Raw genomic sequence first — 252248 nt, forward strand, 5'->3', positions numbered from 1 at the left:
TGTGTCAGTTCTTGTGCCATACCACTGTGAGCATCTTGTAAGGCAGACAGGAAGGAGAATGTGTAGAGCAAGCCTTGGTTACAGGTAAGACCAAGAGGCTGTGGTAAGCCTGATTATACCAATATATCACAGCTGTTGTGATCTTGCTTATCCATCACTAAATAGTCTATGAAATTCTGCACTACATCATTAAACATATGCTCCTTTTTTAAAAAAGCAGTATCTTCTACTTTTCAATGCAAGTACACTTTAAAGCATTACTACACCAAATACTAATTTAGAGGATCAGATAGTATCCCTTTTCTGCAGGAGGGAGAAGTGAATTAAGGACTGGGCACTTAAGGCAGGGGTGGAGTAATCACAGTGATGACCTCAAGGATGAACCAGTTCTGTGAGATGTGGATCCAGAGGGGCAGCCATTCTGTGCTGGCAAATTGGCTCTGTGCAACCTTCTCTGGGGTGATAATAACCATAATCGTTATCATAATCATTAAAACAGCTGATATTTATTGGGAGCTTATTATGTTCTAGACACTTAGCTCAGAGCATGATGCTGTTGAGGCCACAGATAGATCTCTCTGAGACTCTCACACTTGCACATGTACCCCTCTAGACTGTCAAAGTATGATGAGCAAATCTTACCATATACATCCTTTCCATTTGCCTCCAGATGAAATTAGGTATGGTTGAAGGCCACAGGGTATCATGTATCAGGAATGGCCTGATGGCAGTAAGGTGGGAATGAATAAGAATAAAATGAAACCCACAAGCATGAGCCAAAGGCAGTGAAGAGGACTGAAATCTCTATAATTTCTTCTTGCACTGACTTTAGAGGTTTGGTGCCCAATGCCAAATCCCTTTGTCATGTTGCTAAACACATACAACCGGGTGTCAGTCAGAGGAGTCAAGGTAGAATCAAAAAATAGGAAAGTGGTTGCAGGCAGTAATCACCTCCACGAATGAGATCAATGAACAGATAATGATGGTTTTGAACCACAATGTGCCTGTCACTTCACTTACATACTCTACTTCTCACCCAAGAGTCTCTCTAATGGCATTGTCTCACTAGTACCATATAGGAAAAATGAATTCCAGAAAATACAATTAGCCTAGCTTAACTGACACATTTTTTTTTCAAATTTAATTTAATTTTTTAAAAATATTTATTTATTGGGCCTCCCCTGGTGGTGCAGTGGTTGAACACTGGTCTGTGAGGCTGCCCACAGCCTCTGCAGCACTGGTTCATTCCCCAGCTGCCGGCAAGGGTCCCACAAAAAAATAAAAATAAAAGATTTATTTATTGATGCATACAAGAACTGGAGTACAGGCCAGAGGTACAGGGGATGAGAGGATTCACCAGAGACAGAGTGGGGAATAGAACAGGCAGACTGACTGAAATATACTGCTGAGAGGAGCAGAGGAGAGGTCTGCTGTGCCATATGGGTAGCTCCCTGGCCAGCCAGGAAACGAGTTTGTGCTGCAGAGTGCTGTGCTTAACCCCTTGCACCACCAGGGAGGCCCTAATTTAATTCTTTTTTATTGCAGCAACATTGATTTATGACACTGAACATAATTCAGAGGCATAGGATCACACCTCCTCAGATGCGTGTCACCAAACCACACTCACCATCAAGACACCCACAGTCCTCTACTATAATTCATTACGGCTCCTCCCCACTTTCTTTCCCCTTCTACTGCCTATCTTGTAGTTTCAATTTTAGAACCAGATTCTAAGGTTTGTTACTGGTTTGATTTTGTTTGGTACTTTGTTTTGTTCCTCTAAAGTCCACATATCAATGAATCCATCCACTATTTATCTTTCTACTTCTAACTTATTTCATTTAGCATTATCCCTTCCAGTTCCATCCATACTGTTGCAAATGGCAAAAGTTCATCTTTTTTATAGCTGAGTAGTATTCCATCATGTATATATACCACATTTTCCTAATCCACAATTTTGTCCTTGAGCATTTAAATTTTTCCCATCACCTGGTTATTGTGAATAGTGCTGCAATGTACATAAGAGAGTCTATAGCCCCTATAATTAGTGTTTTTGCATTCTTCAGGTAGATACCTATTTCTAATAATTTGAGGACTCTCCATATTGTTTTCCATAGAGGCTGAACCAGTCTACATTCCCACCAACAGAGTATAAGTGTTCTTTTTTCTCTACATCCTAACCAATACTTGTAGTTTCTGGTCTTTTTTAAATTTTAATGAAGTACCATTGTTTCTCATCCTTGTCAATTTTTTTTTGACATTATAGGATTTCTTCACTTAGGTGTGGTCACTATACTGTCCCACCACATTTCTGGTCTTTTTGGTATGGTCCAGTTTCACAGGTGTAACATGTATCTCACTGTGGCTTTTATTTGCATTTCTTTGATGATAAGTGATGGTGAGCATTTTTTATATGCCTGTTGGTCATCTGTATGTCTTCTTTGAAAAAGTATCTATTTAGCTCTTCTGTCCATTTTTTTAATTGAATTATTGGTTTTCTTTTTGTTGCATTGTATGTGTCTTTTTTTTTTTAATGTATCTTGGGTTCCTTCCCTTAATCTAATTATCACAAAAACTATGAAAGTATGCTGGTACCCCATCAGACTGCATTCCCTGAATATAAGAATTCTCTTACTGGGGCTAAAGCCAAGGTATACTTGGAAAGAACATTCTGTGTGTTTATATATGTACATGCATGTGAGTATGCAAGCATATAAACATGTGTGGGGTGTGTGTATGTGTGTAGTCAGCGACATGGCAGGCAAGAGTGACTTAAAAGAGGCATTCCTTTCATTTGGCATTTCCAGCCATGATCCCTTTTGTTTACTAGATATATGAGTGGGGTAGGATTATACCCGTTCTTTTCAAAGAAACAATTTCAGAGGGCAAATCCCTGCAACAATGCATAAACCTAGAATTTCAGTGCACATCTGTAATCCCATATTAAAAGTCATAAATATACTGTCACCTATCCTTTGATACCTTCTTATTGCTTAAATCCCAAGGAGACTCACCAATGGGTTATTAAAAATAAGGTTGACAAATCCAGACATAAGGGCTTCTAAGATCCTGGCTTTGGGATTCATCACAAGATGAGGTCCTTCCACTGTTTTATAAACTTCAAGCTGTTTGGGAATTTTGTACCAGTTAGAAGTCACAGCTCAGCCTAATGGCTATGATGGCTACATCACTTAGGGTCCTGGAAGGACCCAGGTGGATACTCAAAGTAAGAATAATGGATATTTAACACAGGAACCCAGCCACGGTTGATGAAATACCCAAGGATCTGCAGCAGTTCCAAACTGATACCATATAAAGAGGTGTGGTGAGAAGGTAAGAGCCACAGCTGGGAGTGAGTCATCTTATCCCAGCTGAAGCTGTGGCCCCAGTCTCTCCCTTCCCACGCAATTTGCTCCTGCCTCTCATTAAGGGACCAATCATGGTACCAAACTAATAATGTTATCTAGCTCAGTGATAGATCTTTGGATTCTTGGAGCAAAGAGCAGAGGAGAGAAGGATCTGGAGGGAAGAGGGGATTCACTGGACTTGCAGTCTTTGATTCCCTTTAAGAATCATTAGACTTAGATGACTGAGGATACGGTCCAAGGAGCATAACCGCAGAAATACATGAGACTGTCACAGCAGCAAATAGCAGGAAATAATGACAGGGTGCTGTCCGACATAAACTCCCCTTCCAGCAGTATTGAAATAAAGTTTAGGATGATGGAAATAGAGGCTGTGTCCATCTCTAAATTTTAAATAGCAATTCAGGATGGATGTTACCTGCACACTGATATGAAGTTTATTACTCTTTTGCTCTAAAGCCATAGAAACCCTCAAGGAAATTGCAGAATAAGAAAAGCTTTGGGCTTTTGAGTCACTTGCCAATCTCCTGGCAATACCTTTACATCTCTCAGTTGCCACAAAGCATAGCATTATTTTTATGCAGACATATATAGAGAGGCATATAAATACACAAACATAAAAATAGCACTGTGGTCTCCTAGCAATGCTGCTCATCTGCAGGGTTATGCTATCAATATCACTCATCTGCATCAGCAGAGCTCAGAAAGAACCTCTGAGATGAAAGGGGAGAGAATGGGCTGAGATCTTTAGACTTTGACAAGACAACTGGGATCTAAATGGGGAATTAGCCACATCCCCATATAAATGAACTGCTGTGGGAGAGAAAATAATCCTTCTACACATGTGAAGGCAAATGAAGATGATAAAAAAATATACAGAAAGTAGATTAGGTGCTAATGAAAGAACAATACATATGCCTATGTTTGTGTGTGTATTTGGGAAGAATTAAAACGCAACATGCTAGATGCTAAAAAAGTAAACTACAGAGATTTCTGTAACCCCTAACTCTGCCTTGAAGGATCAAAGAAAAAATATATATCACATACAACAGTACATAATAGGCTTTTAGTGAATAATTGCTAATTTATTTGTTGTTGCTATTGCATAGAACAAAATTATAAAGTACTAAACTGATAATCCCCAGGGGTTGACTTAGTAAGTGGGGAAAGTCCATTGTTTGCCACTACTGGGCAGTGGTCAAGATAGGGGTGACCTGGTTAAGCATGTTCAGCACCTCCCCAAGAGACAACAGACAGAAATAAATCAGGGACTTGTCCCTAACAACATCATCCTGTGAGATGGTTAGAAATGTGCATGGCCTGCATCATAAATAAGGGTTCAGCAAAGCCAGAGCCCTCTCCTGTCATAATGACAGTCCTTTGCTACCCAGGAGAATGTACTTGGACTGCACCCTGTGTGACTGAGCACTCTGACTGCAGAAGCTCAGTGTTATGTCAGAACCTCATGCCATTTTCCTTATTATTATTATTATATTTTGGGGGGTCTCCTCTGTAAGCCATTTTTCCTCTCTGAAAATGTCTGCACTGAGAAATCAGGGGAGACTGACTTTTCATTCTATCTTTACCCTTTTTTAAGTGTTTTCTTTTTTTTTTACTTTTTCTTCTATGTTGCATAACTTTGTCAATTAAAAAAAGTAAGTAAAATGACCAAAACTCTGCATCGTGTCTTCTGCCATTCTTCCTACTATTATTAGCAGGTGCTAGACTTGCAGGAGCAAGACTGGCAGCAGACAAGGGGAGGTTTGCTTTGATTTCAGCCTCTGACTCAATTCCCTTTCTGCTGGAAAGTAGGGCAGTGAAATACAGCAGTGTGATTGGCCTCCTTTGCTCCATTTATTCCAGAGCTGCAAAAACGTGAGTTCCTTTAACTCCAGAAGGACCAGCGTGCAGGACCCAGCTCTGTGAGACCTCCCTGCTGGGTTTTTCTCCAACCCTTTGTCAAAGATTAAATAGGAGGAACAGAGGTGAAAAGTTAATCTTCATTTTGGCCCATGGCATGGCACCTGTGTAGTAAGCTTTTTACCCTAATAAATTGAATACAAAGAAGAAAAATCAAATACCAGACAGCGAATTATATTATGATGACCCATTCTTTCATCTGATTCCTAAGTTTTATATCTGCTAATGCTCATGGGACGTCACACCATTTGTAGTTCTGTCTTGTACACTGGCCTCCAACCAGCCTTCTCACCTCTCAGAAGACAACCTTCCTCCTCCTAGCTGATGACCTCTCTGCTCACGACACCCCTTCTCCAATATCAGTTGTGAATCCAATTCTTCTCTACTTTGATGTTCAGTGACAACCCCCTGCAAAGAAAGCATAGGATAAAAAGAAGCAGCATGGATGGTTCAGAATTGGCTACAAAAAGCCAGAGATAGAGTAGAAGGAAATGAAAGTGTAGTAAAGTGAGGCAAATGCTCTCTCCAGCTGGCAAAGGTATTTTAAGAAAATGGGCTCTAATTTAGACAGTGTGAAGGCAGGTCTCGCTTTTTCCTATAATATCAGATCCATCATTTGAAGTCACATCAATTGAAGTTGGTCCCTCTTGAAATACAGACCTTGTGCAGACTTGTTTTTATATAAATATTTTTAATTAATAGATTCCTTCATCAAACATGAGAAGAATTAAGCATTAACACTCACCAGAGACCCTGAAATTAGTTTGATTATCTGCATCTTAATTTGCTTTTTCGACACCACTAATTTATTCTTAATAGGTCTGTAATTTAGCTTTATCTATTTCTTATTCTGCTTGCCAGACTCAAATTCCTGCAGCTTACCAGTAAGTCTCTATAACCTTTAGGCACTGCTGTCTGCACAGTATATTAATTTTTAAATTATCCTGCCCGGTGTGAGGAAGACATCAATTAATTTCCATAGGGGAGCCAAGCAAATACCCCATTCTCCCCCCATAACACTGAAATATAAATGAAGAAGAAGGCCAGTTGTAGAGAAAATCTAGATAATAGATCTTGTAAATGATCACTCTTATATTACAGAATCTGCTGCCCTGAAATATTTTCTACTTGAGGCAGTGGCGTGAACATCACTATAGTAGTGAAAATAAATGTTCTTTTACTGGCACCTGTTATCAGCAGCTCAACTCATGGAATATTTGTGAATGCAGAGGGCAGGGATCTTTCAAAGGAACTTTCCAACTTTTTTCCTATTTCTGATTAGATGAAAAAAATTATTGTTAACCTAAAGAATTCACTAGAATTTCTTTGAAGCAGATAGCTGTCTTCATTTTGGAAAACCCTTCCTAGCCTCATGAGGTCAGTTGCAAGGCCAAAAACAGAATCCCAAACAGCAAAGAGTAATCGTTGCATCTCCATATTGGGCAAAAAGAGGCTAAACAATAGTTTTATTTTTGTTTTCATTTTTTGCCTGATGTGGAAGAATGGAAGTAAGAAAAAGAGTTTTCTTGAAGGGACTTAGGTAGGGGGACAACATAAACATGAGATTTGTATGTTAAACTCCCTGCTGGAGGGTGAGAGAGGAGAGCCATCGACTCAGCCGGGCGGAATCATGATGGTCCTAGCCAGAGGTGTGGAGCAGAGAGCATGAGAGATGGCTATTTATTTATTTATTTATTTATTTATTCATTCATTCATTCATTCATTTATTTAGCAGACCCACCGAGGTCACTGATGATCCTGTGTGAGGAGAGGGCAATTCGTGGGTGAACTCCTAGACTTCTGGTTTGAGGGCTGTGTGGCTGTTGTTGGAGCCCTTACTAAAAACAGCGAAATGTGGGGAGGGAAGGTCGAAGGCGAGCTCCTGTCTTAGGTGATTATGGCTCAGATGTCTCTGAAATATCCAAATGGAAATCCCATGAAGACAGACAAGTAGGACTGAAGCCCCACACAAAGCACTGAGAGATAACATTTATCACTACAGGACGGCATTTAACATTGTGAAAAAGGATTAGCTCACCTAGGGAAAAGGGAAAAAAGAGAAAATATTCTGGCCTAGTTCTTAGTCTTTAGGATTCCTGAAAATGGATCCAGTGAAAGACAGAGCCATCCAGTGGGGAGGGAGTCAAGTCACCCTGAGGGAAAGTGGCAACCAGAAGGGGGTGATGTGGCTGCAATCAAGAGAACAGGAGACTGTCCCGGGTGGAGTGTTAGCCATGTCGAGTGTTGCTAAAAGGCCAAAGAGCAAAATCAATTTTACCTCAATAAATTTGTTTATTTTGTATTCCTTTTGAAGGCAGGGAGAGATTGAAGGCTGAACCTGAGGAAGACCTTGCATTTGATAGGCATATGGACTCTTCTACTAAATAACAGGAAGAAGACAGAGGCCACTTGGAGGACCCTAATCTCCACAGAACACAATGTCCCCATAGGCAGCTACTCTCTGAGCTAAGAAGCAGCTGATGATCTCACCTCCACACCCCAAGTCCCTACAGTCCCCTTACAGGCGTGCCCCAGAGACTTTACATAAGCACACTTTTCATGGTGGAACTTTGTGCGTTGGTCTATGAGAATGTAAATTCCTCACTCAACTCTGCAATCTGTGCAGGATCCAACACACTATCTAACTGAGACTATGGCCTCGAGTTTTGCTTTTTGATTGCCATAGATTTTTTTTTAAACATGTCTGAAATGTTCTTAACATTACCAGTATATAATAAAAGAGAGAAGAACTTGACCCAGAAATTAGTAAAAAACACAAATAAATTAGCTTATGTTTTGTAATTTAAGAAAAAGCTCTCATATATGCTAAAGAAAAATGAAATCTACTCCTAAAATCTATATAAACTTGTCAGTCAATGGTAAATCAAAATATTTTCTTTAAAAAAATTAAATGGAGAGGAAAGGAAGGAGGAAGGGAGGGAGAGAATAGGGGTAGGGTAGGGTGGGGAGAGAGGGAGAGGGAAAAAAGAGGTTATTTATACAAGGGACAGTGCTGTCTGATAATACATTAGCAGTTGGGGAAGAGAAAAGCTGATCTCAGTATTCCTTCCAAACTGAAGATCATAAGTCAAACATGCAAGAAATCAGAGCCCATAGTGTTTTCAGAAAATGTACTTTGAAGTAATTTACTCCAGGGCTCTAAATGGTGATGCTCACTCATAACAGAAGAATCTGGATTTCCAGGAGAGGGCAATGCCACTGCCTTCATGTCTCACGCGGAGTAACTAGCCATGGCCTTTCATTCAGAACATATCACGGGTTTATCGTCTTAAGAGTGGCAAAGTAATCTTGGAATTTATAGAAGGGGTTCAATGCAAAATAAATGAGGCCAGAGGCAAGAGTAAGATTTAGAGAGAAAGCTAGAAAGGACTAAGAGGAGGTAGAACTCAGGCACTCAAGAAAAAGCTATTCTAACAGTCTTGAATAAGGTAGAAGAACGTGGTAGCCTGTTCAACAAGACAAGGGTAGTGGGGCATTTGAGAAGAATGACTGAGAGTTTATTTCAGTTGCTGACCACAATCTTACTCATGCTTTCTATGCAAATCACCTGGCAGTTTCTCAGTTTGTCATTTTTTGAAAGCCCATAACCTGAACCCTCACTTTCCCCATCCTGAATAAGACAATCCTGTATTATGGCTCCTCATACGCTTCCTTTTGTCTTGAATTGAAGCAATAATCAGCTTATATCATTATGTCAGTTTTGGGTATATAGCGTTACATCTCAACATCTGTAAGTGCCACATTATGATCACCACCAAAAGTGGAGTTCCCAGCCACTGCCATACAACTGATCCCTCTTACCCACTCCCAGCCTTCTCCTCTGTTATCCACCAATCTGTTCTCTGCACCTAAGTGTTTTCGTTTTGTTTCTTTTTTTTTTTTCATTTGCTTTGCTTCCTTATCGTCTATATATGTGTGAAATGATACAGTATTTGACTTTTCATTAAACATAACATATACTCTCCAGGTTCATCCATGTTGTTGCAAATTGGCACAATTTCATCTTTTTTCATGGCTGAGCAATATTTTATGGCATATCTCTACCATCTTCTTTATCTACTCATCTGTCAGTGGACATTTAGATTCTTTTTGTATTTTGGCTTTTGTAAATAATGCTGCAGTCAACATAGGAGTGCAGATGTATTTTCAAGTTAGTGTTTTCATATTTTTTGGATAAATGCCCCAAATGAGGACAGCTGGTATGGAATTTCCTACAGAATGTAATTTTCACACACTCACCTTCATATTTCAAATGAAGTCTGTTTCTCCATGTTCCAATCACAGAGTATTAAATAACTTTGAAATTATGTTGCTTTTTTTTTACTTAAAGCACTTATTAATTTAATCAGAATATTTAATATACTATTAATTGGTGAGTATTACTTTTTCTACCTTGTTATTTTATTGAACAGTTTTGTTCAAACGAGTATCTTTAACTTCAGTGCCTTTATCATTACCAAATAAACTTTTAGATGTACCCAACACAATTGCCCAGAATCTATATTTCCGTTTCCATCTGAGTTGTTAGAGATAAAGCAACTTTGGAACAGCTATGTGGTACCATAACTGGAAATTTTATTTCAGGCTACACTTGTCCTCTGTATAACATTGGGACTTTATAACAAAAAAAGGTTTGTATGTTTTTATTTATAATTTCTACAATGTGACTATCTTCAGTGATATGAAACATACATCCAGAAATATACAGGAGACATCAAACACTAGGAATAATTGTTATTTGTTCTGTATTTCTTCTTAAATACTGCTTTAAAAATATACCTTTCTCTGTACCATTGACATGCCCTGGGGTGGGTCAGGAGGCTTGGGTCAGAGCTGGCAGCCCTCAGATGTCTCAGCAGCACACCCAACATAACCCATTGTCCACACACTAAGAGAGAGGGGGCCACCAAATGATTCACTTCTCTCTGCAGCTCCCCAGGGTCCAGAAAATGAATGTACACTGATGCTTAACAGCCATATGGACTCACTAGGAGGGATATTTCTATGTGGCCAACTGGAGTAGCAACAAAGTGAGAAAAAAATGTTTTATGTCTATACATTTTGGCAGAAAAGAAAGGAGATGCACAGGGACTAGGGAGATTGTGGAGCTTGGAATCCGCACAAGGTGTAGAGATGTGAATTTCTTCCCTCCACCTGATTATTTCTCTCATAGCTTGAATGTATAGTTTCAAAGTCACCATATTTTCTTCTAACTCCCACTCACCACTATCCTCTTTTTTATTAATCCTGAAAAATATCAAGAATAATTATTGTGCTAAAGAATAAAATATTAAGTGTTCCTGTAGCTTAATCCAACATGTAATTTTTTTTTTTCTGTGAAGTATCCCAAGAGTTACAAACAGGGATCCAAGCCCAGAAAATCCCCCAGAGACAAAAGTTAAAATAACTCATTCTCAGCCTCATTGTAAATTAAAAAAAAAAAAGAAAAGGAAGGTTTTACCAAGGTTATTTAAGTTTTGTGGAAGGCATACTGGCTTCAGGTGTGTCTGGTTTTCATCAAACTTCAAAAAGCTTAGATTTCAAAAATGAAACTATGCAAATGATTAGTCAGTCATTCTGTGTAAATGCTTTCAACTTTAGATGTTACTATGGAAAATAAAGTAAAATAAAGCAGCTTTAATACAGTCCTAGTAAATGTAGTCCATGGACAGCACATTAAATCCTGAATTACATACTCCACCAAACTCTCCTAATGAGCCATCCGAGTCTCTGATGTATATAATATGCTTTTTTAAAAATGTATGAATACATATTCCACCCACAGGTTTGGATGGCTCCTTTGGGTTATTTAAGTTTCAAAGGAGTCCATCAGTCTCCCAGGTAGAACATTCTGTGAATGCTTTAAAAACGAAAATTCAAAAATTAGAAGCTCAAAATACCTTGAAGGTGAACAATATATCATATGAAAAAAAAAAAACAAAAAACCAAAAAAACAGGCTATTCAAAGGCAAGGTTGATGAGGTATCTGCCTTCCTGAGTTTTCTGTCTTTTGTCAGTTTGGGTCACAACCCTTAAAACAGCTGTAACTCTGTTCCTTCCAACCTAATTATACAACTCCAGCTTGCTTTATTTATAATTAGAATCCAGTAACCTCCTCTGACTCTTGTCTGTGCTGCTGTTACATGGCTGTTCTTGGATGCTGAGATGTGATTGTGCCGAGCAGGAAGGGACAAGGTTTTCAAAGCTCTGGGACAGAGTCCCCACAGGCTGTTCTGCAAAAAATATGAATTCTGGGGCATTCCATCCTAGAGAAGGTGGTGGATCCAGAAAGGAAATACTTGTGGATAGAAAAGACAACAAATCACAAGAGGGGCTAACAGAAGAAAGGAATGTAACCTCTCTTCTGGGAAGCATAAGAAATAATGCATGATTTAATAACCAAAAGGAATCAGGTAGAGAGGGGAGAGAGGGAACAATGTGAGTGAAGGAACAAGAGAGGGAAAGAGGCACCTTAGTTGGGCAACATCACAGTGTCAATCACTCTCATTAAATCATTTGCCCCATAACAGATTGTCATGTAAATGGACTTGCTGTCATATTATAGAGAATGGAACCGAAGCTCAGGGAGCTTCAGAAATATATCAAAAATCACATTGCTTAGAAGGAGTGGAGTCACCCAGGGCTAGGCAACTCCAAAGCCTGTAGCTTTTGATCCTCCCCTTGGCTAATGATAATGATGGATGTGGTGAAACTGAATTTCTTGAATTCTGAAGAAGGGGAGGTGTGCCTAGAGATCTCAGCGGGACTGTCCAACACAGCCTGACTGCCATATGCAGTGTGTTTCTTCAGCTGTAAAAAATAAAGCCCACAGATAGGGCTGTTGTAAGAATTAAAAGTGGTTATATACTTACAGCACATGGCATGCCCCCCCACCATGTGCCTAGCACATTGAAAGCATGCATAAGTAGAAGCTAATTATTATTATGTTATTTGCCTAATGATTCATTTCCTTACATCTGCTTGTAGAGGTTTATATTATGAGCCCACAGTTGTGTGTACATAAGAGTGAGAGTCTGATGGTGTTTCAAGTTTCTTTAGACACTGCTCAGATTGTTTTTTTCTCCCAACAGTATAGAAATCATAAATTCTGACATGTGCTGGGTATGACTTGAGCTGGATAAACTGATTATAAAATTGCAGAACACGACCCAAGTTTATTAAAGTAAGACCAGGAGAGCTGGTTAATTTCAAACTTGGAGGTCAAACACAGAAATGCAGTTGTCATTCTCGCATAATTTAGGGCTATAAAGAAGCGATATAAAGTAAATCTCCATGCTGATAGAGGAGCAAGGGGAGAATGAGCTCATCTAATTTAATGCCCTCGTTTGGCATGAACCTGGTGGTTCAGAAGAGTCAGTTGACACATGCCATGTGCCATAACTAAGCTTGAATTTACCCCTCCCAGATCAGGACTTTTCCCACTGTGCAGTGACCCCATGATGTTGATGTTCATTTGGGCTTGGCACGCTGTCCTTGCAACCACTAGGACAGTAGGTATTGTGTGGCATTGGTCTATGGACCAGTTGACAACAATCAAAAAGGAGTTTTTGGTCTCTAGGATCATCCTTGCCAAGATTACTCAGATGGGGTGGCAGAGAAACAAAGCATTTCCAGTACAACCTCAGAAATCAGGCATGTTCCCACACATGCATGAGGAAATCTGAGAGTGATGCAAATCTCTCACCATGTGCTGGAGATGACTTCCCAGCACAGCACAGCCCTGTTTAATGGGACAGTGCAGAGAGAGCATCCAGGAACCTTTTGCCAGCGGCAGTGCTGCTCCTTATACGAATTTGAACCCCTTTGGAGAGCCCACCAATGTCAAAACTGCCTCTTACCCTTTCCCCTTACCCTCTATTTTTAACTCACTCATTTCCACGACTCTACTCTCTCTACAGAAGTTTTTAGATTGAGACAGATAGAAAATGTAATGAGTCTTTTCTTTTAATTTTTTTCTTCTTTCAAGTCTTGGACATGGACTAGGTACCATGTCTTCAAGTCATCCTTACTTTCTCAAATACCACCTTTTCCAAGGAAGAAGCCAGGGTGCACCCCATGCATCCGAGAGCTGTGCACTCATCCAGTCACTGTGCTTTGCCCTCACCATCCTGGCACTTCACTAGGCATTATGGGTAATCAGAGTTCAAGGGTAGTAGTATAGGTGTAGCTGGGCTGGCAGACAAGGAAAAGCAGCTATGAAGGTTTTTCTTGTAAGACTGATCTGATAATTATAAAATTCACACAAAAAGAATCCCAGTCTCTACGTGTTTTGGAAGGAAGGAAGGAAGAAAGGAAGGAAGGGCAGGAAGAAGGGGAAATATTTTCCTTAAAACAACTCCACTAATATCCATGTGATTAACTTAAACCCGTATTAATGGCAGATGGCAGTTTGTCTTCCAAGAGGTGTACTCTTCACCTTAACTCCAGTTGCTACTGGCCCTGCCTTGGCCCTGTGGACGTTAAGGCCTCTTAGAATGTGCTTGATAACAGCCTACTCTTGGGATGATTTCCTGGATTCTGAGGAATCACTGACATCCAAACAAAAACTGTCCCAAATGTTCCCCGATGTTTGAAATCCTATGAGAGACGACAGAAGCTCTCCATGCACAATTGCCATTAGAAGGGATGTAGCCAATAGAAATACGGAGAGAAAATATACCTGCTTGACACAGAAAATACACCTTTTTACAGAAAAGTTTTTAAGTCAAAAAAGATTAGAGATGAAGAAAAGATACAAAAGGGGAGGCCAAGACTATTTGGAGACCACTCAGCAACTTCTTCCAATGGTTACATGTGAATGTCAACGGAGGCACTGAACCGTTCTCTCCACTGCCTTGATAACTCAGTTTCTGCCCTGGGAGGGACTGGCAGAGCCATTTCCTCAGATTACATCAACTCTGCAATACTCTAAGCACCAAGTGGTTAGGAAGGACTCTAGAAAAAAGGCAAATGAGACTGAGTTGTAAATTAGTTTTCTTGGCTTTGCTGTTTATTTGTTCTCAGCTTAGTTTAGATTGAGTTTTCTTTCTTTCAGGGGGGTGGGAGGAAGAGTTGGATAAGACTGCCCACAATGAAGTGTTTTGAAGTGCAGCATAGCCTTTTCTGAGCTATAAAAGATTGAGTTAATTAACCTTTCATCAGCTGATTACTTTCAACCTTTTTTGTTAGCACATTGGGGAAATGTATTAGTGGTTACTAATTAAAGTTATTGAATATACCTACCTTACACATCTTCAAATTTTTAGGCTTCTGGAACTAAGTTGATTAAGAAGAAAAGGGGAAAGTTTATGCTGAATTTATCCTTGAAAATGGTTAAGAGAGACTATAAATAAAACCAGAAAAAGGGAGCTGTGACCTTATTCTAAAACCTATCTTTAAAATTGAGGTTTGGAGCTTGGAACAACTTTGTATAAATAACAATAGCTAAGATATACTGAAATGTTTACCATGTGCAAGAAATAATAAGAACTTTATATACATCATATTTAACCCTCATAATTCCAAGAGATAGATATGAATTCCAATTCCATATTGCAGATGAGAAAATTAAAACTTAGAAGTCAAATAAATTACCTATGACTACAAATTCCATATACATCAAATGCAGGACTTAATGCTGAGTGGTCTGTCTCCAAAAACAATGCATTATTTCAACAGAGTAGACCTAACTGACGATGCAATCATTATTTGAGTTGAAAGGATCTAAAACAGACACTTGCAATTCTAAAGCATCATGTTTCCTTACCATTCCTTTCTGTATTATTTATTACTAGTTAATTACTAATGAATTATTCCAAATATTTTTAATCTGAACCCAGGAGCAACTTAACAGGGCCATGTGACTTAGGGCCCCTCACAAGGTTTCAGTCAAGCTGGTGACCAGGATTGCAATCATCTGAGGACTCAAGTGGGACTGCCATCCCTGCTTCCAAGTTCACTAATGTATCTGTTGTCAGCGCCTCTCATGTGTTGAAAATTACTTGTTACCTATTGGCCAGAACCTCCATTTCTCACTATATGCGTCCAATTGCTCCAAGAGGGATACAGTCCACAGTGGGAGCTGAAGTCTTATATAGCCTAAGCTGAGACATACCACCAATTCTGTGACCTCCTATTGGTCATAAAGGTCGACCCTGTTACAGTGTGAGAAGAGTGGACACACATAGGGTGTGAGTAGCTAGTGGTGGAGATCACTGCTGGTCATCTTGGAAGCTTGTCTTGCTCTCTGTTCTCTTAGCTTAGAATCCATTATCATCTTATCTGTTTGTCTTTCTTCTTTTTTTTTTAAATAATAAATTTTATTTTTATATTCCCCATACAATTGCAACACCCCCATTCTGACCCCAATCCCTCCCCTCCCGCCCCTCACCCCACAAAAAGTGTCTTTGGTTCATAGTTTTTTGTTGATTTTGATTTTCACTTTCTTATAGTTATTCATTTTCCTGGTCCCTTATTTAAGTTTTCTAGATTCCTGCTATGAGTGAGACCATCCGGTATTTTTCTTTTTCTTTTTGGCTTATTTCACTGAGCATGATCCCTTCCAGCGCCATCCATGTTGCTGCAAATTGCATGTGCTTATCTTTTTTGAATGCTGAGTAATATTCCATGGTATATATGTACCACATCTTCTTGATCCAGTCATCTGTTTTTGGGCATTTGGGCTGTTTCCAAAGCTTAGCTATTGTAAATAGTGCTGCTATAAACATAGGGGTGCAGGTGCTCTTTGGAATGGATGTTTCTGTGTCCTTTGGGTAAATACCTAGGAGTGGAATTGCTGGATCATATGGAAGCTCTATGTTTAGTAGGTCCAGAAATCTCCACACAGCTCTCCATAGTGGTTGGACCAGTTTGCATTCCCACCAATAGTGCAGAAGAGTTCCTTTTTCTCCACACCCTCGCCAACATTTGTTGTTGCTAGTTTTTTTAATATGTGCCATTCTCACTGGTGTAAGATGGTATCTCATGGTAGTTTTGATTTGCATTTCCCTGATTGCAAGTGATGTTGAACATTTTTTCACATGCCTGTTGGCCATTTGCATTTCCTCTTCAGAGAAGTTTCTTTTTAACTCTTCTGCCCATTTTTTGACTGGGTTATTTTCTTTGTTGTTGTTGAGTCTCATCAGCTCTTTGCAGATTTTTGTGATCAGTCCTTTATCATTAGTGTTGGGTGCAAAAATGTTCTCCCAGTTGGTGGGGTTTCTCTTTGTTTTTGTTATTGTCTCTTTTGCTGTGCAGAAGCTCTTTAATTTGATGTAGTCCCAGCTGTTTATCTTTGCCTTCACTATCACTGCTTTGGGTGATGTGTCTGTAAAGATGTCTTTGATGTGCAAATCACATAGTGTTTCGCCTATATTTCCTTCTATGTATTTTATGGTTTCAGGTCTTATGTCTAGTTCTTTAATCCATTTTGAGTTGATTTTTGTGTATGGTGTGAGGTAGTGGTCAAGCTTCATTCTTTTGCATGTAGCGACCCAGTTTTCCCAGCAACATTTATTGAACAACTTTCTTTGCTCCAATGCACAGTCTTTGCTCCTTTGTCAAAGATTAGTTGGCCATAAATCTGTGGGTTTATTTCTGGATTTTCTATTCAATTCCATTGGTCTGTATGTCTGTTCTTGTTCCAATACCATGCAGTTTTGATGATTATGGCTTTGTAGTAGAGTTTGAAGTCTGGGAGTGTGATGCCTCCATTCCCTTCTCTTTTTTCAGGAGAGCTTTGGCTATTCGGGGTTTTTGTGATTCCATATGAATTTCATCAATAATTGTTCTATTTCTTTGAAGAATGACATTGAAATTTTGATTGGAATAGCATTGAATCTGTATATTGCTTTTGGTAGGATGGCCATTTTAATAATGTTTATTCTTCCAATCCATGAGCAGGGGATGTCTTTCCATTTCTTTGTGTCTTCTTGTATTTCTTTTAACAGTGTTTTATAGTTTTCTTTGTATAGGTCCTTTACCTCTTTTGTTAGATTTATTCCCAAATATTTGATTTTTTTTGTTTCAATAATAAAAGGGATTTTTTTTTTTTTTGATTTCTTCTTCAGATTTACTATTTGTGTATAGGAAGGCTACTGACTTTTGCGTGTTGATTTTGTATCCTGCCACTTTACTTCTCTTTCCTTTTCTGTTTTGGTTCTTTTTATTTCTGTGTCTTCAAGAGTACTTATTCGTCCTTCCATTTCATCTATTCTGCTTTCATTGCTTTCCCCAGAGTTCTTTAGTTCCTCCATTAATTTTTTGATATCCTGCGTTTCTTTTGCTTCCCTCTTTAGGGACTCAATTTCCTTCTTCTGATCATTGTTTTCATTGTTTTCCTTTATGAGTTCTGTCATTTTTTTAATCACGGCAATTTTAAATTCTCTTTCTGGAAGGCTCAGAAGTTCTTCCAAGTTACTGGCGTTGCAATCTGGGGGGTGGTTTTCTTTTTGTGGTGTGCTTTTTTCCTGAGGAGTTGTTAGGTTGCGTGTGGTTCTTCTACTCCCTACTGTCTGTTTTCTAATTTGCCGTATGCACTGGGGCACTGTGTTGCTCGGACTGGCCGGCATCTTGGGTGAACTTCTCCGCTCCCCTCTGGCTCCTCCAGGAGCCATCTCTGGCTTCTGAGGGAGCTTTCTGCTGGTTTCAGGAAGTCTTTACTGAAGAAATGTCCCTGTTCTAAAATGGCAACGCGGGACTCAGTCCCTGAGCATCCGGTCTCAGGCACACTCTTCTGCGCGCCCAGTCTGCCCCGGCCGTGGGTGCCTGTTCCCTCTGTGGGCTCAGACTGCTGGTCGGAAGGGGCCTGGCGTGGGCTAACTTCCCAGCTGGCCACTGTCTCCTCTGGGAGCCTTCTGCCCTTTTCAAGCAGTCTTAAGAAATTTCCCTGTTCTATGGGGTGTTAGTGACTTTTTTTTCCTGGTCGCTAGGTGGCGCCAGAGATCTCTCCTATTGTCCTTGGGGGGCTGTTTTTCGCCCCCCCACCCCGTGGGACAGGGAACAGAGCGGGAATGGTAGGGTAAACCTCAACGGCTTTGGGGTGCTGTGTCTGCCTTGTGCCCCACCATCGTGGAGAACCCACGCCCTGAACTTCGTGCCCCGGGTCTCAGTTCAAAGCCCTCAGGTCCAGGATGCGGGCTGTAGCCAGTTCAGTGGCGCGGGAATGGCGCCTTTTGCACCCCGCTCCCGTGCCTGGGCGCCTGGTTCCTGCTTACTCAGTGAGGGACTTTCACCCCAGTGAGGGCCTCCGCGCGTCTCCACGCAAGCCTAGGTCGCAGGCGTGGGGACCTGGGCAGGCGCGATCCCGATCTGCGTTTGCTTTTCAAGTGCACCAAGCGCCCTGCTTTTCCGTGCAAGCTTACTGGCCGGCCAGGGGCTGTGTGCGGGTCTTGAGTCTGTTGTTCTCTAATAGCGCCGGAGCCGTTCGCTCACCGCCGCGGCGAATCCTGCAGGGTTCTCCACAGCTCCTGTTCACGGGGTGTGGTGGCTGCAATAGTTCCTTTCCACTCACAGTCCCGCTTGCTGCGTAGTTTTTTCTTGTTGGTCATTTTAGTTTGTTGTTTTCCTCCTCTCTGCTGGTCGGAGAGTGCCGACTCTGTGGGTGGGGGAGGGGAGCAGGGTTCTGCGCTTTCCTCCCTTCTAGTCCTCTTTTATGGCAACTTTCTTCTTCGGGTAGTTTGCTGGAGTGGTCTGTTTATCTTCCGTGTCCCAGTTCTCACTGGGACCTGCCGCTTTTCTTCCCTATTAATTTTTTTTAATGGGAGATCTTACTCCCAGCGTCTCCTCGCTGCCATGTTGCTCCACCCCTCCTGTTTGTCTTTCTTCTATTCATCCGGAAAGACTAATTCAAATGTAAGAATCTGCCCGAGCCCGCGGACTGGTCAACGAGGTTCTCGAGGGGAGAGCAGCGACCTGAAGAACAGGGGTACAACACGGAGGGAGACACGTACACTCTTCGTTCATCTATCGCAGGTCTCTTTTACTTTCGGTTTCAGCGGGGCTTTATAGCTGGGGACCGGAAGCGGAAGAAGCAGGCCAACAGTGCCTAGCCAATGATTAAACACATAACCTTATTTGGTGCTCCAGAGGCCATCATGCGCACTGGGCCAAAAGAAGCACAGCTAATCCCGGAAGGGCACATGCCCTTATTTGGTGCGCCGGAGGTCATCATGCGCACTGGGCCGAAAGGAGCACAGCCAATCACGGAAGGGGGAAGTATCCTGATGCCACGAGGTAAGGCGCCAACAGATCCCCCTTTTTTCTTTATTAGTGAGGAGGAATGTGCCTGTCTTAGGTTGTGAATTGCAGGGACGAGCCTTACCCATCATCACCCGACGGTCCTAGATGGAAAGGGAGCGCGGGATGTCTTAGGTTGGTCTTGTCCCGCATTCCATCTTACCCGTCATTGGCTATCCATTCCAGCATCCTCAAGGGGGCCCAACCAGGAAGCTGGATAATGACTGAAGTTAAAAGGCTGCCAAAGGTCAGGACGGTGGGACTCCCATAGCATGTAGGCTGTGCTACCTACTGGCCAGGCGCAGAGGGTGACCGGAGATCCGTATATGCGCCCCCGCTTTCCAGCATTTCCAGGCGGTGATAGTGCACCTGGATAGGTCTCGCCTGAAGGGACTGTATTTGTTGCCTTACAAACCCAACAATTTTGTTTAAAACACAAGGACCTATAGCAAGTAACAATAAAAGAGATAACAGGGGGGACCCAACAGGGGAAGCAAATACAGCAAAAGTCCATTAAGGCCAGTCCATAAGGGGTTGGTTGCAAGTTCCTGGAAACAGAGATGGCCAAACCGGAGGCACCCGTGGCCAGGGCAGAGGTAATGCCTTTCAGTTGCAGGGCGAATCCAAGGAAGAAGACGCGGGTACGAGAGAGGAGGGTGGTCCGAGGCCGGCTAAGACACGGGCGACAGGGTACTGTTGAAGAACCAGGAGAATCCAGGTGGCCACAGGCATCCTGAAAAGGAAACAAAAAGAGACGCCTCAGAGGGACTCAGCCACCCTGGGCGGAAGGGGTTGACGGGGTGCCTCGGCGGCGTCCGGAGGTTTTGTAGTGGCGCTGGGTGGCGCAGGTACAGCGCGAACCAAGCGCTCTGGGAGCCAGCGAGGAGAGTTAGCATCGTGGGGGTAGACACAAACTGCTCCACGAGCCCAAATTAAAACAGGGTCTGGACCATTCCAAGAGCCGGTAAGTGGGTCCTTCCATTTGACCAATGCAAACTGAGTGGAGGTGGAGGAGTTACAAAAGCGGTCGGCTGCACTTTTACCAGCATCATCCAGGCGGAGGAAATTTAAAATAAACAAGGCATGACACAGGACATAGCGGGGCGCCAACTGGGAGGGGTACCAGGAAGATTGGCGGACTTTGTGAATAACGGTTTTGAGTGTCTGGTGGGCTCTTTCAACGATGCCCTGTCCCTGGGGATTATATGGTATGCCAGTAGTATGAGTAATGGAAAGGGTGGCACAGAATTCAGAAAATGCCTTGGAAGTGTAGCCCGGTCCATTATCAGTCTTAAGGGCCTTAGGCACGCCTAAAACAGAGAAGGCATAAAGGAGATGGGAGATAACATGTTTGGTGGCCTCCCCAGCATGGGGAGAAGCCACCAAAAATCCACTGAAGGTATCAATGGAAACATAGACATACTTGAGATTACCAAACTCAGAAACATGGGTGACATCCATTTGCCAGAGGTCTCGAGGGGCCAAACCACGAGGGTTGACACCCAAGTGAGGGACAGGAAGGGAAGTAGCACACGTTGGGCAGGAGCGAACAATGTGCCTGGCTTGGTCTCGGGTGAGAAAGAACAACACACGCAGGGACCGGGCATCGAGATGATGGAGGTCATGGGCTTGTTGGGTCTGGGTGACCGAAAGAACGTGAATTGTCTGAGTGGCCGCATCGGCCAAGTTGTTTCCGTGTGTCAAGGGTCCCGGAAGACCCGAATGGGCCCGAAGATGGCCGAGGAAGAAAGGGGCAGTGCGGTCTCGTATGGCCTCCTGGCAGCATTGAAAAAGGGTCGCAGCCATGGAGGATGTTTTGATAAATGGGGTGGTTTCAAGTAGGGGAACCGACTGGGCGATGTAAGCACTATCCGTATATAAATTAAGAGGTTGATGGGCAAAGGAAGAAAGAACAGTGATCACCGCCTCAAGCTCTACAAGCTGGGCCGAGGAATGAGGGGTTTTGTCTTTCAAAAACCTTACAATTATCAATAAACTCAGCCTTCCAAAGGAGGTGATCGCCCCCAGAAAGGGTGGCCTTTGCCAGGAAGTACCAATCCGATGGAGTGAGAGAGGATTGGGCTAAGGTGTCCAAAACAGTGAGGGTGAAGGGCGCCGTGGCTCCATAAAGGGACACCGCCTCTTTTAGTTCTTTAACGTTGCGGAAATTATGAGTCTCATGATGACGTTGAACAACGCCCTGGGCGTTGGTGGTTTCAACCACCGGAAAGAGATGTAATGGAGGAGGATGCGAAGGAGGAGGGAGGGACGGAGAGGGCGGCTGAGTGGGAGGAGTCAAAGAAAAAGGCGGCAAGGCAACAAGGGAGGAAGAAGGAGGGCAAAATGGCGGCAAGGCGGGAACAGAAGAAGGACAAAATGGCGGCGGATTAACTTGTGGGGGAGGAGCAGAAGGGCCGACAGCAGACACGGGGAAGGCCGCACACAATTTATCAAAATGGTTAACAAGAGTATTAATTTGGTTTCCCAAGGTCTCAAGCATTTGTATTAAAACAGGCTTTTTTACAGGGTCCTTGGCAATGGGGGGGGGGCCCGATAGCAGCCCTCTTGTTCTGCCAACTCGTCCTAGTCCACCTCGGAAGCCGGAGGAGACCCACGGCGGGTTCGCGGCAGAGAAGGGTAGAGGCTTTTGCATGGGGGAAGTGTATTTGGAAGGGGCTCCTTTACGGGGGTGCCGGCAGGTTGGGGGGCACCATCTGGCACTGGGGGCGCATTATTTTGGGGATTAGTCTCATCACAAGGGTTGGGGGCCCCTGTTGCATGTTTTGGGGGCGAAATTTCTTCATCCTCACTATGGGATGAAATTAGGTCCTCACCGCAAGCCCCGGAAGGGGGAGCCTCAGCTACACTGGAGGGGGCACTTTTAAGGATATTTTCAGTATGGGAGATAGCATGTTGTAAGCCAGGATCAGTTTTTCGCTTAGCCAACAGATCATTAATAAGATTCCAATATGAAAAGGCCGTTACGGGAAACTTTTCGGGCCCAAAAACTCGGTAAAAATCGTTGAGAGCATCTCCCACTCTCTGCCAGCGTTTTTCATCAATAGTTCCTTCTTTAGGGAAACACGGGCATGTTTCTTGTACAAAATAAAAGAATAAAAAGAGGTCCTTGGACTTAACCCTAACTCCACGTGTCCTAAGAGCTTCCTTGAGCTGGGAAACATAAAGCTGGTGCTCACTAAGTGCCTGTCCCGTTTTTAAACAAATCAGACGCCAAAACTTACCTAATGACTGTCCCGCCGGGTGGGTCAGGGCCTGAGTAACTCGCGCCGTGCGCCGCGTCTGGGTCTACTGGAAATCTCTCGTACCTCGAGCCCCACGTTGGGCACCACCTGCCCGAGCCCGTGGACTGGTCAATGAGGTTCTCGAGGGGAGAGCAGCGACCTGAAGAACAGGGGTACACCACGGAGGGAGACACATACACTCTTAGTTCAGCTATCGCAGGTCTCTTTCACTTTCGGTTTCGGCGGGGCTTTATAGCTGGGGACCGGAAGCGGAAGAAGCAGGCCAACAGTGCCTAGCCAATGATTAAACACATAACCTTATTTGGTGCGCCGGTGGCCATCATGCGCACTGGGCCAAAAGAAGCACAGCTAATCCCGGAAGGGCACATGCCCTTATTTGGTGCGCCGGAGGTTGTCATGCGCACTGGGCCTAAAGGAGCACAGCCAATCACGGAAGGGGGAAGTATCCTGATGCCACGAGGTAAGGCGCCAACAAGAATCCCCCAATTTAAATGATCTGTAAAGAACCCCCCAGTTTAGATGAGCCATTGATCACATTATACTGTGATTACTTATTCATGAGTTTGTTTCAAATGGGATATCCCAAAAAACAGAAACAAGGTTTACACTTGGGAAATTTACTTTGGGGAGTGATGCCAAGAAACAAGAGTGGAAACTGGAAGAATGGAACACAAGAGGAGGAAAGTCAATCCAAGGATTTATTCATTCTTGTAGGTTACACTCACTGGGATCATCTGAGGGGCTAAGGAAAGTGTACATAGAATTGTCTGACTAAAAATAAAAAATTGACAATGATGCAAAATGATATATAATAAGCATTCTCAGGAAACACTCAAATGTCTGTTGTTGTCTGCAGTGGCCAGAGCTAAACATGGGGATGAATGTATGTTTATGCTTGGATCTTATAAAGGCCAGGTACAGAGACTCATTTATCTTTGTAACCCAGTGTATAGAACAGGAGTCAGCAGCTAGAAAACCTTTCCCATCCCTTTGCAATCAAACTGGATATCTTTAATTTATTCAACAGGTATATGTTAATTATATATATTATAAGGTAATCATTATGTAAAGTGCTTATGATTCTGTTGGGGTGATTTACAAAATATTTAATGACCACCATTATGTGACCCATTAAACAAAATCCAAGATAGTACAAAACTGAACAATAGTGATAGAAATCAGAAAGTGGTTGCCTTGGGAGTAAAGGAGGTAGAAATGCTAGAAAGGATCATAAGTTGAATAATGAGATGAAATGATGGGAAATGTTCAATAGCTTACATATGACATTGTCAAAGCACATTAAATACAATAAGAATAATAGTTCATTTCATTCTATGCAAATCATACATCATACCAAAAGAAAAAAAAAAACCTAAATCCAAGTGAAATTAAGGAATTTGAGTCTTTACATTTATCACATATTGATGCAGTAATGGCCAGTACCAAACAAACCTAAAACCCAGTGGCTTGCAACATCAGATTCATTTCTTGCTCACAAGCAGATGCAGGTTGACTAGTTGTCCTGTGATGCTCATCAAAGTGTCCTGGCAGCCTCCCAGGGCAAGATCTTCCCCTGGTACTCACAAAAGCTTAAGAGCCCTTACCTCCCTCAATATATGACTAGCTTCCTGTCATGTCCATCTTCCATTGCCAAATTAAGTCAGCTGATCCATTCCAATGTCAATGAGGCAATGAGAATACTCCACCCAAGTGAGCCATGAATGCCAAGGCTGAAGTGGGAAGTAGGAACAATGAGCATGGAGTACAGTCTCATTGATTCACTTACTGTAAGAGGTGGGATAGAATTCTGGTCTCCTGACAACTATTCCAGAGTCTCTGCATCAGACCATGCTGTTTCCTTGTTTAGAGCCAACAAATTGGCCCTAGATGTGCTCCAGAAAAAGGTTCCAGAATATTTCCACACCCGCTGACAGAGAAGTGTGATGAAACCAAACTGACACAGTGTTCCGTGCAGATCTGAGATAGAAAGCCTCACTCTGGCTTTTCTGGTATATGTTCACTACACAATCAGGAGGCTGCCTCCCTTCATGGAGCGGCAGAGCTCTCTGCACTGGGAGAAGAAACATCTGTGAATGGAAAGAAATACAATACAGCCATCTAATGGATCCTGGGTGCCATAAGCTCACTTCTGCTTCCCTGGGAACATCTGATGTAGATCACAACATGAAAGGATGCTGTGTCTCTACCACAACAGTTTGAGTTTGAGTTTGTGTATAGGTGTCAGCAGACAGAAAGGCACCTAGGGTACAGCAGGTGCATGCTGTCATGGGGTGTGCTGAACAGTTTGCAGCATTATACTGCTTTTGAGAGAAGCAATATAACCAGATTTGAGCTCACTCCAGAATAAACACCCAGAGAAAGAGGTTAGACCTAACACTTTTCCAGGAAAAGGAAAGAGTAGAAAACCAATATCCACCACCTACAGCTGGGGAGACCAGACCTGAAGACAGGGGCGGTCATTCCTGCTGCATGTACTTACATAAATAGCCAAAGAGAAACTTCAGCCCCTTGTGCCCTCCAGACACGTTAAATCATTTTCTCTCTGACTGGCTGTGGACACAGAGTAAGCACAAGAGCCTCTAGGTTCAAAGTTCCTTTCTACAAAATTATGTGCTGACCCAGACCAGTGATCTGAGCTTCCCAAATCCTCCTGACTTTAAGCGTTTGTCTACTACTCCAGCCAACTGCAAAAATTATTTGATCCCATTCACTTTTCCAACAAACAGTGATTGCACACTTGCTATGTGTCAGGAACTCTGCTAAGCCCCAGGCATGAAGCTGCAAATAAGTAAAACAGCAAGCCTTCCTTCCCAGAGCTTATAACCAAGCAGACAAGATAGACAGCGCCAAAACAGGTTAAGTGTGATGGGATTTAAGCTGAATTGCAGTAGGGTCTTCAGAGCCTTGTGAGCTATGGCAAGGACTCCCACTTTATCCAAGTGCAGTAAGGATCCATTAAAGGGGCAGTGCTGCTCTGCCAAGTGCTTCGGCTGCAGTGTTTTTCCCGAGATCTGCCACACAACAGATTTTGAAATTCCACATCCTTCTGTAAGTTTCATCCTGCACAGTGGGGTTTCCATGTGAAGAACATTTGAATCAACTTAAATTTTGACAAATGCAGTAAATGAAAAATTTGAGGGTGGATGCAGTATCTCTCTGGCACACATCATGGAGAATGGAAATAACTTTGGGGGGTTTCAAGGCCACCTGGTTAAGACAGGCAGTGCTCCCTAAGATAACATACAGACCCCATTTATACTCTCCTACCTCTTTTTGTGCATTCATAAGGGTGAAGAGATTGGGGGGAGTCCTGCTCTGGAAAGCACAGTTCTCTACCAGATAACTCAGTTGGCTAAGCATTGTTAGGCTGTTTTTGGAAGTCACTAGAGGAGATAAGAGTGGAGATGCTTGGTTAAAATGCAACCACTGCACCCAGCCCATTGTATGGAGACAAGAAAGTATCTTGAATCTCATCTCCTTTTTAGTTTCCCATTAGTCAAAGAGAGAGCAACTTGAAATCCCAAGGGCTAGCTGACATTTGCAAAGTATTGTGAGAGTCCTGGGAATAAGTAAATAAAATTAAAACATAATTCCCAGAGAAAATGTACCTGAAAAAAATACAGTTTTTCATGTAATAGCTGAGGACCACAAAAAAAGGTCAGCGGTCAGCAATGGTGTTTTTTTGGGGGGATAGGGCTGAGAGGTGGGGGAAAGATTGTCTCCCCCTTGCACAAAATGCTATATTTGGAAGAAATTATCATTAACTATAATTTGGCATTTGGAAAGCACAACTTTCTATTTATAAACAAGCACACAGCTCAGGCATGTTTCATTTACCTCATGAAATAAGAATAGAACCATCCAGATCAGGTTTGTAGAAGGAGTTACAGTAAATTAGGAGGAAGGGAGTGTGGTGCAAGAGTCCCAGAGAAACACAGGAGCTTGACACCAGAACCAATGAGATTGATTGAGGCAGATTCACTTCTTCTGTACGGGAACTCTATCTAGAGATGGCATTAGCAAAAATGATTCTTATAATTGGTTCCCAGAATAACCCAAAAGGATAGATTTGCCCTACAGCAGAAACTCAGCCACTCAGGAAACACCAGCCTTTGGGGAGAGGCCCATAACATCAGCAAGAGGATGTCATCATTTTCCTCCTAGCCATTCTGATCCTGCTTTGGGCTGAGAATGGGATCTACAGCAAAATGCAGAATGGGTCAAGGACTAAGATTGGCTGGATCTCCTTTCTCATCCTTTGTGCTTTTGGTCAGCTACATGGGAGAAGCATAAGAGGAGATTATGTCTGTCAATGGCTCACCCAAAATAACTTACAATCCCCCTCACTTAAAGTCTCCAGGCTTACCTCCTGATTCATAAAAAAAAAAGGTTTATTCTAATGACAGAAGAGCTGAATATGAACACACACACACACAGACACAAACACATGAGTTCTGCTCAGGGAATTCCCTCATTATCTGCATCTTCCTCCCCTTCCCTCCACCAGCAAATATTTAGGGAGTTCCTGTTGTGTGCTGGGCACTTGATGTGGGAGTCAAGTCATCATTTTGGAGCAGATGGAGAAGTGGGTGCACATGAACTCTCAGCAGGAAGTGCCTTGGGCAAGGAGAAGAGGGTGTGAGTGATTTGAACTGCTCAGAGATGTGGGAACCACTGTGGAGTCCTGGGGGTTCTTTAATGGGGCTCCAATAATTCCAAAGGTGTAGGATCAAAGACAGAAACTTATTTTCCCTCCTTTGACTTTGTTAAAGAACAAAGAGCACAATTCATTCTATTAAAAAAATAATAATAAGCAGAGAATGTCTTTCTGTAGTAGATATTTGTCCTTCCTGGTCTGGTCAATATCTATGTCCCTATCCCAGTTCCTTCCTGCCCCTGGATAAAGGCTGGCAGGCCTAAGGACTTACCCTGTGTGGTAGGCTGAATAATGGTCCCTGAAATATGTCAACAAACTAATCCTGGAACCTGTGAATATATTGTCATAACTGGAAAATAGGGCCTTAGCATATGTAATTAAGGTAAGGACCTAGAAATAGGAAAAGACTTCTGGACTATCCCAATGGGCACTGTATGATCACAAGGATCCTATAGAGGAAGACAGGAGGCTCAAAGTCAGAGAAGACCAGTTAACAATGTGGAAGGAGAGGATTTAGAGTCAGAGGGAGAAGATGCTATTCTCTTTGCTTTGATGATGGAGAGAGGGACTGTGAACCAGGGAAGGCAGATGAGCTCTAGAAAAAGGAAAAGACAATGAAATGGAAACTTCTCTGAAGGTTCCAAAAGGTATGTAGCACTTCATCATGACTTTAGATTTCTGATCCCCAGTATGTTAATTTGTACCTTTGACCAACAAATTTGTGGTAATTAAGAAATTAACAGACAAATAATGGAAGTTAATAGGAAACCTGTCCTTCCTATTTGCAAAGTTTGGAGGTGAAAAGGCCACCCTCTTTTGTTGATGTAAGTAGACCCATGATGGGCTGGGCCAAGGATATGTAGAATTTGATTTTCAATGTCCAAAAATATTAGGGGAGAGATGCACTCTCATTATTCCTAAGAAGTCTGTAGAAAACTTGCCGAGGGTTTACAGATAGCAATAGAATGAGTTGAAATAGTGAGAGTGACACTTAGATTCTGCAGGATTTACATCTAGTTTGAACTCTGCCACTTTGTTACTGTAATCATAAGTAAGAAACTTCACTTCCCCAGCTCTCTATTTTCTTAAATTATCAAATGAGAAGGTCAGACAATGTGATCATTCCATGTTCTGTGGTTATAGAAGAACATCATTTGGAATGATCTGTACTAGCCAACTTGCCATAGCCAAATGTCATGGCAATGTCATTGATTTAAGACAATCCCTACTGGCCCGCAACCCTGTCTTCTCATCATATTCAAAATCCAACAATCTGTGAATTTGAACTTGGGAGACCACATTCTTTTATTTCAATACAAAATGGAGTCCAGAGGAATACAGTTATGCCTCAAAGATTAATTTTGCTTCCAATTAATGGTAGACCAGTGTCGTGGTGGGTGCTTTGACTTTAAAGGGGAAAATAGTCAAAGGACATCTTATTTCCCATTAGTCAAAAGATGAAAATAGCTGTTCCCTTCAGAAAGCCAGGATATTTAGTTATTTAATGCTGCTCTAAAAGAAATATGCTCATTTTGGGGATACTTAAGCTCTCTTCTATCCATTAAATTGCTACTTCTAAGAAGTCTAGCTAAAATCTCTAATCTGCTGAACTAATTCACTTAGGTAATACCATGCTATATGCCAGACACAGTGAAGCAATGTGAGTAAAAAGCCATATAACACATAATTCCTTTCACTTAAAAGCTCATCTTTATTCATTTAGCCTACAACTATATTCTGGGCACCTATTATGTACTAGAAATAGAGGTAATCACTGGGAAACAAGAAAGAACAAGACACAGTCTCTATCTGCAGGCAGTGGCTAGACCAGAAGCAGAGGAGGGCAACAAAAATGTGCTATTCTGCTATTATACAGAAATAGATTTATATTTGCAGGATGCTGGAAGTACGGAGTGGTCGATGCTCTGTGGAAGATGAGGAAAGGGTCCCAGAGGTGCTGAGTTTCAACAAAAGTATAAAGGACAGACAGGGAATCGGTTGGGGTAAAGATGATGAGAATTCAAGGTGAGGAGACAGCAGTGTGAAAAGACAGTCCATTCTCTTTTTGAAAGTTACAAAGAATAACCTTATCAGAAACAGGGAAAAAGACATTGTGTGCCTAAAACCTCTTCCCATGGATGTAAAAATCAAATAGTCCAACAGTGGATGGATGAGAAAAGGCCAGTTGTAAACTTGAAAACATTGTTGTGGTTGTTTGTTTTCTACCATGAGAAAGGAGAGGACAAGGACTATATTCTGGACTTTGGACCTCCTGAGTCTTGATTTAAACCCAGCTTGGTCACTTCATAGCTCCAGGACACTGGACAAACTACTTAACCTCATGTGTAAAATAAGGTCAATAAGAGGACTCTATTAAAATTGTTGGAAGAATTAAATGAGAAAATTACTATAAAAACATCTACTAAGTGACCAGTAATTACTATAATTATCTTAAATCTTATTTTGAGCTCTTATAATGAGTAACTTTTTGATCCCAATGACAAATGTTTGTAGTTATTAAATGTGTTGAGTAATCATTTCAGAATTGCACAGGCTAATTCTTTATACCAGTATATGCATTCAAAATACATAAACATGTATTATAAAACAAATCCTGGTCTAATTTCCCAGGTAATTTCACTTTTATCTTCATTAAAGTGTCACCAAAGGGAAGGACATTGATGCTCATTTCTCCTTTTCAAGTGATGCCCCTTGTAAGCCGATGTTCTTGTGTACAAATAAGTTTTATTACAAGTCCTGGAAGGGGTGAAAAAAATGTTTCTGTGAAAGCTTGTGTGATTTTAGACTCCATGGAGTAATGCAGGCACTTAATTTTTTAACTCTTCATCTTCCATTAGGGATGTAATTGATTTTTTTTTAACTTCTCCTCTACCATTTACTAATTGTGTGAGCAAATTACCTCACTTCTTTGCACCTCCTAAACATATTTAATACTGAGATCACGGTAGTGCTATGACAATGAAATGAGTTAATTCATGCAGTGCTCTTAGGACACGTACCAAGTTCACAGTAAAAGTTAGGCATTTTTATCAGTTATGATTATTACAAATGTTAGTCATTGAGCTAAAATGAGTTGTAAACTAATTAGTCAAGATCGTAATGGCTATTGATTGTGAAACTTAATTTATCAATTATCAATATAATAAGTCACTCCAAAAAAGGTTATAACTTAAAGCAAACAAACAAGAATCATTATCTCATATGGGTCCGTGAGTCAGCAACAAGGGAACATCTCAGTTTACAGTAATCTCTTAGAGCCTCACGTGAAGTTGCAGAGTTAGTGGATGATTCTCAGGTGGCTGGCATGTGGACTGACAACAATTCAGGCCCACATCAAAATCAAGAAAAATACCAGGGCCTCCCCGGTGGCGCAGCGGTTGAGCGCTGGGTTGCAAAGCTGCCCACAGCCTCTGCAGCGCCGGTTCGATCCCCGGCAGCCGGGCAAGGGTCCCACATGGACCACAGACCTCTCCTGCCGCCCACTGCTCCCCTCAGCAGTGTACTTCCTCAAGTCTGCCTGTTCTGTTCCCCGCTCTGGCTCTGGTGAATGCTCTCACCCTCCTGCGCTTCTGACTGTACCAAGTGCTTGTATAAATAAATAAATAAATCTTAAAAAAAAAAAAGAAAAATACCAAATAAACAACCTAATATCACACTTAAACCAACTTGTAAAAGTAAGGCCAATAGAACCTAAAGTTAGTAGAAGGAAGGATATAATAAAAAAGAGAAAACAAATGAAATCATTATCAAAAAGATAATACAAAAAGCCAATGAAACCAAAAACTGTTTCGTTGAAAATAAACAAAACAGATAAATCTCTAGCTTGGTCAATCAGAGAGAGAGAGAGAGAGAGAGAAACAGATCACAAATGAAAAAATAAATAAAAAGTGAAGGAAATCACAAGAGATAGCACAGAAATGCAAAGGATTATAAGAATTATTATGAGCAACTATTGCCAATAAATTCAGTAATATTGAAGAAATAGATAAATTTCTAGATCAACATAACCTACAAAGTCTAACCCAGGAAGAATCACATGAACTGAACAAACTGATCACAAAAATCATAACAGTAATTGAAATAGTAGTAAAAAAAAATTGGGGGGAAGGGGATAGAAGATAAACAAAATCTCAGGAGCAGCTGACTTTACAAATGAATTTTATCATACTTTTAAAGAAAAACTGATTTCACCTTGCTCAAATTGTTTTCCTAATTTTATACTTTTACTTATATGAAATACAGCATAGGTAACATGGGGTACAGGGTGGGGGATACTATAGCAGGGCACCCAAAGACACCAAAAGTATCTTTTGTTCTACAAAAATCTGAGGTGTAAATATAGTGTTTCCTATACCTGAATTAAATAAGAGAGCTGTGGGCTGAAAACTGTTTTATTTTATTTTATTTATTTATTTATTTTAAATTTAGCACTGGGTACAGTCAGAAGCACGGGAGGGTGAGAGAATTCACCAGAGCCAGAGCGGGGAGCAGAGCAGGCAGAAGGACCGGAGTACACTGCTGAGGGGAGCAGCAGGCGGCAGGAGAGGTCTGCTCGCCATGTGGGACCCTCCTCTGGTGGCCAGGGAGCAAATCAAACCGGCGCTGCAGAGGATGCGGGCAGCTTTGCAACCCAGCGCTCAAACGCTGCGCCACTGGGGAGGCCCTGTGGGCTGAAAACTGATGAAGACATAACAAGATATCATTCCATTGCCCTCTTCGTTTTGACAAATAAAGTGGTACTGACCGGAAAAGAAAGGAGGAAATCAGGAGTACTTGATAAATTACAAAGTTCTTTAATTAAGCATATTCAGTTAGTAGGACATCCAAGTTGTGATTATAATCAGATTTCTTTCCACATTCCCTTGAAAAGATGGCAATAGATACTCTACTTGCTAAGCGTCTCAGCAAATGTGAAAACTAGAAAGAGAACTGCCATGAGAACTCGGAGATACACCTCTCAGAGAAAACAAAAGGACCAAAAATTATTCATTTTTGGAGGGGAAAGTTTAATTTTCTTTGATTTTCACTGTGAAACCACAGGAACATGTCCTTTGTAAGAAAGCCCTAGCTTTTATTTTTTAGATTGTGTGGGCTTCATTGATGACAAAAAATAGCCAGAAACAGTGCATGAATATGTGGAACACCAAACCACTTAAGCTCTGAATCTGACCTCTTCATTGTTGGTGTCATTGTTGGTGATGATTTGTGCTATAACGTGTACATTTTCATAAAAAGGGGTCCAGGTGATGCAGAACAGCAAGATAGATAGATAGATAGATAGATAGATAGATAGATAGATAGATAGATAGATAGATAGACAGATAGAGATTATCTATCTAGATAATAGGTAGATAGATAATAGGTAGATAGATTATAGGTAGATGATTGATTGATAAATAGATGATTGATAGATAAATATATATCTATGAAATTGTCATTGACCCCTCTCCTTGCATAGGAACAACCTCATTTGTTGACTTAAAAGACATAAAATCTTTTGAGTTTTGGATCCTGTAACTCCTTGAAATGAGAGAAGGAGAGAACTAGATGTAGAAAGTCTGCCTACAGTAAATCTCAGTTCTGTGACTGGATGATTTCAGATATGTATGGTAGCTCTTTGTGCCTCAGTTTCCTCGCATGTGAGATGAGGGTGGTATTGATGCTCACATGTCAGAGTAGCAGTGAGGATAGATGTTAATACATGCCCTGTTAGAACAGTAACTGGCAGGCTATAAGGCCTCATGGAGGTAAGGTAGCTACTATTACAGGATAGCTGTTACTGTTGTGATCAGATTTACCCTCACCATCACTCCTTAAGTTGCCTTCAAATAAGTTTGCTGGGAAAAAATAGGGAAGAGAGGTGTCTTGGTTTGAATTCCCACTGAAGCAGTGTCTGAAAGATGGGTTTAGGTACAGTTTGTTAGGTGATTCCATTCTGCAGCTGTGAGGAAGAAGAGAGTCAGAGACAGGGCAGTGAGAAAGCCCATAAAATGTACATTATTGGGCTGTAACTGTGACGGGCAACTGGGGACATAGAATAAGCCTCTGACAGAAGCTGGAGCATTTATCCATCAGTCCTACTAGTGGTTGAAAGTCATTAACTCACTCATGTCCACAATGAGCTTAAGGGCAGGTGGGCAGCCATGCCTGATACCAGAAAAAATAAAAACTGAGACGGAATCCTGGCAGTAAGCACCTTCTGCCCTCCATCTCTGTGCCAAAATCAAGGAAGGGGGTGAATGTATAAAATATTTGCCAGTATGGCCATGTCAGAAGGGCCAGACCCTCAGCAAAGCTGCCCTGAGAGTCAGGAGCTGCTGGAGCAACCCCGAGCTAAGGTGTGCTGTGCTGACAATAAATGGACGAGCAAGGCAGATATGCCCAGCTTCGTAGCCCTAAGTGTGTGTGTATTGCAAGTGTGTGTGTATTGCAGCTTTTCCTTCTGTCTGTTTCTTCATAGCTCCAAGGGCCAAAATATGGACATCAGGAGGGCAGGATGTTTGTTTTGTTCACAGATGAATATCAAGGTTTGCCTAAAAGAGTTCCCCATATACAGTACGCCCTAATAAATATTTGTTGAATGAATGAATGTCCCTTCAAAAGCCCAATATAAATCCATGATATTTAAGAACAACCTCCCTGTTACTCTCTCCATACTTGAAGGAAGAAGTGTCTCCCTTCACAGCCTAGAATAAGGATAACCATTTTAACGTTGCATGGAATGTAACTCATTAAAAAACAATAATTCCAAAGCTCAAATAGCAACCTGGTCCCTCTGAGCAAAGCAATCTGGCTGGGGCTGCCCTCGCGGCCACTGAGACTCCCTTTACTCCAAGTGTCCCAGGCAGTATAAAAGATACAGTGATAATTGAATCCCTGTCCAGTCTTAATTGCGGCATTTACTTCTTTTCCTAGCCACGGAGGAGAGCTCTGGAGGCCAATTTGCAGGCTGCTGCTTGGGATCAGGTGTGGGATTTATCAGCCAAGAGCAAAGCTCAGAAATAATTTGGGGTCGGACTTGGTTCTGATCCCATCCTGCCTCTCGGTCTACTGCAGGTAATCGCTGCAAAGAGGGCCCGGAGGAAAAGCCTGCTAATGAGCCCAGCTCCACTTTGGGGCTGTTGTGTTCTCGATGCACTGTTGGCCAGTGGTCTTATGAAGTTCCAAACAGCAGGGACGATTAAAAGGAGGCAATAGAAAAAGGTCAATGGTGGCTGTGTGCACATGTGGAAGGAAAGGAAAGAGACCTAGTCTCAAAACGTGCCAGAGGAATGAATGCACCTTGTAATCTGTGGCAAGTGTAACCAACCCGCTAGTGACAGATTCCAGGCATGCCATGTGCACAGCATATCGTCAATCGAACACTTCAGGCGCTGCGGGAGACCAAACCTATACACCCAGCTTTGGACAAAAATCACCTCTATACAGAAAGGGGGGTGTTCTACTCAGTGTAGCCTGAAGAATTTGTGTCAAACTTTAAAGTAAGGGAGGCCGAGGATAGCTAGAAATGAACCACAGGACAGAGAATTTTAAATTTCCCCTAATCCCTTTTTTAAGGAACCAGAAGACATTTTGCTCTGCAGGGATAAGGGAGTGGGGAGGGGAAGAGAGATGGAAAGAAACGAAGTAAAAACTGGAGAACCAATGTGGCCATCTCAGCTACTGGGAAGCTCAACTTTTATAAATTGAAATTTCCAGAAAAATAAGAATTCCAGAAAGATCTACATAACTTCTCTGATACCTCCCAGGAATGAGTGTGCAAGTTGAGTGTACCACTCTGTTAATTCTTTCTCATCACTACCATATTTCCGCACCCCAATAATTTGAGGGGAATAACTTTTTTAAGATTGGTCTTTATGGTAAGATCATTTTGAGATAATGCAGATTTGGTTCAAGCAAGATATTTTTGATTTGGGCACATATTTGATTTGACAAATGAATATGAATATATTGGGTGCTGGGAATTTACACCTCAGAGTAAAAATAAAACTAATTGTTATTATTTAAAGGTTCAGATGGTAAAGTGTTAAAGGTTCAATGTTAAAGATTTAGTGTTAAAGGTTCAGATGATAAGGCTAACCAACTTGTCCTTCAAGTCATCCATGATTAGGATCAAATTGCTTTCTCTGAACAACTCAGAAAAATTGTAGCTTCCAAACTTATCTGAGAAGTGAAATCATTTTATTAAATGAAAATTGACAGAACAAATTGGCATATACCAAACAGGTTCAAGCAGAGTGGCCCGGAAGAAGCAGGTTAAGTACCGTGAGCCTTCAGAGACCCCCAATTTTCCCCCTGGTTATCACCCCTGAAGAGCCCCTCACATATGTCCTGGGGACACCATGGAACATAGTTTGAGTGTCTGCACAAATATAGAAAAGTAGGCTCTGTAGAGGGAAAAATACTTAAAATTTTGCTTAACAGTTGTTTTCTCAAATCTGTTCTTACAAAAAAATGTTTTTCCTGACATTGAAAAAAAATCACAAATGACTATTAGGAAATGAAAGTCTTGGAATTTTAAACATGTATGGATTTTGCAGGAAATCAGACTTAGTTAATGGTCTCAAAAAACAAACATTTGTAGATCACAAGTCCAGGAGAACTCATACCTGACTCCAGTGCTAAGAATCTCATGGTCTGAAGGATTCATGCCGCTGTGGCCTCACTGAAAGATATGGGAAAAAGTGTTTCAGAGCTCATTCAAGTTATTGGTTAAATTAATTTCCTTGCAGTTGCAGAATCAGGTCCCATTTCCTGGCTACCTGCTTGTCTGGCTCGTCTGTGTACCTGGAGGCTTCCTAGACAAACACCCTATACTTACATAGAGAATTTGAGCCACTTTGCCCCAGGAAAAACAGTTGAGATTTACAGCTCAGATATAGCTATATCTTCTTAAACTTTTAAGCCATTTGTAATTGTCCCTTTCAGATGATAATTGTATTGTTTGAATTTTTACCCTAAGTAGAACTTGTATTGTGGCTGATTTTTTTCTGAAAATGCTTTTTTAATCAATGGTATATTTTGCAATGTCTCCTTATTGATACACGTACCACATGTATAGAATTCCATTGTATGAATATACTGTAAAGTATTTATCCATTCTCTTTTTGATAATCAAGTTGTTTCAATTTTTTTCCCATTATAAGCAATGATATTATAGGAATATGAGCAAGTCTTCTGTGGTGCATAGTTAATAAGAATAATAAAGATAATTATCATTACAACTCCTTTTAATAATGATAAAAGATAATTTTTATTAATATACTGGTTGTATAGCTACTAGCCCACTTAATCCTAAAAATTCTGTGAAGTAAGCACATTATTAACACCAACTTAACAGTAATGAAAACATTGGCAGGTTAATAAGGGGGCTAGGATTTTTGAATTGTAGTGTGAATTATCTACCTTATAAATTACTAAATTATAAAAATATATGTCCTCATCGGGCATATATAAATGTTTCTGCTGCTCCACAGTCTCACTAAACTTGGTACTATTGTTAGGGGGAAAAGGATGTCCCAAAGCTAATTCCATATAGGCTTTGTGGACTCCACCCCCACCCCAGGCCAAAGCCAAAGACACTGGGAACTCCAAATCCCATCACCACCAAAGGGAAGGTGGCTGGGACCTGAGGGTGGGGTTAAGCAGCCAGGTGGATACAAAAGGCAGACACGTGGGCATTGGGGGGCCCCATTTTGGCTCTCGGCCAGCTCGCAGTGTCCGGCCAGCTCTGAGAGTGACTTTGGGTTTCCAGGTCGTCGGATCGGGTAGGACGCATTAAAGACTTTATTTCCCTATTTTCTCCCTGAGTTGTACATTTTCCTTATTTCCTTTTCCCTTGTAAATAAACCTTTTATTAACCTTTTGCGTGTGTCTGTAGTAGAGTATTCATAAGTCCCTTTAAAGCGCGCGGGTGAGGACCCACAGCCAGGAACCCGTTTAATATCGGGGTTGCTCTATAACAGTATCAGATTTAAAATTTATCTTCAAATCTGTATATAAGAAATATCTAAATCAGGAAGGATTGTGGGAGACACACACAGGAATCAGAGTAAAGGCAAATCTATATTAAGAATAAGAAAGGCATCAAAGAGTTGGGAGTTGAAAACTCCGTAAAAAATTCCCTAACTGAAACATTAAGCCTAATTGATAGTCTTGCACACACCCATTCAAGCAACAGAGCCCCACACATACTAATTCTTCTGCCCAGTGCTCATTTGACTGTCAAAGACTACAGGGTAATATCGGAATTAAAGATCAGAGAACAGAAAATGCCTTTATCTCTAACTCTCAATTCTTTCCTACTTTTAACATTATGACTTTTCAATAAATGTTGTGTCCCTGAACACCTCCTCTTTCTCCTTTTTTTATGAATAATTCAAGTAGCGCAGAGCAAATCAATAACACTCTTTTTAACCTAAAGTTATCACTTTCCACCAGCATTTACTCATTTTCTTTTGTCTCCTCCAGGAGGAAGAAACACTTATTACATATGTTGAGCAATGAGGAAGCTCACCCAGACTATGAACACAAGAAGATTAAAAGTCTTTCAAATAAATCAGACTGCAACCCCACCCACCAAAAACAACAAAATACCTGTTATAACTTACTAGGTCCTAGAAAACACCCATTTCACTAGTTCATTAGTGTTAACCCAGTGACTTTAAAGTGGTGCCTACTGGAAAATTCCCAGTGTACATCAAAGCAAAAATAAACAATCGGAATTACTTCAAATTAAAAAGATTTTACACAATAAAAGAAAATATAAGTAGATTAAAAAGGCATCCTACTGAATGAGAGAAAATATTTGCACATTACACAACTGACAATGGGGTTAATATACGAGATTAAAAAAAAAACTATACAATTGTACAATTTAAAAAAGCAACCCAATTAATAAATAGGCAGCAGAACTGAATAGACAATTCAACCAAAAAACGGATATCCAAAAAGCCAGTAGACACATCAGCATCACTTTTAATAAGGCAGATGCAGTTTAAAACCACAATGAGATAACATCTCACACTTGTGAGAATGGCACATATTTAAAAAAAAAAGTAAGTGCTGGAGAAGATGCAGAGAAAGAGGAATTATTTTTCACCAGTGGTGGGAATGTAAACTGAAGCAGAGCAGGCATTTTGATAAGCTATCTGGAATGACCTTAAAGAACTAAAAATGGTTCACTCATAGCAGGAATCTAGAAAACCTAAATAAGGGACCAGGAAAAAGAATAACTACAAGGAAGAAAAAATCAAAATCAACAAACAACTATGAACCAGAGACACACTGGGGGCGGGGGCGGGGAAGGAGGGATGGGGTCAAAATAATGGGGGTGCAATTGTATGGGGAATATAAAAATAAAATGAAAAAAAAAAAACACTGAAAATGGAAATCCATATTACCCAGAATCCCAATTCTGGGCATTAATCCAAAGAACATGAAATCATCAGCTCAAAACACCATGTGCTTCACAATGTTTATTGCAGCACTATTTACAATATCTAGGACCTAGAAACAACCTCAGTGACCATTAATAGATGGCTGTATCAAGAAGATGTGGTATATTCACACAACAGAATACTATTCAGCCATAAAGATAGATGAAATGAAGCCATTATGGCAAAATGGAGGTAGTTTGAGGGAATTATGTATAATAATGTGTTGAGCCTGAGTCAAGGACCATGACATGAACTTAGCCTTAACCTTTAGCTTAGCAGTTTAGTTTAATGCACTATTCCACATTCCTCAGGACTATGGTAATGGGTATTTTCATTTTTTTCTTAAAATTTTATTTTTATTTATTTATGCATACAAGAGCCGGGGTCCAGGCCAGAGGTGTGGGGCTAGGGGTGGGGGTGAGAGGATTCACTAAAGACAGAATGGGGAGCAGAACAGACAGATCTACTGAAATGCATTGTTGAGGGGAGGCGTGAGGGAGTCAGGAGAGGTCTGCTGTGCCATGTGGGTCAGCTCTCTGGCTGGGGATCAAGTGCATGCTGCAGTGGCTGGCGAAAACTTGATAGTGCTGAGACTATTACCCCAATGCCACCGGGAGGACTGGGTACTTTAATTTTAACAAGATACTTTTGTTCCTGCTGAGGATATTGATAACATCAGTGTCTGATGAAAGCCTGTGGACTGTTTCTAAACTGATAATATAGAAGCACCAGGAAGGTCATTGATACTTCTGTGGCTCATTGCTCGTAGACTGCCAGGTGACCCCCAAACTGAGAATGAAGAAAGGAATGGCCATCCCAGCAAACATGGACCACCAAATACTAATGCCAGGAAGATTAACAAGCACAAACTTGCCCTTTGTCTTAGCTATACCTCCCCATCCCCAAACCTTAACAACCAGCCCCAAGCCCATTGAGAGACAAAATGGTCTTCGTGACACTAGTTTACAACCTTCTCAGGTTGCTAGCTCCTGAATAAACCTTTTTTTTTCTTCCCACCAATCCTTGTCTCTTGATTGTCTGGGCATATCAGATGCCAAGTGGTAAAACTTTGGAAGTTCAGCAACAGGAAAGCAAGTCACAAGGACAAAAACAAATAGTGGCCATTTACATAATGGATGATTTGACAAAGTAAAATACAAACACTAACAGAGACAATGCAGTGAAGTCTCTGAGGTTAAGAGTAATGGGGAAGGGAGGAGATGTGGGGGTGTAAGAGGCTGTGGTAGTTGGGGCAACAAAATAGAAATGCTGAGAATATATTTGACTCAATGAAGAAATCAGAAGTGAAATTACTGACTATCTTAAAGCTCTGAGAAGAAGAACATTATCATATACCCTAAGACTGTGAAAATAGATCAGAAAAAAAATTATAGTTAAAATGCCCTCCTTGTAAAAGAATGAAGAATGAAACAGAATTTATATGCCAAGAAATTTGAAAAAAGTATAATAAAGCATGATTAATCAAGGCAAAATTGAAAAAACTAATTTAGTAAGAGGTAAAACTACCAGGAGGTGTGTTGTTATGCAGAAATGTGTTAATTCTATGGTAGATGTCTAGAGGAGTCATCTGAAGCTTTTCTTCTTTTTAAGGTAAATTGAGGGAGGGGATAAGTCCAGCAAAGACTAAGTGTAGGGAAGAAATCTTGAGTGACAATAGGGAAGTAATAAGGAGGAGAAAAAACAATGGGGAGAGCTGAACAGTTAAGTAGTAGAAAGGTCCTATACTTCTCTGAGTTCTTCCAGACTGGCAAATAACCAAGCATGCATCAGACGATAAGAGGAAAATAAAAAATTTAATAATAACTTGTATACCTCCTGCATACGTGGAAGAGACCCAGGAAGACTAAGCAACTCACCCCCATGGCTTTAGCCACCATCTTAACCTCAACTAAGAGAAAGGGCATTAAATGGGAGAGAGGGGAAGGTCAGTTATGGGAAGTTACCAGGAAAGACACAGAAAACAAAGTTATGGCAATTATGTAGAATTTATTTCTGCCTTCTCCATTAATGAGTTAAGGAGATTAGATCTTCCCAATACAGTGAAGGAAATAACATTTATAAAGAGATTTTTCCTTTAAAAATGTAAATGTTGGGGAGCAAGGGATTAAAACGCAACCTATGAAGCAATCCACAGCCACTGCAGCACGAGTTCAATCCCTGGGCAGGGAGCAACACACATGGCGCAGCAGACCTCTCCTGACTGGCCCACTGCTCTGCTCAGCAGTGTATTTCAGTCAATCTGCCTGTTCTGTTCCCCACTCTGTCTCTGGTGGATTCTCCCACCACCACCCCCATGCCACTGGCCTGTACCCCAGTTCTTATATGCATAAATAAATCTTTAAAAATAATAATAAAATAAATGTAAATGTCATTTACAAAGGAGCAACCTCCACAGGACAGCCCCTCTAGGAGATAAACTTTGTACCAAAGACACTGGGGCGGGGAGCAGATTCTTGCTCCCCTACAGTGCAATGCATTTCATCTGTTATAAAATCACAGTTCTTCCTGACAAATGAATATGGTGAGAAGTTTGATTTTCCTTAAGAAACATACAGATTTTCTTCCCATATTTAGGGATCTGGAGGATCAAGGAGAGAAAGGGGAGGCTTCATATGTCAAACAAGAAGCAGTTATCTCATCCTTACTCTAAGAAAAATGAAAATCTGATAAAGAGGACGTGATCTCTGATCCATCCATAACTTGATGAGACCCCCTGAAACTATATTCCTCTATGTCATACAAGGGGGATCAGTGACCGCTTCCTTGATTAGGGAAAGGGCAAAAGATTCAGACAAAAAGAAAAGGTTCTCAACCCTCAGTGTCCTCACTATTCTCTGCTCAAAACACTCTGTATTCTTTAATGAATGGAAATGGACACCCTGATTGATCTCGTTACCATATTAAGGTGACAAATTAATTGGAATTAGAATTGGAAAAAGTGCAGTGGAAATAAATTATAAAGTGTTGTCCCCTTGTATTTTGAAATCATAAAGATGTTTTTCAAAATATTGAGAGGGAAAAATTCCTGTTTTAGGGTCAGCATCCAGCTCTTCTCAGGTGATACTCATATTGGTGTGCTGATAAATCCATCCAGGATGCTGAATAAACACTGCTTGCTTCCAGTTGGATTTTCAATTATACCAGATAAGGTAATCTGATGTCTGGGAGTCCAAGGCTGCAAAGGACAGGACTGTCTTTGTGAGGTGATTTAAAGGAGATCTTTGTTTTCCTGCCCCCCCCCCCAAAGTTCTTTCCTGGTATTTTATTTTATTTTATATTATTTTATTTTATTTGTAGTCCAACACACTGCTTTTAAATCTCAAAAGATTTCTGTTCAAAAGCTCCTTGTCTATTATAATGCAAATGTCCCTGAGAAAAAAATAACTTATATCAACTAATATTTACAAGAGAACAAAAGCAACCAGGGCTAGCAAAAATTTCTTGGAAGCTTGGGATGTAGGTGAGGTGTATGTAAAATAGGGAAGAGGGTGTGCCCAAAAGGGCAATTGAACATGGGTTATTGCTACAAGTGGAGGTAGGGGGAACGTCAGCTTTGGACATAGATAGCCCAATGTTCAGATTCCCAGGGAGCCGATCTGCATGCCCCACTGTTGCTGATTCCTTGTTGTAAAGAACACCAAACAAAAGGTTTCAGAAATTAAGTAAGACTACATGAGGGCCTCCCTGGTGGCACAAGGGATTAAGACACAACCTATGAAGCTGTCCGCAGCCACTGCAACACAAGTTCAATTCCCGGCCAGGGAGCCATCCACATGGCACAGTAGACCTCTCCTGACTCGCTTGCTGCTCCCCTCAGCAGTGTATTTCAGTCAATTTGCCTGTTCTGCTTCCCAGTGTCTCTGGTGAATCCTCTCACCCCACACACCTCTGGCCTGTTCTTGTATGCATAAATAAATCTTTAAAGAAAAAAAAACTACATGATTACTTGGTGCCCTGGCGTCAGTAGGACCATCTCATACAATCTCTAGGTTCCAGAGTGTAAGAGTCCAGGGTTCAGACTCTCTTCTACCTACCATTTGCAGGCACGTGAACTCACACATAGGTAATTTTATCAAGCAGGTAAAATTTGGAAACTTATGCTCTTACTTTTAGAGCAGCTAATGTAGGAGGCATGCCTTTTAGACTTCTAGTTAGAAAATGACATAAATTGTTATAGGGCAACCACAAAGGGAAATGGGATGGCCTGAGTGTAAGTCCTCAGCTGCATGCTGAAAAAAATAAATAAATAAAAACAAAACTCATGGTCTCCCTGGTAGCTCAATGAAGCTATCAGCAGCCACTGTAGCACGAGTTCGATCCCCAGCCAGGGAGGTGACCCACATAGCATAGCAGACCTCTCCTGTCTCACCTGCTGCTCCCCTCAGCAGTGTATTTTCTGCCTTTTCTGCTCCCCACTCTGTCTCTGGTGAATCCGCTCAACCCCCCACACCTCTAGCCTACACTCCAGCTCTTGTACACATAAATAAATAAAAAATAAAATAAATCTTGAAAAAAAACCCTCAGAACAAGACCCAAGGACAGGCACACAAAGGTCAATAAAAGGTTTGCAAGGGAAATGAAAGAGGGGCTGTGCACACAGGAGGAGAAAAAAATTCATTGGTCAATGTGTCCTATTGTAACAGGGTGGTCCCCAGGAAAGGGGGAGGTTCCCTGCCCCACCCAAGGGAGGGTGGAGCTGAGCAGGAAGAAGAGAAGCTGGAGAAGAGACTAAGGAAGGAAGCAGGATGGACCCTGGAGACCTGGAGGAGGCGCATGGAGCCTAGAGACACGTGAAGAAACTGCGCTTGTCTTTTGGTCGTGGACTGGGTGACACAGATGTGGGTGAGACCCGTGGGGAGGTGACAATGTCAGCTTTTATCTTGATGTTGATTTTGCTCTTTTCCTTCCGGGCTTTTCTGGTTGTTTCTGACCCTTGTCTGTGGGTCCCCACTGGAAGATGCTTTAGACTTGTGGCAGGCTTTGGGGCCTTGCTCTGGGCCGATCCCATTTGGATGGACTTTTACCCCTGAGGGGTAACTTTGGGTGCTTCATTTAGAAACTAGACTCTTTGCCTTACCTGTATTGTTTCCTAGTTTTATTAAAGTTCCTTCCCATTAAAGTCTCCTATGTTTTGTGTTGATGCGGCGGATGGCAGAACCCATTTAAAATAGGCAGGTTTGCGGGGTTTGGGCTGCCCCTCTCCCTGTCCTATAACACTACCGGTAACACTGAGTTGGGGCTCTGGGTGCGTGCTGAAAGCAGGCAAATCCAAGCCCCTGCAAGCCCACGTCTTTGGTTTTATACCAAGCATGACTGCTTAACTCCACCCTTAGTCCCCAGCAATCTTCCTTTCAAGAAGTGAAGAGTCATGGTATATTTCTGTCATAATGGGAATTATAATCCTTAGTGCTTGGGGTCTCTTTGGCAGGGAAGTGGGGGTGGAGTCCATAAAACATAGTGGGTGGAGTTCACTCAGGACACACTGTTCCCTCAACAGAATCACTCATCATTGCTTTATGTTGACCACTTAAAGACACAAGTCATTCATGGCATCCTGGTGACCTGTGATCCAGGTCCTTGGGTTAACTCTGAAAAAAGTTTTTGCAGAATACTCCTTTCAGTGGTGCAAGAGTTTACCCAAGAGAGGAAGACATTTGCACAGACACAGGCAGGCAAAGGTTACATTTTAAAAGGACAGGCTATATTGTTCTGTTCCCCACTCTGTCTCTGGTGAATCCTCTCACCCTCTGCATCTCTGGCCTGTACCCCAGTTCTTGTATGCATAAATAAATAAATCTTTTTAAAAAATAAATAAAAGGACAGGCTATTAGGAAAAGGAGAAAGGAAAAAAGAGGCACGAGCATAGACACAAGCAGAAAGTCTTGGAACAAGAGTTGCATTTTGCCAGAGCAGGAATTGTTCTATTGCAGTGTTCCTTTTTTGGGAGAGGTTTGTTCCTTTTGGAAATGTTTGCCTATTGTTCTCGATCACTTCTAGGGTGTGACTGGGTTAATTTGTAAGAAACAGTGATTCTCTAATGGTCCTCAATCTCCATAGCCCCACCTCTGGTCAGCGCCTAGGGGTAATTTCTGTAGCAGTCCATACTAAAGAATTTCAGGGTCTAAGGATGCTGGTTTAAAGACTATGTTAATCATTTTGACACTCCCAGTTTCTGGCCTTGTGATGTCTCCATTCCAAATTTTCTACTCTAAGCCTCCATCAATCATCAATCAATATCAGGTGAATAATTTATTAACCTGAAGCAGAATTAACAAGTACAATTGTATTAATTTGTTGGTCAGAAATAAGTGTAAGACTACAATCATTACAGTTAAAATAGTATCTTTCTGATAGGAATGCTGAGAAAAAAAACTATTGAACAAATTGAACATATAATAAAAAAGAAAGAAGAAAAAGTAAAGGATTAAATTGAAAAGATTCAAGAATCTAGATCCCAGAGTGTAAGCAGTCCTCCACCAGCTGTTATAACTGCAGTGAATTTCTTAGAGAAAAGCCTTTTTTGGGCTCAGCCACAAGATGTCAGACTAAGCTAGGCCATTTCTGCATTTTTCCAGGGCTCTTGATGCAAATGTTACCTTCCCTTCCACTTTGTTTTCTTTACTGACTGAGCACATGAATAATCTTTGCATTCTGGACACTAAAAAAAAAAAAAATCACAACTGATTAACTTAAGCTCTAGTCACTTCAAAAGGGCCTCTGTTGAGAACAGTTTCCAGTCTCCCGAGGAGGAGCTGCCTTTCCTTCCCACCAAGCTTTCCAGGACTAAGAGGGCGCTGGCCTCTCTGGCCCAGTGTATCCCCTGGTGCTTACAGGGCTTCCTGTGCTTCTGGAAACCTGGAGTTGACGGTGTGGAGATGTCACCCTGGACTTGCCTCTAGAGTAGACTTGGGGGCTGGCTCAGCAGCTTAGAACTACCTCTGAGGGGCCTCCCTGGTGGCACAAGGGGTTGAGCACCACACTGTGAAGAGGTCCACAGCCTCTGCAGCATGAGTTCAATCCCCATGGCTGGCCAGGGGGCAACAACGTGGCGCAGCAGATCTCTCCTGTCTCACCCGTTGCTCCCCTCAGCAGTGTATCAGCAGTGTATTTCGGTCAGTCTGCCTGTTCTGTTCCCCACTCTGTCTCTGGTGAGTCCTCTTGTCCCCCGCATCTCTGGCCTGTACCCCAGCTCTTGTATGCATATACAAATAAATCTTTAAAAAAAAAAAAAAAAGAACTACATCTGAGGATGAAAATGTCTTTCCCACTTGTAGCCTTCTTCCCAACATGTCAGCTGAATAGTCCCTATGTAACAGGGTGGTCCCCAGGAAAGGGGGAGGTTCCCTGCCCCACCCAAGGGAGGGTGGAGCTGAGCAGGAAGAGGAGAAGCTGCAGAAGAGACTGAGGAAGGAAGGAAGCAGGATGGAGCCAGGAGACCTGGAGGAGGCGCATGGAGCCTAGAGACACGTGAAGAAACTGTGCTTGTCTTTTGGTCGTGGACTGGGTGACACAGATGTGGGTGAGACCCGTGGGGAGGTGACAATGGCAGCTTTTATCTTGATGTTGATTTTGCTCTTTTCCTTCCGGGCTTGTCCGGTTGTTTCCTTCCGGGCTTGTCCGGTTGTTTGTGACCCTTTTCTGTGGGTCCCCACTGGAAGATGCTTTAGACTTGTGGCAGGCTTTGGGGCCTTGCTCTGTGCCATTCCCATATGGATGGACTTTTACCCACGAGGGGACGGGTAACTTTGGGTGCTTCATTTAAAAACTAGACTCTTTGCCTTACCTGTATTGTTTCCTAGTTTTATTAAAGTTCCTTCCCATTAAAGTCTCCTATGTTTTGTGTTGATGCGGCGGATGGCAGAACCCATTTAAAATAGGCAGGTTTGCGGGGTTTTGGGCTGCCCCTCTCCCTGTCCTATAACACCTAGAGGGTGTCAGATGCCTATGATTGTTCCAAAAATCAGGTTCTGGCCACACAACAGAGAATGCAAAAGAAAAAAGAAAGAAAGAAAGAAAAAAGCCAATTTTCCTTCCTTTATATTTTTATAAGGGCAGAAAAATGCTCTTCCAGAAACCTACCAACAGATAGAGGTTTACCACAAACTGGCCAGCATGTCCTGAAAATCGTAACCATTGAGCGAACTGTGGACCCCATGAAGGTTTGGACACATTCCTCAAGCAGGGGGAAGTTCTATTCTGAGTACACAGATTTTGCCAGAGATCAATAATTGTGGGCTGAATTCTAGAGACTAAGTGAGGATGGGTAATCCCCAGGGAAAGGGGAGAGGCCAGGTTCCCCACCCCATCTAAGAGCCCTGCTTTGGGCCAACCCTGTTGGCTGGGCATTTACCCATGAGGGGATGGATGAGTAATGTTGGGTGTTTAATTAGAAACTACATTAACTATAGTCTTTCTCTGCTCTTTATTGCATGCTAATTGTATTAAAGATGTGGAACCAAGCATAAATATTCTTAGCCATTGCTTTGTCATTTTGTGTGTAACTGCCATTTCAGAATTTTAGATTTTGCTGTCCCTGGAAAGACTGCATTCCAGAGATAGTTTCGACAGTTTCGACCCTCACTCCACCCTCACCCTCGGCCACCAATGAGGGCGAAGTTGCTGTAATTGGAGCTGTAGGCTGGAACTGCATCTCGGCCAGGCCAGTCAGCTTAGAATGATAGCCGGCAAAGGTGGAGAACACATCCTTGTAGCCAATGAGTAACTGCCAGCATAATTGAACCTTATTGAAAGACCCCTGCTTCCTTTGTTCGAGGCTCTCGGTATCTGCCACTGCGTTGGTAGGTGCCCACTCGAGTCTGAAATAAACTCCCTTTTGTGTTTGCATCGGCTGTCTTTGGGTTCTTGGAGGCTATGCTCGCAGAGTCTGCTGACCTTGGGCACAACAAAAGATAATTTCTATTGCAGGTCGTATACGCTAGAGTATGTTTTGCTTTGATGTGGCAGATGGCAGAAGGTATTTATAGCAGGCAAGTTTAGGGGCCTCAGGGTGCCCCTCACCCTGCTCTATAACAGTATTATGACTGCTCAGGGGAGAGTTCAGTGTGCTAGAACTTCTGTGAAGCAGAATAAGGAAACCAACTATACTTTACTGGAGGAAGAGGAAAGAGAAAGAAACTCAGTGACTTGCCAGGGTCCTGACATCAAGGGAACACTAAGCTAGATGTCAGGAATGGGGTGGCTGGTGTTCTGAGGCTGGTGCTTCTCAGAATGGGTGAGAACATGAGAAATGATTCTGCTTCTGGGCCTGCTTCCTTCAGAGAAGTGCAGCTTGTTCCAGGAAGTGCAGTTACCGTACACCCAGGGGAGCAGGCAGACCCCTGTCTGTGTTTTTGTTTCTCACTGTGCTCTTGGGCCTCCAGAGATATAGGAATTACTCATTTCCAATCAAATGCTTGTGTAAATATCGGGACCCAAATGAAACTTTTGTAAACTTTTGTGTGTAAATATCACAATCCAAATGAAACTTTCTACCCTTTCCTGGGGCTGACCTGTAGGGATAAAATAAGCAGATACAAAAGTAGGATGTCCTGAGGAAGCACACTGGGAAGAAGATGATTGTGAGTTCATTGATGTGAATGCCCATAAAATGGGAGGAAAGTTAACATATTGTTTCTTAGACAGAGTTGAATGGCAAAAGTTTACAAATATATTGAGCCCTGGTATGTACACACTTTACGATCATGGTTACTACTATGGCTTTCCATAGCAGTATTTATGGTAGTTCCATAGCTGTAGTTGATATGACCAACTCCTGAAAATGAACATAACAGAATGTGTTGCTGTCACATTTTGGGGATGATCAGAGAGGTCTCAGGCTTTAGTTCATGTCCATGTCCACCTTCTTTGTCTTGTTGGGATTGTGTCATCAGCATGTTGGACCAAGATCCAAAACATCTTCAGTTCTTACATTCGTGTACATAATATCATGAAACATTTGTACAAAGCTCTTCTTTTATTATGTCTTTCTAAAACTTCAGCTAAGCATAAAGCATCTCGATGTCTTTACTTCACCATCTTGTTGTGATTAGGACATCTTTGTTCCTAAGTCATGAACCAATCTAAAATAATATTTACATCCTAATCTTTTGTCAGCTGAAAGGTCTGGATGAGGGCAATTAACTTACTCATCTGGAATTATTTAACTTTTGGGAGAAGCTTATATATATCAGTGATATATTCAAGTTTCTGATAAGTACACAGCTTTGTAATTTGTGCTTTTTTTTAAAGATATATTTATTTATACAAGAACTGGGGTACAGGCCAGAGGCATGGGAAGGTAAGAGAATTCACCAGAGACAGAGCAGGAAGCAGAACAGACCGACAAAACACTGCTGAGGGGAGCAGCGGGCGAGAGAGGCATGGTCTGCCATGCCATGTGGGGTATTTCCCTGGCCGGCCGGGAATCAAACCTGCACTGCAGAGGTTGCAGACAGCTTGACAATGCTGCGTTCAACTCCTGGTGCCACCAGGGAGGCACTGTGCTTTTTCTTTTCAAGGAATGAACCAGATAAAATCAGAGTTCTCTCATTTAGACAGTCCGTACTGGTCATGGACAGTTTCCAAACTAATGTTATTACTGGGTTCTTTCTTCAGATAAAGGAGGATGTCTGGATTTAGAGTGATGCAGCAATGGACACAGACCTTTGAATGGGAAAGTAGGTGATGGTAACTATCAGATAGGTTATTCCAGTGTTTCTTTTTTTTTTTTTTGAAAGTTTATAAATTTTTTTAAAAAAATTTTTAATATTTTATTTTATATAATTCTTACATCATTTTTCATTTTTGCACAATGTATGCTTTTTCATTTTGGTTATATTCCCCATACAATTGCATCCCCCTTATTTTGACCCTAATCCTTCCTCTCCCCGCCTCCCACCCCCTCTGTAGTTTGTCTCTAGTTTATAGTTGCTTGTTGATTTTGATTTTTTCTTTATTATAGTTAGTCTTTTTCCTTGTCCCTTATTTAGGTTTTCTAATTTCCTGCTATGAGTGAGACCATCGTGTATTTCTCTTTTTCTTTCTGGCTTATTTCGCTGAGCATGATCCCTTCCAGCTCCATCCATGTTGCTGCAAATTGCATGAGTTTATCTTTTTTGATTGCCAAGTAATATTCCAATGTGTATATATGTACCACATCTTCTTGATCCAGTTATCTATTTGGAGGCATTTGGGTTATTTCCATAGCTTAGCTATTGTAAATAGTGCTGCTAGTGGTTCTTTTTTTACCAAATCCTTTGTGAAGCATTCTATGGAGCATGTGACAATGGCCTATATTTACCCAGCTTCCAAAATAAAAGAAGCTATAAATAGATAACAGATATCATCAACTTCTATCATTACATTCATCTGAGAGAGAAAAACCTGTAACTCTACCACTGGATCAAGTATCAAGTTCCTGATCAAGTATCAAGATCACCAACTACTTCACTGATAACTGGTAAGTCATGGAAATAAGCTGTAGAAATCCTGTTTGCCCAAGGCTCTTACTTGGACTTTTGCCTTCCAAGCTTGTTTGCCATGGAAAGACACTATTTTTTTTCCTTTGCATAGCAGTATGAAGATCATTGAAGTGCCCAAAATATTAGAGAAATAAACAAAGCTGGAAGCATAATTCCATCCTCAAGATCAGAATTAAAACAGTTCATTCCACAGTTCAGTCTTCTCCACTAAACTTTGCCCCTCAATAACTATGTACCTCCGTAGTATCACCTGCAAGAAAAAATAATCTTGAATTAGGAGGTTTTGTAGACTTCTTATGTTTTACTATTTCTCTAAACACTCTATTTAATTCAACTGGATTTTTCTTTTATGACAAGACTCCTTCGATGAGTCTTGTTAAATAAAGTACTTTATTTACAAGATGTCACAAAGTTCTTAATCTGGATTTATGATACCAGAACCTGGTTCTATTGCACTCAACATTTACACAGCCCCTGTCATTTTGTGATTAGTTGTGTAAGATAGCACTGTATCTTGTCTATACACAATTCACTAAGACAAATTCACTTTGATATTGTGGCACAAATTGCTGTGAAAATCTCTAACCATTTTCTCTTAATTATTGTATGTATCTCACCCCAAATTAGTTGTCAAAATCACTGGTCAACTGTGGTCCATAAATCATGCTTTGATTAGCATTTATGTAGATAGTATCTTCTCCCAACAGATGGAAAGTTTCTAGAAATGATATTTAGTTGATTCTTCATACTTGTAAAAATCATATGTTTTTGACTGAACTCAATAAATATTAAATAGTAATAAATAGTGAGACTATGTCATATTATATTGATATTACATTCAGATAACTTAGGACCTCCTATATGCAAGGTGTCTTTTTACACAGCTACTTTCTTTGTGTTCAAATCAAGATGAAAGTCTGTGGAGGTTTTGTATTATTTTGACCATGTCTATTTTTGGTGGAGACTCAGTAGCGGAGTTGTGCTAATGGGAAGTTCTATTTAAAGTATAGTATAATTTATTCCCATTCTCCTTCCCCCAACATCCCCCAAAGGACATCTTTATATATGTTTAATGTATCTTTTATTTTGTTCATCTATCACTTTGAAATGTGTGCATATGTTTTGGTTTTAGCAAATGCTACCATCTTCGAGCTAATATTGTTTCTTGTTCTTTTCATCTTAACTTTTCCTCTAGATCACACTAAGAGCATGGACTTTGTTGGCACATTAATATTCTTTTTTATAAAAGAGATTCAGCTAGATAAGTTTGGCAACTATGGCTGCCAGGCCAAATCTGGCCTATTTCTGTTTTTTTATGAAAATAGATCTGTACTGGAACACAGCCATATCCATTCATTTCTGTACTATTTATCAATGTTTTCTTGCTAAAACATCCAAGTCTAGTAGTTGCCATAGAAAACACATGACCAACAAAATTGATGATATTTACCATGTGACCCTTTACAAAAAATGTTCAGACCCCTACACTGGGGCCAGATCCATTATAATTCCCATATTCTCATTTTTCAAAATCTTCCTTTTCCACTACAATTCGAACTAAAGGGCTTTGAGCTAATAGAGGAAGAGAAATAAACATTTACCATGACTAACTAGATTTCTGAAGGCAACTTTCCATCTTGGAACCCCACTTGTGGTTATGTGACAAAACCTGTACTGGCAGAGCTAGTCACCGATTGGAAATGCTCCTTCAACAATCTCCACATCAGCTCTGCTGGATTTTATGGATTCAAACAATTAACTCATACTGTCTTGGGTGATTTTTTTAAATCAGTCCCTTAACTAATGCTGAGTGGAAAAAGAAGTTGATCTCAGTGAGAACTGTTTCTCACTCTTGGTTACTAAAAATATACCCTTATATTTTTAAATATGATTATGGATGACAAATGTTATCTATATTACATGTTACTGGAAAAGTTTCCAGACTCTGGGGGAAAAATACATTTAAAACCACAGAAAGCAAAAGCAAAAACTTGGAGATTAATTCTTTCCAGTAGGATCTATTGCAACAGAGGGTCCAAAACCCTTAGCATCAAACAAAGGTTTTTTAAAGCATTTATTAGTCCTCTTCAAGCATTATTGCTTCTTGTCTTTCCTGTCTACTCAGCATCTCTTATTAGGATAGTTCAGATAAGATTCATTTGACAGGGGGATAAGTCACAGAGTAGTGACTGATAGAGACATAGCAGGTGTTCATTTAATTACTTTTAGTTGAATGACAAGACTATCGTGGGTGTTTTCAATTGAATCCCAGTCCTTTAGAAACATCAAATGTTAGAGAAAATACTGTCATGGGAATTTGTTGATGGCCTTTTAGACCATAGCATAAAAATAATCCAGATATAAATGGACAAGATATTACCACATCTGAAGACCTGCATAATGGCCATAGGGAGGTGGAACAGAGTCCAGGGACCTCAACTGAAAATCAGAATGACTGGTTTTACTGGAGTCTTATTTATACTCATAGGTGGAATCAGCTTTAGGTAAACTGTCTTGCTGTCATTAACTCAGTAAGTGCACATGAGTAAATCCTTGCTAAATCAATTTTCACCATGCTTTTGGATTTTATTTGTAAAATTTCTTTTTTTTTTTTTAAAGATTTATTTATTTATTTATACAAGCACTGGGTACAGTCAGAAGTGAGGGAGGGTGAGAGAGAATTCGCCAGAGCCAGAGCGGGGAGCAGAGCAGGCAGAAGGACCGAAGTACACTGCCGAGGGGAGCAGCAGGCATCAGGAGAGGTCTGCGCGCCATGTGGGCCATGTGGGACCCTCCTCTGGTGGCCGGGGAGCAGCCTGGGAATCGAACCGGCGCTTCAGAGGCTGCGGGCAGCTTCACAACCCAGCGCTCAACCGCTGCGCCACCGGGGAGGCCCTAAAATTTCTTAACAAAGATTCAAATTGAGTTAAGACGTCATATAAAATGCTGTCTAAAAAGTTAACAAGTTACTTTTTCCCAAAAGTGTATGAAAACCTGATTTATGAATAAACCATTTGTTCATTATTATTACTATTTGTTACTTTATTTTGTTGTGCAATATTTAATATTTACTGAAATATATAAAGAATAATACAAAGAAAAAGCATTTATACACTATTCAACTTGACAAGTGACACATTTTCTAATCAATTGATGTTTTTAGTGGTCTCGTTCCTGACCACAGAACTTTTTATCCTCTCTAGTTGTAATAACTTTGTGGATTCTTCTTTTTTTTTTTTTTTTCCCAGGAGGCCAAGAAATATTTTATTGACAACGGGACATAGCCATGAGAGGGAAGCACACAGGACTGCAAACTAAAACCCAATTGCCAGCTAGAGCCTTTTGGGTCAGGAACAATGCATCCTGGGGTCCTCACAGTCTCCCACCAGTAGACACACAAGACTGGGCATCCAGGAGAGGGGTCAGTAGCTCTGGTGTCCCAGGGTGTGAGAGGATAGATGATGCCTCATTCTGACCGACAAGGTAAAGGAGGTAAAATGGAGAGAGGGTCCATCATTGCCTAAGACCACCTCCTCCTCTCACAGCCAATACCAGCTGGAGGACTGAACCACCTAGGATCTTGTAATCAGCTGCTGTCTTCTCATCATTCATCAGTTTACCACTGCAGATAAGCCGCTGCTGTTGTGGGGGGGATTCCTTCTTTCTCCTCCACACGCTCCGTGATTCGCTCCACCTTGTCTGTGTTCAATGTCAATGTCAATCTCCTTTCCTGTCAGTGTCTCCACTTTGATAAGCATCTTCTTCCCAGTTTGGGGCTGCACACAGATAAACTCCTGCTTCTACTGCTGCGGTCACCACCACCGCTTCTTTGTGGGTTATTCTTCCCATGTGTCTGTATACTCTTCTACATATATAGTCATCCTTAAAAATATATGGCATTGTTTATACATTCATAACCCACACACCACTGATATAATAATTTTGGTATTCCTTTGCAAAAATAGATAAAATTATCAGCCTTATTTTATGAATACAAAAAATGTAAGTGCCTACTTGACAGATGATGTGATAAGCAAATTTTCAGTTTTGCCAGATATAGGACACTTTAAAAAGTGTTACCAGTGTTACAACAATTTCCATTCCCAGTAGATGTATATATAAGTTCTTATTTGCTTACGATTTTATAGAACTTAATATTGGAGTTTCAAAATTGAATTTCAAAAATATTTATAGGAATAAATAACACATATTCCTGCATTATTGGTGTAAACAGTTCAGATGAGAAAGAGATCAAAGTAAATTCTGTCTTAGGAATTTGGATGAGTAAGGAGATCACAGGGGTTTACAGTTGAGAAAACAGTAAAATGGACTTCAGAGAGTCAAACATTATTATTTTTTTATTGCAGTACCATTTGTTTACAATGCTATCTAGTTTCGAAAATCGCATCTTCTCATCACACCTACCACCAAATACTCATTCACCATCCACCAACAACCAATTGGCCCCCTACCCATTTTTTCCTTCCTCATTCCCCTCTAGTAATCATTCTTTTGTTATCAGAGTCTAAATGTTTGTTTCTGTTTTTCCTTTCTTTATATCCGACAAAAGAGTGAAATCATGCAGTATTTTTCTCAATCCTTTTGACTTATTTCACTTAGTATAATCCCTTCAAGGTCCAACATGTCACACATGACAAGATTTCATTTTTCGTATAGATAAGTAGTATTCCATTGTGTGCTTATATATCATGTTATCTTTATCCAATCCTCCATTATTAGGCACTTGGATTATTTCTAAACCTTGGCTATTGTGAATAGCGGTGCAATGAATATAGGGATGCATATCTCTTTTCAAGTTAGTGCAAAAATCCAGAAGAGAGATTACTGTATAATAAGGTAGTTCTTCTTTCATGTTTTTGAGGACACTCCACATTATTTTCAATAATGGCTGCATCAATTTACATTCCTAGCAGCAGTGGATAAAATTTCCTTTTTCTATGCATCCTTGTCACTGAGTGTCAAACATTCTTGATAATCCAGCATGTGCCTGTACAAGTATAGAGCCATATACCAGCCACGTACTTTTTTTCCTAATGCTCATATGACTATTAAACATAAAAAAAGAAAATGTGAACCAAAAATCAAAGTATAGAAAATTTCATCTCTGTCTTTCAATTCTTTCCCAGAATGAACATTATAACTTTATGGTGAGTGATACAAATCCTAAAGACCTCTGTCTTCTCTTTAGTTGCCAATGATGCACATAGCACAGGAAAAATCAAAGCCTTTTTTAAAAACCTGAAATGATCTCCCTTTTGGCGCAAGGGGTAAGATGCAACCTATGAAGCTGTTTGCAGCCTCTGCAGCACGAGTTTGAGCCCCAGCCTGCCAGGGAGTAACCCACATGGCGCAGCAGACCTCTTCTGACTAGCCCGCTGCTCCCCTCAGCAGTGTACTTTGGTCAATCTGCCTATTTTGTATCCCGCTCTGTCTCCGGTAAATCCTCTCACCCCAGCCCTCCACACCTCTGGCCTGTATCCAGCTCTTATATGCACATATAAATAAATCTTTAAAAAATAAAAATAAAATTAAAAACCTGAAATGTTCTTTTTTCCCTCAATGTGATTAATTCTTCTTATATCTCCTGCAAAAAAGAAAGAATGTTTACTATCTATGGTTGACTCATGGAGAGATAAATTCAAATTATGATCACAAGAGATTAAGGCTATTTACAACTGTTGGTTAACACAGACAAAAACTTGCCAGCCTATGGAAGATGTGGGAAATGCCATTTTCCAGTGACAGACTTATAGTGACACTTCAAGCATAGGGGGCCTTAAAATACCACCAAATGGAAAATTATCAGAGCTTGGGAGGTGGGCCTCTCAGCATAGGGATGTCTGTCTTGTTCTTCATCAAATGCCCTTTTCTGTGTTGATCAGGTTTCAGAAACTGCATTTTTGTATTAATTAGTCTTTTTCCTGGTCCCTTACTTAGGTTTTCTAAATTCCTGCTATGAGTGAGACCATCCGGTATTTTTCTTTTTCTTTTTGACTTATTTTGCTGAACATGATCCCTTCTGGCTCCATCCATGTTGCTGCAAACTACATGTCTTTATCCTTTTTTGATTGCTGAGTAATATTCCATGGTGTATATGTACCACATCTTCTTGATCCAGTCATCTATTTTTGGGCATTTTTCCATAGCTTAGCTATTGTAAACAGTGCTGCTATAGACATAGGGATGCAGGTGCCCTTTGGAATTAATGTTTCTGTGTCCTTTGGGTAAATACCTAGAAGTGGAATTGCTGGATCATATGGAAGCTCAAGCAACTATAAATCAGAGACACACTACCTGGGGGGGGGGGTTAGGGAGGGGAGGAGTTGAAGGATTAGGGTCAAAATAAGGGGGGTGCAATTGTATGGGGAATATAACCAAAATGAAAGTGCATCCATTGTGCAAAAATGAAAAATGATGTAAGAATTATATAAAATAAAATATTAAAATAAATAAATAAAAACAGAAACTGCATTTTTGTGAAGGAGTTATGCAAACACAACTAAGTAAAAGTGTAAGATTTGCTTTGCAAAGAAGTGAAAATCCAGGTTATAAAGCTAAGATAGGCTCATAACAACAAAACAGTATATTTTAGTCACAAATCTTACATTTTTTATGATAAACTCCTTTCCTCACAGAAAACTTAGAGGTGCTATCACCTCCATAAAATGGTACCCTCTAATCCCCAACAGAATCATTTCAGAGCTCCAAAAGTCCTGATTCCCTATTGAATTTTATAGAAGAATCTTTATGAGGTCATGAAGCACCCCTTCTGATTCTGCAATTCCAGAGAAAACATCAACAGGAACTCAGAAGCTTCATTTTTTGTTGGTTTCTCAGTTGCACCCATTTTGACAAGGTGTCTGAGTCCTATAAGCAGCAACCAAGATTATCTACTAAGCAAAAAACGAGAGAAATAAACATCTCTTCTTGACCTTGTAGTTATACAGAGAAGCCTGGGTTTATTGTCATTGTTATTGGCCAAATCCGCTCAGCTCAGGGAGGAACATTTTCTCACCCTCTTGCCTAGAACCAAGAAAACATATTCCTTTGTGAATTCTTCACTATGGAGGGTTTGGTTTCTGTGCAATTTATGATTGTAAAGCAGTCATTATTCTCACATGATGCTACTTGAAGGTAAATGGAGTCTGTCATGATATTTAAATTTTTTTTGAAAAAGGTTCATTTTTAAAACTTAGTGCTCTTTGTCTGTGTCTTGATTGTGTATCTAATCTCCGGTAGGAGCTCTGTGTCTGAGCTATCCTATGGGATCTGAAATCTGAGGATAGGGCAGGGAAGCCTGAGACAGTCTGTCCCATTAAAGAATATTCTAATTAGCAAGACTTTAGAGGATGAAGAGCTCAGAAGACTTTTCACTTAGTACCAAGAAAATTGATCTATCAAGGGATGCTGTTATTCAAGAATGAGTGTGTTCGATCTGTGACAGATTTCTGGAGGTGTTATCTGATACTTTTTCCTTCAAAATGGGGTGGGAATTTGGACCAAAGAAAGGTAAAGAAAGTGAAGAGATAAAAAGAAGGGAAACAAAGGGGAAATGATCAATGGGAGAGATAGAAGAATTACACAGGTACAATGAATGTCACCTATAATATTGCCTTCCTCCTGATGAATCAGTTTATTGAGAAATCTGTTCTCCTGAGGGAAACATACATCTTTATTATTTTTTTTAGATTTATTTAGTTATGCATACAAGAAGTGGGGTACAGGCCAGAGGTGTGGGGGGTGTGTGTGAAAAGATTCACCAGAGACAGAGTGGGGAACAAAACAGGCAGATTGACTAAAATACACTGCTGAGGGGAGCAGTTGGTCAGGAGAGGTCAGCTGCACCATGTGGGTCACTCCCTGGCCAGGCATCGAACTTGTGCTGCAGTGGCTGCAGATAGATTCATAGGTTGCATCTTAACCCCTTGCGCCACCAGGGAGGCCCTACATCTTTGTTATTTTTAACACACTCTAAAGATTTCTTTAGGATCATAGAGCACTCTAACTAATCAGTATTTTGGAGAGAAGAAACCATCAGATGATATATGCAATGACAATTATTTTGGAAAGTGGTGAGTCATACCTATATCTACCAAAATAAACCAATATCTCATTCCCAGCTCAGTCTTATAAACTCTAATCCATGACCTACTCATGGACAGTCGGGGGGGGAGGGGGTTGGGGAGACAGTCACAGTGAGGTAAATTCAATTTTAAGAGTCAAAATTAGAGCCAATATTGTTGGTGATTGCCTTGTTGTCAACAATAATAAGTTTGGGAAAACCTAGAGGAAGATGCCGAGACGGGAATTAAAACAATTACTGTATCTGACAGGTGAAAGAAATGTGGGTGGGACAATGGGGATGTAGGACAGAGAAGGAAAGTCACTCCATGACAATTATGTTATTTTATTTATTTATTTATTTATGCGTATAAGAACTGGGGTGTAAGCCAGAGGTACAGAGGGTGAGAGGATTCACCAGAGAGAGGGGGAGCAAAACAGGCAGATGTGCTGAAACACACTGCTGAAGGAAGCAGCGGACAAGGCAGGAGAGGTCTGCTGTGCCATGTGGGTAGCTCCCTGGCCTGCAGGGGATTGGTGCTTCAGAGGCTGTTGATAGCACTGTCTGTAACCCCTGAGCCACCAGGGAGGTCCATGATGGGTATATTATTAGGCCAGTTGCCAGTGCAGTAACAGAGCTCAATTCCTTCAGAGAGTTCTGAGAGTCAGTGTAGAACACCTACCACAGGGGTAGGTCCGTTCTGTCCAGGAGTAAGGGAACTGGCATGGGGGCTGAGTGCTGCCTCAAGGAGCTTTAAGTCTCTGACGCTTCCAGCAACTTCCATGAGTAGGCAGAACCACCCTAGCTCAGCAGAGAAAGCCCGCTGACACAGGGACGCAGGAGTTGCTACTAGGAAGCTGAGAGTGCTCTGAGGTGGTGGGAAGGAGGAAATTAGGTAGGCATGAGCAATGTCAGCTATAATTGTGCAGGGCGCAATACAAAGCATTATCCTACTGCAACTTTGTTTTTTTTTTTTTTTAAAGATTTATTTATTTGTGCATACAAGAGCTGAAGGGTACAGGCCGGAGGTGCGGGGGGGTGGGGGTGAGAGGATTCACCAGAGACAGAGTGTAGAACAGAACAGGCAGATTGACTGAAATACACTGCTGTGGGGAGCAGCAGGCGACACAGGAGAGGTCTGCTGTGCCATGTGGGTTTCTCCCTGGCCGGCCAGGGATTGAACTCATGCTGCAGAGGCTGCAGATTGCTTCATAGTGCTGTGTTTAACCCCTTGCACCACCAGGGAGGCCCTACTGCAATTTTGTATTCTATACCACAGTGCAGTTGAATTCAGTATAGCAGAGCTATTTCATATTTACATCATTTTGTATGGCAGATTATTAAGTACCATTAATCAGAGATCCATCTTAACATTTCCAACACTTGTTCCTACCAGCAATTACTCTTGGTGCATGAATGAGGGGCAACCAGGGAACCCAAACTATTAAAGCATACACTCTCTAAAGTGGCCCAGCCATCAGCCACACAATGGCAAAGGAAGTAGACTTTTAGTGTGAACGTTCTTTAATGGAATGATTGGGTATACAGAGAGAAAAAAAGATATTCCTAATAATAGTTTCCCAATAAAATCCCCTAAATTTCATGTGAGCATGGTAGCTGAACAGGGTCAATCTGAAGCTGGGCTACTGAGGCACTAAAGCTTGCTATAAGTCTCAGGTAACTTCTGGCAGGGACTGCAAGAAAGGGGTCACAAATGTCCTAGAGAAATGAGACAAAAGGAGACATTTGGTGTTCAAAACGTACCAAATAATCCACCATGAAGTCAGGATAATGGCTTCTACTGCCTCAGTGTAGGACCAGGTCAGCAGCCTTCCCACAGGTCTCTTACCCAAGTGCCTCTTCCAAAATGTCTCTAAATGTCTCTCCTCCTCATGTCATTTTCCACATCTCCCTCCCAGCATTAACAGGTTACAAGTCAGGCCACACCTCCCTGGTGGTGCAGGGGGTTAAGCACCACCGCACTCTGAAGCAATCCAAAGCCTCTGCAGCATGAGTTCAATCCCCAGCCATCCAGGGAGCTACCCACATGGTGCAGCAGACATCTCGCACCCCCTGCATCTCTGGCCTGTACCCCAGTCTTGAATGCATAAATAAAATAAATCTTAAAAAAAAACAAAACTAAACAAGTCAGATCACAGAAGCAAGAGAGCTGGAGCACACATGTCTTAACCATGGCCACTTAACTTTGCCCCTAGCTCCCAGTAGTTCCCCCTCTCAGGAAATCAGATTCATGACACTCTGGGACCTGTCATCAAGGACAGCTGCATGTAAGTCAGGACAGGGAAACGGCACCTCCCCTTCATGGAGGTAGGTCTGTCTGTAATGGTATAAAAGTGTTACAAATTTGAAGCCCATGGGAGTGACAGAGCATGGACACATTCTTTTTTTTTTTTTAAGATTTATTTATACAAAAACCAGGGTACAGGTCAGAGGTGCAGGGGGGTGAAAGGATTCACCAGAGACAGAGTGGGGAACAAACAGGCAGACTGAATGAAATACACTGCTGTTGGGAGCAGGCGAGTCAGGAGAAGTCTGTTGCACCTTGTGGGTTGCTCTATGGCCAGCGGGGATCAAACTGGCACTGCAGAGGCTGCAGAAAGCTTCACAGCACTGCTTTCAACTGCCTGAGCCACCAGGGAGGTTCATGTTCATTTTTTTAAAACAATTTTTTAAAGATTTATTTTATTTATTTATGTATACAAGAGGCTGGGGTGCAGGTCAGAGCTGTGATGGTTGAGAGGATTCATCAGAGACAGAGTGGGGAGCAGAATAGGCAGATCTACTGAAAATACACTGCTGAGGGGAGCAGCCGGTGAGAGAGGAGAGTTCTGCTGCACCATGTGAGTAGCTCTCTAGTGGGAGATGGAACTTGTGTTGTAGTGACTGCTGATAGCTTCAAAATGCTGAGACTTAACCCCTTGCGCCACCAGGGAGGTACCCCACCCTCTTGCCATTAGCTTCTGGCTTCTGTGTCACTCAGACTCTAGACAGGACACTTACCAGCACATTACACTGGAGCTTAAGTGAATCCCTCCCATTCATGGGCTGGCTACTTCAGACCCATCAGAATGAACTTAAGAAAATATGGTCAGATTATTAGAAACAAGAACTTTAGTAAGTGGTATGTTTCCTTCCCCTGCGTCAACTTCTCTTCTATCATTTTAAAGCAATCTTTTAGTGCTTTAAAGCAATAATCTTCGTGCTTTACTTTCTTTGATACTATAGCCTATGGAGGACAGTAATCCTTTCCTGGGTTTTCTTTTCTCCACTGCATATTTACCCCTCTCCTTGTGGTCGTGGATGGAAGGGGTATGGAAAAAATTCAGGTCATAAAATTATTTAGGTTCAACTTTTGATCTGTTTAATGAGACCTAGAGGAGTTTTAGAGGAAATTTTCTTTCAATAAAGCCTGACTGTCAAGATTTTTTGTTACAAATCAGCAGCAACAATAATTTCACATAGAGGAAGATATCTTGTGTTTGCTTTTAATTTCTGCTCTAACAGTCCTCACCCCTCCCCACCTTCCCAACCAGCCCACAGTACCCATCTGCCCAAGGTGATGGGGTGCTTTAGGTTGACAAGGGAGAGGGCCATATACACAAAACATGGAATGGAAGATTCACATATTTCAAAATGCTAATTCTAGCATACAAAAATAAATTAATGTAAAATACATGAAGAGTAATTTTAACATTCCCCTAAATAGCCTTGCATCAACACTATATATATATATGTATATATTATAAGAACTTTAATTTACCAGTTTTAGAAGTATAGAGTTAAGCCTTCAAAAGTAAAACTTAATGGATGTTTATATTACTTATCCTCACTCAATAAAGTATGCATCACTGTCCTCATTTGAAGGTTAAGCATTTTGCCATCAGCACATAGTGATATAGTGAGATCAAAAAAGAACTTTCTATTTTACAAAATAATTTCTCATGGAGTTCTGACTATAGAAATTAAAATTAAGAATCAATGTAGACTTCCTTGGTTTTAGAAGAACCATCTTTGTGAGGCACCTTTTTCTCCATGCAATGTATAACAAGTGTTGTTTATTCTCTGGTAACCACTGAAGGGTGGCAAAGTACTCTAAATTAGATACTCAGTGTGACATGGTAAGTGTCCTTTCGTGTGGCCAGCATGGTTGTCAGAGGGTACAACACTGCAGAGCTAATATGATGAGAAATGGGCCTCCCTGGTGTCCAAGGAGTCAGCGCTATCACCACTAAGGCTTGAGTTTGATCCCCGGCCAGGGAGCTAACACACATGGCACAACAGATCTCTCCTATCTTACCTGCTGCTCCCCTCAACAGTGTATTTCAGTCAGTCTGCCTGTTCTGATTCCATACTCTGTCTCTGGTGAATCCTCTCACTCCCCACACATCTAGCCTGTACCCCAGTTCTAAGAAAAATTTTAAAAAACCAAAATGATAGGAAATGATGTTCTGTGTCCTCCAACCAAAGGCAAGACTTAGGGTCTTTCATTGTGAAGGTTGTTGAAAATTCAGACTCCTGTGGAAGCAAAGCATAATTTCCAATAACATGGCTTCTTACTAGAATTTATGACCAGGAGAGAAATCAAAGTGAAAAAGCAGTTGATCAATTCCAGGAAAAAGAAGTTGGGGTTGTATTTTTAAGTTTCCCTTTGTGCACTGCGGTCCTTTTAATTTATGCTCAAGTGTCAGGAAAGTCTGCTTAATTCTTTGCTTTTTCATAAATCACACTTAGAAGGATCCTCTTTATCCAGAGTCTGGCAAAAGAGCCCAGAGAGAATCATGACCGCATGTAAACGGGCTAGAGACCTGTAGGAAGAGACAGAGGGAGAAGACTGAATCTGGAATGTGAAGTGTTACAGAACATTCTAGCAACCTCAGGATTCACAGAAATACGTGTCCATACACAGAGGGGGCTCGTATTTTTTAGGGACCAGTTAATAATAAAGGAAAGAGTGACTCCCATATATTGGGAATTAATTGGATTTAGAATTAGTCATATTTTTAAATAACTTTTACCTGTGCCATTTATTTTAGCAAAAATAAGTTATTATCGTTGAGTAGTATCCTCCATATGGATTTCCTTGAAAATACAATTGAAAGATATCATCATGCAAACAAAAAAAAACCTGATTGGTTTTTATTGTTTTCTATTCTCTTCCAACCCATATGCCTGTCTGAAGGTATAATTTCTTAGTGAAGTGTCTTTTTCATGTCCAACCACAAGATGTCAGCCCATGTTTAGTCATCTCTGCATTTTCCTGGGCCACAATTAAGTTTTCTTTTTCCTCTCTGACCAACCTTTTTTCTCTCCATGAACTTTGAGCTCTTAAGATAGGCAGGATCAGAAGCTACAGGAGTCATTTTCTGTGGAAGCTTTTCAAGGGTAAGATCCCACTTTTTGGCTTGAGAAGATAATTTTTTTTTTCAATTTTCAGGTTTTTTTAAAAAAATTTTCTTACTTCGTTCTTTTCTCCTCAGGTGTAGTCTCCATACTTCTCTTACCACCACAGCACCTGTGAACAATCACCATAGTCCTTGTGCTCTTCCCTCTCTCTTGCTGTTTGCCTCAAATCTATGGTCAGCTTGCAAGTTTTGTCTTTTTCCTGACCCTTTGTTTGGTTCACCTATATTCCTTTCAATATTTCTCCAACTCCATCCATGTTGCCGCAAAAGGCATGAGTTTGTCTTTTTTGATCACTACATAGTATTCCATTGTGTATATGTACCACATCTTCTTGATCCATTCATCTGCTTTGGGGCAGTTGGGTTGTTTTTAAATCCTAGCTATTGTAAATAGTGCTGCAATAAATATAGGAGTGCAGATGTCCTTTCAAATTAGTGTTTTTATGTCCTTTGGGTAGATTCCTGGTAGTGGAATTGTTGGATCATAAAGTAGATCCATTTTCAGTATTTTGAGGACCCTCCACACAGTTTTCCATAGTGGCTGAACCAGTTTGCAAACCACCAGCAGTGTAAGAGGGTTCCTTTTTTCCACATCTTTGCCAGCATTTGTTGTTGCCAGTTTTTTTGCTATGGGCCATTCTCACCAGTATGAGGTAGTATATCATTGTGGTTTTGATTTGCATTTCTCTGATAATAAGTGATGTTGAACATTTTTTCATATGTCTGTTGGCAGATAAATAATTTTAGCATGTGGGCACTAAAAATGTAACAATTGATTAACTTGAGATCCAGTCACTTCCAAAGGCCCTCTGCCAAGAGCAATGTGCAGTCTCTGGAAAAGCCAACTGTCCTTCCCCCTGCAGTCCCAAGCCTGGAGGCTACTTATCTCTCCCATCAAGTGTTTCAGAGGGTGTTTCCCACATGAGAAGGGCAAGCCAGGTGATAGAAAGAACTCCACATACCTGCCTCCCAGGAGGGGCCTGAAGTTGTCATCTATGCTGATTACACAGATGGGACATGCCTTCAAGGATGAACATGGCTTTCCCACTGCAGCCTGGCCTCCCAAGTATGTAAGCAGAAGCTTTCCTCATGGATGTGTGATGCCTGCACTAGCTCCAAGAATTGCATCCAGGCCACACAACATAGAAGGAAAACACTGAACTTTTCTTCCCCCATCGATTTTTGTGAGTGGGCAAAGCCTCTCTTCAATACACTTCCCAGCAGCCTCCTTGGTGGTGCAAAGGGTTAAGACGCAGCACTATGAAGTAATCCACAGCCACAACAGCACGAGTTCAATGGTGGAGCAGATTTCTCCTGCCTTGCCCGCTGCTCCCCTCAGCAGTGTATTTCAGTCAATCTGCCTGTTCTGTTCCCCACTCTGTCCCTGGTTAATCCTCTCACCCACCACATCTCTGGCCTGCACCCAGCTCTTTTATGCATAAATAAATAAATCTTAAAAAAAAAGATACTTCCCAGCAGATACAGCCTGTCTTTAAAACAGTCACCAAGAACAGTGGGGACCCCCTGAAGGTGTATGTTGATTAGACCCATCTCCTCAGCCACAACCCCGACCCAGATTTGAATAAAAGGATATTGAACAGGATACTGGGGAGACAGGAGAATCTGCTTCACAGGACAAAATACTGATCAAAGGGGAAAGAAACCAGCAAAAATTCATTTAAGTACACATCCTATTCTCAGTAAATCAACATTAAAAAATGTATACTACATAGATAACTTGTCATGATGAAAGCTTTTAAATTGTAACTCGACTACTGGCAAGGAAAATTTGTGGAAATTTTATTATTTTTGAATGCATTTGGGGACAGCTCATTAAATCTCAAGATTTTAAGGTAAAAATAAGAAAAGTTTTGATCTCCCAGAATATTGTCTTCCTAGAAGTTCTGCTAAATCTTCAGTTTAGTCCCTGAAGGATGACTTGGGCAGATTCCATAACTTTCTGGTCATTTTCAATGACTAAGTTTCTATTTGCTTTGAAATTTTAATCTAGATATCTATTTAAATCTCATCTAACTCCTTTTCCAACCAAGGTTCCATCTTCAGAAAGGGTGTGTTTGTTATCTGCTTTTTCCTTTCTTCTACTCTGACACCTTGGAGTTTGGTGAATGGGAGATCTCTGGAACACTTTTGGGCCTCCTTCTAACCTCCAAGCTATGTTGATTTTGAGTGAGGAAGAAGGGATCAGGTAAAATGGCAAAAGCTTATTACTGGAAAGTTTGTCCATCTTTCTGTGTAGTGGTTGATGCTTCTAACCTACCACATACTGGCCACCAGCATACTCCATGTGAGAGACACTTGAAAGCTGGCTGTCTGGTTGATTCCATGCATTAAATCTTTTGAAGACTTTCTTGAGGTATCCCTATTTCACAACTTGCTGATGACATGGTTCACTTCAACCTCTTTCCACTTTCCTTTATCATCCTTCCTTTTGGAAAACCCTACACTCTTGTTCCTGGTAGGCACGCTTTGCCTGTTAAGCAGCCATCTTAAGTGGAAAGTTGACAACCTGGCAAAAATGACTCGTCAGTGTTTCTCTGAGATAGCCCATTACCTAACTTTGGAAATGAGAACCTATCTTTATCATGAGCACTTGCTTTCCCAGACTAATAGCCATGTTTATGAATCTCCCAACTGTCTAAAGTTTTCCCTTATAATCTGGGAAGGGCACTGACTGAACTTCAGGAATGGTAAGGATGATGTATCTCTCCTGGGCAAGCTGGAACAGGGCCTGGCCCCAGGTATTTGCAGCTCTTTTTTTTTTTTTTTAAAGAGTATTTATTTATTTATTTATACAAGAATTGGGGTACAGGCCAGATGTGTGGGAGGGTAAGAAGATTCACCAGAGACAGAGCAGGGAATAGAGCAGGCAGACTGAAGAAATACACTGCTGAGGGGAGCAGCGGGCGAGACAGGAGAGGTCTGCTGCACCATGTGGGCTGCTCCCTGGCCAGGGATCAAACTTGTGCTGCAGTGGCTGTGGATGGCTTCATAGGTTGTGTCTTAACCCCTTGCGCCACCAGGGAGGCCCAAGAAATAAATGTTTAGATAAAAAGTGTGGAAAATACATGTTTAGTGACCTATCAATTATTTTTTTTCAAGTTATGTTTATTGAGAAAACAACTTTTAAAGAGAATCTGAAGTTTGATTTGTGGATTAATATGCTATATAAGAGAAAAAGAAAACCAACCAGTAATTTGAGTACTTGCTTTCTTTCATCTTATTGCCACAATAAGATCCTTACTTCACAAACAAGGAAAATTTAAGTTCTGAAAATATTCAGTGACTTGTTCATGATTGTACAGCTAGTAAAAGGGACAGAAACACAGGGCTGTCTAACTCTAAGTCTCATATTTTACCACTGCTGCTGCTTTTTGTACAAACGATACCTGGTAAGTGGGTCTGATACTCAATCTGCATAGCTAGCTTTCAATAAGGTGATACAAAGATAAAATTCCATGAAAAAGGTGTGGCTACAAGTGGTCATGAATAGGACTTATCATTTCCACTTACAACTCAGTTTATTCATTTCTTCAATTAAGAGCTACTGAGGGTCCACTGTGCATAATAAAGAAATGACTACCTCTCTCTAAGCTAGCTTACAACTAGAAAGAGGCCTATGATCATGTAGTAAGAGGTGGAAGGGAGACATTCTAGAGCAAAGGAAAAAATCATATTCTGAGAGGATTCTGAAGTTTGATTTTATGTTTGGAGAAATGGATGCCATAGAGAGCTTTATTTTGAGGTGAATCCTGGGGAATAGGCAGGCCATGGGGATGAGTGATGTCAGAGAAGTACTAGAGGGTGGAGAACAGCATGAAGAAAAGATGATAGACAAGAAGTTATCTAGCAGGCATGGGGAAAAGCCAGCTATAACTAGTTTGGTTGGAATGTAATTTGTGTAGAATTTATTTAGTAGAGATTGGAAGATAAAATTAGAAATTTAAGTAAGGGCTGGATCATAGAGAACCTTCACTGAAGCTAAGGTGTTGACTGAGATGCCACTGAAAGAATTTGAGCTGAGTTTCACGAGACTTGAGTCTTTCAGACAGTGAGCCTTAGAACACTGTGTAGGATCAAAGTGGGAAAAACTGAAAAGATAAAAATTAAAAATGTAGAATATATATATGATGGAATACAACAAAAAAAGTGAAATCTCACCATCTGCAACAACATAGGTGGAATTGGAGGAGATTGTGCTAAAGGAAATAAATCAAAAAGAGAAAAACACTGTATGATTTCACTCATGGGTAGAATATAAAAAGCAGAGCAAAGGAATAGACAAAATCAAAAGAAACTCTTGAAATCTGACAGTAGAACTGAGGTAACCAGAATGGGAGAGTGGGGAACTGAGAGTAAAGAAAGAAGGAAGCCAAATGGACTATGATGGAGGAACATTGTATGATATTGGTGGTATGATACTAAACATTTGTAAAGGTGTGACCCTATACACTTAAAATATATACAATGCTGTAAATCAATACTACCATAATATAAACATTAAAAAAAAAAAGATAGGTAGAACAACCAGGTAACCATTCCAAATGTCATGAGATGTAATATGAGCAAGTATTGGCAAGGATGTGCAACAAATGGAGGCTTCCTTTACTGCCAGTTGGAGCATAAAGGAACAATCACTTTCAGAGTTGTTTGACAATTTCTTATAAAGTTCAACTTTACTTTCTAACCCAGCAATTTCGTTCCTAAGTACTTGCCCACAAAAAATTAAAACATATGTCCATCAGAGGACTTGTAGAATATTTCCAGCAACCTTACTCAGAATATTGAAAAACTGGAAACAACCCGATGTCAATCCACATCCACATGAGCTAAACAAATTGTACTATAATCATGTAATGAAATGATTTTTAACAATAAAGAGAATGAACTGTTGATATACACAGTAACAAGCTGAATCGCAAAAACATAATGTTAAGGAAGCCAGGTAAGAGTATGTGCCATGTGATCCTATTTCCTTGAAATCCAAATTCAGGGAAAGTTAATCTGTAGCAACAGAATTCAGATAGTCCATATTGGGCAAGGTAAGTAAAGGGCGGGAGGGAGAACAGACCGGGAAGGTGTCTGAGGGAATTTTCTGGAGGTACAAATATTCTGGGTATTATTTTGTTGGTTACACATTTACAACTGTTAAAAAATCATCAATCTGAACACATGACACTTCTACATTTTATTTTAGGTTAATTCTATCTCAATTTTAAAAATTCTAAGGCATGAAAAATGTAACATTCATTCAACCTTGCTGAAAACAAAACCTAACAAAACACTTAAAAACATCATCTGAGAACTCAATCAAAATGAAATGGCAGGAAAAGAAAATGACTGAAGAAGGTCTAGAGGTGAGCGATGAATTAAAAAAAAAAAAACTATAGGGCCTCCCTGGTGGCGCAAGGGGTTAAGCACCGCACTATGAAGCAATACACAGCCTCTGCAGCATGAGTTCGATCCCCAGCCGGCCAGGGAGAAACCCACATGGCAAAACAGAACTCTGCTGCTCCTCTCAGCAGTGTATTTCAGTCAGTCTGCCTGTTCTGTTTCCCACTCTGTCTCTGGTGGATTCGCTCACCCCTCGCGTCTCTGGCCTATACCCCAGATCTTGTACGCATAAATAAATAAATCTTTTAAAAAAATATATATATAGGGGCCTCCCCGGTGGCGCAGCGGTTGAGCGCTGGGTTGCGAAGCTGCCCGTGGCCTCTGCGGCGCCGGTTCCATCCCCGGCTGCTCCCCGGCCACCGGAGGAGGGTCCCACATGGCGTGCAGACCTATCCTGCCGCCCGCTGCTCCCCTCAGCAGTGTACTTCGGTCCTTCTGCCTGCTCTGCTCCCCGCTCTGGCTCTGGTGAATTCTCTCACCCTCCCGCGCTTCTGACTGTACCCAGTGCATGTATAAACAAACAAACAAACAAACCAGCAAAACAAATAAATAAAAGCATGCCTCTATTAAAAAAAAAAAAAATAAAAAAAAAAAAATTTAAAAAAAAAAAAAAAAAATATATATATAATAAAAGTAAAACCATATGCTTAGGTTTTTTAACTTAATTTATTCATTTTGTAAGTGATAATGCATTGATAAAAATTAGTATTTTAATAATCACTTATATCTCAAATGCTAAATTATAGTAAAAAATTCAGTGGGGAAAAAATAAAGCAGTGATATGTTTAAAAAGAAATGTATAATTTAAAGAACTAGAATCTTCCTGCAGAAAAAGACAGTGTTATGCTCAAATGCCATATTATACACTTAAAAGTATTCACTGTAAGTTTTTTTTAAGTACTTTGTTTTTCAGTTAAGTTCATGGCTCATGAAATTTATTTTGGAAATAAAACTGATTCTGCTGCATGTATTTCTCACACTGAGAAGTAATATAATGCTTACTGAAGTGTGTCCTATCTACTGAGTAGATAGAGCTCATGTAAATAAAACAAAGTATTACTTTATGTAATTAGCTTAGGAAGCAAAATTAAATTACTATTCATCTTCTCTCACCAAGATAAGCTCTAAGATACACTTAAGGTTACCTGTTTGCTGTGTCAAAATTATACTTCCTGTTCAAAAGTAAGATAAAAACCTTAGTATCTGTTATCCTGGTTACTTGCTGGGAAGTGAAAGTGAATTGAAAGTCCATTTCAGAAAGACAATAAAGGCTGGCATTGTTTAAAACTCATATGCCTCTGGTGGAAAGCTGAACTGTTATCTGTGGCTGTGATTTCCAGTAATAAGCAGATGATAGTTCTATTTAGAACTCAGATACTATATACAAAGTTGATAGAAGTCATTTTTTTTTAAAGTGCAGAGATTCTCTGACTTTTAATGTGATTTTTTTATTAATTTTTTTTTCCTATTCAAAGCAATTTTCTTCCCTCTTTTTCCCCCTCCACCAAGCCACCCATACCCATATCCTATCTGCTTCTGGCCTCAACCCCAGATGAAATGGTGGCATTTGGAACAAAATGGATGGACCTGGAGGTGATTATTTGAGGGGAATAAGTAAAAAAGTGAAAGACACATATCACATGGTATCACTCATCTATGGAATATAAATACCCAAACAACATTTATGCACAGTCAGAATTAAACTTGAATTCGGCAAAAAGAAGATAATGGCTACCAGAAGGAACAAAGAAGAGGCAGGAGGGATGGGGGACAGAGTGCAAACTCTTGAAATTCAAAGCAATAATTTGGGTCCCACCAGCTCCTCATTCTGGACCCTTGTTACCTTTGAGACTTCAACTACTCTAAGACAATAGAACTTAATTATTGAAAATGTTGAAATAACTCTTAATGAATAAGTAGTTAAACAAAAAGTGGTAAAATTCTACAGGGAAATATCAGCTAATTAGATCCATATTCATATTTTGTGCTGATTATATGTTAAATGAGAAAAGATATGATTCAGAATAATACCTGTTATAAATATTTGTTTTGGTAAGAAAATCATAAGGGGAAAATTTCCCAATATAAGATTTGAAAACAGTTCAGCAAATGCCATACTAGAAGAGTCAAAAATATTGTTCATATTGAAAAGGAAAAACTTGACAGATAATGTTATAAAGCACATGGCAACAGCTATAAGAAAGAAGCTTAGGAAATGTGTGGACAGAAAAGAAAGTTTAGGAAAGATGAATTAACATGGTTGGATGGATGGGTGGATGGATGGATGGATGGATGACAGACTGATGGACAGAGAGAATGAGAGAAGTAAAGGAAAGGGAAAATAACGGGGGGAGCAAAAATTCTTTTTCTTCAGAAAAATGAAAGCATTATTCCATTACTTTTCTAGTATCTGATGTTTCCAGTGATGGTTGTGTTGCCAAAATGTCTTTTGTTTTCTTTATACTTCATGTTCTGTTATTTCATAATCAAGATCTAGATGGGAGTCTTTTCTATTTAAAGAAATAAGTTCCCTTTCAGTTCTGAAAAAACTCCTTATATTGCTTCCTCAATCATACAGACTTCTCCATTTCCTCTTTTCTAACTCTCTACACCACTATTTGCTGACTGTAGATTTCCTGGAGAGACCAATTTGTCTTTTTCTCTAAAACATTTCATAGCCTTTTCTTATTACTTCACGTTTTGAGAACTTTTTAAAAAACTATCCCCTTTTTAAATTAAAGGTCTTATTTCATGCACTTTGATCCTTTACAAAGCATTTTATTCATGCTTTAAAATGTACAGTATCCTCCTAAATTAGTGCGTTTCCTTAAGTTCTCGCTAAATTATCCCTTTATCTGCTAGGATTAATTTGTGTGTGTGTGTGTGTGATTATATTATTATAATACAATGAAGTGAGCAGGAAATGAGATTATAGTTTTAGGACAACAAATGTCCACAGATTTTTAAAAAATATTTATTTATTTATGCATACAAGAACTGGGTACAGGCCAGAGGTAGAGGGGTGAGAGGATTCGCCAGAGACAGAGCGGGGAACAGAACAGGCAGAGTGACTGAAGTACACTGCTGAGGGGAGCAGCGGGCGAGGCAGGAGAGGTCTGCTGTGCCATGTGGGCTGCTTCCTGGCTGGCCAGGGATCGAACTCATGCTGCAGAGGCTGTGGATAGCTTCATAGTGCTGTGCTTAACCCTTTGCGCCACCAGGGAGGCCCTGTCCACAGATTTTAAAAACGAATTAAAGAAGAAATGGAGACGGAGGAAAGCTGCTTCTTAGAGTTCATGCTGAGGACTGTATGTGAACAAAGAAGCAAACTGACCTGGTGGAAATGGATTGTAATCCCAGCACAGCTGCTGATTACCTAGGTAACCCTAGGTGTTATACTAACTTTAGAGTTTCACTACTATTTAGTAGATTAAATATGCAAGACTATGAAATATACATATATCCTTTAAATACTGAAATATTTTATATGTATTCTTTGATTTTGAGCTGATATAAACAGAACCATGCTATAAAGATTATTCTAAAACGTGCTTCCTTCATTCAATATTACGTGGTTGAGCTTCAGCCATGTTGAATCATGTTGCTGTCATTTATTCGATTTCACTACTTGGTTTTAGTCCATTGAATGACTATATTACAATTTATTGATTCAGTCTACTTTTAGGAAAATTAGGCTGTCTTAAGTTTTTGATGATTATGAATCATACTGCTATATACATTCTTATGCAAATTCTGTTACACAATTTTCTCTTGAAGTAGATTATTGTGTTATGGGAAAGCATGGGTTCAATACCACATTTGATGCTAAACTGGTTTCCAAACTTGTACTATTACGCCCTCAATAATGGATGAAGGGCCTCCCCGGTGGCGCAGCGGTTGAGCGCTGGGTTGCGACGGTGCCCGCAGCCTCTGCAGTGCCAGCTCGATCCCGGGGCACCTGAGGAGGGTCCCACAAGGCGTGCAGGCCTCTCTTGCCTCCCACTGCTCCCCTCAGCAGTGTACGTCAGTCCTTCTGCCTGCTCTGCTCCCCGCTCTGGCTCTGGTGAATTGTCTCACCCTCCCTGCTTCTGACTGTACCCAGTGCTTGTATAAATAAATAAATAAATAAATCTTTTAAAAAAAAAAAATGGATGAAATTTCTAGTTCCTCTACAGTGATCATTTGATATTGTCAAATAATTTAAATCTTATCAAACTGGTAGTGTGCATTTGTGTCTCATTTTGGTTTCAATTTGTATTTCTAGTTTAAAAAATTATTGTATCATTTCCATACATATTTTTGTTTATTTACGGTGAGATGACCATTCTTAATCTGAAACTTTGTGGCAGTTTTTTTTTTTAAAAAGATTTATTTATTTATGCATACAAGAACCAGGGTACAGGCCAGATGTGCCGGAAGGTGAGAGGATTCACCAGAGACAGAGCCAGGAACAGAACAGGCAGACTGACTGAAATACACTGCTGAGGGGAGCAGTGGGCAAGACAGGAGAGGTCTGCCACGCCATGTGGGACCTTTGCTGGACAGCAGAGGCTGTGGACAGCTTCACAGCACGGTGCTCAACAGCCTGCACCACCAGGGAGGCCCTATAACTTTTTTGTCTTGTATAATACCAGTGTCAAAAGTGGCACATTTTATCACTGTCCTCTTCTGCAAAGTGAGGTTTCTTTCTAGTCTACCTTACCTCCAAGGGCATAACCTTTAATTGTCCTATTAAGAGGAGATGTCTTAATAGACTTCTGCTGTGAGTGGGCCCTAGCATTTGCCTTCTATGCCCTCAGAAGCCAAATCAGAAGCTCAAGTTCCCCAAGTTTCCTAGAAACCCTGGGACAAGTTCCAGCTCTGACACTTAAGCTAATTCATAAGGTTTTTACTTTTGCTTCACTTTGGAAGCTGGAGGTGATTTTTTTTTTAATGTCAGCTTGATGAGGCACTTAAAAAACTAAAAAGAAAATATTCCATCCAACATTTTCACAGTTTCTCAATCAGAAGGCCCATTCAGTGTGTCTAATATAATCTGTAAATTAGATAAGCCCACATTTTTTGAAACTCTAGTACTTATATGTTTTATTTTTTTAAGGTAATATAGATTTACAATACTGTACATGATCTAGAGGAATAAGTTCATCCCTCCTCAGATGTGTGTCAACAACCACACCTACCACCAAAGCACCCATAGTCCTTTACCATAAAGCACTGGACCCTCTCCCCTTTGTTCCCACCCCACACTCCTCTCTAGTAGGCTCATTTCTCTAGCCTCATGTTTGGTTTAGTTTTGTCATTCTACTTCATTTCTTTTAAAGATTTATTTATTTATGGCATTTATTTATTTATTTATTTATTTATTTATTTATTTATTTATTTATCTCTGGGAAAGACCAGAGGTGCGGAAGGGTGAGAGAATTCACCAGAGACAGAGCAGGGAGCTCATTCTACTTCTTTAATATTCATTAAGTAAATCAAACTCTTCCCACAAAATTTTCTGTGATGAGAAAAATATTCTTCCATAACTCCGATGCTCAACAGAAGCCACTAGTCACATGTAGCTATTGAGCACTTCAAATGTGATTAAGATGTGAACTTGTATTTTCATTTAATTGTAATTGTTTTTAATTTAAATAGCCACTTATTGGTATTTAGTATCAGACTAGCTATGGTACCAACAGCTACCCTATCAGACAGCAGATAAATTCAGATGTTTATTCCCTGTACCTAAGTGTTTTTATGAAATAAACTATTAGCAGTACATATAAATGGGAAGATGGAATTCTCGGCTATATGCTGATAATAGAAAACGTATAAAAGAAAATTTAGAAGGGAGCCAGTCTTCCTCCTGCGAATATTAAGATTCTGCCCTCCATTTCTATTTTTTTTCCTTTTTCTTTTTTATTAAAGTGGAATTCTGGATGTGTGACATCCACCAGGCTACATCACAACAAAAGACTTAGCATAGTTTATATAATTGCGCAAGTCAAAAACATAAACAGCACAGGAAATGACATGAGACACTCCCCAGGTTTCATTAGGATAAATCTTATCTCAGCTGCAAGGGCTTTGCCTACCAGCTCTAATGAACCAGCTCTGACTCAGACTGGCTTCCTGAATTCATGCCAATGACAGTATATATTCACAGCTGGCCTCTCACCAGACAGCCTCTTCTTTTGTTATTTGTGGCACCAGACCTCTCCTTGGAAACTTCAGGGAATCAGCCATTCAACATGAGGCCCATCCATAGAGGGACTTCTCCCAGAGTTATTCCTACTTCACGCACAAAATTTATTTCCTCGTAAGAATATGGAGAATACATAAACCATTCCTCTCCACGGGGTTACATTCTTCCTAGAGCAGGCATAGTCTTGTGAAAGAACTTTGAAGGTCAAGAGAAATGGATTCTGACCATAGCTCTGCCGTGAATCAGTTGTGTTCTTCCTATGCGAGTCAAATGTCTGTTCTGGGCCTTAGTTTCCCCAACTGCATAAAGAGAAGGTTCTACTACATCAAAATTAAGATTCCTTGTAGTAGTGTCACTGGGAAAGTTGATATGCCCAGAACCAACCCATATAAATAGGTAAGAGATTGAGCAGGTTGAGGGTTCTGTTTTCAGTCATTAAGAGCCTTATAATAGATTGTCCCAAAAGAAGGTAAACCAACCTGGTAACTAGTGATTTGATGACATTAGGATTTTGAGGACATAGTTCTGTATCCATATTACTCAGTTGTCACAATTCTTCATAAGATTCCTCAATGACTTATAAAGAAAGACTACATTATTAGGTGGCTTACCCAAAGGGGATTCAGTTGGCAAAGAGCTCCACCCACTTGGCTATCGAGTTTTTCAGCCTGGTCAAGCCAGATGACGGTTCCGAACTCTCAGTGTCACTATAGGGATTGTTCTTTCATGCCAATATTTATTAATCCTGTATAGCTTTTGGACTTTGCACTTTATCTTCAATGACCTGTTTTTTAGGTTAGGGAATATAGAACACTCGTAGTTACCGAGACTATTTTCTGGGTCAGTTCTGTGGTTTACCACTTCTCTTTAAGGATAGTATTTTATTTTCTGTTAACCAGCATTTTGCTTCCAAAAATAGAAACTCCTTATATTTTTAGGGCATTTGTAAAGGTGTAAACCATAGGGTAAACTTATTTAAAATAGGATTCCAATTCCATTTTCAAGTAATAGATTTTAATAATAAATAGGGTAGCATATATACATGTTCAATGATATGTATCTGAAATTTACATTATTTATAATATGATATTAGTTCAATTAAAAAGTTAAATTAGTGGCGCAGGGGTTGAGCGCTGGGTTGCGAAGCTGCCCGCAGCCTCTGCAGCACTGGTTCGATCCCCTGCTGCTCCCTGGCCACCGGAGGAGGGTCCCACATGGCGCAGGCCTCTCCTGCCGCCCGCTGCTCCCCTCAGCAGTGTACTTCAGTCCTTCTGCCTGCTCTGCTCCCCGCTCTGGCTCTGGTGAATTCTCTCGCCCTCCCGCGCTTCTGACTCTACCCAGTGCTTGTATAAATAAATGAATAAAAATAAATAAAAATCTTTAAAAAAAAAGTTAAATTAAATTAAAATATTAACTATGGATTTAATTGTCAGTTGACTAAAAGTGCAGTAAGTACACCACAAAATATCTAAAAATCTAGAAACACATGAGGAATAGTATATTTATTGTACATTATACATATGGGGACATTGAGTCTCAGGATAGCGAAGAGCTCAAAGTTAATAAGAAGTAGATCATATGCATAATTAATGACCATATATGTCTGTCTATCTCCAAAACTTTGAAAATTGTCCCAAATTAGCTCTAAGCATCAAAAATCCAGAACCAGTTCCACATAACATTTATATAACGTGTTACCTATATAATATCCTAAGACATCAGCCAGTCCACCTCAAAGGTGATTAGATGAAGTAGTCTAGATAATTACAATGTTTGATGGAAGACTAAGCTTTGGTCACTCAAAACTTAAAAAAAAAATTTTTTTTACAGGCTTTTTTAAGGGGACTCCCTGGTGGCCTAGGGGTTAAGTCTCAGCACTACCACCACGAAGGCCCACCTCATCGGCCTGAGTTTGATTCCCAGCAAGGGAACTCATCCACATATGGCACAGCAGCCCTTTCCTGTCTCGCCACTGGTCCCCTCAGCAGCATATTTCAGTAGATCCACCTGTTCTGCTCCCCACTCTGTCTCTGGTGAATCCTCTCACACCCAACCCCCGCACCTCTGCCTGCACCCCAGTTCTTGTATGCAAAAATAAATAAATAAAATCATAAAAAATATATATTTAAAAAAACATCTGTACACTTTTCAAAAGGAAAATTTTTTATCCTAAAGTCCATTCTGTGTGTAATGAATTGGTCTTCATTCCATGACATTAGATATATGTACATATCAATGTGTTCTGTTAAAGGAACAAAAACGTTGCACAAGTATCACATGGTGATATCTTTGTGCAACTAGCTTAACCTCTGTGGATGCAATTTTCTGATTCACAAAAAATATGCCTATTTCTGCCTCATGGGATTATTAATATAGAAAATTATATTTTATTACTATTAGCCTCAATTAGAAAAGAAAATTATCACTTAAAGGTTAAATGATCAGGGCCTCCCTTGGTGGTGCAGGCGGTTGAGCGCCATGCTGTGAAGCTGTCCGCAGCCTCTGTAGCACTGGTTCGATCCCGGCCAGCCGGCGAGGGTCCCACATGTTACGGCAGACCTCTCCTGTCACACCTGCTGCTCCCCTCAGCAGTGTATTTCAGTCAGTCTGCCTGTTCTGTTCCTGGCTCTATCTCTGGTGAATCCTCTCACCCTCCCACACACCTGGCCTGTACCCCAGTTCTTACATAAATAAATAAAATAAATCATTAAAAAAAAGTTAAATGATCACTTCCTGGTAACATCTTTTTTAATATTTTATTTTATATCATTCTTACATCATTTTTCATTTTTGCACAATATGCATTTTCATTTTGGTTATATTCCCCATAAAATTGCACCCTCCCTTATTTTGACCCTAATCCTTCTTCTCCCCACTCTCTTCCCCCTCCCCCCATATTGTGTCTCTGGTTTAGTTGCTTGTTGATTTTGATTTTTACTTTGTATCTATTAGTCTTTTTCCTGGTCCCTTATTTAGGTTTTCTAAATTCCTATGAGTGAGACCATCCAGTATTTTTCTTTTTCTTTCTGACTTATTTCACTGAGCATGATCCCTTCCAGCTCCATCCATGTTGCTACAAATTGCACGTGTTTATCTTTTTTGATTGCTGAGTAATATTCCATTGTGTATTTGTACCACATCTTCTTGATCCAGTCATCTACTTTTGGGGATTTGGGTTGTTTTCATAGCTTTGCTGTTGTAAATAGTGCTGCTATAAACATAGGGGTGCAGGTGCCCTTTGGAATTAATGTTTCTGTGTCCTTTGGGTAAATACATAGGAGTGGAATTGCTGGATCATATGGAGGCTCTATATTTAGTAGGTTGAGGAATCTCCACACAGCTCTCCATAGTGGTTGGACCACTTTGCACTCCCATTCCTGGTAACATCTGGATGAGTGACTTCAGTAAGATAGCAAAATAGGAAGTCCCAGTCCTTGATCCCCCTCAGAAACACATTTTAAGTAATATATAGATCAAAATATCTTTATCAAAGACTAGATTGCATTAAGAGGTGACTCCTGCTAAAAATACCATCATCCAAAATATTATACACACAAACACACACATAACGAATACTGGCAAGGATATGGAGAATCTTTGTACACTTTGTACACATATGATACATATGTATCATATGATGCAACAATCTCACTTCTGGATAAAATAAACTATGTGAACAAAGCATGACTATTAGTTAAGAACTTTGTGGGATGTTTGTTGGGATGAAAGGAGGAGTTTTAGATCATACATTCCCTGGAATCCAACGTATAACTCCTCTTTTTCTGTAATTCCATTACTTCATAATTCAGTATAACACAGAACATAAATTCCCTCTGGTTTGGAAGCTGAAGAGGCAAAAATCACATGTCAGACTCTTCTCACCTGAATAGTCAACACTGAATATTAAATGTAGGTTAAGAAAAATTAACCAGTTTGTGTCCATAGGCAAGGATACCACATGAGGTCTTTGCTTCGATAATCTTTTGACAGAAGAAACAAGTGAATTGTAAGACCATTGCCTATAATAGACCAAATTTCCATGCATTTAAGAAGTAAGTTTTCTTGTGTTCTTCTCTGGCTCCAACACCATGCTGTTATTATGAAGCATGCGGTTTCTAGGAACAAGGCTGATGGGATCACTGTCCTCCAAAAAAGGAAATTTGGAGGGTGTAATAGGGTTGAAAATCGAGGAATGTCACATTTGGGTTCCTGTCCAAGTCTCTGCCCTACTCATTCTAAGTAAACAAAGGAAGAAGTAGTATTTACTAACTGAAAGTGAGACTCAGATATTTGCTTTTTTTTTTTAAGATTTATTTATTTATGCATACAAGAACTGGGGTACAGGTCAGAGGTGTGGGGGGCAAGAGGATTCACCAGAGACAGAGTGGGGAACAAAAGAGGCAGATTGACCAAAATATACTGCTGAGGGGAGCAGCAAGCGAGTCAGGAGAGGTCTGCTGCACCGTGTGGGTAGCTCCCTGACCAAGGATCGAACTCATGCTGCAGTGGCTGTAGATAGCTTCATAGGTTGCGTCTTAACCCCTTGCGCCACCGGGGAGGCCCCAAGACTCAGATATTTATACACATCAGAAATCAGAGCAGTTTCTCACTTTTTCACTTTATTCTACAAAGTTGTTTTGGATAACATTTAAAGGGATGTTATATTTCGTGAAAAAATAATGTTATATAATTTTACTTTTCAAGAAACCACAACCATTAAAAAGTAGTCCTCATAAGCACTGAAAATAAAATTCCATGAGCTAATATTCATAATTTGCTTTACGCCCATTTTAGAAGTGTTGGAATGCTTCATGAAACTGCACAAGAAGAACCATTTGTGGATTTATTTATACCATTTGGTCTTATTTGAAATAGCTTCATGAGTAATAATCTACATTAACAGTTTTTATGTCAGAAAAATTATTGATCAGTAGTCAAATATGAGTACTTTGGGAAAATCATTGACTTTAAAAATATATCTTTCTAATTAAATTCCTTTTCAGAATCACCTAAAACCTATTCAAACTCACTAACATAAAGATACATTGAGAAAAAGTTAATATTCATCCTCTTATTTATCCAGGTAACCAGAGAATAATCTCACATATTTCTCTATGTCCCACAAGTGTACATCATATTTTGTCAAGCTTTTACATGGCACATTTGTAATATTCACATTTGTCTTTCATTTCTTTTTCATGCTTACCAATCATTCACGAGCTTGCCTTTAAGTCATCTTAGAAATCTGAGACTTTCTTTGGCATAGTTGTCAAATGTCTCATTTATGGATACAACCCAGTTTTCCTAATCATTGCATAATAAATGAGGTTATTCCCAAGTTTGGCTGTTTGTGGCTACTTCCTTGCTTTTCTACTACAACCACTTAGGCAACTCAATATATTTGATACACGTCTTTGAGTCCTGATACTTGTACTTACTTGGGGTAAATTTCTATAATGTGAATAAGGTTGTTTAGTGAAGGGCATATACACTTTTATTTTACCATTTGTTTTCCAAAGGTTGTGGCAATGTTATACCCACCATCGATGCATAAAATGCGCATTTCCTTGAATCATTGCCAATGATGGAATTTACTGGACATCAATATTTTTACTGTTGTTGTAGTTTTAGGGTAACTTTTGGATTAAAAAGGATTATAATTTCGTTTTCTTTGTATCATAAAATTCCTAGTTAACTTTTATTTATTCATTTATTTTTTTAACGATTTATTTTTATTTGTTTTTGCATACAAGAACAGAGGTGCAGGCCAGAGGTGGGGAGTGTGTGGTTGGGAGGGAGTTGAAAGGATTCACCAGAGGCAGAGTGAGGAGCAGAACAGGTGGATCCTCTGAAATACACTGCTGAGGAGAGCAGCAGGCAGGACAGGAGAGGTCTGCTGCTCCAAGTGGGTTAGCTCCCTGGCTGGGGATCAAACTAGTGCTGCAGTGGCTGGCTACAGGATGATAGCACTGACTTCAACCCCTGCACCACCAGGGAGGCCCAAAATAGAAAATGTTACATGTTATCTTTTCCCCATTAGATTTTTACAGTGACAATTTTACAGCATAGCAGATAAAGTAAACAACCCAATTCCCTCTATAAGTGTGTTCTAGTTCTTGCCCATATGCATTTGTGTTTTATAAAGATATTTATTCTAAAATACTTCAGTTTTGTAGTTTTAACTTTTTAGCAGACATTACAAGATAAATACTTTCCCTGTTGTTACAGAGACTTCCCTTTTAACAGCCGCCTAATGTCTCATGATTTATGCCTATAAACTACTTAATGATTCAACTATTGTTGAATGTTCAAGTTACTTTCTGGCTTAATAATTATAGATAACTGTGAAATGAAGACATTCATGACTATAAAGTAATCCTTTTAAATCAAATTTTCCTTGCATAAATAAGAACAATAAAACTGATTTTGAAACATAACCCCAAAGTATTTTGGAAAAAAAGCAGTAACTATTTATCTGGGCACATTAGCCTTGTGAATGATATTTAAAGATGTCTAAATAAAGACTGAGCATTCCTTTTTAATGAGAATTTATATTTTAAAATTTCTCTATTTTCTTAGAAATAACAGTTAGGTAATGACTGGAGGTAGGAGTAAGTGGGGTTCTGGGGCCCTGATTCTCTTTTCTGATTTAGGAATTAGTATAGTAAGTCAGATGTGTTTAGTTTGTGAAAACCAGGAGATGAGAACATACAGAATTTAAACACTTGTTTCTATGTGTATTAGATATGTTCAAAAAATGTGTTGTGAGAATTTCCTGAGACTGACTTAGTTCTGAGAATTTCCTGAGAATGAATTAGTTCCTAAATCAGAAAAGAGAACCAGGGCCCCACAACCCCACTTATTCCCACTTTCAGTCATTACCTATTATTTCTAAGAAAATAGAGAAATTTTAAAAGATTTATTTATTTATGCATACAAGAACCAGGGTACAGGCTGCATGTGTCGGAAGGTGAGAGGATTCACCAGAGACAGAGTGGGGAACAGAACAGGCAGACTGACTGAAATACACTGCTGAGGGGAGCAGCTGGCAAGACAGGAAAGGTCTGCTGTGCCATGTGGATTAGCTCCCTGGCTGGGGATCCAACTTGTGCTGCAGTGGCTGCGAATTGCTTCATAGTGTGGTGCTTAACCCCTTGCGCCACAAGGGAGACCCCATCCAGTTCTTTTTAATCCCAAATCCCATGTCTGAACCCACTAACTACTCCCTGTTGTCTGGGTTCCTACATTCATAATAATTGTAAATCTCAATCATTGCTTGTATGATTGCATGGGCGCTAGCTAGTTTATTCTTCCTTCCAAGAAGTATCATTGCTTCCACTTACAGATGAATAAAACAAACTCAGAATGTAAAGTGACTTGCCCAAGGTCATACCATGAATATAGTCCATACCATATAATTCAGTCCCTCATTCCACACTATCTTTTAGTTAATTATATGAATATTTATTGAGGGCTTACTTAAAGAACATTAAACTGGATACTTGGGAAATTAGAAATATTATTCCAAAATTGCTTTCGGTGTGTCAGATATATCTTGTCCACCTTGTTTCTTAGAGCCTAAACAAAATAGATTTCATCTTGCTTATTAACTTTCCACAATGTTTAGCCCAACCTGGGGTCCAGAATCAGTAGGAACATATTACTAGACTTCTGGATCATCATATATATATGCACACACACACATGCACATATACATGCATATACCACATGTTCCTATATGGTATATATATATTATATTGTTATATATTGTATAAATATAAATATGTATTATATATATATTTAATTCTCAACAGTCAAGATATCCCAATCAGCCACCAAATGTTCTTATCTTGTGGTTGATTCCAAGATAATCTCCTGGACAACCTTATTTCCCTTGTTAGAAAAAAATCAATAATATTAGAAGAAATTTTTTTAAATTCAAGCCAGCCCCAGGTAACAAGTGGGATTTCAACTGCCCCAAAATATGTAGAAAATGATTGGCTGGTTTGCCACTAGAAAGTCTGTTGAAATGATAAGAAATACATCAAATTCCAGGGAAAAATACCAAAATATTTTACACATTAATAACTCAAAAAGTCTTTGAAATGTTATTTGAGAATAAAGTTCAATGTTTTCAAAAGCACAAATGAAAAGGATGAAATGGATAAATTAGTCATCATCAAAATAAAAATATGCTTCAAAAGATACATCAAGAAAGTAAAAACACAACCTTCAAAATGGGAAAAAAAAGTGTAAATCATATATATCAGAAAAGAGATTTGTATCTAGAATATATAAAGAAATCTTACAATTAATAATAAAATAAAAAATATAAATAACCCAATTAAAATTGGGGAAAGGACCTGAATAGCCATTTCTCCAAAGAAGCCACATATGAACATTAAGCACATGAAAAGATGCTCAGTATCATTGGCCAGTAGGGAAAGGCAAATCAAAACCAAAATAAGAAATCACCTCATAACTTCCAGATATTTATAATCCCAAAATATGTTTTACATCAGTATCTGTATACAAGTTATCAAAATATTCATTAAAGTCAAAAAGTAAGAGTAATCCAAGTATCCATTAACATTAACAAAATGTGATATAGCTATAAAATGGAAGATTATTCAGCCACAAAAAGGAGCAAAGTAGTCAAAGGAGTCATTCATAAAATAAAACATATTGTATGGTTCCTTTTAAATGAAATATTCAGAAAAGGTAAAGCTACAGATACAAAAGTAGATTAATGATTGTCTACCGAGGGACAAACGAGGGAAGAAAAGATTGAAAGATTGGATGGGAAATAATATGGGGTTTCTTTGTAGGATAATGAAGAACTTCTAAAATTGATTGTGGTGATGTTTGAACAAGTCCAAACAGAGTTAATAAATGAATTGTATCATTTAAAAGAGTTAATTGGATAATTAAGTGAATTGTATGCTAATAACACTTTATACTGCTAAATAAATAAAAATAATAAATTTCATTGTTGAATACTTCATAAACATTAGAAGTAGATATTTAGTGATATATTTCTGCTTTCAAAGCAAACTGAGGTGTAACTGATGTATACCTTACTTGTGGTCTGTTTCCTTATGTTATAGACATGTGATTTCTTCATGCTAATCATCATACTAACTTGGCAAGAACTAGAAACCAACTAGTTGGAATGGAATGAGGGAAAGTTGTCAGGTTCCCAGAACTGGAAAAACAGGTTGAATATAGTTTTATTTTGTCACCAGCTCAAGATTTATGGACTAGCTCACTCTTGTGAAATAAAAAAGTAACCATTTGTAGGAGAAGATTTGTTTATATATGTCAACTAGTATCTTCTGGAGATTTAATACATCATGTTCATTGGGTGACCAATATCCTATTGAAAGGTCAAAACCCATCTCCAATCCCCATCTCTTCCCCATCTCCAATCAAATAGACTGGATTCATCACAATGTATATGTGTGTATGTGCTCTCATGTCAGAAAAAAGGCTTGTGGGAAAGGGACATTTACTATGCTATTAGTAGTAAAAATTTTAAGAATTCTATAAAATGAACTCTATCCAGCAACAAGATTAAACAATTACAATTGTATGCAAAGATATGGAAAAATCTCACAATCATAATGTTAACCAAAAGAAGTAAGACACGAGAGAGAATGTTTTTCATGATCACATTAATATAAAATAAAAAAGAACCAAATTAATATGTGCTAGCAAAAGTGAAGATATAGTTACTTTTGGGGGAGTTAGAACTAGAGGGGGCATGAAGGAGGTTTAGGGTGCTGGCAGTAGTCTGTTTCTTGTTTAAAGAAAGAGTCCTGACTTTCATTTTACATGGGCCTGAAAATTAAGTTGTTAGTCTTTTTTGTTCTGCTTATTTGATTTTGCATATACATATAGTACTCCAGACTGGAAACATTCAACTTTGAATCACACCTTCCTTGTGATTTGGAGAAAAGATAAAGAAAATAATCAAGATGAACTGATCAATAAGTGAACCTGAGTGCCAAGCTGATATAAAACATTATCTTTTGTTTTTCTCTTTCCACTAATTGAATAATTCACTTGATTACCAATTGCTACTTAATGGTGATATGCCATTTATAACTTCTCTGAAAAATGTCTTACACCTTTTAGGCATATTTTTAATTTTACATGTTCATGTCTTGCCATTCCATTGTTCATTGTTAAATATTTAAAATTTCTTCAGGCAACTGATATCCATTATCCAACCTCCTACAGGCCACCCTCTAGAAAGTATTTTATTTCTTACCAAATGTTGCTTAGAATTTAATTATCCAACATTAAACAGTTTGTTTTTCTTGAAAATTCTTAAAATGAATATCACACGGCTTTACCATACTTTCAAATTTACGTAAGGACTGTGCTATCCTGAGTAATTTTGACTTTAAAATGGATGTGGATAATAACCAAGGGGTTTTAAAACAAGTTCATTATTGAAAAATCATTGAAAACCCAGTTGTATTACATAGTACTCTTTAACTATCTGATGCCTACAATTAAACAAATTCTGAGCTTCAGTTTTTAATGTGTAAGATGGAAATTTTATTGCCTATCATTGTGAAGATTGTTTTGAAGAATTGACATTTTTGATCTCTTTATTTGTATGTATGCTTCTATATGTTGTGAGGCTGTTTAAGTAGCAAGTGAATTATTATTGTCAAGTCCTACTGTATTATAGTAACTGCTGGGCATTATCATTCTCCTCCTCACCTCTCATGCTAACTATTTAGCTGCTCTGATGTCATCAAGAGAACAGAATAGAGGAATAGAAGAACCAACTTAAGACTTTTGTGTTCCAAAAGTGAAGATCTCCAGGGATTGGGATGGAGGGGTGGGGACACAGACACAGACTTGATGAGTGACATCAGGAATGCTGCGGAGAGAGGGATGTTCTAGAATTTAAAAAGAGATGTTTTCAGGTTGGGGAGAAGACACTCAGAAGGGAAGTCATGGCAGTAGAGGCACAGGTGGGTGCCAGTGGGAGGGGCTTACCTTACACCCCAGGCAGCACCCTGGGGAAGAGGGAAGTCCCTGCAGAGACAGTCTAGGGGAATGGGGCCAAAGACAGACTTGTAGGGATCCGGATTCCTAGCCTCATAATGAAGGAGTAGAATAAACCCCTTGACTTTCTAAATAGCATAAGGAAATCAGAGAGATCTCCTCCTGAGCTGAAGGGGACAGAAGTGTAGAATGAGTGTCAGGCCACTTGGAAAGGAGTTTTTTTCTTTCAGTGACTGGGACCAAGTGAGATTTTTAAGCTATCCTGTGTCCAGCAGGCGTATAAAATGATCAGTCACACTTAGGAACAAAAATAACACTGCTTAACAAATTGAGAAACAGTCTATATAAATGCGTCCCACTAAAACTTTGTATTCAAGAACCCTAGAAACAGTTTTTAAGCAACAGGACGAAAAGCTCCTTATGAACACTTTTTTGAAAGCATCTGAATTTCACCTACACCACTACCACAGTGATGTGGTTTGGTTATATTTCCAGGAACATGGTGCTACTACCTGTGACTGACGCAGCTAATGGTCATCAAAATCTACATGTCTTTTATTTTGGGACACGGAGTTAGATAGTGTTTCCCAGCCTCCCTTGCAGTTGTGTGGGAGCATCTTGGGAGCAGCTGCAGCCATTAGAATCAAGAAGGGATATATGCCACTTCCAGGTTTGGCTCATAAAATCTTCCACATGCTTTTCTCAATGAATGGCCAAGGAAAAGGTGATAACTATAGTGGCTTAGAAAGCAAGGTCTGAGATGATAGTGTCTGGCTCACTTCAGTGTGGACATCACACTTGAACCGGTAATATGATTCCTGGAAATAACCATGTCCTTTCCTGGTGTTTCGGGCATAAGTTCTGAGATGATTGGAATGATTTGAAGTCACAGTCCTTTCTGTTGCACCTTTGATGAATGATCTTGCTTCAGTGAAACTTATAATTTATGTTCTTTGGACTTTTCTTTTTTTTTTTTTAAAGATTTATTTATTTATATAAGAATGGGGTACAGGCCAGATTCGTGGTAGGGTGAGAGGACTCACCAGAGACAGAGTGGGGAACAGAACAGGCAGACTGATGAAATACACTGCTGAGGGGAGCAGCAGGCGTGACAGGAGAGGTCTGCTGCGCTATATGGGACTCTCACCAGTGCTGCAGAGGTTGCGGACAGCTTCACAGTGTGGCGCTCACCTGCCTGTGCCACCAGCGGAGGCCCTGGACTTTTCTTCTTAGTCGCGTGAATGTTACTGCATGAATGTTACTACATCAGCAACAGCAATATTCATGGAAAAAGGAGCTCTAAATAAACTTTTATACTATGTTCCCTCTACAATCCTTATAATAGTCCTAGAAGATTTTTATCATCTTTTATGATACAAACAAGCAAGATTCAGAGAGATCAATTTTCTTGGTTTCAGCAGAGTCAGTTACCCACACTACCTGATCTCCATGAGATACACATTATTGAAGTAAAAATGGAGGCTTTTTCATTAGCAGAAAACATCCAGACCACTATCTTTTTGCAAGGCAGCTAATTTTTTCCACCATTTTTACTTGCAGGCAAATTAAAACTATATGGCACATTTCCTGTAGTGGAGCTAACGATGAAGAATCCAGACCTGTGTGTGCCAGAGGCACGGAGGACAACCATAGCACAAATACCTGGTTGTACATGATTCATAGATTGTACCTGGTTGTACATGATTCAAATACCTGGTTGTACATGATTCAACTTTGCAAGAGCCAAGAAAAAAGTAGAAGGAAGAGACTCCTTTGGAGTCTGAATGCTCTTGGATTCATGCCTATCACATACTTGTGGTTCAGCAGCAGCAAGAACCTGGAGTCGAACAAGTCAACTTTCCTGATATCAGGCTGCCATGCAACCGGGGGTGGGGCTATGTCTGTCCATGTTTTGGACAAGTATCCCTCAGATATTCCTCAGCAGATGACACGTGTTGAGTCGGTCAAGCCACAGTCAAGGTCTGACGAGTGCCTGCCTGTGCCTATATGTTATGCCTGTTCCGAAGGTGGGTTAGAAGCATGAACTAAATACAGTTTTCCCTCTTCAGAAACAAGAGATTTAATTCCCTCAAAGCCTTCTTCAGAGGAAAGCTCACATTTTAAAAACTTATGACTTCAAAAGTTCAAACAGGGTGAAGGCTTGACAATAGTTATTGAGTAATACCCTTAAGATTTGTTCATTTTACTGTATTTAAATACTACCTTTAAAAAAAATAAGGAGGTAAATCACCATGAGATGAAAAACTAGGTACTTACCAGAATATTTAATTTTTTTTAGCATTTATTTTTTATTTTTTTTAAATAATAAATTTTATTTTTATATTCCCCCATACAACTAACTGCACATGCCCCATTCTGACCCCAATCCCTCCCCTCCCGGCCCCCACCCCCCAAAAAGTGTCTCTGGTTCATAGTTTTTTGTTGATTTTGATTTTTACTTTCTTATAGTTATTCATTTTCCTGATCCCTTATTTAAGTTTTCTAGATTCCTGCTATGAGTGAGACCATCCGGTATTTTTCTTTTTCTTTTTGGCTTATTTCGCTGAGCATGATCCCTTCCAGCACCATCCATGTTGCTGCAAAATGCATGTGTTTATCTTTTTTGAATGCTGAGTAATATTCCATGGTATATATGTACCACATCTTCTTGATCCAGTCATCTATTTTTGGGCATTTGGGCTGTTTCCAAAGCTTAGCTATTGTAAATAGTGCTGCTATAAACATAGGGGTGCAGGTGTTCTTTGGAATTGATGTTTCTGTGTCCTTTGGGTAAATACCTAGGAGTGGAATTGCTGGATCATATGGAAGCTCTATGTTTAGTAGGTCCAGAAATCTCCACACAGCTCTCCATAGTGGTTGGACCAGTTTGCACTCCCACCAACAGTGCAGGAGAGTTCCTTTTTCTCCACAACCTCGCCAACATTTGTTGTTGCTAGTTTTTTTAATATGTGCCATTCTCACTGGTGTAAGAGGGTATCTCATGGTAGTTTTGATTTGCATTTCCCTGATTACAAGTGATGTTGAACATTTTTTCATATGTCTGTTGGCCATTTGCATTTCCTCTTCAGAGAAGTTTCTTTTTAGCTCTTCTGCCCATTTTTTGACTGGGTTATTTTCTTTGTTGTTGTTGAGTCTCATCAGCTCTTTGCAGATTTTTGTGATCAGTCCTTTATCATTAGTGTTGGGTGCAAAAATGTTCTCCCAGTTGGTGGGGTTTCTCTTTGTTTTTGTTATTGTCTCTTTTGCTGTGCAGAAGCTCTTTAATTTGATGTAGTCCCAGCTGTTTATCTTTGCTTTCACTATCACTGCTTTGGGTGATGTGTCTGTAAAGATGTCTTTGATATGCAAATCACGTAGTGTTTCACCTATATTTCCTTCTATGTATTTTATGGTTTTAGGTCTTATGTCTAGTTCTTTAATCCATTTTGAGTTGATTTTTGTGTATGGTGTGAGGTAGTGGTCAAGCTTCATCCAGAATATTTAATTTTTTTTTTAAAAGACTGACCATATCAAGGGTTGGTGAGGGTCTAGCAAATCTACAGTGTTCATGGCACAAACATTCAGACAATTGTGTATCAGTATTTTCCAAAGTTAAATACACATATACTTTACATTCCAGTGATTCTGTTATTAGGTACATACCCAGCATTAATGTCGATATCTGTAATTATCAAAAGATGTACTACAAAATTCGTAGCAGCAATCACTTTAATGTCTAGAAACAACCCAAGTATTTGTAAAAGAATGGATAAATAAATTGTGGTATGTTCATATAATGAAGTACCTAAAAAATGCAATCACCCAGAATGAACAAGCTACATATTATAACATTGAAAACTCTCTTAAATATAATGATTAAGTGAGAGAAGCAAGATACAAAGAATATATACAGTATAATTCTGTTTAAGCTGGTCTGTGGTGATAGGGATATAAATAGTGGCATCTTTGGAGGACAGAGTAGTGAGTAGAGCAGGGCATGAGAATATTCTGTAAGCTAGACAGTTATTTCTTGATATGCTTGGTGGTACCAGATGTGCTCATTTTTTGAAAATTTATTTAACTGTACCTTACGCAGTGTTCACTTTTTCATGCTTAAGAAAGGTTTGTAATTTATAAAATCTATAAAAATACTTTTTATTGAGCCTCCCTGGTGGTGCAAGGGGTTAAGCACTGCACTATGAAGCAATCCACAGCCTCTGCAGCATAAGTTCGATCCCCGGCCAGTCAAGGAGAAGCCCACAGGGCAAGGCAGACCTCTCCTGTCTTGCCTGCTGCCCCCCTCAGCATTGTATTTCAGTCAGTCTGCCTGTTCTGTTCCCCACTCTGTCTCTAGTGGATCCTCTCACACACACACACCCCTGCATCTCTGGCCTGTACCCCAGCTCTTGTATTCATAAATAAATAAATCTTTAAAAAAGTACTTATTATATTCTTTAAAAAAATTAAGTGCAAAGAACTAGATAATGAGCCCCTCTGTGACTTTTCATGTATTTTCAGTTAGTAGTAATAGATACTATGGTAGGCATAATAATAGCCCCACAAGATGTTCACACTCTAATCCCTGGGCCCTGTTAATATAATACCATACACTGCAAAAGGGACTTTACAGACATGTTGAGCTTATTTTGCGTTATCCAGATGGCCCCAATCTAATGACATGATTTCTTCAAAGCAGAGAACTTCCCAGCTGCAGTCACTAACAGATGTACAGCTGAAGAATGGTTGCAGGGATGCAGCAGTACTGGCCTTGGAGATGAGGGAAGGGGGCCAATTATTATCTACCAAATACGGGTGGTCTCTAGACATTAGAAAATCCCCTCGGAGCTCCAGAAAGTATCTAACCCTGCTTACGCTCTCACTTTAGCTCAGATATATCCATGTCAGACTCCTGGCTACAGAACTATGATAAATTTGTTAGTTCAGCTGAGTTTATGAAAATGTGTTACAACGACAGTAGAAAATGAATGATGTAATGAACATATAATTTCTGTTTATCATTTTGCTAACTAGAAAAAAAAGATTTTCTTGCCACCAAAGCTTTAAAGAAAGGGTAAGTTAGTTTTACTTTTTCTGCAGATAAAACACATGCAAGAAACTTGTCAGAGCCCATTCCTCTCTCAAATGCTTACTGTTTTTGTGATATTACAATTCAAAGTTCATAACTTTCCTTTCCTTCCCTAACTAAGATGGTGGATACATTCTTCTTACATATATCCCTATATACTTTCCCTACGGAAGATCAACAGTACAACTTTCTTATCTCTCTCCCTAGTTTATTGCAGTTTTATTCAATGAATATCTTGTTGTTCCATATGCTATCTCTCCTAATCTTCAGCACAGTTTAATATTAACCATTCAGATGATCCAGCTGGATCTCTGATCAACTTATCCAGTGGACAAACTGGGATTTTTTTTTCCAAAGATTTCTCTATTTATGCATACAAGAACTGGGGCACAGGCCAGCAGTGCAGGTAGTGAGAGGATTCACCAGAGACAGAGTGGGGAACAGAACAGGCAGATTGACTGAAATACACAGCTGAGGGGAGCAGCGGGCGAGTCAGGAGAGGTCTGCTGCATCATGTGGGTAGCACCCTGGACAGGGATTGAACTCGTGCTGTAGTGGCTGCAGATAGCTCCTTAGGTTGCCTCTCAATCCCTTGCGTCACCAGGGAGGCCCGACAAACTGGGATTTATCTGTCCTTGTTTAGGTCACTGTTCCCAAAATAGTAGTTTATTTGGAGGATGACTTCAGGAAGAGTGAATAAGCAAAACATAGAAAGGAGGAAAGCTAATATTGCTTTTTCTATAGGTTTACTGATGAGGATAATAGGAATACACTCCTGCTTGGGACTCTTGAGAGACTCTGAATACACCTGAGAATTGTTTCACAGGGTGGAAAAGAACATGGAGTGTTTATCCACCAAATCCTGGTTAAAAGCTGCATCTAGCGGGCCTCCCCAGTGGCACAGCGGTTGAGCGCTGGGTTGCGAAGCTGCCCGCGGCCTCTGGGGCACCGGTTCGATCCCCGGCTGCTCCCCGGCCAACGGAGGAGGTTCCCAAATGGCGCGCAGATCTCTCCTGCCGCCCACTGCTCCCCTCAGCAGTGTACTTCGGTCCTTCTGCCTGCTCTGCTCCCCGCTCTGGCTCTGGTGAATTCTCTCACCCTCCCGCGCTTCTGACTGTACCCAGTGCTTGTATAAATAAATAAATAAATCTTTAAAAAGGAAAAAAAAAAAACTAAAAAAAAAAAAAGCTGCATCTAGCGAGGTAAACCCCAGAGTATCTGGTCACACTGCATAGGCAAAGCACACCTCCATAGTCAGAAGACAGGCATAGAGCACAGGCGAAGAGCAGCTGGCTGGTAGGGTACTACCTGTTTTCAGGGACCTCCAGGAGAAACCAAGCAGATATAACTGAGGCACCAACTCTGCTACAATGGGGTTGAGCTACTTCATAAATATGTATTATTCATAACTTTCCCAACAAATCAGTGCACAGAACTCAAGGTGTGAAAACTAAATGTGATTTTGATTAAGAGTATCAATTTCTACCACATAGCAAGCATTAATTTCTCTTACTCCACACAAAAGCCCAAAAGGAGGGGGTAGAAAACCAGGGACTCTGTCTCCATTCAGTTCGTTTCTATGTCTTGTCTACAGGGCAATGTATCTAGTCCTGGATGCTCTGTGGAACCAACTTAGCACACTGCTAGTCTGCCTGCTCTGATAGTCTCCCTAGGACACAGCACTGAGCCTTTGCTGTGTCATGGTACAAACACTCAGACAATTGTGTGTCATTATTTTCCAAAGTTAAATACACATCTATTTCACATCCCAGTGATTCTGCTGTTAGTTACATACCCAGCATTAATGTCTATATCTACGGCTATCAAAAGATATACTATAAAATTCATAGCATCAATCACTTTAATGTCTAGGAACAACCCAAGTATCTGTAACAAAATGGATAAATAAAGTGTGGTATGGTCATATAATGCAGTACCTAAAAAATGCAATCACCCACAACGAACAAGCTACATATTAAAACATGGAAAACTCTACTATAATGATTAAGTGACATAAACAATATACAAAGAATATATACGATGTAATTCTGTGTGAGATTTAGAGGCGGAGCTAATCTGTGGTAACAGAACTATAAATAGTGGCTTCTTTGGGGGACAAAATAGTTGTGAGAATGTGCACTCTGTGTACCCATGAATAGCTTCCATTATTTCCTGGCAGTCTTGCAAAATCCTCAGAGCCAAGTCGTATCCCTACTTGGAGCTCACTGAATTGTCTGGATTTCCTCATATCCACTAGGGGCCAGGGTAGAAAAAGCACTGCAAGTTCTCTCTAACCACCTGCATCGTGCTTTCTTTTAGCATATGTCCCATTGCCATTTGTTTTTGTTTTTTTTTTTAAAGATTTATTTATTTATTTGTTTATTTATACAAGCACTGGGTACAGTCAGAAGCGCGGGAGGGTGAGAGAATTCACCAGAGCCAGAGCGGGGAGCAGAGCAGGCAGAAGGACCGAAGGACACTGCTGAGGGGAGCAGCAGGCGGCAGGAGAGGTCTGAGCGCCATGTGGGACCCTCCTCCGGTGGCCGGGGAGCAGCCGGGGAGCAGCCGGGGATCGAACTGGCGCTGCAGAGGCTGTGGGCAACTTCGCAACCCAGCACTCAACCGCTGCGCCACCGGGGAGCCCCCCATTGCCATTTGAAGTGAATTCTGGATTTACCTCCTCCCTTGGAGAAAGCTGATCAGACTCTTCATCCTGACATTTCTTTCTAGTGTAATTTCTCATGAGCACATCACACTAATGCTTTCATGATACTCTTTCTGCCTGAAACATTCTTGTTCCATCTTGTTTCCTGATACCTATTCATGTTTCAAGTTCAAATCCTGCTTCCAACTTGTAGTTCTCTTAAACAAGGCAGGATTAGTTGCTCCCTCATCAGTGCTCCCTGATTTTCAATTCCCCCCTCACACTGGACTCAAGATCTTTGCTTGTCTCTCTTGCCCGCGGTTCTTTGAGGGTAATGACTGCCAGATTCGTCTTTGTTTCATAAGAGTTGAAATAGTGACTGGTCTACCCTAGGCAATTATAAATTTGAAAGAAATCTGATTGAAATCTTGAAATTGAGGGATCATCTTGGCGGCCTCGCGGTTAAGTTTCAGCGCTATCACACTTTCACCACTGCAGCCTGAATATGATTCCTGGCCAGGGAGCTGACCCACATGTGGTGCTGCAGATCTTTCCCGTCTCTCCAACTGCTTCCCTCAGCAGTGCATTTCAGTAGATCCATCATTTCTGCTCCCCACTCTGTCTCTGGTGAATCCCCTCACCCCCACACCTCCAACCTACAGCCCAGTTCTTCTATGCATGAGTAAATAAATTATTTTTTTTAAAAGAAATCTTGAAATTGAACATCTCAAGGGTTTATTACTAGAAACCTGCTTCAATATGGAATGAATCGATTTTCACATATATTAATATATTATTCATCTTATTGCAACTGCTAAAGGGATAAGAAAGTAAAATTTTATCAAGAATCCAACAGAACTCTTCAGTAATCCTACTTTTCAAATAAAACAGCAAATATAATTAAAATAAGCTTATCTCAGGGATTTATTTTTTAATCCAGATTATGATCTAAACTTGATATCTATTCAGTTCAGTTGTTTATACTGGCAGAAACTTGATAATGACAATTGAGGTTGTACATGATATTAAGAAACTAAAGACGATCATAACATTTTGCTTTATTCAATACATTGAATTTATTTGGCTTATTCAATAACGTTTTCCAAATTACAACAGCTTCTGTTATCTTTATTCTTGGTTCTCAGAACAATAACAAAAGGAGAGAAATCATGGTTTAAGGGTGCAGGGACTTGCTCTGGGACCATAAATTATAGAATTCATGACCTACTTCTACCACATATTCCTGTGGCTTTGGATGAGTCATGTGACTTGCTGGAACTTTAGCTTTTGTATACATTACTCTCTATTACATAAGTAAATATACAGTCTCAGAGAATGCAGAGATATCTAGACCTTGAACAATTCTGACCAATTATTTTGTTCATTTTCTTCAGTATTCTGCCAATTTTCCATCTACAGGTGGTTCCCAGAGTTTTTCGCAATACATTATTAATATGATGGACAACCCTTTCTTACCCACTGCTAGAAGCTGACATCTAGGGAAAAAGGCTCTCCAGAGAACACTATCAGTTTATTTTTATCTTTGCCTTTAATACACTAAAAACTTTCTTTTTTACATTTTATAATGAGGTTTCTTGAATAGAAGATATGCAGTTGCTACTAACTCATAGTTCCGTGAGGATGGGAACATGTATGTCTTGTTCATTGTTGTATCAAATGGTTTAATAAATAACCTACCACATAGTGGTTATTCAAATATTTTATGAGTTTATTGGTTGACCTGAAGTGTATTCAATTATTCAAAGATTCCTGATTATATTCAACATTTAGTATGTATTTTCAGGTTAACTAAGGAAAATAAATTATCAAAATAATTTGGACTGCTCTAACAAATACCCAAACTGGGTAGTTCATTAATAACAAAAATTCATTTCTCATGGTTCCAGAGACTAGATGTCGACCATCAAGGTTCTGGAATATTTGATGTCTAGTGGGAGTCTACTTTCTAATGGGCTTTTTACTGTAACTTCATACTGTTGAAAGTGCAAGAAAACTCTGTGTGGTCATTAATATAAAAGTACTTATCACCTCCTAAGGACTCCACCTCTTAATGTCATCACCTTTGGGGTGGGGGAGAGGGAGTAGGGAGATTTCAATGTATGGATTTTGGCAGAGTCACATACATTCATACACTATCTGTCTATGTCCTTAAACTCAAAGCTCCCACTCATTCAAACAGACCTCCACACATATTTTCCCTGGAGATACTATGAAACAATGACCCACCACTGATTTTACATACCAACAGTACCTGGTGTTGAAGGTTGATTTGTTAACATGATCTTGTGTACACAGCAATTCACTTTCTAATGTGGCAAAAAAAAGAAAAAAAAAAAAAGAGAGAGAAAGAGAGAGAGAGAGAAAAGTTTCAGTGCAAACTGTAGGTTTTTCCTGTGAATATCTAACCTTGACAACTGAGATTAGAAAAAATATAAGAATGGGGCCTCCCGGTGGCACAGCAGTTGAGGGCCGGGTTGCGAAGCTGCCAGCAGCCTCTGAAGCGCGGGTTTGATCCCCGGCTGCTCCCTGGCCAACGGAGGAGGGTCCCATATGGCGCGCAGACCTCTCCTGCCACCCGCTGCTCCCCGCAGCAGTGTACTTCAGTCCTTCTGCCTGCTCTGCTCCCCGCTCTGGCTCTGGTGAATTCTCTCACCCTCCCGCGCTTCTGACTGCACCCAGTGCTTGTATAAACAAATAAATAAATAAATCTTTAAAAAAAAAAAAAAAAGAAAAAATATAAGAATGAAGTAGATTTCAGTGTGTTTTGATATTTTGTATATATGGCTTTTGTCCCCTGGTGAAAAGGAAATACACAAGAAGAAAAAGAAAAGGAGGATGGATATAAGGAAAGGGAAAAGGGAAAATTTGAAAGGGGAAAGAGAAGAAGGAAGAAGAGAAGAAAGAGATGCACCTAATGTTCAGAATTTAGTTTTATCTCAAAAGCCTTATTCAAAAATAATTTTACCAAAAAGAGTAATTTTATATGAGTCAATAGAACCCATCAAAATAACATGATGTCTTTAACTTGCATTTCTATGTAAGTTGAAGAGGCCATGCAACAGTCCTCAGCATTCACACCTATCTTCTCCTAAGTGTGTAGTGCTCCCAACTCCCACTGCAAATCCCATAGGAGAGAAAGACTGGTGTGAAGCTACTTCTGCTCTATGACAAAGTTTGAGAGCGATACAATAAAAATCCTGAGCCTGAAAAACAAAGGTGTAGGCAGAATGGTATCAATCCCCTCTTATCATTTGGCACAAGTTCTTATCTTAGGTCTTTAGCTCTCCTTGGGATGGAAAAGTCAACCCTTAAATGCAAATCATAGTTAGGAGAAAGCATTGTCTTCACCTCCTCTGTAAACCACATCTTTCTGGAAGGAGAACAAATCCTACCCATGAGAGCTTAGGACCAGCAATTGGCACTCTGACAACAGGAGCCATTTCTGTCTTTTTGTTCGTGTGTGTGTGTGTGTGTGTGTGTGTATGTGTGTGTCCATTTCCTCAATAAATAGATTTCTTTTCCAAGTTTCTGATGCTAAAATTGTCTCCATTCAGGAAAACCATGACAGTGGGTATGGAAGCACTCAAGAGCTTATAAATGATTGACACCCTCCACCCAAACATGTTACCACAATGCCGTTTGTTGGTGATAGAGAAAATAGACCTCTGGTGCCCGGTCGCTGAAAGAAATAAGAGTTAATGAGTAATCCAGACATATAAGGAACTGGGAAACTGCAGTACCATCTGCTTCATTACACCTGTGTCAGTAACAAACTCAAATCACAGTTTTATTTTCCCACTACCCCATCAGAGATTAGCTCTCCGTGAGTGAGATTTTTTTTAATGGTTTTCCAGAGTGTTAATTGAATGGATCCTTATTTCTTATGATAAAGGTAATGCAGCTAAAATAAGAAACCAAATATTCTGCTCCCAAACTTCTGTCTTACTGGAATTCTAGATGAACTAGTAACTCTCATTATTGCACTGATTTTGATATCAGATGTGTTGTAAATTTTCCCCCATTTTTATATTATGGTAACATATACATCACCGAAACTTTTAACTATCTTTAAGTGTGTAGTGCAGTGGCATTTCATACCCTAATCATTCCGTTCCAGAACTTTCCAACTTCCCCAACTGAAACTGTGCACCCATTAAACAATAACTTACCATCCTCCCCCACCCCCACTCAGTCCCACCAACCCCCAACTAGATCTTGGCTAATCTTCTGAATGTAATAAGAAATGTTGACTTTGAACTTGGCTTGCTGCCAAAAAGTGTACATAGATGCGGAGGGGGGGGCGGGGGGGGAGAGACATAAATTCAGGATTGACTGTACTTGGAAGACTTGAGTGTGCTGTATTTGTGTGTGTGTGCCTTTAAAAGATTCTCCACCTCCCAGCCCGCCTCCTCACAGTTTGCCACTAGGTTTTTCAGTCTCCTAGTTTCCTCAGTCCACATCACGCTGAAGCAAGAAGCCAGCGTGAGCAATCTCCTTCATAGATTCAGAAGCAGATTTGTTGTCATGGAACCCACAATCTGAGTTGAGGAATGTAAAGGTAATCAGTGTAAAGGTAACAGTTTGTTTTTAGTTTCAAAGATCTGCCCAAAAGATAGGCTGTGACTCTTCTTCTGGAAAAGCCTGATTGGGAGGATTCCTTCTAGGGCTCAGCCCAGAGTGCTTTATCCCACCCCCTTGCAACTTCAAAACTAAAGCTTGCCAACAACTTCTGGAAGAAAACTTGCTGGTTCCATCATTTCATACAAATGGCTAGTCCTGGAGGTGGTGATGTTTGCAATGGGAATCTTCATCATCACAAGAAACAGAGTGACAGCTCGAAAAGTGGAAACTGCACAAAGAATGGGGTAGTGAAAGAAGCCCAGGTAAGAGGTGATTTCTCCCCCTTAGTGACCTGAAATATTTGAAAATTTCTTTGCAATGATTTTGAAGCTGTCTTAACTGAAACTCCTTCTTACAAGGTGCTTTATGTAAATTAACTTTTCAGCTGATTTCAAATGCTTGGCTAACAAAAAGTTTAGTTGTGGGTTAAGGAGGGAATTTCTTCTCTATACAAAAAAGAACACATACAGACCCAATAGCCTTAAACTTAAAAATCAAGCATATCTGTGAGAGATATGGGGTTTTTTGGCAAGCAATTTCAGGAGTTAAAGTTGTGAAGGCTTTCAAACTCTTCAGCTAAATTGCAGTCCAGCAAAAAGTCACAATATCTGATATTCATCATGCTTCAGAGGAAAAAGAGGAAGTGAAAGTAAATGTGTTGAGATTATGTGATGTGAATGGCATTTTCCCCCAAAACACAAGAAACACCTCTCTTTTGATCGGTGAATTCTTTTTGGTACTTGGTGAAACATTGTCATAGTCTATGGCTTGATTTGAGGCCAGAGTTCCTTCTTTGAAACTTGACATCACAGGAATTCCTTTCCAAGACAGTCCAGAAAGGGTGGCTTATTGTTATACTCTGCACACAGAAACCAAACAGACTTTAATTGTTTTCCCTTTTGATACTTTTTCCTTTTGGCTCCTGATGTGATAGAATGTTTGCTGTGGATATCTGAGGAGGTGAAGGAAGTCAAGAAATGTCAGCTTATTCAAAAGGGAGGCTGGCTTGTCCAGGTACTCATAAAAAGGCAGTTTCCCACTTCCCAAATGATGCACTAGCACTGTGCTCAGAGCAGCAAGGATGAGCTCACCTGCTTAAGAAGCAAATTAGCATAGACAAACAGGTAGCTCCACTGTTGGGAAATGAGAAGCTGAGCAGGAAACTTGTGTAGTCCTACTTCACTCATCCATCCCCAGAGAACCAGCATCTGCCCAGAGGAAAGGTCAGATTGTTCTAAGATTATAGGACAGGTGGAGCTGGCAAGGAGCCAGTCTACCACACAGTGGTGTCCAGTTGGAAGCAGAGGCGTTGGGGATAAGGATCTGTAACCTGGGTTGGGTATGAAAAAGCTGTAGTCCCCAAATTGTGTCAGTCATAGCTACATATTTATAAGTGAATGAGCTTTGAGAAGAGAATTGACATGATCAGATGTATTTTTCTCAGGTGGTGTGTGTATTTGTATCTAGTACAAAAGTAGGAGCTTATTTATGGATAATCTCTTACCTGATCAGCTAATCATCATGAAAGACTACATTATGTTATTAAGAAACAGAAACATGTTATAATGCATTGTTTATCTATGTGTGGAGATGTATGTTTATATAAAACACCCCCAAACATTGAATTATTTTCATCTATATAGTAAATTTTCTCCTGCTTACTAGTACTCTGTAGTATAGTATTCTTACTATCTATCACCCAGAATTCCCATGGGTGATACATTCAATTAATCATGTTCTACTTGGCAGTATAGTTAGCATTCAAAATTAAAAATATATACATACATAAAGAAAGACTATGAATAGATTTTACCTGGCAAAGGAGAAAACAAGAGGATTATGTCAGGGTTAAATATTGGCATGATTCACTCACTTTTCACTGAAGCAAAATGAAAAAGAAGAAACTGAAAAAAATTTTAGTGTGTTTTGTCTGGAAAAAAAAGTTAAAATGCCCTATGTCAAAAGGTGTCATAAGGAACAATGAATAAAAATCAATTGAAAAATGCAATTGAAGCAAAAAAAAAAAACCCCACTTACAATAATATCAGAAACACAAAGAACCTAAGAATAGATGTAAAAAGTGAAGTGAAAATCAATTTGAAGAGAGTATTAAAATGTTACTGAGGGACCTCCCCTGGTGGCACAGCAGTTGAGTGCTGGGCTGCGAAGTTGCCCACAACCTCTGCAGCACAGGTTTGATCCCTGGCCACTGGCGAGGGTCCCACATGGTGCGCAGACCTCTTCTGCTGTGCCCACTGCTCCCCTCAGCAGTGTATTTTGTCAGTCTGCCTGTTCTGCTCTCTGCTTTGGCTCTGGTGAATTCTCTCACCCTCCCACGCTTGTGACTGTGCCCAGTGCTTGTATAAATAAATAAATAAATCTTAAAAAAAAATAAAATGTTACTGAGGACATTGAAGACACTGGAATAAATGGACAGGCATACAATATCCATGGATAGGAAGACTTAAGATGAAAAATATGTTCATTCTGTCTAAATTAATGCATAAATTTCATGTGAGCCTAGTAAGTCAAACATTTTTTTCCAAACCAGACAAGTAACTTAAAAATTAGCAGAAAAGAATAAGTAGAAAAAAATATAAAAAAGAATTAAAGAAGAAGGTACTAACAATGCATACTAATAAACCATATTTTTCAGCATAAGAACGTGTTATTCACTCATATGTGGAAAACAAAGAAACACAATGAACAAACAAAAACAAAATTTTAGATGCAGAGAACAGATTGGTAGTTATGAAAGGGATGCCTGAAATGGGTAAAGAGGGTCAACTGTTTGGAAACTAGAGTTTTAGTAGTGATCATGATGTTTTATATGCAGATGTAAGATTATAATGGTGTACACCTGAAGTTTAGATATAAAGCAGCTACCTCAAAAAAATGCATTTAGAAAAAAAACTGAATATTATTCTAGTGGCTTAAGATATCAAAAACATATACGAAAGGAGGACTTATGCTTTCATTGTGAACATAAATATTCAAGAATATTAGCCAATAATTAAAAATTTTTGGAGGTCACACATAAAATGAAAACTATGATAAACAACATATATTGTATCTTTCTAAGTGCTAGGTGTTCTAGATGCTTTGTATTCATTATCTTACAATAACCCTGTGAGATCAATGTTATTACTATCAAACCCATTTTCAAGGTGAGAAAGTAAAAAATCTTTAGTAATTAACCAAGCTCATCAGTTCATAAGTATCAAAACCATGTTTAGAAACCATGTTTGCTCAATGATAGACCTCAAGTTCTTATATTTTAGACCATGTTGCCCCTGTAAGCACAAGATATTAGGGGGAGTTGATTCATACCTACTTTATAGTTCCACAGGAAAGGGAAAACTGAACTTAGACTTGAAAGGGCAGAGTGTGTTTGAATTAAAGCTATTTTGGGTTGTTTTGTTTATTTGCTTTATTGTTCTTCATGAAAATTTGAACTTATCACAAATCACACCAAACGCTGACACAATAGAACTCTTACTATGTAACATAATCTACTTACAAATGCACTGAATCTATGGAATTGCCATTCCCTTTCTTCATTTAAACAACTCTGAATTTAAAGTCATATGGACTCAGATTGAGCCCCAAATTGAGGTGTTCAGATAATCTGGTTTTCAGAAGCTTTTTTCAAGGATGTATGGCTACCCTAAATAAGTGGCACAGTATTTCCTAGCAAAACTGATATCTTAGACATGTGATGTGCTGGATGATGAGTAGTTGCAAATTCTTTGGAGTATTTCTCATAGAGCAGTGAAATCTGTTCCATTCTCTTGAATATGAGCTGGATACTTAACCAATAGAATATGAGAGAAATGACAATATGAGATTTCTGATATTAAGGAACAAGAAATCTTGTAGCTTGAACCCAGTCCTCTTAGAATATGTGTTCTTGGAATCCAGCCACCATGCTGGAGGAAGCCCGAGCAGCCCTGAGGAAAAACTCACACAGAGAGAAACCAACTATCCTTGCTGTGTTACTAGCTGAGATGCACTTCCAACTTGAGTGAGTGCGTGAGTGAGTGACTGATCTTGGAAGTGGATCCTCCAAGGTCTCTCTGCTCTAATTGATGCTTCATGGAGTATAGATATATTGTCTCTGCTGGCTGCTGTCCAAACTACAGATTCTAGAGGAAACAAATGATTCTTGCTTTAAGTGTAATGTGGTGTGTTAGCAGAAGGATAGAAAATGCTTAGAAAAGTTATTCAGTAATCTTACTTCATTGCCATTTTCAGTGCTTGTATTTACATTTTGAGGGAAAAGGTATTTTTGGGCAGCCATTTATTTTCAATTTTTGGCAAACTTGTCTTTTCTTAAAATGAACACATGTGTTGTTTTGTTTTGAATTTTAGCATAAAGACTGCATGCGTAAGTTGAGTTTCTGGCTGATAGTGTAAAATACAATGAACTCAAATATCACCCATGTAAAAGCAATAATCATTTGATGGTTGCCAAATCTGATGTGCGATTATTCAACCTGAGAAGGCCTGTAATTATTTGCATAATCTATAAATGAAGAGTTGGTGCAGGAGAGTGTGTGTGTTCAGGGGCAGATGTTTTATTGATGAAAAGAATACATGCTTTTAAGTATATATAATGTCCCAAATTAATTTGATCTTTTTGTTAAGGTTTCCCAGAAAAATTTTATTTGGAAATACCACTAGAGGTAGATTGATGTTGTGCCAATAACTTAAAGAAATTAATAATTTTTATTTTTAAATACATTTAATATAAACTTTTTACTAAATATTGTCACCTTTGTCTCAACTGACCTGAACTAATGCAATTTCTCTGGAATTATAAAGTATGCCAACCTATAAATTCATGTGAGAAGATGTTGCCAACATATTAGAAAAAAAGACCTTGGCCAGGTAACTCATAATTTAGATTACACATTTTTTGGGGGAATGACTATAAATATAACTCAAAGAAGTATTCAAAATTGTTCTTCTTTTTTAAAGATTTATTTTTTATTTATTTATGCGTACAAAAACTGGGGTATAGGCCAGATATGTGGGGGAGTGGGAAGGGAGAAAGAGGATTCACCAGAGACAAAGTGGGGAGCAGAACAGACTGATCTATGGAAATACACTTCTGAGGGGAGCAGCGGACAAGACAGGAGAGGTCTGCTGCGCCATGTGGGTTAGCTCCCTGGCTAGGGAGCTGCCTCAGTGGCTGGCATAGCTTGCTAGCACTGAGACTTTAACCCCTGTGCCACCAGGGAGGCCCTCAAAATTGTTCTTCACAATTTTACCCATCACTTTTTCTCTATCACACTGTCACCTGAATCCTGCTTTGCCACATTAAGAATCATTTACAGCAGAGATGTGAATTACAAAAACCTAGAAAGAAGGCCAGCAGGGCCTGGTATGGGACAAGAAGAAGTGGTAAAAAGGGTTTACTGGAGCAAAGTTCATTGTCATGAGGGAAATCAGGTCCAGTTTTGAGAGATCTTCTGATTTTCAAAGAAATTGGAAATGCAAATGGACTAGGAAGGATGGCAAGGAGAAATTATCCTGATTTTTAAGTATTGGCATTTAATTGTCAAAAATTCAAGTAGTGTGAATTTCAAGAAAACATTGCTACCAATCACAAATCTATAACCTCTGAATTATAGGCAGAAAGGGTAAGAAAAATAAGCAGTCTTATATAATGGGCTATTTTCTCATATACATTTAAGATGGGTGGCACAGGGAATTTAGTTCCTCCTAATTTAGACTACATTATTAGAAAGCAACGGATAAGTCTTATATCTTCATGTCTATTCATAAAGCCTGGTTAGTGAACATTAAACATTATTGTTCTCTAGATATGGTAAAAGTAGATCTTCAAATGTGGCCCCCCAAAAAAATCTATGTGCAAATCAATGATCATCCTCATAACTACAAGTTATAGTTGACTATTTCTTCTCTACAACATGGGGGGTTGAACCTTTTGGAAATCAAGGATCCTTTTGAGAAGCTGATAGATATTTTCCATAGAAAAATGATTATGACCACAATCACAGAATTTTACATGATGAGAGTTGATATATTTCCTTAAATTAAGAACCTTAGCTCTAAAATTTCATTATTAATTGTCTCTCTTCTCTCACAATCCAACCAGAGAACCAACTTGTCTAGAAAAGACAGAAAAAATAAGGAATTCACAAATTTACCCACCAAGGAGAAAAAGACACATGTAACCTGAAACAACTCAGTCAATAAGCCCCACATGTGTTATTTATTTAAAAATTTATATGAAAATTTTGCATTCTACTTATAACACATTCATATTTCTTTTTTTTTTTAAGATTTATTTATTTATACAAGCACTGGGTACAGTCAGAAGCATGGGAGGGTGAGAGAATTCACCAGAGCCAGAGCAGGGAACAGAACAGGCAGACGGACGAAATACACTGCTGAGGGGAGCAGTGGGCAAGACAGGAGAGGTCTGCTTCGCCATGTGGGATTCTCGCCGGCCGGCCGGGATTGAACCAGCGCTGCAGAGGCTGCGGAAAACTTCACAGTGTGGTGCTCAACCACCTGCGCCACCAGGGAGGCCCCAAGATATTTCTTTTCTGATTTTCTCACACTGCAGCATCACTCAGGGTTTCTCAGGGGACCACTTAAAGCGGAATCAATAGGAAGGCCCCCAGTTTCAACATCAGATAGAACTGGGGTTGAGTCCCAGCTAAGCCTCTTACCAGCTGTGTCACACTGGGTAGGTAGCTTCATGTCAGTACCTCTCAAGGCAATGGTGAAGATTAAATGAGATAGTCTATACAATGTTTTCAGTTACTATCAGACAGTTAGTAGATACTCCATAAATAGTAGCTATTATCTATTAAAGTTAGCCTACATCCGTCTCTTTCTCCTTCACTGCTTTTATAAGTGCCCAATACGGTGCGTGCCATATAATAGATGCTCAATAAATGATAGTAATTAAACACTCAGATTCCCTCATCTCATTTAATAGTGTTGGAAAACATGGCTACTATTCTCTATCCTTTAAAAAAAAAAAAAAAAAAACTAAATCACTAAAATTTTGTATGACCAGGTAGTGGTGATGGAGGATAGGAATAGAAAAACTGGAAAGGAGGCACCATACAAGAGGAACAGTCTTTCCAGATGCCTACCCTTGGCTTCTGTATGCCTCCTTTCACAACCAACCATATTAGTAAACTCAGGGACTAGTGTTAGGGAAACCATAATCCCAGGCCCATTAGGTAGGGCCAGCACTCCCTATTACTCCAGCAGGAAGAAGCTACAGAAAAGGGACAGCCTCCTTTCAACTCCCAAAACATTCTGGGCTGAGGATATGGTGGTGGGGGGGGGAATGATGGAGGATAAGGATAGAAAAACTGGAAAGGAGGTGCCACAAGACCAGAAACCTGGCTCACACAATGCCAAGAGCTGGAGGTGGGGGTAGGAGGGATTAACAGCTATTAACTTAACTGTAGGAACTAAGGTTCTTAGGTGCCAGTGCATAGATCACAAAGCACAAGACTGGAAGCAGGTATCAGACCACTGTAGGGGGTATCAGGAGCACAGACCTGAAGGTAAAGATACCAGATCCAGGGCTTTTGTAGAAATCTAACCCCCTTCAAATTTTACATAGTTTATTCAAAGTCAACAACAAACAAACCACTCCCAAAGAGAAGCCTTTATCTGTGCAATCTCTGTGGCCTGGGGCAGCAGTCCTTCTGCCCACCTGTGACTTGCAGGTTCTGCTTTTCTCCAACTCTGTCCCTCTGCAGGGCAACAGCCTTCTGGTCTGCCCATGACTTGCACCATGCTGGGGCTTCTTCTCATTGACCTCCCTCAGCAGAGGCAGCTCTCCTCAAGGCTGCACCTGTGACCATGCAGGCTGCCTCTTAGCAAGCCTGTCCCTTTCAGGGCCGCCCTTTCTGCTCACTTGTGTCTATGCAAGTGTCCTTTATTCTTCTCTCCCTTTCCCTATAAGCCTGATCTTTTGAATATAACTAATGTCTCTGTCTCATGGAGAAACTCGCCTGGGAAACTATCTGTGTGCCCCTGAAAGGGGTGCTCTGGGGAAACCTTTCCCAGAGTGAACCCAAGGACCCAGCTCTCCAAATCCATCAACTCCAAGAACTACATCAGTAATACAGTTTCTGGAAAGGTAAGCAGAATAGAAACCCACGGGGAAAAAAGTGGCAAAAGAAAATTTATTTTAAAAAATGGAATTTACATGGTCTGCATCTGTGAGCAGGAGACAGCCAAAAACAGGCTTGATAAGGAGAGGAACAGGAGGAAGTGGGACGATGACCCTGCGTTTTGGGCTGTGAGTGTTAATAATCTCTAGCAAGCTTCCCATCCTTTTGGCTGCCTGCGTGTTACTCTGTAGCAAGCTACCTCCCCATGGGTATCTAACAAATAAAGGCCCCTTAGTGAGCTGTATTTGGCATAAGGACCCTACACTTGAGTGTCTTGTGCATAGCCTGCTTTCTGATTTCCCCTCGCTGTCTCTACTTCCCTGGCACTAAATAACTCTAAAACTTATTCCTCGAGGTCCATGTGTTATAGAGCAACCCCGATATTAAATGGGTTCCTGGCTGTGGGTCCTCACCCGCGCGCTTTAAAGGGACTTATGAATACTCTACTACAGACACACACAAAAGGGTTAATAAAAGGTTTATTTACAAGAGGAAAGGAAATAAGGAAAATGTACAACTCAGGGAGAAAATAGGGAAATAAAGTCTTTAATGCGTCCTACCCGATCCGACGACCTGGAAACCCAAAGTCACTCTCAGAGCTGGCCGGACGCTGAGAGCTGGTGGAGAGCCCAAAAACGGGGTCCCCCAAAGCCCAGGTGTCTGCCTTTTCTATCCACCTGGCTGCTTAACCCCACCCTCAGGTCCCAGCCACCTTACCTTTGGTGGTGATGGGATTTGGAGTTCCCAGTGTCTTTGGCTTTGACCTGGGGTGGGGGTGGAGTCCACAAAGCCTATATGGAAATAGCTTTGGGACATCCTTTTCCCCCTAACACATGTCCTCCATTTCTGTGGCATGAGACAATAAGTCACCTTTTACTGTGCAACAATAGCTACATACTTTTGTCTTGATATCAAGATATCACGTGTACTCTTAAGTTTGGGGTCAGAGAACAAGCTTTAATAAAATGGGACTTTATGAGGAAAATAAAACTAGGAATAAAATATCAGTTTATTATGATGATTTTTAATATCTCTTAGTTTGAGATGAAATATGCCCGGATTAGAAGGAAAATGACAAATACCTCAGGTCTGTCATCTGGTTGTAATAATCCTCTGCATTCTCATGACTGAATGTCCAAGAAAAGTCAATGTAATCTGTGTTCCCACCAAATAACACTGTATGAAAAGATATTTTCCATTTTGCTAACTTTCACATCTCACAAGGTGTTAAGAATTTTATATCTGCTAATATATTTGATCCTCACAGCAACTTACGTGTCTGATACTGTTACCATTTCTTGTTTTTTTAAAAAACAGATATACAAAAGTTAGGTAAATTTGCCTAAGATTATATCTCTAGTTAAAGGTGCTGAATGGACCCCAGGGTCTGTGTTTTTATTACTAGAGGGGGAAAAAAAGCCTTTTCCTCAAACACTCTGTTGTGAATATTGGCAAACTTACAGAAAAAAAAAAAAAAATTAAGGGGTTGTGTGAGGGATCTTAGGTGCTATGTAAGAAAATAAATGCAGGGCCTCCCTGGTGGCCCAGGAGATTGAGTGCAGCACTATGAAGCTATCCGCAGCCTTTGCAGCTATCCGCAGCCTCTGCAGCATGGGTTTGATCCCCGCCAGCCCGGGAGATGCGCACATGGCGTGGCAGACCTCTCCTGTCTCAGCAGTGTATTTCAGTCAGTCTGCCTCTTCTGGCCTGTACCCTGGGTCTTGTATGCATGAATAAATAAACCTTTTAAAAAAATCTAAACAATTTTCAAAAATAGGAAAAAAGAGTTCTTTCTACCTTAAATACTCATATTCCTGCCACTTAGATTCTACAATGAACATTTTACTTTGTTTATCCATTGATCCATATATTTGATATATTTCAGTAAAATTCTAAAATCAAACACTTCACCCCCAAACTCCTGCATTTGTGTCATTAACTAGACTTTAATGTTTGTTTATAGTTACTTTTTCTTATAGTTTCTTTTTTTTACATATAATTAAAGCACAAATCTAAAGAAGACCCTTCAGTGAGTTTTGATGCACACTTGTTACAGGGCAAACCCCAATATAAAATGGGGTTGCCTGACTGTGGATCTGTTAGGGGGAAAAGGATGTCCAGAGCTAATTCCATACAGGCTTTGTGGACTCTACCCCTACTCCAGACCAAAGCCAAAAGACATATGGAAAGACAAATCCCATCACCACCAAAGGGAAGGTTGCTGGAACCTGAGGGTGGGGTTAAGCAGCTAGGTTTGGTATAAAACCAGACACGTGGGCTCTGGGGGATTCCCTTTTTGGCTCTCCACCAACCGCAGAGCTTGGCTAGCTCTCAGAGTGCCTTTGGGTTTCCAGGTCGGTGGATCTGGTAGGACGCATTAAAGACTTTATTTCCCTATTTTCTCCCTGAGTTGTACATTTCCTCATTTCCCTTTCCCTTGTAAATAAACCTTTTATTAACCTTTTGTGTGTGCCTGTAGTGGAGTATTAATAAGTCCCTTTAAAGCACGCTGGTGAGGACCCACAGCCAGGCAACCCGTTTTATATCTGGGCTGCTCCATAACAGTTCCTCACCCGCGTGCTTAAAGGGGACTTATTAATGCTAAACTGCAGACAGACACAGAAGGTTGATAAAAGGTTTATTTACAAAGGAAGGGGAAATGAATAACTTAGGGAGAAAAAGAAGGAGATAAGTTCTTAAATGCGTGCTACCTGTTCCACTGACCTGGAATCCCAATGACCCTCCAAGCTGGCAAAAAACCTAGCATGCCCACATGGCCAAACCAGCGACCCCCGGGCCCCATGGCCAGTTAAATACTCAAAAGGAGAGCCTAGTTGCTTAACTCCACCCTCAGATCCTTGCAACCTTCCCTTTGGTGGGATTTGTAGTTCCCAGTTGTGTGGGTGTGGAGTCCACAAAGCCTGTATGGAGTTTGCTTAGGACATCCTTTTCCCCTAACACACTGAGTTTTAATTATTCTTCTGGAAAGGGTTTATAACATAGTTTTGACTGTAGAAAGATGTTATAAAGTGTCCCTTTAACATAGGGAAGTTTAATCTTTAGACCAAAGAATGGAGGAATATGTAAATTGGCACCTAATGAGGTAAAGTGTGTGTGTATGGTGGTGGGGGCAGCTCAACAAAAAACTGTTGAGAAACTCCCTTATTGTACACATAAAATTCAAAGGAACCTGGAGCCATTTTTTGTTTTTGTCTTTGGAATAATCTAGTTAGCAGGAAGGGATCTTAGTTTAAAAAACAATTCTTAAAATTCCACTCCATCCCTGTCTTTTTACACCAAGAGAGGATGAAATAAGTCAAACTATAAAATTGGAGACATTCATCAGGGGAGGGGGAGGGAGAGGGATCAAAACACAAGGAAAGAGCACAAGAGTCTGTGGTGATGGTTCACAGGTGTCTTGGTGGGTGGTGGGGATTTTATGAGGACAACACCTGAGAGGAGAAATCAAACATTATGCCAAAATGAACAATGATGTAAAAATGTATAAATAAGTTAAAAAAAAAAAAAAGATGAGGCTCAGCAAAACTATGCAATTATTTCCAAAGTCAAACCACTGTGAGACTAGTTCCCCCACTCCAATCTTTTGATACTCAAACAAAGGCCCTTTCTTGGAAGTTCTTCATTTTGAGAAACTCCAATCTATTAAAGCAAACAGCTAGGGACCAAGATATTTGATGACCCAAAATGGTATCTGCTATTGCAAATTCTTTAACCTTTTAAAAATTGACATCATAAAATTGCATTTCTCTCATGTAGGATGTAAAAGTATGTCCTCTATTATTTTCTAAAATAAGAGCCATGTGTAAAGAGTTTCAGTTTGGGAGATCAATATTAACTATAGTTAATGATTACTACCACACCAGAGAACCTACCATACATTTATACTTTTTGAAATGTTATTGTTAATTCACACAATAGGCTTTCAAATTGCACATATCAAGATTCAAGGTTCTAAGAGATCAGAAAATCTGATAAGTAGTGAAACCAGGATTTTTTAATATCACATAATGTGCCATACCTCAAAACCCTGCTGCCCTACTAAACTGAAGCAACGTAGATATACAGGCTAGGGCTTTCTCTTGGCATTGCCTAGCTTGAATTCTAGCTTCCTGTTGGTAACTGTTGATTTTGGGCAAGTGGTATAATCCCTTCTTCCTCAGTTTCTCTATCTAGAAGATGAGAATAACAGTAGTATGTACCCAATAGAGCTGTTCTAGGAAGTAAACATGCAAAAATTTAGGTCAGTGTCAACACCAGAGGAAATTCTTCATAAATGTGATCTATTATTAGTGGCCCTTGCAGGAATCTATTTTTATCCTCACCCTTTATTTGTTGAAACAGTGCCAAGATATGATGAGAAGGTATATATTAAACTGTCTTTAACAAACATTGACAGAATACTTGTGAAAAGGAACTGCCAAGCAAATAAATCTTTCCTGCTAAAGGGTCTAAGGCCTGGTGCAGTAAATAATCCAATGCAATTGTAAAGAACAACTTTTCTTACTTGATAAACCTTTCCTTAGAGAGCTTTCCATCCAAGCTTTTAGCTTATCTAAACTAGGTTACATTTTAACAAGGTCAAACAGCCGGCCAAGCTGATTTATCTCTCGAAGGACATCCCCAAATGTCCAGCTTTCCCCCTTTGTCTAGGGGTTTTACAGCAAATAGTTGTGCTGGCTAACCAATGTTATCAATAATGTAAGATGGTTTTTCTCTAGACAGGTGCTCAGACCTTATGGGGTTACCCAGGTCCAAAACCTCATGCATAAGTTAGTAACGCTTCTCCTGACCTCACCATTTCTGAAATACTTCTTGTTTTTCCCTTGCCTGTGTAAAAGGCTAGAATTTATTTCTGCAACACTTGAGTAAAAGACCAAGTGTTCAAATAAAAACAAATAAAAATAAAAATAGGATGAGTTGAAGGTTAGGGGTAAAGGAGGACTTGAAATCAAGATGACAGTAACAGATCCTGTTGGTGCTATATCTACCTCTTCTCTGGATTCCTACCATTTCCTTGCAGATAGCCTTACTTCTAAAGGCCAGCTCACAGATCCTTAGCATGACGACTTTCTCTGGCCCCTGACACCTGTTCTACCCTAGTGTGCACCAGGCCAGATGTGCCAAGATTCAATACATTCATGGGCAGTCCTCCAGCATCGACCATGAAAATACTTGCTCCCTTCTCCTTAGGTGGATAAAGTTGAGGCATATTCTCTGCCGTCTCCCAGAGTCCCTGCCGGAAGTGAACTTTATACTCACACTGTGAATGGTTTGATAGCACACCCTTCACCATTTCCTTCACTTCCCTGTCTCATTCTTGCTTCTCTACCAGTGCTTCATGCAATTACTTTCTAAGTAAACTTGCATTTGAATCCTTTATCCACAATCTGCTTCTGGGGACCTCCAAGTTAAGACAATGATTTCTTTTTTTTCCCTTAAGATTTATTTATTTATGCATACAAGAACCAGGGTACAGGCCAGAGATGTGGGGGGGGGGTGAGAGGATTCACCAGAGACAGAATGGGGAGCAGAACAGGTGATTCTACTGAAATACACTGCTGAGGGGAACAGTGGGTGAGTCAGGAGAGGTCTGCTGCGCCATGTGGGTAGTTCCCTGGCCAACCAGGCATCAAACTCATGCTGCAGAGGCTGCTAACAGCTTCACAGTGCTATGCTTAACCCCTTGTGCCACTGGAGAGGCCCAAGACAATGACTTCTTAAAGATTAACCAGTTCTTCACATCTTTAACCTTTACCTAAAGTTTCTTCAATGGCAGATATTTTAGCAACTACACAGATCCTTACAATGATACTTATATCAAGGATGTCACTGCACCACTATAAACTAGGCAGAAGTGCTATTGACCCATGCTAGTGATGAAAAAACCGTGGTTCAGAAAAATAGTCAACTGAAGTCACATGGATAATGGAGATAGGGCTGGACAACAACCCCAAACATTCTGACTCTTAAGTGATATTTCAAAAGACCTGCTGTAAAAGACATTTATCCAGGCCTTGTTCAGTGCATACAACTCCATCAACTACCTACTTATAAGAAGAGGTAGGAGTATGAAACTCAGGGCCTTTATCCTGCAGTAACTTAATTCACAGCAAGAAAAAAAAAAGTGCTATTTTTTACTCAGAAGAGCAGCTTTGGGAATTAGTTTCATTAATTAAAAAAAAAAAATCCTTAAGATTCTAAAAGCCTTGGGATACGTTAACTCCTACTTTAGATTTCCATCAAGAAGCAGGAACGTGATTTTTCATGGGATATCAGCACAATTTCCTATAAATCTTTATTAAAAATGATTTACCTTATTACTCAAATCTTTATGTTATATAATCATGTTATATAGTATGTGGATACCTAGAATTATACACTTCTGGGTCCTAGATCAAACTCAACTCTAGTTTCGATCATAGGACATCATAAATGTTTGCTTCTAGGTCAAGCAAAGGCAATTCACTTTGTGAATCCTTTGCTTAGCTTCCCCAAGGTAATGACATTGATGATATCCTGGGGACTCTTGAATTCTTGCAGCACGGCATGTTTCTCAGTCACCTATTCTGATCATCTTAAAGAAAGAAGGCTCCACATCTTCTCAAATACTTGAAAGGCAGACTGATCTCAGATTTCAGGGAAGCATGAGATCTCATGCTTATCTCATTTTCTAGATCTTAACAACACATTTCTCAAGAGGCTAACTAAGATTCAAACAGATGTCATCACTTGCCCAGGATCTCAAAATGGCCAGTTTAAGGCAAGACACACCTTTGTCCATTGCCAGATTCTATCTCTTCTATACAACGTTGCCTTTCACAGTACAGAACCAAAAACAAACCCCATAAGATTTCTTGATGTGAAGACTTTTTGCCAAGACATGCAAATAATTTGGAGCACCTAAGAAATTCCTAGAACTGATATACTTTGGGTGGCGCAGCGGGTTGAGCACAGCACTGTGAAGTTGTCCACAGCCTCTGCAGCGTGGGTTTGATTCCCGGCCTGCCAGGGAGATGCCCACATGGCGCAGCAGACCTCTCCTGCCTGGCCCGGTGCTCCCCTCAGCAGTGTCTTCGGACCATCTTCCTGTTCTGCTTCCCGCTGTCTCTGGTGAATCGTCTCACCCTCCCACGCCTCTGGCTTGCATCCCAGTTCTTGTATAAATAAAATAAATCTTTAAAAAATTAAAAAATAAGCTCAAAAAAAAAAAACATATACCTCAAGATTTGATTTGAGGGAAGGCATTTTCTCTAAGGAACTGTGATTTCCTTCTGTCAATTCTTAGCAAGATCATTAAATCAAATGCCTAGAAACTGAGAAACAAATAGAAGTACTTCACATGGTGGTCTGAGAAAATTACTCCATGGCTAAAAAAAAACAAGTTATGAAGACTAATTTTTCTTTAAGTGTAATATCAATCTTAATACCAGTCAGATGACTCATGCCTTGTACCCATTCATTAATTAGGACTCAGAAGCTATGATGGCTACAAAAAATGCTGGGATCTACTAAATTTGTTGATTCAGGAGTACAGGCAAAAACTAGTCGAGATTAGTCTCATTCTGGGAAAATTTAATTTTTTTCTACATTATATGCCACATGGTAAGAAAAAATAATCAGATAATTATAGCTATGGCCATGGGTATTATTCTATAATTTGGAAGCAAATTGTGGTATTGAATTCTTGGTGAATTGGTTGTTTAGAAACATTGTACTTATATTTTAAGGAGCAAATGGTTTTCATGAAAAATAAAATACATTCTGCCTTCCAAGAATATAAAGGAACTCAGCCAGGTCATCAGTACACCTTCAACTAAACTTGATCTCCTTAACAATAAATTCTGTCTTAAAAGGCAAGCAAAAGATGAAGCAAGTTTTTTATTCCTATACTGCTCTTGACATGCATAAAATGCATGTGACATTAGGGTGACAAGCAAGGAAGAGAGAAGAGAAACTAAAAGCATAGGTATGGGCAACCTTGTGCCAACTGAAGCAGCAGCAACTGAATCCTTGCAAGTTTCTCCCTAGGCAGGAAGACTTTCTGGTTCCTCATGTTGCTGAATAGTAGGCACTGTTTGTCTAGATCCAGTGGGTGGGGCTCAGGTACAGTAGTTCAGTACCACTGAGTTGCATGCAAAAAATTGTTCAATTTATTCAAGGAGAAAAACCATTATTTATAATCCAAGTTCAGTCCACCAAGCTCAGCCAAATGACTCAAAACCACATTTTGTGTGCTTCCAGGAGCCCCACCCTGGTTATAATTCACCCATGAGTCATTGGCTGCCTGGCATCATAAAGAAACCACAGTGCACACCTCACCAAGATGTCAAAGCACGCCTCGGGTGTTGTGTCATATCCATGCAGTTTAGGGGTTCTTTTTGATTTTCAAATGTAAGTTCAACATTTTATAATTGGCTGAATAAGCTAATTTCATTAAATCTCCCTCCATGGTGGATATAAGAAAAACATTAAAATTACAAATAAACAATACATTGCCATGAATCATGAATGTTGGGCTTCCCAAAGATCAGTTCTTCACACAGCATAGCAAAGGTTAAGTCACATATGTGCTGAAAACTTACCAGTGTCTTTCTTCATTAAGATCAAGAGTGCAAGTCTAAATTTGTTTATGAGCTTTGCATAACCTCCCCAACCCATTCATTCATTCATCCATCCATCAAATATTTATTAAATATTTAGTACATATCAGCTATCATTCTAAGCACTGGCATACTAGCCATGGAGAAGGGATGAAGTTCTCTGGAATTGACATTCAGCCATACCAGCAACTATCCCTAGTTGCTGTTCTTCAGCCTCTTCCTTCTGCCAGGAACACTGTGCCTGGTAAACTCCTATTGATTTTTCAGTTCTCTTTTTAAACACTGTCTTCAGAGAGGTCTTTCTCTTCTTCCAGAACTAGGTCATATCCTATTCTATCCACGCCGTAATACCCCTTATTCATCATTTCCCAGTATAGTATGTATTTGTACTTCTTCTGACCATGATTTGGCAAATTTTTTCTGCACAGGGCCAGATAGTAAATATTTTTCAGTTCTTTGAACCATACAATCTCTGTGTTCCAATATAATTTTACTTACAAAAATAAGCAGTGGGTGAGATCTGGCCTGTGGACCACAATTCACCAACCTCTGAACTGAACTTCCTAAGGTGATGAAAATGCTGTATCCTTGTACTGTCCAGTAAGGTAATCCCCAGCCAGATGTGGCTATTGAGCACTTGAAATATGGCTAGTGCAGTTGAAAATATAATGCTTTAATTATTTTTAAATTTTTAGGTTTAACTATAAATAGGCATACATGGGTAGTGATTATTGTATTCGGCAGCACACAGACAGATCATAAAGTGTTAGGAAGACTAGAGTCATGTACTCTTGTCACTTGAAACTAGCATAGCACCAGCAAAGAACATATGCTCAATATATACTTGTTGAATGAATGAATGAACAAACAAATGAATATATAAATATGGAATAACTTATCAAACTTGTTGGCTTTTTACCACTTAAACATTTGAATAGATGTTGACACTGAATACTTCTTGCTCTCTAGATTTGAAATGTTATATTTTTGTATGCCCATTTTCCCCCTCTCCCTTATACCCTGAGCTCCATGACTATGAGAGTTATAGAGAAACTACCTGAATGATTCTTTTAGTGCCCTGCACAGGTACATGCACATGGTGGTCAGCCTTCTCAGAGAGTGTACCTCCCTAGAAAAGAAAAAGACTTAACCACATGACTATTTCATTTCTGGAGTAGGTTCCAATCTGTCATGTCTCAGAGGCTTAGCTTCAAGTTTCTTTTTACTTCAATCCTGGCACTCTCGAGTTAAGAAATTCAAATTAGTCCTGCCTTTTGTAACTTTATAATCTTGGGGAAGTTGCTTAATATCCTGTGCCTCTCTTATTATGTCGAGGTACTTCTCATTCCTTTACAACTATCCATCATCTACCTCTTAGAAATGCCATGTAAATAAATAAGATCATAGCACAAAAAAACTTTGAACACCTCAGAGATAAGCACTGTTTTCTCATGGCACATAATAACTGATCAAGAAGATAGGAGGTCCTAGTTATTTTCAGTAATATTAAACCACTGGGGCATTGTTTTCTCTGGCTTATCAGGATAACTTAAAAGCTCTGTTACTCAAGTGAGCCAGCTGGTTGTAAATAAGATAAAAAGAATGCAATCACTGCAGAGTGGTGAAGACAGCCACTTTGTTCCACAGTTGAATTATGTCCAATTGACTTTAGTGCCTCCACCCCAACTTTCATTCCAAGGAGGATTCCGAGATCCTACAAATCTTTCTGCTGTACATTCCTCCTACAGTTCTGATAAAGGGCCATCCCAGTGAAAGAACACCTTTCTTTCACTGCTTTCTGAAGTAGAAAGTCTGGCTTATCTTGCTTGGGAAGACTATTGATTCCATTTGACTCTGTACATCTTAAGCCTGAGTAGGTAACATGTGAGGTCCAGTCTGAGTTTCATGCATGGTCCTGTTCCTCTAGGTTTGACCCACCAACAAGTGTCATGCAGGTTCTCCTGTTCTGTAAGGCCTCACCTCCTCTCCAAACCTTTCTCAAGCCTTGTGTCTCTCTCTGATTCACTCACTTCTGGAATAGATATTCATTTGCCTCTGCTAGAAATCCTATACAGACCCCTCCAAGCAAACCTGTTTTTTCTGTGAATGCTTCACTTCCCAATCTGGGTGAATACTGTGGAAATCTGTGGTTCTCTTCATGGATCTCCCTGACCTATTAGTTAACATCTCAGGTGGTGGATAAAGTGGGGAAGAGAAAGATGAGATAGAAAGGGAAGCAAAAACAGTGGAAAACAAACTTAAATTGTACCTTCAAAAAGTTCCATGTTTTTAATCTCTCTCTCTTAGAGATGATTTATGTAGTCACTGAAGTCTAAATCTTATAAATGTATTTATATTCAGCATCTACCACCTAACATGCAGAGATGCCCAATAAATCAAAAATGAATCTTTGACTCAGTTAACTTTCTGGTATAAACTACCCCAGATGTAAACTTGTATTTTGGTCAGCTGAGGTGGGTTCTGACATGGATGTTTCCTCGGGAGGTGTATGAATTCTCAGTCTCCTTTCCAAGGCTTCTACGCAAGGGTTAGAAATGAAGGAATTTTAATAAACTTTCTATGATATGTATTAATTGAGACAATAGTAAACATCATAACGAATAAGCCACCCAATCTCAATTGCACAACCCAGTGGGTTTTTTTCCCAGTATATTAAGTCCAATTAACAAATAGGCAGTTGGAGGGACTGGTGGTGAGGACTCTGCTCCACACAGTCATTCAGACCAACATCAAAAATTCTGCCATCTTTCTTGTGTGACTTTTGGGGGTCATTTTAACCATCAACACTCAGATGGCAATAAGGGAGAAGGAGAAAGAGATGGATCATGAGGGTATCTATTATGCACCAGGCATGGCAATGGTACATTTCACTTGTACCCATTTCACTTAACTCATAATTCAGTTGCATAACCACATCTTTCTGCAAGGGATGTAGAAAATGTAGCCTAGTTATTAATAAAAAGAGGAAAGAGAAATGGTTTTGGTCAATAGTATTTGTCACATCAGACAATAGAACTAAAATATTTGAAATATTTGAAAGGTCAACATGAGAGATAATGATTTTTGCTAGTGATCTTTATTTTCTGTCCTTTAATTACATCACCTGCCTTTCAAAAATACTATTATAACACAATGTGGTACATGTAAAGACAATATTATACAGTGTGAACATCTATCCTGGATCTTTTTAGGGATAGAAGCTGGAACTGGGCCTTACACAGTGGGTACTAGGCAGGCAAAGGGTATGTGTATCTAGGATGTCATAAGGGAAATGTGGCAATGGAAGATAGTTAAGATAAGAAAACCAACAACAAAAGTTCTACCATCTTTCTTGTGTGACTTCTGGGGTCACCTTAACCATCAGCACTCAGGTGGCAATAAGGGAAAAGGAGAAAGAGATGGATCATGAGGTTATCTATTATTCTTTTAAAAAGAACACCTATACCCCTATGTTTATTGCGGCACTATTTACAATAGGTAAAACCTGGAAACAACCCAAATGCCCCAAAATAGATGATTGGATCAAGAATATGTGGTTATATACACAATGGAATATTATTCAGCAATCAAAAAAGATAAACTCATGTCATTCACAGCAACATGGATGGAGCTAGAAGGAATTATGCTCAGTGAAATAAATCAGAAGGAAAAAGACAAATATCGGATGGTTTCACTTATAGCAGGAATATAGGGGAACCAAATAAGACATCAGTGGAAAAAAAATAACAACAGTACAAAACACAACAAAGCAAAAGCAGACAATTAGAAACCAGAGACATACTGCAGGGGAGGAGGAGGGAGAGGGATAAGAGGGAGGGAGGGAGGAGCACAGGGGACTGAGGTGATTGGTGCACGGGGGCATTGGTGGAGGAAACTCTATGGGGACTACACCTGAGGGGGTGGGGGGAAGCAAATATTGTTTAAAAATGAACAATGATGTAAAAAAATTTAAAAAGTTATTTTAAAAGATTGAAATTTGATGCCATTTCACTGTTCAAAATTAATATATAAATAAAACACAAAGTCCATAAAAAAAAGATAAGGAACAGAAGCTAAAGAAATCACAAGAAAATAGTAACATGAGAAAAGATTTAGAGGAGTTAACAATCAGGGTATGAAATGAAAGTAGTTTTGATGGTGCTTAAGCAACAAGACCAGATATGGAAGAATTTCAAGCAGGTCATTGTCTTCTCTGCTCGGAAACTTCCCCAAAGAGAGTTCTTGTCCTGGCATAGGTAGATTTATATCTACTCATGCCTATTTCCATCTGTGCATATCTACCGAAGGTGAAAAATACATTCGAGATATGTTTTGAGATATGTAATTCACTTTATTGTTTTATTACAGTCAGTATGCTGACCTAATCAGCAAATATTTTATCAGAACCACTCTGTGAAGCTGTGTGTTGACAATGGGGATGCAGTGATGAACAAGAAAAGTGCTTCCCTGCATCTCACATTCTAGTTTCTTCTATGTATCGCTAAAAGGTGCAGAAGTTGTAGCCCCTCCAAAAATCATTTTGTTGATTATTATCTTGTTGTTATAAATGGTGCTTAGGTATTAGAGCTAGAGATAAAGTTATCTAGAAACTGCAAGAGTCAGGATGGAATAAAGAGACCATCAGAAGGGTTGATGAGCATCTTTGTAAAGTTCTAGATTCTATCTTGGGGATTCTTCTGTCATTCCCTATTGCCCTTATCCTTACAGTCATCATTCTTTTGATGATGCCCTTGGTCAACTATTTTATTATTCTTGAAGCCTCCACTACCTTTTCCTGTCAGTGTTTGATGTAGCTTCACCTAGTTCCCACAGTACCCTGTCCCTCTGTCTATGGTACCATTTGTCAGTCTGCTGTGGGCACGTGCTGCCTCCTGACATAGTATTTGGTGACACAGACACTCATTAAGACTTGGTATAGTGTTGAAAAAGGAAGAAATTAGTAACAATAACATAATCCTTTAGGTTGTTTTGATTCTGGAGTTTTAAGGCTGTGTAAAAAAATAAATTTTAATCTCAGTTGTCAGGTATTAGTTTAACTTAGTGGTTTGCACTACTTAGATTGGCTAAACAGTTTCTTCAATTCCAGCTATCCAGCTGGAGTGCTCTTAATAGGAAGCTTTTACTTGAATATTATGTGAAATTTCTTATTCCAGGGTTTACCAATAGATTAATGATTAATAACACCAGCTGTCTTTAAATCAGAAATAAAATTGGGATGGGAGGTGCTATGTCCTAATTGAACATGACTGTATACATATGGAATCAATGAAATAGTTCAAGCAAAAATCACCTATTTGTGATGAGATGATATGAGTTAGACTACACTGAAACATACAAGTTTCATAAACTATTTCTAAATATTTATAGCTACAAAGCATATGACATAAGTCTGTGGTTAAAATAGTCATTTCTTAAAATTCCCAGATAACTTTAAGAAATGAGTACCCTTCCAAATAAGGCAAAATTGTGTAATGTCATCATTCTTGTGTCATTCCACTTTCATAGCTTTGGTGCTATATCATTTCTATAACTTCAACAACAATAAAATTGACATTCTAAAATATTTTACAGAAGAAATAAATTGTAATTTATGACACTGAAATGTTATAAAGTAGAGAATTCTAAGAAAGAACTGCTTTTAATTTTTCCCTTATGTTAAAGCTAATAATTTCAAAAGTGTGCATTCATAAGGAACATATATCAGTAAGGAATGCATACTTACCAATCAGAACAGAGTGCTAATTAACCAATCAGAATGGATGCAGATTTAAAAATCACTGAGATTTATTAATGTGTACTAGATGAGCACCAGTCCTGTCCCCTGTTTACCAGCCTCAGATCTAGTCTGCAATGCTTGTAAATTGGATAAGAACTAAATGATTGGGTCCTTTCCCCTGAAAATAATACAAAACTCAAAGGTAGGTAGATTAAAAATAAGATTTGTTCTTCTCCCAAAATAAGTACCTAGAGTTGAGAAGAGTCCAGAAGTGGTTTGAGTGGCCCCTGGATTGGTGATTCAGTCACTCAAGGATAACAGTGATTTTCATCTCTTCCTTCTACCATCTTTGTTCATAATCTATTACCTTCCACTTTGGTCACAAGATGTTGCAATTTTAGACATCCCAAGCTGACACAAAGATTAGAGAAGAACAGGTACTGTTTTTGAAACTATTTTTATTCTTTGGTAAAACCTTCCTCAGAGGGCCTCCCTGGTGGCACAAGGGGTTAAGACACAACCTATGAAGCTATACACAGCCACTGCAGCATGAGTTCCATCTCCGGCCAGGGAGCTACTCACATGGTGCAACAGACCTCTCCTGACTCGCCTGCTCCCCTCAGCAGTGTATTTTAGTCATTCTGCCTGGTCTGCTCCCCACTCTGTCTCTGGTGAATCCTCTCACCCCCCACACACCTCTGGCCTGTACCCCAGGTCATGTATACATAAATAAATAAATCTTTAAAAAAAAAAAACCCTCCTCAGAATTTACTTAACAGGCTTTCTCTCAATTTCCATTGGCCAATACTGGTTTACATGACCATTTCTAAATAAATCATTGACAAGACACACTGTGGCTAGCTTTAACTAATCGTCTTTTTACCCTTTGAGTCTAGTGAAGGATTATTTTCAGCTGAACACCAAGATCTTCTGGCAATAAGTAAAGAGTATAGACTATGGTTGTAGGGTAGGCAACCAAAGTCTCTATCACATAACAAATCTCCAGGTGGTATATTTGAGGGGAAAACTACAGTCCTTACAAATGCTTGCATTCAAGTTTCAAAGTTTTAGCTTGTGAAGTATATCCCAATTCTATGTTTCATTTTTTCTGAATAAATGGCAACTGGACCAACAGGCTCCTTTAGGCTTCTAGGGAGGAAATGCTCCTACCTAACCATAAATGAAGTCTAGATCTCTTATGATCCTGAAAGTCCATACCCTATATTAACACTCACTTGGGGTCATATGGAATAAAATGAATCTTAGAGCTGCAGGTAGAGTTTATCCTGGAAAGCATCTTTGTATTTTATCTGTACAATGAGTGGATTACTCAGGATAAATAACACTAACTTCTGCAATAGACAAGCCATAAATTTCACTAGTTCAATACAGTGAATTTTATTTGTCATACATGTAGCCTTTTGCATTTCAGATACCCCTCTCCCATCTTTTAGCTCCCATATGGATCCAGTGCCCTCCAAGATTTCCCTGGTGAAGGAAAAGAGAGACAGACCAGGCACACTAACTTTTGACTGCCTCCACTCAGTAACGACACATGCCGTCTCCACACAGACCCTTAACCTGAATGAGTCACATGGCACACCATGATTGCAAAGACGTCTGGCAATTGTAGAGAACATTGTGAAAATGTGAAATGCCTGTTCTGCTTCATGGTCTTTGAAAATCATTTTCACCAAACTATTTGAGTGGTGCCACCCACGCGTATGATGGCTTTCTACTGTGTCAACTTAGCCAAGCAGAAAAATCCCCTTTCAGAATTTCCAGGTTGAAGTTGGAACCAAGAAAAAATTGTGTGATATTGGGAAGATGGAAGTGAAGCAACAGTCAGTAATCTAAAGTCAGTTGAGATATGAGCTATACTTGCAACATGTGGACCTCACTGCTGATCTGCCGTCTCCCCGTGTAGGCAAGCGCAGCCACCAGGCTTGTGGCTTCCCCAGGTCCTGGGGCTCATTTCCAACTTCTCTAATGTCCAGAACCATTATGTATATATATAGTCATGACAAAGGGCTCCAATTATTTGTGCAAGACATGTTCATCTTTATGGTTGAAGGTGGTTTCAGAAAGACAGAATGCTAGTTCCTCCTCAATTCTAATTTGCCCTAGTGGGTCAATAGTTCTCCTCACCTTTTTTAGGTCGAACTATTCTTTTCAATGGCTGGCCCTATTGCTGACCTACTGCAACTATAATTCAACAATCATGCAGAGGCAGCATAGTGTCCCATAGATTAAATGTTTATGTATGCTCTATTGAGACACAACTCACACACCATACAATCTATTTAAAGTGTAGAATTCAGTGGATTTTAGTTTACTTAGGGTTGTGCAACCTTCACTATAGTCAATTTTAGAATATTTTCTAAATTTTAGTCAATTTTAGAATATTTACCACCAAAACAAGTGTTTCTCATTAGCAATCACTGTCTTTTTTTTTTTTTTTTGCAATCACTGTCTTTTTCCTCACAATCTGTACCATTTTCCCTCATTAGTCAATCACTAACCTACTTTGTGTTTTTGTGGATTTGCTTTTCTGATCATGGACTACAAATAGAATCATATAATATGTGGTCTTTTGATTAGAATGTTAGAATGTTTAAAGTCATCAATATTTGAGCTTTTGTCAGTATGTTCTCCATTTTTATTGTCAAATAATCCATTGTGTGGCTATACCACATTTTATTTATCCACTCATTAATTAATATCTGGGTTGTTTCTCTGTATTATGAATATTACTATGAACATTTGAATACACATTTATTTGTGTGGCTATGTTACATTTCTCTTAGCTATATAGTTAGGGAATTTATGGATCATGTAAGAACTTTGTGTCTTACATTTAGAGAAATTTCAGTGTGTGAAGATTGTAATTTCTTCACATCTTTGATAACAATTGTCTGTCTCTTTATAGTCAGCATGTGTGAAGCAGTATGTCATTATGATTTTAAGTTTCATTTTTTGGATGGGCTAATGATATTGCATATCCTTCATGTGTTTATTGGCAATTTGTATGTCTTTGGACAAATGTTTATTCAGATCTTTTGTCCATTTTTAAAATTGGGTTCTTTGACCTTTTATTATTGAGCTACAAGAGTTTTTTTTTATATATTCTGGATATAAAACCCTAATCAGATATATGATTTGAATTTTTTTCTTCAATTCTGTGAATTGTCTTTTACTTTCTTAAGGTTATCATCTGAAGAACAGAGTTTTTAAATTTGATGATGTTCAACTTATTTATGCTTTCTTTTGTCATTTTGTGCTTTTGATGACTTTGCCTAACCCAAGATCATGAATATTTACTTCTAGATTTTCTTCTGAGAGTTTTACTATTTTAACTTTTATGTTTACTTTTGTGATCTATTTAGAGTCAACTCTCATGTGTGTTGTGAAGAGTGAGTTCAACATCATCCATTTGTGTGTATATCCATTATCTTAACACTATGCTGAAAAGATTATTCTTTATTGAATTTTTTGGACACTTCTGTCAAAACTCAATTAGTTGTAAATGTGAGAGTTTCTTTCTGGAATCTAAGTATATCTCACAAATTTATACGTCTTGATTGCTGTCGCTTTGGTAAATTTTAAAATTTGGAACCATGACTTTCTATTTTATTCTTTTTTTCTGTGCCTGTTGCATTTACATATAAACTTCAATGTCAGCTTGTCAATTTATCCAAAATATTAGGTGGGTTTTTGGTAGGGATTGTGCTGAATCTGTAGATCAATATGGGAAATACTGTCTTTTTAAGACTTAAGTCTTCCAATTCATAAACTTAAACTATATTATACTTAACCTAAATATTTTTTCATTCCAGTGAAATATAGAAATGTTTTTCTTATATATCCCTTCTGTTTGTGTGCTGTTATTGTTATAATTTTGTATCTATATATTTGACAAAAGCAATTATACGTTATAATTATTACATTCTGTAATTTTATGTCTTTCAAAAATACTGGAAGAAGAAAAGATACCGATATATTTAGAGATGACACACAGAGAGAAATAAGATAGAATTTTTTTTATATTAATCTTCTCATTTACTTTCTTATTTACCATTTATTGTTCTTTTACTGTCCTTTCAATCTGAGCCTGCAGAGTCTCATTACTCTCTAGTATGTTTTTCTTTCTCCAACGTAACTTTGCTTACAACGGCTTCATTTTGTGCTGTTGTTGTCATATATATTATAAGTTTTGCTCTCTATATAGATCTAACAAAGATTATACATAAATTACTTTATGCAATTCATTTTAAGCCAGTGAATATAAAAAAGATCATAAATATCATATACTGTCTTTTATATTTTCATAGCTAACATTGCCTGTATTCTTTGAGTTGATTTTATTTTTGATTTTTTGGTGGGGGGAGGGAATGAATTTAAATTACTGTCTGGGGTCACTTGCCTGAATCATTTCTTTCGGTATTTCTGCTATCAATGTGGAGCCAAGTGGATCTGCTATTATTGAGTTCTCTAAGTTTTTGTTCATATTGAAATGTCTTTATTTTCCCTGCATTTTTTATTTTGTATGATATAGCATTCTTAGTTGGCATTTTTCCCCCAGCACTTTGAGCATGTCATCCTACCACTTTCTGGTCTCCATTGTTCTGCTTAGAACTCAACTGTTCATATTGGGCTTCATTATATAATGGATCGCTTTCGCTTTAGAAAATCTCTCTTTCTTTTGAGATTTTCTCTTTGTTTCTAAGGAAGTAATGTATCTTGGAGGGGACCTCTGCTTTTGGTCTATTTGGATATCATTAAGATTCCGATTGTATAAATTATTTTTCCATCATATGTGATGAGCTAGCTGATTGGCCTATTAGTTTTGACAATACCCTGCGGTATAAGTCTTTTCACAGTCAAATACAATTAAAGTGAGGATCCTTAACATGCTGATTTTTGAGACCAGTCTTTGAGATTTGTTTTGATCCTAAGAAGACTGTTCTTGACTGTCAACTCCTCTTGTTCCCCATGGTAAACTAATTGCCTACAAATTAGCTTTTTGCTCTCACAGAAATTGCCAGTCTCCTCTAAATGACTTACCACTAAAATCTGCTTGTTTTCAAGAGCTCATTCATTATTGAACTTGTCTTCTCTCTGTTATAATATAGTCAGCTCCTTTCAGGAATGATTTGTACCCCTCTGTTCTTTGACCTTCCTTCCATCTTTGCCATAACCAAAATCCTGCTGCCCCAGAACTAGGGGAAACAGTGTTGCTTCTCTAGGAATCGTAAATCTTCTCTGGGTAGGCAGTAGTCTCCAGATTCCTTGGCTTTCCTTTTCCAATATGAATTTTCTACCCTGCAAGTGAACTGGGGCTAGGACAGTTGAGGCCCCAGTGTCCTCAGCATTCCATGCTTGGGGTAGAGCCCAAGAGTGGTATTCAGTCAAGGATGGGGCCCACCAATCTCTCAGTCACATATGCGTGGAATTCAGCTCTGAGAAATAGCTGGGAGTGATGAAAAGTCTTAGACGTTTGAGAAATAGCACAGTCTGGACTGGAACTGGGTGAGAGCGAACACTATCTTCTTGATCGTGTTTTCTCAGAGTGGAACTTTTGCTATGCTGTGTGAGGGAGCAGGGGAGGGAGTGGGTCATAGCTCAGATGCTATAGATGTTTATTATTTTCTTTTTGATGCTTAGATTTTTTGAGTAAATGTTTCTTTATTTGTTGTATACCCTTAATACAATTTTGAAATACTTTTATTTTTTCCAGGTACTTTGTATGGCTGTATTCTTATAATTTTACTAACTATATTTAACTGAAAAATTATGGGGATCAGCTCTTCTTCCAAAATTAGAGTATGACATAGTCTCTAGCTTAAGTGTCTTATTCAGTATCACTCTCAGTGGCCCTCTGTCCCTGCTTATACTATCTCTTACATTTATTTACAGTTACCCTTAATCTACTGGGAATTTTCTTCAATTCCAAAATATGCTCAATTTTACTTTTTTCCCAAAGAAGCATCTCCCCCTACTATTGATTCTCTTTCTCCCCGCTACCCTCCTTCTGTCCCACTATTTACTATCACATTTATTTAATGAGCAGTCACAATTCACTGTCCCATTGCCTCTACCTCCCCATTCTTCTGACCTGGTGTCCGATAAAAAGACTTGGAAAACAGGCCAATAAAGTCACTTGCTGCAGTTGACTTGCGAGAATACCCATATACAAAGGTTATTCTCAATTTTAGTATCTCAATTCTCTGCTACTCTTCCCCCAACACCTACCCCATGCTCCCCTCTACTCCTGTTGTCCTCTACTCCTCGTTCTGCTCTTTCTCTCTATGTGGAGTTATGGGCCAAAGCATTATACATCTTCTTTCTACAGCTCTCTTAAAAGCAGCAGCATCCATTCCAACAATTTCATCTATCATCTCTATTCTGAAAATTTCATGAAAATCCTAACATGTACTGAGCGCCTACTCTGTGGCAAATAATTTGGATATATTATCTTGTTCAATTAAAAAAAAAGCAACTTTATTAGTTCCATTTTAAACTTGAGGTATTTGATGGCAAGATCATTAAGTCAGCAAGGGAAAGTGCCAGGATTTCTTTCAGTGCAGGCTGTATTATTTCTGTATCAACACTATCCATCATTGCTCTCCACCTCCCATTAAAATTGAACTCAAATTTTACCTCCTACAGGAAGCTACTCCTGGTCACTCAATGTCATATACACTTCCATTGTGTCACCATTGTGACATTTAGTTTTGCTTTTTATTGTGGTCATTTATACTTACTCCCCTCGCCAACCCTAAACCCCAAATATATCATTACGTTATCATTTCTGGAAGAAGGAAGCTGTATTTATTGATTTCATATCCCCTCTAATATTAGCCTAGGGAAGTGCAAAATAGTCATCCAGTAAAAGACCTGCTAATTTAAATGGCACTCAATGAACAAGTGTAGGTAAGTCCTTCCAGCACACAACAACATCCTGTTTATTTCCCGAGGTGATAGGAACACAGGAAGTAAGCAAACTCCAGGTGTCACAGTGTCCCAAATCCCTAGGCACTGGGAGGAGGCTCAGGAAATGTTTATTTTCAAATTGGTGGTGGGGGAGGGGCATAAAAATCATAGAAGGAAGTACATTAAAGGCCTTGAAGTAGAGCATTGGGTTGCAAGATGCCAAGCTCAGCTCCCACTGCAAGAAAATCAACAAGTGTGGGTCTGGCAGGAGAGGCCGAGAGGCAACCAGGAGTGACAGGGCCCTGAGAACACACCCTTGGGCTCCCTCCTGGTGATCATGGGTGCAGCCAACTGTGGGTGTCTAACCAGCATTTCAGACCCACCTGAGGCACCACCACTGGTGCTCATTGAACAAAGGTGAAGAAAAAGGTCTAGCCTCACTTCAGATGGAAGAAAAGAGATGACTAGGAGCAAAGAGCTGATGAGGATTGAGGAGATGGCTGCAGTGGGCCCAGCATCGCCGTCACCCCACAACAATGAGAAGCATGACTTTCATGTTACCCCACAACAGCATTGTGCTGAAACAGTGGTCCAGGACCTGGCCCAGGTTGTTGAGGAAGCCACAGGGCTACCAACATCACATTTAAGGGAAAATCTCTGGAGGAAATGGGGCAGTCATTAGGAATACTTGGATTATGAAATGGCTGCTGGTCATGTTAACTGGGAAAAAGAATAGTCGAGCAAAGTTTGAACTAAAGAATTCAAAAAATTTGCAGAAGTCTGTGGAGAAGTTAGCTGACTAAGGGAAAGAATTGCATATAGGTCTTACTGGAATTCAGTGTGGTTCTCTGCCCAAAGATTTGCAAACACAGCTCTCTGCAAACTCAGTAGGAGAGTAAAATTCACAACCCAGCAGTTTATGAAGATCTTGGAGCAGACTGAAACACTGATTCTGCCAGAAAATTTTAAAGACAGTTCTGAAAAGAAAGCGTTACTGAAAAGGGTTCAGGCATTTCTAACAAAGTACAACACCGTGGAGCAGAACACCTGCCAGGAGACTGAGTTAACTGCAGCCCACAAATGTGGCCCTGGTGGAGTGAGGTGAGGCAGAAAGAGGCTGTGCTGCCCTGAGGAACAGCACCAGCAGCTCTGCTCTCCTTGGAACATTAATCACCTGATTTTTCCAGGACTGCTGGGGATGATGGGCTGCTTGCCAATTTCCCCACTGCTACACCTGTTCTCAATGAACATGTATTGTCCCTGAAATCTGAAGCAGCATTCCTGTTTCACATGCTATCTCTGTGTGATATGCTGTCTAGCAGCCCAGCTGGTCTGGAGAGGGCCTCCTTGCCCTCTCCAAATATTTCCAGGTCTTTTGGCCCTTAGGTGCTTTCTTTGAACTGATGAGCGCTCTCATTTGTCCTGGGTTAGTTATGGGTTTATAGGCTACCCTGGACTCTCAGATACTTGAGGTCCTTTTTGCCCCTGTGATCCCGGAGTCCATAGGTATGAACCAGAGTGACCAGGAGGTTGAGTCTAGACAGAAAAGTTGGCAATAGCTCAGGTCAGGTGTTTGGCAAACAGATAGTCCAAGTATCGTTGATTGTGATGTAATTGCAAAACTGCTGGCTGGATCCTTGGTTCATAGACCCTGTCATTACCTCCCAGTGACCCTACCCAGCCTCAGGCCAAGAGATCTCAGGAGACCATTCCTGGTGTGATTGATACATGGACTTTCTTGTCCCCAAATAAATTTCTAGAAGATTAGAACCCAGTGTTCCTCTGCTCGAAACCAGATCAGAACCATGACTTAGGAAGAGCAGAGAGAGAAACCAGAGGAATAAAGCAGGCAAGTGGTGAGAGCATAAACTTCTCAGGAGTTCCTTCATTCCTATGGACATTCCTATGAACCCTTCTAAGGTCTGTATTTCCTCCCTCAATTGGGTGACCTTCCCCCTTTACCACTACATTACCTTTTAACAATATAAAAAAAAATTGTATACACAATAACAAGAAGGAATGTTTAAACTTAACAAGAAGGAATGTTTAAACTATTTAAGTATGAGAAGCAAAAGCCATCTTTGGTTGTTGTTATAATTTATTTATTTATTTATTTATTTATTTATTTATTTATTTATTTATTTATACAAGCACTGGGTTCAGTCAGAAGTGTGGGATGGGTGAGAGATTTCAACAGAGCCAGAGCAGGCAACAAAACAGGCAGACTGACGAAATACACTGCTGAGGGGAGCAGCGGGCGGCAGGAGAGGTCTGTCGTGCCATGTGGGACCCTCGCCGGCAGCCAGGGATCGAACCAGCCTGCAGAGGCTGCAGGCAGCTTCATAGCCCAGCGCTCAACTGCCGCACCGCCAGGGAAGGCCCAAGTTGTTGTTATAATTTATATTTTAATAAACTCAAGAGTGAGCTTTAATGCTAGAACTCAATGCGTCAGCTGTGGTCATCCCTCCTACTTTTTCCCTGCGTCATAACCGTGAGACACACTTCTCTGAGGCAACCTTATTTGACAGAGGGGAATCATTGAAGTCCCAGGGATTTGGAATGGAACTTAGGTCAAGGTTGTGATAGGCATGAACAAATGGACAAGGGTCAGGGTCAGGCCCATCCCATCCCAAATAATCAGGAGTGTTCAACATCTATCTGTTTTTATATAGTAGCTCTGTGACCTTGGAACACACCTTTAACAAAGAGTTACTGTGTGCCAGATTCTGTTGCAAGTTCCTTAAGTGTTTGAGCCATTTATTCCTCATACAATCTAAGAGGTAGACAGGTACTATTCTCATTTTAGAGATAAGGAAACTAAGAGTGTTTAGGTAGTTTGTTCACAGGTGAAAAAAAAAAACAAACAAAACAGGACATAAAGCTGCACAGTTTGAGTCAGAGCTCATGCTTTTAGTTTCTGCTGTACCACTTCCCAAACTGTGTGGGGTTTTGTGCTTACATATATTTCTCTCTCTCATTTCAGTTCCCTGCTTAAGAACCTCCAATGACTTCCCATTTCTCTTAAGATAAAGGATAAAGTCCTTACCCTATACCTTGCCCACCTCGTCTCTGACCACAATCTTGTTTGCTCTCCTCTGTCAGTCACTCTGGGTTTTTTTCAGGTCTTCAATTGCCTTCAGATGCTCTGGACCCCTCTCCTGCCCCAGGGTCTTGGCACATACTGTTCCTCTGCTTGTAAACAGTGCCTCATCGTTTTCCCCCTATCCTTTTGCTTTGCTAGATAACTCCTATTTAGCCTTCATTACTTAACCCAAATGTTTCTTCTATACAGAAACCTTACCTATTCTCTGAAAATGTATCAAGCACCCAGGTGATATCCACCTACAGCTTCCCATAACTTGATAAACAGCATTTATCATAGACTGTGATGAGTTATTTGTGGGGCTATTTTGCTAATATTTGGCAAACACCAGACTATAAGTTTCTTGGGTCAAGAAGATTCTTTGTCTGCTTAATAGAATATTTCAAGCATATTAACTGGCTTAGAATTGGTTCTCAAGAAATACTTGAAGAATGAAGAAGAAACAAAAGAATGTGCATTACAGATTACCATGCTGTGTCCATCTTGACCAGAAAACTCATCAAGCATGATTTTATGCTTATTAACTTTGAGATGTCAAAATCTCATATTCAAAATAACTATCAGCCCAGACTGAGAAATCTTTCCCAAAAGGTGTGACAGAGTTCAATTTTATTTTTATTTTTAATTGTATCAATTTTATTGAGGTAAATGATTTACAACACTGTATATGACTTAAGCTTATAGGTTGCTACCTCTTCTGATGTATGTTACCACACCCACCACCAAAGCACCCATAATCCTTCACCACCGTCTGTTGGGGTCTCTTATCCTCCTTACTACCCCCTCCTGCTCCCCTGTCTGGTAGCCTGAGTTTTAAAGTCAGGTATCTAGGGTTTGTTTTGCTTCAGTTTTTAGTTTTTCTGTTCCTTTGTTTTGTTTCTTTCTATTCCACAGATGAGGGAAGCCATCTGGTTTTTGTCTTTCTGATTTATTCACTCTGCATCATTTCCCTCCAGTTCCATCCATGTTGTCCACAAATGACAAGATTTCGTCGTTCTTTATAGCTAAGTAGCATTCCATTGTGTGTATGTACCACATCTTTCTAATCCCCTCATCTGTCTTGGGGCACTTAGGTTGTATCCATACTTGGCAATTCTGTATAGTGCTATAATAAACATGAGAGTGCATATATCGCTTCAAATAAGTGTTTTCCCATTCTTTAAGTAGATACCTAAGAGTAGAATTGCTGGGTAATATGTAGATCTATTTTTAACATTTTGAGAAGCCTCCATACTGCTTTCTATAAGGACTGGATCAATCTATATTTGCACCAACAGTGTTCAATGGCTCCTTTTTCTTCACACCCACACCAACCCTTGTTTCTGGTCTTTCAGCTATGGGTCATTCTCAGAGGTGTGAGGTGGAATCTCATTGTGGTTTTATTTGCATTTCCCTCACAATAAGTGACAATGAACATTTTATCCTGTGCCTGTTGGCCATCTGTATGTTTTCCTTGCAGAAGAGACTATTTTGCTCTTCTGCCCATTTCTGATTGGGTTATTTGTTTTTTCTTTTTATAGTGATGTTGCATGATTTCTTTGTAGATCTTGGATGTTAGTCCCTTGTCGGATATTCTCCCTAACTACAGCTTTATTTATTTATTTTTTAAAGATTTATTTATTTATTTATACATACAAGCACTTGGTACAGTCAGAAGCGCAGGAGGGTGAGAGAATTCACCAGAGCTATTGCGGGGAGCAGAGCAGGCAGAAGGACCGAAGTACACTGCTGAGGGGAGCAGCGGGCGGCAGGAGAGGTCTGCGCGCCAGTGGGACCCTCCTCCGGTGGCCGGGGAGCAGCCAGGCATCGAACCGGTGCTGCAGAGGCTGCAGGCAGCTTCGCAACCCAGCGCTCAACCACTGCGCCACCGGGGAGGCCCGCTAACTACAATTTTAAATGAAGAAATATATGAGGCAATTTCTATCCACTAAGAAATATCTATGTATTTCCAGATAACTGTATTTTCCATGAAATTATCTCATTTTCTCTCTGCCAAATAAAGCTAAATATAATCATATTAAATTAAAGATAAATAAAATCACATGAATGAAAGTAAAGTAGATATTGGTTGGGGTTTCTGAACATTGTTGAAAACTTCTTTGTGTTATAACTTTCCTCCAGAATAAGTCACAGGGGGAAACAAAATAGTTATCCAGGCCCAGCTTATGCACCCAGCTGAGAGTTTTATTTGCATCTAGCTAGACTATCTGTTATGTACAGCTCAAGTTTCCCTCAGAGCCAATTCAAGCAGAAATTTCCCATGGATTTCAGGGGTAATGCTTTGCTTGATTTGGCCACCTATGGGGCCCAGAAATGGACATTGGGTCAGAGGAGGAAAAAGAAAAAACCTTTTGATCCTCATAAATGGCCTTGAATGCCCTGGAATTTTATGTCTTTGCATGCACCCATAGAACTGAGTCATCCTCTAAGTCAGTCAAAGAGGTTAATTTGTGATCAGACTAAGAAAAGTTTCTGAAGTTACACATTGTGTACCCTTCACTCATCCTCCTTCTCCCACAGTGCACTGAAAGACAGTGGGTTCCAGAATTTTGCTTCAGTCTCACTGACCTTCTCTCTCTGATTTGATCTTTATCAAAGTTAACAGCAACCAGGGCTTAAACTGTGTCTCTTAATAGTTGAGTCCTGATCCTGTGCTGCAGGCAAGGTCTTTCTCTTTACCTGTATCCATAATTGTGAGCAATAACCACCCCCCAACTCAGCATGCGCCACACACACTAGCTGTCTTCTGCCCATAAGCAGCCCTCCTTCTAAATATCCTAGTTCAGTTTTTCAACACTGTCATAATGTTCCTCACAAGTACTTTTCATTTTTCTTTTCCCTGACAGTGTCCCTAACCAGTCATAAAATTTCATCATATCTTATTTATGCATACAAGAACTGGGGTGTAGGCCAGAGGTGCAGGGGATGAGAGAATTCACCAGAGACAGAGTGGTGAGCAGAATAGGCGGATCCACTGAAATATACTGCTGAGGGGAGCAGCACGCTAGACGGGAGAGGTCTGCTATGCCTTGTGGGTTTATCTCCCTGGCCGGGGACCAGGGATCAAACTCATGCTGCAGTGGCTGGCAATAGCTTAATAGCACTGAGATTTAACCCCTTGCGCCACCAGGGAGGCCCATCAAATCTTTCTTTATGTATAACTCAGTCCCTTTTACCGAAATCTAGACAAACCCTAGAAGGAAAGAATTATGTGTTCCCATGAACACATAATTAACCAAGAGATGGGTTTTAACTGAGTTACTTGAAATACTGGAGACAGATGTAGTCCAAGTTTAAACACATATTTAAACACATAGGAAGGGAATACATAGTTAGGTGATACTAAAATAGTAAGATCAGCCATCAATCATACTTAGAGAATGGTATAGTTTATTTAGAAGGGGAAGTCAAGAAGTGAGGAGCAGGGACTAGATCTTTTTTGTTCATCTTTGAGTCCCCAAAACCTAGCTCATAGTTTACTCACACTAGGCACCCAATATAAGGCATTTATGTAACTTTTCATTCACCTTTCACTGAAGAATTCATATTAAGCAATACTCTCTCATTCTGTGATTTTAAACCACCAGGCTGTGTTTGGGGAAGACACATTAGACAAGAGCAACATCCATCAGTGTTAGGTTAGGGCGTCTAGAGAAATAACCTGATATAATGGATAAATAAAGAGGCAAGGAATTTTAATAGGGTTTTAATAATATTTTGTGGGGTTTTAACAATTCAAGTGTTTAATCTCATTATAAGACTTTTCAAAAAAATTTTAAGTCAAATTATGTAGAGATCAAAATTATTCATGTCACAGATACCCTTTTTTTTTTTTTACAGATATACTTTTTGATTGTCACTGGGATAAAATCCAGTGACTGAGGCACTTAGAGTTGTCAAAAATATTGCACCCCAAACAACATACAGAAAAGGAAGGTGATACATTCTAGAAAACAGCATTGGTGGAATCAGTGATGCTTAAAACGATGGCATTTATAAGAGTTACGAAAATAGTGTTTCCAATTAACATGATTCTATATTAGCATTATCCCAATAATCCTTTATAAAAATACATGTGCAAGTATACATCAAATATTAGTAGACATTTGACAATTTCCTGTGGTAAGTCACTAAAAGCTATATATTTCAAGTTGTCAAAATACTTTTTTATGGATCATCATATTGTAAAACAGGAAATCTGCACATTGCATTATATTTGTTGAGTGAAATAATGAATAAATATATTAGTATTTATAAAAGACTAAAATTTAATTAAATTTTAACACTAGGAATAATTTACTCACTAATCCACTGAGTCAAGATTGATTAAGCAACTATGTGCAAATCAAACAGGAATCAAAACAATTTAATAGTAAAATGGTTTAATACGATTTTCCACTAGAATGTTGATACCTAAAATAAAAGAAATACTTGAATTTTTATTATAAAAAATGTGGAACATACAGAAAAGTGTAAAAATAACATAATTAACATCCATGTAACCTTCATCAAGAGTCAGCAGTTATTAACATTATCCCAATATTGCTTCATGAATATATTTTACTTTTGATAGAACATTTAAAAGAAAATTGAAATGGTCATAACACTTCATCCCCTAAATTTTAAGATGAGAAAATGTGTATATATAATGCATATTTCTCTGATTACTCTCTTTAATTATCAATTTCCAATTTTCTCCAAGCACCTTTTACGACCTTATATACATTCTTTGCAATTTAAGAGGTGAAAAGTCCATAGTTTTAAGTATCATAGTTTATTGTAATAGGAGAGAAATAACCTGTGATTTTCTTTTGTGTTTTCAGCAAAATGGGAAGCCACATTTTTATAAGCCAATTGTCGAATCCTTTGAGGAAGCACCTCTTCACGTTATGGTTTTCACTTATATGGGATATGGACTTGGAACCCTATTTGGCTATCTCAGAGACTTTTTGAGAAACTGGGGAATAGAAAAATGCCACGCAGCCGTAGAGCGAGAAGAACAAAAAGTACGTATTACACCTCCCTGGATCTCTGTCAATGCTTATTCTTTTCTAAAATTTTCCTAGAAGTGGCTATGCACATACAGAGCCTAAAAATGATGAAGTATTAAGGAACTACTCAAAATATATCTAGGTATATAATAGGTATATAAATATATACCCATTTATCTCTACTTCTTAAGCCCCAGAGACTGAGAATGAGAGTATGTGGGGAGAAAGATTATTTGAGAGGCAACTAGACTCACAAGTAAAAGACATGACAAATAGTAATGATGGGGAGGAAGATGCTGTGGGAAATAGCATCTGTGCCATTTGATTCCCTTAGCAAGTCAGGAAGGGATGATGCCGGGAATTAAAGGTGAGCAGGACTTTGCATAGTGAGCGAAGTGAGAATTTGGGATTAGCTAGCAAAGGAGAACATTCTCAGAAAAGGCACTGCTATACCTAGGTATTCATTAACTCATTAATCAAGCATCATTCCTTGTGAACATCTATTTTGTGCCAGCTTCTATCTACAATTTGGGGGACACAAGAATAACCAAAGCAGATATGAATTTTGCCTTCAGGGTGCAAATCCTAACAAAATGAATTGCTGGAAGTATGTATGAGAGGAGGCATGTCATGATATATAGGATAAGAGGTAAGTCAAGGACATTGAGGGAACAAGGACATTGAGGTAACGAGGAAGAGAGACAGCTGAACTGAATTTGTTGTTGCGTGACAGGAGTTAAGTTGAGACCTGAAGGCTGGAGAGTAATAAGGCTGTTGCTGAGCAATGGGATCTTGACCTGACCCCCACAGATTAGAAAATGGACCAGGTACTTGAGAAATCAGCTTTATTTGTGAATCAATTGGCAAAGAGGCAGGAAACTTACCTCTCCCATTAAGGGAAAATTAGATTATACAAATTTGAGGACCAGGGTTGAGAACAAAGGAGTTATATGTTATTGACTGAAAAGTGGGTTGGGGCAAAGAAATGTTGTACTTAGCTGAAGTTCATTGGCAAGTACAGCATACTTCATGCATGAAGTATAAAGAGACTTATTTTCAGATAATTGGGGTTTTGAACTTCTGTTGTTACACTCTTCCTCCTCCATTCTCAGTTCCCTGCTGGCCTTGGAACTAAGTTCAAGCATGTCTATAAGTGTCTGGTCTTAGCTGTACCTGTGAAAGCAAGACTTAGAAAAAAGTTTAGACACTTTTTTTTTCTTCCTTGTACTTTTGAATCTGAGATCAATTTAGCCTCAGATTCAAAGCAAAGGACAAGGCAAGATGGGACAGAAGAAGTCTTCATGGAGAGGAAACACGGTGTGAATGTCTTAGAAGCAAGAAGAAGTATTGTACATTCAAGGAACCAAGGAATTCCAATGACCAGAGTTTGTGAGTGAGAGTGGGAGTAGGTGGGAAGAAAGATTGTTTGAGATGCAAGCAGGGACCAGACTATAATGGGTTTTTATAAACCATGGGTATTTATTATAAGAACAATGGGACGATATTGAAGGATTTCAGATGGATTTGCAAACTAGAAAGATCACATTCACTGAAAGAAGGGGAACTGGTGCAAAGATATTTAGGAGATATATATGATACAAGTATGAAACTGGGGTGACCCAAAATATTAACTTTGGTCAGACACAAGGATGGTTATAAAATACTCATTACAATTGGATGGCCTTATATTGGCAAAAGATGGCCACAGATACAGTTTTGAGATTATAAAGGTTGTTGTACGGTAAAGAGTATAGAAACAGTTAAATCAAACAGGAAAGAAGTCTTCCTGATTCCAGAAAGGATACAGGTCTCCCAGGTTCTAGCAGAACTGATAATAGAACTGGGACATTGAGATGAGAAAGCAAGTTGTTTCTCTTGGGCAGTCTCACAAGGATCTCCATAGGCCCTCTGTAACTCTAACTGGTTTATTTCAAAAGCTCTTATCACCTATCAGCCTGCTCCCCAGGTATAAGTAAGCAATGCACAATAAGTCAGCACATTCTAGAATACTTCCTGGAATAGGGGTGAAACAAATGTAAATTTCTCAAGAATGGCATTCCTTAGCAGGTTTAAGCTTCAGATCTGCCTATTTCTTATTCTAACCTACTTCAGTTTATTGCTCTATCAACCAGGGAAGGCTAGTAATTTAGGTCTTTTCCAAAGCTTTTTTTTATCTTTCAAGGAGAATATATTTTCATTTGTGCAAGCTTGCTCTCAAGGAAGCAGACTTGGAAATGGAGGGTCGAGGACAAGAAACTTTCCTCAGTTCAACACCAGTACACCTGTGAGGGAGAGAAAGGGGAAAGATGGAGCAGGTGAATTGTCCTGCAGACCCAGCTAGGGCCTCAGTGGATCCCACAGGGAGCCCTGGAGATGGTAACATTCTTCAGAGCATTCCTAATTGAGGGGAGGGCCTGAGTTTTAAATGATATTAATGGAGGCTGCCACCAGAGAGGTATGTGGTCTAGAACCTGGCAACTACCTTGAGCAAACTCCTCTCTAGCTTTCCAACCATGAGGAAAAGTGCTGCCTTAGTCCTGAATAAGGACATACATGGAATGGCCAGAGCCTGTGCTGCAAATCTTGTCACTATTGCTACAAAAACTTTTAGGACCACCTCCCAGGGGTCAGACATCTTATTGGATAAATCAGTGCCCTGTATTTCTTTACAAGATAAGTGATGTCTATCCAGTTGGCTCACTTTGGTAGGAACACCTTTTATACAGCATACTTTTTATTATATATTCCTTCCTTTTGAGACCTTTGGAGATTTAGAGGCATTCAGAGTAAAACTTTTCAAAGTTCTAGTAAACTCCAATGGATGCAAGTACTACATCCTTTTACATGGGGCTTCATCATCAGAAATGCTGTCTTCAGTCTTACCCCATACTTCTTACAGTCTCTTTGCTTTGTAGAAATAAACTATGGTACGACATCTTGAAGTCTCTGCTGGAAACATGGGATATACTGCTTTCCAATAATACCTGGTTCTTTTCAGAAAAAATGAGCATTATTCTATTCTAAAAAGTGGGTCACTGAGAATACAGAATAGACTGTCCCAGAAGACAAACCAGCCAGGAACCAAAAGAAAGCAGAAAAAAGTTGATCCCTCCATGGTGGTAGAAAAGAGCATTTATGTATTTTAGATCATAAGTGAATCTTCTTATTTTTTATTATATTCTTTTATTCTGTTCATTATTTTTATCTTATTTTAATAAATTTATATGCAGTTATAGTATGCAACATAATTCAAAATAGTGAAATGATAGCTAATATTTCCCCATTTCAGAATCTCTTTATGCTTTTTCTGCTTTTTGATTTCTAGTCCAAACATCCAGAAATTGACTCTAACACATGAAGACTCTGGTAATCCACTTTATCTGAATCACTTGATAACTGATTCACTTAATATTAGTGATCTACTTAATAAAAACTAAGTGGAAATAATAAAAACTAAATTCCAAATCTTCCTTCAGGATAGGACTGAAATAATTCCAATCCCAAGGCAATGGTTACTTCAGATACCAGTAAGGAAAAGAACCATATAGACAGATATAAGGTTTAAGTATGTTGCTTAAATTTTCCTTAAAACTGATTTTGGGGACATGTATATCTCTTTTAATCAAGGTAAATTTAGAGTTGAATAATAATTCATTAAATATCTCTAGAGAAATTACTTTCTCAGTGATATAATGGCCCGAAATCTAGAAAAGGATATCAGCAAATATAATCAAGTGAATGACAAGCATCGTCAGGGCCACATTTATCAGTCTCTATGGTTTGATAACATTTTCAGCCAACCTGTTCTACATGTCACCAGACTGTTAAAAACCATTACAGCTGCAATTCCGTGTTCACATTAGATCCAGATATTCCCCAGTGTCCCTACAAGTACATCCCAGACATTTCTGGCCTGATTCCAGAAATTTTTACTCCCACATGAAACAAAGAAGTTTCAGTAATTCTAAATACAGAAAATTTTAAGATAAATCTTCAAATTTTTACATAAATTAAAACATACCCATTTGCATCCATATTTTGCATCCTAATGCAACAGCAAGGTTTACCCAAGAAACTTTCTTCCAAGTAATTTGAAAGATGGAGTTCTTTCAGGTTACTAGGTGTGAGATATGGTTTTGTCCAAAGCAAATAAATCAGTGTCCTGTAGCAAGCAGTGGCTTACCTATTTGCTCCTGTGTGGGTCCAACACAGAGAGCTGCCTTAGATTTCCCCTGGGAATCTAATTTATTAACCAGCAGTTTGTATGATAGTAATACTAGACCAGTGCTTCTCAACCCTGACTATACATTTTAATCACCCGAGAAGTTTTAAAAGCTATTAATACCTGGCATTTACCCAGAGATATTCTGATTTGATTGGCTTCCTGTTCACCCTATTAGGTGGGCTTTGTAAAAGTTTCTCAGTCCCATTCATATTGTTGCAAATGATAAGATTTCATCTTTTTTATTTTTTCATTTATATACATAATCATCGTTATGTATATATGCCACATCTTAATCCACTGATCTGAGCATTTAGGTTGTTTCTATAACTTGACTGCTGCAAACAGTGCTGCAGTGAGCATAGAAGTGCACATATCCTTTCAAGTTAGTAGATATCTAGGAGTGGAAATGATGGATCATAATCTATTTTTTAATATTTTAAGAAGCCTCCATATTGTTTTCAATAGGGACTGGAGCAGCTACATACCACAAACAGTGCATGAGGGTTCCTCTTTCACCACATCCTCACCAACATTTGTTGTTTTTGTTTTTTTGTTTGTTTGTTTTTAATGTGGACCATTGTCACAGAGTAAAATAGTATCTGATTGTGGTTTTGATTTGCATTTCCTTGATAAGTGACGTTGAAAATTTTTTCATCTGACTGCTGTTGGCCACCTGTATATCTTCTTTGAAGAAGTATCTATATAACTCCTTTGCCCATTATTTGATTACATTCTTTATTTTCTTTTTTGTTGATTTATATGTGTTCTTTGTAATCTTGGATATTAGCCCCTTGTCAGATGTAAGATGTGCAAGAATTTCTCCTGTTTAGTAGGGTTTTTATTTGTTTTAATGATAGTTTTACTGGACAGAAGCTTTTTATTTTTTATTTTTATTTTTTTTATTAATTTAAAACAATTTTTTACATCATTGTTCATTTTTAAACAATATTTGCTTCCCCCTACCTACCTCAGGGGTAGTCCCCATAGAGTTTCCTTCACCAATGCAATGCACCCGTGTACCATCACCTCAGTCCCCTGTGCTCCTTCCTCCCTCCCTCTGATCCCTCTCCTGCCTCCTCCCCTGCAGTAAGTCTCTGATTTATAATTGTCTGTTTTTGCCTTGTTGTGTTTTGTACTGTTATTATTTTTTTCCACTGATGTCTTATTTGGTTCCCCTATATTCCTCCTATAAGTGAAACTATCCAATATTTTTCTTTTTCCTTCTGGCTTATTTCACTGAACATAATTCCTTCTAGCTCCATCCACATTGCTTCAAATGGCATGAATTTATCTTTTTTGATTGCTGAATAATATTCCATTGTGTATATATGCCACATCTTCCTGATCCAGTCATCTATTTCGGGGCATTTGGGTTGTTTCCAGGTTTTACCTATTGTCAATAGTGCTGCAATAAACATAGGTGTACAGGTGTTCTTTTGAATCAATGTTTTTGTGTCCTTTGGGTAGATCCCTAGTAGTGAAATTACCAGGTCATATGGTAGCTCCATTTTTAATAGACTGAGGAACCTCCAGACAGCTCTCCATAGTGGTTGGACCAGTTTGCACTCCCACCAGCAGTGTAGGAGAGTTCCTTTTTCACCACATCCTTGCCAACATTTGTTGTTGCTTGTTTTTTTGATATGTGCCATTCTTACTGGTGTAAGGTGGTATCTCAGTGTGGTTTTTATTTGCATTTCCCTAATGATAAGGGATGTTCAACATTTTTTCAGATGCCTGTTGGCCATTTGCATTTCCTCTTTGGAGAAATGTCTTTTAAGTTTTTCTGCCCATTTCTTGACCGGATTGTTTATTTTGTTGGACAGATTCTTTTATTTTTGCTTTTGTTTTCCTTGTTGTTGGATTCTGGTCCCAAAACGTATCCTGAAGCTAATGTATTGGACTGTTTTCCTGGATGGAAATGGAGGGGAATAAGGTCAGCAAAATAAGTGTCCATGCCTGAAAAACACTTTACATTTTGGGACCCAAATATTTCCTTTCTAGAAAATCTCTCCCTCCTTTTCCTCATTCTTCTTTATCTTCTTTTCCTCCTCTTCACCACCTTATCATCCTTTTGGTTTTGCAACTTCTATTACAAAGATATTGGGTCTACCAAATTTGCCCTACATATGTCTTGACTCTTCTGTTGTATTTTCTTTCCTCTGTCCTTTCCTTTATGTCTGGAAAAAATAGTCAATATACCATTATAGCTTATTAATTTACTTTACAGCTATATCCATTATATTTTTGAGCTGTTTATCATTTTAAAGTTTACAGTGTTCTGTAATGTCTCTCTAGATATGTCATTTATGTATTTTTTAAATTATTTTTCTATTAGCTCTGTTAACTCTTTTCACTAGAAGAACAAGTTCTTCTTGTTGAAATTTGGTGCCTCTTATTGTGCTAGTTTTCCTTAAATAAGGGTGACATTTTATGTTCCTTTTTTGTATTTAATAATCCTTATTTGTCTGTGCATTCACCTATTTTGAATGACTGTAAAAGGGAAATGGAGTGAGTTTCCAGGACCAATAATTTGTGTCATTGCTATGTGGGATTCTCACCTCTCACACTGGAACATTCTTCTTCTTAGCTCTTTTTGCCCATCATAGTGATTTGTCTGTCGACAATATTACTGCTTCTTAATTATTAAGCCATTAGAATGAATCAGCTTACCAGTTAATCACTCCAAATATCAATGTCTTTCAATTATTGATGCTCAGATTGTAGCTCCCCCACAGCTTATGTCCACACTGGTCTTCTCTAGAAATGCTTCTAGTTTCCTATGGTCTTCTTGCTTCATTTGTCAGATCTTGTTTATGTTATATCTTTTTTGATCCTTCTAGTTTTCTGATTCTGTTGGTAATACTCTTGATTGTTTTTCTTTTTAATTTCTTAAAAGATTTGTTTATTCATGCATACAAGAACTGGGGTAAGGCCAGAGGTGGGGTGGGGGGTGAGAGGATTCACCAGAGACAGAGTGGGGAACAGAACAGGTGGATTGACTGAAATACACTGCTGAAGGGAGCAGTGGGTGAGATAGGAGAGGTCTGCTGTGCCATGTGGGTTAGCTCCCTGGCCAGTCAGGGATCGAACTTGTGCTTCTGTGGCTGCGGATAGCTTCATAGTGATACAACTTAACCCCTTGTGCCACCAGGGAGACACCTTTGATTGTATTTCTAAGAATTTACAATTTTTTTTTGTTTTTAAATATCATTTTTTTTCATTTCGCAGAACTTTCAGATGAATGGTATATTGCATCTCTATTTAACCTCTGCTTAATTTCTTAATAAGAAAATTTAAACTTAACCATAATCACTTGATATTTCTCATACTTAAAAGAATTGTACATAATATAGTTACATCTTCAAAAAAAATAGAAAACAAATTTCTTTTATTATTTTCTGAGCTCAGCCCTGGTTAGAAAAAAACACTGTCTTTCAAAAGGAAGTAGTGTTACAATATGAAATGTTAGGTGAGAACAGCAGTGTCACTGTAGGCTCATGAATAATTGATGTTTGATAATGATTCTTTCTCCTTCTGCAGGTCCTTGATTCTATTTGTTACTGAATGGGCACATAATTAAATCAAATATGGAACATCCTTCTAAATTCAGTGGTATTTTTTACAATGGATTGTGGATATGTTTTGTTCACTTCTTTATTAACACTTAGCCCACAGCATGTTTTATTGAAAGGAACACTGATTTTCTAACTGAATGTAATTCCCAATTTGTCCTCTCACATTTTTCAACTTCCCATTGATTTGTCTATAACCGTTGGGTAGATATATCTATAACATGTGGGATACTATAAAGTGCCCTACAAATTAAAGGTGGAAAAATATTGTCATATTATAAAAGAAACAAAGTCATCTTTGTAGCTGCAACTTTGGGTTTTTTTAACCATCTTATACCTTCCAAAATGATTGTGTCCTAATGGCCTTGACTTCTTCATATCTACTCAACTGTATCAGGAAGAAAAATAAAGATAGTGAATAGGCAAAGTGATAAATTAAATCACAGATAGATAAAAGATATGTTCTATTGCAATGTTTCTGTTTTTGCAATAGCTAGTCTAGTTTCATTTTCTAGCATAGTTAAAATGCTGTGGGAGGTTTACCTGAGACTTGAGGACATTGCCCTTTAGAAGGTGTTGACAGTTCCTAAAGAAACCTACTGGTGCTCAAAGGAATGGGGTGGGGTGAAAATACACCCATACAGAGGCAGGAAGCCTCATAAGGGCAGAGGAAGAGGAAGACAGTGCCCCCAAAGCAATGCAATTCTTTCCTGTGCTAGATCTTGACTTCAAAGTAGGTTTCCCAGCTCATTGTCTCTCTCATAAACAAGTAGACCACTAAATTTGTGTTTCCATTCTGGCCTAGCACTCATACCACACACAAGGAAATGGGCTGTATGATTAAAAAAACTGACCCATCCCTTTGGCAGAGAAATTTCGTGAACCTAATTTTTAGTTTCTATTGAATACGAAGGACATTTCCCTGGCAGAATGTCTTCTCTAATCCCATAGAATAAGTTAGAGTCCCAGTATCTTGCCTTCACAGGACTTATCTCACTGATGAGTTACTTGTTCATTTCCTCACAGGTAGAAATTCAGGATCTCTGAACCGGGAGCCAGAAAGAATGGGCAGGATGAAGTTCTGTCCCACCTTTTCTCAGGGCTATGATGACACATCACTATGATGAAGCATCAATGACAGTTGGCCTAAGTTGTTTTCTCTAGTCAATGCCAAGTTCTTTATGATGACTGAACACTCCTCCATTGTCTGGCATCCTGTTGGCCTTATTCTTCCATATTGTGGGTCATGCTTTTTTTGTCATTGCTTATATTTTAGAGGAAAGCTTGGATAAGCTGGGATAGGTGCCAGACCAGAGTTCAAATCACTTAGCTTGCTGGGTCTGATTTTTCTCACATGTCAAATGGATATTTGCCTTTGTTTCTTTAAATGTTTTAATAGAATTTATTTACATTTAAATAAAAGTAATGACTGTTAAGTTATTTCCTTAAGATCTTTATTTTGTACAACTACAATGTTTTCAAACATTTATAGAATGTTCCCTGGGTCCACAGTACTGAACTTTGTATATATTCCCTTTCTAAGTTTAAACATGTCCTGTACACTGAAGAAGTCTGGTGTGGCAGAGTTGTTATCTGTGACAACTTGACAACAGGGAAGCCTCTTGATGAGTGTTCCATTGTTCATTCATTTACTAAATGGTGTTTATCTCTATGATTTTTATGTCCCTGCTATCCAGGTACTTTGTGCATCTGTGGTTCCATATCTGAAATTAATCTTGTTTTATTTTGTAGAAATAATATTCAGTGTTTTTTTTACATAAATTAAGTGTTTTCCTAAAGTAACTAATTTCTCATAAAGTCTAAAACTAGAATTCCATTCAATCTAGAACCATTATTTATACACCTATCCCTCCTTTTTTAAAAAGTAGGATGAGTTTATAAATAAATTTTAAAAAGTATAAATGGAAGGACACCAGTTTTGGGGATATGGAGTAATCTACCCATCAGTCATAGTTTTTAAAAAATGTTAATAAATCAAAGAGAAAATAGTTTGGAAAAAATTTTCCTAAAATACCATAATTTCCTTTTCTCTCTCTGTTCATTTCCTTGTTAGAACATACGATGTTGTACTGATTATCATAACATTGTAGCTTAAATAATAATAAAGCCTGTGTCAGGATACTTAGCTATCTAAAAGCAAATGATTTGCTCTGAGATTTTCAACTTTTAAATGTAACCAGTAGAATTCCCCAGTCATCATTCAGTCACATGTAATAAACAGTCCTCATTATGTGGTTATCAATAGTTTTTATAGATAATCACAATCACTTTACCCCAGCCCCATGAGTGATGGTTGTCACTGAAAATCACAGGATGAAATGATAGAAAAGACTAATGATTGTTTGGATGCAGCCACCAGTCATCAAATCTATAGAGTCTATTTATTTTCTTCTGGAATGGAATAGTTCAGGAGATGAATGGGCAAGTAACACTAGATAGTCCTTCACAGAATCTTTCCTTGTGTTCCTCCTTGCTCCCTTAGGAAATCAGTTTTATTTCATAAGGGACAGGAAAGCAAATATCTCAAAGAAGATGGGAAGGAGACTAAGAAAGTTTATTCCCAATTACTCTGTGGCTCCCTATTGCCTCCTGGGTAATTTCTGAGTTCCTTGCATGAACACTTTAGGCTCCCAGTTTCTATGCCCAGCTAACATTGCCCTTTCAACCACACCACAGGAAACAGTGGATGGATATTCTGAGTAGAGTAATACTTCTACCCATAGAAAGCTCGTCCCATCTTCAGTGCACATCTCCAAGTACCTTCCTACATAGAGCTATCTTGATTCCTCCAGCAAGATTTGACTCTCCCTCGGGCTTTAATCTTACATACACCCAAAGTACTTGGCTTAAATCAAGGTTTTACATAGCCTGCCTTATACTCACTGCTAGGCTTTAGATGACAATGTTCGATATGTCTTGCTTTGAGCCTCACTGGGATTGCAGATCCCTCAGGCATGGATTACATTTTGTTCCACAAAACAGTGCTGCTACTTCAACTGTAAAAGGAGCCACGTATCTCCATGGGTGGCTCAACTCAGTGTCTAGGCCCTTGGCTATTACAGCTAGTCCTCCACCTTTCCAACAATTCAGTCGCATCCACATTTCTGAAAACAGAACGAGTACGGATATTTATATTAAAAAAAATTTGAGACCAATTTTCATCCAACAGATTTTTTTTCCAACTGCTTTAGATATACATAATTCCCTTCCACTCATTTTGGGATTTTTTTATTGACCTGTCATCTTTGTTGCCTTTATTTGCCACATTTTTACTTCCCCCATTAAATGTAAATTCTTTGAGCATGGAGAACTCAAGAGTTATCTGTGTACCTCACCTGTACCCTGACTCAGAGACCCTTGTTCAAAAAATATCAGCAGATAAAATATATGCGTGACTCTCTCTAGTCATCCCCTGGTCTTCAATTGTATATAAAATACAGAAAATAAGGGACCAAAGATAATCTTCTGCCTCTTTTATAACAGAATTTTGTGCCTCTATATCAAAACTTTGAGAATTTTTACATACGGAACCTTTACATGAGAATCAGAGACAACTGGAATCGGCCCATCTGCAGTTCCCCGGGGCCTCAGTTTGATGTGATGGAGAGGGTGTCAGATGACTACAACTGGACATTTAGGTGAGGCAGCCACTGGAGGGGCTTGGTGGAAAGAAAATCCTTTCAGTGAAATTCTAGTGTGGGCACCAGATTACAGACTGGGGGAAAAAAAAACAAAACTACAAAGTTTGGAAAGAATCTTCTATCACTCAGCCCACTGCAAGCCCTCATAGTGCCAGCAGGGGAAATCACTAAATTAAGTTACCAGGGGTGGCTTGTTTATATTGTAAATAAAGTGAGACCTGTTTCAGCAATAAAGTCAGCCAGTAAGTGCACTTTTCAGCTACATCGACAATTTATGCCCATCTACTTCTTGCTGAGATTCGGTGGTCATGGCTCCTTCTCATTTAGAAAGTTCTTGCTGGAATTTAAACCAGAGCACATATGTCATAAACAGGTACTCGAAGAAAATCAGGGCCGTGTAATACTCCAAGGCTCAGGGTCCCTTTTTCCAAAGCTCTGCCCAGCTTTCTGCCAGGGTTACTTTCCTCTAAAGGCTAACCATTTTGTGGTGACAATAAGCAAGTCATGAAAGAAAATGTATGATTTGAGCCAGACCTAAGATTTTTGTGAATCTTTTATGAGGCACTAAGGTACTGAATGAGAAAGCTGTTTGTGCTCACCTGCCCTTCTTTCTATAGATTTACTGGAAGAATCATCAAAGATGTCATCAACATGGGCTCCTATAACTTCCTTGGCCTGGCAGCCAAGTACAATGACTCTATGAAGACAGTAAAGGATGTTTTAGAGGCATACGGCCCAGGTGTGGCCAGCACCAGACAGGAAATGGGTATGTAGCTTTGTATTTAGTCCTTTTCCTTGTGACTACCTCTCAAACTTAAATTGTCTCTAGATTGTGTAACTCAAGGAGTTGTTATAAAGTACAAAAAGAAAAAGGCATATGAAAGTCTTTTTGGAAATTTCAAACATTATGCTGTTGTCAGGCTGTTTATTAATTACACATTTAGTTCTTTTAGATAAATAATAATGGTTCTTCCCTGATTACATAGTAACTGTTGTACCTCTTCCATCTGTCTTTTTCTGGTTCCTTTCTTCTACTTTTCCTTTTTTAACAGCTTTATTGAGGTAGAATTGATCTTCAAAAATTTGTACTTATTTGATGCCCTCCTTTTTTGTGATAAGAACATTTACTATGAGATCTACTCTCATAACAAATTTTAAAGTAGGGCCTCCCTGGTGGCACAAGGGCTTAAATCTCAGCACTATGAAGCTATCTGTAGCCACTGAAGCATGAGTTTGATCCCCAGCCAGGGAGCAACCCACATGGTGCAGCAGACCTCTCCTGTCTCACCTGCTGCTCCCCTCAGCAGTGTATTTCAGTAGATCTGCCTGTTCTGCTCCCCAGTCTGTCTCTCTCTGTCTCTGTCTCTGTCTCTGTCTCTGTCTCTCTCTCTCTCTCTCTCACACACACACACACACACACAAAACCCCTCCTCCCCACACCTCTAACCTACACCCAAGCTCTTGTATGCATAAATAAATATAATAAATCTTTTTAAAAAACAGAACTTTTAAAGTATATCATACATTGTTGTTAAGTATAGACAATATGTTTACATAGCAGATTTTAGAACTTATTCACCTATATACTTAGTCTTTATACCTACTGAACAACAACTTCCCATTTGGATTGGGCAATTTCCCCCATTTTCTTAGTGGTATCCATCACTGAGTAAAATGATCTTGCTTTTGTACTTGTGAATTGTCTATCTCTGCTGCCAAAATACAAGTTATTGGTGGGAGGAATTGGCTTTACTGACTTGAGTTGAATGATTGAATGCTTGGACAGGTGAGCCACACTATTTTTTTTTTTTTTTAGCTGAAACAATGTTTCAGCTCTACTTTCAGGGGAATGAAAGGTGGACAAAGGAAACTTCCGTTCCTTTCCACTTTAGGGAGAGAGATGCAAACTGTTGAGGCAATTCCTAGCACATTGTTTTCTTAAATGGCATTTCATTTATTCCTCACAAAAATCTTGTGCTGTAGTAGGCGGTACAGGTGATATTATTCTTACTTGTCTTCATTTTGAGGCAGGAGGGTTGGGGATATAAGCAGAGCAAGAAAGAAAGTTTCTATTCAGCAGAGTTGACTTGTTCCTGATGCCCCATGTGGAGATGGGCAGGAACTATAATACCTCCAGCCATAAAAGGCATGGACATGTTTCTGGAGATGTTTTCTTGGGTGTTGATGACACTCAATACCAGGATCGTTAATGAGCCAGACAGAAAACACGTCCCTATTGATGGTGTCCCCATAACTTGAGTCACAACACTCTGTCATCAGAGCCAGCAGAAGCAGAAGGGAGGCAGCTGAATGCAGGCAAGTGTTGCTTCCAGTGGAAGCCAGATACAGAACATGGGTTCCTGACTCTCAGGCTAAACAGGTTCCTACCTCCCAGCTGCAGCCACCACCAAAATAGCTTCAGTGCCCAAGTGGAAGGTTGAACCTGGGGAAGGAGCAGCAAAGTAAGAGCCCAAGAGTAAATCTGATGGTTAAATCTACACCTGCAGATGTTAAAGCAAAACCCAAAATACTGTAGGAAGTGATAAGCTTCCAGAAAGAAATGTACAGAATTTCAAATGCTGTTTTAAGGGAGAGGCTGTGACTCTCTTGTGGATCAATGCAAGAGTCCACAGGTTGATGGAAGGAAGAGGATTGTATTTTTTATATAGTGTCAATATGAGGCAAAGGTAAAAAGAATCATAACAAGCATTTAAAAATGTCTGACCCATTTTAAATTCTTACTTTCTATATTATTTTTATTACAATATTCAGATATGGATTCTTCTTCAAATTGTGTGCCATATTTGACATCATTGGTAATTGCAGATTTGTTTTTCTTAATCCTTTGTTAATTTGTTGTGAAAGATTAGAAATTTTTGAGTTTTGGTTGGTCTGTGATATTACAATATGAATTAGTGAACTCTTGATTGAATAGCTTGTCAAAAATGAAAACAATGGTTATTAGGGTCAAGTTTTTAAAGTGACTTGCCTCCAAAGTTTTAACTGGAAATTTGCTAGAATAACTGTTTGCAAACACATTCTAATATCATCTAGACTTTTAGATTTCCAACAAAGGATGGAGACCCACATAAAAATTGTTCATAATGGTTGAGTATTAAAATCAAACAACAATCAGTAATATCAGCCCTCTGTATGGTATTTCCACATTTGATCTTTGAATTTCCTTACCTGAAAGAGTGATTTCTTTTTTTCTGTGCATGAAAAATATCTATTTGAGTGTATTCCTTGAACGATAGAAGGCACAGTACAGCAACCCCTGGGGCAAAGTAAATGCCTAATTGCTTGTTCTACTTTCATTTGAATTAAAATTTAAGAATAAGTTAAAACTTATTAAAGATAAAAAAATTAAATATTATTTTTTAAAAATAATTTTATTAAAAATCAAAAGCAAATTAAATGAAGGAAAGAGGCTAGCAGAAGTTAAACTAAGTTTTTGAAACTTTTAATAGATTCACCTTTAAAAATTATAAAAATGATGTGGCTCTTAATGAAGATAGAAACCATTCATACCCTTTGTGCATCAAGTAACACAACAGAGATGGATATGGCTGTTCACTTTCTGTACAACTGGAAATTAATAGGGTATGATGAGGGGTTTTGAAGATCATGTGAGTCAATTTAACATTTAACAATTTAACTAGAAACAAAACCAAGAAAAAATAAACATTGAAAAAGTGATAGATCATAAATTACCTCCTGACCCTTAAAAATGCAGAAGCCAAAAAAAAAAAAGGGCAAAGGACATTAAAAAAGTGATTGTTGAATTTAATATGGATGCATTGAATGCTGAACCTTAAAAACATATTCCCTGTATACTTCTCAACCACAAGTCTAAATACAAACACTATTTATATAATATTGGCACACTTATTTGTATATAATAAGAATAATATTTCAAATCATTTGGAAAGGATCAGTTTCATTGTAATTAATGACATGATAACTAGTCAGTCTTCCAAGCAAGTAAATTAGATTCATACCTCACATATCACAACTAGGTAAATTACGCCTAGATAAATTGCAAATGCATTTTGGATTGAAATGTAAAAACCAAGAACAAACATCCTCAAGAATAACTATATAAAAAAAATTGAAAATGAATGAATGAACAAAATAAAAATATTGTAGAATTCAAATATAAAGCATGCTAATGTGAGTTCCTTGGTGAGGGCACTCCAGAAATATCAAACTAATAGTTCAGTTAATGTAAGCAACACCTCTAATTAGTCCATTGAAGCTAGTATAACAAAATGCCACAGACTAGCTGAATTCTAAACAAAAAATAAATTATTTCCCACAGTTCTAGAGGCTGGAAGTACAAGATCAGTGTGACAGCCTGGTTGGGTGAGGGGTCAATTTAAATTTCTGGTTGTATCCTCACATGGTGGGAGGGATGGAATAGCTCTCTGAGTCCTCTTTTATTATTTTTTTTTTAATTTTTTAATTTATTGTTTACATCATTGTTCATTTTTAAAAAATATTTGCGACCCCCCACCTCAGGTGTAGTTCCCATAGAATTTCCTTCATCAGTGCACCCGTGCACCATCACCACAGTCCCCTGCACTAGTCCCTCCCTCCCTCTAATCCCTCTCCCTCCTCCTCCCCTGCAGTATGTCTCTGATTTATAATTGTCTGTTTTTGTTTTGTATTGCTATTATTTTTTCCCACTGATGCTTATTTGGTTTCCTTATATTCCTGTTATAAGTGAAACCATCTGATATTTTTCTTTTTCCTTCTGGCTTATTTCACTGAGCATAATTTCTTCTAGCTCCATTCACATTGAAGCAAATGGCATGATTTTATCTTTTTTGATTGCTGAATAGTACTCCATTGTGTATATATACCACATCTTCCTGATCCAGCCATCTATTTTTGGGCATTTGGATTGTTTCCAGGTTTTACCTATTATAAATAGTGCTGCAATAAACATAGCAGTACATAGGTGTTCTTTTGAATCAATGTTTTTGTGTCCTTTGGGTCGATCCCTAAGAGTTGAATTGCTGGGTCATATGGTAACATCTGGGGCCTCTTTTATAAAGGGACTTTTATAATCTCATTTATGAGGACTCCGCCTTCATGACTTAGTCACTCCCCAGAGGTCCCACCTCTAAATACCATCACCTTGGGTATTAGGTTTTCAATATCTGCATTTGAGGGGGATGCAGACATTCAGACCATAGCAGTTTCTTCTCAAGCTTATCACTTGCCATCATCCCTTAGATCTGCAATCTGTGACGACGTCCAATATTTCCAGCAGAACTCACCTAACAGGGCAGAATGTCATTTTAGATAAAAGGGATCCATCTCAAATGACCTCCAGGCTGACATTGCGCCACACAGGCCACCCTGCCCTATCGGAAGCAGACAGTCCTGTTTAAAGGAAAAGCAGCTTGTTCCCAATGCAGCCATGGACCAGAACGGTTTGCCCTTCAGTTTCTTAAGCTTTATTGAGACAGTCTACTGTGTCCTCATTCTCCAAGGAACTGGAGAAACTACTCCCACAAACCTTAGGAGAAAATGTCTGGCCAAATGAAACATGTAAACTTCAGTCCATAAACATAATGTCAACAAAGTTAAAAGTCAAAGAATAAAATTACAAAGTTATTTCTGATATATCTGACTAAAAGTTAATATTCTGAACATGTGAAAATTCTTCTAAATCAAAAAAGACAAAGAACACCCCAGTGTAAGAAGTGAGTCAAGGTTTTGACTAAGTTCAAAGAATGAATAAAAGAGTGTCATTGAAGCAAGTTGGTTTTGATCTCCGAACATATCCTGACATACTTGATAGTCCAGATTTCCAAATTCAGGAAAGGTTAAACTCATACAAACTTGAGAGAAGCTTTTGTTTCCTCCCCCGACTTTTATTCTGCAAGTATGTGTAGTTTCTTGGTCTTTCTTTCCTTGAGCACCAAATGGCTAAGAAATGTTATATATAGTAACAATACATTATTTGAACACATATAAACTTTTTGCACTGCTATAGTTTCATCTAATAATTGTTAATGAGAACTTCACTTCTAAGAAAACAAGCTCATAGATTGTCACAAGCCTACTCCTGTGCCAATGAAAACTCTTGTCTACATAGAGACTGTCTTTATTCTCAAAGGAAAGTCTTGTATTTGAGTCACCTCTTCAGGGAAACCTGAATAGTATGCATACCTAAAAATTTCATAGGTTAGAATTTTCATTCAAGCTGTAATTGTAATTCCAAGAAGTAGTCTTCCAATTTTTTCATCTTTAAAACATCAGAAGGGACATACTAACTTAGCAATCAATAGAATTGGATATAACAGGATTTTTTTTTTCCATTCTCAAGTTTCAGATATGACTTTCATCTTAGTTGTACAAATTTGCTGAAATTTATATTTCTCTATTTGAGAAAATTATACTTAATTATTAGTTTGCTTCCTTCTTTGTCTTCCTGACGAGTCCTCTGCTACCTTTTAATAAAATTATCAAGGTTCTTCATGTGTTTTTTTCTTCTCAAACATTTTAACTATACCTAGGGAATGTACAGCCTCACTCACTTGAATTACTGAGGAAGGGACCAGTCTAAATTTGCAAAATGTGTAAATTAAAACATATGTCAAATAATCTCTGTTAATTGCCTTCAAGTTCCTATGAGAATGAGTAATTTCTAAGAAATAGTTGCCAAGAAATGGTTGCCAAGATCTTAATTTCTTTTTTTTAAAAGTTAGAAGGGTGACTTCTAGTGGGGGACTTCACTCATATGTGGAACATAGATAAACAATTCAAATGAACAGATAAATTAAACCAAAACAAATCCTAGAAATATGACTACAGAATTGAAGCTATTGAAGGGGGATTATGATAAAAGACTCTGGGTTCTTTGGTGATAGGTGTGGTGTGTTGACATATATCTGAAGAGGTATGAAGCCCTCTCCCTAAATCATTAGCCATATTGTAAACCAATGTTACCTAAATTTTAAAAAGTACTATTGCAAAGGTCAATAAACGTTCTCTCTGAACCTCTCTCTATAACAATTTGCTGGTATAGACAAGTAATTGCCATGACAACAACTTGGGAATAAGAATCCTCTAGATTTAATAGCAATTTCCAGATCCCTAAATCTAGCATATATCCAACTTTTTCTCCTTTTCTTCATTTATACTAAGAATCCTATTACATCCAAATATAATAAGAATATAGATAACTTATATTGACATTGGCACTTGCATAACTTCTAGAGCCATTGACAGTAAACTTGAGGAAAATCAATGGCATCATCAACGTCTACTCCTGAATTCCCACATTTGGGAAACTATCTGTGAGAAAAGGAACGTTTGAGATGGCAAAAGTACTACTTGTTAAAAAATCTTGCCCAATTATTCTGTAACTTCCTCATAAAGCAAACGAGTCAGATGGTGATATAATCAATGTTCCTTCTGATCATCTTGGCACCCGTGCTTAACAGGACATAAATTCAATGTCTCACCTGACTTTTTACCTGATGTTGACTGGCAGAATTGAGATGATGAGTTGCTGATTCAGAGAATTTATCTAGGCTTCTCCTATTTTTCTTCCACCTGATGTCATGTGCCTTTCTTATTCCTTCAGGGCAAACACATGTGTATATTACTTTGAACTCTACACTGACCTCAATACCCTGTGTACGTTGTCTTTTTGTGGGTCAAAAAACATAGGAAAAACTTTGCAAATGAAAAGTAGAAACGAAAGACTATACTGGAGTCTATATATTAATTTCCATCCATGCTACAGGTAGAACTTACCCACTTGATAACACACCTTTTCCAGACTGAATACACTGCCATTTATTGAAAACAAATTGCAGAAAGAATAATGGAATCACAGAATTGAGTGTTGATACGGTTTCAATTGTTTTCTCTACCTTATTTTTGTGAATAAACATAAAACATACAGCTAACTAATGAAAAGGCTATGTGGATCACAAATTCAGTTGTGCAAATGTTCAAGTTCTTTTTTTTAATAATTTTTTTATATATATTTATACAAGCACTGGGTACAGTCAGAAGCGCGGGAGGGTGAGAGAATTCACCAGAACCAGAGCGGGGAACAGAACAGGCAGAATGACGAAATACACTGCTGAGGGGAGCAACGGGCATGGCAGGAGAGGTCTGTCGTGCCATGTGGGACCCTCGCCAGAGGCCGGGGATCGAACTGGCGCTGCAGAGACTGCGGGCTGCTTTGCAGCCCAGCGCTCAACCGCTGCGCCACCAGAGAGGCCCTCAAGTTCTTTTTTTAAAGCAAGTTTCAGTTGACTCCAAGCCCTAATCTAGCTGTTCTATTTTTAGTCTGTTTTGGAGTCCCCATTAGCCAAAATAGCACAGAAGTGCTAGGTATTTTGCAGTTTCCAAACATAGAGGAAGTCCCCTTGGTCTTTGGTTCCACATGGAGAGCTCCATTGTTTCAGTGAAAATAATCCTTGGCCCAGAAGCCCAAGAGTTTCTGTCCTGTGCTGCAGACTGAGGAGTGGTTGGTAAGATGGAAAGTCTAGTGTCTACCATTCAAGCTACCCCTTACAGCTGTCACCAGGAAGCTGCCATCAAGAGATCTGCATGGGTCCATGTAGGGACAGGAAGGGCACAGAGCAGGTTTCTATGACCTTATGCAGACAGGGTAAAGGAGGAATCCTGGAGCCCTCCAGTGGCTTTCTCAGGCTTTTATTGAGCTTTTACATGTAATATAGCAACCAGGTACATGGCATGCAGGCATGCTGGAGGGCCTCTTGGCTCCCTGGCTTGCTTTCTCCCCTTCTCTCTCCTGTCTTCCTCCTTCCTCTGCTTCTCATGGTGAATATCTCAATACTGCTCCCATGGCCCACAGAATAAACAACACAACTTATAACAATGTAACAAATGCAGATGCCCACCATCGGGCATGCAATCCTAATTGTGGGAGGGCAGAAAAGCCGGAAAATCACTTACCCTGCAGTCCATTAACCCCATTCTGGATGAAACACCCCTTACCCTTTCAGCTTCCCAGGTACACTGATCTTTCTCCATTAAGCATACTTATAATCCCTCAACTTGTGTAAGCTTTACCCAAAAACAAAAGGAAGCAATTTCCACTTCGAGTTCTGTATCATAAACCTCTCCAAAAACAGATTAGCTCTTTTGGGTAAAGAACTGAAATGTGGGACCTTTAGGCACAGAGTTGATGCTGATTTTAAGGCAGGAATCACCAGTTCAAACAAAGTGACTCAGATGTGAGCTGCTAGCAGTGGCACAATTGGAACTACCAAAGGTGCCAGCTGGCAGGTTACCGTGATAAATGATAGCCTGTTCCTAGGTCAAATCTAAGGAACATGTGCAAACAGGATATTCTGGATGAAAAGTGACTATAGTCACAGTTGGGAAAATAGTCCTCACAAGTGCCGCATAGAAAATAATGATGGTTGTGAAACAAACTTGTTAATAACACCCACACTCTTTACTATTAATCACTGTGAATAAGACCAGTGATCTTTATGGTCTGACTATAAAGAATGAGCCAGTCAATATCAACAAAAATCCAGCAGAAGTATATAGTCCATGAATATAATACTGGTGCTGTTTCCAGAATCTGGTTTTTACTGATTTGACTGACAATGGCAAACCAAGTGCTTGGCACATGAAAATATTGATGAGAGAACTGACAAGAGGATACGTTCAGCCAGTATTTATTCTTTTATTCACAAAATATGTTTTTAGTATCTCTTTGGATAAACAACCTTCATTATGAGAAGAGTGCCAATATATAGATGAGATAGCAATTTTGAGATATATTGTCACTAGCCAATTTGTGACTGTTATCGGTCTTCAGAGAATAAAGACTGAAAACATAAAATGAAACAAATAAAAGTGGATTTGTTTGTACTTTTCCAATTAGGGCTATAGCAATGCTTTCATGGGATTAAACAATGCTGATATTTATATACTAAAGACAAAATTTTGAACATCACTTCCAGAACTACCCAATTATTCAGCCAACCACTTGGAACTTAACATGAGTCGGGAATCTTAGCTCAATTAAGATAGGGTTAGGGTCTGAATGTTTATAGAAGCAAGTTGTGTTTCTAGTGAGTGCTTTGTTTTTCCAAGATCTTCCTACATTTTTATTTTTTAAATGTGAAGAGCAGGAAGGAGAAAGCAGTACTTGATTAATACCAATGAACCCACCCTAGATCAGTTCAAATTTGAGAGGCATGGCTTCCTGAAGTAGAAAATGTCCACCTTTCCCAGGTACCTCTCAGATCTGTTTATGAAATTTGAGATGTGAACACTAACAGAGAAATTCCATGATAATGGAAGTTGGGACTGGGGACTGTTTTCTACAAGTGAAGGTAAGCCCCTCAATACAAAATCAGCCATAACTTTATTGTAAGACACCTGATCATAGAAATTGGTATATTTGAAATTTCTTTACTAACCAACCTGACTGGAAATCCAGAAGAAGGATCTTGTCTGGAGACTTCACAGAGACATCTGCATTTCTCATTGTTTTAAAGCCAGGGATAATGATAGAGACCTGGTAGAGGGCAATTTCTCAGAATGTTCTTAGATACACCTTTTTCTCATTAGTTTAGCTATTTGATATTGTTTACAACATAGCTCATGTTATCCTAAGGAATTTTAGTGATACAACTGTTATAAGCTGAGATGGCAGATTTGGGAAAGATGAAGGAAGAAAAAAAAATCAGAGATTGATTGTGAACTTCTATTCATGCAGTGTTGTCCCTTGACCCTTTGGGAAGGAAAGACTCATGGGAAATTCATCAAGGTGGAAGTTTGGAAACCCTCCTTTTTTGCTGGGGGCCTTCATCAAGTATGGTTTTTTTCAAACTGGTGCTCACTGGCTACTCACCTTGTTTCTCTAGCATTACATGGGCTCTTGACCTTCCCTGAACCATCCACTGCTTTAGGCTCAGTCCTATATTCATTCTGCATCAAAAAACACAATGCAAGCCAACAAACACCTACTATGTGTCAGTACTGTGCTAGGGGCAATAATTGCCAAGATGAACATCTCACACACAGTGAATATACCTTGAGGGATTTATCTGTAATGGATATTACATTATGTTCATGTTAAGGATATGTAATTTTGCACATTGAATATCCTCACCTCAATTAGTGCTATAATGTTTGTATAACGAACTTTTTGATCACAGAAGAGAAAAATAACCACATTGGCCTAGGGAAGCTGAGAACAGTGTGGAAGATGTCATGTTAGGTGGTTCTCAAAGAGTGAGTGGGGTCTGCAAGAAGACCATTCTGTATGGAGGAAAGAGTGCTTCCACTGTCAGGGAAGCCTAAGTACCTATCCAGAAACTTCAATATAGCCAAAGACTTCTCAGTTGTTTAGTACAAAAGCTGGAGCCATAAACCTGGCCTCCCCTGCAAAAGCCAGTGGCCTGTTTACTATCTATTCTGGACATTATTCCTTCTGGGATACAGTCTCTGTTAGGTAAAAATAAATTCACAAAGGATTATATAATCATATTGTATTTTTAAATTTTAATTTATTTTTTACTTGAATAACTAAAAATTGTAATTACAATTTAAATTTGTAACTTTCCTCCAAAATCTTGAGTAGGGCCTCCCCGGGGGGGGGGGGGTGCAGTGGGTTGAGCGCAGTGCTGGGAAGCTGTCCACAGGCTCTACAGTATGGGTTCGATTCCCGGCTGGCCAGGGAGAAACCCACATGGTGCTGTGGACCTCTCCTGCCTCGCCCCTTGCTCCCCTCAGCAGTGTCTTTGGTCTGTCTGCCTGTTCTGCTCCCCGCTCTGTCTCTGGTGAATTCTCTCACCCTTCGGCGCTTCTGGCCTGTACCCCAGTTCTTGTATAAACAATAAATAAATCTTAAAAAAACAAAAACAAAAAAAACAAAAATCTTGAGTAAAACTGACTCTGCTAAAATTCTTATTTTACTATGGTTTCTTCTACCTTGGGCGATAAATCTCACTTGAGAAGATGGGTCACCAGCCATTTGTCATATGGCAATGTGATCTTTCAGGTAGGGCAAAGTTCAGCTATCAAATATTCTTTTCCACATTAAATGCAAAATAAAACTTTGAACTTTAAAAGTCAATACCTTTTAAAGTTTAACATTTTAGGGGTCTCCCTGGTGGTGCTAGGGGTTAAGACGCAACCTATGAAGCTCACCGCAGCCACTACAGTACTAGTTCGATCCCCGGCCAAGGTGACCCACATGGCACAGCAGACCTCTCCTGACTCACCCAATGCTCCCCTCAGCAGTGTATTTCAGTTGATCTGCCTGTTCTGTTCCCCACTCTGTGTCTGGTGAATCCTCTCACCCCCCAAAACTCTGGCCTGTACCCCAGTTCTTGTATGCATAAATAAATAAATCTTTAAAAAAAATAAAGTTTAACACTTTACGATTTTGCACAGGAAACAGACTAATTTACCAATTATAACAACATTCTGATAGCTCATTCTTATAGTAAAGTATAGTAATCTTTAGGTTGAAAACACATTGATCTTTAGGTTGTTTAAAAGAATCCTGGATATTCTAACATTATTCCTCTAAGTTAAATCTGAGTTAAATTTGATCTTATGTCTTATGGATGCAAATTACAGCATCTCTCCACTTGCACATTTTTCTATTAAGTGTATCATGTAGCGCACACTTGTCCAATAAAAATATAATGCAAGACATATTTGAAATTTGAAATTTTCTTGTGGTGACATTTAAAAAAAAAAAGAAAAGACAAGTTAATTTTGTAATATATATTATTTGACCCAGTGTATCTAAAATGATTATGATTTAAATGTGTAATCAATATAAAAATATTACTGATCTATTTTACATCATGTTTGTTGTTGTTGTAGTAAGAAATGGTATATATTTTACCCTTATAGCGCATCTCAATTCACACACTAAGTTTTCGTTGGTGGAAATGTAACTAAAATTAAATAAAATTTAGAACTAATTTCTTCTATCACACTAGCCACATGCAACCAGTCTTACTATATTGGACAGTACAGATCTAGTAGGGTGACAGCAAACAGAAAAATTGAGAGGCATGAACATGTTGCTCTCATTAAGGCCTGAGAAGATGTGTATAAGAAGAAGTAAGTAGGCAAGAAATAGGGAGTAGAGTAGTGAAAACATGAATCTTGAAGTTAGACTAGATTGTCTCTTTGGATTATTATCTGTGACTTCTTTACATTTTAATTTTCTTATGTGTAAAGTAATAATACCTGCATTATAGGGATCTTAAGATTAAAAGAAAAAACCTAAATCATGGGCTATGAAATTCAGCATATTCCAAAAGTTCAATAAATTGTAGTCATAACTAGATTTATTATCATCTACAGAAATCCTGTGATATGTTTGCATTTAAATATGGGGAACCTCTGAGGGGCTGTAACTTAATTACTTGTGGGATGTGCAGGGGAAGAATTATATCATTTTTGTGAATTTTAATGGATTACAAATTATATCTATACAAAAGTTCACCAATCATAAGTATATGGCTCAAAGGATTTTCATAAAGCAAACCATAAAGTATCCATGCAACTAGCACCCAGATCTAGAAATAAAACGTTTAAAGAATCTTCTCTTCAAGTGCTTAACAACAATATTCACTATCCTAACTTCTAACACGGTAGATTGCTTTTTGTTAAACTTTATTTTTTTAAGATTTATTTACACATACAAAAGCTGGGGTGTAGGCCAGAGGTACAGGGGGTGGGGAGGTTGACAGGATTCACCAGAGACAGAGTGGGGAACAGAACAGGTGGATCTACTGAAACACACTGCTGAGTGGAGCAGTGGGTGAGACAGGAGAGGTCTGCTGCGCCATGTGGGTCACCTCCTTGACCGGGGAATCGAACTCACCAGCTGTAGTGGTTGGCCATAGCTTGATAGCACTGCCTTTAAACCCTGAGCCATCAGGGAGGCCCTCTTTTTGTTAAACTTTATACAAATAGACTCAAACAGCCTGTGTAAGTATCTTACTTTCAGTCAGCCATATATTTGTGAGATTATTTTCATGCTGTTGTGTGGGGCAGTAATTTGCTCTTTTAATTGCTGTTAAATTTCACTATATAAATACCTCCATGTATTTACCTATTTTATAGTAGCTAGACTTGAGTTGTTTCTAGATTGGAACTACAGAAATATAGCTGTTACACACTCTCAGGTGCATGTCTTTTGGTATTGGATATGTACTAGAATTTGACTCGAATTTGGACTTGTTGAAAAGAGAAGATTCATTCATCCTATCATTTTACATACAGGAACCTTGGATAAGCATATTGAGTTGGAGAACCTTGTGGCTAAGTTCCTCAATGTAGAAGCAGCTATGGTCTTTGGAATGGGATTTGCAACTAACTCAATGAATATCCCTGCACTAGTTGGAAAGGTAAGAATTTGTTAATGTAATTGTCTTTGGCTATATTATTCCTAAGAATTATTACCCTGAATAAATCTTTTGTTTTAAGTATGACAAAGAAGCTCATTTTCTTAGGAAAAGCTGATTGTGCAGCTTTTTAAGTAAATACACCGGCTAAGTCCAGTAAATCTTCATTATGATATTCTGGTTATAGAATTGCAGCCCTATATGTAGATCAAAATTCATCTTTGATGACAGTATAACAAAATCGCTTAAATTTTAGCCCCCAAGTGCCCATTTGAAATGTAGCAAAAGCTTATTAAGCATTTATTTGGACAAAATACTTTGTTCAACCCATTATTCATTTAGTCATTCAATAAATTACTAATTGGGATTCATCTGTGTCCTCAGATGAGGCAAGATACAGGTTAAGGAAAGATAAAATTGACCCATGCCTTGTAAATTTATGTAGTTTACAGTGCAGTGAGGGAAACAACACTCAGAAAAAGCATGTACTTGTATCAGAAAGAACAAAAGAATTGCCCCAAACTCTTCTTGTGAAATGTTGGGTTGCCTGTGCATTGTAGGTGACCTGAGAACTGAGTCTGTTGCATATCTGTTAAGATAAATAAGTTATTTCCTTAAGACAAGGAAAAAGGAGCAATGTGTATAAAGCACTGAGGTACAGAAGAGCTAGGGTTTAGAGTGATGAATGAAGGAGAGAACAGAGTTGAAGAGAGTTACCAAATTGCAAAGAACCTTGCAGTGTAAATCATGCTAGAGTGGTTGAAATTCTTTCAATAAAAAATAGGGAGTTGGTTGGCTAATTTTAAGTAAGTGTCATAATCAAGTTTATTTTCACAAAAATCTGATTCTTGACAACTAAATGCAATGATCTTTGGGTTCTACGTGAAAAAAATAGAAAAAAATCAAAAATATTAAGCCATTGTTACAACAATTGGGGAAATTTGAACATGAACTGTATATAAGATGATAGTTTTATATAAATGTTGAATTTCTTGAATGTGATAATTGCATTGTAATTTTTAGGAGAATTTTCTTATTCTTAATAGATAAGCATTGAAGAATATATAGGTGAGTTATGATTCTTTTTTTTTTTTTTTTTTGAGTTATGATTCTTACAAGTTACTCTCAAATATTTACTACAAAGTATATAAATATGCACACACATTTGGAGTATGGAGACGTCAGTATTTTGTTGGTTCTTGATTCAAAAACTTAAAACATGTCATTATAAAGTTTCCAAAGTACAAGTACAAAACTCAGATATTCTTGGTTGCCACAGAAGACAAATGGTCACCATAGTTTGTCAATGCAGTTTTGGTATGCTTGAGAAATTTTATGATTTATAAATTTTTTAATTAAAAAGAAAAATTCACAATCCAATTTATTAGCAGAAAATTAAATGGACTTTTTCTACTTGGCTCAGACTGAATTGTCATACATATTTTTTTAAACACAAAGTCTTGAACTATAAAGCAGTGAGTTTTTAACTAGCAATGCATTGAAAAATGAGTATTAGAAAATCAGAGTTGAAATACCCTGCAGAAAAAGTCCTGACCGTCCAGAAAGAGTACACCAAAACCATCCCAAATAACAGCATGGGACTGAAGACATCAGCAAGTCTTCAACCCACACAAAAGTGTATTAGGTTTCCTGTCAAATATATCAATCTTTTGACACTCGTTGGTACTTAACCAAGACTTTGAATGATCTTCTTTGCTGAAAACTATGTGCAAATGATGAAAGATGTAATCCCTTAGGACAATCTCATTTCCATCAGCTAATTGCTTTCCATGTTTTTTTTATACATATAGACATCAAGTTAATTTCTTGGGCTTATAAATTAAAGAGGGTTTGGTGGATCTGTGTAACAGGTCTTAAAAACTCTTCCCATTTCCACATACTGTTTTTCTTTCATTTTACTTATTGGCCTTTGATGTTCTTGTTTTCTGCACAGGGATGCCTCATATTAAGTGATGAGTTGAACCATGCATCTCTTGTGCTAGGGGCCCGGCTTTCAGGAGCAACCATAAGAATCTTCAAACACAACAGTGAGTGTTAACATATTTATCCAATTTATACCACCTGATTCTAGAAGAAAGTAAAGATCACTGGTAAAGATAATTGGTAGGACTTTGTCCTTACTCTTCAAACTGGGAACTTAGCCTCATGAAACACATGTTTATATACACTCCTAGCTTGTTAACCTTGGTGAGCCGGAACAAATGGTTGAAGTGCATTAAGCACCCACATTGTTAAGTGTAAACCAAACACATTAATTTCACTGTTATTAGTGGTATTGCAATTAAGACCTCTGAAGAAATGACTGATCTCTCAGGACTGTCATTTAATTATGAAAACTGTTAGAACTCTTGCTTTTTTAGAATTCTTCCTGGGGAGGTTTGAAGACTTGTTTAAGATTTAGGTTATAGTCAGATTAAAAAAAAAAACAAAAACTGGCCTCCCTCAACATAATGCCTCCAGTCACTAGACCCATCTGCTGCATGCTCTAACCCTCCCCTCATATACAAACATTCTATTCAACTTCATTAAAATGTGCTTTTAGGCTCTGAGTAGGGTGGTTGGGTGATAAGGAGGAGGCAGGAAGCTACTTCTTGTGAGAGACTTGACAGGCCAGCATGGGAAGTATTGGGAAATATTTAGGAGTAGGTAGTGGTGGACACCTGAGTTCTCTCATCCAGCTCTGCACCTGACTTATTGCATCATCTGTGAAAACCCTTTCATCTCTATTGTACTCAATTTTCTCATCTATAAAATAAGAGTGTCAAACTAGATAATGTGTGAGGGTATGTATTGTTCAAAGTTTCTTATTCAAATTATTCATTACTGTCATCAGAATTTTTCCCTCTCTCCATGTAATGCACCTGCACACATACATGTACCTGTTTTCTCTCTTCCTTCTTATCACTTTTCTCCCATACCTTCCCTTACTCTCTAACTTTTCCCTGTTCCTCTTTCTTGGTGATCCCCTCCATCTTTTAAGGAAATAGAATAGATAGAAGTGAGGAGAAGGAGATCTATGACCTGAGGGAGAATTGTTCCAGTTCTGTTATGTCCACCTCACAGAAATCACAAACCAAAGAACAACTGTCCTATGGGAAAGGAATGCAAACGCATGGGAACATTCTAAAGTGAGCCTCCTCTTCCAAATTGTAGAGTTGTTTTAATGAAAAATATTTTCTCACTCTGTGGGGTGAAGTCTGGCTTTGGCTTCACCGAACCACCTTTATCAACTGCGTTAAAATGAATACTCTGGAGTCAAGTGCAGGGTCAGGTCCTCTGGAAAAAACAGATTTGAGGTCCCTCGGACCTGCAGTTTAACTACAACACTAACTCCTTTATTAATTGAAAATACATTGAATTGAGTCACTTCTTAATTTTGCATCAAATACTCAATGTTTACTAGTCTTTGATAAGACAAGTTAAATTACCTCAGTTCTGTTTATTTATCATCAGTCATTACATATAGACTCAAATTATTTGACAGCATCAGGAATTCATGTTTGGAATAGGTATCTTTTAGAGGTATCACTCAAGAAGTGAGTTTTTTAAGAGATCATGGGAAGTCCTACTGATATTACCACAGTTGTGGCATGTCCTTTGGAATCTATGTCATAACAGGTAATTGGTGTTCACAGGTTCTGTCTGCTTAGAGGAGGATAAAGAAGAGAATTGACAATAACTTTCCTACAGTTTCCAACCATAGATATGTTAAATGCATAATCTCTTTCAGAGGGAGACCTAATCAGATTGTTACCTGTATGGAACAAATGAACTAGATCATTGTTAATATTCACCCATTTCTTCACCCATTCTACTGGTGGCAGTGATCCATGACACTAGTTTCACAATAGAGGTATCTAAGGAACATCTATGAAAGATCAACAGCGAGTCTCACTTCCAGACCAACAGAATCTATATATCTGGGCTTGAGTTAAGGCAGCTGAATTTTTTCAGACACCCCCCTCCCAACCCCGCATTTGATGCTGATGCACAAAGAGGGATATATACCCTAGAATCCTATTTTATAATCTCTAATCTGGTTTTATATCCCCAGACACTGCCATATAACAAAACTTATTCTTCCTATAACTCTGGCTGGCGGTCTTTTATTCTCTTGGTCTAAAGTTGGCAAAAGCAGTAAAAAAAAAATGTAGATAAACATTTCCTAACCAAAATGTATTGAACATTTTTCCAATACCTCTTTTAATTCATGCTATATTTTAGGCATTAGGAAAACTATAAAAATGATAAAGTAATATATTAGCTGTCTGAGAGCTTCCAATCTATTCGGAAAGGCAGATATATATCAAAGTAACCATATCATGTGTTAAATTTTAGAAGGGGTCACAGTGATATCAGACAGAGTATAGGCTATGGCTAATGTACCTTTTACATACACTAGATTAACTAAAACAAGAAAGATGACAACACCAAATGTTTACAAACATGTGAAGCAACTAGAACTCCCACCCAGTGCTGAAGTGTAAAGTGATACAACTTCTTTGGAAAACTCTTGGCAAAGTCTAATAAAGCTAAATATATCGCTACAGTCTGACCCAGATTCCACACCTCAGAACTTTCATGAAAAGTGGAAGCATCTGTCTAATGAAAACTTGTACAAGAATAATCATAGTGGCTTTATTCATGAAAACCAAAAACTGGAAACAATCCAAGTATCAACAAAACAATGGGAAAACGGGGTTCTTCATCTAATTAATATGACTCTACAATTAAAAAAATAAAGAATACACTACTGATATATACAACATGGATGATTCTCAAGAACTATTATTTTTAATAAAAGTTACTAGACACAAAATAGTACATATAATAGGCATTGTTTCACAAATTCAGAATCAGACAAAGCTAACCTATGATGAAAAAAATCATAACAATGCTTGCTTCTCATTGTGAGAGACTAAATTGGTAAAAATACGTATAAAGGAACTTTGATAAAAATGTTTGATATTTTGATTGGGGTGATGCTTACATTCTTATTAAAATTAATTACATTCTTATTAAAATTAATTGAGTTGTACACATAAAATATATGCATTACCTTATAGTAAATTTCCCTAATATATAATTGTTATCATACATAACATAAATTTAGCCTACGTAAATTTAAAATCATTGATGTGATACTTGTTGAAAAGAGTTGACTTTGACCCAATCATTTGTGTCTTTTTTCTATCGTTTATTAGCATGTGGTCCTAGGCAAATTACTTAATCATCTTGAATCACAATTTAATTATTCAAAAAAGAAGATAATTATGATATCTGATTCATAATCTACTGGAGGAGACATATAAAGCACTGTTCACAATACCTGTAAATGTTGTTAATATAATTACTGTTATTCTCACCATTGCTATTAGTTTCACTAATAGACAATAGAAAACATTTTGGTGACCAGGAAAAATGCAGAGGTCATATCATTTTGAGGGTTGCATGAAATGGATAGTATTTACCATAGATTTTTATTTACTTTGCTGTGTCCCATAGGTTCTGCTAGTTCATGTCTTCATTTTCATTTTTCTCTGGGTATTATTGAATTTCTCCATTGGTTTCTTCCTCAACTAAGAGTCATTCAGTAGTATGTTGTTTAGTTTTCATGTATTTGGGGTTTTTTCCCTCTTTAATGACTGATTTCTAGTTTGATATTGTTACAATCAAGAAGATTTAAATTTTTATTCTTTTGGCATTTGTTTCTTTATCCAACATTGGGTAGGGTCTATTCCCAAAAATGTTTAATGTGCAATTGAGCTTCTGTCTTATCAAGTTGTCCATTGATGTAAGTGGAGTATTAAAGTCTGCTACTATTTTTGTGATGCTGTCATTTCTTCTTACTCCTTCTTCTGGTGCATAAATATTGATGAATGTTATATGTTCTATTAAATTATTCTCTTGTCATCACATAGTGCCCATCCCTGTCTCTTGTTACATGCTTTAGCTAGAAATATAATTTTTCATATAATTATGGCTGCACCTGCCTTTTGGGAGATCACATTTGCTTGTAGGATAGTTTTTCAACTTTATTTTGAGCCTGCGTTTATCTTTGGAGTTCAGATTAATCTCCTGGTGACACCAGAAAGTTAGATTTTGTTTTCTAATTCAATCAACTATTCTGTGCCTTTTGGTTGGTGAGTTCGGACTATTTACATTAAGGGTGATTACTGATATAAAAGGGCTTGTTGCTGCCATTTTGTCCCTAGTTCTCTGCTTCCATGAACTTCAACCTAGAATGCTAAATTGAGACCTTTGAGTTCCTCTAGCTAGGTGCTAAATCTATGTCCTTTTATTTGCTACTTATGAACTGCTTCAGTGAAATAGCCAATCTTTAGTTTGCCTTTGTGACTCACTGGGAGCTACAAACAAGACTCTCTTGTCCATTTCACAGCCTAAGCTAAGGAATCAGCTACAAGCAACAAATTTGTTCACCCTGAATCTAGTGCATTTTTTAAGAAATAGGCTAGAGCCCTTGGGGCATTCATGCCTTTGGTAAACATATCCTCAGGGGTTAGTGTATTCATAGTCTGAGCATTCCAGGAACTCACACCCTGAATAAGTGCTAACTGGAAATGTTCAGAACTTCTTTGTTTAAAGATTTTATTTATTTGTTTGTGCATGCAAGAGCTGGGGTGCAAACCAGAGGTATAAGGGGGGAACGAGAGTATTCACCAAAGACAGAGTAGGGAGCAGAACACATGGATCAGCTGAAATACACTGCTGAGGAGAGCAGTGGGTGAGACAAGAGAGGTCTGCTATGCCATGTGGATTAGCTCCTTCACTGGGGATCAAACTCATCCTGCAGTGGCTGCCGATAGCTTCATGGCGCTGAGACTTAATCCCCTGCACCACCAAGGAGGCCAGGTTCAGAACTTCTTTCAGAGGTTTGAGGTACTCTACACTAAGTTTCTTTTTTCCCTTAATCACTTACCTTACTGGTAATCACATACTATCTAGATATTTTAACATTGCTTCTCAGGCTTTTAACATATACGCGAGTCACCAGGGGACTCTTGTTAAAATGCAGAATCTGGTCCGGCAGATCTGGGGAGAGGCCTGAGCTTCCGCATTTCTGACTTGCTTCCAGGTGATGATGCAGCTGCTAGTGCAGGACCACACATGGAGTAGCAGGGCTGGAGGCAACCTCCAACCTCACATGAGCCACAAAGGGCTTCTTCAGCTATTTGTGGATAGAAGAGGACATCTTTTCGCTAGGGGAGCTGCCATGAGGTCAGAGGACTGGACAGGCCAAGAATTCAGAATGGTTTGAAAGAAAATAATGGAGAGTGGAGAAGAAGAAACAAGATTCGATCTAGAGCCCTTTAAAGGCCAAGAAGAGGAAAAACAAAGAGTACAGTGTTTGAGGGAAACTCTGAGACCTGCCTCATCCATAGAACCAGGGCTTGTGAATGCTGTTTGAGTGGAAGGTCAAACTTATAAACAACACTTAGATTCGTTATAAGCTATAACATTTTAGATCCCAAGGTAACACATAGGTTTGTGAATTACTATGTTTACTTTAATAAATGCAATGATTTTCTCTATATCTTTTAACAATAGCTAATATTATTGAACCCCTGCTGTAATGAACCTTTTACAGGCACTAACTCATGTTAGCCTCACAACTACACAATGAGGCACCTGCTATTATTCTCCTGTTACAGATGAAGAAACAGGCACAAAGCGGTTAGGTGACTTGGTTAAAGACAAAGAGCTAGTGTTGGGACCCACGGGAACATTCCCCCACCCTTCTGGGTTCTTCTGAAGCTGGACAAACAAACATCAGACAGATTAATAGGAGAAAAAGACCATATTTAACTACATATGTATGGGGAATTTACGGCTGTAATTCCTGGAAAAAGGGACCAGCCAGGGGTTTATATCCTATGCTAAGGGACCTGGAGCATAAAGGAGAGAGAGAAGGCTTTCATATGATGAGGAGGAGATAGCTTCATATGACAAAACCTTGTCTCTGTGAGGAGTATGTCCTGGCTTAAGATAGGTTCTCTGATAAAAAGGTTATTTCTGAAGATATCCCAAAATATAGTTAATCTACGTTCTTTTTTTTCTTTTTTAGGCAATATTGATTTACAATCCTGTGTAAGTTTAAGGTGTACAGTTTCTCACATCAGTTCTGTATAGAACACCCACCACCAACTCTGCATACTTGAAGGCCTCGAGTTTCTCTCAAGGTCCACAGTGCCTCAGTTGACCATAGGTGCAAATACAAGGTGAACAGGTTGGCAAAGGCCTGCTCTGGAGATCTAGGAAAGAGCCAATCTGAATATTTTTTAAGATTTATTTATTTATGCATACAAGAACTGGGGTACAGGCAGAGGTACACACCTCTGTTGTGTGGGGTGGGGTGAGAGGATACACCAGAGACAGAGTGGGCAACAGAACAGGCAGATTGACTGAAATACACTGCTGAGGGGAGCAGCAGGCAAGTCAAGAGAGGTCTGCTGCACCATATGGGTAGCTCCCTGGCCAGGGATCAAACTCATGCTGCAGTGGCTGCAGATAGCTTCATGGGTTGCGTCTTAACCCCTTGCTCCATGAGGGAGGCCCCGATCTAAATATTTTTGGAGAGACCTATCCTACACTACTAAGAGACATTACTGGGATTTAAACTGAGGCGGTATGACTCCAGAGTTTCTTTTTTTAAAATACAGTGTACTTCCTCCTGCATGGAACACTGCAATGCAGTACTTAGCGGTTGCCATTTCAACATACAATTCTATTTCAGTCAGGGCAGTTGAGTTCAGTGAATGCAACCTGCATTTCCTCTGGGGGCCTGGGTGGATAGTCCAGCTCTGACATATACCCTCCTATGCTGTTCCGTGATTCACCACTCACCTTCCTACACTAATTCCACTCACTACGGACCCCATCTCAGTACTTTACCTAGTTCCCCTCTGTCTCATACCCCTCCCTGAGGACCACAATCCTATTTGCTGCATTGGGTCAGAGCTTGAGAACTTGGAACACTCTGCCCCCTTAATTGGGCGCTGCCTGTCCTTCACTTGTGCCTCCACTGTCAGAAGTCAATGATAGGACTCTCTCCCAAGAGTGAAGAGTCCATGCCCCTTACACTGCCTCAGCCTCAAATGCAGCCCAGGTCCTCTGCTTCTACCTGCCTTTGACACTCTTTCAAGGAGGTCATCTTGCTTTTCTAATCATGCAATACCTGCCCAGTAATTTACAAAACTATCAAGAAAACCCGAACCAAAGTATTTGTCCAAAGTGCTTTGTAAAAAACAAAGAGCCAAATTTCCACGGCATCCGACATGGCCTCACTGAGCTCATGAAGAAGAGACTTTGTGAATATGAATTTGAGAAAAATATTTGCTTTGCTTGCCAAAGATGGCCTTTATGATGTTTTCCCCCAAAGGCTGAACAAGGGGGCGATCAATCTCCTACCACCACTATCTTAAAAGGATAATTTCCTTATCATCACTTAGTTATTTAAGTGCCTGATGCCCAATATTTCACATTTGCACTGAATATTTTTTTTAAAGATTTATTTTTATTTATTTATATAAGCACTGGGTACAGTCAGAAGCACGGGAGGGTGAGAGAATTCACCAGAGCCAGAGCGGGGAGCAGAGCAGGCAGAAGGACCGAAGTACACTGCTGAGGAGAGCAGTGGGCGGCAGAAGAGGTCTGCGCGAACCAGCGCTGCAAAGGCCACGGGCAGCTTTGCAACCCAGCGCTCAACCGCTGCGCCACCAGGGAGGCCCTGCACTGAATATTGATGAATGAAACTGGGTATCTCCAAAGGAACCAGAGAACCAGGGGGGGGGAGGGTGGAGAGCAAGGAATTAAAAAGAGTAACAGACAGAATTCATCACCCACCCATCATTTCATTTAAGAAATATCTGCTGAGTGCTTGTGATGTGAAAGTATGAAAATAGCCTTTATATGAGATAAACCTACTTACGACATGAAAATGTTTTTGCTGAGCAGCCTATAGAATAGAGAACCAGAGAGTGTCTCTAAATGCAACTGAAAGTGGAGTTTTCACTGAGCTTTGAATAATGAAAGATAAACACCAACCACACTGAAAGAGCACCTGTACCCCTATGTTTATTGCAGCACTATTTACAATAGGTAAAACCTGGAAACAACCCAAATGCCCGAAAATAGATGACTGGATCAAGAAGACATGGTATATATACACAATGGAATATTATTCAGCAATCAAAAAAAGATAAACTTATGCCATTCGCAGCAACGTGGATGGAGCTAGAAGGAATAATGCTCAGTGAAATAAGCCAGAAGGAAAAAGACAAATATCAGATGGTTTCACTTATAGGAGGAATATAGGGGAACCAAATAAGACAGCAGTGGAAAAAAATAACAACAGTACAAAACACAACAAAGAAAAAACGGACAATTATAAATCAGAGACATCCTGCAGGGAAGGGGAGGGAGAGGGATCAGAGGGAGGGAGGGAGGAGCACAGAGGACTGAGGTGATGGTGCACAGGTGCATTGGTGAAGGAAACTCTATGGGGACTACACCTGAGGGGGTGGGGGGAAGCAAATATTGCTTAAAAATGAACAATGATGTAAAAAATAAAAATTAAAAATTAACACACACACACCCCCCAAAAAAAAAGTGAGGCTGATCTCCCGTCCTGGCAACCCCTCCTGAATCCAGAGAAGGGGAAGGGCATTGCGGGAATGAATAGACAGTGAGGGTAGTTCTCAAGTCTCAACAAAAACTCAGTTGCACAAGAGAAGGGAAAGGATGAAACCATGGCAGAAACAGTATTGTCACTGTACAGGAAAAGTCAGAATAAAGCTGAAGGCCCAGATCTTATCTTCAAACAGGCATTCTTTGAACTACGCCTAGCCTCCTTTCTGAGAAGATTAGAATTTCCTTGTTTCCCTGTGCTCTCTATTCAGAAGAGTTAACTGCAGCTTCCCCAGATCCCAGAAGCTTATCAATATTATCAGAGCTTTAAATTTAAAGACAGGGGCCTCCCTGGTGGCGCAAGGGGTTAAGCACAGTACTGTGAAGCTATCTGCAGCCTCTGCAGCACCAGTTCCATCCCTGCCCCGGTCAGCCAGGGAGCAACCCACATGGTGCAACCCACATGGCTCAGCTGACCTCTCCTGTCTCACTGGCTGCTCACCTCCGCAGTGTATTTCAGTCAGTCCACCTGTTCTGCTCCCTGCTCTGTCTCTGGTGAATCCTCTCACCTCCCGTACCTCTGGCCTGTACCCCAGTTCTTGTATGCATAAATAAATAAATCTTTAAAAAAAAAAAAAGATATTGCGTGAGACTTAAAAATAAATAAATAAATAAATTTAAGGACAGACACATGAACAGACTCCCAAAGTAGATTTGTCTCTTAAGCATGACTTTAGTTTTTGAAACACCGTTGGGCTTATAGTAATTCAGTAATCAAATTAGCCTGACCACTAACTGCCAGTCTGCTTTGCTCCAGCTACTAGTGGCCTCCACAACACTTTTCATCAAAGAGCCCCTTGCAAACCAAGGAAACTGCCTTGGTGAGCCAGACTTGGGGATGAATGATGTCTTTGTTATTGTTTGATCAAATACTACTAATACTCAAATTTACATTGATTTCAGATCCATCGTGCCATTGTAATATATAACAACAATGTAGTATAAGTCTGTGTATGTGCTCTTTGATGACATCAACTTTCTTTTTATTTTAATTTCTATTTCTCATGGTTTCTTTATAAACCATCGAGAAATTGGTTTGAGTTTAGGTTTTCAGGTTCTGCTTGTTTTGGATTTTACAAACCTTCTGCCACTACTTTGCTCATCTGAAAAAACAAAAACCTAGTAGTTCTTCCTTACTTCTCAGAGGTGTCATGAGGATTAACATCTTGTGAATATAAAAGCTTTATTAAGCATCATTATCTTAAAATCCTTTACAGATGTTAGCACGTTGCTTGCTGAAACAGTAGAATCCCACAGGCCTCTAGAACAAACATCACATTCCCCTGAATCCTGCAGTCTGTGGCCCACACTCTAGCATTATAGAGCAACTAAAAAACAGAGAAACTATGAGACTAATGTGGATCCAGAATCCCACCCTGAGTGAAGTAAGCCTTTTCTCTGTTTAAGTTTCCTGATTCTAGGAGGTCAATGAATCCATGTTCCATCGGGGTAAAACAGCTGATTAATTTTCACTCTTCTTAAAGATTTCAGTGTATGGACACCACAAATTTCATGAAATTTCACCCAAAGCTTCCCCCATGAGACTCCCCAGGGAATGGAGAGTTCATGTTGAGCAGGATGAGTCTCCTGCCATGGAAGAGACTAGAGTTCCTCTAGCTTCCATCTGCAAAATGCATAACACGTCATCATCTTTTAAAAGCTTGTTTTCATGCTGTGTTTGTTATAAAAAGAATGGAGAAAAAAAAATCTTCTATTTAGTGATGTTTCATTTAAAACTAATCCTGGATGAAGCTTATAATAGGTATATAAACTTTTTAATGTAGATAGAGAGATAGATGATAGATAGATCAACATCTCTGGGTTTACAAATTCTTGGCTTTGTAATACACATATATAATGATCTCTGGGTTTACAATTTTTCAACATCCTAGATATTTATTTTTTTAAAGATTTATTAATTCATGCATACAAGAGCTGGAGTGTAGGCCAGGTGTGTGGGGGCTGGGAGGATTCACCAGAGACAAGAGTGGGGAGCAGAACAGGTGGATCTACTGAAATACACTGCTAAGGGGAGCAGTGGGTGAGACAGGAGAGGTCTGCTGCGCCATGTGGGTCACCTCCTGGCTGGGGATCAGGATCCAACTCGTGCTGCAGTTGCTGCAGATAGCTTCATAGTGCTGAGACTTAACCCCTTGCGCCACTAGGGAGGCCCTAGTTATTTATTTTCAAATCACTGATAATTGAGTTCATTTGGGTTTGTTTCTATTACAATGGTATTGGAAATCACCCAGGTTGGATCATTTTTATATAAACACTTATAAATGCAAATTCCTAGATGGAAAAACATTCTTTAAACAAGAATACTGTTATTCATCTCTTCATTCCCTTCAGAGACAACCATTCCACGAAGATTACAGAAACGGGAGCTGGTATTCCAAGATACATGGGCTCCTTCAATATCTTAGGAACCCACGCTAAAGCAAAGTGAAAATGTCTGTACCCATAAAAGTTTATTATCCTTGAAAGTCTCAAAATAAGAAAATGGCATTTTACTTCCTTGTCTGCCATCTAGTGGTTAATAATGTAGTGTCAGTAAAACATCAGGGACTCGTCAGAGGGTAGCTGCTTGAATCGGTGGTAGGAATTTCACAGGGACTATAATGGAGATGAGAAAGCATATGTTGTAAAAAACTGAAGAACTATGTAAAAGACATATAAAATGATTTTAAAAACTCAAAGCAGAACACATGGTTAAAGAAATATTTCAGGCAAGAGGCCATCTGCCCTTCAGTCATTCCCGTTCCTATTTCCTACTCTGTTATTTTATGAACAGGACACAATTTTGACTTTTCCATGAAAAAGAAAACTGGTTCAATTATCAAATATTGATTTAATATTGTTACTGTACACAGGTCAAAAAAGGTGAGCAAAATAAGGTCCCTGTCTTCCTTGAAGGGGAGATATAAAATCAAATAATAAACAACATAATAAGTGCTTTAAAAGCAGGTAAGTAAAGCAGATACCAAGAGTAAAGAAAATCTGAATTATTGAAAACCAAAAAAAAAGATTTTGAATGGTTGGAACCAGACAGACTAAAGGTGGAAATCACATATGACATAGGGTAGCTGGGATCTGTGTTGGGAGACATTGAGAACTATGTCAGGAGGATAAGCAGGGCCTAGAAGTGGAAGAATGGTCTTTTGATAAGCTATTAGGTGACTATTATTGTAGCAAACAACCTCAAAATCTCAGAGGCAGGGGCCTCCCTGGTGGCACAAGGAGTTAAGCACCGCACTATGAAGCAATCTGTAGCCTCTGCAGCACAAGTTCGATCCCCGGCCGGCCAGGGAGTTTCCCACATGACGCAGCAGACCTCTCCTGCCTTGCTTGCTGCACCCCTCAGCAGTGTATTTCAGTCACTCTGCCTGTTCTGTTCCCCACTCTGTCTCTGGTGAATCCTCTCAACCCCCTGCATCTCCGGCCTGTACCCCCAGTTCTTGAATGCATAAATAAATAAATCTTCAAAAAAAAAAAATCTCAGAGGCATTAAACAATCAGTGCTTATTTCTCTCTTGGGACTGCAGGTAGGCTGGAGTAACTGTGCCTTATTTGTCTCAAACTCTGCTGGGATTGATATACTAGTCTCAGAAGGTTCTTATCATGTCTCTAGCAGAAGGAAAAGCCAAAACATATAACCCTCTCAAGGTCAAGGTTTCTGCCTTTCCTCTGCATTCTGTTAGCCAAAGCAAGTCACAGAGCTGAAACTAAGTTAGGAACAAGGAAACAACATCCACAATTCTATTTCAAAAAAATGCCTTGTGACTTTATTGGGCTTGGTGGCAGGGTTCCAGTATAGAAAAGTAAATATACCCACTAATGCATTTACCCCACTTGAAGGGGTGCCCTAAACCAGATCCAATCTCTTGTTAGGGATTGAAAGACGTAGCTGAGGGGCTCTCCATTGAGACCAGTAATACCAGCAACTTCAGCCTAGATCATTGTTAAGCCAATGGATATCTGCCCTCTTGAGAGCTGTGTGTAAAGTAACCAAAACCAATATTGACTGGACTATTTTACATTTATCTTTACTAAGATTCTCCTTCGGTGGTCATTTGAAATGTATCACTAGTGCTTAGTGGACATGCAAGAGTATTCAAATCAGCAATTCAGAAGTATGTGCATCTTTTCAAATTAAGATTGTATTGTAGATCTAAAGTTCATATCTGCACCTGAGCTGAAAATCTCTCATTGCCTCCATAAAAAAGAAAATGAGGCAAGAAAAGAAAAACCACCTCATGACTCAATTTCTTTTTTCTTGTTATTTAAAGACATGCAAAGCCTAGAGAAGCTCCTGAGAGATGCTGTAATCTATGGCCAACCTCGAATTCGCAGAGCTTGGAAAAAGATTCTCATCCTGGTGGAAGGCATCTACAGGTATGTGAGTAACCAGAAACGTTTTAACATACGAGGCCCGCGAGTAACAAATGGAGTAAGACTGACCTCTCCTAGCTACATGGAAAAATGAGTTAGATATAGGTAGAGTTAAGTGACCTAAGCCAGAGCTATTAATGGGAGCTGTGAGACGTTGATCATCTCTCACTTTAACAACTATACACATGGCGGAGCACCTTGGGAGCACGCATGTTTGTGAAGATGTCCTCAGAGGACATTGCTAACTGTTGATTATTTTCACTGCCTTGACTTATCCCTTGCCTTTGCAACTTCAGTAGGTATTGCTAATGGCCCCTAACTGGCTAGTGCAACCAACCTCCAGTTGCTGGTAGGACTTGGCCAATAGTTAGCATCAGAATACAAAAGGGCTGCTCATTTTCCTTAAGGTAGGGCTAACTCTGAATGTAATTCCCAATCCAGGGCTCAGGGAGGAGGAAGAGTCAGATCTGAAGGTCTACTTGGATCTGACTTTTCCCTCCTCTTTTTAAGCTGAGCAGAAAAAACACCCACTAAGCCATTCACAGCTGCACTTTCATGTCGCATGTTGTGATTGAATTTGCTTCATTTGCTGTCTGAATCAATTATTGTTACTGAAATGGAAATTGCCTCCAAGCTTTTGTTCTGTTGGATGTTTGAGTCCATGCAGCAAGGAAATATTTTCTCAGAGTGTTCATCCCTAAATCAATTTTCCAACATTTCTAATGTTGAGGAATTGACAGGGTTGCTTCTTATGAGACACCAATGAAAAATATTAAGAAGAGAGTGGTAGCTTAACTTCCCAAGTAGGAGGCGTGTGGTTGCAAAGGAGATTTGAGAAACAGAAGTAGTGATTCTCTCAGTCAGTGAATCTAATCATTCACCAGGTGCACATTGTTTCTGTTATAAATAAGCAATAGGAGTAGAAAAAAAATTGTTTCCATTCCTTTTGGAACAAAGAAGAAATTTCTCCCAAATTTATAATAATAATTATGGTATTAAAAATAGTAGTAGTAAGGCCAGTATCATTTTACTTTTCTTCTAGTCCTTATGGCCCCAATGCCTGGTCCTAGTGCTACTGTATGGTTGCAAAGTTGGCATTTCCAGTTTCTAGTACCTGATTTTCTATATCAACTGTCCATACCTCCTCAGGTCACCCCAAAAGAATGTCCTACTTATGAAGCCTTTGGGATCACCCTAGATCAATATTCTCAGAGTAATTTCTTCCCACAACCCACCCTGACCCCCAGACACATATGAAAATTTTCATTTGTCATCACTGCAGCAGAGTCCGACCAGTATGTTGTGGGCAGAGGCCAGGAATGTCACCACATGGAGTCCAGGGCACAGGGTAGTCCCCTGCAACAAAGACTCATTTGACCCAAAATGTCAACAGTGTTGGGGCTCCCTGGTCATGCAAGGGGTTAAGTCGCAGCACTATGAAGCTATCCTCAGTCACTGGAGCACGAGTTCGATCCCCAGCCAGGGAGCTAACCCACATGGTGCAGCTGACCTCTACTGTGTTGCCTGCTGCTCTCCTCAGCAGTGTATTTCAGTTCATCTGCCTGTTCTGCACCCCACTCTGTCTCTGGTGGATCCTCTCACCCTCCTCCCCACACCTCTGGCCTATACCCCAGCTCTTGTATGCATAAATAAATAAATCTTTAAAAAAATAGTCAACAGTGTTGAGGTTGAAAAACTCAGCAGTAGAATAATTTAACTACTCACTGGCCCTGAACTTGTTACTTTTAAGAAATAATCTCATATTGACTCTGGGCTGTCACAACCTCAAGCGTGAGTCTTTCTGATTTGTGCCAGCTGCCAACCTGGGAAGGGAATTCTTATCTAAACACCTGCCATTCAGGCTAGACAAGAGGGAGGGCAGATCTGCTGAGGGAGAAGAAACTGGGCATCTCTTTGAACCAGAGTAGACAGAACCCACTTCAAATAAACAGATCTTGCTCCCACTAAAGGAAAGTTGCTTTTAAAGCACTTTGATCATAGTTGAAATTAAGTGGACCACCAGCACTTTATGGTCAAATATTTCCATCAGTTACACAGAGAAACCATTCCAGCAGCAGGGCTTGTTAATAGCTAGTTGGGCTTGGTCCCACTGTGATATCAGTAGGACAGAGGAGCTGGGTGTAGACTTCAGGCTCCACGCCAGTTTGACACAAAACCACAACTTAGGCTTCACTAGTAACAGTGACTACTCTGTTATCTATTACTATAAACAAATCACCCCAAAGCATAATGATTTATGCAGAAATGAGTCATTACTTCCCAGGCTACTGCGGCTGTCTAAACCAACTGGGCAGTTCTTCAGCTCCACATGATGCTGGCTGGGGTCATTCATAGGGTTGCATTCAGCTGGGTGTTCAGCTGGGGCTAGAACATCCAAAATGACCTCACACACACACGGGCTCTTGGGATTGTCTATGGTGCCTTGTTCTTGTCTCTCCTCTGGACTGCTTGCTCTCTATGTCGGCTTTCTGGTTCAACCATCTGGTCAGAGCTTCCTTGCAACATGGTGGCTGGCTCCCAAGAGAACAAAAACAGAAGCTATTGACCTTTTAAATACTAGACCCGGGACTGGTACAGCGTCACTTCTGCCACACTCTATTATTGCACAGTGCATTACAAGCCAGTCCAGATTCAAGGGGAGGGGAAATAGACCCCACCTCTTGAGGAGACAATTGGCTGGTGTATGCAGGAATGGAAGGACCTGCAAACAGCCATCTTTGGAAGCAATCTACCACTGGGGCTTGGTCCACTTGGCATTTATCCAGAGTGAAGTTTCTACTTCCCATGGCCTTTCTTTCACAGAGATGTTGCTTTTATCACATGTACACAGGAATCTTATCTTTTAATGAGGCTATGATCTCATTCTCCATCATAGACAGGAATCAGGGTACCTCTTAGGCCTTGCAACCTCCTAAGATCTGTTTTCTCATCTGTAACATAAAACTAGAATACAGTTTGGGAACCTAGAGGCTCTCTTTTGTTGCTATCACCAGACAAGGAAATTATTTCCCACAAACTTTTCCAAAGGGCTATAGTTAGTAATGTGAAATCAATAGTTGACAAATATACTTCTACTCTTTAGAGCTGTATTGTGAAACACATACTTTATTAATATTGACACAAATCCTCCTTTAAATTTTCATTCCAAGATATTTTTCTCTTGCTTGTATTTTGGGATGGGCAAAGTCTCCCTTCCACATAATTCACATAAATCATTTTTGTTGTAACTCCACAAGAGAGCAACCAGTTAAGTCAGAAATTTTCAGTCAGGTATCAAGATAGATAAGGCTATATACCAAGTTCAAGAAATCAGTAATCGTCAAAAAAGAAGTTATGGTAATAGCTTATGGTAAAATAGTAACAACAATAGTATTGTTACCATCCATCTAGCATCTGGTTAGATATAGAATATAGAGGAGTCTGGATTTAGAGGTGGTCTTGAGTTCAAGTCTGGTATTACTGCCTACAACAGTATGCCCTGCGTAGGGCTCTTTTGTAAGTATTAAGTGAGATCATGTAAGCTAGGTATTGGCAGAAACCCAGCCCATAGTGAGCCTACCACCAAGCTTGACTTTCTTTATCATTAAATTTATTTTCAATTAAAGAGGTTACAGCTCAATAAATCTTCTGCATAGTGAGGTTGTTTGCTTTAAATCTACCTGGAGAACAGGTGTCAGAGGAAGCAAGTTACATTTCCCATGTGTCTACTTCTTGCTAAACATTTCACATGTGTTATCTTGAGTAATCCTCCCAGGTTCTTGAACTCATGAGCATGATGGCACTGAATGTCAGAGGCCTAGTAGGTTGCCCCAAGACAGATAACTGAGAGGACCAAGCTGGATTCAAGCCAGAGGTCCTGCTGAGACAGAAACAGAAGAGTCAACCCATGTGCCCTCATCCAATGAAGTAAACATGGAAACTGCCAGATCACCCATTTGGCCACCTTCCCCATTAATTTATTTGGAACTCAATTTCTTCATCTATAAAAGAGGGTGATTCACACTTGAAGTCTAAAGTTCCATGGGAACCTAGAAGCTCTCTTTTGCTGCTATCACCAGACAAAGAAATTATTTCCCACAAACTTTTCCAAAGGGCTACAGTTAGTAATGTGAAATCAATTGAGGGAGAATTTTTGATTTACAAATACAGTGGTACCATTTTAGTGCTCTCATCTGTGTTTGTTTTTAAGTCACATTTGTCTAGTTTTGTGTCTCTGAGAAGTCCAGATTTCTTATTGTGGTTGAGAAATCTCAAAATTATTCAAAAATATACTAGGGAAGGGAAGGGAGTCCCAAATAACCTGGGATATAAACTAGCTTAGCTAGAGCCCAAACTTTCAGGAGAAAATGAATCAAGAAATAATATCCAGCCCTTTAAACAAATACATTTATATGCATACATTGAAGTCTCAGAAGGCCATTTACTCAACGAGTGGAAGTCATTCTCCTCCCCAAAATAATATAAGTTGAAGGTTTGAAAACTTCAGTGGTAAATTCTAACCTATTATTTGGTTTAAACAAAGAAAATCAAAGAATAAAAAAATTACAGTTACTTTATTTTTAATTAGTCTTAGTTCCTCGTTTTCTCTCTTTCCACCTTCCTTTCTTGTCTTAGGTTATACTTTGGGCCCACCGCGGAGATTTTTCCACCATGTAAGTTGGCAAACTATTGGTTTAATTCCCAATCCAGCCAGTGGATAATATGGTTTATATGTGGAGGAGAAGGTGCTGAGAGGGAGATTTCAAAAATGAGTCTTGTCACTTAGCTAATACATTATGTAATAAAGAAGATATAAAGAAATTATTCACTGGCTTGCTGGTTTAAGAATAATTCAAGTCCCTGCACAGAGCTTCAAATTAACTAGTGGAATTATCTTTACCTATGGTTGTATTTTAGTTGTTTTTCTTCTATTGAAGTCAAAGGAAAACAGAACCTTCCATTCAGGAAAAAAAGAATAAAACACTGTTCTTGTTTTCTTTATTGTTTTTGGCACTGCATTTTTTGACAGCAATCCATAGGAATAACATAGATAGCCTTTATATGCACGCACCAAACTCAATATCCCACTATAGGAAAAGGTTCCATTCAAATTTGGTCACATTGAGAAAATGAAAACTTAGTGTAGATGAATATAACTCTTTATAAAAGCTGAATTCTCCCTAGGACTCATGTGTGCCCTGCATTAACTCCAGAAATCAGCAGTATCGTAAAGTCATTAATCTTAGAGAAAGAAATATAAACCAGGTGGGCAGACTCTTAAAATCAGCTAAACCAGCCCCAGCAAAGGATGGCTAATTAGCTGCCTTCAGTGTCTGCAAACTGTTCAACATTAACTCTGGCTCCTGCCAGATTCAGATCCAGAACAAAGAATGGCTGTTTGTGACATGTCAGGTTTTTAACATATTTCTGTTACCAACTTATAACATTAAATATGGCAAGACAATTCTAGAATTTGAGGGCATCTAGCCATTTATTATGTGTGACACCCACAATGACATCCACATGCCTTAGTCCCAGAAGATTCAACACAGAACATTATCAAGGGTTCCCAATTTCTCAAGTTAGGCTTCATTACAACAAGAACAACCTAATGCACACTATGTGTCAGGCATTTTACAAGTAATACTTCTTGTCATCATTACAAAGTCCTTTGAGGAAGGTTCCATCATCATGTTTATGTTTCATATGAGGAAACTAAGGCAGTTGCCCAAATCCATGGTTAGTAAGTAGGATGGCTACAATCTAAGTTTGGCAGTCAGGTGACTCTGTCACCTACTCTTTAAGGAAACAATTTCAAGGAATCAATCTAAAAAAAATTGGAATTAACTCACAAATTGGCATAAGAAAAGAAGAGTCCACTTGGTCTTCCTTTCATTAAAATCTACAAACAGTCATTCAAAATGACCTTGTGAAAAGTACAAACGCAATAAGCTGGACTTAATTAAAAGTGAAAATGTGTGCGCTGCCAAGGACACTATCAAGATAATAAGAAAATAAGCTACAGAATGGAAGAAAATATTTGCAAAAGGCACAGTTGATAAAGAGCTATTATCCAAAATGTATAAAGTATCAAAACTCAACAATAAGAAAACAAACAAACCAATTTCAAAAATTGGTCAAAGACCTTAACATGCATCTCTATTATAATAAGTAATGTGTATTATTATCAATATGATTATATATAAAACATGTAATATAAAAGGAGATGGACAAGTGGCACACACAGAGATGAAAAGATGCTCTACATCATCCATCTTCAGGGAAATGCATATTAAAGCAATGAGATACACACCTATAAAGGCCAAAATCTGGAAAAATGTCAACAAGAAAGACTGAAGAAGCTGTGGGGCCAGGAGCAATGGGAATTGTTGGTGGGAAGGTGAAATGATACAGTCACTTTAGGAAGCAAATTTGATGTTATAAAATTAAGCATACTCTTAGCAAACCATCTAGCAATCTCACTCTTCGACATTTATGAAAAGCAGTTGAAAACCTGTGTCCACACAAAAACCTGCTCATAGATGTTTATAGCAACAATTTCTAATTGCCAAAACTTGGAAGCAACCAAGATACTCTTCAATAGGTGAATGGATAATTGTGGAAATCACTTATCCAAAATGAGGTATTTTTCAGCACTAAAAAGAAAAGAACTAACAAGTCATGAAAAGACATGAAGGAACCTTAAAGGCATATTATGAAAGAAACCAGTCTAAAAGGCTTATACTGTATGATCCAGCTCTATAACATTCCAAAAAAGGCAAAACTCTAAAGACAGTAAAAAAGATCAGAAGTGGAGAGGGGTGGTGAGTAGGTAGAAGACAGAGGATTTTTATCCTTAACTGTATGACACCATAATGATAGATATATCATTTGACCAAACCCATAGAATTTATTGCATTAAAAGTGAATTGTAGGGCCTCCCCTGGTGGCGCAGTTGTTGAGCGCTGGGCTGCGAGCCTGCCCGCAGCTTCTGCGGCGCCGGTTCGTTCCCCGGCCGTCGGCAAGGGGGAGAGAGAGAGAGAGAGAGAGAGAGAGAGAGAGAGAGAGAGAGAGAGAGAGAGAGAGAGAGAGAGAGAGGAGAGAGAGAGAGAGAGGGAGAGAGAGAGGGAGAGAGAGAGGAGAGAGAGAGAAAGAGAGAGGGGGGGAGAGGGAGAGAGAGAGGAGAGAGAGAGAGAGAGAGGTGAATTCTAATGTACACTATACAAATGAACAATTCTGGTGGGGATATTGATAATGGATGAAGCTGTGCACATGTGGAGAAGGGAGTATAAAGGGAATCTTTGTACTTTCTGCTCAATTTTGTTGTGACCCTAAAACTGCTCTTTAGAAAAGCACGCAAAAATGCTGTACTTGATCACTGTTCTCCATCCAAACCAACACCCACAGGTCTGGGTGGCTGAATATCCAGTTGGACTGTTTTGACTGAATCAACCAGACACTTAAGTTTATTTTTAACACATTAAATTTAATAAATAAGCTAATTTGAAAGAAGGGAGAAATTCAACTCTGTATGCATCAATAGATTATTACTTGAATGAAACTGACAAGTTGCTTGAATTGTTTGACAAGTTCCTTTGTGTGGTAAGGGCGTGTTTTCCTTGAACTTGCCTGTCAGTTCCATCAAAACTGTGTGTGGCATAGAGAGAACTTAGAAAGTTCTCTGAGAACTGATTAAAGGCAAAAATTCTTTTAAGTCCATTGAGTTTCATAGGTGCCATGTAACTATCAATTTTAATTTTACTTGCATGTCTCCTTTATATTTCCCCTTGCTTGCAGTATTTTTACAGTTTATAATACCATGAAAAATTAAGCACTGAGGGCTCAAACAAAATGTTTCATCTCTAACAGTATTTCTCAAAGTGTTATCCCCATTCAGCAACTTGGTTATTTCCTGGAAACCTAGTAGAAATGCAAATTCTGAGGCTACCCCAGACCTACTAAATCAGAAATTTGGATGGATAGGGTCCAGAAATCTGTGTTTTAACAAACCCTTCAGGGAATCTTAATGTTCCCTCAAATTTGAGAACCATTCTCCTAAAGGAACAGAAAGCGGAGATAACCACCCATATCTCCAAAAGGACTTTCACTTCTTTGAGCACTAAACAGAAGTTTCCTATTGTATTTTACTTTTTCCAAATTTTATTTTAAAGATTTATTTATTTATTTATACAAGAACCAGTGTACAGGCCAGATGCGCGGGACGGTGAGAGGATTCACCAGAGACAGAGCGGGGAACAGAACAGGCAGACTGATGAAACACTGCTGAGGGGAGCAGGAGATGAGACAGGAGAGGTCTGCGGCGCCATGTGGGATCCTTGCTGGCTGGCCGGGATCAAACTTGTGCTGCAGAGGCTGTAGGCAGCGGCGCTCAACCACCTGCGCCACAAGAGGAGGCCCTCTTACTGTATTTTAATTAACACTATACCTAACGTGCTTTTGTGTGCTTTTCTCTCCTTTAAAAAAAAAAATTGGTAGTTCAAGCACTTAAGATTTAGTCAAATAGAACTGGTCAAATAGACAATGGCAGGCTGATAAAAACGTATCACTATAGAGCAATTTAACTAAAGCTAGCAAAATACCTGGAATACAAAATGGTCCATCCAGTTACAGTAAACAGCTTTACAAATAAGTTGATCAACATGTATTGATATAATAATTGGTTATTTGGGAATTAGCGATAGCAAGTCAAATTCATTGAATAATTTACATTCAAATAAAATATTGCCAGATTACTTTTATAAGCTGAAAGAGCTGTCTCTGTCAAATAAAAGGAATGACATGTCCGTGTCATCCCTGAGTGGTATCAGTCAACTGTCTGAGAAACACTGGAAGCAAGACTGACACAGAAATTCCAGGATACACACGAATGATAAGCATTTCTCCTTATGCCCTAGCATGGAAGGTTCCATTGTGCATCTGCCCCAGATTGTGGCTCTAAAGAAGAAATACAAGGCTTACCTCTACATAGATGAAGCTCACAGTATTGGAGCTGTGGGCCCCACAGGTCGAGGTGTTGTGGAATTCTATGGAATGGACCCTCGTGATGTTGATGTGTTAATGGGCACATTCACCAAAAGCTTTGGATCCTCGGGAGGTTACATAGCTGGAAGAAAGGTAAGAGAGCTACCTCTATGTGGGTACTAAAACCCTAACTGCCCTGGGGGGTGAATTTTGCAGATTTTCTCTGAATTCCCTTAAAGCTTTATTTTAGTGCACCTCACCTCAGTTGATCAGTGCTGCATAACTACAGTGGGGACACAGCCTAGAAAGTCCCAGAATGGCCAGGAGCCCACCTTCTAATAATGAACTGGAACATGTGAACGGTAATCACTAGCCGTGTACACAAGGCAAAGACTTAATACAAAGGAGAGAGATGATTAACTGCAGTTAACATCTAAGAAATCTTAGAATTGATATCAGTCCTGTAGACAAATTATGGGGGGAGGGTTTATATTTCAGAGAGAGGGCATAAGCTCCCCAGATGATAAGGGGATGTTACAGAACTAGAAATAATTTGTTTGTTCTGGCATGTAAAGCACAAAGCTGGTAACGGCAATGGTGGGCAAAAGTCAGATATTCAGGAGATTAACCTTGTCCTGCATGTGGGTTTTAAGCTTAGTGGTAGCAAGAACAGAAGTTAAGTTTTATAAGCTTTTTCGCTACAAAATAATTCTCTTCTACAATTTTGAATAAGCCATCGATCAGATCTTGTCATCTTCTATTGTCTTACCAGTGTGGCTTAATTTTTTTTCTAATAGGATTATTCTGGTGTTTGCGTTGTCATTCTGGTGTCAGTATTATCAACGGGATTGCCAATATAAAGCAAAAAGTATTTAAAAGAAGTTCAAAGAGGAGGGGAAAAGAAAAGAAAAATGAAATATCCACTGTTACAGGAAATCCCAAAGGGAAATATTATGGCCTGGGTGTGAGTCTTCACTTACGTGCTTAAAAAAAAAAACTCAGAAAAAGACCCAAGGTCAGGCACACAGGAAAAAAGCTAATTAAAGCTTTATTTACAAGAGAAATAAAGGAGGAGAAGCAGAAAAAGAGAGAGACCCTACTGGTAACGCTGTCTAAGCTGGGATCCTGGGTGCACGCTTCAGGTAGGCAAAACCAAGCAGCCCCTTGCAGCACCACATGTTTTTATTTTCGTACCAAGCATGGCTGCTCAGCTCCACCTTTAGTTCCCAGCAGTCCCCCTTTCAAGAACTCTAGGGTCCTGGCAGATGGGACTTGTAGTCCTCAGTTCCTAGCATCTCTTTGTCAGGGAGGTGGGGGTGGAGTCCATAAAACATAGTGAGTGGAGTTCACTCAGGACATACTGTTCCCCCAACAGAACCTAGACTTAAGGGATAAAGGAACTTAAATTTACTTGATTATTCCTTGATATGATAGTTGCAGCCAAATCCTGATAGCTCTCTCATACGAGCTTACATCCATCTCAGAGAGACTTTGTGGGTGATAACTTGCTCCCCCGAGAAGACCCCAAAACAGTACATGCTGGCAGCATCAACAGTTTGCCTAAAATTCCCTACTTCCTACTCATTATCACTAGCATGAACAAGAGTTCAGAATCCTGGTCAACCATTCAGACAAAACAGGGAGGGCAGCAGAAAACTGACCAGTCATTGTAATCCCATGTCTTAAAACAATATATTTCATGGTGGCTATTGCCCTGCCATAAGATGCATAAATGCTTAAAATGTTCAGATTTCTCAATGAACTTCACCCTTGCTTCAGTAAGCACAATTTTCTCCCGAGCTCAAAACATTCTTTCTCATCTTCCCTTCACTTGCCTGTATTAAATAGCAGATAATGCTAAAAAATGTAGGAATGCCCAGGATTTTACAAAATTCAGTTCAATCTAGTGAAAGGGAAATGTTTCCTTCCTAGACTGTCGAAACAGTGGGATCAGAAGATCTCAAATTTAGGAGTTCCCTACGTTGCTTTGTGAGCTTGTGGTTTTGTGATTACTTTAGCAGCAGTTCTGAGCTACAAAATTTGTAACTGAGCGTAACTTGGTTTCCTGAACCAAGGGCACCTGTGTAAACTAAAGCAAGCAGATCCTTACAATGTTGTCAAATTTGGTAAACGTCACATTTTCCCCCTTTGAGTTCCTTCCTTTGATACCCACTTCAAACAAAAGCCCATGGCTAGCCTAAAGAAAGGACCAGTTCACTGTGGTCCTCTCTCAGACTCGCCATTCTGAAGTCAGTTGGAGTATTTTGACAGTCTATTTGTTCTTGTCTATGGAACTTCTGTTTGTATGGGATTGATACTGAACAACTGTGAAGATTATTTTTATTTTATTTGCAATGCAAAAAAGCATGGCGTATGTTCATTTTCTTGCTCTTTAAAATACTCATTCTGCACATATTTGGAACCAGCAAGCTACACATTTCTCCCTCTTACTGCTCTTCTTATTCCTTCTCCACCTCCATCTTACACTGCAGTCTCTGAACTGACCACTAGATGGCAGCAAGAATTAGAGATTGCTGGGCCAAAGCCCATTAACCGATAATGAGCAGAGACCTACTGCTTAAATAGCAAGATGCAAAACCTAGAAAACATAAGGCAGTTGTCATGATGTGGGGGTATTTGAAAAAACTCTCAGAGACACACCTTTCTAGAATGGTTTTGATGAGCTTATGATAAGTCCAGTTAAACTATGGTTTCCATGTAGCCTAATGGAACTTATATAGTACTTATATAGTACTATATAGTACTTATATAGTACTATATAGTACTTATATAGTACTTATAGTACCTATATAGTACTTATATAGTACTATATAGTACTTATATAGTACTGTGGCTCTGTTCCTTTATTTTTTACAATTATGTCAATTTTAAATTATGTGTACTTTCTATTTAAGTCTTAGTTTTTATGCCCCGGGACTTTGAATTTTATTGTAAAGAATTTTCTGAGTTTGGTTTAAACTGTGCTTTCTAGTTCATAATATTTCTATATATTTATTAAGATAATTAGAATATAGTTTTCAGAGTCTCCTATATTTATATATTTTTCTTGACTCTTTTGCATTATATATCTCAGTCAGTGCCTAGGACAGATACTTATAAAATACAGAGGATTCTAAATCACTGTCTACAAACCATAAATTAGCCATAATCTGTTAAATATACATACTAAGATCTTAAAATCTTCTGTAACCCTAAATAATCTCAATTTCCCTATGTTCATGGGGTTCTTTGAAAATGTTGAGATTTGAAAATCTGAACTTGTGTCCACAAACCTAAAAAAGATGAAACTGTCTGGCTCTTGAATATCCTTTTTTTAATTATTTTTTAAAACCTTTTATTTCTTTTTTTTAAGACTTATTTATTTATATAAGCACTGGGGTACAGTCCAGAGGTGTGGGAGGGTGAGAGAATTCACCCGAGACAGAACAGGGAGCCGAACAGGCAAAGACCGAAATACACTGCTGAGGGACGCAGTGGGCGAGACAGGAGAGGTCTGCCACGCCATGCGGGAATCCCCCTGGCTGACCAGGAATCGAACCTCCGCTGCAGAGGCTGCAGACAGCTTCACAGCGCTGTGCTCAACCTGCTGTGCCACCAGGGAGGCCCCTTGAGTCTCCTTTAAAATGACAACATTAGTGTTGGCAGGAGAAGGGACTATTTTCCCAGTAACAGTTTCTAGGCTGCTCTAGAAATTGTCATGAAATAAGTCAAGGTAAGGATTGTATGTTCTCACAACTATGTAAGAAAAAAATATTCAGAAACATCCAAGGGGAGAAAAAGTGGTTTGTACTAAGACAGTACCAACAGAAAGTAAAGATTTTGACTTTGTCTCAGTCTTCCTTTCACAAAATGTCCTACAAATTCATTGCTGGAGTTTACTGCCATGCCTCAAATTTCTCTTCCCACCTCAGAAAAATAGTCTCTTAAAAGCCAGGATATTTTACTATTTTGCTTTCTTTGTCTTTGGAGGGGCTGTAGATGAGCTCTGAAAAGCCCAACCTGGAGCATTCTATATTTTCAAGACTTTCGATGTGAAACATCAGGAAATTATCACTTTCCACCTGTCAGGGCTCCATACTGTCAATGACTTCTTTGAAGAAAGTCTGAGCTGATGGGACTAGGGTTTTGATTTTTCAGTTTTTAATTTTTACTGATGCAGTGGCTGAGGAATGTAGTCAACACTACATGCCCTAGTTTCTGGGGCCCAAGTTTTTCTTTGGTTTGGATCTCGAATCTTCTTGCATGTCTAGTGCTAACCACTGACTTTCACAGTCCACAGACTGACCAGAGACTTGCAAGTGAATGAAGTAAAGGTAACCCTCAAAACTGATGGGTTGCAGTGCTGAAACTCTAAACGAGGGAAGTGGGCAGGGAAGCCACGTTTGGAGTGAGTGCTATCCCCAGAAGTCTGAGTACTAGAAGAGGCAGGTCCCTTGCAGAAGCCAAGTCTGCCCCATGTGATCAGCTCTGGCTGTATTTAACAGTCCTTTGAAGTAAATGGGGGTCATGGAATGAATGCCAAGATGTTTATTCTAAAAGCCTCCTGTCTGATTTCCTAAGAAAAGTCACCCTTGCCCTTGAACTCCAGGCCTATGGATAGAGAAAATAATCAGGGTTTTGAACTTACAAATGGACTTGGAAACCTCAGTCTAAGGAAACCTCTAACCCACCCTGAAGGAAGACACAACCCAGACTCTCCTTGCCAAAGACCAAAGCCAATTCCTAATTCATGGCTCGTGGAACCCAAAGGGGTAACAAAAGGAGGGAATCAGAAATCAGGAATCAAGGGTTTCCTTGATGTTCTGCAGAAATAACACAAAGAGCCCCACTTTCTGAACCACTTATGCAAAATTAGCTCTCATCTACAAACTCAGACTCTGAGAGAAAGTGGACTCTGTCAAAAAGAAATAAGAATATGAGTGAGGTATCCTTAGTGTTAAAAGGGAATGATACTCTACTACTTAAGTATTTATTCAAACTGAGGATTCATGTGACCTTGACTCTGAAACTTCTCAACTTTTGAAGGAAAACTAGGGGTCAGAACATTAAGAAGGACCCTTTAGGATCAAAGGCAGCTTTATTTTGTTTCATTGTCTGATCTTTGTGGGCAACCCAAGGCTAAGAAAATATTGCTGTGGTTATTCCTAAGAATTCACCTTATTCCCCTGCCTGTAGTCTTCACCATTCTTCCTCAGTCTCTAAAATGCTTCCATTCTATTAAACCTCTTCCTGTGCAGTACCCACCACTATGGATTATAAGAAAAATGTATACTTCTTTCCCTGCTCTCAAGGAGATTTTAATTCTGGAGAGTAAGAATAATAGACATAAAATATTTTGAGACTAAGTGATGCTATTTATGGCTTAGTACCTACACCTGTTCTACCTGTGGCTTAGAACTTAAGCTTTAATACTCAAATATTAAACAGTTGAGTATATTGGTAATATTTCCCTTCTCCCAGAAAAAGAGGAGCAATCTCTATGGGTTAAGGAAAGCACCATAGTGTTAAGTAGAAGTAGGGGTGGTCATCTCTTGCCTCCCTATTCCCCCTATCCCCACCTCACACCAGACCAGATCTTCTGCTTGGAGAAGAAACACGGTGTGGTGCTAATGTTGGAACTCTGGTACCAGACTCTGATGCCCAAAAGACTGGTTCTACTATTTTGGAGGTGAATACTTTTCTGACCCTCTCTGTGACTCAGTTATCCCATCCACGAAATGGAGATAAAAATAATACCTGCCTGATAGAATTATTGTGACACTTAAATGAGTTAATACATGTAAAGTTCTTAAAACAGAAGCTCCAGGCAGCCAAAGAATATTGGCCGTGGTTTTACCTTCTAGTCCCATTATCTATAATGAGCCACTCAATAAGCCAAGTATGGGTACTCCTCCCTTAAAATGCCCTTTTCCTTTCTTTATATTCTTATTAACACCCCAAAGAAGATGGAGTAAGTGCTGGGCTGAAAATTCTTGGTTTGAGATCCAGGGCTACCAATGTATAATTACGTAACCTTAGAATATGACCCTCTTCAAAATGAGGAGTCTGGATTAAAGATACTCCAAGGAGATTTTGTGGTTTTGGTCCCTTTCCTCCATCCCATTTTATAATTTTAAGAACTCTCTGAACTGACAATACATTAATAATTGCCAGTGACATTAGCTATTTGCCAGCGACATCAGCTATTCACCAGTTACCAGATATTTTTCTAAGTACTGCATATATATACACACACACACATATATATATATGGAAAGTTATATATATGTGTGTGTGTGTATATATATATATATATATGTATATATATATATGGAAAATTATCATCACTTCATTAGTTTTTCTGCCAGACATCTTGAGAGTCCCAGGCCATGAGCCAGTACAGGTGAGCCAATAGATGGTCTGCCAGCTGGGCCTGACTATCTCCAAATGCCAACTCTGAGGCCCTCTCCACCGTGGCACTAGTTTATTGAAGCTTTGTAGGGCTCTCAGCTGGTTCACCTGGACCGCCCTTATATTTGGCCTCAGGAATCAGACGCATGTGGAAAGTCACTCCTGCTGCAAGACACAAGCATTCTATAGCAGATCAGCACTCCTAGCGGTGTTGCACAAAATTCCCAGTCATTCCCCACTATCTAAGGCATAGCCAAATTATCTCATTCTAACCTATACTCTGTTTCACTTTCCCACCTCTTGCTTCTGCTACCCTACAACCCCCAAGATTTCTTTTTCCTCTTTATCTTTTTCTGTGTTCTTTGATACTTAATCAGTTCCACTTCTTCATTGGAGACATCCCTACCTGCTCCAGCTAGCAATAACTCCCTCTTTCTTCTGCAGCTTCGGAGCATCATCATAGTTTGCATGTCTTATTTCTTTTCCCTCCATTATTTTTCTATGGGCACAATCTATTGTAACATGATCAAGGGCAAGAGCCACATATTTTAGCCATTGGACATTCTTGATTACTCAGCATTTGTATCTGTTAGGTTTCCTCCACATGTTTGAAGATCATTTTTCCTTAACACATCTGGTTTTGCCTTAAACACCTCAACTTTGAATTTTCAGCACTCTGCTTTTGTGTATGCTCTGGGTTTTGGAGGAAGAGACTAAGAAGAAGAAATAGAATCAATAGTTTAGTGATTCCCGTTGACAATTGGACCACATTCAAAAATCAAATGTTTGTGCTATGATAGATGGGATGGGACTAGATTTAAGTCTCACCACCAACACTGAGATTTATTGGTCTTCTTTTTGTGTTCCCCTTCTTTATTAAAGGAACTTGTGGATTATTTACGGGTTCATTCGCACAGCGCTACTTATGCCACATCCATGAGCTCACCCATAGCTGAGAACATCATCAGATCAATGAAATTAATCATGGGACTGGATGGAACCACAGAAGGTAAGAAGATCTGAAATGACATCACTGCCATGAATTCTTTTCCTAAACTTCTCTCTGTTTCCCTTCTAGCCCATTAATCTCCCCCCTCCTGAAATACACATCTTTGTCTTAATGCAGACCAATTTGTAAATCAATCCATGTGTTAATTATACTGGTACTGCTGTCAACACGCACACACACATGCACACACACCATAATGATTTACCTCAATATAATGAGCAAATTTGGATAATTTTTGAGAATAAGTTGTGTTAAATTTAAGCAGTGTTGGGTGTTTGTCCTTGGTTGGAATTGTCCCTTGTGTTTCTTGCAAACAGATCAATCGATTTAATAGTCTGTTTTTCTAAATTCTTTTGTTTTTTAATCATTATTATTTAGAGATGTAATATGAGGAAAACAGTATTGATGAGTTAATGTTTTATGAGAATAAGGTAAATTAATACATATACAATACCTAAAGTTATGTCTGAAAACAATTATGTAGCAAGCATTTTATGATTGTTTGCTACTGTTATTTGCTATTTTTCCTGAGTATTTAAAAGTATTTGGACTACTTCAAAGGGAAGTGCTGTAGGAAGAATTCTTATGTTGGAAGTGAGGTAAGACTGGATATCCTCCAAGATCATAGAATAGTTAAGATAAAATTAACCCTCAAAATATCAGTGACTTAACGGAATCAAGGCTTATTTCTTCCTTGCACCAAATCTAATTCAAATTAGACAACTCTCTATGCCTTTTCCTCCATGGAGGCAGTGACTCAGGCTGCTTCTAACGTGAGGTATGGCCACCTCATCACATGGTCAATTTTTTAAAAAGATTTACTTATTTATGCGTCCGAGAACTGGGGTACAGGACAGAGGTGTGGGGGGGTTGAAAGAATTAATCAGAGACAGAGTGGGGAGCAGAACAGGCAGATCTACTGAAATACACTGCTGAGGAGAGCAGCAGGCGAGACAGAAGAGATCTGCTGCGCCATGTGGGTTAGCTCCCTGTCCAGGGATCGAACTTGTGCTGCAGTGGCTGCAGATAGCTTCACAGTGCTGACACTTAACTTACCCTTGCACCACCAGGGAGGCCCATCAATATTTTAGAGAACAAGGTTATGACAGCCTGGAAGTCAGACCACCGTGCTTACCGTTGATTGGTCAAACTAGTCACATGGCCACACCCAAAATCTGGGGGCGGAGGGTAAATTAAGGAATATGTATATGAAAATGAATAAGCAGACATCTTTCAACCTTTTAAGCCTGAAGCTAGAAACAGAACTGTACCCATTTCCACCTGAGCTGTCCATTTATATGAAAAACAGGTCTTGAACCACCAGGTTCTCACAAAGCCATACTTATGATCTTCTTAAATGTCATACATTTGTTAATGGAAAACAATCATTTGAGACTTAAGCTAAAATGCAAGTGAAGTGAACTTATTTAACTCTGGTCCTACAATGTACATAATTAGCTTGTCTTATTTTAAAGACAAATAGCTAGGAAGAAAATTATGTCTCAATAAGTATCACTATTTTTTTAATCCCTCTACTAGGGAATCAGTTGGTTTATATTTCGTCAACTTTACAATAATTTTCTTCTTTCCTCTGAATTAGTTTATCACTTCATCACAGACAGAACTCACTCTGTTTATCTGATTGATCACAGTTGAAGATCTGCAGAAAAAATTACATTTAAAGAGTTTGTTCTTTGGTCATCCATCATCATTTTTCTTTCTGTGACATGGGAGTAATTTCCTTTGGTTCTGTCTTTGAACCTTCTAAGTAAAGAATGACTTGCATATTATTTTTAACCTTCTGATTAAAGTTTCTCACTTCATTCTTCTTGACATCATAAGCAAAAAAAGATTAAAAATTACAGAGGAGATGATGCCAACGGTCTATTTTCTTAGAGTCCACATAGAAAAATCATAGGGAAACTTAGGACAATTTCTTTTCAAAGGAATGAATAAAGGTAGGTAGTAGACAAGAACATTGACAGAATCATCAGCCAAGTTTCAGAGGGTTCTGCCTGACTGTCCTTTGAATTCAAAGGCACACAATGAATGATCCTGCTGGACTCATTTACAACAATGCCTGCTTTAAATAAAGGGACCAGGACTAGTTGGGAATATTTCACTCACTCACCCTGTCTGCTGAGATAGTCTGCCTCTTGGGGTAGAGTTGCCCAAAGCTCAAAGGGATGCACTGTGTCATGCCAGAGCTGCTAACAGGATCTGAGAAAGAGCGCCAGCTCTGAGCCTTCATCCTGGGCCCACTCCACTCTCACTGTGATTGCGGCCTTGAAAGGCTTTGTTTCTGGTCGAGTTTGGGGAGTGCTTGGCCAGATCTGTTCCTTGATGAATGTCTTCACTTTAATCTGCAATGCAAAGCCATACGCTTCAAAGAAAGGCAAGCTACAGGAACAAGGTCAGTGTTCCTTTGAAGCCAAGGTTCAAAGATGAAATAGCAGTCCCAGTGAAATGACAATGTTTCTGCACAGCCACCTTCTCTCTGCAGCAGGCTGCTCATGGAGTTAATGCACACGGGCTGAGGGGCTGCGGGTGTGCAGTCCACATGCACCAAGGTCCTTTTAATCTCCTGGCCTGTCACTCTGTGCAGCACAATGAGCTCAAAGTGGAGATTTGGTTTCTCTATCCTAATGGATATTGGGTGGTCCACCAGCCAAACCAATGCTGTAAGCCCCTTAAAGGCAAGAAATGTGTCTTGAATTAATGTGCTGTTCCTCTGAGTGTCAAACCCAGTGCTCAGCTTAATAAATATGTCATGACTCAACTTCCATCTTGCCCCCCTATTTGCATTTAGGTCAGTGTTTATGCTAAACAAGATCGAGGGGATGTTTACATCATAGAACTGGGAGCCACCGGGAATCAATTCCACACCAGTTGTGGTAGCAGAAGTGGTCTCGCAGGAATTGGGGGCCCTCAGTGATTGGCATCGATTCTGAAAAGCTCAGGAATATAGTAGATCAGTCATTTTCTTCATTTAGATGAGGCGCAAGCAGTCACAGAAGGGTGCACCCCAAATGATGCTAATGACTCCCCTAAAGAAAACAGTGTCAATGGTTGTCTTGCTGTTATTTATTTATGTATTTGATGCATAGTTTTCAATGAATCAACCAGTATTCTCCTTGAGCGCCTGGTCTTGACTCTGCCTCCCCACCCTCCCTTTCCCCAACTCTGGGAACCGTTCACTTCACAGAGAAAGCAGAGTTTGCACTGTATGGATGACGAAGGGTGTGCACCTATGCCTAGATGCATGGGGTCCAGCCCCCAAGTTGCCATTCACTCCATGATTGGCAAGTTGTTGACCTTATCTTAGCCTCAGCCCTTTCATTGTAAACTGGGGTGTCAGAATGTAATAAAATCATGAACTTAGCACAATGCTTGATGCATAAAAACACTTAATAAAGTCACTGTTATTTTTAACTCATCTGCTGTCTTCCCCTCCTTTTCCAAATTTTCCAATAGCTTTAAGCCATCCTGGATTTCTCCCTGATAGACATCACACCTTCTCCATCAGCAAATCCCACAGTGCTTCCTCTGAACATCTTCAGAATCTGGCCGCTGCTCACCAGTTTCGCCTTTACCACTATTAGCTCTCACTTGGATTATTGAAGTAACCTTCTCAAAACTCTTGTCACTTCTGCCCTTGCCTTTTTCTGACTTGTTCTCTACACCAAAGTCAAAATCCTCTTTTACAAACACTCAGAACACCTGTCCACTGGGAACTTTATACTGCTTCCCAAGATGCCAGGTATAAAATCTAGACTGTGTCCTAGAAGGTTTTACATTGTAAATTCCTCCATTTTCATCACTGTTCCTCTTGCTTTGTTCACTCCAAGCAGCTGGAGTCCCTGCTTTTCCTAGAACGCAGAAAGGACCTCCTGCAGAAAGGTCTTTGCACTTGTTACCTCTCTTGGACAGCATTATGTTCAAATATCTGCATGGTCTACACTCATTTTCCTTGCATCTTTATTCAGAATTATTAGAGGAATAACCCTATCTTAGATCACACACTCTCTGCCTCTTCCCTCTAATACTCCTTACTTTGTTTTAGCCTTCAGAACATTTGCAACATTAAGTAAGTATTCGCATAATATTTTCCCTTACTAGATATAATCTCCAGGAGAACAAACACCTTGTCTATTTTATTGATTACACTGAAAGAAGTGTCTCACAATAATGGGTGCTCAACAACTATTTATTGAAAGATAGAATCCTTCTCCCTTCTCCTCCTAGCTCAGCAAATAAACATCTGCTATCTCCTTCACATCTCTGCCCTTGATTTTCTCTCTTCTCACCTCCTAAAAGCATTAGTTCCCTTTTCTCAACATGAACTTGTTCATTTCCTTCATCCTAAAACACCTCTCCTCACTCCTTTTTCCTCTTCAAGCAGATACCAAGCTTCTTCCCGTCCAGTGCTGCAAATCTTCTCAAAAGAGTGGCTTTTTCTGTTCACTGGCCCCTTCTTCTTCTCCATCAGTGTTCAAGTAGCTCCAGTCTGTCCTTTGTACCTGCACTTGAACTCTGCTCCCTCAAAGGTCATCTCTCTCTACCTACTCAGCTGGCTCTTCTCCAGTTGGATTTGACTGAACGCTCTACCTCACTCTCTTTCTTTGAAAATAGTTTTCCCTTAGTTTGAAGATGCTCTTCTTTTTTCATTTTTCTGATTGTTTTTCCCTCTTTTACTTGCTGTCTTCCCCTGACTGCATTTGCCAGTATGCCATCCTCTCTTCACTCTTTCCCACTGTGTATTAACACCACCACCACCATTTTCTGGTCCTTCATGTGCAACCTTGCTTCTTGAATTAGAACATGCATCACAGTTCCTCTCAGAGATGAGTAAAATATATTGCTGACCCCACTTCTAGAATTTCTCATCAGAAATACTTGTTGCATTTTTTATAACTCCCGGCTAATGCTGATGACGCTGCCTAGGAACCACACTTTGAGAATCACTGATGTTTAATGACCTCATAGACATCATGTCCCTCCCCTTAGGTCTTAATGGATACTGGATTTTTTATGGGTAGAAACCCTGGTCTTCAGATCACCAACAGTCAGCCCAGTGTTTGACATATAGTAACCTTCCAATACATATTTTCTAGACCGAAGTAAAAAGAAATGTGCTAAGCCCTAAGTGCATTTGCCGTGATACAGATGCTGATAAAATATCTGTTATGGATCATGTTGTCATCAAAAGACTCGAGCAGAATCTCTTGAATACTTAACATCCAGTGACTCGCTCCCTAAAATCGGCCTCTTTCTTAGAAGTCTGGCCTATGTCCATGTCTAACTTTGTTCATTACATTTATATGCTAATTATGTCATTGATGTCTGAAAAAGTTGCCCACATGTCCCCAATCTTTCAAATGAAACATGAAGCGATGAGAGTGCCTGATGAGAGGGAGAAAACAGCTACACGTCATTATCTAGTACTTCTCAAAATACGATCCCTCCACCAGAAGCAGCAGCAATCACCAGGGAGCTTATGAGAAGTGCAGCAAGCATTTCTGAATCAGACGCCCTGGGAGTGTGACCAGCAATCTGTTTTCATCATTCTTCTGGGTGATTTTGATACAGGCTCAAGTTTAAGAAGCTCGTCTCTTTGTACAGAAACAGGTGAGAGTACTTGTGCAGAGGGAAAGCAAAGAGAACAGAGGGTGAAATTTTGGCTAATGCAGACAGGGATGTAGAATCTAGCAGAAAAGGAAGAGGAAGAACAGACAGAAGCAGAAGATCTGAAAAAGAAAAGCTAACACATTAAGATCTATTTTTTTAAATCCCTATGATTTATCAACCCTATGCACTCAGTTACATCAAATATATTATCTGTTCCTCCTCAAGGCCTGGGACCACTTGATAAAAGTAATAGCAAAGAACTTTGTGCCCTCCTGAAGCACATGTTCTTCACAGTGGGCTCTCCCTTAAACCTATACTTTGATGTAACTTTTTGAACCACATCAAGTCATTAAGAGTTTCTGGTCTGGACATCAATTATATTATTTGATTGGATAGTAGCCATCTGGCAGAGACACTGCCGTTTATTTCTCTTGTAACTCATGTCTCTTGGGATGGACAAGGAACCTCAGTGCATCTTTAATAGATGGAAACAATTTGGTGAGAAAGGAGATCCCTAAGGGGCAACACAGCTAAGTTTATATTGTGATAAATCAAGTTTAATACATCACAAGATATTTCATACTCATAACTTGGAAAGAATGTTTTTTCCCCCTATATTCATGTATGGTCTGCCTGACTTTCCATTATAATTATACCTTCTTATTAGCTACTTATTTTTCCCCAATAATGGTTACAATTTGATGACACAGTTGTGGAAATGATCTTGGCACTTTTCTAAAGGAAAAGTGTCAACTGGACCTGATGTATCTATTGACTATCTGACAGGTTCTTGTTACACTTTCCATTTCACATCTGGAAGAAATAGCAACTATGAATCTTATCAAGCACTTACCACTTACTTTCCTCACTTTTTAGATCTGCAGTCCTATTTATTTGAAGAACTAATATATTAGATTTCTGTGTAACCTCATTTAGTTACAAACTTAACCTGAGCCAGGAATAGATTAGGAACATTTCTAGCTATAATTAATGGGCCAGTACTTGAATTTGGACCACTCCATTGGCTAGCTCATTTCTTATTTCACCAAAACGAACCTAGGGAAAATAGTATACGTGATTTAATCAACCTTCACCCTGCTGCTAATTCAGTACTAGGATGGTAAGATAATCACCAACTTTCTGAATCACAAAAATCTCTTTTTACTATTCTATTTGTTTATAATTAATTGCACGGCCAGTAGTGTTTCCCTGAACAAGTAGTAAGTTCAGGAAAACAGTAGTGGGAATTTACTTACAAGCCAAAAATAAACAGAGTTCCAATTCCTAATGTTTACATTGAATTCTAGTAGAATACACCTTCATTGTTGCTCATAAAAACTCCTATAGGGCCTCCCCTGGTGGCCCAGCGGTTGAGTGCTGGGCTGAGAAGCTGCCCGCAGCCTCTGAAGCGCCGGTCCAATCCCCAGCCACTGGTGAGGTTCCCACCTGGCACGACAGAGCTCTCCTGCCACGCCCGCTGCTCCTCTCAGCAATATATTTAGTCATTCTGCCTGTTCTGTTCCCCACTCTGGCTCTGGTGAATTCTCTCACTCTCCTGCGCTTCTAAGTGTACCCAGTGCTTGTATAAATAAGTCTTAAACAAAACAAAACAAAAAAACAAAAAAAACCCTCCTATATTAAAATAATAAAATTAAGCAAAATAGTTCCCTCTTTGTCCTTAAAGAAAAGGAGTTTCTGCTCAACGAAATAAGCCAGAAAGAAAAAGAAAAATACCGGATGGTCTTACTCATAACAGGAATCTAGAAAACCTAAATAAGGGACCAGGAAAAAGAATAACTATAAGAAAAAAAAATCAAAATCAACAAACAACTATGAACCAGAGGCACACTTGGGGGGGGGGGGAAGGAGGGATTGGGGTCAAAATCAGGGGGCTGCAATTGTATGGGGAATATGAAAATAAAAAAAAATTAAAAAAATAAAAGGAGCATTAAATAATAAAATTGTAAAATAATATTAAAAGAAAAAGAAATGGAGTTTCTGGGTGTCAGAGAGTGTATGTTTCTTATTATATAGGTAAAGAAAAACTAAATGTGAAATTAAAATGAAATAATGAATTGTGTTTTTCCTAGAAATATAATAAACAAGATTCTCAAAAGTGCAGGAATTTGACAGGGTAAAATGACAATGGGATATTTTATCTTTTTAATTTCATATGTTTCCAAAATATAAAATGTATGGATTATTGCTACCAAAAACAAACAACCCCCACCAAAAAAGAATATACAGATAGTCACAGTATTACCAGTATCCTTCCTTCATCATTTTATATACTATCAATCAGACTTAGATATTATCCAGATAATTCCCTCAATCTCTCAATCTCTATGAAAAAAAAAAAAAACTCCAGTTTTTCTCTGTAGAAAAAACTGAACAAGCCTATAAAAATGGGGAAACCCAGGTTTTGATGAACTTAAGAAGACCAATAGGAGAAGGATAGTGAATCTGGATGAACAAGTCAGAGCTAAGCACTCCCAGACTAGTGTCAGTACAAGGAATTCTTGCTCAAGCTGTTTCCTTTGTCCTTTAGAAAGTCAAAACAGAATGGCCTGAGCCTGAGGAGGAAGTATTAAATAGACACACTCCCCAACAGAGGGCCTCCTCGCACTAAATCTTTCTGAGGTTTTATTTCTTGCCTGACTTGGGGAGCAGCAGAGCATTCTATCTGTGGAGCTGTTACCTCAGCTCTGGGTTCTGATTTCACATCACTGCTGCCTCTGGCAGGGTCAAGGAGGAAGGCCCTCAGCTAATGAGATTGCTCTTCTTTTTTTCCTTTGCATTTTGACCTGTATGACGAAGGCTCCCCCTGAATTAAGGAGATGCCTCTTTTAAATTCACGGTTGATTATATTATGGGGTCATTATTTTGTGGGGATGTTATCTGTTCTAAAATTAAAATTCTGTTTTTACATTGCAAAATCCCTGGTTCTATTCACTGAGGACATCCAAGGGGTAAAAGATGACTGTGGTTTCGTTGGGAAAAAGGAATAAGCAATGGAAAATAGGGCACTTACTTTGTTAATTGAAGACATTCAAATCATGTTAAAAGCACAGATAATTCAAAACCTATCCCTGATAAAATTTGTCTTTGCACCGCACAAAGAGAAATCTCTACCCAAAAAAAGAAAGAAAGAAAATACTCAGGGCTTCTCTGATTTTCCAGAAGCTTGCTACCTTCCCTCATTTTTGATCCCTAGATTACCACATAGGCCTTCCTTGCTCCTGACCTCAGACATGAATGCCCTTGTGTTTTTGCCTGCTCATGTCTCAGAACATGCTCTGAACCCAAATTTGTGGTCTAGATGAAATCTAGATGAAATCTAGAACAGCTTGGAATGGGGGGTCATGCTAGAGCTACACTTCTAGCTCCTGATACCGACTCTGAGGGCCCTTCCTTAATCCTCCTTTCTTTTTCTTTTTTAGAAAAGATTTATTTATTTATTTATTTATTTATGCATACAAGAGCTGGGGTGCAGGCCAGAAATGTGGGGGGTGAAATGATTTACCAGAGACAGAGTGGGGAGCAGAACAGGCAGATTAACTGAAATACACTACTGAGGGGAGCAGCGGGTGAGTCAGGAGAGGTCTGCCTTGCCATGTGCGTAGCTCCCTGGCAGGGGATCAAACTGGTGATGCAGAGGCGAGATAGCCTCACAGTACTTTGTTTAATCCCTTGCGCCACCAGGGAGGCCCCTTATTCCTCCTTTCTAAAATGTCAAACTGTTCCTGTGGGTTACTCTGCATCATTTTTCTTCATAGCACTTATCAGCTAGAATTATGTACTTGCTTCCTTGATTTTTGTCTGTCTCCTCCAAGAAAATACAAGTAATGTGAGAACTGGGACAGTGCCTCCAATCTAAAGGAGTAAATGTTAGCTGAAGGAATAACTCGATTCTGTGCAAGCTTTGGAGTATTCTATCAACAATTCACCAGGCATCTATCCCTACCTTATGCATGCTCTTGGTATTTTGTTTATCTGTCAGCAACCACTATACCCTTTCTTTATGTCTTGAATGCTTGTTCCAATGTCTAAACCCTGTCTCAGTGATGTAGTCCGAAAATAATCCTTCCCTCCTCCAACTCATGCAATTTTTTTTGTTTCTGTTATTCACATACCCAAAAGCCAATCCTTCAAACAACCAGTGATTATTTAACTAATTGTGCTTTACACATCAAATATGTAAATGAATGAATATTGAATATTAGATTTAGGATTTAGTACATTTCCTGGACAAGGCTTAGAACTAATGATGATTTAAAAACTATTACTTTATTGTTTCTGTGAAGGTTACCTATGTAATTAGGTTGGTTCAAATATTAGAGTTGTAATCACGTCCTTGGTGGGTACATGGGTGTTTCAAAATCTAGAGTTCCTTCTATTCTTTTGATAAATGAATGGTTTTTCATTACATATACTATGGTTTTGTCTAGACAACATCTAATATAGAAGTGAGTAAGCTGGATAATTCATGTCAATATACCCAAATAGCAAAAGTAAAAATTTAGTTTTTCCTTTAATTATCCAGGCAATTAGCTGAATCCCTCACTTAAGGTTTCCTATGGAGACACCATCCAAAGCTCAAAAGTGCATTTGACTTTTTATACACAGTAATCAGCAAGGACTGGCCACCACCTAATCCCCTTTGTCCGAGTTGAAGTACATTTCTAAAATAAAGGAGGGTAAGTTTTCAAGCATCCAAAATGACATTTTCCACTGAGAATGCTGGAGGGAACGTCTTCCTTCTCCTCCCCCATCTTAATGATGATTTGCACTTAGGATCTTTTTCAATCAAGAAATTTCGTGTTTTCATGGCATTAATTGGCAACTAGTAATGAAAGGTTGACAAACTAAAACTCCTGCAGAAAAATTAATTTCCCTTTACACTAAACAGCCAATGAAAATTAGAAGGTCATTAAGATTTTAAATTCTTGAATTTTTTTCCATGGTATCCGTTCTTTAGAAAGCCAGTATCAGCTAAGGTTAATTAATTGTTGTTGTTTTTTTTTTTTTAAATAGAGGCATGTTTTATTTATTTGTTTGTTTGTTCATTTTGTTTATACATGCACTGGGTACAGTCAGAAGCGCGGGAGGGTGAGAGAATTCACCAGAGCCAGAGCGGGGAGCAGAGCAGGCAGAAGGACCAAAGTACACTGCTGAGGGGAGCAGCGGGCAGCAGGAGAGGTCTGCGCGCCATGTGGGACCCTCCTCCAGTGGCCAGGGAGCAGCCGGGGATCGAACCAGTGCCGCAGAGGTCGCTGGCAGCTTCGCAACCCAGCGCTCAACCGCTGCGCCACCGGGGAGGCCCAGGTTAATTAATTGTTATAGCAGACATATTCCCATGTATCAGTAGCTTAATACAATAAAAAGTTATTTTTTGTTCATATAAAGTCCAGAATGGCTATACCTGTTATACAGGTAATTCTTTACCAGGAACCCAGCCTCCTCCCATCTTGTGGCTCCTCTAGGCTGAGTTTTAACATATGGCTTCCAAAGTTGCCACTGGAAAGGTAAGAAAAATGGAAGATGATGAGTGAGATGCTTTCATGGGCCAGACCTGGAGAGACACATTTAATTTAATGTACTGGCTGTGCCTCAAATCACATGGCCTTGCCTAACCTAAAAATGACCTAGCATTAATTGTCTGTCTGGGGTAGGGAAATAGGTTCTTCACTGAATAGCTAGCCAGTCTTTGTCATAGTTCTTGAGCCCAGAACATGCTTTCCTCAGACTTTCTGATGGATGTGTATTGTAAAGACATTAAATATTTTAGAGAGTTATTAATTTAGTAAATAAACTCTTGACCTGGAAAGGAATAAAAGCAACTAAGAACAAAAGAAAAACAAAGTCCAAAGGACAGGAGATGAATTGATTTTCCTTTTATGGGGAATCTCTGGGCTTCCAATCTGACTTTAACTGCAACCACTTCTGTTTCTTTTTCACAGAACCTGGTCCCAGACCATAGCAGGTATTGAGATTATTATCATTATCATGTTGCTAGTTTCCTCAATGCTATGCACTTTCTGAAAGGCAGAAAATGAACCCTGGGCATAAAACTTCCCAGAAGAAATTAAAATGACATGAAATTGAAACAATTCTGGAAGTCAGGCCAGAACAAAGGGGAGTGTATATTTTGGAAATAGTAACACACACTCAGAAATTCCAAATCTTTCTGTGACTATTCTTGCTGAAATGTGCTCTTCACCCAGAGTTAGAGAGAGGAAGAGACAGTGATGACACAGAAAATTATAAATTGAATCACGATCAGAACATTATAAATGTCAATTTAAAAACATGGACATTTATACTAGTTATCTGAATCATCCCCTTCTCTCTCACACAATCATTCTTTGGTCCTTCCAGGACTAGGGACAAAAAAGAAAGCTAAAAGACTTGAACAGGGATTAAATCTCTAATGTATTCATCACATCAACATCCACTTCTTGACTAGTCAAGCTAAGCAGTCACACGAGAAGACTGAATTCTGAGCCCAGGAAGAGAAATAAAGGTAGAAAACTCATATCAAGATGGATTTCATTTGAAAATATGAACCTGCTCAATATAATTTTACATGTTTCACATACTTTAGGAAGCACTGCAAGCTGGATGCTTCTGTTATGTTCATGTGGGCAAGTTCACACAAGACAATTCATTTTGTACCATATCTAGGATTTTAAAAAAATTAAAGGCTTACATTTCCATTTTTAATTCAAATAGTAGGAGTTGAATTAAATGCAAGATCTTTCACTGCTGTTTCAACAAGTAGTATATGAACCTCAATCATTTTTTTCCTCTTTATCCTCTGGAGAGAAAAACTGAAACCTAAAAAAGGGAAAAAGTGAAACCTAAAATATTATGCATTCACACTGAAAAATACAAGCATGCCTCTTTTTAAAATTATTTTATATGGATTATTTCATCCATCCTGATCATTTGTGAAATTTTTTCATGAGATTGGCAGGTGGGGGATTGACCCTGCATCTCACCCAAAATGGACTTGGAGAAAGTGGCACCAGTGCCTTCCAGGTGTGACCTTGGACCTTTGCTCTGGTCCTTGGAAAAGGGCACACATATTTTTACACTTGAGTTTGATAGGTCTGAAAAAACGGGAGTGACTAGCCGTGAAGATTTAGAGTTTGAAGGGTGGAAAGAAAGGAGTACATTGGGTGACATCAATTAGCTCTCGAGAGTGCAATTTTCTCACTTTCCTACTGTTTATATTTGACATGAGATACGTTCACCCACTTCTCTCATAAGACGTTGCTGTTCTTTTGTGCATGCTGTTTGGGGGCTGCAGACTATACTTCCCCATCTCTATCATCAAGCTCATTCTGTGACTGTTCTTGCTGAAATGTGCTCTTCACCCAGAGTTAAAGAGAGGAAGAGATAGTGAAAACCAGAGAGGACTGTGATTGGGACATTGTAACTATGATAATCAGACACAGCATTTTAAAAGAACTTCTCATATTTCTCAGCATCTACCTCCGTAGAGAGTTCAGTGAATACAAATTGACTTTCTACGATTTCTTTTCTCCTTTCAAACCCAGCAACCAACATATTGTTAGCTCAATCCCTCTGAAGTCCCTCAATGAATGCAAAAGGAGTCTATAGAAAATTCCACCCGAAATGCATCATTCTGAGGGTGCTGGCATTTGAAGACCCTTGGCATTGTTGAGGAAGGAACGAGCTGCTGCTTCCTAAATATATTTGCCACTTGGTTACCAGCTGGGGATGCAGAGAGAGGCAGAAAAAGAGACAGGGCACGGAGAGTTGCGTTTTCTAAATGGTTTCAGGCCACTGGCATTTCAGCAATAGCTAACACAAAACAGATGGCGGTGCTACGCTCCGCTGGCTTTCAACTGAGAGGCTGCTCAGCCCATGATTAATCACCTGTGCTGGGGGGTAAAAAAGTTCTACCTGGTTTTTTTTGTGTGTGTGGGCCTAAGGTTAGGATTAGAAAGCAAGGTGACAGCCTTGCCTCTCTACTTTGTAGCCACGTGTGTGCGTTTAGAACAACTTGCTTTTCTCCACCAATCACAGTCAGCCAACAACCCAAACTCCATCTAAGAGGGGGAGCTCGCCTGGTTCTGCAGAAACAGCTCTAAAAATATTCCACAACCTCCTGTCCTTTCATTTATTACTTCACCTTAAGAGTTGGCCAAGGGCAGAATTTTATGGCAGCTCAGTAAATTCTACACTTGCTCTGAGGTTTTCCAAAATTTCCCCAGCGACAGAGTAAAAAGAAATGCTTGTCTTTTCGATGGTACTGGGGCAAAGGATAACGTGGCCACATCCTTCCACCCACCCTACAAATAAGATATCCTTTTACACCAGGAGTCCTACAGAAGCTTCCTTTTCCTCGGTGTGGGTGAACTCTGAGATGTGGGGTGTGGGGGGTGTGATGTAACACATACCGAATTCCATGTTGCTTCTATACAATTGGAGAAGGAAAAAAAAGGCGATTCCAGCTGTAGCATCTCCAAGAGTGAAGAGGCATGCTGTCATATATTGATCTTTGTTTTTCCCATCATGAGGTCATTTATAGATAAGCAACAAAAACCCCAAGGGTCATACCCCAACCTCAGTCTTGTCTGGAGAAGTTTGTGGAGAAACCAGCTACCCACCGGCCACAGCTGGGGAGGATTAAGCAGGTGGATTTGTGCCTGGAGAATCCCAGCGTGTGCTCTGGGCTAAAGAGAAAATGTATTTATTTTCTATTCCTGCATAACAAATTATCATAAACATTGCAACTTAAAACAATGCCCATTTGTTATCTCACACACTCCTTGCATCAGAAGCCTGGGCCCAGTTTGCTCTCTGCTCACTCACCAGGCTGGAATTAAGGTGTGAACAGCTGCCTTCTTTTCTAGAACTCAGGCTCACGTGGATGTGCAGAATCTAGTTCTTTGGGGTTTCAGGACTGAGGTCCCTCCGTCCTTCTTGGCAGTCGGCCAGGACCCCTCACTTCCTAGAGACAACTTGAATTCCTTATCATAATGGAGAAACTCCTCTGATCAGAGCACCTCCTCTTTCCCTGAACCTCTTTCTTCAGGAAGAGCCCAGTCTTTTCTATAAAGGGTCACCTGATTAAGTCTTCCATACTAGTAAATGTTGCCAAAATGATTTTACCTTTGTAAAATAAGAGAACTTTATGCAGTTAGATTTTCAGTGATCATGTACATCAATTTGAACACTGAGAATAAAAATTATTCTGATGAATACTTGATCTGGCAAATAAGAAGATATTGGAGAACATGCCATGGGCACTAGCATACTGAGAAGATTTGGGAATGCCAGATTGGCTTTAGGGACCACAGGTTACTCATAATATCTCAAAGGGCCAGCATTAGAAAGCAAATCTGAAAATTTAGCTTGGGTTCATAAGAATGGTTTTCAATATTCACGTAGTTTTTTTTTTTCCTAAAGATTTATTTATTTATGCATACAAGAGCCAGGGTACAGGACAGAGATGTGGGGGGGTGAAAGGATCCACCAGAGACAGAGTGGGGAACAGAACAGGCAGACTGACTGAAACACATTGCTGAGGGGAGCAGCAGGCGAGACAGGAGACAGGCTTTGCCATGTGGGTTTCTCCCTGGCCAGCCAGCGATCAAACTCGTGCTGCAGAGGCTGTGGATTGCTTCATAGTGCGGTGCTTAACCACTTGCGCCACCAGGGAGGCCCCTATTCACATAGTTTTTAATTTATAATGTCCCAGTATGATTTATTGTGTGCCAGGCACTCATGTGTTTATTTATGAACCTCCTTACACTATGAAATGGACATTGTTGTTGCTACTGTTATCATTGTCAGTACTCCCAGTTTACAGGCAAAAAACTGTGTTAGGGAAAATTGAAGTACATTGCCCAAATGGCAAAACTGACTTTGTTTTTTTGTTTTTTTTAAATGGTCAGTACCAGCTTTTTCTTTCTTTTTTTTTTTTTTTTAAGATTTATTTATTTATTTATACAAGCACTGGGTACAGTCAGAAGCGCGGGAGGGTGAGAGAATTCACCAGAGCTAAAGAGGGGAGCAGAGCAGGCAGAAGGACCGAAGCACACTGCTGAGGGGAGCAGCGGGCAGCAGAAGGGGTCTGTGCGCCATGTGGGACCCTCCTCCAGTGGCCAGGGAGCAGCGGGGGATCGAACTAGCGCCGCAGAGGCTTCAGGCAGCTTCGCAACCCAGCGCTCAACCGCTGCGCCACCGGGGAGGCCCACAAAACTGACTTTGAACCCAGAAAATTTGACTCACTGTTCTAGAGCACTTGTATCTTGATGCAGTTTTTTAAGTGGGGACAGGAAAGATCTCTGATCTCCCAGCACTGAGTCTCTCCATAGGTTTTTCCCACACCCCTTCCCTCAGGCTTCTTTAAAGTACCTTCTTCAGCAAACACTTTGAGAACTGGAGTTCATTAAATATGAATCATCTAAGTATCTGCCGCTTTCATTTGCATCATTTCTTACATTCCTTTCGGGAGATCTCATGAGCTCAGTGCCTGTTCTCTGCCTCCCCTTTTACCTTTTTGCCAAATATCAGAATAGTTGCTGGCACACCCACATCAGACTTCTCACCCACATCACACTTTTGCCACCACTCTGGCCTTTGAACTTGTCTTGCCAGCCTCAGTTTTTCCTTCGTCACTATATATTATGAGCTTCCTCTCCCTAAACCCCTTCAAGACTGCCCCTGCTCATGATGCTGCCATGGCTCGCTATTACCCACCAACAATTCCCAGCTCTTACGGTGGCACTGGCAACTCTCAATGGCTTGATTGCACTGATCTCTTTCATGATTGTAATCCAAGTGTCACAGGTAAGAGCCGCCCATACTTCAGGTGCCCACCCCCCACCGAACTGACATGCACAGGTTGTTAACTCATCACCTCTAAATCTTTCCTCCAAACATCAACCACATTTCTTCCATTGGACAATTGTCTCCCTTTTCCTATGAATGCATGATTTTTTTCCTAGTTTATGAGCTTCTTGAAAATACTAACTGTATTCATTTTTTAATCCTCTACTAAACTCAGCAACCATCTGCACATAATAGATATTAAATAGCAGATGATGAATTAGGTATCTTCCCCAAAGTCCTGGAAAGTAGATGGATTAGCTATTGTTATGATCCCCATTTAATAGATCAGTAAGTTGAGGCTGCAAGATGTTGAGTAACTGGTTCATCTTCATTAAAAAAAAATCAGTAGGTGGAATGTGACATCCGTTGACTGAGCACAATATTCCTTTGAGATTACATTGCTCTCTGGTATCTTCACTTAAGATCAGTCTTACTATCTTTATAGAATCAACAACTACAATATATAGCTTATACTTGCAGCGGCCATTCTTTACTGGGGGTGCACAATGCAGTTACCCAGAAATGTTTTTGTAAAATGTCAATATCCACACCAGTCCCTCTGGATCATACCTTCTTCAGAGGGGGCCATCCTGTGTATGTTCTAGGGAAAGAGAGACTCTCAGAATACTCTGGTGTGTTCCATGATCAAAGATCACTGATTTTACAACGTTTACAGAGGACCCATACCTTTCCAAATTTCCTCATTGAATGTATAAAATTCCATGGGCAGTGACTGCTCTCTATTTAAAAGCAAAATGTCACTAAACCTTACCATTCATTCTGTCGGTATTCATGAAACACTACTATTGGAAAAGCCCCTTGACTTTGTGTATATAGGTTTTATGGCTCTTATTCTCAGCTGAAATTTCTTGATATCTGCCTAGCCTATTATGAGATCATCTCTTGCCAAACAACCTAGAATTTTTTCTTCTGTTCACCTTAGCAGATGACCCACCTACTAAACATAGGGAGTGCTTTTCATTTGTGAAATGTATGAATCTATGAAAAATGGAATTCACACCTCATCAAGAATGAGTTTACCAGCTTCTTTCCAAAGAGAAGACTTTGATAGATTAATAAGCACAGCCAATTTCCGGGTCAGCTGAGTAAAACATTAGTGATCTCCCAGCCTCAGTTTCCTCATCTGTGAAGGGAGCCTCAAAACATAGTTCCTGGCTCATAGTAGGAATACATTAAATGTCTATTCTCCCCCTTCCTTATAAATTAAACCCTTGACAGTATATTTGAGCAGTGTGTGGGGGCAAATAGAGGCAGGGGCATCTTCCAGGAGCCCTTGAAATTAGCCCATGCAAACAGCCATCCAGGCTTGGTGTCCAGTCTGCTTGGTCCTGAATGCATTCCACAGGGCATGAGTGCGCAGCCTGGAGAGTCCTCACAACATGTGTATGTGACTATAAAACATGCCGTAACCTTGGAATCTGGACATCAAAAGGCAGAGCTTCAGTGCCTGATAAAAATCTGTGTTCCTCTCAGCAAACCACTCCAAACACTGTTTTCTCCATCCCACTGGGAAGCTTGTCACCGCTAATGTGATTCTTATGATTCTTGCCGCTCCGTAGCCTCTTGATCTTTAGTGAGATCTCTCTGCCCCTGAGTGTGCTGGAAACAAAATGTCCTGTCTGGTGTCCAGAGCTTAAAATAACAGACGCTGGGTTCCTGCTGCCATGTTGAAACTTTACTCCCGAGGTCTCCCCACATGTAACCCCTCCCCCCAGTAACCCCATTCCCATGCCAGGGGGATAAGCCAAGGATGAAGAGACAGACAAAGAAGGGGGAAGAGGCAGGAAGATTAGGCATCAGTAGATCACTGCAGGCATTCTTTAATATATGTTTGATTTTTCCCCGGGTTAATTTTTCAGAAAGATTGACTGCTAAAATTGTGAGAGATGTTTATGGAAATATTCTTCCCATCTCTGAAAGAAAGGACCACATTTTCCAAGCATGTTGCTGAGGAGCATGTTTGAGGTTGTCCAGTCTGTATTCCAACAATGGTGGTGTGCTAAATGATTTTAAAGCAGAAGAGCAGTGTGTATTTTTGTATGTGCATTTTAAGCCTGGGAAATAATAAAATAATCAGACCCAGTGGCATCTGTGCATATTCATGTTTCCTCTTTTAGAAAATGAGCTGTCAAAGTCTACAGAAAATAGAGAATGGCACTGGTATTGGCTCATGAGCTTGTCAAACTCGCTTCTTTCATTTAGTCTTACGGGGGAAATGCCTTTCTCTTTTTTTGCGTGCCCATTTTTCAACAAGGAAGACATTTCCCTTCTTTAGCTTTTGACAGGTTATTCTGGGAATCTCCGCTATCCTTAATTTCTTCTCGTCCTTCTGGAGAATGAGTTGTCCCAAGCATATTTTTGGAAACACCACAGACGATTGTTTTTATTAGGGGACTGCAAAGCTTTGTAGTGGGATGCTTTGTGTTTTATTTGTTTTCCTTCCCCTGCCCCAGCTGTTTTTGTTTTAACAGCGTTGGAGAGAAGGTTAAAGTATTTGTGGCCTCTGTTAACCTCACCCATCTCTCAAATTGACAGAGTTAGAAATCTGAATGGATAGAAGGGTAATATACAGATCATCTGCCCCGATGGCTTCTTCCGTGATTTAATTTACCCTTATCAGAGGGATGAGTTTGACAGTGGGGTTGAGCTCAAGTTAAGTGAGCATTTTAGAAAAGCAGAGAGCTATCAGAACAAGTGACCCCCACAAAACAAACTATCTGAGCACCCGAACACTCAGTAACTGCTGGGATGTAATCATGTCAAATAAGAGGCTATAACAGATGCTTCCCTTTTGTTTTCCATGTTCAACCAAGTAATATGACTCAACCAGACACAATCAGGCACCAAATACAGCTCTGCATGGCTGTGTGGCTGTAATGGTGGCTATTTCTAAGACATCTGAGTCTTCCAAATCTGTGTCTGTTATCATCCTATGATCCTGATTTAATTGGTCTGGGGTATAATCTTAGCATAGGATTTTTTCAAGCTCTCCAGATGATTCTGATGTGCCATTAAGGCTGTTCAGAACTACTGCCCTATGGATGAAGATAATTATCCTCTTAAGAATATTGCATGCTAGGCAGAGTACTAAGCACTTTCCTGCATTAAGCCATTTATTTCTCCAAATTCTCCTGTGAGATAGACTTAGTTCTAACAAGCAAAACTAAAATCATAAGACCTTAAGTTATCCAGGTGGAGTTTGAGTCCTAGTTCATTTAACTGCAAAACCTATTCCTTTTCTACTCAACAGTCTCCTTGGAGAACCCAGAATACAGCAAAATAAACATACAAACTCTCCATAACTCTCCATGAGAAATCATCTCATTTACTTATTTATTTGAGCAGGGGCCTTTCCTGTCTTCTATGTAATGTGTGAAAGAAGGATCAGAAATTGTTTAATTAAGGACTTTGTTGCAGAGATAAAGTGGCCATCTCTGTGCCATTCTGGCTCCCCGTTATGGAAGGGCAAGTGCTAAAATTGCGTTCTACTTTTACAAAGTGCTCTTCAAGGAAAGATCTCAAAGCACAACATAATTAATAAAATCACCCACATCCTGTCTAGATGAGTAGCATTTTATATGTACAAATTCCTCTCTGCCCCCAGGCTCTGCAAGAGTAGGAGAATGTTTCCAATTTGAAAAAGTGAGCAATAAATTGAAAGGAGCTGTATCTTGAGGCCACTCAAAAGACCTCAAAGGCATCTATAGTGACTTATATGAGAAAACATGATCACCACAAAAGTGTGTCAGAATGGCTTGTCAGCCACATTGTGCCTGATGGTTCAAAAATAGGAAAGACAGGGCAGGAATAAAACATTCAGTTCTTAAGAGTCAGTTCCCCTTGGGATTCATGTTCTGATCTACTTGGTCAACTCTCCAAAGGTCTAGAAGCAGTAAAGTGATGACATTAGCTGATGATCCAGTTACTTGGGTTAATCAAGGCAGAGGGGACAGACGGGGTCAATTAAGTAGCTGGGCAGCCCAGTGATAGATGAGTCATTATGGGCAAGTGCAAAGATAAGGCCACTGGGAAAAGCAATTTAAGTCATTCATGTACTTCCAGGCCAGGAAATCCTTCTAGTCTTTGAGGGGGATCATTTAGGAATCATCAGAACCTGCCTGATGAAGTCATCTATTCATTGTACAACTAATGATCAACAAAAGAGCCAAACACAGAAGGGGACAGGGCATATGGAATACATTTTGGTGGCTGGGATGTATGTCTGTGCCTTCATTTCAATCCCCTTTAAAGTCTTATACCTACCCCTCTTTTCCTTCTCTTGTCCACAATCTCCCCCTAATCCTAATGTTCTCATCTCCCTAAACACACAATTTTAATGTTTGCATGAAATCTTTTTTGAAAGTAACGGCAAATATTGTCCTTCCTAATTTCTAGTTCTATTCCTCAAATATATTGCTCTCTATACATCTACAGATTTCCAAGTTACTATTTAGCAATATTGCAAAACAACTCCATATTTAAGCATCCAGGAAGCTTGAAATGGTTCTACTTTGAATCCCTTATGTGTGTATTTATGTTGCAAATATGGAAATTGGAGCTTGAGAGCCTATCAAACCAATCAAGGCCCCCAAGGTAAAGGTTTTTCAGCAATAGTCATTTTGATAAACCCAATAAAAACTAGCTCGTGTCCTGATTTATCTTCTCCCAGTCCAGTTTCTCTTGTTTGCCTATTTTTTTTTAAGTTCATTCTCTGTTGCTCAACCTTTAAATGTTGGACTTTTCATTCCTTACACTTTTGAGACAATCTACTCATTGTTCCAGCCTCATCTTGACCCACTCGGTGACATCTTGCCTGGCTCACAAGCCTTTTGTTCTTCTACAAACCAGGGGAACAATATGCCTGTTTCCTGTGCCTGGAATGCTCTTCTCTGGTTCTTTCCTTGGTAAGCATTTGCTTATATTTCGGATCTCAGCTAAGCTCATTTATTAACTTCCTTGAATTTGACCCAATATCTCTAATATGAACACTCATAACACAAAGTAACATTCCTCAGAGCATTCCTCACAGTTACAATTGTACATCTATTCATGTGATTATCTGATTAAAGTCTGCTCCCCATACACACACACTATAATCCCTTCCCTATTTCTATTTCTTCTCTTCTTTTTGTCACGGGTTAACCTTCATTGCTCACATCTCTTCTTGATGGGCAACCAAAGCATCTACTGACCAATGGCTTCCACTGTCTCATAGATTCTAAAAATAAGATTTTATCTTTAAGTTCCTCAATTTCTAGTCTTACTAGCAATTTTTGGTTCTTTAAATTTTTCACATTCACCTTCAACTAATGAAAAGGTCTCATTGGTTTACTTCATATGTATGACCTCTTTGGAAGAGTTTCCACAGTAGATTACATGGCTCCCTGGTCAAAACCAAAATGGGCTTACCTTTTGTCAAGTGTGTTCACCATCCACTGACTGATCAGCCTGGTGTCATTGAGATAGCAGCTCTCCTGAGAATGTATTATAAGCTGGATGTTTTCTCCATCACAACCAGTTTGCTGAGACCTGGCAGGGTTGGGGAGAAATCTTCCTTTAGAAATTAGGGTTGGGTGAAAGGTAGCAACGGAAAACGAGCAGGGACAGTTGAGGCACTCAACATCCTCCTTGTTGGTGGGTATCGTACTCATCTAGCTCTCTATTCCATGGCAGTTACTGTGACACATGTAAGGTTTTGCAAAAATCAAGTTGATTTGGTTTGGATCAAAGAAAATTCTCAAAGGAAGATCTGAAGTATTTTGGGAATGGTAGGATCAGGTGAAAAATATTAGATTTTGAATAAAGCATGACCTTTGGAGACCTCTTTACTTCTGGTTCACTATTCTCAGATGTAGCTGTTCATGTCCCCACACCTACAGTGAATGGAGTTCACCAGTCTTCATCTGTGGCAGGCCCCCAACTCCAGTACTTGATGCTCTACCACATCCCCTAACACGAGACTGTCAAAAGTTTGCTCAATTCTTCAACTTTCAACTGTCTCTACTAGAAAATCTTGATATAATTACTACCCTAGTAGACATAAGATTTATTGAGCATGAGAAGAAGACATGGTGCCTTCCATTGTCTGAGAATGTATTATAGTTGGTCTATTGCTGCTACTGAACAGAGCACTGTAAAGTAGGGATTAACAGCACAGTGTCTAGGGCCTCCCCTGGTGGCGCAGTGGTTGAGCGCTGGGCTGCAAGCTGCCCACAGCCTCTGCAGCACCGGTTCGATCCCCGGCCCCCGGCTACCGGAGAGGGTCCCACATGGCACACAGACCTCTCCTGCCACCTGCTGCTCCCCTCAGCAGTGTATTTCATCAGTCTGCCTGTTGTGTTCTCCGCTCTGGCTCTGGTGAATTCTCTCACCCTCCCGCGCTTCTGACTGTACCCAGTGCTTGTATATATAAATAAATAAATCTAAAAGAAGAAAAAAAAAAAAGCACAGTGTCTAGAACTCAATTACATGGGTTCAAATTCTGGCTTTGCTATGTACCAATTATATGAACTTGAATACTTGACTCCTCCTTGTGTACAACATGATTTTACAGCATCATCTCAACACAGTTGTGAGTACTAAATAAATTATTAAATGACAAGTATAATAGTGTTGGCACTATATATGTGTGAGCTACAGTGACATTATTATTGTCTTTTAAGGGTTGCCTCATCCAATTAGTAGTCACTAGTATATTACTCAGGGCACATTTGGTTGTATGTTTTAGATATTCAGCTCAGAGTAACTTAAGTAAGAAAAATGAATATACTGGTTCACACAACAAAAGTAGTTCAAAGGATGGACTTACTTATGTTTCAAATGATGCCATCAGGACTCTAGCTGCCTTATACCTTGTTTTCTTTGGAGTCAACATTATTTTCAAGGAGGTTTCCTTTATATTGGGGCAAAGAGTAGCTTAAGAATGACCATTCTTATACTTCTTCCTAGTAGATTTGAAAGACTCTAATAGGCCAGCTTATATTCCATCATGAACTAGTAATTAAGAGTGGAGTATTCCAACTGGCCAGGCCTGAGTTCCATGCTACCTTATAACAAAGAGGAAAGATAGGGCCAACTCTGCCTAGAGGAATGGTAATGATGCTGGTCAGGAGACACACACTGGCCTGCCCTTTGTCAAGGCACAAAGAGGAACTCTGGGGTGATTTCTCCAAGACAGAATCAGAGGACTATGATTGGCATGTTTACAGAAATGTTTATCCATCTGGAGAGTGACAAACACCAAGGAATAATATTCAAAATATTGAATAACTAGGCAAAACAAGAGTTCTGATTAGTTTGGATAGCCAGGTGGCCAGTCAGAAGAAAGATCAATTGTAGCAGCACATTCCTGAGAGCAGCAACCGTGTATCAAATGCAAACATTGGACTGATTTCTAAGATACTTCAATATCAAATACCATTGAGTTGTCCTTACTGAGCAAACACTCTAGTTTTGACTCGTTTATTCACCTGATCAGAGGCGGGACTGGAGTTGACAGGTGTCTCCAGAACTCCTTCTGCTCTTTAATTCCTTTTGTGATCTCATGTGTGTGCCCATCCCACAGGGCCACACACATAAGATAGAAGATAAGGTTTTGAGCTGAAGCACCAATAATCTTGATAAGGACACAGGCACCTTGCTTGACCTTCTTGGGACCAACATTATTTTTTTCTGGCTGAAGAAAGCAAAGGTTCTCATCTTTCTTTTCCTTTATTATCCTACCACCATCAACTGCCTCACAAAACAATTCTGGTCTCAGGATTTGTCTCTTGAAATTCAAGTTGAATGAAGTGTGCTTTGATTAGAGAATCTGATGAATTGCAACTTAATGGGCTAACTCAGTTTGGCATAAAATCCTGTAGCAACAAATAGTGTGTGGGATATGGGGGGGGTGTTTGTGTCTGGGTGTGTGTGTACCTTCTTGTTACACTTCCTTCTGCGTTAACATTTTAAAAGCATTTCGCACAGAATCCATGCATAATGGATTAAACACCTTCCCCACTCTGCAGCAGTGCCTGCCTTCAGATGCTAAGTAGCTGGCAGCACTAACCCCTGAAGCCAGCCTTCCAGGTTCAGGGTAGTTCCTGGGCATCACTGCTCACACTTGCTCACCAGGAATTGTTTTCTCACCCCACTTAACCCCCTTTCAGCTATCTATGCAGGCCAAGAAAGACTTAGAAATGCTAGCCAATTGGGCATCCTTGGTGGCACAAGTGGTTAAGCACAGCACTGTGAAGCTATCTGCAACCTCTGCAGCATGAGTTTGATCCCCCACCGGGCAGGGAGCTACCCACATGGCACAGCAGACCTCTCCTATGTAGCGTACTGCTCCCCTCAACAGTGGATCCACCTGTTCTGCTCCCCATTCTGTCTCTGGTAATACTTTTACTCCCCCACACCTCTGGCCTACACCCCAGATCTTGTATGCATAAATAAATAAATCTTCTTTTAAAAAAGAAAAATAAATGCTTGCCAAGTATATATGAACTTTGTTTCCCTCTTCCCAATGAGAAATAATGGATTTCTTAACTGGCTCCTTTCAGGGTTGCAGAGAGTACGGCAACTTGCAAAAAACACAAGATACTTCAGACAAAAACTGAATGAAATGGGATTCATTATCTATGGCAATGAGGAATCTCCTGTTGTGCCTCTGCTTCTTTACATGCCTGCTAAAGTAGCGTGAGTATCCAAAGGACTCTCAGCAGTAATGCCTAAGCCCCAAGGTGATTTGCTAAACATGGTGCTTTTGCACTAAGAGGCTCTTTCAGCATAAGCACAGGGTGGGGCACTGAATTCAAATTTCACTTGTTCAGCTTCTCAGTAGCCACCTACCAAGCCAATAGCTTCTATTTATGGGAAGGAAATCAGAGGCTAAGGGCCCACCATCTTCAAGCTCTGAGAATTTAGGAGAGTTACTTACTCAGATTTAGTATCGATAATATATATAAGGTACTTAAAACTGTTTTGTGTACTGTAAGCACGTAATCATCAGTATATATTATTACTACTAATATTAGTACTGCTACAATGATTATTGTCATTATTATTCAACTGAGTACAATTGAGTCATCTTGATTGCATTGCTTTCCAAAATAATTACTGCAAATTTTGGTTACATTAATAAAAAATATTTACAGGAAAATAATAGGTAAAAATCCTGCTGTGTTCTTCATTAATAATGTTATGTTGGACATTGATTGATATGTCAATCTATCTAGTGCCTTTCAATTTGAGATTTTTTAAAGAAGGAGCCAATATTGCTGAAAGATCATATACTAGGTAAGGCTTTCAGATGCCAGTGATCACCCTAGTTTACAATTGAGGACACTGAACCCAACAAAGCTGAGTTACACTCTAAAAGTCACAATGATTGTTAGTGTAACCGAGAATTCAAAGCCTGTTTTATTTGCCTCCTTAATGAAGTCCTTTTCAATGACAGCACAGCCTGTAGTCCTTGCAAAGATGTATATTGCATCACAGCAATATGGAGCATAAGTTTTAACTATCTTTAATGTTATCTTTGGTGAATAAAAGGCATCAATTACTTCAATGCACAAAAATCTAATTGCATTGCTTAAGGAAATTTTTAGAACAATTTAGTTACAAAAGTAATATTTATTGTTGGCAAAAGTTGCTGGTCAGATCTTGCCCTGCTCCCTAGACCTGTTTCTTCCTTTTGAAATAGGGAGTTAATTGTTAAAACCAGTATATGAGCACTTATTTCATTTGCTCATTTAAAAACCCTTCCTTTTATTAAATATATTCCCTAGCCCATTATTCCATTTGAGCAAAGTCCTACTGCAAGTCTACCACTCAGTAGTCTTCTATGGAGTTCAGCATAATGTGATGTCACCCTTTAAATAATCAAGAATGGAAAATAAATAAATAATCAAGAATGTATTATATTTCTTATCTGGTACATTTTGCACATAGAAGATGGTATTACACAGATGCAGTGATGCTACATGAAACACAGTGCTAACATGTTATTTTATTAACCATTAATTATTATCATTAATAATAATGATATTGCACTATTTTAATAGTATCATAATTGTTACATTATATTCTTATATTTAATAATAATGATGTTATATTAATATTATAATTATTATATAATATTCTTATATTTAACAATAGTGATATTGTTATCATCATCATTATTTCTATGACTTAGTTTCTTTCTGCCTACACTGACCTAATTTGCTATGAGACTCATTGTATATCATGTTCAAGACAACCATATATATTAAATTCAGGAGCCTAGGTTTAGTGGTGAAAGTCTCAAATTCGAAAGCATTTCAGGAAGACCTCAGTTTAGCCTAATGAATCAACAATCATAGATTTTGCTTACATTCTTTGACAAAACTCGCTTCCTCTGGTACAAAGAGAAGCATGCAGACAGTGAAAACGGTCTTTGGGGAGTCCTGAAAACTGGCCTGAGATCATGGGTCAGGTGGTTTGTGCTCTAGCAATAAAAGCACTTGTTTCTCAGACAATTATGAGCTCTCATCCTGTGTAGTTCCGTGGGCAGCCTTCCATACGGTGATCAAGACAGGGAAAGAACAGCCTCTGTTTTCAAGCTTTCTCAGTTAAAAAGCTTCCTCTCCTTGTCAACTTCCCAGTCCAAATCAAAGAGCAAATCTCGCCTTGCCCAAGCCAGGGGTCCGGAGAGCCTTTGCATTCCGTAGGTTTTGCTTTCTCTATCACTGCATTTGAAGCAATATGTTCTGCATGAGGCTACCAAAAGGGAGACAGCATCGAAATTCTACATCTGAAACTTATATTATGTTATAAACCAATGTTACCTCAATAAAAATGTATTAAAAAAAAAGGCAGACAGCTAAACGAAGAGAGGAATGAATGAACAAGCAGGCTTACTCTCCATGTCTGGTTCAAGAATTCTTCCTGAGTTATGACTGGAAGGTTTCTGTGGTGCTGTTAGCTTCCAGCCTAAAATAATACACCAGCAACCACTTAATGCTAAGAACAGATCTGAGGCATTTACCTCACTTGTGAGCAGAGCCACTCAGTAATTAAGGTTTCCCTGCAAGGAACAACAGAGCACAAAGGGCGGCAGGTGGGGGGTGGGGGGTAGGTAAGACTCACTTGGGGGTACATGCTTTTTTGTCTGACACTATTGACAGGAGAAATGTACAGACTTTAAAAGTTTGATATTCTAGAATTGTTGCTGAGATGAGCTCTGGGGGAAAAAAGAGACTAGACATGATTAAGGGGAAGGAATTGTTGCTTTAAAAGGTTTTGCCCATCATCAAAGCACTTTGTGCTTACATGGCTGATATCCTGGCCAGCCACTCTGTGTGTGCATATTTCTCTCCCCATCTCCCTCCTGCCTTGGCCTCCCTTTAACCCAGCCAGTGGATTGAAAATCCACTGTGTTCACTCACACATAAAAAATTGAGGAGAGTCTTGCTATTCTTATCTCTAGTTTGATGGAATATAAAATATTTGACTTTGGAGTAGGATATGGTTTGGGGTTCAGCTCCTACAGACCCTCTGATTCTGGTCCTAAAATTATAGTCAAAAATTGGAAGCTTGAAAATTGAAATTTCTTGAAATCTCCACACATTATCATGATGTTGTTTTTAAAACACATATTTGCTTTTAACATACATTCTTTCTTTGTGTAATTCCATTGTGTTAGCTGTTGGGTTTTTATTCCCAGGAAACCTGTGGACAAAGAATTTTACATCAATGTAGACTTGTTAAACCAGGGTAAATCAGCACTTGCTGCTCAAATTTAGCATTAGTCATTGTGTAATGAGTGTGCCAGCCCCCATAATAGGTGCCATCCACCTGCACCCCTATGTTTATAGCAGCACTATTTACTAAGCTATGGAAGCAACCCAAATGCCCAAAAATAGATGACTGGATCAAGAAGATGTGGTACATATACACAATGGAATATTACTCAGCAATCAAAAAGATAAACACATGCAGTTTGCAGCAACATGGATGGAGCTAGAAGGGATCATGCTCAGCAAAATAAGTCAGAAAGAAAAAGAAAAATACCGGATGGTCTCACTCATAGCAGGAATTTAGAAAACCTAAATAAGAGACCAGGAAAAAGACTAATCAATACAAAGTAAAAATCAAAATCAACAAGCAACTATAAACCAGAGATACACTGGGGGCAGGGAGAGGAAGGGGCGGGGAAAGGAAGGACTAGAGTCAAAATAAGGGGGGGTGCAATTGTATGGGGACTATAACCAAAACGAAAATGCATACATTGTGCAAAGATGAAAAAAAGATGTAAGAATTATATAAAATAAAATATTTAAATAAAAAAATAGGTGCCATCAAGTGATAAGTGATTGACTCCCCCATTTCCCTGACAGTTAATTACTTGACAGAAGTTTAATAACTTTAACCATCTTTACTTATAATTACAAGGAAGTAAATTATCCATATTACTTTTTTGTAGCATAATTTACTCATCTCTTAGTTAACCTTTTTTTTTTTTAACTTTTCCTGTAGGGCTTTTGCAAGGCATCTACTAGATAGAAAAATTGGGGTGGTGGTTGTTGGATTTCCAGCCACTCCTCTCGCAGAAGCTCGGGCACGGTTTTGTGTTTCAGCAGCACATACCAGGGAGATGTTGGACACGGTGAGTATAACACAGACCCGCACAATCTCGGTTACTGGGACCTCAGATTCTGAGCAAGTTTAATTATTGAGCTAGTTAGTTTGGGCTTCCCTGGGTTATTCTTCAGTAGTTGGGGAAAATTACACTAATAAAACCCACTGTTAAAAAAAAATGTAGACTACAACACAGCTGTGAAAAAACAGTGGCTTTTGGGACAGAGTGGATGGAACTCAATGTTATTATGTTAAATGAAATGTCAGAGAGTGAAAGATATCAGAGGGTTTTACTCATCTGTCAAATATAAATAACAAAAAAAAATACATGGGCAAATGCAGCAGGAATAAATCTTGGACTTAGTGAAAGAATTTAATGGTTACCAGAAGGAACAGGTGGGAGGGAAGAAGGGGTGGGGGAGGGAGGAAGAGGGGGGTACTGGCACAGGTGGCTTGGTGGAGGGTGAGTAGAACATGTGCACATATGGAGGAGCAAAACTGTAACCCCAGAATTAAATTGAAAAAAGTACAAGTGTATGCCAACATTACCCATCAATGTGATCAACTGTAGTTAGAAAAGAAAATCAATTTAGTGAATATTTGAGTTAAGTCAGCATTTGGTTTTGTAGTCAAGATTGAATGAGTAGCTAAATAGTATGCTATTTACTTGTTCTTCAATGCAAAAGGCAACCTCACACACTATATTAGCATTAACTACCTACATCCTGACATTTTTTCATAGTCACCAAATCCATCATAATAAAATATGACCCAACTAAGCTACATGTTGAAAAACCAATAATAAAGACAGATCTATCATATCAACCAGACCTACATGAGGTGTAAATGATTTTAAAACATTTCAAAAAATATTTCATTGTCCCTTAATTTCAGTCTTTACGTGAGTGAGTAATAATGTCAGTCATCTCAGCCAGTTGGGGATTAATGGTACTCCCTCACAAGGTCAGTGCTGTTCAGCAAACCTTACTAAGTAACTACTCTGAACAAAACCCTGTGGCAAAAAGTCTAAGAGGAGGTAATAATAAATAAGCAATTTATGATAATACCAGGGAGAATAAATTCATATCGGAAAAAATGTATAGACAAGTGTACAAGTATAAAGGTGGAAATGAGTTATTATATATGAATTCATTTATTATATGTCAATAAGCTATTATACACAAAGGTGGAAATTCATTATATATTTCTCTGTGTGTGCGTACCTCTTCCTAGCTGGGAGACCTGGACAAGTTATTCGATGTTCTGAAGCCCCTATTTTCTCATTTTAAAAGTGTGATATAATGACATCTATTTCATCAGGCCATGGTAAAGATTTTTTTAAATGAGGTCTATCAGCATTTGACATGGTGCCTCTTACATAGAGCTACTCAATATTAGTTGTTATTATTAATAATGTATATAAAACACTTTATATAGTGCTTGGTGTACTGTACACACATTAGCAGTAATCACTATTATTGTTCCTACTTTTATACAGCAGACAAAGTATAAAATGACACCTTGAACAAGTAGGACATTAAGGTGGCAACTGAACATTACCACTCACAGAAAATAAACATTAGACAAGTCCAATCAATGACTGTGTTTAGGATGAAATGCAGACCACGCAAACGCAAACACTACAAACACAAAACAGCTTAAAAATTCCCTCTTCAGGGCCTCCCTGGTGATGCAAGGAGTTAAGATGCAGCACTATGAAGCTATCAGTAGCCAATGGAGCGTAAGTTCCATCCCAGCCAGGGAGGTGACCTACACGGCACAGCAGACCTCTCCTGTCTCACCCACTGCTCCCCTCAGGAGTGCACTTGAGTCAATCTTCCTGTTCTGCTCCCCCACTCTGTCTCACACATACCCCCCACACCTCTGGCCTGTACTCCAGTTCTTGTATGCATAAATAAATAAATCTTTAAAAAACAGTTCCCTCTTCTAACATGAGTGGGATGGCTGCTCTTTCACGAATTACAGTTTTAGCCCTAAAACTTCCTGCCATTCAGGAGGAGCCAATCTATTGGCCAATTCCACCTAGAGCCAATCACTATACTTCTCTGCTTCTTGAAAGCATACAACCCAGACCTGGTCCCTGCTTCCTAAGAATCATCTTGGGTACAAATTCTGAACTCCCTGTTGCTAATATGTGCATGGTTTTTCAGTGGTGTATTCCCCTAGGCTGCAGCAACCTGAATGGATCTAACTTTGAGTACAGGGGTGTCCTGGATAGTCCTTGATCAGTGGGCTTCAACATCATGCATTACATGACAGACACAAAATAGAAGTTAAGAAGGTTGAGATTTAAATGAATAAAAATCCTGTGATTTCCTCCCATATCCTCCGTGAATTGTCTCACATGTCCCACAAGTGTGCAGGTACTTCACTTTGAAATCCTCTGAGCTACTCCATCCCCGAGCCTCATCAAAAAGCAAGAGAAACTATCCCAGGTCAATGTCTTTTAAAATATGTATTACTAAAAATAATAACAGTACAGAACACAACAAAGCAAAAACAGACAATTATAAATCAGAGACATCCTGCAGGGGAGGAGGGGGGAGAGGGATCAGAGGGAGGTAGGTGCACAGGGGACTGAGGTGCATGGGTGCATTGGGGAAGGCAATTCTATGGGGACTACACTTAAGGGGGTTGGGGGAAAGCAAATATTCTTTAAAAATGAACAATGATGTAAATTTTTTTTAATTAATTTAAAAAAAATAAATAAAATATGTATTACTGTGCTCTCTTTGGCTACATATCTAAGATTGGAACCATACAGAAGTCATTAACATGGCACCCATGCAAGGATGCATGTGAATTCCTAGCATTTCATATTTTTATTTTGAAATAAAACAAGACATTTTCAAAATGCCAAACATATATATGGATGTGTATGTGTGTGTGTGTATATATATATATATATATATATATATGATGGTTTGCTTTTTCTTAGTAATTAATTTGTTATAATTTTTAATAGAAAGAAATTTAATCACCCATAATACTCACACCCCAAAATAAAATAATTTTAATGTAGAGATGAACCATTAAAGAAAAGAATTAGCACTTAACATTTCTCGAGAGCTGACTTACAAACCACACCATAATGATTTTTTATCTTTCTCCTTTTCTTCAAAATCAAAGAAGCTGGTGGGCCCTCCCTGGTGGCCTAGGGGTTAAGTCTCAGTACTGTTACTGCTATGGCCTGAGTTTGACCCCCAGCCACAGAGCTAACCCACATAAGGCATATGGTGCAGCAGACCCCTCCTGTCTCACCCACTGCTCCCTTTAGCAGTGTATTTCAGTAAATATACCTATTCTGCTTCCCACTCTGCCTTTGGTGAATCCTCTCACCCCACCCCTCACTTCTTGTCTATACCCCATTTTTTTTACACACACAAAAGATTAAAAAAATCAAAGAATCTGGTAAAACAAGACTGTGACTTCTGTGAGAGGCTTGACATTAGCCTGGGTACCAGAGTCACTTAGGGATTTAAAGATAACTGATGTCAAGTAATCTCTTTGCAGGTCTTGGAAGCCCTGGATGAGATGGGTGAACTCCTGCAACTGAAATATTCCCGGCACAGGAAGTCAGCACGACCTGAACTCTATGATGAGACAAACTTTGAACTCGATGATTAAGTCTCCTGGTCCTGAAAGGAACCTAAAAACGGGGCCAAAAAGACCTCCATCCTTGCTTCAGAAGGAATATAAATGGATTTCTCCCCCTTTCTAAGGACAATTTTGGTTTCTGAACCAGCTTAATTGAACTGAGGGAGACATTATCGTGTTTTTAATATCACCGACTTGGGATTGGAAGGACATAAATATGGCTCTAGATTTTAAGATTCTCCTCTCCCATGTATCCTGCAAGAAAAACACACACAGACACACACACACTTTTTTGAATATTTTTAATGACAATGAGCCTGTGTTTTAACTGCTACTGTGCAGTCTCTTTGGTCCAGACCCTTTCAGTCGTTCCAACCAAGTGAGAGGGTTTTGATTTCTAATTCATTGTTTACTTATTTTATCTGCAGATGTGAGCAAGGGTGGTGGGAAGTAGCTGGTCTTGTTCTAGCTATGAAAGCACCAGCTAGAACTCATCTTTATCATGGCAGGTTGCAGGCTGCAGGGTGAAAAAAATGTTGCTTCTACCATTTGCCACATTTGGACTTTTTCCAAGGACAAGTGTCAAAGGCAGAATTAATGTTTCCAGGGAAAGAGCAGAACTAGCCAGCAGTGACTAGAGACGTCTTTGAAGGAAACTTTATTTTTTTTTTTTGCAGGTCTCCTACAGTTTTACAACTATGCTATTGAAGTTTGGAAAATTTAAGACTTTTGTTTCATAAGGAAGGGGACAGAAAGCAAGCACAAGCCAATTTTAGGTCTAGAATAAAACTGTTAAATTATAACTTGAACATTTCTGGTGCCACGCAGAATGAATGTTTAACATCCATAGCCTTTATTCCTTATGGAATGAGTTGTCGTTTTCCTATTTAATTTTGAGTTACTGGTGATATTCAATTTCCTTTAGAGTTGACTCCCAAGACTACCCTTGAGGAATGGATTGATTCAAAAGTGACATTTAAAAGTAAATTTTATTTAACTTTTTCAAAACTGACACCTCCATTTAAGCCTATATGGCACATGCACTCCAATTTGGTGCAAAGTGGGTTTGCACACTACTGGGCAGCTAACAGTAATTTATTGAGTTCTGTCTATCAGTCAGCAAAAGTAGTCTTTTGCTAATTGGATCTAGTTGGAATGGAAAAAGCCAGTGGAAAACCTTATCTTTTACAAGTTCCCAGATGGTGCCCAGATTTAGAAATTCTAAGGAGCAGTGGTGACCTTTTAGCAAAGCTTCTGTAATAGTTTGAATGAATTATAGAACATTCCACTCCATCAAATGACACTATAAACAAATCACTTCAAGAGACATTTGACTTGGTGTGACACAGATGGACCCTAGCTTTCATGCTGTGCACTGAGATCGAAGCTCAACCTACAGCACCAGTGTAGGGTGGATCAACATGCCCGGATGTTTAAAGTTTATTAAAGAATAAAGGTGGATCAATGTGGAAAGCCTTCTAATGGGGAAATGATAACCCCCAGGAGGTCTATCAGTTTAAAATTCAAACACAATGATACAGTTCCTCGTGAACAATGATAAGGAGTACTATTAGTGGAAGAAGAATGGAGTGGGTCATGAAAATGCCATTGCCACATCCAGTGACTGATTTTGATAACTAAACCCCAATTCTCAATGAACTGGTATGGCATTATTTGTGCAAAGAAAATAGATGTATCAATGTACAAAGAAAAAGGAAGGTCTTTCCTCTTGTAAGTGTGCATGTAAGCGAGATTGTTCCTAGTCATTTGCCCAAAATGCATGAATATTTTCAGTCCTACAAAAGAAACGGGGCAGGTGGGCAGCAGAATGTCTGGGAATTCCCTAAGATAGAGCAAGCAATAAATTTTCCCCTTCTATGATATCTATGATCTTCATACATCTACACCCATCCATTGAGTTTTAAACCTTTTTAGGGGTGTCTGTGAGCTTGGAATGTCTGCCATTATTATTTTTGGGGATAAGCTTTCAATTTAATTCATGATAGAAAACTAATTACTTATCTACCCTGCCTGGGAGGCAGGAGGGAGGTTACTCCCTCTTCATCAAGATCCCAGAGTCCTGGAAAAATTTATTACATTCTTGAGTAGAAGATAAAAGACCTATCTCTGTCAGTGTATGTTAAATATACACTGGTGAGGACAACTTCAATCCAAATGAAATGTTCCCTGAGCACATTAGGAAAGACCCAAGTCCCGTTGGACTGGAATATCAGAGTGTATGTCATACAAAATGAGGCTGTTCAAGAGGGTGATTGTGAATATTGAGAATTTGTAATAGTAATAAGAAAAATTTTACTGCTGGAACCAAAAATGTAGCTTTGTTTTGGTTCTGTTGGGAAAGAGAATTTTCTAAAACAATTATTGTTATATACTACCAATGCCCCCATTTACATATTTACATGCACACACACACACACACACACACACACACACACACACCTCTTTTACAGAGCTAGCAAGAGTATAAAGGTAGAGAGATGAGAATCTTGTCGGTTAATAGATAGATGAAAATGTTCTAAAAATGACCTTCAAGGAGACAGAAGACAAAGGATCCAGGGCTGATATTTGTAAGGATACATTTGTGTAACAGGGAAATGGTAAATACATCCCTTATCTTAACATTCAGTTGTGGCCACATAGCTTTGGCCAGAATGTTTGGCCACATAGCTTTTCAGTATGTTTTGGCTTGACAGAGACCGTTATTGTCAGATTTTACTAGGAAACGTTAAAATATAGATCACTGGGTCCTACATCAAAACTTCACTGAACATAGCAGCTGTAGTTCCTAAGTAGAACATAGCAGCTGTAGTTCCGTTTTAGCCAGTCTTTCCAAGAGATTCTAATGAAAATCAAACTTCGAGACCCCTTTTGGAGTTCTTGTTTTGATAGGCCAGTTGGCTTTAATAAAATAGCAGGAATCTTTTCCTGATACTGTTTAGAGCTAAGGATGTTTATACTATTAAAGTGAATTGTTCTAAACTTTTCTCTTCGATGGGATATTTTGTTCCCATTTTTCAGGTAATTGCTCTTTCTAAGAAACACAAGCCCAATATTGAGGAATGATCTACCCTTCATTTGGACACAAGTATTTCTTCTCTAGTTCTCCTGTATATAACTTTTCCACAAGATGCTCCTTTTCTTTTTTGTCACCGTGTTCCTTTGAATGTGGTATCTTTTTTTTCCTTCCTATCCCTTAAAAGATATCTTCAGTCACTCATTATTTATTTATTCCAAGAACTCTCAATGATGAAATTCTTAATAGTTCTTCAAATATGCAATATTCCTTTGTATTTTTATTTAAAGGTGAAAATATGAATGGCTTACTCTGCCTTAAAAATCAAAGTTTTCATGAGGAAATTTTGACTTTCTTAAATATATATTTTGATTTACAGCAATAATTACAGCTGTATTTTGAATGTATATGATTATTTCTTGGCAATTTTTCCTGGCCTTAGTGTAAACAAGATATTTGAAGTCTGTTTTCTGTAGGTACAGCATTCTCTCAGAAGACCCAACCCAGCTATGTACTGTTTAGGAAATTAAAAAAAGTCTGTTTTAAATGTTTGTAGGCAATTGTTGTGGGACATTGCCTCATGCAGTGGTGGTGGTGGTGGTGGTGGTAGTGGTGGTGGTGGTGGCGGTGGTAGTGTGTGTGTGTGTGTGTGTGTGTTATTATGATGTGTATGTTTCTTTGAAACATCTCAGGTGATAATTTCATTTCATTCTGTCTGTGAAATGTTATATCCTTTAATAAACAAATCACCAAAATTGATAATATAATTGATAATATAAAATAAATTTATGGTTTTGTGTTGATTTACTTTGGGTTGCCCTAAAAAAAATAAAGACAGGGGGTAGAGATTTTCACTTAAGGATTTCATTGAGGAAAACTGACTGACTTTGATTTGCACTGTGTCTGTTACAAGAATCAATTGTGCTCATCTCTTCCCAGCTAATGATATCGTATTAGCAGTTTAAATTGGTCATCATGGAAGTATTTACTCAACAGAAATTGGCAAACATTACAAATTAAGGATCTGAAGAACTAGTTAAGCTTTCATCAACATACCACTGAGTTTACAAACAATGGTACAATAACTAGGTTGGGATAGGGGAGCAGAATTTGAAAAGGGGGAAGTTGAACTGTGATGTCATTTTGACAAAACCCTCCTCAATCCAGAGTAGCTGTGCAACTGAAATGCTTAGCATTATCTCTGGTTGAGGCAAAGGAGCCAGACCTTTATATCCTACCCACCAACAGCTAGCTACCAGGGTAGAGGCAGGAGAGGGTGTTGTATTCTACAAGACAATTCTATTCAATTGAAGGCAATTTTGGGGAATGAACCTAGGTTTTTCTTTTTAATCCATTCACTTAAAAAGTCTTACAAGGGAACCTTTTAAACATACAACAAAATAGAATGAGATCATGAACCCACATGTACCAATCACATAGTATCAAATATTATCAACTCATGGCTGGTCCCTTTCATATATTTCTGTACCCACATTATTCCTCCTACAAGATCACTTTGAAGCAAGCCTCAGAAATCATGATTTCATCAGTAAATATTTCACTGCATCTCTAAAAACTAGAGATGTTTTCATTTGTTTGAATCTCATTAAAAAAATAAGTCTTCAGGTAACAAAGTCATCAAAATAGTCAAATATTAACTTTTTTTTCTCTATCTCATATCCTGCATGGGAATTTCCTGCATCCAGATTAGACATTATTTCTAAAGTAGGTATGTAGGTCTTGAAATATAATAAATCAACATTTACTATGCACCACAATATACCAACACAATCTTCTGAGGACTGTCATGGAGTTTAATAGACTTATCTGGGAAAGAAACAGTGTTAAAAATTGCCAGGGTGTGGGTCTCCCTGGTGGTGTTGCAGTTGAGCGCTGGGTTGCGAAGCTGCCCACAGCCTCTGCAGCGCCGGTTCAATCCCCAGCCTCCGGGCGAGGGTCCCACATAGCGCACAGACCTCTCCTCTGCCCGCTGCTCCCCTCAGCAGTGTACTGGCTCTGGTGAATTCTCTCACCCTCCCGCGCTTCTGACTGTGCCCAGTGCTTGTATAAATAAATAAATAAATCTTGAAAAAAAAATTGTCAGGGTGATTACAGCATAAAGAGAAATTCCTAAACCCTGACATGCCACTGTTTTTTTTTTTTTCTGAGACTGCCCTATTTCTTATTAAATCAAATTTTTTAAAAAGTTGTTTCAAATAAATTCTATATATTAGCAGGAATAATTCAAGCAGGAATATGAGAACAAATGAGACTAGTTTAGCTATTTAGAAGATGTTGACACCTATGGCAGTTTGGACAGTTTGGTAGAACTTGTTATTTTCATTTGGCCCAAGTGGGAACCTTAAATCTGATGGCTGCAAGTCAATTGCTTTGAAAAGTTATCACCAATACAAATCAATAAAATATCCAACATCAGAAGGTTAGAGTACTAGAAACAAGAAGGGATTTTTTTTTTTTTTACTGTGGCATGAAACAGAGTTCCTTTTATTCAGTCCAGATGCTAATTTTTATATCAAAAATATTGATGGAAGGGACTAGTGATTTTGGCTCACACCCAAGTTTATTCAAGATCTTTCTTAATTAGGTTTGGGTCGACTGCAGTGCCCATGGCCAGGATTAGGTCTGGCTCCAATCACCACATCATGCTCTCTACTTCATCATGGGCCAAGGACTAAGGCAAGGAAATTGCTGCTTCTTTGTTTCTCCAGCTCAGAAGTTTGTTTTTTTCCAGATTTGAAGCATGCATGGTGCAAATGTGTAAAGAAGACCAAAAGAAGTGTAATGGTTTCACTGAGGTGAGATCAATCTAGCCTACTTGACTGTGATCCCCAGCATGAATAAAGTTCTGTGTGTGAAAAGTGAATGGAGACCAATGTGAACTCATGGAAAAAGATCTTGGCATCTTTTGAATGAAAATTTTTCATTGGTTGATGCAGTCAATCAGTCCATGAATTTTTTAAAAGGGAAAAATAATATCTTTTGCCAATAATACATGATTTCCCCATAATATATCTATTTTATAAATGTAATTAAGTCACAAAACTATCTTATATAAACATACCAGTTTCATGTTTATACCAGTCTTTAAAAAAATACCTTCACCATACATCAGTCATGGTCACAAATTATAGACACAGACACTTATGCTGTTAAAATATAATTATTAAATATAATTATTTTAATTATATTTTAATAGCATATTAACATAATTATTCTTTTTTATTTTTCATTTTTTTATTTTAACATTTATCAATTTTTTTACATCTTTTAGACAATATTTGCTTCCCCCCACCCCCTCAGAATGAGTCCCCATAGAATTTCCTTCCCCAAGGCACCCATGCACCATCACCACAGTGCCCTGTGCTCCTAACTCCCTATAATTATTCTTAAATATATTCAAAAATATCATTCAGTTCTGATAAAATATTTTCAACTAAATATATGCAAAGAATTTTTAACTCTAAAATAATGCTTAAATAATTTCCTCAAAATTATGTTCTTATAAGATATTTTACTAATGAGACAGCTGTATTCTAAGCAGGCTCAACCACATGTTAAAGATTTACTATATAATTACAGTCAGTGTTACAGGCACATCATTTAAATTTTAGAATTTAAATCATGCATCTTCATACATCTTCAGGAAATTTTCTGCACCAAAGAAAAGAGAACTAAGTTTGCACCTAGAAAATAGCAAAACACCCTCTCTTACAAATGTAAAAATAGCAGATTTCATGTGAATATTATATTCATTTCCCCCAGAAGTTCAATCTTTACATATGATTAGTATATAAAAATACCCATTTCCCTAGTCTAGACCAATACCTTTTAAAGTATTTTTAATTTGATAGAGAAAAAATAGATTCTAGTTAATGTCTATTTCCACATACTATTGATTTTTTTTTGTGTGTGTGAAGTTAGCTGCTTATCTTGGTCTTTAGTACATTTTTTTGTCTGTACCTTCTGCTACTTTCTCTATCCTAAATGTCTCATTAATAACACTGGTTGCTAGGACACAACCAATGCGTTCAGAAGTCAGAGAGAAAGCTGCCTAATCTAAAGTCTTGTCTAGAAAAATCTATCAAACCAAGCAAAATAGGGACTTTTTACATGGTTAAAGTAAATTAAATTATCATTAAAAAAGGTGATGGACTACTTTTTTTTGCTCATGTGGATGTTCAAATTGTTATCTGTGGTTGGCAAACAGGCTCCTCCAAGTAGTGTTTCAGGCGATTTTCCTGCCTGTGGCTCTACCACAACCCTAAGACTTTGTCATTCCATGGGTGATTGAAACCCCAGATTTCAATGTGTGAAACATGAGTGTGCAGGATACTTGTCTCTTACCCCCATCTGATGATTGACTTAATTCTGACTCTGTGCACACTCTGAGGAAGATGAAAGATGCTAACTCCATGTGCCAAAGGGAGTATTCAGAGATATATAAGAAACAGAATCACCACAGATAGCACCCTAATATCTTAGTTCCTAAAGATACAAGATCCCTTCCCCGTCATGGCTTCAACACCAACCCCGTTCATTTCAGCTAGTTGAGCCTTTTTAGAATTCTATCCACAGACTAGTCATAGAGCCCACAGTCATGACCTTACAGTAGTCTAGTCCACAGTCAGACCAATCACTGATCCCATCTCTCATTTCCTCAGAAGTGATGCTCACTTCCATTCCTGGTGTGCAAGGTGTGCAAAGTGGCCATCAGATCTGAATGCTCCCAGTTTAAGGCATCTGAAAAGTCTGGGCTGGACCCAGCGGGAAGGGTGGTGAGTGGCATTGCTGTGTGTCCATCTACGTGCAGCTCTCAAGGCAGTGGGAACCCTGTCCAAGCCATGAGCACTTGGGGCATGCTAAGTCTGGCCCATATGCTTCTCAGGATATGAAAAGAGAGGTGGTAGGTTTCTCACCTCTGTGATCTTTACTCTGCTTCTCAAATTGTCACACCTCACTTCAAGACCCTCCTGGGTTTCATTAATGATGGGGAGAGCCTGCCAACTGGGGATTAGTATAGGTTTGTTTGGGGTTGACTCTTTTAAAATTCCACTTTCACAGGGTAATAGCCTGGGGTCAACTCTTCAGTGAAATGCTGGAAAAGCGAAAATATGGTACACTTTATGGCTTGTTTATCCATCTGCATCTTCCGTGATGCACGTTTCTAGAGTCTCTCCCTTCTTGGGTTATGACCTTTTGGGATTTTTCCTCTTGTTCAAAGCTACTCTTCAGGGACAGTTTAAGGACTAGGAAAGGTAGCCACTGAAAATAGCAGTGTGCCAGCAATTCATTCCAACCCCACCCTCAGGTGTCTTCCTCTGTTTTCATCACTCAGTCTTAAACATGAATACAAGTGAGTGATGTGAAAATGGAATTTATATATAATAGATCCTCACCCATTAGAAGAATTTAGGGACAAGCTTTTAGAAAATTCTTGTTCATTGGAATGCTATGAGCATTCATGCTCAAGTCTTTTGCAATTATGCTTCCAAATTTCATGATGAAACAGATATTCTACTAAAGGGGAAAACTATCAGAATAAGAAATCTAATAGTGAGCTTTGCACTTTGCAACTTGATTTATTTGCTTCTGGAGAAAATTCTAAGTTTAGTAAAAGATGCTTAAAATGAGAGAGGCAAGTTAAACACAGATTTAGTTAAACAAAAAGCTAATAAATTATCTAACAGCTGTCTTGCGCTCATTATTATGCTCTACAATTACATGCATAAGATATTCCAAAGAGGACAAAGTGATTTGAATATTGCTTATTACTTACCAAATTTTAATATATGATATACATTAAAATGTAGATGGCTTTTCAATATGAAATTCCTTCTCTGAGAATTTACACTTAAAATTTAGTTAAAACTTTAGTTGCTGAGAACATTGTGATCCAAATAACTAGAAAGTCTCTGATTGCAAAGTGGAAATACTACAGGTCCTGTTAAATGCAAGGAGGTAAGGGAAAATCCCCAGGGTTGAAAAAATGAAAGAAAACTTGAAATTTTAAGCTGTAGCAACTAAGCTGAAACTCTGGAGGCCCTATAGATATTTTCTAGTTTTGATAACATAGAGACTTGGGTTTAGTGTCCAAGTAAGGAACGCATAAAGACTTAGATCAGTGAGAAGTAAGAGATTGGAATAGAACAATTTACCTAGAAGCGGAAAGATGATAATGACACTTAGTTTTTTGCTAGACTCTAAATGGAGGGGAAAAAATTGTCTACTTTGAGAATTCATTACCATGGGCCAGTTTTCAGGGGCCTGGCATTTAGAGTCACACTAGAATTTCACCAGCAAGAAATTAACAAAAACATGTTCTCAGATAATAACACCCATTGTGTGCCTGGCAGAAGCTATCAGAAAACTTTTCTAAAGGTTCATATTCTTACACCAATATCAGCACTGAGGTCCCACAGAAGATAAGCTCACAGTCCAAAATTATAAAACTCATGGGGAAACAATCCACAAAAAATAAAAAGTAGAAGTAGAAGTAGGTATTAGAAGAAGAAGAATATAGATATATCCTTGGATAAGCACCACAAAAGAATCATTTTTAAATAATTAAAGACACTTAAAAGAGGAGGAAATAAGAGAAAGTAAGATTATATTTGGAAAATATAACTTTTAGATCTCAAAATATGGCCATTGAAAAATTTCAATAGATAGGTTAAATACCAGCTTAGAAAAAAGTTAAAAGAGAATTAGTGAACTATAATAAAAACCTTTTTTCAGAATGTAACCAAGAGAGCTAGAAATTTAAAAAAATATGAAAGAGTACTGAAGAACAATTAAGGATATCACAGAGCATTAGCAACAAGGATTAGAGTATTGTTTGTAAAATTTAAATGTAAGAATAATATAAATTCCCATAAATAGGATATTTAATTTAATATCTTATTTTTTTAGATTTTTATTTGCCTTAACATTTATTTAATTTTAATTAGGCTAAAAGTGTATCTTTTGATATGTAAAGTATAAATGTTTTTGCAAACCTAATTAAATATCTAAAACATATAAGAACCATGTTGCCAAAGAAACCACTATCTATATAAAAAAAAGTACTCAGGATCCTTTAAACTGGACAAAGATGAAGCACCTCTCTTACTTGCTTTGATATAGAATTTGGGTCAAGTAGACTTACACTGATTTCCCAGCTCCACTTGTGTATAACTGAGTTGCCTTAGAGGGGTTGAGCTTAATCTATGAAGGGGTGGACTTACCCCAAATGTGCAAAATAAATACAGAAGTGAAAAACAGAAGACTAATAAACAATGATGAAACAGGAACAACTCTGAGCCAGGTGAATCTTCTCAGCAGAACAGCCACATCCCCCCAAGTGCCTGCTGAAGTTATGAAGCCTATACTCCTTGTTTCAAAGCATATGAAAGAAGAAGGAAGAAGGAAGAAGGAAGAAGGAAGAAGGAAGAAGGAAGAAGGAAGAAGGAAGAAGAAGAAGAAGAAGAAGAAGAAGAAGAAGAAGAAGAAGAAGAAGAGAAGAAGAAGAAGAGGAAGAGGAAGAGGAAGACGTACAGATGGCCAACAGGCACATGATAAAATGTTCACCATCGCATATCATCAAGGAAAAGCAAATCAAAACCACAATGGGTGGGCCTCTCCGGTGGCACAGCGGTTGAGCACTGGGTTGTGAAGCTGCCTGCAGCCTCTACAGCGCCAGTTCTATCCGCGGCTGCTCCCTGGCCACCGGAGGAGGGTCCCACATGGCGCGCAGACCTCTCCTGCCGCCCACTGCTCCCCTCAGCAGTGTACTTCGGTCCTTCTGCCTGCTCTGCTCCCTGCTCTGGCTCTGGTGAATTCTCTCACCCTCCTGCTCTTCTGACTGTACCCAGGGCTTGTATAAATAAATAAATACATATTAAAAAAAAATACACACAATGGGATGCCACCTCATTCACATAAGAATGACCCATGTCAAAAACAAAAACAACTAATGTGAGGGTGTGGAGAAAAGGAGGTAGACTGCTTCAATCCCTTTGAAAAATATTATAGATGTTCCTTAAAAATAAAAAACAGATATACCATATGATCCAGCCATTTCATTCCTTGGTATTTATGCAAAGAATGCAAAAACACTAATTCAAAAGACCATATACACTCTTATGATCATTGCAGCACTATTTATAATAGTCGAGTTATGCAAACAACCTAAGTGTTCACCAATCAAAGAGTAGATTAAGAAGATACAGCATATATACACACAATGGAATACTCATGATAATAAAATAAAATAAAATAAAATGATGAAATCTTGCCATTTGCAAAATATGGACATAACTAGAAGGGATTATGTTCAGTGGAATAAGTGAGACAGAGAAAGAAAATACCAGATTTCACTCCTATGTGGAATGTACGGAATCAAAACAAAGGAGCTGACAAAATAAACCGAAATAAACCCTAGGCATAAAATGTTGTAATTCAAGTTACTAGAAGGGGAAGGGGCTCAATGGTGTATGGTAAAAGACTATTCCCCTAAATCATTACTATCTCATTAAAAAATAAAAAATTTGGGCAATGAAAAAAATTATAAGGATACTCACAGACTGCAGTTGAAGGGATGGAAATTTTTTGCCACTCAAATAGACTTGAAAGACAAAGAAAGCTGGTACTGCTCTACTTATATCAGACAAATGACACGAGCATATATAGACTGAAATAAAAAACAGATGATCATTATATGATAAAGGGATCAATCTATCACAAAGATATAATAATCATCAATATATATGCTCCCAACTTGAAAGCACCAAAAAATTGCATATGTACACATACATACATATATATGTACACACATACATATTAACAAATCTAAAGGGAAAAATTGGCTGCAACACAATAAAATTAGGGGGCCTTAATATCTCACTTATATCAATAGATATATATAGCCTCCAGACTGAAAAGCAACAAGGAAACATCAGTATTAAAAGATATATTACACCAAATGGACATAAAAGACATGCACAGAACATTCCATACAAAAGCAGCAGAATATACATTCTTCTAAAATTGGCACATTCTCTAAAACAGAAAGATCACATGCTGGGAAACAGAACAAATCTGATTTAATTTAGAAGACAAACATCATACCATGAATCCTTTCTGACCACAATGGTTTGAGGTTAAACTCAACTACAAGAAGAAAACCAGAAAAACTGCAAATATGTAGAGATTAAACAACATGCTACTGAAGAAATTTTCTTTCACTACAGAAATATAAGGAAAAATTGAAAAATATATGGAGACAAATGAGAGCGGAAATGCTATACCAGCATCTTTAGGATGCAGCAAAAGAAGTACTAAGAGGGAAGTTTATAGCAATAAGGCTTATCTCAAGAAACAAGAAAATAACAAATAAAACAATTTAATCTTACATGTGAAGTGACTGAGAAAATAATTAAAAGAGAAAAAACAAGTCCAGAGTAAGTAGAAGGAAGGAAATGAGAAATCAGAGTAGACATAGGAAACAAAAAAAAAAACAAAAGCAATACAAAAAATTGGAAAATGTCCCTTGCTGTGCATAAGAAATAACATTATTAAAATGGACTTCTGACCCAAAGCAATATATGCACTCAATATACTCCCTAGCAAAGTTTCAATGGTATTCTTCAAATAAAGAGAGAAATTACTGAAATTTGTATGGAACCACCAAAGATCCCAAATAGCTAAAAATAATTCTGAGAAAAAATTAGAAGGGATGGATCACATTCCTAGACTTCAAACTATACTATAAATTTGTAGTATCATAATAAGTATCAAAACAGTGTGGTACTAGAATAATAGGCACACAGATCAATGGAACAGAACTGAGTAGAAATAAACTCACAATTACAAGAAGAGTTAAGTTGTGATTAAAAAGCCAAGAGTATAATGGAGACAGGAAATTCTCTTCAACAAATGGGGTTATTGTTACAGGGAAAGGATGTCCTGAGCAAACTCCATACAGGCTTTGTGGATGCCACCCCCACTCCATCAAGACACTGGGAAATACAAATCCCATGATCCCAAAAGGGAGGTTGCGAGGACCTAAGGGCAGAGTTAAGCAGCTATTTTCTGGTGCTTGTTTTTATAACCAGCCATGTTAGTGGAGTCTCTTGGCTCATGCTCTTGGCCAGGCGGTTTGGTCTTGGCAGGTCATTTGGGATTCTAGGTTGGCGGAATGGGTAGGACACATTAAAGAATTTATCTCCCCTTGGGCCTCCCCTGGTGGTGCAGCGGTTGAACGCTGGGCTACAAAGCTGCCCGCAGCCTCTGCAGCGCTGGTTCGATCCCCAGCCACTGGTGAGGGTCCCGCAAGGCTTGCAGACCTTTCCTGCCTCGCCCGCTGCTCCCCTCAGCAGTGTATTTTATCAGTCTGCCAGTTCTGTTCCCTGCTCTGGCTCTGGTGAATTATCTCACCCTCCCATGCTTCTGACTGTACCCAGTGCTTGTATAAATAAATAAATAAATCTTTCTTTTAAAAAAAAAATGCCCAGTACATTTTCCTTTATAAAGATCTACTCTCCAGTGAAAAAATATTAGATTATCCCAACTGGGGAAGGAGCATGTCTCCCACTCTGGTTTGCTCTAGTCCAATGGAGGGGAAGGATACAGTGAACAAGGAACAGGACTCCAGGGAAATAGAAGGGAATGTTGTAGCCAGGGAAGGAAACAGAGGTGAGAGGGGGCAACAGCAATACACTAGTGAAGTACTTGTGAAGACCAAAGACATAGAATGACTAATACACCAGATTGACTAATACACTGAGATTATTGGAGGATTAGAATAATCTTCTTCCCCAACATCTGTCCACCATGCCAATGGAACTCCAGTATAATAATCCAGTATAATAATGGTGAATTGTAGCTAAAAAATCTGACACAGACTCTTTCTGAGAAATAACACTTTTAGGGAAACACAAAGTCAACAAAAAAACAAGGACAGCAGAGGAACTGGAACCTTCATGCACTTATAGCTACAGCAAGTCTTTAAAAAAGTCAAACTCCTAACCAAACAAACATAAATCTTCACATTCAAGGCTTATTTACTTCAATTTCTATAGTACAGTAAAACACAGAAAAGAAAAAAATTCTGAAGAAGCAAAGCAATGATCATAACCAGACTCAGTAACACAAATGATTAAATTATAATAGAGGGAATTTTAAATAACTATTATTAATGTTTTTAAAACACTAATAGAAAAGGGGGCCTCTCTGGTGGTGCAAGGGTTAAAGTCCCAGTGCTATCAAGCTATTGCCAGCCACTGCGGCCTGAGTTCTATCCCCAGGCAGGGAGCTGACACACAAGGCACAGTAGACTCTCCTGTCTCACCCGCTGCTCCCCTCAGTAGTGTATTTCAGTCAATCACCTGTTCGGTTCCCCACTCTGTCTCTGGTGAATCCTCTCATATCCCACACCTCTGGCCTACAACCCAGTTCTTGTATGCATAAATAAATAAAAATATATCTTAAATACGCTAATAGAAAAAAGTAGACAAATACAAGAACAGTTGGATAATACAAGAATATATCTTTTAAAAAAAATCTGAAAGAAGCAAAAGGAAATGTTTGAAATTTTAAAAACTGCACACACACACAAGGAACACCTTAGATGTACTCATCAGTAGACTTGACAAATGAGGAAAGAATCAGGAAGCCTAAAGAATAAAAAGAAACTTCCTATGTCCTTTGGGTAAATACCTAGGACTGGAATTGCTGGGTCATATGGAAGCTCCATCTCTAGCAGGTTGAGGAATCTCCACACAGCTTTCCACAGTGGTTGGACCAGTTTGTACTCCCACCGGGAGTGAAGGAAGTTCCTTTTTCTCCGCATCCTCACCAACATTTGTTGTTGCTAGTTTTTTTAATATGTGTCATTCTCACTGGTGTAAGATGGTATCTCATTGTAGTTTTGATTTGCATTTCCCTGACTGCAAGTGATGCTGAACATTAGATTCAAAAGGGCACCTGCACGGGCCTCCCCTGTGGCGCAGCGGTTGAGCGCTGGGTTGTGAAGCTGCCCGCAGCCTCTGCGGCGCTGGTTCCATCCCCGGATGCTCCCTGGCCACCCGGAGGAGGGTCCCACATAGCGCACAGACCTCTCCTGCCGCCCGCTGCTCCCCTCAGCAGTGTACTTCGGTCCTTCTGCCTGCTCTGCTCCCTGCTCTGGCTCTGGTGAATTCTCTCACCCTCCTGGCTTCTGACTGTACCCAGTGCTTGTATAAATAAATAAACAAATAAATCTTGAAGAAAAAAAAAGAATGTGGGATAACATTAAAAAAAAGGGGGCACCTGCACTCTTTGTTTATAGCAGCACTATTTATAATAGCAAAGCTATGGAAACAATCCAAATGCCCAAAAATAGATGACTGGATCAAGAAGACGTGGTACATATACACCATGGAATACTACTCAGTAATCAAAAAAGATAAACTCATGCAATTTGCAGCAACATGGATAGAGCTGGGAGGGATCATGCTCAGTGAAATAAGCCAGAAAGAAAAGGAAAAATACCGGATGGTCTCACTCATAGCAGGAATTTAGAAAACCTAAATAAGGCACCAGAAGAAAGACTAATTATAATAAAGTAAAAATCAAAATCAACAAGCAACTAGAAGCCAGAGTCACACTACTGGGGCGGGTGGGGGGGGGCGTTTAGGAAGGATTACAGTCAAAATAAGGGGGGGTGGGAATTGTGTAGGGACTATGACCAAGATAGAAAAGCATACATTGTGCAAAAGTGAAAAATGATGTAAAAAATATATAAAATAAAATATATAAAATGAAAAGAAACTTCCTAGAGCACAGCATACAAGACATGTAGGACAATTTTGAAAAATATAGCCGATGAGTAAATTGAATACAAAGAATAAAAAGAAATGATGATGCAGACAAAATATTTGAGATAACAGTGAGAAATTTCCAAAGCTAATGACAGACATTAAAACACCACAGAACCACAGATCCAAGAAGCTCAGAGAACACTAAAAGGATGTATACCACACATTCTCTCTCTCTCTCTCTCTCTCTCTCTCTCACACACACACACACACTCACTCTCTCTCTCACACACACACACTCACACACAGACACACGCATACACCGCTGGGCATATCATATTCAAAGTTCAGAAAATGACAGAGAAAATCTTCAAAGACATCAGAGGAAAAACACCTTACCAATAGAACAAGGATAAGAGTTTCAGTATATTTTTCATCAGAAACCACGGAAACAAAAGGAGAATGAAGTGAGATATTTGAAATGTTGAAAAACCACAAATCTAGAGTAATATATCCAGTGAAAATTATCCTTCAAAATGTAAAGGGAAAATAAAAGTTTCTCTGGCAAACAAAATTCATCATCAGTAGAACTACTTTGTAAATAGTTGTAAAAGAAGTGCCTCAAGAAGAAAGAAAGTAATATAGGCTAGAGAGGGCCTCCCTGGTGATGGAAAGGATTAAGTTTCAGCACTGTGAAGCAATAGGCAGCCACTGAAGCAGGAGTTCCATCCCTGGCCAGGGAGCTGACCCACATGGCACAGCAGACATTTCATGTCACAACTATTGCTCCCCTCAGCAGTGTATTTCAGTCAATCTTCCTGTTCTGCTCTCCATTCTGTCTCTGGTGAATCCTCTCACCTCCCTGCACCTCTGACCTATACCCCAGCTCTTGTATGCATAAATAAATAAAATAAATATTAAAAATACATATATAGGCTAGAAAGTTGGATCTATGTAGAGAATAAAATATTTTATTCTCATTATCCTTAACTTAGTATAAATAACATTTAAAAAGTATAATAGTAACACATATTGCAGTAGTATATAGCATATTGTAGTGAGGATAAATTAAATAAATGAAAGTAATGTCACAAGGGTTAGGAAAGATAAATTGGTAATATTCTCTCAAAATATTATGTGAAATGTCATGTATTATCCGAAGGTGGACTCAGAGGAACTTTTTGTGAAAAAAAAAAAAAGTATCTTTTACACAACCCACTAAAGCCTTTTTTTTTTTTTTAAGTATAACTGATATGCCAAGACAGGAAATAAAATGGAGTCAATCCTATAAAATGTTTAATTAAAACCAGAGAGATGAAAAATAGTGGCGAAAAGGGGCAAAGAACAAAACAAGGAAAAGAAAGCAATTACTAACTTAGTAGATATCAATCAAATTATATTGGTAATCACTTTAGATGTGAGTGATCTAAATACAGCACTTATGAGACAGAAATTGACAGAGCAGATGAAAAGTCAAAGAAATGCTAAGTGGGAGAGCCCAGATTTGCTCCCCAAGCTGTCTGAATCCACAATAGAGTTTCTTTCAGTTTTACAAGCAGCTGGGTGTTTCTTTTATTCAAAAAAAAAAATTTCAACAGTGACATGTTTGATTCATCAAAACATAAAAAAAAAATTATAGAGCACAAATCTGAAATCATCTTAGATATTCAGAGTTATTAAATGCTGGCTGCACACATCTGCTGAGAATGCATTTGTCCATGAGTAAGAAGATACTCAATCAGCACTGGGCTTAAACAATTAGGGTTAGCTTTCTCACCTAAAAGGAAGACCTGGCATGAATCCCACTGCTCAATATTACCATAAGGGAGCCAGACTATTTCTGTCTTTTACACCCCTCCTTTGGCTTTTGTCCTCACGTCTGTTGCCTCATTATCCTGAGATGGCCTTGATAGTTTTGGATTTCACATCATCACTGAAGGCAGGGAGAAGAGGAATGAGGTATGCAGGCGGCTTATGCCCTGTTTTATCAGGAATGTAAATGCTTTCCCGGAATTCCCTCAAAGACACCTGCTGATCTCATTGGCCAGAACTGCATCACATAATCATCTGTAGCTAAGACAGGCTAACAACTACTATTTTCCCTTTCCAATCTGTATGAGGGAGGTAAACTAAGGTGACAGAGATAGACAACCCCCTTTATAGTTGCTATCGTTGCATAATAAAAAAAGAAAAATCTGGTTTTCTAAATATAAATTTTGCCTTTTTCCTTTGTTGCCTGAACTTATAAATTCTCAGAAAAGAGTTTTCATTGAATACTCTCCAAAAGAGCCACAAATTCATTTAAAATTGAAACAAGTCATTACTCTTCATTAACGTAAGCTCTTTTTTTTTTTTTCCTCACTGGCCCCTTACAAAAGACTGGTCTCCAAGCTACAACTTGGACTGTATTTTTGCTCCCATGGATTATGACATACACTTCAAGTGAAAAGATATCATTTAGATGAACAAGTTGTGCAAATGCTATGTAAAACCCCTCTAGGTTTAGCACACAGGAGGTTTAAATTATTTCCTTCTAAGATGACTTGAAGCATTTGGTGTAGCGCATAACATGTATGAAGGTCCTTTGTAAACTGTAAATGCTCAAGTATGTAAGGTACACGTAAATTATTAAGTGCTGAAACTAAGCTTCTGGAGAATTTCTGTTATACACATTGAGCAGCTACAGTCAATGACCTGCCCAGATTCACTTCGCTTTTCCCAACATACAACTGCCAATATCCACATCTCTTTGCCTCTATGGACACGGGGGCCCTCTCTGACCTTGTGGGAGTCAGGTCACCAGTGCTAGGGCATTGACATCCTTCTCCCCAGCCCAGCAACCACCCAGCCTGTGAATGACAACAGTTGTGGAATAAATTCCTTGCTTCCAACATGGGATAATTCTGGAACACATTCTGTACAAATCCCAGAATGGCATAGCATGAGTAGGCTCCAGTTGCCACCATGGTAACTGGCTTGCTAACACACCTTGGATTGGCTTCCTTCCCTCCTGTCTTATTCCCACCCCCACCCCTGTTTTCTGGGCTTGCCTCCCAAGTAAACTTCTTGCACTCATATCCTTTTCTCAGGGTTGGTTTCTGAAGGAATCCAAATGAAAACATGCATCCCACTAGTTTCATGTGAATATAAGAATGCTTATGTAACATGAAAAGCATATTCTAGACATTTTCTCTTAAAATACATTCAGTGATTATTTTTAAGTATTTTCTGAGTGAGTTTTTATTTTCTATGTACAGCGCACCTTGGTTTCTAATTAATTCATTATGTTGCTAGGCTAACTGAGGGGTCAAACATGGCCTGCCTCCAGAAACAGATGAAACACAAGCAATGGTACCCAGATGTATTTTTTACAAAGTCCTGTCCTGAAGATAGATAATGCTATTAGAATCTAGAATCTACAATTAGTATATTTACCAGTAAAATACACATTTGACTGTGATGGATTTGTATGTTTGAAAGCAAAAGAAAAAATATGTTCAAGATGTAGTCACTTAGCCATTATTTAAAAAAAAAATTTGTTTTATACTGAGCTCATTTCTGTTGTAACCAAGCTATTAAAAGCTGAACAGATCATTTCATTGAGGCTCATAAGAAATGATAGCCTGTTGTGTTATGTGAGCATTTTGAAAAAATAACTTTGTTTTAAACTATTTAGCAAGTTTGAGTATGAGTTTTATAAATTTAATATCTAGCTGTATTTATTTTCTTATTTATTGATTAAATTCAAATTTGGTTAAAAATTTTGTCCTATCTGAGGACATTTGTACTTACTGATATCTCTATCTAGAGGGCATATCTCTGAATGGCTGACTCTCCTTATTTGGATGGTAGAAAGTCCTTCCTCCACTAAAATAAAACTTTGCTTTTCAATATTGTAGCCACTAGTCACGTGTGGATATTGAGCACTTCAGAGATGCCACACATATAAAATACATGCTGGATATTGAAGACTTAGAATGAAAAATATAAAACATCACATTAATTATTTTTATATTGATTACATATTGAAATTTTATTTGGGCTGTATTGGGTTAAAATAAATATTATTAAAATTAATTTTATTTATTTTTACTATGTTAATATGACTATTAGAAAATTTTAAATGACCTATATAGCTCCTATTCTGGCCCACATTATATTTCTGTTGTTGAGTATTGACCTAAATTAATATCCACACCAATCTTAGCACCTTGCTTAATTTTCATCACATCACTTTATCACTCTTTCACAATTCTGAATTGTGTCCTGCTAAACTCCAAGGATTTTATCAGTCCAACCTAGCTCCATACAAGTGTCTGGCACATGGTAGAATTAAAAACATGCTTTATGAAATGAATAGATGGAGGAAAGGTGTTTTCTTGAGTGGACCTTGAACCTGTGTTTTCTTGAGCACACCCTCTGTCAATAGCACCTCAACCTCACTGAGTATTCACTAGGTTAATAAGCCAGTTAGATCCCCCAGGAGGATCTAAGAAACAGAGCTTACCTGTTGATTATTTCTTAATTATATTTTGTGGCTTCTTTATGTATGGTAATCATTAATGCAAAACTGTTTATTTCATCTAGCAAGAAAGACCAACACACTTAGGAAAGATCTGGAAGACCAGAGAATTTAGGAAGCTAATGGCTCAGTAACTAAGGTGATTGGGATCAAAAAGATTTTAACTGACCTTCTGCTTAGCAAACAATCATTACAACAATCAAGAAACTAGAGTACTTCATTGGGGTAGAAGTCACCACTAATTGCTGGCCTCTGGATCCCATAACTGCCATCAAATGGCTAACAGTGATATCATTAAACTTTGTAGTTGACAACTCCATTAAGATGAATGGTAGTGCTCAGACTCCATTCATTACTATTGTTTTTAGGTTTACCTGTCTGATGATTCAAAGACTGTCCAGATCAAGTCAAAATCTACTTTCTCTGCTCGCTGAATTGCTCTCTCCTATATAGAAAGTCAAGAGGCTGAGGTTAGGAGCTCCTAGTACTCTATGAACAATGTGATAAATTATGCTTTTTTCCAATATTATCCTTGAATAGAAATTCCTGTATTGAAGAGACAGTATTAGGTTTCAACTCACAACCAGAGAGCCTAGATTTAAGTTCAATTAAAAACTTTCTCCTGGGTTTTCCACCAGTTTTTCTCAAAAACCTGGAAAATTTCAACCTAATATTTTTATGTTACTTCCCATATATAATAAATATTCAGTTATTTTAAAATATATGGATTATCAACTCATTTTTTAAGTTTTTAATTAAATTCACATCATAACGTGGCTGTAGCCTGATAAAGGGCAACTTCACTTTTCTATCTGATACCCAAATGCCTCTACATTGGATCTGTTCCCTCTGCTCAGTTTTTTCTCTTCTCCATTAATTCCCACTTTATCCCACAAACCTACATTTCATTTTCATCCATATTCTTGTTATTTTCCTCTGTTAGAATGCTCTTCTTTCTCCCAGCTCTTTCTTCAACCCCATTCTGCCTGTTAAATGTTTCTCCTCCCCAAAATCTACCCAGAGTCACTGACTTCTATTTGAGTAACAACAATCATAGTTAATTTCACATCTTCCTTCCCTCCCTCCCTTCCAGGCTCCCTCCTTCCTTCCCTCCCTTCCTAGCTTCCTTCCTTCTTCACTCATTACCTTCTTTTTACCTCCCTCCATATATTCAAAAAATATGTATTGTACTTTTACTATTCAATAAGATGCAAACAGCAGCTAAAATAAACCTGGTTCCAGCCTCGTAATGTTACTCTAATGGAAGAAACAAACATAAGCCTGTTTATCTTCTATCTACCTATATTCACAAGTATGTGGAGGGCAACAATGACATCCTTCAGAACAAAGGAGATTCTCGGGAATGCCTCTTAAATTAACCAATGCCCTGTAAGTGAATTTGATATTTACCTTCATAATTGACTTTGGTGTATTTGACTCTAGAAGACTCTGATTCAGGTTTTTTGGAGGATAGTTGCTCATTATCCTGGAATTAAGGCCTTAAATCTTTCTGGGAGGGATACAAAGAAAACCAAGAGGGTAGAGGCTATCTCCTAACTAGGGAATTTTTTTTGATGGTTTCACACTCTTTATTTTTTGCTCTTTAAAAATTAATTATTTTTTTATTTTTTACATCATTGTTCGTTGTTAAACAATATTTGCTTCCCCTCACCCTGTCAGATGTAGTCCCCATAGAGTCTCCTTCCCCAATGCACCCGTGCACCATCACCTCAATCCCCTGTATTCCTCCCCCCCTCTCTCTAATCCCTCTCCCTCCCCTTCCCTGCAGGATGTCTCTGATTTATATCAAGAAGATGTGATTGAGATACACACACACACACACACACACACAATGGAATATTATTCAGCAATCAAAAAAGATAAACTCATGCCATTTTTAGCAACGTGGATGGAGCTAGAAGGATTTATGCTCAGTGAAATAAGCCAGAAGGAAAAAGAAAAATATCAGATGGTTTCACTTATAGCAGGAATATAGAGGAACCAAATAAGACATCAGTTGAAAAAATATAATAACAGTACAAAACACAACAAAGTAAAACTATAGATTTTTAAGTTAAGGCATTGATTGCACTTCAATTTTAGAGATTCTTCCTCTTCCAAAGGTGGCCTGTGTTATAAACTCCCTCACCCAACGTGGTGACTTCACTCTTTCTTCATGAATCAGTCTTAAGGCCAAATTCTGGAAATCTAACTTTGGTAGTTTTATTTAGCAATGCTAAAACCCAGTCAACAAACATGTGAATTTACCCTTGAAAGACATTTCAAAGTAGTTTCTCTCTTCAAAATAATTCTAAATAAAGTAGCAGGTTTTTCCTAGCACACTTAAGGATGAGTAGATATCCCAAAATTCAAATAACAGATCACTTTAAAATAAATTTTTAAAAACCCTGTGTCCACTTCATTGATCTTCACATCTGCGTCTTATGTGAGCTCTGAAATCAAGCGTACAGCAACAATCTAAGACATACACCATAAAAATGAATAAAGAGTAATTTAAAATTGTCAAAACAAAAAATATTTGTACTATAATATGTGTTAAAGTGGTTCTCCTTTTGAATGCTGTCAGTTATTGTGCATTTACCACTTGGAGATGCATTGGTTCCTTTAAATAGTAATGTTCTTAGAGCAGAAAACCTACTGAGTTTCTCTTCTCTACTGTAATTAACACTAAATATGTTCTTGGAAGATGGTCAACCCCTAGACCAAATAATAAACCAACATCATGAGAACTGTACTATAAACTACGTCACCTTATATTAAAAGCTTCTCTCTCTCTCTCTCTGGCTATTTGTATCTCACTTTGCAGCCAAGGAAATAGTGGAAGGGCAGTGTGTGAGGCAGGAGAAAAGCAGTGCATTTAGAACATGCTTTGCTTATTTGACCATAAATCTACTTGGCTTAATGCATTTACATGCAGTTTGTATTCAAAAAACAAACAAACAAATAAATGGAAACACCAATGGAAGGACCAAAGAAGGAAAATATTTGAGTTAACTTTCCACCTTCTCTGGTATGCGACTGAGGGCAGCTCCCTGCTCCCCAGTGAGGGGGAGGGGTAAGGAGAAAGCTTCATTAGCCATAATGATAATTACACGCCTTTTCAAAGAGACTTTTATCCCCAAGGCTTGAAGTGCTCTATAAACATTAATTAATTGAGGCTCTGAGTAGCCCAGTGTCATTCTGTCTTTTGCAAAGAAGAGTAAACAGAAGTTCAGAGAAGTTAAGTGGTCTCACTAGCTCTTTCAGTCAGCCCATGACAGTGAGCAAAATTGACAGTCTCTGACACCCACACTGGTCACAGGCCCTGAGAGGCTGGAGGATGTTGAAGAATGAGGGAAAGTGAGGAAATGGCTAACCTTCAACCAAAATAATAGGCAAACGGTACAGCACAAGTGATGAAATGGCCCTCAGTGTGTAGAAGATAACTGTCACCACCATTTTAAGTCACCACTTCTCAAACTGTAATACGTAGACAAATCGCCTGGGATACTAATTAAACCAGGGATTCTGATTTTGCAGAATCCTGGTGATGTCCGAGCATCTGCTGATCTAAACCAGCACTCAGGTGATGTGGATGGATGCCCCTGGTCATGAACAAATTATATGATAATTGCCTGTGCAGTTTTTATATTTAGATTGTTCTGTAATGAGTTCTATACCACTCGGGTTTTTTGGGTACCTAGGTGCTTTTTTTATCCTTTTAAAATTGTTATATATGGGCCTCCCTGGTAGCGCAGCAGGTTGAGGGCAGAGCTGTGAAACTGTCCACAACCTCTGCAGCACGGGTTCGATTCCCGGCCGGCCAGGGAGATTCCCACATGGCATGGCAGACCTCTCCTGCCTTGCCCACTGCTCCCCTCAGCAGTGTATTTCTGTCATCTGCCTTTTCTGCTCCCTGCTCTGTCTCTGGTGAATCCTCTCACCCTCCAGCACCTCTGGCCTGTACCCCAGTTCTTGTATAAATAAAAAATAAATCTAAAAAAAAGGAAAAAAAATGTTGTGTATATATATATATACATAGGAGGAAGTACACAGATCTTAAGTGCTTCATTCTATGGGTTTTAACAAATGCATGCATCTGGATTATGCAAAATTCCAGCATGATAGAGATCATTGCCTTCACCCCAGAAAGTTCACAGAACCCATTTAGGATTCATATGTACACATTATAGGATTTATATGTACAAGGTCAAAACAAAAATATAATATTGGTTAACTTTCGAAAATGAGTGTCATATTACTTTTCTATGCTGTTTAAGTTAAGAAAATAAAGACATCATCAACCCCACTCATGTCACTGTGACCTCTGGAATTTTGAAGCAGAGTTCCATGCACAGTGTACTGTGAATGTCAGGCTGAATTCAAGGTCACCTGCCCTTTGATCCCATCATAGAGAAAATGCCAGTCCTTTAGGCAGCTCTGGGCAGCTCTTGCCACAAAATGAACAAAAGGAATCTCATTGCATGCTATTTGTTATCCATTTTTATCCATTTATTATCCATTTTTATCCACTTATTATCCATTTATTATCCATTTTTCTCAGTCATTCCTGAAAGGGTAAACTGTTTTTTGTTTTTTTTTAAAGAAGCAACACAAGACAGAGGTAAATTTGTACCATTTGATTGAGAGAGAACTTGATGAAGCTGATAATAAACAAATCATGAAATTGTGTTTAAACAATTCTAAACCACAAAGATGAAAAGGAAGACATTTCAATCAGTCATTGAGTTTTCCTTTTTCCTACATGAAGAAAAACATCTGGAAATTTGGAAACATTTGGGTAATTAACTCATTTTTTTCAGTTTTTCATCATAAATAAATGAACTGAACATCTTTTACAAAGGCCAGGGTTATCTATAAATCCTGCCGCTGGTTCCTCAGGGCTGTAGAGCTGCATGGGCTCTGGAAAAGCATAGTCTACTTTGCAGTCACACTCCACAAAGTATGAGCCTTTAGGAAGGCACAAAAAAGGAGGGAGTTTCAACAAAGGATATAATCTGGGAAGACCAGAGGAAAGCTCATGGAAAAAGTAGCTTTTGAGATGAGAATTCATCAGCCACAGTGATAGTAAGGCCAGTATGCCAGGTAAAAGGAAATGGACAATAAATGGCATAAAATTGGGAAGAAATATATGAGTATTGGGAAGCATTCTATTCATGTTACTCTGTCAAAAAAGAAAAAAACAAAATGAGTATTATTTGCCCTTACATTTCATAGCAAAATACAACTCTGGGCATGGCCACACTTGTATCTCTCCTTTAG

At 39.2% G+C, this 252248-nt stretch overlaps 1 protein-coding gene and 2 pseudogenes across 3 annotated transcripts; 2 read left to right on the plus strand and 1 right to left on the minus strand.

The window, feature by feature from the left end:
• Positions 1-53955: 53955 nt before the first annotated feature.
• On the minus strand, positions 53956-54200 carry LOC311179673 (ubiquitin-like protein NEDD8; annotated as a pseudogene). The gene has a single exon. The product of its transcript is annotated as a ubiquitin-like protein NEDD8 (transcript).
• A 44892-nt stretch (positions 54201-99092) lies between these two features.
• On the plus strand, positions 99093-226645 carry SPTLC3 (serine palmitoyltransferase long chain base subunit 3; the record flags this gene model as incomplete). Its single annotated transcript, XM_084248068.1, has 12 exons — positions 99093-99209; positions 136338-136520; positions 147807-147961; positions 148582-148730; positions 162236-162360; positions 164312-164405; positions 177375-177480; positions 186393-186612; positions 193753-193879; positions 218941-219076; positions 222896-223025; positions 226532-226645. 12 exons carry the CDS (start codon positions 99093-99095, stop codon positions 226643-226645), a joined length of 1656 nt encoding a protein of 551 aa, XP_084104194.1.
• Positions 128872-129511, plus strand: LOC311179348 (BAG family molecular chaperone regulator 1-like; annotated as a pseudogene). Its single transcript has one exon. The product of its transcript is annotated as a BAG family molecular chaperone regulator 1-like (transcript).
• Positions 226646-252248: the final 25603 nt, after the last annotated feature.

This window comes from Talpa europaea (assembly GCF_964194135.1).
Source record: "Talpa europaea genome assembly, chromosome: 11".
In the NCBI taxonomy this organism is placed as follows: Eukaryota; Metazoa; Chordata; class Mammalia; order Eulipotyphla; family Talpidae; genus Talpa; species Talpa europaea.